The following is a 260,866-nucleotide window of genomic DNA, read 5'->3' as shown; positions in this document are numbered from 1 at the left end:
ATTTGATAGAGGGAGGCGTATTAGAAGCGAACTGTGAGAAGAGCCCCGTAAGGGACGATTTTCTAACAAAATTTTTATTAGTTTTTCCCATGTTTTCATTGCATTTCATTTTTCTAAAATTGGAATATATTGAAGTTATTAAAACTTTTTTCATTAAAGAAAATTAAAAGCACACAACAATCTAAGCAGTTAAAGCACTTATTCGGAGCCTTCTAAAAAATTTAAATTGATTACGTTTTGTAAAAAGTATTTATTTCATAAAATGCTTTTTAAGATTTTGCTTTTTTTAGCAGTTATCAAATTGTTTCCAACATTTCAAAAATATTTTTTTTATCAAATTTGCTACTTTTGCTATTTAATAAATTTTTTTCGGCATTTCAAAAATATTTTTTTTTTATGAAATTCGCTACTTTAACTATTTTTTTCTCCAAAGTTTGGAAACAACTTTTTTTAACCAGTTTGATTTCCACTTTGGTAATGTAACGTTTAATTATAACTTTTGAAAAAAGCCAAAAACTGCGAAAATACTATGAAAAATTTTATACAGGGTGATACTAAAAAAAATATTATTAGAAAAAAAAACACTAAAAAACTAAAATAAAAAGAAATATGTAAATTATTATAATACAAGGTTTTATTAGCTTATAAAAATCAGTTACTTGTAGCTTCTAATAAAATAAGTATAATGGTTATTTAATAGTTTTTGCTTAGTTATGGATAAAGTCAAAACTGAAATTGACTTTGTAAATGTACACGAAAAATCTGTTTAAAAGCTAGATCTTCAGTTTTTAGCTATTTTTGTTATTGTATTTTTATTATTTTTATTAAATATTATTGTTATAATTATTAGTATTATTATTATTATTATTATTATTATTATTATATTTTTTTTTACAATTATTATTATTTTTATTTCATTTTTTTTTTTGAATTTTAATTTTTATTTTGGATGATTATTTCTTGCTTTGAAAAATAATTAGTTTCTAAACTGATTCACGTTTATACGAGTATGTATATTTAAATTGCTTGGTTATGGTTATGCATTTTTGTTGGTTATATTTCATTCATAAACTGAAATTTTTATTTTATTTGTTTGTAAATATTGAATAGAAGCAAGTTTTTGCGTTAAAGTCATTTAAATATTTTGGGAAGAAAAACGAATTTGAGCATTAGTTTCGAAATTTCTCACACTTGTGGAACTACTTACTAACAATTAACTTTTTTCAGTTAAAGAAAATACTTAAAAACATTTTTAAAATTGTTTGAAGTCATTACACTGACTGTTAAATATTTTTGATTCAAAATATTAAAAAAGTTAGTATGAAAAGTTCTTTGGAAATATTAAACAACAAAATTTAAAGGTAAAAGGATTAAAATTATTAAAAATTATTTTAAAAAATTTCAAATATAAAATTTAAGTTTTCAAAAATACTTCCGACTGTTAAAAATTTTTTAGTCATTTAGAATTCATTAAACAAATATTTAAAAAAAATTCTTTAAACAAAGATATTTGAAGATAAAAATTTAAATACATTTTTGAAAATTTCAAAATTTCTGTTTGAAAAATATAATAAATTCTTCCTACTCTTAGATATGTTTTAATTATTTTAAAAACACTAGACAAATATATTTTAAAAATTTGCTTTAAAAAATCTTAAAAAAACTTAAAAAAAAAATTTTAATATAAAAACATTAAAACTATTTAAAAAAATTTTAAAATTTTAAGAGTTTCAAAAATTTATGAGAGTAACTTGAAAGAGCTAAAATGTTTCTGACTGTTAAATATTTTTTAAAGCTTTTCTGAAAATAATATTTGAAAAATATCATTAAAAAAAAAAAAAAAAATATTGCAAAAAAAAATCAAATATTAAATTTGAATACCTTTTTAAAAGTTTTGAAAATTTCTGAAAGTTGTTTTATATTAGTTTTAAAATATTCATGTGAAATAATTTTTTGAGCAACATTTTAAAGAAAATAAACAAAAAATTTTGAATATAAAAAATTAAAATTATTTCACAAAATTTCCAATATAAAACACTTTTTAAAAAATTTCAAAATTTCTTTGAAAAATATACTAAATATCTGCTATGTAAAATTAATAAATATTTTGAAAAAAAAAATTATAAATATGAAACAAACAAAATTGAAAAAAACGCTAAAAAATTTTTCATATATAAAAAATTTTAATTATTAAACATGATTTAAAAAAAAATATATAAAAAATCAAAAATAATTATATTAAAAAAGTTTTAAAAATATTTTGAAGAAAAATTTTAATGCAGTTTATTATTGAAAAATTTAATATTTGGTTTTACCAAACCTTTCTTAAGATTTCCGGTAAAATTGACACTAGTGATCTTTGAGCTAAAGGTATTCAACTATTTTGAAAGAAAAAGCAATTTTGAACATGTTAAAAAATTTCAAAATTTGTGTGAGTAGTTTGAACAAATACTAAATCTTGCTAGTTGTTGAAAAAGTATATTTCTTAAATTATTTTGATAAATGCGTAACAAAATTTGTTTATAAGAAATTACAAATTTTTTCGATTTAAAAAAATATTTTTAAAAATTTAAATTTTTTAATTTTTTAAAAAATAAAAAAAAAGTTAACAGAGAATTGACTAATTTTTTTATTGTTTAAAATGTATTTTAGATTTTATTATTTATTTTTATTTTTTAAATTATTATTTTATTTTGTTTTTTGTTAAATGATTATTAGTTTTGCCTAATTTAAGTTTTCAATTTTTTTAATTAAGTGTGGGATAAAAAACGAGTTTGAGAGAAAATTTTAAAACTTCGAAGAGTAGTTTAAAAAAAATACTAATTCTTAACAAATTTAAAAATATTTTTTTAAAAAATTTCTTAAACATTTATTTTTAAAAATTTTTAAAAGTTTACTTTTTAATACAAAGATTTTAAGATATTATATTATAAAAATTAAAAAAGAAAAGTTTTGAACTTGTTTTATAGTTAAAATTATTTTAGTTTGTTTTATTTTTTGGTTTAAGTCTTGTAGCACACTAAAAATACGTTTTTTCGGAAATTCTGATATACATGTTGGACCATAAAAATAAACCAAAACTAATTATGAATACTTTTTTTGATATTAAAAACTTTAACACCGTATCAATAAAATTATTAAAAAAAATCGTTTTTAAAACTCAAATACTTTTCAAAATTTCAAGAAAAAAATTAAGAAATGAAAAAAAGCTAATTTCGAGATCTGTTTTGTAAATTTAAAACCATTGAAGAAAAAAATGTAAATACGCAAAAATTACTTTATTTATGTTTTATTAATTATTACTTTTTTTAATTTTAAGACTTGTTTATATATTTTGAACTTCAATTCACTCAACTTTTCATTACACTTTACAATAAATATATTTATTTTTATTTATTTGGTATTTTATTTATTTACTTAAGTTATTGTTTTGCTATCCTACAATTGTATAAATATTTTCCATAGCAAATATTTGAAATGTTTTCAATTTTATTGTACAATACTTATAATGTTATGCTGTTAAATTTTTTAAATGCTAATTAAATTGCATTTTGCACTCAAAGCAACAGTGTATTAGATATAGATGAAATGAAAACTGAAAACGAAAAGCGAAAAAAAGTATAAATAAATAAATTTACTATAAATGTGTATTGTAAAAAAACGGATATTAAATAAATAAAAAAGCAAATACTTAACTTTGGTGAAAATACACACACAAAAACGTATAGAATTTATTTAAAGTAACGATTTGAGGATAATTATAGGAATATGTAAGGCAACAGAACAAATTACAAACGAAACAAAAACACATTTAGGAAGCTAAACTAATCAAAACGATATTGAAAATATGACAGACAAACTTAATTTAAACATAAATAAACTAAGAAATTTTAATTAAAAGCAAAAGCAGCGTTTGTGACGCAAGCGAATGGAAGAGCATGAAGTGAGTAAAGTAAACAGCATTTACACGCTAAGAGAATATGGCGAAAAGCGATTATAACCATTGTACTCGCTGTGGCAAGCGGTGGCAATGTAAACGCGCAAATAATATTATAATTATTGAAGTAAATAAATGAGGAAAAAATTATAAATGAAAGCTATGAAAACCCTAAGTAATGTTAAATGAAAAATTTATGACAATTTTAAACGTCGATTTAATAAAGAATTTATGAAAAATTAAATGTAAACTTTTTAAATTGTAGTTTTTATTTGAAAATGCGCAGAATAGATTTTCCGGACATAACGGTAAGTTGTAAGAAAAATTGTTGCTATGTTTAAGGGTTTAGAATGCGGCCAAAAAATAGTAAGACTTTGATAATCTAAACTTCGCACAAAAACCCAATAGAAATATTTTTTTTTTCTAGGTTGCAATAAATGTCAGTGACATCTGTGCCAAATTTCACAACATTAATAATCAAGCTCGTCTTACTGAAGTACATACATAAAGTGCATTCGGCGATTTTTACGATGAGAAAAGATTTTCAACAAAGAAGTGCCACTAAATTTTGAGTGCGGAATAAAATTTCGGGTACCGAAATGTTCAAAATATTAGAAATGGCCTTCGGTGATAATTGGTTGTCGCGAGCAAGTGTTTTCAATTATTCAAAAAAGGTCGAGAAAGCGTTGACGACGAACCATGTTCACACCGGCCGTCAACATGAACTGCTTATCAACACGTCAATAAAATAAAGGAATTAGTGCTTGAGAGTCGATAACTAACAGTCAGAGATCTTACTGGCATCGTTGGAATACGGGAAGGATCAGTGAAAACCATTTTTAAAGATCATTTGGGCCTAAGAAATGTAAAAGCACGATTTGTTCCAAAATCATTTATTGTGAAACAATGCTTTCCGACTACCAGCATGTCATGAACCGTATTATTACTGGCGATGAGTCTTGGATCTATGCTTACGACCCGGAAAAAAACGATCAATCGGATGAATATCGGTTTCAAAAAGATTTGTTGTTTGAAAGTTATATGTCTTAAAATTCAAAAATATTCGTTTCATCCAGAGGACGTATAAAAAGGAATGGATTTTTCAGAGATCGTATATCATATAAGCTTCTCAGCAGAGAACGTAAAAGTTCTCTGCTACAAAGAACGTATATAATTTTTACGTTCTCTGATAAACGTTCTCTGCCTGAAATATACGTTCTCTATACACAGCTTTCCAACTGTTTATAAAGCTTTCTGCACGGTTTATGTCTTTGCTACAGGCAACCGGTGCAAAACTGCACTGCGTTAGCAAAGACACAATTATAATTTCAAAATTTTTTGTTCGTACTTTAGTTGGATAAACACAATGCCTTAATATTCGAAGTTTCGTGCTTAAGTCTTTTGAAAGTCCTTAAGGGGTTACATTGTTTTACTGGTTTCAAAAAACGGTTTCTGCAATACCTCTAGAATATTACCCCACAATTTGCAAGTTAATCCAATTTTTCTTTTCTTTTAAAATTCCTCTGAAATTTTAATTTTTTTTGTTAAAAGGTCTGCTAAAAAACCAATTTTCAGAACTTTTTTCCTTCGTCCAAGTTCTAAGTTAAGATTTTAACTATAACACGTTTTTTTCACTTAAGATCATATAAGTTATCCTGACAACGCGTTTTCACGAGGGGTTATCGGAAATGGCGTCGCAATAGCCGAGTTTAAAATATGTTTCTCCAAAAATTTCAGAACTTTTTTGTTAAAAGTGTATGTTTGTAATAATAAAAAATTCGAATATAATATTTAATTTTTTGCATGAGAAATTTTTTTTAATGCTGTTGTTTACCCGAGAAAACCGATGTTACCTCTTCAATGAATGAAAAAAGATGAAAAAGATATTATTAGCCTAAAAAAGGAATATTGTTTCTTTATACTGCTGGTTAGTTTCATGCTTTATTAAGGGACACATATAGATCGAAATTTAGACAAATATATGTTTTTATTTTCCCTACTTTGATAGTCTAAACTATTAAAATACCATACTAAAATTTTATTATAATTTTTAAAATATATTTTGGGAAGCAGACCTCTAAAGTGCAGTCATTATTGTGCAGTTATTGCTGCCGAATCACAGTCGGAGGTAAATATTCCACTCTGTAGAATATCATTCTGTATATTCTGTATATAGTCCTTAACATCAGCAGTGGAAGATTTTGATTTTAGCGCCGTTGGAGAAGAAAATCGATTTGTTTTAGGCTGTCACACTAGATGTGCCACGGCAGTATACTATTGAAGTTGAATAGCTGTTAAAATTAAATTTCAATTTCATTTCATACACTGTAGAAAAAGGATATAGTATTTTTAATTTCACTTCATTTTGGCTCTGCTGTAAACTTTGCCTCTGAAAACTTTATTAAGTTTCCTTACTTTTGTAAGAAACTTTTTCATAAAGTATTTTACAAGTTTTTTCTGTTTTCTCAACGAAACCCCGATTCGTCTTAGTGGTGATTTCTTCACGCGTAAAGCTAAAATTGTTTCCTCTCAATGGTGATGTCTCCACTAGTAAAGCCAAAACGAAGTCATTTACATTTTTTACTTAATTTTATTGATAAATGAACCTCAGCATAACCGTTTACAGTATTATACTCATTTAAATTTAAATGAATATAAGCAAACGATATTCGATGAATTTGCATTTAAAATGACATAAGTAGATTTTTACATGTTTTCGTATAAAAATTAAAATAATTGCGTTGTATATACATTAAGATACATGGGGTATTATTATTACAAAACAAAATTCGTCTAAATTATATAGACAATTTTTTTTATAATTATCAACTTAATCATATGTTAAGTATAATATTTCCAATAATAAATATTTTTTCAATTTTGTAAAAAAATATTTAATTTTTATTGACACTTAAATGATGATTTGGTGCAAAATATTAAATATGCTTGTGTGTATATGAAAATATATTAATTTGTCTTGAAATGAAAATATGTGCGTGTTAAATATATGGATGAGCATTGGTGCTGTAAGAAGCTTCAATTGATTTACTTAACTGAAAACTTGTATTGAGAAACTGAGTGAGTTCATACTTGGAGTGGAAGATTAAACGAAATACGTGCTTGAACTTTATTGACGAAAAGCTGCCATATTTTGCCAAAAGCTTTCACTTTTTCAATGAAAAGCTGTCATATTTTACCAAAAGCTTTCACTTTTCAAATGAAAAGCTGGCATATTTTTCCAAAAGTTTTCACTTTTTTAATGAAAGGCTGCCATATTTTACAAAAAGCTTACATTTTTTACAAGGCTGAAAACTTTCACTAAGAAAGGAAAGCCGTTTTTGGGAAAAGTTCGAATAAAATACCGATTTCAAGCTTTTAGTGATTGCTTTGAAGGCTTTAAAGCTTAAAATCACTTACTTATTCAGCAAATATAATTGTTTTAGCAATTAGAATGCTTTTAAATCAAAAGTTTTTAGAGGAAAGAGTTTGCATAGAATTCCGATTTAAAGCTTCTTAGTGCTTGCTTCGAAAGCTTAAAATCGCTTATTTATACAGCAAAGATTATTGTTTAATCAAATTTAATGCTTTTACTAAGAAACTAAAGGCTTTTATGAGGAAAAATTTATATAAAGTTCAGCTTTAAAGCTTCTTAGTAAATGCTTTGAAAGCTTTAGAACTTAAAAGCAGTAAATCGTTCAGCAAAAGTATAATTGTAAATAAATAGAATCAAGAAGTAATCAGTTGAGTATTCTACCACTTGGCAGATGTTATGGGTATATGTACGACTGTAGAGTTTTGTGATTTTGTAAGACAGTAAAGTTTTTAGATGAGTAGCATACATACGTAACAGTAAGCGGAAATAACTTGTAATATTGGAAGCACCAGCAGATTTTGTTGTTTTTTCGAAATTACTTACTAACAGAGAAAAGTATAAAACCAATAATTTAAGCATTAAATAACCGAAAGTTACCACTGTAATATTAACTAACTTCAAAGCTTTCGTCGCACAAGCTTTGAAAGCTGTTAAAGCGCACCTGGCAAGATTTACTTCAAAATTTTATTTGTTTGTTGTAAAACAAAAATATTTTCAACAAAATTTTTCAACTTGAAATCTGTTACTTTTGAAAATCGTTTTTAATGTCTTATTTTCTTAAACTAAAGCCTATATATTTGTTTTTGTTTTAATGCTAACTTAATGATGTTGTTTGTGTTTTTGTGCAGCTTTTAAAGCTTTAAGCTCACGCCAGCACACCATCCAACGCGTGTATGACGCCATTTGTTGCCGGTATATTCGAGGTGACCATTTGCGCGTCGTTCACCTTGATTTTACCAGCGGATGTCTTTTGTAGTATAACGGTTTTGCCGGTTTGCAGAGAATCCTTCACTTGATAGAAGCGCATGCCTGCGGAGAAAAGTGAGCCGGGTACAATGTGTTTCATCGCGAACTCTTCAGCAGCATCTTTGTCATTGAAAAGCTTATCCAACGTATCGGATTCCATATCGCGGAAGCTCTTGTCCACTGGCGCGAAGACGGTGTAAGTTTTGATGCCTATCAGGAAAAAACAAGAAAAAGACAGAGAGTGAGTGAGAAACATAGCATGTTTAAATTTGAAAGAGCTTTAGGAGTCAAAACCATTAAACATTTCAAAGCTTGTGAGCTTTCACTTACCTTTACTTTGTAGCTTCTCCGATAAGCCAGAAGTGTAGAGAATCTTCAAGAAGTTGGAGAATCTATTCTCACGGTCTGATTGCAGTGTCTGCAAGAGATCGCCAACTGGCAGCGGGAACATGACACGATCGACTGCGTGTGCGACACCTTGCGGTATCTTTATATCCTTCTTGTTCAGTAAGACCATAGCACCGTTTATTGTTGTGATCTGTAGGAGAGTAAAGTATTTCATTATGCTTCATATCACCTATTTCAGTCTTTTTTATGTAGTAGATATCTGTATTGTTGGTTTTCAATACTCACAGTCACATCGTTCCACTCCTGATCGTGCATGGTGTATTGGTTCACGCGCAATTGTGTGCCCGCCAAAGAAACGCCTGTCATCTCATCCTGCAGCGTTGCAATCTCGAAAGCGCCGGGTATCACGTGATGCAACAACAGCTGTGCCGTAGAGGAACAAAAATTAAAATTATATACAAATAATATCTAACAAGCACTTACGCCGCTCAGCAGTCTGGGGTTAGCCTTAAACTTTTCCTCAGCGCGTTCGGGTCCACCAAGTTGCACCAGCAAGTTCTTGAATGCCTTATCCGTTGGCACGAAGATCGTGTATGGGCCGGTCTCATTCAAAATACTATCCAAACCGGATTGACGTAAATATTTGGCCATGGCGAAGAGTCCGTTCGATTTAAGGATCTGTATGAGATCTTCACTAGGGTTCGTAGACGTCACCTCGGCAGCCTTTTCGTTATTCTCTGTTTCTTGTACCAACGTATCGGTGTAGTGACCTGACTCGGGCACCGTATCCACCAAACGTTCGGTGACGGCAAACGGTGTTGAAGTCTCATAAACAACAGGCGCAGTAGAGGCGGTGTAAATTGGCGCGGGTGTTGTATAGTAGGTGGTGGCTGTAGACTCTGGTGCAGGCGGTGCTAGCGACACTTCAGCGGGGCTTGTGCGATGCACAAGTGGTGCGTAGGTAGTGCTGGGGAAGACATACGGCGATGTTCGTGTGGAATGGTACTGGTGACGTATCGGTGATGTGCGCGCGAATGGGAACTCAGTGGTGGTTGTGGTCGTTGTAGTGGTACTAGTTGTTGTGGTTGTTCTTGGTGTTGTGGTCGGTGTAGCGGTAGTCTTTATAATATTACCACCTTGTATTTCGACCACCTCATCATTGGGTAGTGTTAGACGCGATACTGAAGGTGGCAGCTTAATTTCACCGCTGCGTATGCGCTCCAAAATGCTCTCCACCTCGGCACCGGTTTGCTTTGTTTCCTTCTCACCATTGGCTTTGACACCCTGTATTTTGAAGCTACCATCAGCTTGCTCCTCAAGATAGACATATGTTGCCTTCTTCTTGGGCGGTAAGGTGGGAGCTGGCTGCGGTGCAGTCGCTGGTTTATTCGAACTCAAACCTTCAATTTCATAGCCGTCGGGTATGAGTCCGCGTTTGGCCAGTTCTTCTAGCGTTGGTGGTTCATCGGAGTCAGACTGTATCACAGCCGAGCTGGCGATGCTGTTGGCGCCACTTGAGATACCCTCAATATCTCCACCATAGAGTGAAGCCAAATTGGAAAGATCAACGCCACCGGGCAAAGCTTGTGGATTGATGGCGGCTTCTGGATCAGGTGAACGCGAGATTTGTACTTTAGAGCCATTTGGCAACACAAGATCCTTCGCACTTTCGGGAGCTACATCAGATATACTCAGTTTACCACCAGCTGGCGCGCTCACGGCTTCAGGCGCTGAAATACCTTGTTGGGCCAGCAGGGATTGCAGTTGATCTTGTGAAAGTGCTTGTTGTCCTTTAACCAAATTGGGATCCGTGGTACGTATGACTTGCACACGTTGACCGTTTGGTAATACCAAATCCATCTCGGAGTAAGTTTTGTTATCATCTTCCTTCTGTGGTGCTTCAGCCAGCGCAGCCTTCAATTGCTTCAGCAGCTCATCGCGCCCAATGGTCTTGACTGGCTTCTTGCCTGGTGTGGTTTTCATGCCGTACTTGCCGAGTTCGGCTTTCACTTGCGCATAGACGTTTTTGCTGTTCTGTTTGCTCGGTACTGTGGTTGCCTCAGTGGTGGTGGTAGTTGTGGTGGTTGTTGTTGTCGTTGTGGGATGTTCCTCGTGATACTTCTGCAAAGCAGATGAGAACAGATGCAGTTCGGATGGTGCTAATGGACGACTGCGTGGTGGCTGGTAGTTCTGGTATTGCTGCTGTTGTTGCTGCAACTGCTGCTGCTGTTGTTGTAGTGGTAACTGCAATGTGGGCGCCAATTGTTGCTTGAGTGTCTGCTGTTTGGCGAGGAATTCCTCATGCTGCTGACGCACCTTGTTCTGTGACTTCTCGTATTGCTTCTGCACGAATTGTTCGTGCTTCTGTATGATCTTCTGCTTGTATTCCTGATCGGCCGATTGTGCTTGCGGCGTTGGCAGCGTGGCGAATTGTGGATTGACAAACTGTTGTTGAGGCTGTTGCTGTGGCTGTGGTGCCACTGATGGGAAGGCAGTCGACTGCAGGTTAGGGAAGATCTGCGGCACTGGCAGGCCTAAGTTGGGCGTCAACTGGAAAGCGCCGTTCTGCTGTTGCTGCAATGGCAGTTGTTGGTAGTTCGTGTGTTGCTGCTGTTGCTGTTGTTGTGGCAGTGGCAACAATTGCGGTTGCTGTTGTTGCTGTTGTTGTTGTTGGAAAATCAACTGTGGTGTGGTGGAGAATGCGGCTTTCAGCGGCGCCTGCGCCACGCTCTGCGACTGGAAGGTGGGTATTGGCAGTGAGCTCGGCAGCTTCTGTTGTGTCTGTGGCAGACCAAAGTTTGAGGGTCCAGCTTGCTGCGGCTGCTGCGGTTGTTGCTTATAAACGCTGTTGGGTAGCGTGGAGTAGAGTGGTTGTTGCAGCGTTTGTTGTTGCTGTGTTGCCTGTGACTGGAATGGCTTGTTGTTGTAAGAACGTTGTGGCAAGCTCTGTTGTGGTCCCACCTGTTGATTACCAAAATTACGCAAAGTCAAGAAATTTTGCGTGTGTTGGTCGACATTTTGTTGTTGCTGCAAGGGCTGTTGTTGTTGCTGTGGCTGCTGGAAGCGTATCGGCTGCTGTGGTGTATACAATTGGTTCTGCGTGGAGCGTTGGAAAACTGAGTTCTGTTGGTATTGTTCATTGTTGTTGATGTTGTTGTTAGCATTTTGGCTATTGACGTAATTGCCACGTCCGTTGCCGCTAGGCGGGAAGCGTGTGTTCACAGTAGGTGCCACCTGTCGGTTGCGTTGTTGCTGAGTTTGTATGGGCACTTCCACGCTGGGAGCTTGCTGCAGGAAGTACTGCTGTTGCTGTTGCTGCTGGGCTTGGCGCTGCTGTGTATGGTGTTGCACGTCCGTTAGAATATGCTGTTGGGTAGAGAGCTGCCGGCGGAATTGATTGTGAAAGGGAATCGGCTGCAATTAGAAGAAGAAAAAAGTTGGTGTTGAACAAAAATTTTTTTTCTGAGTAATTTAACTACTTAAAATATTTTCTAAAAACGATTTAAAGTAGGACAATATACTCTCTTCTAAACTAATTTGATTTTGTAACATAAAACATCGAAATATATAGGCTCCACACAACTTTCAAATCTGATCTCCTCTCAATTTTCTTTCTAAATAATTTTTCAATACTTGGTATCTCCCTAATACCCCGAAACATTACGCTAATCCTACTTTTTCCAATGTCAACTACGAAATTTATAGCAAAACAAACTCCTATTATTACATAATTTTCACTTTCAAACGCACAAACTCAACGACCTCTCAATGCCAACGTCACACATTCGATAGCGGTTAGCATTACTCTACTTTCGTGGACTTCGTGGACGGAAAGTGGATCAACGACGCTATTGCAAAATACCTACAGGCTTAAAAAGCAAAAACCTGTAACTGGGTAAAAGGAAAAATTGCGCACGAAATTGGAGCAATGCAAGTTTAACTGGTAAAATTGCCAAGTCAATTGTCGTTTGCTACGAGAGTGTGCGCATGCGCAACACACCAACAGCCTAACGTGCAAAAACACGCATTGTAATTGGTTCAGGCAAAATATACTGACAGCTTTTTAGCAAACCGCTTTTGTTGTCGCCGATGATGTCTTCTGCGGTCACATTGAAAACGTCAACCAGTTTTGTGTGTTCGATGACAAAAGCATCGCTGAGGCTATGTCGAAGTCTAGTGAGATTTACGATGCTGTAAAGTTGTATTACTTATTTTGCAAGTATGTATAAATATCCGTATTTAATTGCATCGACACTTTCATATACAATGTAGCGTTGTTTGACATGAATAATGGCGTAACTCGAAATGATAAAAATTTTAGTTAAATATTTTCATGAGATATTTTGGACAGAAACAGACATCATGGTGGATGTCTTCTTATTGCTAGTCGATTTTTTTGATGATAAGAAAATCCACTTTTGTATTTCTTAATTGTATATTTTCAGTTTCAGATTTCTTAAGAAATAGCTCCTTCAAATGGTAAATAGGTTTTTGAAGGACAAAAGCTTGTCGTTATCGATAATATAATAGTATAAACATATATGTTACAACTGAATTCTTTCTTTATACTATCAGGGGATGAATATCACATTTTTATAAAAATGAGATCCAAATTTTATGAAATAACCTACAACCCAATAATATGTATCTGCACAGTGGATTCTTCAGTCACTCTAAGGCTAAGTCTCATATCTAACGAAGAGGTAAAGCGAAAGGCTGCTTCGAGTTCGTTCTTCTTTTCTTCTTTGGCACTACAACTATGGGTCGGTCAGTGTTGGAAACACAAAATTTCGTCAGTTGCCTCAATCATTTGCGAAGTTACGACACTTGTACATCCCAATTGCAGAGAGGCCCCTATCCACTTGGTTCTTTTATTGAATGACCTCTTACTGTTCGTGGTTCTATCTTCTTCGATACTCATCGCTCACGCGGATGGTTAAATATGTCGGGAATGACAATTTTTTTCGTCGAGAGAGGGATCTGCTTCTCAATTGAACACCGATCCCAAAGTAGCACTATTGGCAGGATTTATTATAAGTTTCATCACAGGATTAGATAAACGAAGTCCCTCAATTTTATATTTACCAACGGTGAAGTAGTTCCCAAGACTAAAAGAATGTGAATGACCGCCAGCTACTTCATCTTGCCCTCGTTCACGACAAGTTTAACCTCTTTCGATTCCTTTTCTAGGCTGGAAAAGGCTGCGCTGACGGCTATGTTGTTAAGGTTTAAGATGTCAATAGCATTTCTATATAAAGTAGCATTGTCTTTTTAGAGAAGATAGTGCCATTCCGGTTAATATTAGCCGTCCCTATCACTCCCTTTAGCATTATGTTATGTTGAAGAAGGTACATGAGAAACAATCTCACTGTTCTGGTATCAAAATGCTCTGAGAAGTCCTTTCTGATTTTGAAGGAGTTGAAGGTTGTGTTCAATATTATTCTAAACAACTGGATTTCGCAGAGATAGTATAAACATGACTTTGAAGAGGCATCTCCTGCCAGTGCAGTCGAAAACAGCTTTAAAATCGATAAAAAACTTATTGATATCAATATATTTGGCGAGGGTCTTCCAAAAGTCTCAACGTACTGTAAAAATCTAGTCAATGCCGGATTTGCTAGGACTGAAGCCACATTGATAAGGTTCATTCCTTTAATTACAATGGGTTTCCTCACAATACACTTGAAAGAATCTTATATACAACGTTGGCTGATCTCCCGAGTAAATCAGCGCATACTGCGGTACTATCCTTCTCATGACTTTATTGCTTTTAAACCATCTTGGAGCTGTGTTCACCTCATTTTGTTTGAGTGACGGAACGTTAATGGCGTCACTAAATATATGTAACCAAAATATAAACATTATAGCGACTATTTTTTGATAAAATATTAGTTCGACTAGTTCTTCTTCATCCGTCGCACCACTTCTTCCGCCATTTAACAGTAACGAGAAGTGTTCCCTTGCATTTTCGAGCATACTGTAGGTGTCTGTTATCAGATTAATTCCTTTATTCTCAGAAGCCAGAGAAAAACTTAAAACCATTCAAATGATTAATCTCGGTATAATATAAAAATATGTAGTCGAACTATTTAGTATTTCTATCAAAAATGTTCGCTATAATGATTATGTCCTAGTTATATATGTATATGCTTTTTATTTCATAAGGCAGTTGAGAATTACAAAAACGTGTAGCATGAGAATGAAATTTGATAATTTATATTAAACGGAACAAAACGGAAGAAGTTATAAAACTACTTATACTAACAAGTAGTGAAACTATAGTAGATATATAGTAAGTAGAATAAGAAATAGAAATTTCAGAAAAAGAAGAAAAAGTCTCAAATAAAATATGTCTACTTTATAAAAGTGCAAGAAGTGCCCTATATATATAGATTTCTGTTTTTTTTTTTTGATGTCTTGAACCGAGCATTTTTAGTTTACCCTGCAGTTTAGGGCACTTAGAAGATAAAGCCGCAGGCTTTATAAAATATAAATTATCATTATGATGAGCTAAACCGATTTCCGATGTCCGTCTCTGTATGTATGCCAACTAGTCGCTCAGTTTTCTGGGCATCGATCTGAAATTTTACACGCGTCCTTTTCTTGCTGCTTATTTGTCACTATAACATATAGCTGCCATACAAACTGAACGATGATCAAGTGCTTGTATGGAAAAACTTTCATTTGAAGAGCTATCTTCACGCTTTTTTCATGAGTTATTTTTTAAGGCACTGGTGAATTTTTCCGAAGAAATTTTTGAGATCAGTTCCCTGTAGCTATTTAAGCATATAAGAGAGCTTTATTTGTAAAAGCGAAATTTTCTTCTTAGGCTCTAAATAATAATTCGGATGAAACAAATATAATTATTTTCAAATCATCTATTTCCTTTCATGCACGAAATTCTTTTGGTGAGAAATTAAATTTCATACGCCCTACAGAAAATATGAATGCGTATTACATAAAAGCCCTTAAATGCAACCGACCGCCTACTACCGGTGTTACTTAATCTAATAACATTACAGAGATCTTTTCGGCCATGTAATTGCTTATTTATGCCGATTAAATGCTGTTTTTTTGACGCATTAGTGCCACTTCTGCTTTCCACACAATTACCTGTTTACTTTTATTAATAATTTTTCAACGTAACCACTCTTTTTTCAGCTTATATGTGAGTACACTTACAAAACAAACGCATTTGTCTGGCGCTGGTAAATACCGAAAACTCTTTTCAAGCCTTTTTTACTTTTGTTTTTGTATTTTTTTCGCTGCATGGCATTTATAATCTCGGCGTGGCCGCATAATGCGCGTTTTGCCGCATCATTTCTTGGTGGCGCTGCCGCGCATGCGCGCCGCCAGCATACTTCAGATTTATTACCTGCACAATTAATGTACAATGTGGCATGTACGCCTGTAGTTGTTTGGCTAAATAAATTGAAAATAACAACAACAATGTTGCATTGCGTACAGGGCAATAGGGAAACAAATAATAATCAGCAAATTGTTGGTGGAAAAAAAACTTGACAAACAACGCACCGACTTGTGGCTGCGGCATTAGCTTAGACGCGCTTATGCTACAGCAGCGGTTTGTTGCTGCTTTTGTTGTATAACGCATCATTTTTGCGGCGTTTCTTTAACGCTCTTTTGTTTCCCTTCAATTATTTCCAGCTTCTTTTTGTGTCGGTGTGTTGTTGCTGTTTTCATGCCCTCCCACTTTAGCCCATTGTTGCGCACAATTGCTTTTGTTTATCACTGCATGCCACAAATTTGAGCGGTATTATGCTACATTTTGTTGTTGTAGTGGCCTGCAAAGCTTTGCTATTAACAACAACCACAACAACGCCATAGACAAGACAACAACCACTGTAATTACGCATACCGTAATGAGGAACGCTCAGCGATTTCAGCTGCGAAGCGAGGAAAAATTTCTGTCTGTCGGCACTTATCAGCCACAGCATCCACACACATACACTAGCGCGCACACACATATTTGTGAGCATATTAAAAATCTATTACATTTTTCGCGGTTTACGCGTACATGAATGCAAATTAATTACGCATCACTCACACCACCTGGCGCACCACCGCCCCACCGCCGCACCTCCCACCGTTCGGTAAGGCATCGGGTTACGTGACGCCTGCTGCGCTTATTGCTGCGGTTTGGTCATTTCTTTCACAGCTCTGGCGACGCGTGCAATTTAGCCCAGTTCATTTAATGTGTTTGTTATTGTTGTTGCTTTGCATGCGGCGCTTTTTGGTATCAGTTGGTTTCAACTTTGCGGTTATCCCATCACTATTAACGGACGTTTTGCAGGTGCGGCCGTCGCTTTAATGGGTTGCATGTAGAAATTTCGCCGCTGCCAAACGGCAGATAAATACATAATTCTCATCGGCTGTCTTCGGCTTGCCGGCTCATTGCAAATGACGGAATTTGAAGTGTTTCGTTGATGCATGTGAGTAATGGCGATTGTGCAACAGCGTTTTGTGAACATGCCTGTGGTTGTGTATGCGACTAATATGGCTTTTTTTCCATAATTTAATGTAAATTTAAAAAAATATGAACAACTTTTTTCCTGTTGCATAAAATTGCATGTAAAGTTGCTAAACTGAAAATTGCCAGTTAATAAATTTAGTAGTAGACTTGTTTTAATTTCGAGCGACATGCAAAAATTGTTAAAAAATTTAATAGAGATGAGAAATTAAATGAAAAGTGGATTTTTATAATAGATTATATTAGCAGTCAAATACTTTCATGTAGTTGAAACATTCCGTTACCCACTTTATGCCACTTAAGAGCTTGCATTATAATATTTTCGTCGAGCATGTAGTAGTTCTACGTCACGGAAATCATATTTTGCCCACTAAGTGGCCCCTAAATTGGTGAAAATATTTGTTTTCACACACCTTGGTGTAGACTGTAATCAGTTTTTCATATGTTTTCACTTCCATCGTTTTATTCAGCTACAATTCTCCTGAGCAGAAAGAGGGCTGAATACCACAAAGTGTGGAAATCTTATAGTAGAATTAAATATCATTAAGTTTTTCATATGTTTTCACTTTCACCGCTTTATTCAGCTACAATTCTCCTGAGCAGAATAACTACTGAATATCTTAAGGGGTAAAAAGCTTGTAGTATATTAACATATCATGCATTTTTTCAGATATTTTCACCTTCACCGCTTTCTTCAGCTACAATTTTCCTGAGCTGAATAAGTGCTGAATACCATAAGGGGTTATAATTTTTTGGTAGATTAACATATCATTAAACTTTTCAGGTGTTTTCACATTCACCGCTTTATTCAGCTGAATAAGTGCTGAATACCATAAGAGGTAAAAAGCTTGTAGTAGATTAACATATCATTTAGTTTTTTCTAATGTTTTCACGTTCAGCGGTATATTCAGCTACACTTCTCTTAAGCTAAGTAAGTGCTGAATACCAAAATTCATGAAAAGCTTATAGTAGATTTACATATCAGTCAAATATGGCTCAGTAGGATTAAAAAAAAATTTGGTTCAAGCTGTCGAACACAAACAATATGAACATATATACATATGTAGTATATTTGAGGCAAACGATATCCTCCGGAGCCTAATACAGTTCTTGACGCTGAATAAATGTTAATTGGGCTTACAAGTATTATTATCAACCTGTTATTATCAACCTACCTCCAAGATTCGCGAGTATCCAAAGAAAAATAAGGAGAACGAATGAACTTCCAATTGAGAGCTTCTTGGCTTTCGTAGTTAAAAGAACAGACATGATGAAAGCATAAAATTACTCCCAGAAGACTTTGTAACGTCAATATTAGCATTGAGCTAGCAACTTTTGGCTCAAAGTTAGTTATGGAGTGTTTATTCTTACTGGGAATACCATCATGCTACTTCATCATCAGATTCGTTAACATCGTAGTGGGAACGAGTCGGATATCACTCTAGCACTGCGACTATGAATCTCGCGTGCGACAAGCCACTGTTTGACTGCGAGGTCTACCTGGCCTAGAGTTGAACGTAAGATATCTACTGCTTGCAAAGTTCATCTTGCAGAAACCGTAAAAGTTCTTACTGAAAATTGTTCAATATACATTCATGTTGTTAAAAATCCAGTCGGACGCAAATTGTCAAAGTTCTATGGAAGAAGGTGTACTGGAAACATCCAAGCCCTATACCCAATGGAGGAGTCCAGCTTTTGAAAGGCTGAAGCTAAAGTATCTCGGCATTCATACCTTCAGCGAACTAGCAGACATAACCGAAACTGACATTATCCGCCTCAACAAATTTGTGATCGGCTAAAAGCGTGTTGTCGATTTGTGAGGTTATTTATGACAAATGTTTCTAGGAGTTCGAGGTACTACAACGAACCGACGTCATAAGCTGCTCAATTGAGATCTCCTTCCTATCATAGAATATTTAACCTCATCTTACCTAATGCAAACACCTCAAAATATTGCCTTCAACTTTCTTTGAACATTATACATCTATTATCTCATGAAAATTCCTTATACAACTTCAAAAATTAAAGCGGAATAATTAAAAAAATACGCAATAAGTTACATAACTACAATTACGCGTAATAATCATCAAAATATTCCACAATTATGAAAACAGTAATAAAAGCAATGTTACCTCAATGCATCAACAACAATAAAACAATTTTTTAATAACATCAAGCGTTGCCTGCAAAGAAAGCCAATTATTAAACATTTTGCAGGGATGATTCTTCTTACTACACCAACAACAAAGTAAAGCCAACTCGTCACTTCTATTTCACCTCATTTTCTGGCACACTTTACTCTGTTTCAACACAAATAAATAACGCTCATAGAGTGAAAACTAATAAATAATAGAGCAATTGCTGAATATGCAATTAAAGTATGGGCAACAAAAAAAGCAAAAACAAGCCATGGCATGCCATAAACTGCCTTCTACTCCATATCTTCTATACTTCTCGGAATTCGCCTTGCAGCATCCGAAATACTTTCTACACTTGCGTTAAGCACACCAAGCAGAGTCGCTGTAAGACTTCACATACATACATACACACCAACAAATGCACTTGCAACAATTGCTGAGTTTTAGCTAGAAATTTGCAACCTCATCTACATATTGGCCAAGTGTGTTGACTTGCATTTTACTCTGCTGGTATTTTTGTGGCACTAATTATGTCACATTGTATTTTTCGTTGCACGTTGCATGTTGCCACTGCTATGTGCTTTTATTGTTATCGTTTTTACTGTGTGATTTATGCAAATGTAGCAAAACCCTAAATTTGTGGCATGACAAATGATGCAGCGAGTGAATGGCAGGCAATTAAAATCATTGTTGATGTGAATTGGTTTTAAATTTTTCAGCGGAGAACTTGTCTTACGGTATGAATTCGAGTGTAATTCGTCAAATCTATGAATTAAATTTCATAAAAAGTATATTGGGAATGATACTCTCTCGTAACCTTCAAAGCTACTTGCGTTAGTAATGGTTTCAGACATGAAAGTTATTTTTGGGACACAAAACAATAGGATTCTGGACTGCAAACCTAGCCTGCTACATTTACATTTTAAGCGGCTTTTGGAAAATGTTCGAGAACTGGGCTCATCTGAAAGTGCATTAAATGGAAGAGAGTTCTATTGTATACGAAAAATATTATCTTTAAGTCATAAGAAAGGTCGATGTGAGTTCATAGAATTACTTTGACCCGGGCCTAGGAACGATTTCTGGCTGAGAATTGGACTAGTTTGTGGCCCAGCATCGATGAAGCAATTGAAAACTGCTGATATTTATCAACACTACAGAAAAAAATGTTGGCATGGGCAATGTACTGGAACTGAGTTGCAAATATCATTTAATGGAGGTCCTATCCACACAAGGGATCATTATTGGGTCTGTAACTATATTCGCGCCAACAAATGGCGCAATTTGATTACAATTATATCGTTCTAATATTCCGAACATACCTATGTTGTAAAACTACTGCTCTTCTGTGTCCTTTTCCGTATACAGGTATGTCAATCTTTTGGAACTTAAAACACCATCACTTTTTTCCTCTAAAAATATCGAACTTTGTACTTGAAAAAGTGTCTTTGCGGTAGCTCTTCTTTATAACTTAAATATGAAGAGAACCTTAGCTAAAATTCATCGCACTTTGGTGGAAGTTTATGGTGAACATGCTTTAGGTGAGCGAACGTGGAAGACTTTTGGAACTAGAGGAGGTGAAGAACACTCTTTGCGGCCATTACTTGATGAACATTGTTGCTAAACACAAAAGGAGTCCACAAAATTTTTGGAAGTCACCTAAGCAGCCATTTCAAAATGTTTAAAAGTAGTCAGATACATTTAAAAGCAAAGATGACAAGAAGCTAAAATACATTGGAAGACGACTTTGCATGTCAGAAATGCTGTTTGAGCGCTACAAAAAGAAGTCGTTTTTACATAGGATTGTGACTGCTGATGAAAGATTGCTTCATTATGACAACCCTCAAAGCAAAAAAATTATATCTGAAACCTGGAAACCAGAGGATTCAACGGCAATGCCGAATATGCATGACGCCAAGATAATGCTTTAGATTTGGTGGGATCAAAAATAATGCTGTACTGTGAGCTATTAAAACTGGCGAAACTATTATTGGAGAAGGCTACCGACAAAAACTCATCCAATTAAAGTGAGAGATGGCAGATAAACGCCCAGAATTAGACTAGAAACGAGGTATTAGTTCTCCAACATGACAAAGCTCGACCTAGTGTTGCAAGAAGGGATAGCAACTATTTGGAAAACAGCGACTGGGAAGTTTGGCTAACCCGTTCTAAAGTCTAGATTTTGTGTCGCTCTGACTACCATTTGTTCCGGTTAATGCAAAATGTTCTTACTGCGATGCTCGTCACATTAGAACAGAGTATTAAGAACTAACTTGATTCATTCTTGGCCGCCAAGCCAGTGCAGATCTTAAGGGAAGGAGTCCAGAAAGATGAGAAAATGTTATAGCTTCGTATGGGTAGTACTTTTATGTACATATGTTTTTCATAAATGAAAGGACAAATTTTGAGAAAACAATAAAAAAGAAACAATTTATGATATAACAGGTCAAAAGTCCACGGCGTGACACATAGATGACGCTACTAGAATTAAACCCATATGAGTTTTAGTTAGCTTTAATCTTTTAAAGACGCGTGTATAAATTTTACAGGTGAGCGATCAGTAGTTTTTGAATTTTAATTATAATATTATTTGGACTATGCACCTGGGAAAACAACCATTGCAAGGTGGTTTGCCAAGTTTGAATTAGACGATTTCAGCACCAAGGACGATGAAAGCCGCCGAAAAACGGTCGCATTTGAAGAAACAGAAAGTGCTGTTTCACCAAGCCAATGAATTGGAATTTAAATTGCTTCCACATTTTCCAGGTCTGACCCCCAGTGACTATTTTCTGTTTCGAGATCTCAAAAGAATGCTCACTAGGAAGAAATTTTCGTCGAACGAAAAGGTTATCGCCAAAACTGAGGCCTATTTTCACGCAAAGGACAAATGGTACTACAAAAGAGATAATGAAAATTTGGAGGGTTACTAAATCTGTGTATCAACTTTGAAGGCAACTTCATTAAATTAAAGAAAAGCATTGTTCCAAAACGACGAAAGGTGGGGATCCAATAATTAAACTTAATTATTTAGATATAGAAACCAACAGTATTAGTACTAAATGTTAAACGCAAACTCTTAACACAATATCTGCAACTAAACGCCATCATATTCTAGCAGTAGTTTCAAAAATCAAAATAGAAAGGATTTTGCAACTGATTGACATGAAAAAGTAATGATAATAAAACTAAAAATTATCGACTAGTCACGCAAGCTAGGCGTATTTGGCTAAGACACGCAACAATAAAAACACTGCATTCGAAAAATCAACATCAAATCACATAATTGAACAGCTGACCAATTCCAAATGATGGCATAAGAAAACCTCTTCACAAAAAATAGGCAAAAAATAAAATAATCTGATAAAGAGCTACGCACACAGCGCAAAGCCCAAGTGGTGAGTGGTTGTAAACCAAAAAAATATCAAATAAAATTAAAATAAAGCAAAAAAGAAATAAATAAATAAACTAGACAAACGAAAATTTGAAGAGCTGTACACAACGGAAAAACAAAAACAATACACAACGCCAAGCAAAGCAGGGAATGCGCTTGCGCAATAATCGCGTCTTGCGACCTCAAAAACAGTTGGCCAAAAATAATGGAAATGGACAGAAACAAGCTTTTTGCCAAGAAGCAGCCAACGCAACACACACTCAGCTACACTTGTGGAAGCTAAACAAGAGTCAAGCTAAGCGATGTCCGCCAATTACGCAACCGCGCAGCCGAAATCGGAAAATTCGATGAGCATACGAAAAAAATATAAACGCGAAAAAAACGCATTTGCAAAAACTTCAGTCAAATAAACATAAATATGCGCTTGAAAAGAGAACGGAAGAATCGAAGAATCGCAAATTGAAGCATTTTCCAAGCAACTGCCGAAATATGGTGAGAATATATCAGCAATCGACAGTTGCTGCTGCGGCTGCGGCACGTACAACCTTGAATTAGTTGCAATCATTGCAAGTAGCGGCAGCAGCAAAAAATGCATGTTGATAGACAAAACACGAACATAAATATTGAAAATAGCAAGAAAACGCACGAATTCCAACCGCCGTCGAACAGATGGGCAACAGCATCAGTGCATTTTGAGGTTATGAGCATTGAATTGCGCAAAAGTCTAACTGTTAAAAGTGAACTGAATAGCGGCTAATGAAGTTAAGCAAAATATGATGGAAGCTGCGGATAGTTGAAGAACGTTTCGCGCTGCGTATTTTGCGCTGGTACGAGTACACTTGGGTTCAAAGCCGGGTTAAATGAACTGTGAAAGAGTTCAGCCGCTAGCAAACAGTAGCTTTGAATATGTAATTAGTTCAGTTTTGCTTTGATTGAGAGTTAAGGGTCAAAACTTACAATTTCATTAGATAGATCAATGAAAATTGAGCTATAGAATTATGAACTTTGTCTAAAATGCTGGAAAACCATCTAAATATGAGTTGAATGGCTCCAGAGTAGAATAAGGCAGCCATGTTTGAGCCATTATTGCATATTGATGCAAAACTTCGGGTTTTAATTTAGTTCGAACGATACGAACTTGGTATAAACCTTCGCATAGCCAAGTATTCATGAATGATTCACTTTACAGTCATCTAAAAATCATTTTGGGAATTATTTTTGATATTTTTATACGTTGAGAATGTCCATTGTTTTCAAAGCACTTCCGAATGGTGGTTTCGTATATCGTAGAGCCTCAATAGTACTCGTCAAGTCGTTTTAAGTCGTTTATAGGTAACAGCTGCATCTTGAGATAAAAAAAACTGTGCATTTAAAACTTTACCAAACACTGGTAAAGGTAAAGTTAGGTTAGGTTAATGTGGTAGACCAATAAGCCACGCATAGACCAGTTTTGTCTTTTGTGATACCAGATAGAGTTTAGCTAAGTCCAATTTATCGTTTATGATGCCTGCGCTTGACGCGAATTTTAACAGATTCTGTGGCCTCACTATCGATACCTCCTCCAGTGTATCATACCATGGGAATCCCAAATGCTTGCAGCATTTCCTGCAGTCTTCTCGATCTGTAAGCTTCATCCTGCGGTGTAAGAAGTGTGGCAATTATTTAAGGATCTCTTTAATATATTTGTGAATGCTAAGACAAAATAAATATATGAGGATTGCACCGCGTCCGTAGGTCTATTGTGCCCTCTTTTAAACCACAAAGACTCACCTAGCCCCAGCATATTGATAAAGTCCAATAAACTGCTAGTTGCTAGTGAGGCGATGTGATCCCTGTTTGGAAACATGGATTCCAGGGTATTTATCCTGCGTCTGCAGACTGCTATGTCAACCAGCAGAACCGACAATTAGCGCATGCTTTGAAGTTGTTGCCAATACCTCTCTCTGCCTACTCGTTTTTCCTTGCGGAACAGCTCCTGTATGGTATGAAGACTAACCGCGATGAAGGGTTCTGGTCCAACTATGTTAGTAAATGCTGCGGAACGGACGAGCTAATCAGCCAGTTCATTCTCCGCTATACCTTTGTGACGAAGCATCCAGCTAAGGTGCCCTTGTTTCCGTTCCACTGGACTATTCAGCCATTCTCTACACTCCTGCACCAGTAGCGATTCGATCTCATAGGCAGATATTGCTTTAAGTTCCGCTTTGAATGTCGCTAAGTGTGGTTGTACATACATTGCGATAATTGAGTTGGAGGTTTATCTCTATCCACCGACTTTTGGCTAAAACTTCTGCTTGAAAAATGCTCGGAAAACTTCCCATTGGTATTGAGAGATTGGTCCTGCGACTCTTGCGCGAATTCCCTCCGACGTTTTCGAGCCGTCGGTGTACCACATGATTGTATTTACTATCCCTGAGCAGTATTTCGAGAATGGAAACATTCCATTTAGCCTTGCTGCTAAGGGTAACCTAAAACTTCTTTGTAAAGTCTACCCTTTTGGTAATGATTTCCCTTGGGACAAGAGCCAATGGTATTATACCACTTAATTATTTCATCCGGTAGGATGCAGAAGTAGTATTAGCATGTAATGCTAAGTTCTTCGATCAGCAATTTGTTACAGATCCATCTTCCCTGCCTCGCTGCCGACGCTACAATATCTGCAGAAACTTTTTAGAGCGGACGGCTATATCATACAGCTGCCTTACAAGTTGCACGATTGAAATCAAGTTCTTCTATGGAAATTTCTATAATCTTGAAGGGCATTCCAGTTCCTGTGTAACCGTTTTTTCTTAGTTTCGTTTGATATACTATCTTTTACCTATCACCAAACTTCCGAGCCCTTTAGACACACTTTGAGGTGGCACCATTATTGTCTACCCAACCTCTGTTAAAAACTATGTCTGACCACGGGCAATATGAACTCATTGAATATACACACAACGGATGACGGATGAGAAGTCACCGAAAAGTAGGTAACTCAATAATAACGTGCGGCCAGTAGCCAATTTAGCGGCAACTAACAGCAGCTGTGCGCCGTCGGCCAGACACGCCACGAGGCACGCGGTGAAGCAGGCATTTAGTTAGCCAGCAGTGTCCAACTACTTAAATACACACTTGACGAAACTACACTACTAACGAAAAGCAACAATAAAGTGGCAATTTAAAAGTATTAAACAACAACAACAAGCCAGAAGATTAAATTATATTGAAGCGAAGCGGCAGCGGCAAAGCATTTGCTGAAGTTGCAATTGTGCAATATTTTTCTCGTGCTTTCCGCTGTTGCAGTTGAAGTGGTTGCTTTCGTGCAACTCTTCTCGTTCGTGCTTGGAGCTTTTGAGCTGAATTTACTTTTTTTTTTTTTGCTAAAGCAAGTTTTGGCTTTGTGTGCAACTTGCAACGCGCATGTGGCATGCACTTGTCCGTGCGCCACAATTGCAATTGCAATTGAAACAACATTGAGTAGCGCTTGGGGAAGCTTCCAATTGCGAGACTCCGCTGGTGTAAGTGTCCAATTTACACAGAGATACCTGCATCAGTGGCGCATAACAGCGGTGACGACGACGACGACTGCCGACTGCCGACTGCTGACTGCTGACGGCTGACGGCTGTCTTAGGCAAATTAGCTTGGAGAGTTTGTGTGACGCCCGGCAACTGCCAAGTGGTGGTTAGTTGGCTGGTTTCGAGGCATATGGACAGCTATAGCGTTAATAATAAAAAATCTCTGTGCAAAAACTTCTGGCGATTCCACTTAAATGTATGTTTGTATTTACTGGGTGAACTGCTGCTGGGGGAGCAGCGTGTACTATAACGCTGCGGATTTGGCTGAAAGCTTCATGTAGAGGAAATACTAACAGTCTGAATGTAAAATTGAGCCAGCAATCGCTTGAATATCGTTTAAGTAGTGGTGTATGTATGTGTTACAGTTGTGGAGTCATAAAATTTTTACGACTCTGGGCGATTGTAGAGCAGCCATAGTTGCCCCAAAACTTTTTATGTCTTACTTAGCGTGTTGTGTGTGAATTTTTTGAGCGTGTTGCCTTAATTACATTTTATTAGCTTGTATGGAATTTAACTGCAGCAAAGTAATGCATACTGTTGCCAGTAATGAAAAAGTAATCTGTTACATTTAATTGAGTAATTATCAATAATGAGCAATGTATCTGTGAGTTGAAGGTCTTCGATTCGTTTACTTATCAAGACAGGTTAGGTTTGGTTGCAGGGCTGGTCTTCGCTACAAAGAGAATGAAGGATCCAACATGGACAGCTGTAAACGCTGCTCCTTTGTGATTCCCAAAACTCCTAGATATGGATTAACATACTCTTATAGGTCAAATAAGCGCTTCAAGCCTACCACAAGTTTTTTTGAGCGGATAATATCAATTCCAGCAACTTCACATAGTTCGACGAAAGTGTGTGTACCGAGATGTCTAATTCTCAGACAGAAAAAAATTGAACAGTTGAACTAAAATGTCTAAATGATTCAACCTCGTCTTCTGCTATACAAATTTGGCAAGTTGTATCCGACATATGAGTCTATTGAACACTGTCAGAAAGTGTCTAAATGATACAGTTTGTATAGTCTCCGACAAAACATATAAACTCCCAAAAAGTAGTCTAATGGTCAGTGTCTAGCTGATTTGCGTCTGACAAGGCATGTAACCACCGCTTGTGAGCTTTTTGTATTGGTCAGTGTCCAGTCAGAATGCTCGCAGCGGCACAAGTTTTGGTTTTTGAGGAAGGTATTTGGACATCCCAGCGCTTGCCGAGCTCATTGGAGGTCCATGAATCCAAAGTTTGAACGCTAGAGAACAGTGGACACAAATACTGATAAAATAGAGTCAAAAAAAGGTGGGAATAGCACTCCAAGAAGTTTGAAGGACAAGCTTGCAAATGCTGGTTAATTCACTAGGAAATTAATCCGTGATTCAATCTTTTCATAATGATTATTAGAAAATCTTCATAGACATTAACTTTAGAATGTATCACCGGCATAAATATCTTTTGGTTAAGCCTAGAAGTCAGGCAGAGCTTTATAGTGCTCACTGCTTGAAGACAGGCCCGTGAGAAGCAAACTAATAAGTTTTCGCCACAACCTGGTACCGCGACTGGGACATCAAACGTTTCCGAAAAGATCTGAAATTGTATTAGGGATCTAAGATTTTTTTTCTAACTCTAACAACGAGAACAACAACCAAAACATAAACCAAAACGTGAATAACCAAAACATTGTCAAAACTCTGTGGTGTCGATTCTAGGGATTGTCAGAACACTATTGTGCACATATTTAGACATGGAGCTCTAGGTTCACTTTCATTTAGGAAATCAGCTCGAGAAATATATGTCCAAAGACTGGAAATTTCAAAAAAGGTGTCTCAAAATGCAATGCTCGCCACCTGAAGGCAATTAGGGACATGAGGAGCACAAAGCTCACCAATCACTGAATAAAACTAAGCTTATCACTATCTAATTCGTCAAGAATTTGCAGCGTTAATACAGTTACCTCCTTGAATTTATGTCAGGAGCCCACAATTTCAACCACTTCCTTTGGGATCCTATCATACTCATCCTTGAAGGCATTGAATAAAGCTGAGCTCATCACTTAATGCCTCCCTGAGTAGCATTAATACAGTTTCCTCTTTGGATCAAGCATTGCTTCACTCGCCCATAATTTTAGTCGCGTCACTTGGAATTTTTTTGTTTACTTCTGCTTCCCCCACAATTCTCAACCACTTACTGAAGTTTAAACTTTAAGTGGAATAATTTTTACTGCCAAAAAGTTGGCTAGAAACAAAAATTTATTGCCAGCGTGACCAGCGTCCTGGTGTCTGCTACAAGAATCGCTGACCCGCTATGCCGCGCAAACAAACTATCCACTGTGGTACATAACGAAACAAGTGTGCCGTTACCACCTTGTTGCATGCAACGTAATTAACATATTTACGGAAGCTTAAACTTCTGCAACATTTTCAGCAACAAGTCACTTAACGCCTTCGAAGTTTGCTGAGCACTCATACAAACATATATATATATGGACATACATACATGTGGTGTGGTGTGCTATACAGGTGAGTATGCTAATAATGTGCGCACATGCGCCGCTCGAGTACACACACCCAGTGTAATTACAAACATTAGTCCATGTTCAAACAAACAAGCAAACACACTTGCAATTATGCACTGGAAGCCAATGTGCGCTTAAAAGCCAAACAATTGTTAAGGTAAACATGCATCTGCACATATGTATGTATGTACGCATGCGAATAACGGCATTAAGCACGTGAAATTGTGTTTAGCTCATTTGTAATTTACATATCCGCACGTTTGCATTGATGAATTACGCATGCGAAATGTTGGGCTCCGCTAACGGTTGAATGTGAAGTGACGGGGGTGGTGAGAAAGCGGAGAGTTCGCTTGCTGGAGTTAACTTGTGTTTATTTTTTGCAAAATTTTCAAATAAACGAGCGCAGAAGCCCAGCGGATTTAAGCAGTGTTTGCTGGTGATGCTCAGATTTTTATTTGTTCATGTAAAAATACTTGCGTCCTTTGTTGCAAGAGGAGGAGGTTAGCTGAGCTAGAACTTTTCTTTCATAAAAGTTTCAGAATAGTGATATAGACAATAAAAGCTGAATAAAAAAAGTAAGAGAAGACTCTTTGGCGAGGTTCAAAATCTATATTATAGACGTACGACTAGATATTTACCATCTGATCAAATTTGACCCGGACTGGTCAATTTAAATAAGTTACACAATGGCGTTGTCCGAAAACTATATACTAGTCAAAAAGAGTAGGTAGGTAGTTAAAAGCCATCTCATCAAATTTGACCCAAAATGATCCATTCAAATAATGGAATAGTCATAATGACCATATATCTGATCAAATTTAACCCGGACCGGTCCATTTAAACTGCGGGCAATACCGAAACATTGAAAATTTTTTCATAGTTTGGTACTATAACTTACAATTTTCAACAAGTGTTTGTTTGGCAGCTGTTTGTTTACCACATGAAAAGTTTCGTGGTGAATTTTATTACGAGTGCAGAATCGACAAAAATACTACAGTAGATGTTTGGGGATCCTGTTTTATCAGGAACACAAATATTTGAGAGGTGCAAGGAGTTCAGTAAAGGTCGTGAAGTCATTGAAAATACCTCATACAAGTCGCCCATTCTCTTCTGTTGACGATAATATCGAAACTGTTATAGAAACTGTGGTTGGAAATGGTAGTATTGATATCAGAGAGTTAGAGGATCTCAACATCCCTTAGGGATCGCTTAACGCATTTTGATTAATACTTTGGTTAATATTTTGGTTAACTTTTGTGTATGAAATGTGTCAATACTAAATTCTTACTTAAAGTCCGGAATTTTTTCCAAAAACGACATCGTTAAAGAGAGACTTGAAAATGCAGCTGAGGACCCTATATTTTTGAAGTGCTTAATTATTGGGAACGAGAAATGGATTTATATGAAATCGAAAGAGTTCAACAATCTAGCAAATGGCGCTCACAAAAAGATTGAAATTATCCGCCAAACAATCGAATGACCACAAACTTAAAACAAAAAATCGCTAAAGACACTGAAAGCCATCCCTGGCGAGGGATATAAAAAGTTTATCGAAAATTGGATTTCCCTTAGACAGCAAATGGAACCATAACAGACCGGCGTTCTAAGCTGTCCGAGTGCGATGCTTCTTAGAATCGACCTTTTAACCTAATCCAAACTAGACAGCTAAGAATACCGGTACTAAGAATTGATCGAAAAGCTTCTCAAAAGTTTTTTTATTCATTGTACCACAAATCAAAGCCCCTGTCTGCACAGAAATCGCGACGAAATTACAATATTTTCAATAAAAATTTGGCACGCCTATAAATTTAGCTCACAAAATATTCACATTTCGTATAATCAATGAAGAAAGTTACACATCTCGTTGCGACTTTTTGATTATGAATGAGGAAATCGCAGATCAGCATTGATACATTTTGGGCAAGATTGCTTGACCACTCCCGTTGCTTTCTATTTTAATTTATTAATTAAACCAACAGAGAGCAGGTGAAGCGGTCAGGCCGTAGAGATAATCTTAAACGCACGAGGAATTTCACTTTTTTCCATAACCGGTATGTGCGTTAGTATATATGTACATATGTAAGAAAAAAGGGAGAAGTAAGAAAAATAAATGAAATTAGCAGATAAAAATCCAACTCAGGCTTCTTTCAGCATCGCAGCCCAGCCCAGCAACTATGCAGACTTTATGCTGCATTCTTCACGAGGTAAACGAGATATCTTCTTCACTTGACACACATAACCACACAAGTGACGCAAGCACTTGAACGTAAGCGCTTATGGGCGGGCATTACCACATGTCTGCCAGTGGGGCCGTAGAGCAGGTTAAAATATTCGTATGCACCGGCTGGGCTGTGTGCTCACTACCTGCCTTGCGGTTCAGTCACATTAGAGCAATAAACAAGCAACAAGTTAATACGTGTTAATTGATTTGTGATGCATGCCGCATGCATGTGCATGTGTGTGTGCATGTTTTCAGCGCTGCTGGCTGGCTTTAATAATATAGATGAGCCACGCATTTGTTGGTATTTATTGGTGCTAACGCACAACCAAGCCCAGTGCGCGCCGTTGTGGTTTCTCCCAACTCATCTTTGCGTAAAGCAAAAAGTTACAGCAAAGCGTAGACGCGCATGCGCATTGTTGTTGGCGCGTTCCACTAATGAAAGCAGCGTCGAGAGTGAAAGTGCCGCTATTTCTACCACATTTTTTCCCCACTTTATTTACTTAGCATGGATTTTTCATTGAGCATTTTTACTGTTGTTTGATTTTTAATTTAATGCTGCTCTTCTTTGCTCAGCGATTCGTGGCCGATGATACTTAAGTGGTTAAATATTTGTATTTGTTCAACAAAGAATTTGACAAATCGTTATCGTGGTATAGAAGAGTGTGTGATTTATTCATTAATTGAACGACTGATTGAAATGATTGAGAAGAAAAGAGGTTGGTTTCAATTAGCACTTCGCTACCGTGTTCTACTTCGTTTCTAATGTGGTTGATAAATAGTTTTCTCGCCGGCTAAACATAAAAGTATAAAGGTTTGTGGAAACCAAAAGTTAATCATTAGAAATTTTTCATAAAGTCATAGATAGTCACTTGACCTTACTTACTGTTGGAACTACTCTTTTTACCAATACCTCCCGAAATGAGCTGTTTCGAGATGAAAACTCTTGTATAAAATGGCGAAAGCTCATAAATAGACATAATTTTTGTAATTTTAATCCGATCGTATAAGCCTAACCCCCCATATTAATGATTATATTTCCATTCCATTTAAAAACGACTCCATCGAAGTGAATAAAATGTTGAACGCTTATAACTAACAGAAACAGAGAAAGCTCATGACTTCACAAAACTTTTCTCGTTTTGAAAAATAATGTAATTCTCGGTTGGCTAACCGCTTTCGAGCTTCATAAGTTGATAGCAAATAAGAAAAAAGACGAAAAAAGCCTTATGAGCATAAGTGAAAAAACGTTTGTGATTTCGAATCAAACCTCATATATTTTTATACTCTTTATAATCGCTTCTTCTTTTTCAAGGTTAATAAAATATTGAAAGGTCATAACTAATAGAAAATGTGAAAGCTCTTGAGTAAACAGTTTTTATAGTTTTGAAAAAATGTATAATCTTATATTGATTAAACTAAAGCCTAACAGAAGAGGCGAAAGCTTATATGTGAACCAAACTTCTGTGATTTTGAACCAATATGATCGTAGATTGAATAAAATCACTTTAAGAGTTATATTTTTATGGTCGTATTAGGCTCTTTCTTTTTCGACGTGAATTAAATATTGAAAGCTCATAACTAATAAAACATGTGAAAGCTCATGAGTGAGCAAAAGCTTTATCCATAATAAGACGTGATGAAATTCCATATTGTATAAACTAAAACTCAGAAGCTTCCTCCTGAATTCAGCTTTTTCGGAGTGAATAAAAAGGTTACAGCCTAAAATATGAAAGGTGAAAGCTCATAAGTGAACAAAACTTTTATGATTTTCTTATGATTTTGATACAACAATGTGTTCTGATACCAATGGTTATATTTATGCTCCCTCTGAAGATTGCTGTTTCGAGGTGATTGTAGAATTGAAAACTCATGAGTGCATAAAACTTTCAATTCGGTTATAGTCGAATTTGCAAAATAGATCAGACAATTTAAAAGAAAAAAGAAAAGTAATATATCCAAAACAAAAATCATAAAAACAGAAAAATATCAAATTTCTGCGCATCACTTGCATATTTTACGCATTTTATAAGCGAAAAAATTAAAAATTACAAAATTATGATATGCAAAAACAACAAATTGGCATTATCAAATTATGAACGATGTTAGCTCGTTAAATGTAAATTTGCACAACGCAATCACCGAGACCGAAACGAATCGTATTGACAAGCAAATTATGCGGAAAGATGATTGCGAAGCTTTCAAAGAGGCGTTATGCAAGAAAGCCGCTGGAGAGGTTCCCAAGCAATATAAGGCGATGCGAATTTGTTATTGCAAACAAATTACGCTGGAAAGTGTTGTGCAAAAACTTAAATGTGGCAAGGCTGAATATTGACTGCAGGGTCAGCAAATTCTAAAGCTCTGGCGAAATGTTTGTAAATATTTGCACATTGTTCAAAATGAATCTCTCATCAAATCGATCGAGTTCGTGGAGCGAACAATAGAGCGAAATACGAGTAACTGTTATATAATAAGAAGCAATAAATAAAAAAAATTTGAAGAAATAAAGTCGTAAAAATCATTAATTAATTCAATTTATTAAGAAAGTTGCGTCAAAGCGGAAAATAGCAAAATATCGAGCAAATCATCTTGCGCGTGCTCTTCAAGCGCCATCAATGATCAGCGAAATGCAAAATCATAACGGTAATGCTGAACAATGAAGCGCGGAATTGGTCAACACCTTCACAGACACCATTGAGATGATTTATTGATGCTTGATGGGCCTTCGCAAAAAAGTATTTGAATAGAAATGTGCCAAAAAAGTATTTGAACGCAAATGTTGAATTAAATACAGTAGTGGTGATCGATTGCGTAACATTTCGGTCTATATTTGTTTATGACTGCCCTAAGAGGCTTATTTTGAAAGAAAGTGTGGCATTGATTTTGAGTTTTCAGTAAATCAAAATTTTAAATAAGTTATAATAAATGAGTCCCGATATGAAAATAACATATTCGGGATCCCGAATTTTTTTTAGAATATTCATACTTCAATAATATGTATACTTATAATAAATATAATGTAATTTTGCTTACCCAGATTTTTTTGGGATCCTGAATTTTTTCGGAATTTTCATATTTTTTTTATATGATTATTTTTATATATGTATGTATATATATTTTGCTGATATATTTATTTTTATTGTGTTCCGAGAGCATTTCAATGAAAATTTTTTAAATATCATTTTATAAAGCCATATTTCTATTTGGATGCCAAAACGGCCAAATTTTAAAAGGTTCGTAATTGATTTTGAGTTTTCAGTAATAAAAAAGTATATAAGCTCAATTTTTTAAATTCCGATTTTTCGTGTTGAAAATAACATTTTGGGGTTCCCGGTTTGGTTTGAGATTTTATATACTTTGGGATCTATATTTATTTATTACGTCCCGAACGACCACAATTTAACAGACAATGCGAAATTGATTTCATATTTTCGGTTATTAAAAATTGTGCTAAATAATTTTATGAATACCGAAATATCGGGATTAAAAAAATATTTTCGGGTACCCGATTTTTTCGTGATGTGACAAATTATTAATAGTAAATAATAATTTTATGAATACCGAAATATCGGGATTACAAAAAAATATTTTCAGTATCCCGATCTTTTTCCAGATTTTCATATTACATTTGTACATATGTAAATATTTATTTTGAGTTGGGTGTTTGCATGACTTTCAACGAAAAATTTTAAATAAGAGCTTGATTACTTATCAGGCCTGTACTTGTCTAAGATTACCCAAATAGATATGTATGTATGTATGTATCTTTGAAAAGAAAGTGTGTAAAAGTGTGAAAGTAATTAAAAATACTATTCAAACAATAACTTTATAAATCTACACTTTTCGAAATTGAAAATAATATTTTCGGGATCCCGATTTTTTTTTTGTTTTTCATACTTTATTAATATACAATTATTCATAAAATAAAATTTAAATTTGTATATCCAGATTTTTCGGGATCATAATTTTTTTCGGGATTTTCATGTTTTTATAAGTTTTTATTGATTACTGTTGTGACATTCCCCCACAATGCCACACCTTTTATTTTTTTCAGGCACCAACTTCTTTCATATAATAAATGTTATACTAGAGAATGGTTGAAATAAACTTGCTAAACCCAGTTAACTGACGTCGGTTTAATAAAAACCAACATATTTAATTGTATCTGATTAACTGTTTTATTTTTTCTTATTCCACTTTAATCCATTTTGCAAGAAAATAAAACAATTTCGGCGCTCAAACCTCTTACTTATTCAAGCACTTAGAGCTACCGATCCCCACCACTTTGAACTCTCCCATATCTCTACGCATGTTGCAACCAGCAACTTAAGACGCAACAACAATAAATATAAATGCTTTGTAATTCCAGTTGCATTATGCGAATGCCAGTTGCAACAGGCGCTATGCGCTTTGATGGCAACATTCAAAAGCGAGTGAACTTGCAATCGCTCATTAGTCACGCAAAAAGCGCAACAGCCGATTTTTATTGCCTTCTTTATTGAGTATTAAAAATATATTTTCTTTGCAATTTCTTATATTAGTAACTATGTAACTTAGAGCAATCAGTTTTCTTTGAGCAACATTACGTGCTTTAAAACGGTTGAAAGAAACTGCAAAAACTTTATTTGAGTGACAAAGAAACGTCAGATAGAAAGAGTGCAAGATTATTCTCATAAATGTCAAATGATGGGGGTTTGGATGAGGAGGGTAACACCTTGACCGCTGTAGAGTTTAGTTGGATATGATTTACCATAAAAGTTAACGGAAACGTGTTTCTAAAAGGGTGCACAGCTTGCCTAGGCGTCAGAAAAAAAGTACTTCAAAGTAACTTATAATGTGGTTACCAGAAAAGTAAAAGGGTATTAGGTATTATTTTTGTATTCTGACTACAAAAATATGTGTTTGTATAATGCGTCTCCATTTTATTAAGTCTAGAAATATAGTAGAGCATAGCCGAAGTAAATTATTTTATGAACTTGTGGAACGCCTTCAGTTTCACTTGAATTTTCTAGATTTCCACATAACTATGAGAAAATAGCAGTTAAAATTTATGCAGCTACTAACCTAAAAATTATTGATTCTGTGTATTTAATTGGCGTGGTATTATCTTACCGTTATTTATAAGATTACAACGTAAGCAATAGCATTTTTTGATTGACAGTGGCTACAGCTGACTTGCCGCGTAAATTGAAAGGCAATGGATTATGTAGGTCTACATAGTATGTAAAAAGTGTGTGTGTGTATTAACTGTCTATATTAACTGTATTATACATATTGAAATGTAGCAACATACACAGTTACATATTCACCTTCTAATGCAGCGACCTAGCAACAAGTTGCAATTTTTTCTTACACTAAAAAAGAGGCTAGTTGACAATAGCGCCATGTGGCAAGTGGCGCAATAAAAACATGTAGCATTTACTGCAATTAAAAAATACTCACGTGGCAAGCTTGCGGCATATGATTGAATATTAAGCGAATTCCACTTGCTTGCAGTTATTTTAAATGGCTGGAGCTTGTTATAAATGTAGTTTTTGAGACAAAATTAGTTTCCAATGGATTTTAAGCCGCTGCAAGAACATTTTTGAGCATTCAAGTTGGTAATACAGCAATTTTTAAGTATTTTCCTAGCATACTAGAATTCGAAAGAATTTATGAAACACCTTAATCTTTCCATAAAATGACAGAATTAAATAATTTTCTTGTGACGGATAGATTTACAGCAAAACATTGTTGCTTCAGGCTACAAAAATTCTCTTACGCTTGTATATCAAGAAAAACCGTTAACTTTGGCTGCACCGAAGTTTTTATACCCTTCACAGGTGCTTTTATTATAGCACAAAAGGGTATAAAAAAATATTTTCTTAATTTTTTTCGGTCAGTTTGTATGGCAGCTATATGCTAGTGTCATCCTATATAAACAATTTCTTGGAAGATTATACCATTACTTTAGATAACAATCCATGCCGAATTTGATGAAGATATCTTTTCAAATGAAAAAGTTTTCTATACAAGACCTTTTGCTGATTGCTCAGTTTGTATTTCAGCTATACGCTATAGTGATCCGATCTCAATAAAATATGCGAAAATTATAGCGCTGGCTTGGATAATAATCCGTGCCAAATTTTGTGAAAATATCTCGTTAAATAAAAAAGTTTTCCAAACAAGGACTCGATTTTGATTGTTCAGTTTGTATGGCAGCTATATGCTATAGTGATCCGATATTGGAAATAAGGTCTCAGACGTTTTCTTACAAATTTTTGTTACAAATATCGTGGAATCCTTTTCAGGGTATAAATACCAAAAAATCATTGACAATATGTGTGTGTATTGAAGCAAGCCTGCTGCAGCCAACTTCACTCACGCCACACTGCTGGCATACATTCCACAAGCGCTGATTGCCGCATGCCACCAACCGCAACAATTAGTATGAGCAGCCGCAAGCGTGAATATATTAATACAGATATCCATACATACATACCATAACACATACATACAATCACACATATCTCCTTAAGAGAGTATATAAAACTTAGCTAAACACATAATTAAAGCAAAATAATTGTGATTAGCGCGGCATATTTCGGGCACGCAAATACATATACACAGCCTACTCGCTGTATAATTCGCAGAAAAACGCCAAAAGACACACATACACACCTGCTACCAAATAAATAGAAGAAATCGGCTTTGTGGCACACCCCCGCCCGCGCCGGTGGATGAGTGTTAACTACTTTTCTTTGCTTCTGCAACTCATTGCTGCGTCAAATGCTTCACAGTAGACTGCATCAGCTGCAACAGTGTGGCAGCTAAAGACTCTTAGAAACTTGCCAGTAAATGCCAGCTTAGTGGCAGCGCCGGCGCGCGAGAGCGTGCCTTTGGAGATTGTGAGCTTGTAGCATTTACAGAAGAATTGGAAATGCAGCCATTTACTTAGCTCGCTTTTTTCTAATTTCAATTTAATTTTTTCTGTCGTTTTTTGCTTTATGTTGCAAGCTTCAGTGATTTCGTGAAAAAAATGCGCACATAAATATTTAAAAGCGCCGCTGCCTCAATTTGACGCGCTGCATTTAATTTCTATTCCTTATAGTTGTGTTTTGGTGTTGTTTTTGTGCATATGACGCGCTTTTGTTGTTGGCGTTGTTTGCCATGTGCAACAATGTGCAACCATTAAGCATGCAACATTTGCGTTAGACGAATAATTTCTTGTTTTGCTGTTGGCATGTTGTTGCTTTTATTGTTGTTGTTTGAGCCTGAACGCTTTGGCGATAGTTTCAGCGCAATTTTGTGAGTTTCTTCAGTCGTTCGAATTTAATGAAAATTGAAAGTACTAAATTAAAATGCACTGCATGCACTTTTATTTACTCCACTGTACATATGTTTTATTATTATTATTGTTGTATAGTATATAATTTTTATTGAAAGCGATAAATACAATGGCAAATGTAATTAGTGAGCGGAGTTATATAAAGTTGTTGGTGTGTTGGGTTCAAAAAAATGTGCGAGCAAGAAAATTTCCAGAAATAACGTTGCTTCTCATATAGAAGTCCGTTCACAAGTTCTTTGATGAACTTTGACATTGCTACAGAGAACTATATTTCAGCCGACTATTAACAGAACAATAATAAAATCGACGATTCTACCGCTATATAGGTACATGTACTTCAAGTGCAGCTTTAATAAATTAAATTAATACTTTTTTAAATATTTCCATGGATCTTTCCATCACGAAAAAGTACGAAGCAGTAGTCGCCAATATTACATCTACTAACACAACGATCGAAACTTAGAGCGAATGAAGGTGGTTCTACAACTATGATCGCAATAATAATGATCCTTATTGTTAGATTAGGTTTGGTTAAGAGATCGATCCAAACAGGGATCTCTTAGAACGCTGAACCGTTATGGTAACTGAATCCACTATATAATAGATCATAAGATCTTTAGAAATCGACAAAGCGCTTTGAGCTGTTTACAAATTTGTTGAGATTGCCAATGTCAGTTTTGGTCATAGCTTTCTGGTTCACCGAAGATAAGATTGACGAGATGTTTCAACCTCAATCTTGCAATGGGTAGACAATGAAGAAGTAAAGACTTGGATGTTTCCACCGCAGCCTCCTCCGTACAACTTTGACAACTTGCGTCCGACAAGATTTTTTGCCCTAAGCGTGAAAACCAATCATTCTTGGGTAAGCGGAAGAGAGGTTCATTGATCCAGTGCTAGAACGCAAGACGCCAGCTCGTTCCCATTCCTATGCGAACAAGGCTAGCTTCGCCACATCACTGGAAAAGCTCACGTCCCCAGGGTCTCCTCACAAAGCACGCATCCCTCTTCGGTATGTGAGTATAGAAAAAGCCCCTCGAGTAGCTTCAGCGACGCAGAGATCCAAGTTTGCTCGAACCCTTCACATACCAATCTTCCTTGAACTGTAGAGCACACTTTGCAACAATACATCTGCCGGTAATGCCTATGGGTACTATGTGCAAAATGGCATTAAGTGCTATTGTTAGTGTAGCCCCAAGTGCTCCGGAGATGCCGATGAGAGCCGCTCTTTGAACAGGTAAAACCCGTTAGTCGTTTAAAACCTTACGTACTCTCTTCTCTGCTGCTAAATAACGAAGAATTTATAAAAACATTATTTTGGAAAACAACATAGTTGCAAATGGCTCAAAGAAACAATTAAACTTATGAAACTGTATCTATATCGTAATTGCCGAGATTAGAGGAACTGCTGAGAGTTTTGCAAGCGGAGACTTTTGTCATGCTTGAGGCACCAAATTGAGCAAAAAAGAGCAAAAAAGTATATTTAGGCAATAAAAATCTTAATTTAAGCTGTCAGGGAGGTCTCTACTGTACTGTCAATCTCACCACTTTCGAAAAGAATCCCTGTTGCAGCTCAATGTGCTCACAGGATACAGTAAGATGCTCCCTGAAAGATCCAAAAAAAATGTAGTCATATATTCCCTCTCAAATTGGTTAGAAGATAGTCACAATCTCTCAAGAAACTCAATAATGTGTAGAATCCAAAAGAGTTTTTATGGTCTTGCTATACGGATTTTTAAACAAACCACCCATAAAGGATCTTTAAGTATCTGTGAGATAGCTTAAAGCTAGTAAGAACATTGTATATATATATTCACTATTTAGTACAAAATCGGAGAAGTTGTAGAATTATGAAGAAGGTATCGATACCTCTCAGCAATGTCTTTGTAGATCTTTACAATGGACCACTTTCCATAAACGTCCAGACTTAGATCCATCTTTAAAGGAGTGTAATCGAAATATGAGAATTCTAAGCTAAGTGAGCGAAATATATACCTACACTAAGGATCAAATTTGACCAGGACAGGGTAGGGACAGGCCCATATAAAAATCGCCAGACAACTCGCATCGTAAACATACAGCTGAATCTAAAAAAGGTTATACCAACCAAGGAAACATTTTGTATCGATACGGCTTGCGCACCTGTCCGGGTCCCATTTGATTTTGAGTTATATCTTAATCGAAGCTAAGTATTATAATTATATTATATTTATTTTTACACTTCTATTACTTTTTAAAACTCACTAAAACCCACTCAAATTAGTTGACCGTAAGGAAAAGGCTAATAAAATTTTTCAACTAACTTGCAACTTCCTACTTTTTCACTTCATGCAATGAATAGCTGAAGTGTCTTCCTTATATGTTATTGATTTTCCTGTAGTTTCTTTCCCTTATTTTACTATTACCGGATATTTATTTTATACTATTCGAGAAATTGCAATTTAACACGCCAAAAAGGTATAAAATAAGTATTTTAATTATATTGTTGTTGTACCGGACAATTTCATGCGCTTACCATCAATTTTGAGCTTAAAGACGTTGTAAATAAAATAAATTTATATTACTTATATTAAAATGAAATTATCATGGATGACCTGTCATGTTTTCCGAAGTTTGGGGAATAAAACTATAAAGTGATTTTTAATACAATATTTTGCAGTAGGGTTACCAAATAGCCTTAATGTAAAATTGTTGTGAAATAATAAATTGAAAATTTTTAAAAATCTTTGGAATTCTTAAAATTATGATGAAATGTCATTGATTTTTTTTCGAATTTAATTTTAAAGTTTTCAGTAACCAGAAATAGATTTCTCTGAAATATATTTTATAATTATTCAGGGTTGCCGCATAATTTTTAAAAATATTTGAAATTCTTTAAAATAAAAAAATTTTGTATGAGTTGAAAATTATAGCAATATCGATTATTTTTTAAAATTTTACTGCCCAAACTTGAGCAGGGTTGCCATTATTTATTCAAAGCAATAGCTGTAATATGCTAAATTATGTTTGAAAAATTCATAAATACTTACAAATATAAATTACATAACCATTACTGCATATACGACTAGTGTTCATTCTTTTAGATAGGTTTGCCATATCGGTATTTAGGAAATAAAATTTTATAAACTGTTAAATGGAATGATATATTTCAACATTTAAGTTTTGAAATATTTGTTACGAAGCCAGAAAAAACATTTTTTCCAAATAGTTTTTTCAAATGTTTATATTAAGAGTTGCCAATTATTATTTATTTTATAAAAAAAAAATAAATACAACTTTGGAATTGTACAGTTTTAAAGTTCTTCACGCCGAGGTAAAACTTTTTTCTCAAGTGAATTACAATTTTTAATAAACAGGGTTGCCACCTGTGGTTTAAAAATACATAAAATTCTTAAAAAAACTGATATCAAACCACAAAAAAGTATTTTTCGATATTTTACTGCACCATTTTGAACAGGGTTGCCACGATTTTTAAAAATTATTTTAAAACATTTAAATTGTATGGTCTTAAAGCTCTACATGGTTAAAACAGGTTTCACTCACATGCTATATTAGAATTCATCGTAGACAGAGTTGCCAACTGCTTTTGAAAAATAAAAAAAATATTTGTAAATAAAACAATATTTTTACATTACCAACCTTTAACATTATTTTTGACTTTATCGCAGTTTTTTCTTAACAAAAGATATTAAACAAAATTATGAAAAATCAATTATCAGGCTCAAATTTTCACACTATAGTAGTTTAGAAAAATTTGCATGCCTAAGCAAGCGCAAACACGACAGTGTGTGAAGACAACTCAAACATGTGAACATGCCACTTACGTAACGGCGCATACCAGTGCCACATGCCACATACCGCAGCATAATCGCCATGCGTGAAATTGCATCGGCTGATAGGCACGCGGCAGGGGCAGCTGCTAATAGTATTAGCAGTAGTCGCTGCAATTATCTTCATAGCAGTCATGCTAATATTTGTGCTTCAATTAGGAACTTGCTATTTTTGGCATTTCATTAGTATTCAACACAGAAGAAGAAGGTGCAATGCATATCGAACGCACACACCCACCCAGATATGATCATGCAAAAAAGGATTATACGATTTGGCACATAAGCTACTCGCTATGAATATGTAATTGTAGTGCTGGTTGTAGTTGTTGTTTTTCTTGTGGAAGGTTTTATTGCTGTGGTAGTTTTTATTGTTGTAGTAGTTTTCATTGTTGTAGTATTAGTTGTAATAGCAGTTGTAGTTGTTGTTGCAGCCATATTTGCATTACAACATCGTCAGTAAAATATTTGCGAAAATAAATTTGTGCAGTAAAAGCAGTAAATAAATGTTTACCACCTCGCCAATTATCTCAAAAATTTACTGTTATGTAAATTTGGGTGCATAGATTCATATGTGTGTATGCATTTGCTTGAAAATAGCAGTGGCATGCCACATGTTGACTGCATTGAAAGAAAACTCTTTGTTTGAGTGGGTGGCACTGAGACGAAAAGAGCTCTCACATAACGGTGGTGTGTGTTGAAAATAACAGGAGTGGATTTGAGTTTAAAACGTGGTAATGAGCGATGGTATGTAGTGTCGGTGAAGTAGAGTGATTTTTTTCAGAAAAATCTTACGGAAATTATTAAAAATTTCAGTTAAAATCATTTAAGAAAAATTTATTTCTTTTAGTTCGAAATTGGGTACCGTGAGACCGTACGTAGGGTACTGAAAGTTGGTACTTAGTGTGAAAAGTGTGTGTTTTTGTTTGCAGAAAATTACTACCGAAAGTATTAATATTTTCAGCTAAACACATTTAAAAAAAAAATTCCAAAAAAATTTAGTTCGAAATTGTGTCCTGGGAGATGGTAGATGGATTTCAGATGATTCATACCGAAAACATTAAAATTTTCAGTAAAAATTTTTTTTTAATTTTGATTTAAAATTTGGTACTAAGGGATAGTGCTAAGTGTTAGTAGAAAAGAGTGATTTTTCTGAACATTTCTACCGAAAGTATTAATATTTTCAGCTAAAAACATTTATGAAGTTTTACATTTTTTTTACTTCGAAATTGGGTACTGTGAGGCGGTACATAGGATACTGATAGATGGTAAATAGGGTTGGTGTAGAAGAGTTTTTCAGAAAATATATATATTTTCCCGTAGTTCCTAGGTGGAACATGGGGCCTCCTTTCAGAAAATAGTACAAAGAAAATTAAAATTTTCATTTCAAGTTTTTTAAATTTTTTTTTCGAAAAATAGTAATTATAATTAAAAAACAAAATCAGAAATTTAAAAAAAAGTGTTTGAAATTCGGAACTGAGAGACGGTACGTAGTTTTGGTGGAGACTAGAGATAATATTTTTTGAAAAATTGGGCATTAGGTACTATTTTAGTACCAATAAATTTTTTTTTGAAAAAGACTACAGAGTAAAAAAAAAATTTTAAATTTTGAAAATTGTATTATGTCGAAATTAAGTACTGTGATGTTCGTAGTAAAGATTATTTTTTCAGAAAGTCAGTACAGTGGGTCTTACAATATTCACTTGAAAAAATTTTAAAATTTTTAAAACTTCAGTCGATGTTATTAAATGAGTTTGAATTCTCAACCAGTTCTTATATAACTAATTATTTCAAAAATGGGTACAGAGATCACAGATTTTGCATGTATGTACATAAGTAACTATAAAATGAGTAATAATGATTTTTTCCTTTCTTAACCTGTAAAAATATTTCTCAAGGAGTTCAAAAAAAATTCTAACCTCTAAAATTTTTAAAATCTCAAAATCAATAATATGCACTCAATCATGAAACAAAAAAAACGTTTTCTTAACATCATCCCTACCTCCAACCTTCCAAATCCGCTATTGTCTCCATTGGCCCCATTCAAAAGCTGTGTGTAAAAGCACAGCTAAATGCATATGTATTGCGAAAAAGTTGCCAAACATGTTGCACCAGCTTCACGCGCTGCTAAAAAATATCGCAACTACTTTTTAGTATGTGTGTGTGTCTGGGCGCATACTTCAAGTTTCAGCAGCAGTAAACGGTCAGTTGCATCTTCAAGATGCGCAAAAGGCACACGGAAGCGCATAAAGGTAGGCGCACATGCACACACACAGAGCCATTGGCATGTGAAGATATGCCGAGGCACACTTCGAAAAGCTTCAAAATTAATAACAAACTTTCGTTGCATGCAACTTTTTCATGCAACCCGCACACATACACATATTAGTGTGTGTAGTGAGCGCACATATGGCTGTGCGAAAACAATTTTCAAGCATTGCAGTCGAAATTGCATGCCTCAAACTTGCATTACAGTCGACAAAAAAGGTGGCGCGCTCCCATAAGCAGGTGAAAGGGCAGTGGCGCCGCGCGCTCGGGCGCTGTATCGGCGCAATAAAGTTGCCATTTTTTATTATTTTTTAAAGCTTTGTGCAACATGCTTTGTTTAATTTCCTTTAATCGCAGTCGGTCAAGAGTGTGCGCCAAATAATTTGCATTATTGATGATCGCGTTGTGAAAGATTGTGAAATTGTGAGATCCCTCGGTCTCATTCACTTTCGCAGTGAAGTGCAATTTTCTCATAAAAATTATAACTTTTATTGCATTGCGCGCCTACAAGTGGCCATATTTGTTTGTTGCTTCGTATAAAATTTTTAGTTTCACAATTTCCGGTATATCATGCAACAGTGGATAGTAGCAGTGTAGGAAATTACACTTATGAATTTACAATATTTGCTTACACAAACCGAAATGGGCAGTCTAAAACGGTGGAAAAAATACTGATAATGCCAACTATTAACTATTGCGCTGTCACAAATCCAAAAATGTACAAACATGCAGCGTCGCAACGGGCCCTTAAATCATTCATCAACTGTCAGTCATTGGAAATTAGCGCGAGTCTTCACTTCCGTTGGTATGTAGTCGGTCAATTAATGCATATTCGCCGACCAATTTGAAATGGCAAAGCAATGTGAGCGTCAATAAACAATTCGATTCCCAGTGTTGATGGAAACCATATGAAATGAAATCGAAAGTGTTGTAATGCCTTGCAAATAGTGTAGGTAAAAATGTGTGTGGGAAGTCACATTGATTTAAGAAATTAAACTGAAATTAATTTTCATTAAGATAATTGAAGTTTTCCTTACGATGAGAGCTCAAGAAATTGGAAATATTGTATGAAAATTTAAGTGACCTGCAGGTAATATGCATTATAAACGGACCATCAAGAAAATATTCGGAATACCTGAAGCCACTTTAACTACACAATGAAGTCGCCTACTCTTGTATTGTAATCCATATTTCTTATGTGACATCCTCTATTGCTCAGATAGACGTCGAAACAGAAAACCCGTTGGAACTTCTCAAAACTATTCAGCATCAGAGACATAGTTAAATTAATGTAGCAAGGCTTCAAAATATTTCAAGATCCAATTACAAGAAATTTCACTTTAATATCTATGATTAGTAATCATTGACTAAACATTTTTTCATTAATTTTAACGTCGGAAGTCTTTGTCTTCCCATATTTAGTGCTACATAATGAATGTTCTTTCCAACAAAGTCGGCATAGTGGGGGTATCACACTTAGACTGTTTATGGAACCGAACGAAAAAACTCTTGTAGTTTGATATTAGCTATCGACAGAGCACCCTGAATCTATTAAAATTCTGCTGAAGTGTTTTATTTCTATTTTAGCTGGCAGCTGGCATGGTAAGCTGTACAATCTTACTCCATGAATCGGGATAGAACATTGAAAGGTGAACTTTGCTGAGAACGAAAAGCTCCCTAGTATCTTCGGATTTACTCCGGACTGCTTGCTGTGCTGGTTTAAGACCCTACGGTTCAAAAGACAAAAGACAAGACGCTAATGGATCTCATACTCATTCCCATTCCGTAGTTATTGAGAATTCAGTACCACTGCACGCGGATCATTTGCATATTTTATTTTCTAGAGTCTCCGACGTTTTTTCTGAATATTACAAACAAACAAGAAGATACGATTTCCTAACATAAGTAGTTATCAGTTGGGAGAACAATACTCTGAAAAACAAAAAATGTCTAAAATAGATCTGTTCCTTATACTAGTTTGTCTCCTGATCTCCGTTTTCTTCTCTCCCTGATCTATGTATATCTAATATAGAAGGTATTAACATATGCCTTAAAGTGTGGCCGTCTCTCTATTCAGCGCTTTCCTTTTCAAACACCCAAACAACCAAAATTTTCTATTCAAGTTTTCGAAGCTTTTTTCGACTGGAATTGAGAATCCAAAAACCTTCTAGTTTCTTGATATTGAACCGGCAGGCGTTGTACAAAGAAAGAGATATTACCAAAAATGAGGAGCCTTCGTTGAAATAAGCTTTTTAAATTAATTAACCAAAAAATATTCTTTATTCCAATATTTAATTGATTTGGAAAATGGTAAGTAATCTAAAATTTAAATGTTTTGGAAAAAGGGAATTTAATAACTTTTCGGACTAGCAATCACTTTCAAAAACTTTTTCAAATAATTAAATTTCAAAAATATTAACATTAGTACATCTCTGAACCGCAGAAATTCATGCGTACATCTTCAAAAGGTAAAAAAACTTAAAGAAAAAGGTTTTGCGGAAGATTTATGGTCCTTTTCGAATTGGCAACGGCGAATGCCGCAGTCGATGGAACGATGAACTGTATGAGATATACTACGACAATGAAATAGTTGAGAGACAGTGGTGGCTACGCTGGCTAGGTCATGTCGTCCGAATATATGAAAACACTCCAGCTCTGATACTATTCGACGCAGTATCTGACGAGCCAGAGGAAGAGGAACACCTCTACTCCGTTGGAAAGACCAGGACAAGGAGGAGAAGAAGAACTATTACCACAAATAAGTAATTGAAATGATTCGTGGAAAATTAGGTAGACATAAATTAGAATTTTTTTTTCGCTTGGTTGATAGCTACCTCTAAGTAGCCACCTCTAAGAAAGGCTTTCCAAGTATGATCTCTCAATTGTAACGGAAAGGTCCTCTGCCTAACGGTTGTCTATTTTTTCTTATTATCAGATAGAAAAATTCATATCTCACTTCCAATCAAAAACTTCGTTTTGTAGATTTTGTAGAACCCACCCTTATGCATATATCACTTAATTTTCTGTGTTCACACGACAAGTAGGTTCTACATAATGAAAGCCATCAAAATTTCAAACATTCACCAGGATATTCATGGAATTTCTTTTTTCATTACAACAACTGCCTAATTCTTTTACAATGAAACTTTTTCGGTGCAATTAATGTTTTTTTTTTCTTTTAAATAAACAAATTATAAAATGAAAACAAACCAAAAATCATCAAAGTCACATGTCGAAAACAAAATTTATGCAAGGCAGTATCTGTGCTGAATTTGGTGGTCATTGCTGAGGGAAACTTAACTCAGTTTCGTGGCAATAAAATCGAGCTGACCAACGAATTACAACAAAAAACTAAGCAGCACCAAAATTAATGCAACAAAAATCAAATTGAATCTCGGCATTGAGATGAATAATTGATTTGATTATGTAGCAACATTTTTTACTTGTATGCATGTGTGAGTACTTATTGGATAAGCAATATGAATGCAAATTCGAACTTAAATTTAACTATCTGATATTTTGACGTAGTTTTAGTGAATTTAAAACGTTGAGCTTGCCAAAAGAGACGATATTATCTAAATATTAATTTTCCTGCAAATTTACTACACATTTTTATACAAATTTATTTTTCTTCAGTTAATAAAAGAATTGCAATTTTCTTTTAAATGTCTTCCCTTTTATTGCACATTTCTTCGCTGTTGCGCTTTTTGCTCTTGTCATTGCAGATGAAAGTTGCATTTTGTTTTTAAGCTAAATTAGTGACGAATGTCGGAACAACAAAGGCATGTTGCAGCTGCCGCACAAGGGCCAGTGACCATAGCAACGGAAAGCAAGCAACAAGAAATGCATAAAATTATATAAAAAATGCCAGCCACTTAATTGTTTTTGCCATGGACAACTTGTTTTTACCAAATTAAGCTGCTAACAGCACCAACAGCGGCCGCTTGTGGCAGAGGGATGACCCTAAAGAGTAAAAAATATGAGTGGCGTTAAATTTAGTAACTCATTGAAATTGATAGCTCATAGAAAACCCTTCATTAATAAAGTAATGCTTGTGTAATAACTGTTGAAGTAATAAATGTAATAATAAAATGTGCGCAGCTGTTACTTGCAACAAATAAAGAAAAATAAATAAAAAAAATTAATTTAACATTTGCCAGCAACAACATTTCCTACTTCTTCACAAGCTTTTACATTTTTTGAAAAATTTCACACACAAATTTCCAATGAACCCACTATAACTCACTGATTATATGCACTTACATTGAAATTACATAAAAAAGTGTTTGTTAAACAATTATTTAATAGAAATAATCGAGAAAAAAAAACTTCATGCAACAGAAAACGAAAACTCGTGCTGCGAACGCTTGACCTTAACCAGCTGCAATTGAATGCGGTGAAATGGCCAAAAACGACTCTGCAGTCATGCACTCACTCATCTTGTTGCATTTTGTTTATTATTCAAAAATCTGGTTGGAAAAACTCGTTCCGGCTGCTGTCGTTGTTGTAGCGTACTTGCATTGTTTGGCACATGCGCAACACTTTAATTTCCGTTAACAAATTTGATGACGCGACAAAGTCAGATTCGCCTTCTGCATACCAAGCGAAAAGCAGCGAAAATAAATTATGGACACATGTTGCAGCAACATTTTTTATGCGAGCTGGGCAAGTTGGTGGTTAAAAAAATGCCTTTCCTAAAATATAGAGAGTGGTAAATTTATAGAAAAGTGGAAAAACAAATGTTTTGTCTTCGAAGATGAAAGGTTTAGAGCTTAAATACCGATGGCTTAGCTCCTCAAGCTCATGAAGACAAATAGCCTTTGTACTCACATGACAAATAGAGGGCTTAGAAGGCAACTCACTGCCCAGAGAAGAAACGTATGCAGATAAACTTATATTCACCCGATCTGGAAGTTTTTCGTTCAAAATTAATTCAATAAGCAAAACTTTGTCGAAGCGACTTTGAATTTTCATGCAGAAAATATAAATATTTGAAAATAAAAGAGATTTATAAATTAGCAAGACTTTTATTATGATTTGGGCGGAGAAAAAATCTAAAACTTCTGAAATTTTAAATTAAAAAAGTTAACGTTAGTATGTCACTGACGCATAGAGAGATCCATGCGGTAGATATTCGAAAAGACACAAAACTTAAGGCACGATACGATTCAGCAGATCAACTTCTATCCATCTATTTCAAAGTTAAGGGTCTTGTATCTGGGAATGTATATTATTTACCAGAAAACTAACTAAGGCTTCAGAAACTCATAAAATTACAAAAGGTTAAAATTAGTAGGTCACAGATCTTCGAAAAGTCACAAAACTTATAAGACAATGTGGTATAATCGACATATCTTCTCGAATTCATCTTTTTTTGAAGTTGAGAGTCAAGTAACTTGACATCCATTGTCTTGTATTAACACTTTAAGTTGAGTAATTACAAACTTATGATGAATAAGTCACTGACACAGAGGGAACCGTACGATTCACACCCATGAAAGTCTATAGGATCGGCATAAAATCTTCGATTCATATTTTCGAGTCCAAAACTCATGTATCTTGGGATCTACTACCTAGCATAAATTGGTTTTTCCAAAGAAACCAGTAAACAAATTTTTGAAAACCTAGGAAGCGAATATCAAATCGCGGGAGATTCTTGGACTTTAGCTTTTTTAAATTGAGACTAATACATCTTGGAATTTACTTCTTTATTATACAGACATAACTGGCTTTTTCGAGAGGATCCACTAAACGAATGTTTGAAAATCTATGTAAAGATTATCGAATACTCTTCAGGCGATCTTTCGACTTCATCTTTTTTGAATTCGGGGGTTGTGGATCTTGAGATATACTACTTTGTTTTCATTGCATAACTGTATATTTTAAGGGAATATACTAAACTCCATCTTTTTTAAGTTTTGTTTGATAACCTAGGCAACGAATTTCCTACAGACTTTGGGAGATTGTCACTCTTCGTTCTATTCGAGTTCAAGGATCATAAATCTTGAGATCTATTATTCTATTAATCGTTATTTCTAGATAATGATTCGAAAACCTAGACGCCGAATACCGGATGCTTCTGTCCGTTCTTCCAAAAATTTCGTTTCCAAAAATTTCATTCTCAGAAATTCTCAATTGGCTTATGACTTAATTTCCATAAAGGAGGTTACTTAAATAAGTGCTGATTTCATCGACTCGATCTACTTTTGTTCAGAAATTCGTCGAAATTCGTAACACCCACGTTGGTGAAGTAATGATTATATAAAAGAAAGCGCCAAAAGTAGAAAACTGACCAAATTGAGTCATACGATTACCAATGAGAATATGAAAAGAAAACAACAAATAAAAGCCAATAACAGTAATGGCAGCGATGAAAGCAATAACACCGCAGCAAACAACGATTAGCAACAAAATTGAAAACTTCAACACCAATAACAACAACAACATCAACAGCAAAACACCAAAAGCAGCTTGGGGCACAATGTCCTCAGCGTTATGAAGATTACAACGGTTGAGCAATAAGAAATAAAGACAACAAAATATGCGCCAAAGGCTGCCACAGCCAGTAATGACAACAAAAACCAATTACAACAACAGCAAGCGTATTAGCAAAAGCAATAAGCAGAGCGCAGCGACATCTGGCAACAATTCGAAACGCCACATTGACGCTGAAGATGATCGTGTCGTGGTTATTATTTTTGTTGTTGTTGCTGTTGTTACTGTTGCATACTTTTCTTACAATGTCGCTGAATGCGCCTGTGTGTGCTCGTTTTCTTGTTTCTTGCGCTCGCTGCTGTTATGGTTGTTATGGTGGCTGCGGCGGCGGCTGTTGCCGCTGCTTATCGCGTCTCACAACTGCTCATTTGGGAATTTCTTCATTTGCTGTTGTTTTATTTAGTTATTTTATTTTATTTTATACCTTTTTTGCTTTTGTTGCGCATTTATCTCAATTTGTTTGTGTACTCTTGCGCTTCATATACATCGGCATTTGGCGATGCTTACTTTCACTTTTGTTGGTAGTGTCTTTAAGAAACCCCAAAATTAAAAATATTTTCGAATTCAACTTATATGCATTGTATGAATTATAATCGGTGTTTAATGTAGAGATCTGTTTAGTTAACTTTTTTCTGTTTGCAATTTTTAGTAGAATTTTTTTTTGGGAAAGTGGGGATCGTTTCTTCGTCACTCTGACTGCATTTTCGTTTATACTAATCTCTCAATTTTCAAGATATCGATCTGAAATTCTGCATACGCACTTTTCTCCCCAAAAAGCTGCTCATTTGTCAGAACCGCTGATACTGGAGCAGTATAGCATATAGCTGTCATAAAAACTGAACGATCCAAATAAAGTTCTTGTATGGACAATTTTTTTATTTGACGAGATACATATATTCACAAAATTTGGCAAGAATTATTATCTAAGATATCAGTGTAATATTCGAAGGAATTGTCCAGATCGCGTCACTATAGCATACAGCTGCCATACAAACTAGTCAATCAAATTGAAGTACTTGTATGGAAAACTTTTTTAGAAATCAAGTTTCTTCACGAAATTTGGTACAGATTATTATCTACGGCAGCTCTATAATGCCCGAGTATGTTATTCAGATCGCATCACTATAACATATAGCTGCAGTACAAACTGATCTACAAAAATTAAGAAAAAGATTTTTTATACCTTTTTTGTTATTATAAATGTACCTGTGAAGGGTACTATAGCTTCGGTGAAGAACTCAACGTTTTTTTTTCTTCTAAATTTTGCAGAATTAAATATAAATTTGCTAAGATCTACTTTCATAGAGGATTACCAAACTAGGTGGAGGAAACCGCAGAACAAGCTAGGAGCAGTCAGTTTTTATATATTTTTAAAAGAAAAATATTTTGTTAAGCAACTTTGTATAATTCTTAGACGAACATCTCACAAAAATTTGAAAAAATTACTATGTGCCTTATATAAATAAATTTTCATTAATTAAAACTTCCCTTTTTGCTCAAACGAGAGTGTATATGTGAACAGCAGAATATTTTTATTTTCTTCTATAAACCCTTATGAAGCTGAGACCCCAAATATACGAATATATGTAAAACCTACGCACTGCGCAGCCGTAAAGTCACCAAGCCAATTTCGTTCATTTGACACACTTTCGGCAAACAAAGAGTTGAATGAGTTAAATGGCAAGCAACAAATAACGGATCAATTCAGCAAAAACAGACAATACACAAAATTACACATACAAATGTACGCATGAAAGTGCGCCGCTTTGAACTGAGTCCATCCGATCAAAGGCAGGGCCAGCTTATATCAAGTGATTTAGTTAGCATTTCTTGATATTTCTTTGCTCTTTCTACTCATATGCTTCACTAAATTGCGCACTTTTCACACATAATGCGATACGATCATTTGAGAAGTGTGAAATCGATTAGAAGCTCTACTGGTATGCTAATGAAAGCGTGTGTGAATACCTAACGTCACTTAAAGAATACAATTTTACAACTTTCTGAAGATTAGCAGGCAATTTACAAGCACGAATAACAAATAGATTTTAACCATTGTCTTAAATAGCATAAATCATTAGTGTTAAGACAATGAAATTCTTCTTTCTACAACGTCATTTATCATTATTTTGTAAAAGCTCTACAAATAAAAGGAAAGGAACTTAGTCTAGGTTAAATTACGGTAAAATTTAGTGTAATCTCTCAAAAAGAAATATCTAAATTCTTTTTCGCTCAAATTTAGTTCCCGAATGATTCGTGAGTCATTTCAGATACTCGCGAGTAATAAACTTGGAGCTAAGAGTTACCTAATCTGGAAATGGATGTTAGAGAAAGATACATATCTACTGTTTCATTCATATTTATTTCATGAATGATTCGTGAGTCTTTTCATTAAATCACGAGTTATAAAGTAGAATTTGTGAGTCATTTTATATACTCGCGCGTAATAAACTAGGAGCTATTAGTTGGCGATCCTAGGAATAAGAGAAAGTAATTAGATACTTAAACGTTTTTTTGTTCAAATTTAGTTCACGAATGATTCGTGAGTCATTTCAGATACTCGTGAGTTATAAAATAGTGGCTATTAGTTGGTTCACCCGTGAATATAGTTACAACGAAATTATATACCCAAATGATTTTTTGTGCAAATTTAGTTTGCGAATGATTCGTGAGTCATTTCAGATACTCGTGAGTTATAAACTAACAGGTATTAGTTGGCTAACCGAGGAATATTGATAAGATATAAGTAGACACCCACATTTGTTTCGTTCAGATTTAATTCGCGAATGATTCGTTAGTCATTTCAGATACCCGCGTATTATAAAGAGTTAGTTGGCTAATCTAAAAACATAATTTTTCGTAAAAATTTATATCGGGAAAGTAAATCTGGAAGCAATGGAAAGTATAGAGAGTAAACACAGACATTTCCTTGTTCACTCGAATTTATGTAGTTTGCGAATGATTCCTGAGTTATTTCAGACACTCGGGAATCTTAAGCTGAGAGCTATTAGTTGCTAAACTGTAAGTCATACATTGAACTAGTAGAGCCTTAGAACTTGCTGTAAAGAATGGAACATTCCAAATATGTACGGAATTCCACTCAAACGATCTTAGTAATTACTAGCAAGAGCAGGTGAAATGTGCGAAACTCCATTCTTTGACCAAAAAAAAAATAAACAAAGAACCAATTTCTTGCAAAAAGCGAAAGAAAACACAAAGCAGTCTACAAAAACAAAATGTATCACATCGCATTGAACTTTCCCTTTTTAAACTAAAGAGGCGATCAATGTGTACATAGCAGCGATCGATACGATAAAGTTGTGTGACAAGTTTGTATGAGAACGACAACAACAAAAGCAAAGAATCATTACGAAGGCAAGAAACATTAGAAGCGAGCGCCAATATCGATGACCTAGTGATTGTACATAGAAAGCAGACGACTACTGAGCAAGTTTCAATGCGCAAGCGCACAGTTGCAAGCCGTTAAAGAAGGTGTTTAAGACGCATGCGCACAGTTCCAACAAAGAAAGGGCACTTTAAGATTTTTTGCAATTTTCCTCAGGCAGCATCGAGCTTAGAAGATTACAAAAGGCAACTACGACCATAAATTACAGTTACCTTACAAATTTATGCTTGAGGCAACCTAAAAAATGCTTCACTAATAAAAAATTTCGTAATTTGACTTCGAAATCAATAACTTTGGCGCAACTTCATATCGCGCTGTGCATCAAATTGCCGGATCTTTTCAATTACTTTACCTTGATTAACATTTAGTGCCGTGAAAAATCAAAAATGCACACAAATTAAAAGCAAAAAACGCTTCAGCTATTTCAACTGCAGCAGCTGCGTTTTGGTGAAGAAACTACGAAAAAATCAACAAGACTACCAAAGTGCACTTTTCTATTAAAAGTTATTATTTTCTTAGCCGCACTTCGCCTCACTACTCTTCATTATAAATTAACTTCGATTACATAACTGACAACCCCCACCACAATTATCGATTTGCGCCGACAGCAGCAAACCAAGTGCAACTCTGGCCCTTTTGATTATGTTTAGCTGCATTTAAGTTGAAATTGTGGTCTGTCAATCAATGTGGAGGCAAACACTTGACACCGTTTGCACTTCCATTGCAGGCGGTTGATTGTTTATAGCTTAATCTGCGGGTGATTAAGTTTTAATGACTGGTTGCTCTGTTGTTTTTGTGGTAATCTATTGACAAGACTAGATTGCTTGATTGATTTACAGCAAATAACTATACAAGGTGAAGGCAACTTCTTAAATTTTACTGATTTACAGGAGCAGATAAGTGAGATTGCTCTAAGGTAACCTTGTGAGTATTTGTGACTTGAATTTTTAAATAATAAAAGTAACTAAATTGCTTGAAATTTCATGTCCAGTCACTATAAATACAACCTTGCCACAAATGCCTTAGATCTTCTCCATTTGTAGGCCAGTTGTGGCCAAAACAATTTATATATGACGGAGTTTTGAAATAAATAATTGACCATCCTTCTCTCTATCGACTTGATAACCGAACACTAGTACCTTTATAAGACTCCGTCTGGCTTCGGGCAGGCGATATAATTCTATAGATGATAATTCTGTAGAGAAATATGAAATTCTTTATTTAACCTGGTTACCATATGTAGAGTTCATATCCAAAAGTCTGCAGTGCTATCTGACCGAAAATATTAATATAAAGTCTCTCTCCGTACCAAAACCTAACTTCTTGTGATACGGATTAGGTTATGTTAGGTTAGATAGCTGATCGAAGATCGCACGTGGACTGGTATATGTAGCCCAGTGTGAGGCCATAGAAAAGAAATAGTCCTGTGTACGGCCTTATAGATTAGCAAATTGCTTATCAGCCAATACAAATTTGAATAGGCGTTTAGTTTCAACTCCCGCCAATTCGGTGGGGTATCTGAAAGTATGCGCTCCCAAGTGTTTAAGTCGTGATCTCCCAAATGCCGGACAGTCAAGAAAGAAGTGTTGAGTTGCTTCCACTTTATCCTCTTATATACAGCTTCTGCAAATGGCGTCTGATAAGAATCTCCTGTTAAAAGTCCCCAACTAGGGAGAGGCTAGCCTTACTGAAGGCAAAGAGGTCACTAGATCTCCTGAGATCAATCTTGAGACAAAACGCTTTTCGACAGTACTGATAGTAACTCAGCGTTGGGCAAGCTTTCGCGAAGCCCAGCTATCTAGTGGTAGAACACAAGAGGATAAGGGAGCATCGACCCCCGGATCGGCACCCATTCCCGTCGTATCACAAAGACGATGCTATTTATAGCGAGGTTAGGTACTCCTCGGCCAACCCTGAACGCATTGTAAATGAGTTCAAGTGTAGTATCGCCGCTCCGCTATCTGAAATGGCCACTTTTCTGAAGTCTGCACTCTGAAGCAACAAATCTACTGATACCTTCATTCTGCAACCTCGGCTTGGAAGACACTGCAATAATCAGGAAGTCTGAAGCTGGAGTTGATAGAGAGCTCCTGACAGTTACCTTTTCTTTTTTGATACAGATTGGTAATTCCAGAATTCAGTAATTCTATATCAGCTGCCCATAGCATTGGAAAGTCACCATAACCGTAAAAAATGGCGTCATCAATAACTTTGGCGCAACTTCAACCAAAGTGCCATCCGCTTGGCTAGCGAATGAGTTCAAACAAAACACAAGTAGCTAAAAACGAAATTTCCTGACAGATGGAATGCCTTAGGAGCATGAGGAATAGCCACAATCATGGCAAAGAAATGGAAAGAAAACATACATGCTTTCTACTCACTCACATACCTGAAAAGACTGCAGGACGGTTGCTGGCATAGTCCCAGGTCCCAACTTAGTAGCATCACATGTGAGCCGTATGGGATCTACTAACAATAACACATGCAGAAAGTGCTTGGAAGTAGACACGATAGAGACGCTGGAATCGGTCTTATTTATAACTCGGATACGATATCTAGGAACTTTTCAGTTGAAGGAACTAGAAGAAGTAAAAAAAAAATTGGATATTAAGTCTCCATTGAACTTCACAAAACTCATTACCGTCCTGCAAGATGTAGAATTCAGTTCGTCTTAAAATGGACCTCCATCTTGCATTACAAGGGACCTGTAGATCTGTGTACGTCGTGATATCCAGCTAATATAACTTCTTCTTTTGGAGGTCCTCCGAAATCGGTTTCGGGTTCCATGTATTTAATATTATTCGAAATAAATTACCGATAATTGATTTACCTACTCGATTCCGAGTGACTGTTTTCATTTATACCGTTATCTCGGAAGTATGATCGGACGATTTTGAAGTGTCTTGTCATCTTTGATAAAATTTTATCTGCTTTTTCTATCAACGGTAACACTATTGTTTATGAGTTTATTGAATAATAAATTTGTGTGATTATTCTTCTATAATACACATAAAGTTTTAAAAATTTTGCTTTCTTTGTGAAACCAAATCCTCTTATAACCAAAACCTTGGGGACTTAAGGGAATAAACCATAAAAATCGTTTCTCTAAACTCCTGAATGCATCACATTATTGCCGCAATAATCATAAGTGTTCACATTTGAAGAGTTCTAAGTAACAGAAAGCTACACATGCTCCTCTTCAGCAGGATATTCTTACATATTTTCATATCTAACAGCACTCCAATTGATTCTGCACCGCACATCACAGGTGTGTGCGTCTGTATAACGGCATTCACTTCGTGCAAAAACGGGGAATTTAAATTTGAATTTGGCGGCGCCGATAACAACTGATGTGCGACGTATCGGTGTGCAGCAGCAATGGCAGCGCAGTCGTGGGGATGCGAGGCAGATTAACGGTTTTTGATGCTGTAATATAAAAAAGTGACGGTGTGGCGTGCGGATTGCGATTTAAAACCGGAAATTGCTAACGCAAATTGAGAGCAAAACCGGAGGAGTGAAACATCAAATATTTGAATACACGTACGATATAGATGTATATATGTATGTATAGTTGTGCATATGTGTGAATAAATTAAGCGCAATGGCAGATGTGTCATGTCATGCTGGATATGCAAACCGATTGGATTTTCTATTCACATATAGTGTCTTTGTAAATTTATTCAGTTATGTATACGTTATATATTTATACCCTGCACAGGGTATGTTAAGTTGGCCACGAAATTTGTAACATCCAGAAGGAAATGTCGGAGACCAAAAAATTTTTCAAATATGGCTCTGGAATTTTGCACGCGTCATTTTCTTCCCAAGAAGCTGCTCATTTGTTGGAATCGTTGGGATCGGACCACTTTTTCATATAGCTGCCGTACAAACTGAACGATTAAAATCACGTCGTTGCATAGAAAACTTTTTTATTTGACGAGATGCCTTCACGAAATTTGGCGCGAATTACTTTTTAAAGAAGAGGTATAATATCTAAAGAGATTGTTCGGATCGGATCACTATAGCATATAGTTGCCATACAAACTGAACGTTCAAAATCATGGCCTTGTATGAAAAACTTTTTTATTTCATGAGATATCTTCACGAAATTTGGCTGAAATTATTATTTGAGGTAATGCTACAATATCTAAAAAAATTATTTAGATCAGACTATTATATCATATAGTTGCCATATAAAAAGTACGATCAAAAGCAAGTACTTATATGGAAAACTTTTTTATTTGACAAAATTTAGAAAACAAATTATCCAAAGCAGCGCCACAATGTCCAAAAAAAAAATTATGGAGATCAGATCACTATATCGTATAGCTGCCATACAAACTAACCGATTACCATATTATCAAATTCTTGTATGGAATCTTTTCTATCTATGAAGGGTATTATAGATTCGTGCAACCGAAGTTTACTTCTTTTCTTGCTTTGTATGTCCAACACTAAATTTGCACCTCAGTCGTTATAATGCGCTTCATCAAATATATATGAATGCGAGTATACGGTATATCGCTCAAGTTTAGCTATCCATATGCTGCATTGATGTAATCGTTACTTTACTATCGCTGGCTTCACTAGTTGCTTCAATACAATTTCATTTCTGTTTTTTAATATTTTTTACGTTTAATTTCCATTTCTATTACTTTACATATGTTTTTTTTTTGCATATACATATATACATAAGTACAATAACACTATGAACTAGCTCTGCTGACAGTGGCCCCCATAACTGCTGCCGCTTTGTGCCGCTATTTGTGGCAATAACCGCTTGCCTATCTTTTTTATCTGGCTTTTATATGGTAGCGTCTTTCATTCATGGCGCGCTTTTGACATTTTCCCGTTTACTATTTTATACTTTTTAAATTGGTTTTTTTATTTTTATATATGTTTTTGTTTGTCATTTGCTGTTTGTTGCTTGCTGCTGTGACACCTTTTAAAGGCGCCATTCAAAGTGCGACTACCTTTTGAATACTTTCAGATAGCGATGAAATAATAATAGTAAAACGTTTATAGCGTGACACATGCGGGACATGACGGGCTTAGGGCCCGGAGTTTGGCGAACTTTTCATATTCATATGAAGTATGTCGTGGTTTGAAGGCTCTGTTAGAGCACTGGCGTTGCTAGTGCTCATCAGCTGTAGTTCGGGCAGAAATCTTCGCTCTAATATTGTGTGAAAAAGCCACTTTTGTTTCTGTGGTGAGCAAAGTTTGGCCTTGACGGGCTTGGGCCCGAAGTGGCATTGTTTGAAGGCTCTGGTTTGATTCTGATGTTGCTAGTAGATCCAGCTCTGGTTCGTGGAGTAGTATTCATTCTTACATTGCCAGTTTTGTCTTTATGTTGAACCTAGTCTTGATAAGTTACTAATTTCAAGTAATAATGTTCAATAAGTAGTGTGTACTATTACGAATAACTTTTGTGACGTTAAATTTTTAGTTCATGAATTTAGATAATATAACTGTTAGATAGGCTATTTTCTAAGCAGAGAATTAATTTTATAGAGAAACTTTCATCAATCAACATGAGATTTATGAACTCATGGAACAGATTGTTTGACTACAAAAACCGTCGATAATTTACTCAAATACCGCAGATGTTTACCTCCTCAAAGCAATGGATGAAATCGAATAAAATTTTAGAATTTAAAAAATAAAAGACAAACCTTTTCAATCCGAACTTGATGTGCTGAACGTTTGTGAGGATTTTATAGAACATTATGCCCTCAATTTAAGACATTTACTCGTTAATAATGAGGCATATTTATTTGTATGAACGAGATTTATGAACTTATGAAACAGATCTTAAGACAGCAATCAACGACGATTATTAACTCTGAGTATTTATTGATATGACGAGTGAAGAGATTTTACCTAATGAAGTATTCGTTCCGATATTAAGAGAAAATGTGAGGCTTTCTAGGGAATTTCAATTAATCAAAACAAGGTTTATGAACTTATAAAACGGAACGGATGACAGCAAATACCGTCGATTATTTATTTATTTACCGCAGAATTCTATTTTTTCCTAGAAAGAGATGATATCAAGTTAAATTTTATAAAACTTTATCACGAAATCGAATGGTTGGACGGTCTTTGAAGTTTTACGGAAAAATTATGCTATCGATTTTAGACTTTTTCAGGTTTTTTCTTCACTGGAAAAGCAAGTTGGAGAGACATGATGTTAGATATTGACTAGAACTCGGCTAACTCGCTTCAAGCGTAAAAATATAACTTAAGAAGAATAAGGAAAGGGTTGCTGTAAACTATATGGAGTATTCCACAGTAAAGATCAAAAGAAAAAAAAATTAAGGGATGCCTGAAATTCTGCAGTAGAGATGAAACGAACACACGACTTTAATCCTCGAGTAATCATACAATACACCAACAACCCAAACTAAAATAATCTGTGATTCTAACACACTGTTGCCACACATTGCTTGTGGCTTTAAACTTTTTGTTAATAATTTCATGAGCAACATTTTCTGGTTCAACTTTCTTCTTTTCTATGATTTGCATATATGTATTTTGGGTGGCTTTGCTGAGCAGAGCTTAATGCAGTATAGCTTAAGTGGCTACGGCGTTCGCGCTTTTATTACTTCATGCAATGTTATGCCTGTAGGGGGATTCTCAAATGGTGTCTGCAGCAATTTCTTGTTGCTCTTTTTGCATAATTTGCATTTTTACATATTATCGTTATTATTTACACTGATTTATAGTAAATAACAACATAATTCATTGGCTCTACGCGCTGCCACTAAGCGCTAAAAAATGCTTTCGCACACAGCCACAAGAAAAATCGTGTGTATGTGAGTGCATGTTAGGGAATTCCGGGCAACTAAAGAGTGCCAACGCATGCATGCTTTGGTCTTTAGAAAATGCCTTTATGGCTGCCAGGTGGCATGTGTGTGTGCCACATTACCGAGAACCTGCCGGTATGCGGTGAATGCTTATGAGGACACACACACACACACACACTTATACACACTCAGGCACATATTGACCCTAAAAAGTGCGAGTCCTCCATCAATAAATACTTGCGCACATACTCGCTTACAAGCGTATACAAGCACTCACCGTTAGATATGCTATTGAAAGTGCAGTAAAAGTGCACACATTCTTGACTCTGCCCAACACACCTCACCGCCACCCAGCAGCCAGTACACACACACATACCGGCGTGTAGTCACCCTCTTTCAGCGCGTACGTGCGCTTGTAAGCTGCAGCAGCTTAACATAAAATTTATATAAAATACCATCAAACGAAAATGAAATGCAAAAAAACAGGCAAAAGCAAAAGAATTGGCAAAAAAAAAAGTGAACGGCAGTAAATGAGGAGCTCCTATTTCGAGTTGAAACAAATGGCTAAATGAATGCAGCCACTACGAGCACTCGTATTTGTAAGGAGGTTGCATTTGACTGCATTTGCTCCATTTATTTATTTTTACGGTTCTTGAAGTGAGCTATATACAGCAAACGGCAAAACTGCTGAAATAAGAAATAAGAAGTGAACGCGTTTGCGTAGAAACTTATAGGTGCTTTAAGTATATATACAACATAAGGTAGAAAGCAAGTCACCCTGCAAGGATGTAGATTGATTAATTCTTTTCGATGTTCGATTCATATTTCATATATTGGAAGAAGTCAATTTCGGCTTTTTTAATTGTCACTCGGGCTAGAGAGCTTCCGCCTAACCTTACAAGAAGAAGGCGATCTTATAAATATTATTTTTTAGATTTTTTTGAGTATGCTAGTAACCTTATAATTAGAAAATTGTTTGATTTCTTATTTAAATTAATTTCTTTAAAGGCTTACTTATCCACATATGAATTCCAAAAAAAATATTCTGTATATCGAAAATCTGAATTTGATCCGGTAAATAGTTTCGAGATATGAGCGTATTTGTCAGAGCTTTTCAGATTAGTCGATTACTCTCACAACTTTAAAAACGTTCTTCTCTGGAAACCAAAATAAGTGAGAAAAGTAGCTTGGAAACGGCTGCACCCAAATTTTTTCACAATTTTCTATAAATTTTTTTGTGGGATAATGAAGGAAGAAGTTGGATTTTAGTAATAGACCCTTTCATTGGCAACAACATTGTTATGTAACTTTTTTCTACAGTTTTGGTAGAAATCGAGATAAACCAAACTCAATCCTTAGAAATCAACCACGCCCCTCTCTTTTTTTCCTGACCTCGATTGCCTGTAAATTATTTTTCTCTAAATGTTTGTTATTTTATCTTTCGTTTCCGGTTGGTTTCTTTTTACTATAATTTTTTTGTCTTCAATTATTGTATACTCTGCTCCAAAACGGATACTCTATATATAAAAATGTTACGTTGTTTGTCCGCGATGGGCTCTTAAACTACTGAAGCGATTTTAGTAAAATTTAGCACACTGTCTCCAGGTCGAACCAACTTACAATATAGGATAGTTAAAACAATTCATAAATAAAAAATACGATGATAGCTCTATTAAATGGACGCTCTATTAAGTGGACATATCCTTTAACTATGCCATTGTTGATGTTTTCTATGTACAAACTATTAAACGGACAACTATATTAACTGGACAAAATGGCTGGCAACCAGACATTGATATAAAGCCTCAAATTCGTTACTTTTCCAATGAGATTTATTTGTATGAACATATTTAAAATTAAACCTCGAGTACAATCCCTTGGATTCTTATACCGATAAAAACGTATTCGCCTTTAATCGTTAATAAAATTTTCACTGTATTGAATAGTTTGTTATATGAATACCACAGCAAAACGTGGACGGATCCACTAGTTATATATGAAATATATTACTTTTCAAAAATTTTCATAAAAAACGATTTTTTCTGACTTGAATGTTTTAATATGAAGAAATATTAGTATTAAGTGCATGGTATATGGAAGGCACTATATACCTAAGGTCGCAGTGCAATCCTCATCTATTTATATTATGGTATATTCCTCATTTCTTATTTTGTTTTGGGGCATAAACTGTGTTACTCATAAAAATCTAACCCATTTGAAGATCAATTATAAGGTAAGTCAGTAGCAGCTTCACAAGTTCATTTTTATCACAGAACGGTATCTCTTGAATACATTTCCAAACCTCTTAAGAAGTTCTCTGTTGAAGGGAACTAAGGTCGGCCTTTGATTGTAGTTAAGAAAATGTTTAAAAGACAAAGAAAACATCATAATAATAAATTTTAATTATTATTTTACTATAACAACCAATTTAAACAAAAAAACTAAAGCGCTGATTTATAGGAGAAAAAGATTTCAATTAAAGTGATTTCAGATGGTGTAATTAAATGCTGTTGGTCTTACTTTTCTAACAGGAACACACAGGAGTAAATAGTTTGACTCTGTAACCAACTTTAAGCAATTAACGCTGATATTTGAAAAATAGAAAGTCTTCATACAGGAAAAGTACCGTCACGTTTAAATAATAACTGATATTTTGGCGTTATTTTTAATATTTGCATAATTTTTTATACCCTGTGTAAAATATGTATATTCAGTTTACCACGCAGCTGTAACACACCAAAAAGAAACATCGAAGATCCTCACTGTGGTTATGTCCGATATTCTGTCCGTTTACCTGTTAATGTTTTGCACATGTTCTTTTATAGCTAAGGAGCTGATCATTTATTGGAACCTTTGCTATCGGACCACTATATCATATAGTTGTCATACAAACTGACCGAACAAAATCGAGTGCTTGTATTGTTTTTCACTTGACGAGATATTCTCGTGAAATTTGGCATAGATTGTGACGCAAAAGAAATCTACAAACTCTGAACAAATCGCTTTAATCGCTCTACTATAGCTGTCATACAAACTCATTGATCAAAATCAAGTCCTTGCATAGAAAACTTTTTTATTTGACACAATATCTTGACAGCATAGACAACGTTGCAATTATCGGAGAAAATTTTCAGATCAAGGCACTATAGCATTGAAAACCGAGTGCTTGTATTAAAAACTTTTTGATTTCACAAAATATCCTCATGAAATTTGGCACATATTAGTATAAAAAATTAGTCTACTATCACCGAATATATATTTTTCAGATCGTACCACTTTAGTTATAGCTGACATAGAAACTAACCGATCAAAATCAGAATCAATATCTTTTTATACCAGATATAGGGATCTTTTTCGTATTTTAAGATTGTATCTCATCAAAACAAAGTAATCGTGTTTGCTTTTAAATTTTGGCTTTATCAATCTTATAATTTCATTTTCATCTGTTTCCGAATCTCTTTACTCTGTATCATTTATTATTATTATTGTTGATCTTTAGCTAAACACTGGGTTGCCTAGGTATAATAAACCTAAGGCAACCATAGGTATTTATTATGGCAAGGATATTTTATTTTATTTTTTCTTTTATCTATTCACTGGAATTAATTTTCTACAAAAAAAATTATCTAATATTGCACCTATTTTTATAAAAATGATCTTTTTGAAAACCAATAAAAAAATTATTAACAATATATGTATGGTAGAAAAAAATATTTTATTTTATTTCTATTACAAAATATGTTAAATTTTTCTAAAATATTCTTTCAATAAGATATATTGATATTTGAGAGTAAGTTTTGATATATTTTAAATAATACTAAAATAAAACTAAATTCATAAAAAAATATTTTGATAGTGTATAAAACTCAAAAGACTGATTAAGATTTTAAAAATATTAGAAAATTTTTCAAATTATCAAAATTTTACAATTTTGCAAAATTTCAAAAATTTTGTATAATTTTAAAAAAATTCTATTTTCGAACAAATTTTTATTTTATTTAAAATTTTCTCCCTTCATTATCTGAACAAATTGTTGACATTTATGTAGTGTATTTCCGTAAAAATTATTATGAACTTTTAAAAAAATTGTTTCAATGAGATTTGTATATTAACATGTCCAATATTTGATATTTATAGGCCATATTTAAGAATATTAAATTCATAAAAAAATAAATAAATAAAATTTTGTTATAGCATTAAACCGAATTTCAAGTCTTTCCAAGGAGTAATTTAGACAAAAAAATTTTCAAAATTTCACAAATTATCAAACTTTTACAAATTTTAAATATTTAACAAAATTTCAAAATATTTTATTTTTGAACTTATTTTGGTTTAATTTTAAATTTTCTCACATCATTATGGATGTATTCTGCACAATTTTAAAAATATTTTCTTTTCTACCTAATTTATATTTATCTTTCAAATTTCTCTCTTTAGCGTTATTGTATTCACAATTTCACCTTTTTAATAAAACAAACATTTTTAGAATATTCCAATTAGAATTTTTACAAAGAAAATGCATTAAAGTGAAAAGCTCCTGGCAATTTGTGTACTTCTAAAAATGAAGCATCTGCTATGCGCTGACAAATATGCGAACATTCTTATATATTTAACACTGAACACTTGCAGGTGTGGGTGTATTTGTGTGTGTGCTGTTATAAAATTTCTATTTTCATTTAAGACGAATTCATTTCGTTTGATTGCATTTCACTTACCACTTCATTTACAGCACGACTGGGATTAAATCCTTGGGCGGCGATTCCTGTGAGCAGCAGGCAGCATGCGCCCAATAGCAAAAACAACAAATTGCACAATAACAATCTCATGTTGCACGAAAGAAGCACATACAAAAACACACAAAACTAGGAGTTGAGGGGGTAATCGGAAGCAGCGGAAGCGGAGCAAATAATGCGCTGAACAATTCCAATTGGAATTTTAGTTTGTTGTTGCAATTAAACGAATGCGTTGTGAGTGACGGCTGGCGATTTATTTTGCTACTATTTTTGTCAAGAATATAATTTATTTGCTTTTGTTTTTGTTTTTTTTGTAAAATTTTCTTACAAACACGCGCACATAAAGCTAACGGTACTTGCTTGCATGCAATTTTCCGTTGCAACGCAAATGTTTTCGGCAATTTATGAAAATTTCTCGTCAAAAATTTTTGTTTATTTTTCAAGAATAAATTTGTAAAATATTTTTTATTGCTTTTTTTGTGGAAAATTTATATTCAGTTTGCGTACGCAGCGAATTTACTGCTTCGAAAATGTCGTTGGCTTGCACAAATCGTAAATTTTTATAGTTGCTGTTGCTGTTATTGTAATAGAGACGTAAATATCACTGCGAAACCGCTTGGTACGCACGCTTACGCTCGACTGTTACGAAGACACTGACTGCCAGCACTGCGCGTACACTCGCTGGTATTTACGGAATATGCACTGCTGCTGCTTGCGACTAACCACTAGCCACCTTAGACACACAGACGCAGACGAAGTAGGCTATAGTCAACTGGACTGGTAAAAGTTCGACGCTCAACTGAAATTCACATTCACAATTGGTAACAATTTTAAGTCAAAGACGCTTGTTGCGCTGCGCTGTCGCTGCTGGTTGCTGGTTGCCACCAGCTGTTGTTGTTGCTGTTGCTAGCGCCGACAATGGGTTCGTTGCTTGTTGGCTGTTGGCTCGCACGTTCGTTCGTTGTTTGCTCCGTGCGGCTGCTGTTGCTCAGACGACGGCTTGTTGGAGTTGTTGGTGCTGCCGAGTGTTTTGTTGCTTGCAAGCAGCAGATATCGGCTTCTTTTGGTTGGTTGTTTAACGTATCGGTATCGGAGGCGTGAGTGATGGAAGCGTGCGCGCACACGTCTGTAGTTTGAAAGCGACTGAAATGCAAGCGTGCGCCCGCTAAGCACACAGGTGTTGGTGGCGCCACTGGTGGCACGGCAAAGGCGCTGCCGCGCGCTGTGTTGATGCGAGTGTTGTTGGTGTTGTTGCTCGCAACAGAGGCTGCTCATCAGTAGCCACGGCAGCCAAAGATACAAGCGCTGTAACAGCTGGATGCAAAAGCGCTGAGCTGCAAGCGTAAACCACAAGCAACGGCCGGGCGCGCGGTCAAGCATGGCTCTTGCGGCTTCAAGCGGCGGCTTGAATGGACGCGACTCAAGCCGCAGCTGCAGCACGCTAATGATGATGATGAGCAGCAAAGCACTTCACTGCAACAGCTTCAAAAACAACTATAAAACAACAACAACTATAAAAACAACAACAAATATAAAATCAACTACAACAACAACTCAACTCACTAGCACTGCCACCACCACCGCCAGCTGTTGCGTTGTTGCTGCATCATCGCTTACCATACGCTTTCTGGTTTCTACTGTTATTGCTGTTGTTTTTGCGACCGCCTGCAGTCAGGCGCCTGTACGGCCAGTGCGCGTGGGAAAAAACCTCAAAAAAGCCTGTAGAATTGCGAATAAGCTGTCGGAAGCGTTATGCGTGCGTATGTGTGTGTGCTTGGCAGAATTTAAAAACGATTTTTGCCATTTCGCTTTTGCTTTTGCCGCCGGCATTGGCCAGAAGAGAGAGAAAGTGGCGTGCGCGCGTGGGCCTTTTTTCGCGTCGTTTCTTTTATTTTCCTCTTTCTACTTTTTGTACTTTCGTTTTTGTTTGCTGCCATTACTTGTTGCTGAGAATGTGCTGTTGCGTGGCGTTGCTTCTGCTTGGAGTTTGCAGGAAATGCATTTCACGCTGAAGTGTTGCTAGCGTTAATGCATGTTGCGGCAACATGTTGCATGGTTTTATAACAACTTTTACTCATAGATGAGAGCCGGATGTAGTTTGAGGTACTACAAGATGATAGATTTGCGACTTAAAAACCATAAATGGTAGACCAAGAGAATCCGATTCTCCCAAATGAGTTATATGAGGTTTAAATATTAGTCTATTATAAGATAATAGCAAGCTTAAAGGGTTTCTAGACAACACTATGACCATGTAAAAATTCTCAATTATAATTTGTACGAAAAGTAGATACATTTTATATATTATTGTTGGCGCGGTATTGCCTTTAAGGAATGGCTAACAAGAGTATATAGTGTTTGACAGGAAACATAATTTACTGGCGATCTGACGTAAGGCGATCAGGAAAACTGTTGAATTTTTAAAAGTTGAAAATGATTTATCTCAGTTTTCAACAGTACTGCGAATCCTATAGAAAGCAGTTTTATATAAAAGTTGTAGGTAATAAAAAGGAGATCAACAACGGTGAAAAAAATCGAAAATTGACAAAAAACTGGCATTCTGAAAAAGTTGAATTTTAAACAATTTTTTTCCAAAATTTGATTTTTGATCATTTCAAGAAACTGATAAGAAGAATTAGTGATCGGATACCTTCGAGTAATCACTGAACAAAATTTGAAAAAAAAAAAATGCATTTCAAGAAAAACAGATGCAGTTGATTGAACTGAAAGACTACAATTTAGAAGTCCGTACCTTTCAAACTATTTCAGATATCGATTAGTATAGTAAGTTGTTTAGTATGTTATTTTTAAATATAAAGCCTATCAAAGTATCTATTATAAAATGTGACATTTTACGAACTTATAAATTGTAGCCTTTCAGGTGTGCTCTTTGACTACGAACATTATTTCGTCAATTTCTTCATCGAAAGAAAGAGAAGTTTTTAACTGTTAAAAATAGGTATATACATATATAACTTTCAGCTCATTAGATATTATTGGTCTGACTGCAATCACAAATACTGTAATAGGCGCAACGTTTGCCTCAGTTATGATTATGTTCTGATTCTATTATATATACTAATAATTAGGGTGTGTCTACACTGAATCTCTGACACCTGATTTTTAAAGCTTCTTAGTTAACGCCTACATATATGTATATATTATCTTCCATAGGTTTGAGGATACAATAATAGCGTAGTTACTGAAAAAGACAAAAAGAAACTTGTCTACTTACTTTTGAGAATACTGGAAAGCATTTAAGAATTTGGGCGAAGCTAAAACTATAAAAAATCGGTGCTAAAATGTATTGTTGAGACTCATAAGACTTGACTGATACTTCTCCGAATATTACCAATGTGTCTTTGTGTATCAATACCCTAATGTTTTTGGATAAATACTTGTTTCCTTGAATTCGATATTAGATAAGATTTATTTCGTAACGTTAGAAAACTGAACCGCAAACTTCATGCAAAAAGGGTAAAAATTATTTTATATTACTAAAAACTGAGGAAATATTTTTAATTCATCTCAACAAAAACCGACAAGCTTTATAGAAGTTTCATCGAAATTTTTAAAATTTTCTCTATTCTCTTTTCAGATAAATCTCAAATAAAAAGAAACCTTGGTATTACTTAACGAAAAGTATGTTTATCGAACAATTACTTAACATTACTCTCCTGTTTTTGTGCCAATACTCTTTGAAGCATGATGAATGAAGACTTCCTCCAGTTAAAGTGAATTGTGAGTGTTAAAGAATCGCTAGTGGAGACTTTGGTGATCAAAAGTCAATGCACTTAATTGAGCTACGTTTGGTATTGATTCAATTTTATACATTTTTGACATCACGACTTACTACATCACACATTAACAGAAAAAGAGGCTACCTCAATAGGATACCTCACACCAAAAAATATGCCTATAAGACAAAAAGGTTCCAGAATCCCTACATTAGGTACATTGGGCCTAGGGGAAGTATTCAACTAATTTTATCAATTTTAAACACAAGGATACACTGTTAATAGATGGATTTACTTTCTTAGTTTCATTAGGATAACCCACACATGAAATTTTAAAATCAAGCTAGAGGAAATTATGACCCGATTATATCCCTTTCTGCCACAAGGGCACTTTACTATCAAGAACAAAATTTCTCTGAATTTCAATAATACTGCGATCAAATTGAAAGGTGAATTTTTAATTTATACTTTGCGTGTTTTTCGAATCAGTAAATGTTTTCTGTAAGTTGGTAGTACTGTTAATGACATCTATGCTAAATTTCACGTTAAAATATTCATTAGTATTTGAGATTTGCGTCGTTTTGTGAGTCTCTAAAAGTGAATGCTCCAAATTTTACATGATCACTTCGAGGACACCGTTTTGACTCAATTTAGGATATAAAAGAAGGCTCGAAGGATATCACGAGGGAGAATTTTTCCAATTGCTATGATGACTGGAAAATTCGTTATCATAAGTGTATTTCAGCTGGAGGGGATTACTTTGAAGGAAATGAAATGGACAAAATTCACTTTTCAATTTAATCACGGTAGTATCAAATATTTACCTTTAATTTAAGTAAAATATCAATTACAGGCACTAAGATCAAAAATTATATTCCGATTTCGAAAATTTATAGATTTAAGATATGATGCGCCAAAGAGAAGATATTTTCATTGGTGCTTATTTGTTTGTTAGCAAGTGAAAGACAGATAGAATCTAAAATTGAAAAGTAAGCGTGGTTGTTGTAATTATTGTCGAACAACACTTCACAATACATCATATCAATGTCAAAATAATCTTGTACACCGAAATTGGTGGAAATTGGTCTATAAGTTCATGATATAGACGTTTTCACCTAAAAGTGGGAGGTGCCACGCCCATTCTCATATTTTATTAAATTGAATGTTTAGTTAGTGAGTCATCACATTTTAAGTACTTTTTGAGAAAATCGTTATATGAGCTTATTATCCGATTGTAACTATTTTAACAATAGCATAGAAGGTGTTGAAATTACTTGTCCTAAAGGAACTTGGTTCATATAGCTCAAGTGATTTGGGAGATATATAAATTACACCTATGAGGGTCGGAACCACGCACAGTTCTTAAAAATTTTCAACCCACATATGCCAATCTATAACACTGACAGCGATAGGTACTCTCAGATGTTGTTAGATTCCGAAGTTAATCCTCGCGACGTAAATCCCAAGGTTTACCTTTCGACAATTGAAACAGCGATCAATGACCGCTACAATCGCATACTAAAATCTCTCCATATGAATCATATTGCGCTAGGTACAATAGGTACAGTAGTGCTTTAGATGGAATTCTGATATAGAAAATTTGCCAATATAAATACATTCGTGTTCGAATGCTACTAGAGAATCCGCTATCAAGGCATAGAACTATTATAAGAAGTGGACATGATACACTTTAATATGATCTTCGGATCTGAATCACTATAGCTCAAGGACTTATGCTTTGAATAAGTTCCGCTTTTGGAAACCGAATATTATGAGCTCTTCAACAACTTAAAAAATTTGCTGTCTCATGTTACTGGAAATTGAGTTCAATGGAAGGAGTGATACCTCAGATCCGAACTAACAGTGGAGGTGCTAAACTCATTACTTTAGATGTCATCAGCAAATAAAAACCACGACGCTTGCAAAAAAAAAAATCCAATAATCATTAAAAATAAATTAAACTGTATTGATTTAGATACTATAAAAGATAACACAACCGGCCGAAATAACAGCACCTCTTAATACTAAAATCATTCGATCTCGATGCACATAATTACACCATTTGAGGAAAATAATTAAATCGACAACATCACATGACCAAAGTGTTTGAAATTTTATTATTTTTTTCCCCTGCAACCGCAGCATGGCATTTTTTCTTTCGCGTCTTATGCGCTGTTAACTGTTTCAAGGTCAAACCAATAGTCATCTGCCGTCAGTTGGACGTAAGCAATTATTCACCCGGCAATTACAACGTTTGCATTTGAACAAACACGCTTAAGGAGGCGTTAAAATATAATAAATTAAATCAAACACACACAAATAAAGACAAAACATTAAAGCAAGGGGGACAAAAAGTGGAGTGCTGTGGAAAATGTGCTAATCTGAGGCAATTAGGTGAGCTCACCTGCCGAGCGCCACAAACATTTTTCACACAAAAAAAAAAAACATTAAAAAAAAAATGAAATTGAAAAACTTAAAAATTTAATTGAAACTCTTTTAACTATTGTCAACGGTGTATTTTGGGAAATTTTTCGGAGCATGCCGTTTTCAATGCCAAGCGTTGGCACGCCGCTGTTTGCGCTTAAACAGCCGGAGGCACGCTCATAAGCGTCTTGCTGCATACAATGTGTCTCAAGTTAACGAGCGTTGCAATAGTTGTTGTTGTTGTTTATGAGAAAATCGCATTTACACACTTGCCGCGTGACCTTTATTACAGCGCGACCGCAAAACGCTGGAAATGCTCGTGCACTTCTCTGTTCCGTTTGGCTTTGGATTTCGACCTCTTGTGTCTTTCCTGCATTTATTTGTATTTAACCAGTATTTATTTTACTATTTCATCACATTGCTTTTCGCAGCTTAAGATTGCTTCATTTTCGCGGCGTTAATCTTGATTTTAATTAATTTCTGGTGTAAACATTACAATGCAACGTGCTGCAATGTGAAAACACTTTGGAGTGGCTTACATTACACACGCTGCATAAACCACGTGTCGGTTGGTGGTGATGATGTTTTTGTCTTTTTTTTTGGGTATTTATTTGTTATTGAAATCTTCATCTTGGTATTTTTGTTTAATTAAAAAAAAAAAAATAATAATTATTGAATTTTTAACAAATTTTTAAGTTTATTTAATTTTTATTAATAAAATTTTTTTTAGAAAGATATTTTTGTAATTAACTTTTCTATTTCATTTTAAATTCTCCTTTAATTATTTTTACTTAATTTTTTTTTTTTAATTTAATTAACTTTAGTATTTATATATTACTTTTTTACATTTTATTTAGTTGTTTACTTTAATTCTTCACTTCAATTATTTTTAATTTCATTTTTTATTTTTAGAAAATTTTATTTATGCTTTTTAATTTCACTGTAATATTTTTATATGTTTTAAATTTATTTTCTTTTAATTAAGATTTTTTATTTTTTTAAATTTATTAACATTTTTTCTTTTAATTTTTTCATTTTAATTTGGTACTCATAATATTACTTCACATTTATAAAAATAAATATTTTTTTAATTTTCGAAATTAATACTTATTTTATTTCTTCTTATTTTACCTTCATTTCACTCTTTATTTATCTTTTTTACCAATTGTGGCATTGTAATAACAAATCTTTTTGTGCCGCACTGTCTCACCAAGGTGTGGTCCGACAGTTGATAAATACCTTGGTATTGTCTAGCTCGCCCATCGGTGCAACATTGCACACTTATAGATTAGTTTTTTGTCTACACTTGCTCTTGACGAATAGTTTTTGTGGCATAAAACTCACAGTTATTAATTGCCGCCCTATAGCCAGCTATTAATCTGGAGTTATTCAGTTAGTGCAGTGATGTAATGAAGCGCCCCAAAAGTCTGCTTACAACACGTGGAAGTGTGTTAAACCTTATATCTGAGCTTAATTTCAGTCGTAATATTGTAGCGGATTTGGTTTTTGTATAACAGTAAACTGAGGCGCATAGTATAAGACAGTTTTCACACCCGCTGGACACTTATATCACGCAGGGAAAATCTTTTTTAAAGCAAATTATCTTTAAGTTACTTGTTCTTTTCAAAAACACGGTTATTTCTGCAATTTTTGAAACCTAAGGTAATGTTATTCCCCACAATTATGAACAATATACTAACGGGGTTTTCAATAAGAGCGCTACAAAAGTTTTTTTTTTTGAAATATAACAAAAACGGTTTAGAATATCAATGAAATTCTTTATTCCTGTGAAAGTACATTCGATGTCATTATGTATGGAACTGGATTTCTTTTGCTTGACCGCAACGGGCACGCTTGCAGAAGTCCAGATGCTGAAAACAATTTTTGGCGGTTTTCAAGCATAAATCGGCCGATACTGCTGAAATTTCACTTTCGATATTCGTACGCGGGATCAAATCCTCCATGACCGAGGCGGCCAATTGACTGAGCCTCTTCGTGAAATAACACTTTCACCAAACTTAGTTTTTAATAAATCGATTGTGACATTCGCTGTATGGCTTGTGGCACCGTCCTTTTGGAACCACATATTGTCCAAGTTCATGTCATCCAATTCGGTTCAAAAATATTCGGTTATCAGTGAGCGGTGGCGATTCCCAAACACAGTAACGTGCCGCCTATAATCCACCCCAACGCGGCTTTAGCTCTGGCGCCAATTTGATCTTGAAAGGATGTAGACCAAGATCTTTACGCAAACGACGTCGCACCGCCCAACCCTTGAGAACGACTTATGAAAGACTGATATTGGTTTTCCTCAATTGGTACCCTAGTAGCAGCAATATTCTCGACACTACGGGCATTTCTTTTTCTCACTGGCGTGGCAACATTTTATACTGTGTCTGTGGATTCAAATTTTTCCACTTTTATGACCACTATGAATCGAACGTAGCGCTCTTAAAGTTAAGGCCACTGACTCCGAATTTAGGTAGTAAATTTTAATAGTTTCGATCCGCTGTTGAATGGTATATCTGGAAATGTCAAAAGAGCGGGAAAAATATGGCGTCTTTTGTTGTTCCTATCGGTCTACTTTTGTAGCGTCCCTACTGAAAACCCCTTTATATGCTTTCTTAACCAGTGTATTGTACAAGGTGCATTCCGAAAACTTCCCGATGTTCCTTTGCAAAAGTGTAATGATTTTGAATCATGAAAAAAAAAACTTAAATAGTCAGTGTTTTTCATAACTAAAGCAATTCTGCGTGGTAAACAACTTGTCATGAAGGATGGACAGAATGTCTTCGATCAAGTTATACTCGTTCGTTGAAAAAGGCTGAAAAACCTGTAGAGGAAGCTTAAGGGGTTACATTAGTTTTTTTCGAAACTGTGTTTTTGAAGTCGGTTGGTAAGATTTCTCGAGAACTAGTCTATCGATCTTCGCGAAATTCATAAACTTCATTAAATTTTACACATGTCTTTGAGATACAATTCTTAAAGACATGGACGAAGAATTTTTTTTTTGCTTACACTTATTTGGAGAAAAAATTTCGCTAAATTTTAATTCTTTTGTTAAAATGTCTTCCAAAAATCTAATTTTCACTGTTTTTTTTCTTCATCCAAGTTCTTATTTATAGTTTAAACCAAAAAACATATTTTTTTACTTTAGATGATCCTGTAAGGAGTTATTCTGCCAATGCGAGCGAATCTTTTTTCCGAGGGGTCACTGGGAATGGCGTCGCAATTGCCGAGTTCAAAATATTTTTTTTCTTAGTTTCAGGATTTCTTTGTTAATAGTGTATTCTAGTAAAATATTTCATTTTTTATATGGGAAAGAAATTGAAAGCTATTTTTTACCAGAGGAAACCCAGTTTAAATAGACTAAAATCAAAATCGGGCCAAATTTTATCTGATAGTATAATTTTGGGATACTCTATTTATTAGTCTGAGGTAACAAATAAATACATATTTTGTAAATATCTCACTATTTTGGAGGTTATATTTCGTCAGAGTAGGCAAATTGTCCACAGTTATTTTCTTTAATATTACAGAAATTCTTATGAAGCGAGCCGAAACCGAAAATAAACTGCTTTAATTATTTTTAGTGAGGTCAAAGTATTTAAGATTTTAGTGTCATACTAAATATAAAATTTGATTACAATCAGCATTCCGTTCACTAACACTTATTTGACATTAATATGGCAAGCTTTAAGAATCGCTAAAAAGAAGGTAAGAGTTCTGCATGAGACAGATGAAAAGATTCCCACGTTTAATGGAATGAAAAAAATGTCCAAATATGCATACGTACTCACATATATATCACTAGGTGTTATTTTAACTACCTGACACAACAAAAACAACAGAAAAAGCACTACAATGCGTTTAATTAAAAATCCTCCCACGAGTGTAAAATTTTATGTAGTAAATATTTAAATAAAGTCCAAAGCAAAAAAATAAAAATAGCGCTGAAGACACTTAGCAATTGAAATTGGGTGTAAAAAGACAATTATGTGTACATACATACGCTCATACAGACTAGTAGTACTTAGCTGAAGAGGCAGTCAATTCAGCGGCCAGCATTATGCGCGAATAGTTTCAAGGTCGTCACAATTTATTTGCGGCTTTCAATGACACAGTGCCACACGGTAAAAGCAGATGAGTTCGAAAAGAAAAGCAGCGCGAAAGAAATGCGAAAAAAAATATTTATTATATTGACTAATGAGCTTATTTAAATTAAAGTGCGATAAAAATACTTTGATTTCATACAAATTTTCAAAAGCGCAGCAAATTGCAACTCATTGCTTTGATTTATTTCAACATGCGCTTGTTATATATAGTACATTCATATATATGTATGTATGTATTTGTGTGTCCGACTGAATTGCAAACTAATTTCTGCAATTTCTTTAACTTTTTGCTGCATCAGCAAATTTTGGCGTCTTTCTTCGACTCCGTTTATGAAGTGTCTATTTCAAAACTTTTAATATCAGCTTTCAATAAGAAATAAGCTTGAAATTACGTGTAGATAACTGTCTGATTAGTTTTCAGGCACAATTTTAATTGGCAGATATATACCGTTAAACTTACATATACTCTATTATAAGTGCATTTCGTGATCACTGCTGACCTCTGCTTAAAACTGCATGTCTTTAGCTACAATATCAAGCATTATTTAAAAAAAAATTCTTTCTTCTATATCTTTTTACTGCATTCATAACTGATCAGTTAAAAATTAAGCATAATTTTATCTTTGTACGTGCCGCTATGCCGAAAACTGCACCTCTGAACACATGTAGACTTTATGACTGTATATATGTATATTATATATATCACTCAAATTCGATATTCATCGTGTTATATTATCTAAGACGTGTGCTTACTGATTAGTCCACTTGGTAAAGCGATTTTTTTTAAATAAAGGGTCACATTATTATCACCCAGAATAGGCTATTTAGAGTTAACCGCGAAGTTTATAACACAAAGGAAACGTCGGAGACTCTTAAATATATATATATGTATATACATATGTATTAGAGTGATTCAAAAAAAAAAATTTTTTTTTCGTTTGGTACTCGGAAAAATAGGTTCCCAGACATTATTATTATTCATAATAATTTTTTTTCATTGAGTTATATAATTCATAAGAAATAAAAAATTTTCCCAAAAATAATCAAACTTTAACTGTTAATATCTTTTAAACGTTTGGGTTTACGAAAAAATCAAAATAGACCTTTTTTGTAGAGCATTCAATTTCCTACAAAAACTAAATAATAAGATATTTTTTCAAGTAGTTGGAAGCAAGATATACATTTTTCTATCTGATAATAAGAAAAAATAGAAAACTGTATGTAGGAGGACCTTCCCGTTACAATTAAAAACTCATGTTTGGAGAGGCTTTCTTAGAGGTGTCTAGGAACCTATTTTTCCGAGTACCAAACGAAAAAAAAAATTTTTTTTTGCATCACTCTATTATACATACACACATACATACATACATATAATTACACTTAATTACGTCAGCAAAAATTGTACGAAAACAGGCAACATACCACAGACCACCAAGAACCACAAAGAAAGCAGCGAAAGGGACCACCAATGGAACGCTGAAATTTATGAAAATAATATAGCATGGAAAGAAGTAAAACACAAAAATGCGCATAAACGATGCTTAAAGGCAGCAGAAATATGGAAGTCAAAATATACATAGGCATCGACACACAAAACAACAATAATAAAAAAAGCAAAAACAACGCGGAGAAAAAAGCAAATTCCGAAGCGTTAAATAGCCACCACGAGTGGCGGGGAAGACTTTCACCTGTCCGACACCAGTCACAACAACAATAACGACAGTGATAATAACAATAATAATAGCAATACCAACAAAAGTAGCCGTTAAAGTCACGGGCAACCGCGAAGTAAACTGTTATGTTGACCGCTTTGACGCGGGCGCTCAACTGCAGATGTCACAGTGTCGCCACACACATACACATGCACCCATATAGTTATATGTATTTGTGTGGCAATATGTGTGAGTTGTGCGAATGAAACCGGAAAACAAAATAACAGATTGACTGACTGAGGTGCACAGCATCTCTGCTTTTGAGCGCTGAAATAACTTGCTTTTGCTGAAATGTTATTGTTGTTGTCGCCTGGACTGCTGATAATAAGCGCTTGATGAGTTTTCAACACTCGATAATTATATAAATTCTTAGAATGCTTCAGGTGCAAGAGATTTAATTGAAAAATTCATGTAAATTCATTTGGATTTCTAAGCAAAAGCTTAGTATCTTTGAAGAAGTACTAGTCTTGCAATGTACTGATAGAAAGAAAGCTAAGTTTTTATTAAAATCCCCGTTTCACATATTAACTTGACTAACGAAGATGGCTGATCCCTCGGCATGGCGAAGGGATCACACTTAAACTGTTTGGTTCAGTCCTTCGTAAAGCCAGACAAAAAACTCTTGCAGTTAGATATTAACTATCGGCAAAGCGCCCTGAACTTATCACAAAGGCCCTGAGATGCATTATTTCTATTTTCGCTATTTCACCTGGATGTCTAAATATATGAGACCCGAGGGGTTTTGCCTTTATTTGGCAAAAGCGGGACATTCAAGGAGGAAGTGTTGAGATGTTTACATCTCATATTCTACCAAACAGCTGATGCATTTGGCATCCAGTGTGATGTTCAATCTTAATACATGAATCCCGTTGGAAAAGTGTCCAATCAGAACTCCTGCAACCATTCAAAGGTAAACCTTGCTAAGAGCGAAGAGGTCCTTAAACTTCTGACCAACGTTTGCTGAGCTGATCTGAGGCCTAAAAGTTCAGTAGTAAATCGTAAGAAGCCAACGGAGCTCCTACGCATTCCCACTTCGCAGTTATCTAAACTAAAAGAGCCAATGTGGCGAAACACCAAAATCTATCAACTCATAAAATAGCTCTATACACGAGATAAAGAGTTTAGACATCTTCCTTCACTAGTCTGAAGCGCACACTCAGCGAACTCAAGGCTAAGAATGCGGTCCCCACCTTTTGCCAATTGCTTCACTACAGACTCCGATGCCTTGCTCGCTCCTTCCTCTATTCTGGATTTTCACAAGAGCTTCATATTTAGAATGAGCCCGGGAATATTAACTCTGTCAACAGACCAAAGTGGCGTTCCCCCATTTAGTGGTAGATGCGCCTCCGGGATTTCATACTTCCTAGTGAAAGAGACCAGTTCGGTCTAGCTAGGATTTATGGAGATTCAATTTAAGCGGTTCAGTTGTTGCCAGTTTAAGCGCCCAGTTGTTGTTGAAAACAAAATTACGGGTGATCCAAGTAAAGGTACTTTTTTTTATATCCTTTCTTTTTAATAGAACCACGCGTGACCCTTGTCAAGCTGTCATGTTATTTCTGTTGAACGCCTGAATAACAGTTACAGATTTATTACGCAAATTATCGTTTTGTAAAGAAGGTGTAATACCTTAAGGACCCCAAATCTTCCAGAATAAGAACACGTACAATATTTACATATACAATTTTCAGTTTATTATTGTAATTTCAAACATTTTTCTTGTTCGCATCTCACTTCAATTACTACATACTGTAATTAATTACTTTACAAATTTGCATTACTAAAATTAGTGGTTTCTTATGTGTATATGGTATAACTACTGGTTGTTGGTTATTAATGACACCTTATTTTACTACTTACAAAACTTTGTCGAATTATTTTTGTGTAATTGCAAAATTTTCTAATAATTACTTAATTGCGTGCCAATTAATTAAACGCTCTATGAGTATTAACTCATTCACGCGTGATTTGTATAAATTGTATTTAATCATAAACTTTAAATGGACATTGGCCTTGCAGTTTGTCGTCTACTAGTTAATAAATTCACAAAAGTTTATGCTAAAAGCAAATAAATCAATAATTTGGGTTGACAATTTGATGGATATGTGTTTGCTGAAGTGTTTTAGTGTGTTTTTCGCTGGAATGAGCTGGTCAGCTAACCTTCGATTACCTCAGCTACACAAAGATTATTTAAATTAGTAAGTTATAAATTATGTTTTACAAAATTTTTTGTGATTTTTATGAACGTTTTGGCACGTGTAATTGGTTGATGTGCTTAATGGAGTCAAAATTAAGCGCTAATTGCAATTCAATTTAATAGATTATTGTTTGGGAAAAGCAAAATATTATATTGATTGGATTATATTGGATTCATAGATCAGCGCTGATGCATACAGAAGACATTGTTGCCTCATTTTGATCATCTGGACTAGCTAATTGCATAATCAGCGCCTTAATTGAGTGCTATTTACTTCATTAAAACCAGTATAAGCCTTTCATAATTTTTGAAATCAATTAGGCAGCACTGACGCTTAAGCAAACTCGCAGCTGTCATTGAGTTTTTAATTGAATAAGCAATCAAATTAGTTTCAAAACTCTTTCACAGCTTCAAAAAAGCATTTTAATCGAGTAAAAGCAATGTTAGGTCCATATGCCATACTCTGAAAGTACACAAGTTATTGCTGTTGTAATTATTTAGCTTTGATTACATTAGTTAATTGAGTACCTGTCGTTATTGTTTCTTATATTTTCAAAACGTTGAAAATCCTTTTTTTTTTTGAGAATTGAAAAACTTGCATTTTGAGTACGGTTTATTAAATATTGAGTATACAGTTTAACTATGAAATTTGAAAAGTTTATTTTAATTAATTATATGTACTTAAATTTTTATTGTATTCATTCCGTATTTTGTAATTACTACTTTATACATTTACATTAGTAGTTCACCTAAATATTTTCATGCCTAGTAAAGTCTACATATGTTTCGCTGATAACGCGGATTCAGCTGTATCACACAGCTACTTACAACTACAAATACATACACATTTATTACATAATAATTACATAAGTACACATTTAAAATAATATTAAAGAAGTTTAGATTATACATTTGCATTGTTAGCTGTCTTTAAGTCCATATATCGATCACATTATTTAGATAGTTTGTAAAAAAGGTGTATATGTATTGCTAAGACTAGTCTACTTACACAAATAAAAGTATATTTACAAAATTTATATTGTTTACAGAGAGAGAATTTTTAATGTTTACAAATGTTTGTAAGAGAGTAAAATATTTCCAACATATATCAAGCTTCGCTACACTTCCGCATTACCTATATACCTAAAAATGTATCTAAAAACTATTAATAATACATACAAATGCTATCGAAATACAAACTCTGGAACTGTTATCTGGAGCGCTTAATTAAACAATAGTTAAGTAATACGGTAATAAATAAGTAAGTAATAAGAACTATCTGCAAATGAAAAAAAAATATATATTTTTATGCAGAAATAGACAAAACTCTATTAAGATTTATTTTTGTTGTGAAAAGCGGAGATATTTCTCGACTGAAAATTGGATGTTAAGGTATGTCGGGAGATCAAAAGCGTTTCGTACAAATAGAATTAAACCTTTCCATTGCAAGAAAGGCGCCCCAAAGTATACTGGAGACTATGCCTTAACTTGGCGTATCACTTTTTACAGATTTCTCTCTCACAGAATCATAATATATAAAAAGATCTTGATTTTGAACGATCGGCTTGTATGACAGCCAAATGCTATAGTGATTGGATAGTAGGATATTGTAACATTCTTCTTCTTCTTTACTGGCGTAGACACCGCTTACGCGATTATTGTCGAGTTAACAACAGCGCGCCATTCGTTTCTTCTTTTCGTAAAGTGGCGCCAATTGGAGTTTCCAAGCGAAGCCAGGTCCTTCTCCACTTGGTCTTTCCAACGGAGTGGAAACATTACCATCAGGAGTAATCTAATGAAAACTTTGTGAAGACATCTTTTCAAATAAAAAAAGTGTTCTATACAAGGGCTACATTTTGTACTGGGTCCATTGGTGTTCAATGAAATTGAAGCTTGAACCCTGGGCAGGATGTAGGACCCCTTTTTCACGTTGTACGCAGAATGCTTCTGATCGTTTTCCTAAGCAAAGCACTGACAACCATTTATGTAAATTGAGTTTAGCCAAATTACTATTTAATATTGGCTAGTAATGCATTCTTTATATAATTTCTTCAATGAAAACAAGGTTGCCGACGCAATTTGCTCCCTCTGCACAGCTTTTGCTTCCATTGCACCGCACATCAGAAAAATCAGCATCCACCATGCTTGTCAATATGATTTGAATTTTTATCTTTTAGCGCTTAGTTCACCTTATGACAAACAGAGCATCGACCATCAGATCCAAATAAATTAAAATTGAAATCATCTCTGAAAATACATAACCCAAAAATTTGAGTTTGGGGAACAACAAAAAATCACACGGAGCCAAATATGGTGAATACGGTGGTTGATCGATGGTATTCATTGCGTTTTTGACCTTAAATTTGGTCAGAAAAGTCACTTCTGTTCCCACGACACTTAGGTCTACGTAATCGGAATGGACCCGGATTTTTTATCCGGTCAAAGGCTGTAAACTCAGCAGAATTCTGTCGATACAACAACAACTGAAAGGTCTCTTCAAAGTCCAATCATCTCTCTTTGCATGCTTTTTTGGGTTATATCATATACATATAGAAATAGGCTTTTATGGTCTCCGACGTTTTCTTCTGGGTATTAAAAATGCGGTTCGAACTTAATATGAGGCTTATAACCGCGTAAGCGGTGTCTACCTTAATAAAGATGATATATGAGGCTTAAAAATTATATGTTGCCTCGAAGAAATTATTTTAAATTTATTTTCATTTTCGATGGAACTCTCGGAGTATTGGAAAGTTAACAGACACGCTTACAAATCTGTTATTGGCCTCTTATAAATAACATTAAATTCAATCTCTCTGTATTTTGTTGTACTAGTTTCTACTATAATAATTACTATTTGTATTTATACATTTTTGTAATACTTTTTAGTTTGTGTTAAAAGTGCTACTTATTGTAATTTGAAATATATATTCAAACAAATTCATATACATATGTGCATAAAATTAAAATTTCTTAATTTTAGTAAATATTTTTTATTATTCTTTAATATTATTTGTATTTTTATATTATATTAAGTATTTTTTATTTAATTATATTATTGTTTGCGTTTCTTGTTATATTCTATTTTATTTTATTTTGTATTTCTTTTTTTTATAAATACAGTGGCCTTGACGCAATATTTTGTTATCATGATATATTTCTTACCTACGTCATCAATATTTTCATATCTTATATCAATTATTTTGCGAGTTTCATGTACTTTTTATTTACTTATACCAATTCTTTCGTTTTTAAGTATGCATTTTTGTAATACTTAGCATAATTTGCTATTTTGATACTATATTTTGTCCTCATATTTCATTCTCTTTCGCATATCTATTAACTATATATCTATCTGGTGGTTATGTTCACATAATTATTATGTCTTCCTAAGTTGTAGTAAGAAACTCTCTGATTGTTTAAAAAAATCTAGACGCCGTACGGTAACTTTATATCTATTAGCTGAGAACGTAGGTCATGGCATACATTCTCTGCTATTACAATCATACTTGCATATACATATATGTATTGAACTTTATTTCATACAAAAGTCAATATATTTGTATGTAATTGTTTATTAAATTACACTTTATACATTTCATAATTTTTTTTCTGCTTCTAAAAAATATTTTATAAGGGTCTAAAATTGTATTTAGACTTTGTAGAGTTGTAGTGTAGAAAAACTAAAACAGTGTACATTAAAAGAAAAATATGTTTAAGCTCCAAACTATTGTAAAAGCTCTGGAAAATACCATAATGGCGCCTCTTAAAGCGTTCGATGCCTAAAAAAACTGTGTTTAAACCAAAAAATCGTTCGCGTTTTCGGGGTCTTGAAAATGATTTTACAATTTTTACCCATATGAAGCAAAAAGACAATATTTTCTAAAGTGCTATTTATATATGTCCCAAAAAATGCCCTTAATTACAGTACATACTGTGAATAATATATGCCTTGAAAAATGCCCGAAAACAGAGTTCCAGTTATTATTAATACTAATAAATTTCTGACTTCCGCGTGCATTTTGAATTATTTTACGCCTAAAGGTAGGCAATAATTTTAAACTCGTTTTGACATTTAATGCCTATTCAAAGAATGGTTATCTTCTGCAGCCTGAAAGTATGCTATATAAATTAAATATCTTTATTAAACCTATAATTGCCAAGTGTTAAAAAAATAACTGAATGAGGCAAGGGAAAGAATTCACTTTTTCAAACAAAAAACAAAAAGAGTTTTTCTAAAAATATATTAATATGATATTTTATTTGCAACAAAAAATTACTTATAAAAAAATTGAAAAAAAAGTCTGAGTAAACAAAAATAAAATTTATTTAAAATAAAATTTTATAATATGTAAAATAAATACTAAAAAAATTATTAATAATAATTAAAAAAATATATAAATTTATATTTATAAATATAAATATTTGTTTACAATAAAAAAATCAATATAAGAAATTTATAAAAAATATTTATTATTTTATTGTAATTATTATAAATAATTTTTAAATATTATTTTTAACAATTTTTTTTCAATTTGTTTTTAAATAATTTTTGCTTTTTGTTAATTTTAATTTTTTTATAATTCGATTTTTTCATAATAAAAAAAAATTATTTTAAAAAATTGTAAAAAATTATTCATAATTTTTTTGCTAATTGAGCCTTTCTGGTTTTAAAATTTGAGAAATTTATGAACAACGCCACATAGCGTCTTCAGCACTCATCATACACATACATATATCACACCTATACTACCTGCCAAAACTATCTGAATCAAGAGCGAAACAATCACTACCATAAAATAATTAAATAATTAACCAAAACCTAACCAAATGAAAACGCAATTGTGTATATTTATTTATTATTATTATTTTTTTAATATTTTAATAAATTCATTCGATAATGTTTATTGTGTAAATTGAATAATTAATTTGTTCGCATACATATTCACACGCACGTATACAATGCACGTGTATGCAGTAGTAGTTATATTCACATGTGCCTATGTATGTGTGTATCTACATACATATATAAGTCATATATATTACATTACACTGACGCAAGTCTGAATATATGCTTAAAACTAATTTACATATTTGCTGTTGTAAACATAATTCACAAAATCATTCTTCATATATGTATGTATGTATATTTGCTTAACACTATTTGATGCAGTTGTATTTATGTTTATTTTCCATTAGCTAAAGTTGATAAATTCGAACACGTCGTGACATATTTAAAATTACATAAATATTGTTGGCGAAAATGCGCTAAATATTTTTTAACTAACGGTATATACTTGTAGAGTGAAAATGAAACAAATGTTTGCAAAATAGAGAGGAAAGCATGTGTTTAATGACGGGACGTCACAGAGGCGTGAAAAATATTGGCATGGTTGAGCAAAATGTGGCGCATTGGAGCAATATACACTGTGGTCATATAAACCTCTCAAAAATAATTTAGAAATATTTATATTCTGTTAAAATATTTATAAAAGAAAAATTTAGGAACAAAAATTTTTAAACATGATTTTACTAAGAACTTAAGTATGAAATATGAAAATTACTAAAAAAAAGTCATTCAAAAAATATTTTCAGTTAGAGCCGCATTAAAAGCTAGAAAGTATCAATTTAAAAAAAATTTTAAGCAGTATGGGAAAAATGTTTAATTCCATAAATGAAAATACAAAATAAAAAAATAATTAATTTAATTAAAACAATTGAATTAAAAAGAAAATTTTTTATTTTAATTAAATTTTAATTTAAAAAGTAATTTAACAAAAATTTTAAAAACTTGTGGTCAAAATATTAAAATTAATTTAAAAAACATCTTTTTTTAATTCAAATTTTTTCTCAACTGAAATTTTATTTTTTAAGCAAGTGTATTATTTTACACTAATATTTACCATTATTTTCTTAACCAAGAAACTTTATTCAGCGAAATGAATGAATTTAATTTTAAAAAAAATTTATATATGCTACAACTGTCCTATAGGAACAAAAAATTTTAAATATTATTTTTTATGAGTGCTAAAACCTCAAAAGAAAATTATTACTATTTAAAAAATTGCTAAAAAAATGATAAATTTAGTTAGAACAAAGCTAAGCGCTAGAAAGTATGAATTAAAAAATTGTTAAATATAATGGCATGGAGAATTAAATTTCAATAATGCAAAAAAAATTTATTTAATTTAAAATTTTTTAGCGAAATTAACTAATTGATAAAATTTAAAAAAATTAGTTAAATAAAGTTATTTAAATTTATAAAAAATTAAACTATTTAATTTGAAAAAAAATTAAAATTTAAAATTAAAAAAAAGTAATTAATTAATTTAAAAAAAAAAAATTATTCAGGGAAAAAAATTATTATTTTTTATTATTTTTTATGAAAAATAAAAAAAACTAATTTATTTAAAAAATTATTTAAAAAAAATGTTTTTAATTAGAGCAGAGCTAAAAGCTAGAAAGTATGAATGAATGAAATTCAATCAATAAAATTAAACAGAATAATTAATATAATTAAAAAAATTAATTAAATGAAATTCAATCAACAAAATTAAACAGAATAATTAATATAATTAAAAAAATTAATTTAATTTAAAAAAATTATTTTAATTAAGTGTTTTTTTGCGAAATCAATTAATTTCATTAAAAAAATTATAATTTTGAGGAAATAAAAAAATTAGCTTTTAAGCGAAAATATTTTTTTTACAACCAAAATTTATTTTTCAAGTAATTAAAATTTTATTACACTGAAATTTAGCATTGTTTTCTAAGCCAAAAAAATTTATTTATGCCTAAAAGTATTTTTATAAACAGGAAATGTATTTTTTCAGCAGTGTTTGTTGTTCTTTCTTACAAAATATGCCAACGCCTTATTGGATATGCTTCTAGAATAGTTTGTGATGCATGCTAAGATATTTATTTAAGTTTATATTTGCTTTATTACTACTTTTATCGTATGCTTGACGCATTTATGTGACAGCATATGTGTATTTAGTGGTATGTCATTGTATTTATTTACATATAATCAAAGGCAGTTTATGTAAAAATTTACTAAAAGCAGTGAAACTAAAAATATGGAAGATTTTAGTTTTATGCCAAGACTTTTATTAATTTTTTTCTATATGATTCTTAATTAAATATTCACCCAAAACACTGCGTTAACATTTGCTTCATGAAGTTGCATTAAAATTATTACTAAAAACCCTTTGACTTATATACAATTACTTTGCGGCAACGCCATGTTGCATGTGGCAAACGCAAATCTCTACTCTCATACAGTTATTTGTTGTTTTTTTTTGTTGTTTTTTAGCATATATTTTTGCTTGAATGCTTCTTTACATATTTTATGTATTTTTAGTAAAATGTTTTTATTTCATTGTTTTTACTAATTCACAAAAACTCTTATATGTTGTTGTAATTTTTTTTGTTAATAATATGTTTACGTACTAAAATTTGTTGTCACATTTTTATAGACTTAAAATTACTGTTTTAATTTTTTTGTTAAAATTTCTTAATTCCACACTTTTTTTAATAATTTTTTTTATTAATAATTAATGTTATATTTTTTTGTTTCTATACTGAGATATTTTTTATTTTGTTTTATTTCATTTTTCGTTTATATTTCATTGTAACTCACTTGCTAACTACTATGGTTTACTATATTCGCAACTTACAACAACTACATACACTAATAATAATTATTATACATACATAGATGTAATTAAGATTCCTTCCAATACACTCATACAAATACAAACATACATAACTTCAAATTATATAGCTAAAGTGTGCACGTACAATTTTTTATTGTAAAAACGTTCGTCAAATAGACGAGAGCAGGGAGCAGGGAAAGTTGTTCGAAAAATTATTTTTTTCGAATTTTAATTTCTTTTTTTAATTTTTTTAATACATAATTTAATTTTGTTCGAATATTAATTTTTTTCGTATATAATTTAATTTTTTCAACATTTTTTTTTAAATTTTTTTCGTAGATAATTTTTTAATTTGAAAAAAGGACACTAATTTTGAATATTTTTTTCAAAATTTTTATTAATCTGAAATAATGTAATTTTTTATAATTTTTGTATATTACAATAAAAAAATTAAACAAAGGAAAGAAATAAAAAAATTTCCATTTAAATTTTAAATCATAACTGTTGAAAACAAATTAATGCTCAGAAATAATTTTTTTTAATTTTTATAAGATCAATTTTCTCAATTTTATTTTTTAATAAATAAAATTCTAATTTACTGAATTTTTTTTTTGCTTCGAACTTCTTTCCTAGCGCCCCGTCACGCCTATCTAATAGTCAACGTATATTTAAGTCTGGCAATATGCACACAAGTCATAATTATTTTACGCAAAATTCAGTTTGGAAATTATATTATATTATATATTTGTGTGTGTTCATAATGAGGCATATGCAGCGCTGAGCCTGACAAAAACCATTTGCCCGGGCGTATGAGCAACCTACAAAGGCATACAAAGTACAGCGCGCACACAAACACTCACACACACACACACACAAAACTACTAGTCATAATTATTGTATTTCTTAACTCCTTTTCGAGCACTGCATGTCCACCGCATACGCGCCCCCCGCCAAGCACTTGCCGCCGATGGCGCCGCTTACTTCCACTTCTAGCTCCAAAAATCCACCATATTGACTAGTTTGCATTTTTTGAGCTCAAGTTTTGTGGGTCGCGCGCGAAGTCAAGCACGTCCGAAGATCGCCGACACGTCGCCCGTCGACTGTGAGTGTGACATGTTGCTGTTGGCGCCACCACCGCTGCCGCCGCCAACGGCGTTGTGAGCGTTACCATGACCGTTGCCATGATGCGACGACACATTGCCCAGCGTTGTGCTCTGATGCATGAGATGGCTATGACTGCCGCCGCCGCCGCCACTGCCACTGCCAGCGCCCAAACCCAAGCCATACTTGCTGGAGCTGGTGGCTATGGTGCCGCTTGTGATGAGATGCTTGCGCGCTGCTGTGCCGCTATGCGTCAGTCCACCGGCGCCGTAGATGCTGCGATGCAAGGCATATTGCGGCACCGAGTCCAAATCGGACACCGACGAGGTGATCTTCGAGCGCACGGCCACCTTTTGCATGTTGCTATACTTGTCGCTGGCGCTGAGCTTGATGTCGGGCAGATGACCAGAGGAGCTAGCGTGGTGCGCATGCTGTGTGAGTGCGCTGCTGCGCGATTGTGTCGTCGTAGTCGCTTTGCTCGTTGTCGTGGTGATGGCCGCATTGCTGACCGCTGTGGTGCTGGTGATGGATGCCACCACGGCGCCGCCGTTGCCACTACCACTGCCGCCGCCACCGCCACCACCACTGTTGGCGGTAGTCGTGTTGCTGGCTGTGGCATTTGAGGGTGGCGAGACTTCGGTGAAACTGTAGCAGGATGATTTTTGTGATGAGCTATTATTGAGACCGCCTGTGGATGAAGAGTTTGTCATGCGACAGCTGCGATGACGACTGGCGGCGGTAGGTTGCAGGAATTCGTGGTGTGCCGCTTCTTCGGGTGTCATGCGCTCCGCGGGATCCCATTCGAGACAACGTTGCAGGAAATTGATGAAATTACGATCTTGGCAGTAGAGCATCTGTGAGATTGACTTGCCGCCGGGCAAACGTTTGCGTCCCTTGGAGTTGGTGGTGCAACGCGGTGCGCCGCGCGAATCGAAGAACAAACGGCGTCGGGTGGCGTTGGCGATGAGTTCTTTCGGCGGCAGACCGAGCACTTCCATGATGCAAGCCAATTGCTCGACTTCATTCTCGCCGGGGAAGAGCGGGAAGCCGGTATAGAGCTCGGCAAGGATGCAGCCTGCAAGGAAATTTGGATAAAGAAAAGTGTTTAGTGACGAATGTATTGAAAATTATATTTTTTTTTTAAACTTGAGCATTTATAGAGGAAAAAATTTGATTTTTTCATAAAATTAAAAAATAGTTAGTATTTTCGAATTAAAAATAATTAAATTTGAATAAATTTGTTATCGAATTTTTTTTAAATTTTAAATATTTCTTAAAGCTAAAAAATCATTATTATTTTCGGATTAAACATTTTTTTTTTAATTTTCAAAAAATTAATTTTTTTTTTTAATTTTCGAAAAATTAAATTTATAAAAAATTTAAAAAAATTTCGTTACAAAAATTTAATTTTATGAAAATTAAAAAAGTTTTTTTTTGGTTTTCTGGATTTTAGAAGCACAAAACTTTTTGAAACGAAAACAAAAAAATTTATAAAAATAACAAAAAATTTTAAATTTAAAAAAGTAACTAAGTTAATATATGTCTTCATTTATGCATACATTTAACAAAAATCCTTTTACTCGAAATTAAAAAAAATTATTTGTTTGTAAAAAATTAATTTTATTGAATTAAAACAAAAAAAAAATAATTCATTTGTGAAAAATATTTTTTTTTTTAATTTTCAACAATTTTTTTTTTTAAATTTTCAACAAATTAAATTTTTTAGTTTTCTGGATTTTAGAAGCACAACATTTTTTGACACTAAAAAAAACATTATAAAAATAAAAAAAAATTAATTATAATAAATAACAAAACTATTTTAAAAAAATTTCTTACACTAAAAATTAAAAAAATTAATTTATTTGTGAAGAATAAATATTTTTGAATTTTTGGATTTTGGGAACTCAAAATTTTTTGAAATTTTAACAAAAACTCAATAAAAGAAAACATTTAATAAAAAAATTAATTTTTATTCCCCAAATTAAGGCAAAAGTCCAAGTTTCAAGTTAAAATAAAATTAATTAATTGATAACAAATGTGAAATTGAGGAAAATAATTAAATTTTATAAAAAAATAATTAAATTATATTTAAAATTTTGAAACATAAATTATTATTTTTAAAATCTTTTTTGAATTTTTTATATATATTTTTTTTTTAATATAATTTTCTTCTGAGTTATTAAGTATAAATAATTTTACTATATTACAAAAAAAACAAATTCAAATAATTTAAAAAAATAAATAAAAAATATCATTATTATCATTTGAAAAGATGTTTTTATGCAAATTTTTTTCAACTTAATTTTTTTTATCTAAATTAAGACAAAAGTCCAAGTTTCAAGTTTTTAAAATTTTTTTACATTTTGCATTTATTCTCAACAAAATGGCTGTGCCACAACTTTTTCTGCATTTAAGTGTTCAATACCTGCACTTGACCAACACACTCTTCCTCTCTTTCCATTCTAAAACCTTTGCAATACCTTCTCTCCCTCTTTTGCTACACCGATGCCATTTGACCTTTTATAATTTGTCTTGTCATACAACGCTACGCTGAATTGGCCTGGTAAATAGCAAGGCAAACTTCTGCAGCTCGGTCTGAGCAGCCAACGAGTGGCCAAAATGCCCCTTACTCACAAATGGACGAGCAATGTAGCTGAATATTGCAGCTGCAATTATGCAAGCATGCCTTCATATATCAATATTTATTAGCTCTTGCTGCTCTAGTTGTATACGAGCCAAAGCAATCAATGCCGTAAAATACCGAAAGTGTGCTTAGCTGACCTTGACTTTGAATGTTTTGTTGATGCCACAAACTGGTCAATGCTGCCACAGCATTTGGTGCATTGTGAGATGTAATCAATCTTTTTGTCGATATGCGGCAGTGGGAAGGTAGTAAACATATATTGCGGTATATGGATAAGATTGTATGGAGGCAAGTTGACGGGGCGTATGAGCAACTTTCGTTTGCAGCTTAGCTACATATGAGGAAATTTTGTAGGCTACTTTGTGAAGGTGAATAGCTTTTTATTTGTATGATTTCGACCAGAAGTAAACTTTTGAATAATTCAATTTAAATTCGAATCTCATTTTTACTTAAAAAAAGTACTTCAACATCACTATCTTCAAATACATATATGTACCTCCTCTCAACCAGACTTATTGAGCCAATTTCGACGCATCTCAAATTCCAAATCCCTGCCAAATTATTGTCAGTTGCACTAACAATAGCAATAATCGGGTTTCACGTAAGTATTTGCGAATTTCATTGCCTGTGTGCGCATCTGAAATGATAACTGCAAGTCACACACACAATACCATATACACAAAATGGCGTCTCAGATGCTTTTGTGTCTGCTTAAGTAAGCGAGATGCCGTTACCGCTTGCTCTCCATCAAAATTTTGGCATGAAAAGTTTCGTATAGATATCCATTTTCGATTTTTTTGCAGAATTTACATTGTGTGCAGCAACAAAAACTTTTTGGCAACACCAACAGTTGTCTGCTGATGATTTCGGTTGGCATTGCCAATACCAAAATTCGTTTTCGTAGATACATACATATGCATATTACATAAGTAGCAATATTTATATCCAGCAGCGCTTAAAAGCTTTTAGTTTCTAATTTCAATTGTTCGTTTCGGGTATGAAAAAAGGTTTGTGCATACTTAAAGCTGGTCGTTGAAAATTCCTTTCAATTTGGCTAATGCAAAATATTTGTACTGAAACTTTGAAGGACATTCGGCAGCTATTTTTAGTAAAATGCGATGGCGACCTTATGATTTGAATTGAGTCATTAACAAATAGGTCGAAAAAATAAAAGCATTATTTAATTTATTGAATTAAAGTCAAGAGTTTGGAGTTGTTAGCGCTTCTTCGTTTAACAAATTTTCACTTCTGAAGAATTACAAAAAAAAAAATAATCGTTGGTAAAGAACTTACATACTTTTTTCCTTATATGACAAGTGGTGCTATTAAAACTAGTTGGTAACTAGATTGTAAATAATTTGTAAAAGGCCTAGAATACTCTATATATTTAAATCATTATATACACACTTTTTTTATAAGTAATCGTCACTTGGTAACTGGTTCCAATATAACCAGTCCAAACTGTTAATAGTATTAATTAACTTTTTGTAAACTTTTGGCCACTTACTGCGCAAAACTCATTGCAGAAATGCTAACTTGCACACAGTGACATCTAGTTGAATTATTCTACGCGCTATATCGTTTTAGTAATGTTTTTTTATTACATTTGAAATAATGTGAAAAGTTTACAATAGTTTGAGTTTTTTCGAAACTCTTTTAACAAGTTTTCAATACCAAAAACAAAAATTTAAATTTTTTTGTCATGGAAACATATTTTTTCTCGTTTTATGACAAGTGGTCCAATTTTAACTAGTTCGTAACTAGTTTGCAAATATTTTTTATATTACCTATATTACTCTAAATATTTGAATTATTGAATATCATAATATACTTTTGGGTTAATTGATAACCCCGAATTATACTAATTGGTTCTAATACAACTTAGTAACTAGTTTGTAAAATTTTTGTAGCATGACTAATTACTCTAAATATTTGAATTCTTGGATTTATAATAATACTTTGAATATCATTCATCAACACTTAATAGCCTGTTGTAATATAACAAGTCCAGGGTGTAAACCACTTTCTGTAATATTCCTTACCTAAAAAACACATCTCAGAGCACACACCTACAACTGATTAAGCTTCTTTTTATGCTACATCCAGTGTTATATCACCCTTATAGAACTTTTCCGAATAAATGAGTGTAAGTAGGGGCTCCTTTGAAATAATTTAACACCAGTAAAAAGAAACTACATAAATTTAATAAGAAATCCTACACATTATACCATTGCAACAAACTCCAAACGGCGAAACTTTCTAAGCAAATATTTTAATCAACGTCACTAACTTGATTTTGCTATTTCCGCTTTGCACCGTTTGCCCTCAAGTTGCGTGAGAAACCATAAAATCAGTGTTTACTTTCATTGATTTCACTTTAAACATAGTTTTCGCTTCCCACAAGCGCTCCCAAGCAACTTTTCATACACATTCAAGAAAGTAAGCATAGAAAAAATTAGCGAGGCACCTTGCGGTACACACACACACACATGCACAGGAGCAATCACTTATCTATAAGACCGCTTGCGAGGTGAGCTTTGCAAGTGCTATATGAAAATTGAACGGATACGCTTTGAAAAACGCCTTCTTTGCGCTTTGAGCGCATTCACGCCGCATTGTTTCACATACAAACACAGACACTCCGATACACACATACATACACACGTCTATGGTCTTTCAACCGAATGGGTATTAATGGCAAACGGAAAGCACGCGGAAGGCATGTGTCTATGGTAGGAAGCCGCGGAAGGAAGTAATGAAGGCTAGCTAGAGGAAGGGTTGCAGGAAATTGTGTTTGCATTACCGTTATAGTAGTTATTTAAACACCTTGACTTTAAAGGCATACCGTAAACGCTTTAAACGCGGCCATAAATGTTTGCTTCGATTATTGAAAGTGTTTGTGCTTAATTTATTTCTGCCACTTGTTGCGTTTGATTTTTATCAGCTCACAAACAACTCCTCCTTATCTTTATACACTATACAATATTCTTGATTTGCAACGTGCTGGCCAGGAATTTCTAATTGTTAAAGTGCGTGTTGGCGTCAATTGAAAGTAAAATAAATTGAAAAGCTATGCCAGGTGGAAATGTAAAGTTGTAAGTGTGTAAGAAAGTGGAAGAGATGACATGCCTGTAGCTTCAAATATATTTTTATATGTATGAAAACTTCATATGTATACCTTAAGACATTAAGTTAAAGGAGTAGGACAGTTTATTTTTTTCTAGAGGAAAGTGATTCAGCGGCTTTTGTCTGATTTTTTGATGTTGAAGTGGCCACAACAGCTACCAAATACTTAACAAATAGACACACAAACTTTTACAAATATATATAAAATTGTCTTAATTGGACCAGAAAAATCTTTAATCAATAGGGAGTTTTGTCAAAAGTCACAAATCATTTATGTATACATAAAATTGTGACTTGATTGATCAATTTAAAAAAGAGGTCGAAACAAGAAGAGTAGACAGACTTGACTTAAATACTTCTTTCGAAATATTTTTAATTAACTTTTTAATTAAAGTCCGCATGAAAAAATAATTATATATCATTTTTTATAAATGACTTTTACATAATTTTATCTCGTTTCAACTCAAGTGGTCCAGTTGTAACTAGTTGGTAACTAGTTTGTAAAATACTGTAGACAAAAAAACTAAAATTAAAAGATTTTTGAGTAGTTTTCCATCCCAGAAATGAACATTAAAAGTGTCTGCTATTACATTTTGAATACATATTTGTCATCAATTTCGCATTTAGCTTAATCATTTTTGCCTTCTCTCACATTCATACATTCATAAAAACGCTCATTTCAACCATCAAATTGATATACTTCCATTATTTATAAGCTAAAACTTTCAATTATCTTTCAATTTACCACCCAAATTCAATAACGCGGAAACTTTCTCCGTATAGTTAAAATTTTAATTAATTTGTCAGCGACGATGTATTGCTTTGCAGTCGCCTGCCAAACCACTGATCACACAAAATTCCAAGTTTCGCAGATTTAACGGTAGTGTTGTTGTATTGAACGTTAGTAGTATAATGCAAACTCTCCTCAAACTGCTTTTCTTTTCTGTTTTGCTACCCGTATTAACTGCTCATATCTTTTCAACTCTCTATTCTAACTACTCTGCTCGGCTCTCTCTACTCCCCCAATAAATATGTTTTAATTTCGGGTGACACCCTCATTATCCTCTACACCTTAATTTACAGCAATTTATCCGGTTTTCTGTTTAGTTGCTGTTGTGTTATAAGCTCGAAGCTTTGCTTGCAGCCTCTATTTTGTTTCATTGCTGTTGCTTTTGTCAATGGCGTCCTTACAAATTGTTTGTCAGCCACTGTAATTTATCACTTTGCGGTCAAAATGAGGTGAAACTCACGTCTTCTAGTTTGAAAGGACATTTTGCGTTCCGCTGTCGAGATTAGCATCAGTTTGTATTATAAATGAAATTATGCCTTTGTCTGTGTATGTATTTTCAATAGTTTATGTGTGTGTTAGATGAATTGAGTTGGCAGATTGACCTCGTCGTGGTTAAAGAGATGATATATTGAACTCAGATAAGCGCAAGGACAAGTGGTGCAGATTGTTTATATATATTTTTGGAGCTTAATTTTTCGAAGTTAAGGGTAATTTAGTCTTTTTTTTTGTAAAAAATTAAAAAAGATGCTTAAAATAGATTTATGTTAGAAAAATATCAAAACATTTTGTTCTAGCTTTTTTCGTAGTATTGAAAAACAATTTTATTTCAGACTAGTTACAAACTAGTTCATGCACAACTAGTTATCTTTAGACGTCGTTAAACTATGTACGCAGAGTGTTACACCAAATCAAAAAGTACTTTCCGTCTACTAGTGGCACACAACTTTTTCTCGTACTAGTTGAAAAATCATTATATCCTGAGTAGTTTCACACTAGTTCTTTCCAAACTATTCAATAACTTTATGCAAACTATAAGTTCCCGAAACTTAACAAATTGTACTATTCATCCACCGCTAAAAAACACACTTTACGTGAAACTACTTCTTTTCGGAGCAGTCGTAAACTAGTTTTTGGGGAACTAGTTTTTTCGGAGTACTTATACACAGATATCGTTAAACTATGTAAGGTTTGGTCAAATAGTGACCACAAATTATTCTAGTATCAAGTGAAAAATCATAATTTTCGGTATAGTTTCAAACTAGCCTATTACAAACTAGTAATAAAAAATATTAACAAAATGTACTCTCGCTCAACTTGTGATGAAATTCTTTAAGAAGTAGTCCCAAACTAGTTTTTTTTTCGATCTAGTTACAAACTAGTCCTTTCACACTAGTTAAAATCGCCTTAAAGTTTTCATTAAAAGTAAACTTTGAAGCGTAAGAAATAATTTATTTTTTCTCATTAGTATGCCGAGGCATCCAGAGGTGTTCAAAGCAATAGTTTTAACCCATTAGCGTTTGTCTATAGCTGCATTTGTATTTTCTCTAAAACAATTTTTCCTTTTACATACATAATTTATTACTGCAATATCAACCATATCAAGGTAAAATATAAATCTTTTCGCGCGCCTGTCAACACCAGTGTGAAAAAATATTTTTTTTTGTCTAAAAATGTACAAAGTGTACGCAGAGCCATGCCAAATGCAAAATTCTCATGCATGAGCACCTTTCGCTGTGCAAGAGTTTGTATTTATTTATTTTTGAGACACACTTGCGCATGTGTGTGTGTCTGTAGTGGGGGATGCACTTATCCTTGCATCCATTGAATGCACTTAGAGGTGTGCGTGCGTGTGAGTACTTTAAGTGCATAATGGCAGCGGTACACAAATATATATATATATATACTATATATATGTATATGTAATAAAAATTGTATACACATATACATATGTATATAGCATATAACCCTCCACTTGCTTCTTGCAACACCTTTGATTTGATATGCATTCAGGTCGGTTTCTCATTTCCCAATATGCAACTGCTCGCTGCAACTGTATTTATGTATATTAAAAACATTTTTTTTTTGCGCTCACCCACATAAATGCCATTAGCGAAAGTGGAAAATGTGCATATGCATATTATTTTAACACGTTTCTGTGTCAACATTTCACTAACAGATTTGAAGGTGGAGAGAAATGAGTTGATGTAGGTTAAAAATTCAAATTCAGAAAAAAATAAATAAATAACCTCACTTTCTGACTGTAAATTCGAGAAAAGCAAATTTTAGCAAGGATATGCTTATTTTATTGAATATCTTAGAATTTTATTAGAATTTTTTTTATAAAATAAATTTCTAAAATTTTCTACTAAATATTATTGCAAAAATGTTTGGTTTCTTATCACTTTTCTTTTTTGAAAATATTCTTCATAAACCACCCAAAAAATTCTAATTTTCGCATTGAAAAAGGCATTTTCTAAACACCATAACTCTCTTAAGTATTACTCACCTAAGCTCCACATATCTATAGCGGTTCCATACTGCAATCCCAGTATCACTTCCGGTGAGCGATAAAATCGTGACTGTATGTATGTGTAAATTTTGCGACTCACATAGCAGGAGCTGCCAAAATCGATGACTTTTATTGAACTACTGCCGCGTTGTTTGAGCAGAATATTCTCCTAAGGGGAACAAATATTTGTAGAGATATGAAATATGTATGTATATATGTATTTAAATCAAAAACATATATAGAGACAAGATAAATGTATAAAATTCAGAAATATATATAGAGTTAAAAAAAATATATATAGAGATGAGAAAAGTATGTGGAGAGAAGAAAACTATATGTGCGCATAAAAGTATGCTTTACTCTTATGAAGTTAAGATCTGGCGGCTGCTAAAATAAGGCTAAGAACAGTGCGGACCAATGAGTCCGTTGCATTTTCTCAGCTCACAAGAATAAAAAATAAATATTTTCGAAAATTTAATTACAAATGCAACTCTGTGTTCTTATTGCCTCGCTGGGCTTATCTCATCACCTCACTATGTTCTTAGCCTAAGTGAACCATGGCTGAATCGCATAAGCTGAAAGTGGTATGAATTGAATCCTTGTGATTGTATAAATGATTTTTTATTATGTAAAGTTTTTTTTAATAATTTATTTTATTATTATACTCTCGCAACAATGTTGCTAACGAGAGTATTATAGTTTTGTTCACATAACGGTTGTTTGTAAGTCCTAAAACTAAAAGAGTCAGATATAGGGTTATATATACCAAAGTGATCAGGGCGACGAGAAGAGTCGAAATCCGGATGTCTGTCTGTCCGTCCGTCCGTCTGTCCGTCCGTCTGTCCGTCCGTGCAAGCTGTAACTTGAGTAAAAATTGAGATATCATGATGAAACTTGGTACACGTATTCCTTGGCTCCATAAGAAGGTTAAGTTCGAAGATGGGCAAAATCGGCCCACTGCCACGCCCACAAAATGGCGGAAACCGAAAACCTATAAAGTGTCATAACTAAGCCATAAATAAAGATATTAAAGTGAAATTTGGCACAAAGGATCGCATTAAGGAGGGACATATTCGGACGTAATTTTTTTGGAAAAGTGGGCGTGGCCCCGCCCCCTACTAAGTTTTTTGTATATATCTCGGAAACTATTATAGCTATGTCAACCAAACTCTACAGAGTCGTTTTCTTCAGGTATTTCCATGTACAGTTCAAAAATGGAAGAAATCGGATAATAACCACGCCCACCTCCCATACAAAGGTTATGTTCAAAATCACTAAAAGTGCGTTAACCGACTAACAAAAAACGTCAGAAACACTAAATTTTACGGAAGAAGTGGCAGAAGGAAGCTGCACCCAGGCTTTTTCTAAAAATTGAAAATGGGCGTGGCCTCGCCCACTTATGGACCAAAAACCATATCTCGGGAACTACTAGACCGATTTCAATGAAATTCGGTATGTGACATTTTCTTAACACCTTGATGACATGTACAAAATATGGGTGAAATCGGTTAAGAATCACGCCTTTTTTCAATATTACGCTATTTTGAATTCCATCTGATGCCTTCTCTGTATAATACGAGTATATACATTAGAAACGAATGATGATAGCGGAATCAAACTTTACACAAATACGGTATTTGAAAAATATGTAAATGACGTATAATGAAATCTCGATTATCACTTTATAAAGAGAGTATAAAATGTTTGACACCCGAACTTAGCCCTTCCTTACTTGTTTTTTTTATGAATTATTCTCTTCTTTAAAAATTATATAAACATTTTATAAAATATACTTATACTCACCGGTTTGAGATCACAGTGTATGATATTCTCTTTGTAGAGCAGACGCAAGCATTTGACAATCGAATTACAGAACCGTCTGATCAAACTCATGCTGAAACCATTGTAGTTATTCTTCTTGATTAATTCATAGAGATTGAGACTGTAACGAGAGCGAGACAGAAAGAGTAAAGAGATTTAATTTATGTGTATAAAATGAATATAAATTTGTATATTTTTTATTGTTTGAAAAAATATTTATAATTATAAAAAAATGCTTATTGATAACAAATAACTGATAGATATATGATTAATTATAAACTTAATTTTTTCTAATATTTTGGTTTTTTATTGATTTTAATTAATTTAATTAAGTTATATTATATATTATAGGGGCGATTGTCATATTACTAGTACAAAGTTCTATTCTTTAAATATTTTAAATTATTTTATATTAATTTTTAATTTCTTAAACTATATTCAATCATTCTTTAAATATTTTTGATTAATTTTTAATTACCTCAACTAAATTTAAGTATATATTTTTAGGGCATTTATAATATTTATAATAAATAATTTTGTTCTTGATATTTTAAATTATTTTTTTAATTTTTTCATTAATTTTTGACTCTATTAATTTAATACTACAAAGTCTGGTCATTGCAATAAGAATCCACTCAACCACATGAAAAACGAAATACATACGCATATATAAAAAAAATCTCAACTACCAAGCTTCACTCTTACTCTTTGCATATAACTCACATATTAACAAGCTTCTACCAACTACTCCCAAGTGCGAATTCCAATTTGCATCAGTACTCAATGCATATGAATCTTTATTGCACGAAAAGCAACCAAACACAAAGAGGAATAAGAAATCAACGATAGACAGCCTTACACTATGCAAATTTTTGTATGTGTGTATGCATGTGTTTGCGCCTATAAATGCAAAAACCACCAAGTATGCGGTGAAAGAGCTGAAATCGCTTCAAAGCACACACATATCAACTGAGAGTTGGATGCCGCGCTGTGGTCTGCATGGCGTATGCGTAACTTTGAGAGGCAGCAAAGGCATCATACTCTTTTTAAAGTAAATATGTACATGTGTGTGCGGTGGCGGAGCAGAGTGGCGGCAAATTGAATTAAAAACTAGTACATACCTACATACTCTGAAACATATCTCTAGTGTCGCACATATGTATATATATACGAGTATATTTGGATATAGAAGATGTATTTTTACTTCAAAGTGCGTAATTCAATGAAAGTCTGTAATACTTTTATAGGCGGAAAATTTAAATTGTAGCACAGCACTTGCATACTAGGGATTATTTTAGCCGCATAAATTTAGAGCTGTTGGGTTGCTGTGAGTATGAGTATTTTTTTATATACTTGAAAAAATGTTAATGCGTTCTTAGTAAAAAAAATGTTTACTGTTTCAAAAGTCCACTTCGATAACAAAAAAATATCGAGTTGACATTCCACCGTAATTATTAAAAGATTCAGCATTAATTCTATTGGAATTTAAAGGAAGAATTGAAAAATTATTTTCGAACTACAACTCGATAATTATGGTAAATTGGTCACACACTGGAATATCAACAAGAAAGTTTTAGAGTTTATTTCACTATCGATATGCTATAAATTTATCGATAAACGATTAATTATCGATGACTGATAAACTCATCGGTAAATGACAAATCATCAAATTTAATATGGAAAATTTTGCTCAAAGCCTGGAAGTTATTAATGAAAAATTATTTTTAAGACTTTCAATTATCGATAAATTTCGTATTAATCGATATTGAATATATAAACTAATTGTGAAACCTTCAATATCTTTCTGGGTTTTTGAGATACATTTGTATTACTTATCGATAAATTTCATATTAATCGATAATAAAATATTTAAGATAAAATCATCGTTTTGTGTTTATATTCATTATTCTTTGAAATTATCTTGGCGACTGGTTTGATAAACTGTTTTTACTTATCAATACTCGATAAATATTGATCAGCAGCTTGCTTTTATTATCGATACACAAAAAAATTATCGATATACTATTAATGATCGATAACTGATAAATGTTTCGATACATGAAAAAAGTCGATTTTTATTTCATAGGTATCTATACGGCATCTATTATCGATAAATTTCATATTAACCGATAATGTAATATGTATATAAATTATTACTGAGTTTATCGATTTTTATATTCACTAATGGCTGTGGCTGATGGAAGCTTAAACAACGTTTTTTTAGGCATGGAATATGTGTAGCTGTTACTACATGTGTATATATGTATGCAATATGTCTGTATGTATGTATTTGTCTGCAGATATTGCCCTGTAACAGTATGTATTCTCTGAAGAGCCCGCTTCCTTTATGTGTTGATTGAGTGCGCGAGACTGTAAAATTCGATAACGGAAACTCAATTTCAATTTTTCAGTGTTGTTGCATGCTAACACGAAGATGGATGATGGAATGAATGGGAAAATAAATTTGAAAAATTTGCAGAAAAAAATTATAAAATGGCAAAGAAATTTAAAGTGACTTTGAAATGACTTATTAAATGTAAAAATGAGCTAATAATAATTGCAAGCTTTTTTATAAACTATTTTAAAACATATTTATTATACTTTTGTTATCTTAAAATTTTTTCATCTCATTTAATATTGAATTCTACTAAATATACGATTTCAGTAAAATAGATTCATCTGCTCTCAACGTTTTGCTAAAAATAGTTCGCTGGTTCATCAAATTCGAGCATGTGCACATATGGAACCACAACTTTGCGGTGGCCATGTAAATAAAGTTGGCATTTCAATGCTTATCCATTGCTTTGGCTTTCGCCTTCAATTCATGCTAAGCCCTTTTTATTACTGTTGACGACTTTTTGTGGCAGCCATCAGCTGTCAACAGTCAGTTTTGCTTTAAGCTCTTTGAATGCTATTTGTTTTGCAGGGCTATTGAAATCTATACAGAGAAAACTTGACTGAATGCATAGAAGATATAAATAGGTGAGCACATGCCTGCACATACATAAATAAATGTATTATAGGTGGGTGCATTTGCAGAAAGTCTTCTAAATATGCGCGAGCTTTCATATTCTACAAAGGAAAGCTGCATTATAGAACTGTTTTTATCTTTCATTTACAGAGGTTTTAAAAGCAGAAGAAGAAGAATTTCTCGAATTCTTTCTTATTAAAAAAGCATGTGTGTAATAAAGATTTTAGTGATTTTTTTTCGATAATTTTTTGGTGAAATTTAGTAATTTTGGTATTAAAAAATAATACCACAAGATTTTGTCGGAGTTTCGAAAAAGATTTATTTTTGAAGTAAAGGAGACTTTAAAATAATGAAGAAATTATTATTGAAAAAAAAAAAAAAAAAAATCATAAAAAATTAATAAAAAAAAATTTTCGAAGTAAAATTCCAAAAATTTGGTTAAAAAAAATTATAAAAAATTTTATAAATTTTGTAATTTTTTTTTTCGAAGTTCTCTTAGTGAAAATTAATAATTTTAGTGTAAAAAATAATATCAAACATTTTTTTCGAATGAGCATTTTCTCCAATTTAATTTTAAATTTTTGTATCAAAAAATAATCAAATATTTCTTCCACATTCTCTCAGTAAAAATAATAAAATTTGGTATAAGAAAATTTCAAAAAAGGGTCCATGAAGTAATAAAAAAAACATAGTTTTTGTAGAAAATATTCGATATAGAAAATATGTTTTGTCAGCAGCAGTTGTTCAGAAATTGATTCCAATTCAGTGTGAGAACGAATGAAAGCAGTTTTTTTTTTGTATCTATATAATAGAATACCGCGTTTTTGTGTGAAGATATCTAAAACAACTAAATATTCTTCCAAGTTTATTATTTGTCTGTTATTTCGGCTTAACTCTTTTAAAATTTTTGTTTGGAAATATTACCAAAAATTAAATATATCTTTATGTTTATTATTATTTTGCCTCTTTAACTCAACTCCTTTGCATTTTCTATTAATTATAATCAGATAAAATTTTATAGCGCAAAAAGTTAATCATTAAACAGCAACCAAAAAGGAAATGCCATCGCCGAATTCAAGGCTAAGCATTCACTTTTCATGATTTCCGGCACTAAAATGTCGCTATTTGTCGGTGATAGGTATTTTTTTCATGCCCAAATTTGCAAGTGGAAAAGTACAAATTGCAAAAACAAGTATTTCGCAAACCTATCTGCAGAGCCATGCCACGATCAGCCCACACACCACCACAGCAGTCATATCAAAGTAACATAAAAGCTTACAACAACAACAGCGTACAATTTGTTGGCAGTCAAAATACAGATAAATTCATAAACACATATTAGTAGCTCGTTACCGATTGCATTGCATGTCAATATGCGATTTGCAGGCAACGACTACACACCTAACCTCACTAACTGGCAGCCGCTCACGCCCACACACATGCTTGTTTAGCGCGCTGTGGGAAAGCAAATATTGTCAATGCCGAGTACAATTGTTGTAGCGCTTTACCGTTTATTAACGTCGTTGTGCATACATATAATTTATTTTATCTGTTTTTATAACAGCAAAAGAAAAAAAACACATACAAAAATACAAAAGGCAAACTGTCAAATCGAATTAAAGCGTCTGCAAACAAATTCGCAAAGGAAAAACAAAATCAAAAAGTGAATAAGACCTTCGCCTTCATACCGCCTAAAAATTTCAAGTTCAGCTCGCTCTTTGGTACATTTTCGCCTACGCTTATGCAACAAATATCGAAATAATGCAGAAATAATTCCCAACGCTAAGCAGTCAATGACACAAAGCGAGTTGTGTGTGAGCAGAGGGGAATAACAAAGCAATGCGGCATAGAACAAAAATGGTTGTGATGAAAAGTAAACCTGACATTCGCATTACTTTGATGGCTTTACTATTGGTGCTATAGTTTTAGGCGCGCAACACTAAACAGCTGTTTGCAGAGCAGTGGCGGCGGTCGAGAGCGAAAGAGTAATGGAGCGCTGTACTAAAACTAAATGAGTTTTTATTTTTAACCTGGAGCGGTGAGATAAGCAAACAAATGCACCTTAAGAGATATGAATAAGTCAGCAAAACGGTAGGCGCTGCGCAGCTTTTATTATGATTGATGATAAGCTCTAATGGTGCACAAAATGGTAAAGAATAATAAAAAATGGAATGAAGTAGTTCAAAATATGAAGTGATAGCCAAAGAGGTTAAGAAATTCTTTGAATGTATTTACGTCAGATTTACTTATTATCGGTAAAATACAGTAAGTTCAAACAATAATTTGCAGTAATAATATGGCATGTGGGTGTTATTACCAATTATTTGTTTATTTTATTAATGTGCTTAAATTTTAGAATTTTTGGTCATGCGAAGTTGTCATTTTTATATTGAACTTGAACTTAAAATGCAAAAGAGAATAAACTTTGAGACAAAATTGTCTAAAATAAAAACGCGCGCATGTATGCTTCACTTTTTCACAAATGTGGCTTACCTTTTGGCGCCTGATTTTTTTCTTTAAAAGTATACTTTTAGGCGATATTTCCGTTTTAAGTGTAATTTCAGGCGAAATTTGTTTAAGCAAAATTATGCATACCTTTTGGCAACAGATTTCTATATTTTAAAATACATATGTGCGAAATTTTTCTACATTTTGGCAACATTTCAATTTTTAAGTATAATTTTAGGCGTTAATTTATAATACAAATAACAAAAAACTTAAGTTTGAATACACCGAAGTACGTGCCTTGACTTTGATCGGTCTGTATGGTAGCTTTATACTGTACTGCCCCAATCTGATTTCGCTCGGAGATTGCATTCCTGCATTAGGCATTTATCCGTGGATTTTGTTAAGATATCGCTTCAAACAAAGAAGATTTCCATACAAGGTTCTGATTTTGTTCGTTTGTATGGAAGCTTTATATCGTTTTTTTTTTATTTCTAAATATTTCCGACCAATTTGAATACAAATAAGAAATATTATAAATAAATATCTCATGCCATTGCCCATAAGAACTCAAATAAATACTTCAAGAAGCTTAAGAACGCCTACCGCTTGATTTTGGTGCTTCATTTTTAATTTCCTTCGTATTATCACTGGCGCGTAAAAAAGTGCCGGCTCTGCGGCGCCAAGCAATATGCCGCTGTCTGAAAGGGCCTATAATGCTTTGCATATTCTTTACCAAGCAACAAAGCTGCCTTCAAGCGGTAAATTATATGAAAATGCGTCAAAAAATTAAAGAAAGGCCGTAACAAATACCCTAGGCCCTACGCCATGCGGCTTTAATGTAATTTATGCATTAACCACGAAAATATTAAATATTAACAAATGGCTTACGTCATAAGCGCCTAAATGTATGCTACCCAAGCATTAAAAAATGCAATAAAAACCAATTAGAATATATGAATATGTACATATATATGCAAATAATATTGTTTTCCACTTTTCGGTGGGGAGATATTGATTTAATTTACCGTAATACAATTAAAGCGCAACACAATTAATGAAATGTAGTGAAATTAAAGGGTGCCTAGTGTAGGCATGCCACAGTAAAACAAGCGCTAGACGGTGGTTGTTAGCATGTAATCAAGTTTATATGCGCTTATGGTGGCTCGAAAGCGACCGCACACACAAACACACTTATGCACATTGTACTTTTTACTAACAATATTAATAGTTGCTGATGACATTAATAACAAGCCATGAAACTCATCACAAATTTCAACAGCGCACATTTCAACAAGTTTCAGCAGCGTATAAATTTAGTTAACAGCCTCAATGCACGCACTTGAAATTTGCATAGAAATGCGGCGATGAGTTTAATATAGTCAATTTCATTATAATTTCATAGCAGCAAACTTTCAGGTTGACTTTGTTTACACGATTTCAACAAGCTTTAGTATTTTTGAAATTTTCTTTTTATTATATACAACTAGTGCTTCTTTAGGTTTATTAAACTCTATTTTTGGTTTTAGGATGATGGGTGAGTTCGTTGTACGCATGAGCTTTAAAGGAAGGAGAAGAGGATTCTGTTATGGTGGATGAGAGTTTCAAATAATTTATGGCCTTGAAGGCTTCAAATTACCCAAACTACACAAAATAATAGCTAGCTATCGCCCCTAATTATGCGAGAGATACATGTTTGCTAATACAAAAGCAGTTAAGGTTGACATGGCGTATACACAACATTAAACAGCTGAGGACCTACATATGTATGTATGTATATAGTGAAAATGATTTGAATAAAGCAATGTAAGGTAAATAAAAAATAATAAATCTAAAATTAGAATTTTTATTTTTTTTGATATTTGTTTTCGCAATTTTTAAATTATTTTTATTTATTTTTTAATTTTTTTTTTTAATTTTGTTTTAATTTTTTTTTTTTTTTTTTTTTTTTTTTTGTTCAAAATTATAATTTTTATTTTTTTTATATCAAAATTATAATTTATATTTTTTTCAGTTTTTTCAGGTTTTTTTTTAATTTTATTAAATTTTTTTTTAATTTTGTTTATGTTTTCACGCTTTAGTTTTTTTAATTTTTCTGACAATTTTAGCAGAATTTTTCATTCTTGATTTTTAATTTTTTTTTAATAAATATTTAAATATTAGTAATTATTTTCTAATTTCAATTTCAAAAGTTTCTATTCAAAACTATTTTTTATTATTTTCAAATTTTAATATCTCTTGCACTTTATTGCTGTCTGTCATCTATTTACGAGGCGCATGTCACAACTAATTACAAGATATTTTGCATCCTTGGAATTTTTCGCACTTCCATTAGCAAAAAATGCAAACAAAAGCCTTTTCCATGAATTGCAATGAGCAATGGCAATGAAATGACAGAGAATTGTGGTTAATTATTTGCCATTTTGCTTGCTTGAAAGGCAGCAAGCCGAAGAATAAAGTTCAAGGTCATGCAGTTATAAGCTGCATACTGCAAATCATTTGATTTCCAACATTTGGCATTCTTACTAAAATAGAAATAGATATAAAGCAAAATAAAATATTTAAAATTCAGTTCCATGATGCAAAATTTCAATGGAATTGCTTAAGAATTCATTTAAAAAAACTATTAATCCGGTGCAAGTTTGGCAAACTCAAAAATAAAAAAATAAAAAATTATAAATAACAATTAAATTAAATTTCATGTTTGACTGATATTGCTTTAAACACGCTTTTAAAGTACGAAAATCTGAAATGACAAGTTTTCTTTACATTGATGAACTACTCTTTCTGTTTATGAGATAGATAGATGCACACGTTCTTTTGTCCCTACAAAAATGATTATTTGCTGAAATCGCCGATATCGGACAACTATAGCATATAGCTGCCACACAAACTGAAGGATCAAAATGAAGTTCTTGTATGAAAGACTTCTTTTTATTGCGGAAATTATCGCGCGAAGCAATGGTACAATTTTCGTAGAAATTGTTCAGATCGAACCACTATAGCGTATAGCTGTCATACAAACTGATTGGTCTAAATCCTGTCCTTGTATGAACATTTTTTTAATTGATGAGATATCTTAACGAAATCTGGTACGTATTATTTTCCAAGACAACGGTATTATATCTGAAGAAATTGTTCTGATCCGACTACTATAGCGCATAGTTGCTATACAAACTGTCAAATCAAAATAAAATTCTTGTATGGAAATTTTTCCATTTGTCAGAGAAATTATATGTAGCTTCAGTGCAACGGAAGTTAACATTTTGTCTCATTTTCGAATAAATTTGCTGCAAAGTGCTTTAAAATCACTAAACTGCAAGGAATCAGGCTTTAAGGCGTCACTCACGTAGCTGCCATATACAAGTATGGAGTGGCAACCTTAATGTCAGGCATAAATCACAGTGTGTCACTGCTACTGCCTGCAAATAAGTGAAATTTCTGACTATATACACATTACAACATGCATATACACACATATGCTGCCATATTACCAAGCTGACAGCACCAGCGTACACACTTAACACTTACCTACACGAAAGAATGTAATGAGCTGGAAACTGTGTGCGCCAAAAAGTATGCAAAACTCAACTTAACTAGAGTAACGGAGTGCATATTTAATATTGATAAGTGAAAATAGCTTAACCTACTCTAGAAAGAAAATCACACAACAAAACAACAACAAAAATGTGCATTCAAGGTGCCTAAGTACAAATTTAGTGCGGAGAACTATTTGAAAAGTTCGCATTTCATGAGAAAATGCTCCAGCAACTACTTGAGAAGTAAACAAACACGACACTCACATCAGTGACAAGCAGCTAACGGCAAAATAAATGTAAAATCCAAAGCTAGGTGGGGGAGGAAAGCAACTTTCGCTGACTAAAAGTTGGAAAATTTTTGAAAAATATTTTGCTTTACAGTTTAACGCACAGCCATGAGTGAGTGGCAAGTGTGCCAGGGACACAAATACAAAGTAACAAACTGCACACAAAATCCCAGTAGTAGCAAAATACACACAACTACATATGTAGCTGGCGCGCACATAGCGGCAAGTGGCATTTTTGCGCAGGAAATTATGGCGAAATGTCGCACTAATTTAGTTACCTTCCGCCAAATAAGCACATTAAATAGCAATTAGTCACAGTAAATGTCGGAAGGTCTCGCAATACAGCAAAGCACATATGCGCATGTGTGCGTGCTTGTGTGTCAATGTAGTCTGCCGGCTGTTTCTGTTGAACTACGTGCGCTTTATAGTGCAAATACAAATGTTACGTATACGCCTACGTGTCTCTTTGGACCGCAGGCTGTTTTGCGTCGCCTTTCATGGCATTGCCAATGTATAAATTACAAAAGTTATGCCAAAGCATGCTCGTAAAGCTATCACCTATACGCTTTGCATATAAAATAGCTAGAAATTAGATTTGTGCAGCAAAGCAAAGCTAACAAACACACCCCATGGCAGTGATAAATTCAATGTTTATGTAGTTGGAACTTCTTATGTTCCTTGACTGGCAGCAGAATTTAATTATATTACTACTAATTGATGGCACAGACACAATCACGAGCATGAAAAGTCTGTAATGTAATTGCGTAGGCAGCGCATATTTACCTGTGAAAGCAGTAAGTGATCGCACTTAGAGGTTGTTAAGGTGCCCTTCATGAAAGTTTAAGTGCGTATACATTGCAGTATGTGATTTTGTAGTTAAGTATATAAGGTACATGCATATGTAATATATTTACATACATACATATATAAAATATATGAGATGTTATAATCAAGACACTTTATATTGGTTTAGCTTAGCAAGGAATAAGTTTTTATATCAACGAGCGCTAAGATCTGGAATATTCCATTCATTTTGTTAATAATATGCTGTTGTATTATTTTTATTCAGGAAGTTAGTAAATTTGATTGTAATTTGGGTCATATAGAGAGCCCTGCAGTGGGGCATTTTGGAAAAAGTTTCACAATTTCATAAAATCGTGATAAATATATTGATTTTTCTGCGAAAGAAAGCAAACACTAAAGCCTCTCGACAAGCTTTGAAGCCGAATTCCAACTATGTACGTGATTTCTTTAGCCCTTGTCATCTGAAAAACTTCATGCAAGTGAATGGATTTGGCAAAAATCTTTATTTAATATAATATATTTTCAATTTTGATAAAAATAAAATTTTGTATATAACCAAATGAAACCCTCACTTAACAACATGAAATTTTGCATCTTCTTTTTTCACTCCGAAAATCTGCTTATTCGTCGGAATCGCGATTCCGGACCACTATAACATATTATATATATAGTTACCATACAAACTGAACGATGAAAATAAAATTCTTGTATTGAAAACTTTTTCATGTTGTGAAATATCTCAGAAAAATTTTGCATTTATTATTGTCTAAAGCAATGCTAAAATCTCCGAAGAAATTGTACAGATCGGAGCACTATAGCATATAGCTGCCATACAAACTGGATAATGAAATTCAAGTCTTTGTACTGAAAACTTGTTTATTTTATAAGATATCTTCACGTAATTTGACATAGGTTATTGCCAAGGACAACGTTTTAACCTCCTAAGATATTGATCAGATCGGATCACTATAGCATATAGCTGCCATACAAACTGATCGGTAAAAATCAAGAAAATGGTCTCTTTATACCCATTATGCCATAAGAAATTCACTTGTGAAGGATATTATAGCTTCATTGCCACCCAGGATTTAATTATAATGAAACTCAAATCTCTTACCTGACCAAAAACGTATTACCCGAAGCTGTGAAGTTATATTTTCTTCCCATATTGCATTTCTACCTCATTTTTAATCAAAATCACTGTAAATCTAAATTATATTATGTCTTTCCATGGTTTTCGTATACAATTTCATTTGACTATGTTTTGCTTTGCCTTCATACCCCCATCTCACCTGTATGCACATACTCCCAGTTCATATATATTATTCATGCAGAGCGCTGTTTGCCAATTTAATTTCTCATACCACAAAATTTGTCGTAGAACAAATATACATACCTCAGCATAAATTTATATTCCACCAGGTGCCTAACCTGTACCTGATTTTCGATTGACGCAGCATACTTTTGGGGGTCAATATTTTGTGCTTTTAGACTTAATAGAGTAGCATGGCAATATATGTAGATACTTGAATACGAACTCATCAACTTAGAATGAGGGTGTAGATATATGTACTATATATGTATATCCACCGCCTCTTAGTCCATAGTAGTCTATAGCCACATTGATAGCTTCAGCAACCTCCAGCAACAATCAAGCGCTGTTAATATAATATATACAGAGTAACACCAATACACAATAGCATAATAGACTAGAACGAGCAGCAAAGGCCGAAAGTGAGACTGCAGGTATATAAATTCAGCGCCACAAAGCGCTTGGTGGCAGGCGGTCATACGAGGGTGGCAGTTCATTATACTCGAACAATGGGTTGGCATATTTTTTTCACTAAAAATTCTGAATTTTTTGTAAACAATTTTGAAAGCACACACACTCTTACAATGAGTATACATATGCATGTATGTGTGTGTGTGATTGTGGCACAACCGACCTACTTAACGTGCAATTTTAAGCGCCACACATTGCCACAGTGACATTTTCTTTGCACAAAAAACCTCAAAATCCAGACATGACCTCACACAACACCAACAACAAAGTCCATGCTCATAAAAATCCACTTATTTGCTTACATATGGAATATGTGTATATGTATATGTGTTTTTAACCTTTTGTTTGCCCGTATATTTATGTACACGAAAATTGCAGTGGTCTCACTGGCCATAAAGTGCTGGTAATGCCACACAAGTGACCACCTTTAAACAAACAGCAACAACAACACTAAACATACATAGCTAAACAGCGATATAGATATGCTTGTTGGGACCAGACTACAAAGTCCCAAACATGACTTGTTGTTAGCGGCGCAGCTTTGGACACCCTTTATTGCCGCTTGCATGAAAATTCAATGGGCGTAAAGCAAAAGTGCTGCCATAAAATGCTAAATTATGGCAACACTTAAAATTGTGGCGATTATGTTCGTGTGTGAGCGTGTGCTTGATAACGTGCACTGGGCGTTTGAATATGGTTATACCTGAGTGTGTGTTTGTGTGTATGTTATTGTGTGCAGGTGTCGAAGCTGAAGCGAGATTTACCCGTGTTTTTTATATTTATTTGCAGCTTGTTGTAAGTTGCTGACATAATTTCAACGTTGTATTGGTGAAGCTGACTCAGTGTTTATGGCTTTTGCGTGATTTATGTGAGAATTTGGGTTCAATTGAGGTGTTTTCTAAATTTTTGGTGTTTTTTACGTTTTTTATGTAGAAATATTGAAGAGTAGTAAAATTTTTGGATTTGAAAAGGTATTTAGTTTTTGTGTTTTGCTATATTTTTTAAGAAAACATGTTGATTCGAAAAAAAACGAAATTTTCCAAAATAAATTTAAAACAAAAAAAATCACAGAAATATATGTTCCAAATTTTGTTTTCTGAAAAAAAGAGTAAAAAATATTTTTTGAAAAAGAAAACAAATAAATATCTTGAAGAAAAAAAATGTTTCAAAGGAATTCAACTGTGTAAGAACTTGACAAATTTCCATGCTTTTTTATTTATTTTTATTATATATTTTTATTTTTAATATTGTGCACAATAACAAAATTTTTTATTATTAAGCAATTTTTATGGGCCACGACATTTGAACTTTTAAAGATTTTAAATATAACGGCTTAAGTTACGAGTATTTCATTATTTTTTTTTTCAACTTTTTTGAAAAAAAAAATTATTTCGAAATTTATATAAAATTTTCCAAAAAAGCAAATTTTTTCGAATCCTTGGGATTTTCTTATTTTATTTATTTTGTATTTTAAATATTTCATTTTATTTTTTCAAAATTTTTAGAACATTTTTTTTCAAAACTTTTTCGGAAGCTATGAAAGTTTTAATTTTTTATGGGACGAGCCACAATATAATTATTGTATATATTATTATATTTTCACTTTTAATACAACATGGCAACATCATGTCAGCAAGTCAGCTGCGCCTGGTTTTTTTACTCTTTTCTCCTATATATGTATGTATGTATTTCGTTACCCTGATACAGACTCGTACATACATATCTCAATTTTAGTTCCAATATTTTTTTACTATATTTTCCGTTGTTTAGGACATTGATTTTCATGTTTTATTTTCTGTTTTCTATTTTATCTTTTTTTCATTTTGCCCACCATAAATCACTTTTTAGTTATTTTCATAGGCGTTGATGTGCAGCATAGTACCTTAAATTTTTCACTTTCCGTGTTTGATACAAACACTACAAATATACAAATGTAAATACATACATATATATGTTAGATACATATACATACATATGTGCAACCATATACATATATGTATGTACATATAAACAAAAAACCTATGGGAAGAAGCACACGTCTTGTCCCATATCCATTTGCTCATGAATCCATTTTGACATGTCGAAAGTCTCGTGGGCAATTAAAATCAGATTTTCCTAAAGATTTATAGTTTTGCGAGCGTTGACAGAAGCAAACAATTTAACTAGTAACGAATTGCACGTTGACTTCAGGGATATTATTGATCTCTTAATTTAACCAAAAAGTGGAGGGGACTTTATTTGGAGACTAATGTGAGAGTTTGATGAAGTGTAAACATGAAAGAAGGAAATGAAAGTTTAAAGCGCTGAAACAGAAGTAAATTGAAAAATTAATAATAAGAAGAGTCACCAAAGGTATACATATATATTCAACGTATGTATCTCAAAGAATTTTCGAAAAAAGGAGAAAAATTGTAATGTTGAAAATTTCGTATAGTTTTCGAAAATGAGAAAATCTTTTCAAAAAAGTTCAAAAAAAAAATAAAAATGTCCCCTTCAAAAAAGGCAATTGAAAAGAAAGAAAATTTCGAAAATTTTATGCGGTCTGCAACACAAAGGAGAAATCGTGTGCAAAAGTTAAAAAGAGTCGCCGAAATTCTATGCATCCAAGAATTTCAAAGAATTTTGAAAAAAGTTGGAAAATTTTGTTTTTGAATATCTTGTATCGCTTCCGAAAACAAAAAAGGCCTTCAAAAAAGTTACAAATTAATAATTAAAAATTTTCCTTCAAAAACGTTTCGAAAAATCATAGTCCAAAATTTTAAATAAAAAGAAAATTGTATTGGTAAAGTTAAAAAAAAAAATATTTAAAAAAATCATTATATTAGACATATTTCGAAAATTTTCGAAATAAGTACAAATATTTTTTTATTTGAAAATGAACAAAAACAAAATTAAATAATAATAGAATAAAATTTTGATAATTTCACATGGTCGTCATAAACTTACTTAATTTATAACTAAATAAAAATAAAAAATTTAATTCTACATAGTTTTCGAAAATTTTAAACTGTTTTGAAAGAAATACTAATTTTAAATGATATTTTAAAAAACAAAATTAAGTTAAAATGTAAAATTTTGAAGATTTCCTATAGTCATCAAAAACGAAATTAATTGAAAACTATATTTATAGTTTTTTTTTTTAATTTCCAAAAATTTTAATAAAAAATTATTTTGAAAATGACATCAGATTTTTGAAAACTTAATAAAATTAAAAATTAATAAGACAATTTCTTGTAGTTTTCGAAAACGAAAAAATCATTCAAAACGGTTTTGAAAAAGAAAAAACATTTTATTTAATCTAAAAAAAACCATAAATTAAAATGAGGTAAAAAAATATGTTTTGAAAATTTCATATGGTTTTCAAAAATTCAATTAAATTGAATTTAAGTGAAAATTAAAAAATTTTAAAATTACATACAGTTTATTCCTTTTTTAAATAAAAAAACAATTCAAAACAGTGTTAAAAAAATTTAATTGCATTTGTTCTTCAAAAATATTACTATCGCTAAAGGAGTTTCGAAGAAGAAATTACAAAAAAAGTTAAATAATGAATCGAATTACAAAATTATAAAAATCTATAAAAGATTATGATAATTATAAAATTTCAAAAATTTATGAAAATTAAAAAAATTTCATGAAACGGTTAAAAATGTAAACTTTGAATTTTTTAAACATGTTCTCCACATATTTTATTACTCAAAGTCATACTCCGGGGCGTCCATGAGTAAAATTCGTTCTTTCTTGCTTAGATTTTCCCACGCGACCGAATAGAATGCTATATTTCCAATTACGCACTAATATATAATACATACTATATATTCAAATACATGGAAATAAAGTGAAGTAAAAAATGTTCCCACGCTGAACCAATTTTCTTGTGTTCAATCACGTATGTATGTGTGCACATATGTTGTTGTACATATGTAGCTGTCCTTGCGCATATGTCGGAATGCAGATACTAAGCAACATTTACATATGTGCCTTGGACTCTAATTTATGCCAATATAGATACTATCGAAAGCATAGCTACATAACTTCCAACATTTTATTGGAGACACGTGCAGGATATTGGTTGCAACATATGGCGCAATTGCTGCCACAAAGCAAGCAGAGCAAAAAATACATGTTATTTGGAGAAGAAGAAGAATTAGAAGTAAAGGTAAGCGCGTCATGTACCATATGTATGTGTAGCTGTAAATATTATTTCTATGCACTTGTGTGAGTATTTAGTATATATGTTTATCAGCCTTTAATATATATGTGTATGTGTCATTGCGCCTCTGGCAGGAGCCTATATGTAAGCTCATGGATATTTACGCTGACAAGCAGCTATAAATCTTCGGTAAGCCGAAAGTAACACACACATGCACTCACCAACGTGCACACTTCTCACATACAAGCACTCACATCTATTCTATAAGCACACACATGCTTACATACATGTCAGTGGGTTAATACAAGCAAAGTTATATGCTGCTTGCATGAAAGTGTCACTTGCTCCGTTTTATTTATTACTAATGATGTTATAAACACACACCCACACATACACACATATAACCAAAAGCGCCGTTAGCCCACCTGTTGCCCACCAGCAACTTTTTCCGTAGCACTGACACGTGCCACATATGCCACATTCACATATAAACAAGAATGTATGTGACATTTAATTGGCTCCGTCATATTTAGGCAACTCAAAGGCACATCAAATACCATTAGAAACTACCTTACAATACAACAACAACAAATGCTGAGCAAAAAAATTCATTGATTCGTTTAGTTTTTGCGTTTTTTTTTGTGTGGCAAATTAAGCAGTTCGCTTGTGGGTTGGAGTGCAGCAACTCAAATTGGCGCATGAATGCAAAATAAGTTCGCGACATAACGGCACTCGGTAGTAGGAAGAGCGGTGTGTGTGCCTAATATGGAATTTTTTTCCGCTTTGCAACAAAAATATTGCGATTTGCACGCGACACAACGTCAGCAAAATGTATACCATTTGTGCAGCCGTGCCTAAAGAGCACGCGCCTGCTTGTATGCTAAAGTCAAATAATGGTATTTTTTGCCTCTTTTTTGTAATTATAAATCATATGACTAAATATTGGCGTCGGCAGTGCAATTTCACGACGAGCAATGAAGGTCAGAGTCGCTTGTTGTAGCTTTTGTGGTTGCTGGAAGTCATTAAAGCGCATTGCCTGCTTTTAGGCGCAAACTTTTTAATGTTTGCTTTCGGTTTGGTTTCGCTTACAGGTTTTTGTGTGTGTACGTTGGTTCGTGGTTAAGTGTAGGCGTAATTTGAAAAATCCACAAATGTTGAAAGTTTCCGTTTCATTTTTAGATTTCTAGTACTTGGAGGACTTCGTTTTTCTGGGGGAAATTTATGAAGCGAATTTTTGGCTGGCGGCTTTCATTTGCAAGTCACAATTTTAATTGCAGTTTCGCATGCACCGACAATACGCCCAGCAATTAAAATTGACATTTTATGTAATAACGGTTTTTACTCACACTCATACATACATACAGACATATACATGAAAAATTTGTGAGAGTATAATTGGTGCTGTGGCTTCTAATGACGAAAGCAAACGGAAGTCATTCGGTGGTCGGTATAAATTACAGTTACAGCATGTATTCGGTAATTCGGGGTAATTGCGATTTAAATTAGACACGCTGCGAAAATGTTCGGTTATGAACTAAAAAGATATTTTATTTTCGAGTAGAAAAAGAATTTGAAATTTGCAGCTAAGGCTTTAAAGGGCGAAATTTGGGCCTTTAGACCACTTAATTATTTTTTAATTATTTGAGACAAAATAAGACTTAATGTTCAGAAATATTATCTTGATATAAATACTGTATCCAAACGGGCCGTCGTTTTGGTTCCAAAACTGTATTTTGAACTATAAGGATATATAGGTACTAAAATTCGTGAAAATATTATTTTTTCCGTCAGTCCCGTTCAAATTTGATCAGATGTTATATATAAAAATTTGTTACCAGCCACATTACAGAAATAGAAGCAGAACGAATGCAATACAACCACTTTTTAGTTAAACTCTCCGAGAAATTCTAAAATTTAAGAGCTCTTTGTATACTTTTCTAAATGCTTTATTGAATCCAACCAGTAAATCCATTATTTTTTTTTAACAATAAACTCACTAATTCCCCAAACAAATACAATAAAAGTAAGAGCCAATTGTTTTCCAACTTTCAACATGCAACATGCACCAATTAAGTGCCTGCGAACTCACAAACGCAGCGGCTGTGAAGCGAGCAGCAACTGCACCACCACGGTCATGGCCAAAACAACCACCACGCGCCCTACACCAGCGCCAACTGCCACCACATCCATCAAGAGCGACGTCATTTTGCTGACTTATTTGCTTGTCGCGATTGAATTGTTGATAAGTGGAAGCCCGCAAAATTGTTGAGTGGCAGTAAATATTGAAAACAAAAACGCCAAGAGTCACTGGCACACAAAACAAAAAAGTCAGTCAGCAAGCCGCTCCAACTATTCGTACTACTTCATGCCGGCTATGCGACTTACTTCCGTACACGCAAAATGCGCGCTTTACATTCTTTCGTGCGATTGCGAGTGACGCTGATTTGGCAGCACAGGCGGCGTTACGGTACAAGGCACAGCGCAACCACCAACCGACAAGTTGCGAACTTTAAAATTTTCATGTAAACACAAAGCCGTTGTAGTGGAAGTAGTGGCTGAAGTGAGTTAATCAACGGGAGCAGGTGGTGAACCGCAAAGTGAGTGTGGCAACAAAACGCAATAAAATTGTAAACATTTAGAAAAAAAGGAGATGAAGGAGAAAGTTTATATTCAACAATATCTGCTTAAAATTGCATGTAAAACTTAAACTAGTCCGTATGTAACTACTTTGGGACTAGTCCAAAACTCAAAATATTTTACTGTTGGATTGTTATCTACACATAAAACTTTCAATTACATCTAAAATTGCTTACAAAATCGGTACTACTCCGTATGTAACTACTTTAGGACCAATATATTTAGCTAATAGTTTTTATTTATACATAAATTTTTAAATTAAAAATTGCCTGCTTAATATTGCTTACAAAACCGCTACTACTCCGTATGTAACTAGTTTCGGCCCAGACCAAAACTTAAATTATTTTGCTGCTGGGTATTTATTGGCATACGCAAGTGAGTGCAACTCGCACGCTATATGCCACATTGTCGTACGTCATTTGTTTACAACAATGCAATTGTGGTAGGAGCGCGCACCAAAAAACCACCAAAATCGGGAAACACAAGGAAGCCAGACAGACAGTTGGCGGTACGATTGAAAGTGAGCAGTAAAAGTTGAAAATTCGCTTTTGACATTTGAATTAGTTCAAGGTAGTTGCGGAAGGTGTGGGCGAAAGGAACGAAAAGTGATGAGAGGAGTCGAAACATCAACTATTAATGCAATTTCTTCGCCCTGGGAGCAAATGCCTGAATTTATATGGTACTACAGGGATATGCGGATTTTGATTGGATTAGGTGTTTATTAAATTTTGGTGTACATATGAGGTAATTGAAGAGCATGACATGAAAGTTATGCGCTTAGAGTAAAAAAAAGAAGGTTTCAAAATTCCTTAGCTGACTCTCAGCAGTTTTCAAGTTGCGAATTCTGTTATCCTAGTGTTACCAAAATGTGATTTGGTTTAAGAAAGCAAATTTTTCATCATTATTCGGCTCTCATTTTCACCCCATAGTCTTAATAGTTGTATTAATAGTACATAAACATTTTTTTGTGTATTTCTCGCATGCAACATTGTCAGGCCATTAAATTAATAGAACACTCAATAGAGTTCGATTAGAAAGGCATTTGCGAACATGAGTATATATAGCTTGTTTCAGCTTAATAAACTAGCAAAAAATAGAAACAAAGATGTAGCATACTAATAGGCGTCTATAGAAGCACACACGTGTTGTATATATACATCAATACGTCATATACATACATATATGTACATGTGTTGTTGTCACGAATAAAATTGTCATGCATTATTAATGTGCGTAACAATTGTCCCAAAGCACGCAATTCACATTCCTAAAATAACACCAAAGCCCGGTATGAGGAAAAGAAAAGAAATGATATCAATAAAAAATTGCATGCAATAAAAAAATTATAAGAGAGAGAGAAATTTATGAAACAGCAATTTCCGCACAGCATGAAGCATTTATTTTCCAAAAATATTGTCGCATATGCATATACAAATATACATATGTAAAAAAAATGTATGTACATATGTATGTATATGTAAGACATAAATGTGTGGACGTAAAGAAAACAAGTGGAGAAAGCAAAGGACTTTGGTGGTTGGCAAGAGATTTCGACAAGTATGTATAAGAGCATATGTAAGTATGTACATATACTTTTGCATAAAAAATATATATAGTATATTGAGACGAATGCATATACATACATATATATACATACATGTATATGTAACACCAAAAAGTTTCCTCAGCCAAAATTACGTCAATGAATGGCCTTCCAAGACATATCGGCTCACACTTGAACTAAACGCTTAACTTCTTGAGAGTAAAATAAATGCCAACGGTTGTGAAAAATCACCGTTATTATAAGTATATAGTTACGTACATTAGTGTGGAGTTTCGGATAGCCTTCGCAGCGGCTACAGACGAAAAAAGTTGGCTTATGAACGAAATTGGAAATTTATTAGCCCTGTTGTGCACTTGACATGTACTTTTTGATGAAGAAATGTTGCCAACGAATTGCGTGAACTACAGTACTTACAAACTTACAAAACAAACAAAAACAATAACGAAACTAATACCACAAATTATAAGAAAATTTGGTTAATTTTTGCTCATTCTTTTCTTTGGCGGCAGGGGTGGCCACACTTTTCACTAATGAAGTAATTTAAATGCATAGACGCATTTACCGTTTTGTAAATGACCCAAGTAAATTATGCACTATTTTCTTCTAGGCGATGAAAATTAGCTGCAAATTTGTTGTGGCTTGAACGGAAATAACACTTTTGCTGCGGTAGCAATTAAATAAGGTAAGTGTGTCACAGTAATGTTAATTAGATGCAAATAATACTAGAATAAAATTGATTAAGCAAAATAAAAATGTAACTTTCATTTCAGAATCCCGAAATTTCGGGATTTAATTTTCGGTTTTGTGGTTGTGAAGAAAAATAAAGCTGTAAAAACTATTTCAGAATATCGAAATTTCGGGATAAAAATTTCGGGCTTGTTAATTTAAGGCTTTATAGATTTTGAAGAACAAATACATTTAGTACATAAGAAGAACACTATGCTTTACGATTGAAAAAAACTGTTTAGAGTAAAAACAGTTTTCACTCAGAAACATTATGATAATAATTAGTCAAATTTATTTATTATTATAAAGCTGATATTGTTTTAAAGTGTACAGACATAAATAAATTATTTTAAAAGAAATCTGTATTTTACAAAAAGTTATTTCTAAAAATATGAAAAACTTTCGGGATCCGAATTATTCACTTGCTAATCCCGAAATTTCCCTTTTATTAAAATTTCATATTTATTTTTTTTTTTTTTGGTAAAATATTTTATACAAATATATTATTAATAATATTAAATATTTGGAGACCCCGAATTATTTTCTAGCTAACCCCGAAATTATTTTTGATTTAAATTTTACTATCCTCGCAATTAAAATATTTTACAAGAAACACAAATAACTTATAATTTTTTTTATTTCCATAAATTAAAATTTTCTGTCTTCGCAAATAAAATATTTTACAAAGAACACAAATATTCTATGAATTTTGTTATTAAAAAGTTGAAAAATTTCTAGTTTCCGAATCTTTCATTTCCGAAATTCTTCAAAATGTTAAACTGTATATTTCAACAAAATAAAATTTCACTCACCTCAACAACTCGAATGTAATGCACAAATGCTTGCGGAAATATGTGTAATCCAACATGTGTATAACATTATGAGATCCATCGGCATCCTTTTCGCGCAATTCATCTAAAATATTCAATTCTACCACAGCCTGATTGAGGAAACGTCTCTTATTGCGTATAATCTTAATGGCCACATATGTATTGGTTTTGTGATCCATGGCGCGTATAACTTGACCAAAACTACCCTTACCGATCACTTCGAGTATTTCATAGCGGAAGGCAATGTGATCGTGTATGATCTTTGTAAATGAGAGAAGCGAATTTTTTAAGAGATACAGATGATTTTGTATTTTTTATACTTACAATTTTATAATTTCCATTGTCATCATCGAAGCCCAAATTGGCTGTACCATTCGTTGTAGATTTATTGTAATTTTTAGTGGCATTATGTCCGAAATACCAAACCTCTTTATACACCTTCAGCTCTTCTTGTTCCACATCAGTCAAATATTTGCGGTAATTCATGAGGAGATCTGGAGGTTCGGAAAAAGTTAAAATTATAGATTATAAGGAATACATTTTTTTAAATTTATTTAGAACTTGTGAGATTAATTAATACTTAATTGAATTAATCTAAAACATATATTTATGTAACTTAAACATCATATTACTATTATATGTAAGTCACAAGATTATTTTGAAATAACGATTGAATACTTTTAAGGACGATTTACAGAGAACTGATTAATTTTTAATTAGATTTTTGAATCTTACTGTAGTTCAAGGTTTTATTAATTAATTATCTAATTAATTATTTCCAATCAGTAAATTAATTATATTTAAAATAAATGATCGGCAAATAATTAATCATAAAAATTGAACTAATTGTGATTACAGATAATTGTTGGTGTATTATAAATATTTTTGCGTCAAGTTATTGATAATTCATAAAAGTCGAGATGATTTAACATTTAATTCTTAATTGATTTATTACAATATTATAAAATTAATCGTGTTCATAGTCATTACATAAAAGTCTTGTCTAAAAATTGATATTTGAAAGTCATTAGTACACAATTATTCTGCGATTGATTAATCATAAAAGTACGAATTATTTGACATCAGTAATTTAGTCATGTCTTAAATCGTAATTTAAAAGTTTTGAAAATTTTTGTATGTTATAAATTGAAATTGATTAATCAAAAATTAACAAAATTAATCGTGACTAAACATTATTATTTAAAAGTTATAAAAAATTTAGCACATAATTAATATGCAAATGATTAATGATAAAATTACGGAATTAATCGTGACTAAAGATTATTTTTAATGGTCGAAAAAATTACATAATTAAAATGATTAATCACAAAATCCCAGACTTAGTAGTGACTAGAGATCATTATTTGAAGTCTTAAAAAAATTTGTACTTAATTAATCTGCAAATGAAATTATTTTCATATTATAGTGAATAAATATTTTTATATGAAAGTAAATAAATATTTTTATATTCTTCAATATTTTTATGCATTACTAAACTGCTAATAATTGATCATAATACTAAAGGATTAATCGTGACTATTAAATATAATTTAATAGTTTAATTAATCTGATTAATCATAAAAAAAATCAGCCACTGATTAATTATAAAATCACCGAACTAATAGTGACTAAAGATCATTCTTTGAAAGTCATAAATATTTTTGTGCATAATTAAACTGCAAATCAATAATAATAACTAAACTTCAATAGTTAATAATTAATCGTAAAATTTCAGAATTATTTTTGACTAAAGATTATTATTTGCAAGTGATACCAAATCTTTTGGACAACTAAATTGCAAATGATTAATCATACTTTAAATTCAGGACTTAATAATTAATCATAAATTCAAGACCTGATCTAATTAGTCAGCACTGAAATCATGCCGTTCTAGGTAAATAATTTTGTTTTCCATTAAACTTGCATTAACGCAAACGACTCATATATGTATGTAGTATTGCAGCAAATGAAATAAAAATTAAAATAAATTTAGCATTAATTAAAAATGCACGTTTTGCAGTTTACACTTTGCACGCACACAAATTAACATATTTGCATATGCATTGCATTGCATTCATTTAAAATATCTGCTCACGCATTCTGTGAATGCTTTCAGCTCAACTTCAATGCGTGTAAGCGCCCTTTGTATTGCATTCCTTCTTCCTCTTTGCTTTGAGTTCTGCTGTCCTTCAAAGTCGCATTCAAACCAATACACCTACACGCACACACACATACAATTTCAATACATCAGTTCACAACATGCCTGCAGGTTAGCACCTCCCCTCCTCCCGCTCTGCGCATTTTTAAATACGGCGAGTAAAAAATAATAAAAACACAAATTTTCAATTTATTTTTACACCGTTAATCCATTTGTAAACGGATGAGTATGAATAAAACAAATCCATGTACAGCCGTGTGCTCTGTGTGTCAATGGGGAATTCACTCACATTATACTATATTCCATATTAGAGAGTAGAAAGTTGAACACTGTGGAGCACTGAGATATAAAAAAAAAACAGTTAAACCATATAACACACACACTCTCCTCGGCTGCCACTCAACGCTCGTGGCTGTGTCGGGCAATCAAAACATTTTGAAAAGTGGTTTAATTAATATTTTATGTTTTATTTATTTTAAGCAACAGCAAAATACCACGTGCCTAATGGCTGACCTTGGGTAAATTTTAATACATATATACAGACACAAGTTTATTGCAGGAAAACGGGTTTTCTATAAGTTTGAAAGTTAGAAAATCTAGTTCAATCCAATTGTTTTTGGATGGGTCTATCGAGATTTTACTATAACCTGATAACCATAATAACCGGGTAAAATATATGCGTTTCACATTATCTGGAAGTGCCGCTAGAAAATAAAATTTGATCGAAAATATTTTCTATAAGTGGTTTTGTGGACTTAGCTGCTTGAAATTCATACTCGAATAAACCATTTTTTCGGATATCGTTAAAAACCTTATAATATGGTTTCAATGCTTTCGGTTCCTATTTGTTACCTACTAAGACATGTTATTTGATTTCAAAAGCTGTTTCAAAAGAGGCTTAATTTCCAGAGTGAAGCTGAATCAAGCTTTAAAGTTTAGTTAAATTTTGCTTTGAGTCATATTTTTCGACCTTTGGGAAAGAGTAAATTGGGCTGAACTTTCGGAAAGCATATTTTTGAATATTAAACTCATAATATTCGAATAAGAAAACAACTATCCACTTTCTCTGTGAGTGCCCAGTCTTACCCCAGATCCGACACAAAACACTTAGAATCCATCAAGCACCAAACCTTGAATGGATGTCTACAAAAAGCATATCGAACATTAGTAGCTTCATCGAGACAACAAAATGGTTTGAACGAGAAGGTGAAACGTGATAGCAATAATAAAAAGGTCTACGGCTAGTGCATAAAAATGGCACAGCCCGAAATATAACAGGGCTGCACTCCTACCTACCTACCAACCTACCATAATATTCAACTCAATTCAATTCGATTCAATGGAGGCCTTCAAACTCACGCAAATGAATTATCTATCTTAGATTAGAAACTAAGTCTCAGCATGAAGTCTTTAGTTCCAGGGGAACTGTTGAGTTAAAATATAAGCAAAAAATGCTCACTTACTTATAGAACTTCTTTTAAAGATAACTTACTTATTCTTGAAAACTCAAACCTTTGGGAAGTCATATATGCGTACTATTGGCTTTAATTGAACTTAAACTCGAGTTTAAGGATTTAAGTTTACAAAACCTAGCTAAAGGTTCTCACTTCAAAATTATAGTACATAAAACCTCACCAAAGGTTCTTATTTGAGTGTTAAAGGAACAATGAGTTTCACATTTTGAATTATAAACCCGAGTTTTAGGATTTACGCTTATAAAACTCGCTAAAGATTTTAATTTGAGTGTTTTAACAGTTCAAATTTGTGAACCATAAACTCGAGTTTATGAATTTACTTTTGTAAAAATTTACCTTTAAGTATTTAAGAAACACTGAGTTTAACATTATTGAATCATAAACTCTGAATTTCATATTTTTTAATCCTAAGTTTGAGTTTAGGGATTTGTATTTATTCCATAAACTATATTTAAGGTTAAGGTTAAGGTTTAAGCAACTCTTAGTTTAAAATATGTGAACCATAACTCGAGTTTATGAATTTACTTTTAAGTATTTAAGAAACACTAAGTTTCACATTTAGATCATATTCATATTATAAACTCTGAATTTCACATTTTTTAACACTAAACTCGAGTTTAAGGCTTTGCCCTTATAAAACTTCACTAAAAGTTCTCACTTGAGTGTTTAAGAAACCTTAGGTTGCACATTTTTGCACCATAGACACGAGTTTAAGGATTTGCGTTTAAAGTTTCAGTGTTTAAGCAACTGTCGGTATAACAATTTTGAAAAAGTCCTTAAGGTTGAAATTTCATCACACTCTTTCTCACAGGGTGGACGTGAAGAGTATATGTATATGGACTCACAACCGAGCTCTGTAGTTATTTAATTTATTTTCACTTGCGCTTTTCACGCTTACATTTGCGCTTCGAAACGCTTTTCTTTATTTCGCAGGCTTTTTGCACTTTGCTTTCAATTTCCATTTCTCTAGCCGCACTTGCATCCTTGACCTTAATATAAATTATTTAAAATTTAATTAGCAACAACGACGTGAAGCAGTCTAAGAGTCAATGCTTATGGTCACCAACACACATACATATATACATAGAGACATATACAAACATATAAAGTGTATAAAGAGCACTTCAAACCGCACTCTCCTGTGGTGAGGGGTCCGAGGCTTTGGCGAATGACAGTGATGCGTAAAATTCAGCAAACTAGCAAAAAATTAAAGCGCTAAAAGGTTTTTACAAACGTACACACACACACAAACAAGGGGTCAGACGCTGTCGTCACTGGCGGCGAGAGCAAACGTTAAGCGCTGTCAACCGAGAGTCCACTGTGTGAGGGTGTAGATATTGAAATTGCGAAGCAAATAAGCGTCAAGCGTATATAGACTCAGTGCCCAGCGCAAATACGGTTAGCTGAACTTGAATAAATACCGTTAATACAAAGCAAATACAACCAACAGGCGCAGTTGAAGGACGCACTGTGGCACAGAAGGCTGACACACATAAACACATACATACATATAATATATACACACATACATTCAAAGACCGCACTGTAAAAACTTAATTTAAGTTTGTTGTTTTTGTTGTTATTTTCTTGTTTTTGCTTTTCACCCACCTGACGGCGACATCGGCGTATTGCATTTGATATTGTCGCTGCTGCCGCTGCCGCTGCTGCTGTTCGACTTGGTCGATGAGCCGCGCTCGCCGCCGCTGGTCGTGCTGTTGCCATGCGAGGAGATCGTTGTCGATGATACTGGCGAGCCAATGTTGTTGTTGTGATTACTTAAATTATTGTGACCGTTACTGTTGTTGTTGTTACCGCTAGTTATGTTATGGCTAGTCGCATCAGTCGTCTGTAGCTGTTGTTGCTTTTGTTGCGCTTTGTTATTGGTATTAGTGCTGCTGTTGTTACTCTTATTGTTGCTGCTGTTATTGTTGTTGTTGTTGCCTGTAGTCGGGCTGCGCTGATGATGTCCATTGTGATGGCTATGGCTGTGACTGTTGTTCACATGATTGTTGTGCACGTCGAGGCAACGGCTGGAGCGCGATGAGCCGCGCGTTGTGCCATTGCCACCAACCGTTATGCCACCAACGCCCCCGTTGCACACATTGGGCAGATCGAGGCGTGAATTCGAGATACGATTGTCGCGATCGACAACAGCGCTGACGCGCCGCAATTTATCGTTGTCTATTTGAATCTGTAAATGCGAAGAGAAGGAGAGAAATATGAAATATGTGAGAAAAATTAATAGTGGCAAACGAAAAATTTTAGCCTACTTTTAGGCGTTAGCTAACTAATTGATTCAAATTTATTGTTTATATAAAGTCGTGTATTAGGTCTCATGTTTCTAAAACAAATTTATTATGATAAATCGTGTTTCGTTTTTGTATGAACAGGGTTGCCACTAATTTTTTTTTATTTCTCGTTCTTATATTAAGGCATATTAGGTGTCATGTGTCACAAATTAATTAATTGGTATGAATGGTGTTTTATTTTTGTATGAGCAGCGTTGCCACTTAGGTTATTTTTTACTGTTTCTTATTCTCATTTATGTTTCTCTTCACTATAAACCAAAACAAATCAATATGATAGAAAAATCGATAGTTTCAGCAAAATTAGGGTTGCCACTATTTTAAAAAATTAATTAAATTTCTTTAATTGTTATTAATTTACTTTCTACTATACATATTAACACTGGTTTGGCAATGTTGCCATATAATTATTAAGTTTCAAAAATAATATACAGCGTTGCCAACTTTCTTATGGGAAAAATAGCGTAGGTTCTCATTATGAAATAAAAGAATTTCTATTATGAAAATTTCCTTAATGTATAATGAAGAAAGCATTTCATTTTTAAGAAATTGTCATTGAGCATCTTAGACTTGCCACTCTTTATGTTTAAAAAAATTATTTGTTTTAAAAAAAGTGAAATATTCTATGCGCGTTGCTGCTACATAAAAGAATTGCAACAAATAATTCGTAGTGTTGCCACCTTTTTCTTGTAAATTATTTCAGAAATTATTATCGTGTATAAAATTTTTTTTCAATTTTGTATTGAAAATATTACACGTCAATTAGTACATTTTATTAAAAAAAATATTTAATTTACTTTAGTATTTAAAAAAGGAATAATTAAAAATTGTTGCCACTTAATTTCATTAAATAATTTGAAGCGTTCCCAACTTTTTGTGGCGAAAAATTCCTTAAACTATTTGAAAATAACATAAAAATTGCTTTTCAAAAACTATTGTTCAGTATTTTAGGGTTGCCACTCTATTATGTTGAAAAAAATTATTTATTTGTAAAATTAGATAAAAATTTATATTGTTGCCAAATTATTTTTTTTTTTTGGAATAAATAATTTGTAGCGTTGCCACCTTTCTATTGTAAAAAATTGCTTAAGTTATTATTATGAAATAAAAAATCGGTTATCAAAATTTGCTTAAGTTATCGCTAATAAAATAAGTCTTGTAAAATTTTTGTGGATTGTTATAGTGTTGCCACATTTTAATTTGAAAAAAAAATTTACTTTTGCATTAAAATAATGATTGAAAAATTGTTTTCGCTTTGTTGTTATAATACATTATTGCAATAAATATTTTTTATAGTTGCCACCTTTTTATTTTAAAAAATCATTAAATTAATATGAAGTAATTAAAAACTGTTAAAAAGTTGGGTATTGTTGCCACAGAAATATGGTGCAAAAAATAATGTGTAGCGTTGCCACCTTTTTGTTGTTATTTTTTTAACGAAATATAATGTTATTAAACGTATTATGTGTTATAAAAATATTTTTGTAATTGTTATTGATTTTTTTACGGCTGCCAACTTTTTATCTTTAAATAAGTTATTTACGTTAAGATTTAGAATAAAAACTAGTTGAAAGAAAAGTATATTATAATATTTTTGAACCACCTCTCTTAAAGTTTTTATCCAAATAATTTAATTTTAATAAATCGAAAAATATCACTTTTCAAAATCTTTTTTCTTTCATTTGAGATTTTGTTTTTCGTTCTAATTTTCTACAAATTTTTTGGGTTTTATTAAATAGGTATTTTTACTCACCGGCATTTCGCAACGATCCAACATTTTCCAATATTCTCGCGTTGAGAATTTATTTAGTATCCTTTACGGATGTTGAGTTTTAAGTTCAGTTCAAGAATGTTCCAATAAATTTACCGGACACGCGTACATTTGCGATTTGTATTAACGGAGAGCTGGAAAAAAAAGAAAAATAAAAATTAATTTAAATGTGAAATTATTAAAGAAATGTGCAAGAAACATTAATAGCTGAAAATAAGAACACATAACCTAACATAAAAATGTTGAGGAGAGTTGAAGAAAAATTGTATGCGATGTTTCAGTAGATATGTTTGGGACTTTCTAAGAGCTTTGAAGGCCTATTAAACTATTGTGGAACAAAAATAATTTATAATGTACAACTAGATATGTTCAGAAGTTTCTTAGAGCTTTGGAAGCTCCAAGAGCTGTAGCATATAATAGAGTTTGAGATTTTCCTAGAGCTTTGGAAGCTCATTAAGCTCTTTGTGATTTTCTTTTTTTCGATTTAAGATAATTTTTTTCACAAAAAGTCAATACTAAATTGGTAAACATCGAAAATGTTTTCCCAAATAGTTTTCTTTTCGTCCTAAGTTCATTAAAAACTGAATTTCTCCGAACAAAATTTTTAAAAATGTTAAACCAAAGCTTGCTAGTCTATCAAATCCTTCATAACTGTAACTTTTACGCGCTAAAAGGATATAAAAAATATTTCCATATACTGAAAAATATATTTAAGTAAATACTATTGACAGCTGATTGTTAAAAACAACAATAAGACAGGCAGAAAACAACAAAAAGTTTAATCAAGCTTGAAAAAGCTTTTGGAATTTTATGATTTTACTCATCCAACTTGGCGTTTTCACTGCAGAAATGTGAAGTTAATAAGAAATTTTTAGTTTATAGCATTCAATTTAAGAAGATAAAAAACGGAAATGTTCACAAATAATACAAACAACAATAAGTGCTGCGCTTTAAATGTCATTTGACGTGGCATGCTAAAAGCTTTGCTGCTTTTGTTGTTATTTTTGTGTGCACACTTTTATTGTAAATACAATTGTGAGCGTCCCTTTCGACTTCCCTCGGCGCATCAGATGCAACAACAACAACTACTGTCAAAGAAGGTGGCGCAGTCTGCCTGCCAGCTTGACTGACTGGCTGTCTGCGCGCTCAAGTCGTGCTGCGCATGCGCATTAGCGCACATAAACCGCAACTCGTTGGCTTTTCATTGCTGTTGCATACAAAAAAACACACAAAACGCCAAAGAGACGCGGTCGTCATTGTCATAATAATGAAATGTTTTGTATTTAAGTCCGCTTTTATGTAAGTGTATGTGTGTGTTTGTGGAAAACGCATTAGATGCAGCGCGCGGTGTGCAATTGCACTGCGCTGAGTGGCACATAAAACATCAGCAGCTCATCGAAGCTGACTGCCACTTCCACTGACTCGCTGACTGGCTGACTAACTCGTTAAGTTTAATGCGCGCGTTCGGTTCGGCGGTAAATGGCTGCAGGTACTCGTGTCGTTAGGCTTTTTGCGGCTGATAGCGCGCTTGAATGGCGGCTTCAATGAGTGATTTCGCGTTAAGCGTCACGTAGTCTGCTATTTACAGCTGACAGCTGTTGTGCGTTTTGTTGTTGCAGCAATTGCTGTTGCATATAACCAGCGATTATTGCATGCTACTTCTTGCGCTTATTATATTTTGTGGTGTTTTTTGTTTTTGTTCTTTCGCATTTTGTTGTGCAATCATTCTTCTTGCCTATATGCTGCACCCTAATTGCCGGTTGTCTTCAGTTTACTACCACTTGTTACTCATGGTTGCACAAATTGGCTTGCATGGAGATGGCAATTTTCTTTATTATTGAAATATGTCAATAAATATGAGAATCTTAAATTTTTAATAAATAAGTGTAGGGTTTCATCGTCGAATAGTCAGCGAGTAATAATCTGGAGCACTTCTACGTTTAAATTGACAGATTTTTTGGTTTGCAGAGACTTTCAACTTTTCCAGCCAGTTTCAATGTGGGGATAATATTTCCAACTGCTTGAAGCGGCTTCAGAGACGCAATTTTGGGTATTTGAATATGCGAACTAGTTCCTTTAATTTTGTCGTGTTTGATTGATATTATGGTTTTTTAATTTTTTTTAATATTTTTTTTTATTTAATTTTTAATATTTTAATTTTGTTTTAAGACTTTTTAAATTTTAAAATTTAGTTTTGTTTTTAATTTAAGGTATTCTACATGTGTTTTTTGATTTTTAATTTGTTTATTCTAACAATATTTCAGAGTACTTGTTTTGCTTTTTACTCCTGAAATAAATCAAAATAAATTTTATGGCTGACTGAATATATTATTTAAAAAAAAATTGAAAAACAAAAACCCATTTTTCTTGACTTTTTTAATGTTTTATATTTTTTTAATTTTTTTATTATTATTTTTTTTTAATTTCTATTAATTTTTTCTTACTTTTGTTTGTTTTTATTTTTTAATTCAAAAACAAAAAAAGCTGTTTTCATTATTTTTTTTAAATATTTTATAAATATTTTTTTACATTTTTTTTAATTTACTATTAAGTTTTTATACATTTTTTAGTTTTATTTTTTTAATTTTTCAATATTTTTAATTTTAATATTTTTTCCTTAATAAATAGTATATTTGTTTGCAGATTGTTATATTTATTTCATTATTTTTGTTTGTTTCTTAAGCACTTAAATTAATCAAAATAAGTTTTAGTTTCCTTCACAACACTATCAAATCTATATAACTAGCGGAATAAACTAAATTGATGTATTAAAAAATCAAAACCAAAAGGGCTTATTTAGTTTTTTTTTTAATTTTTTATTAATTATTTTCTTTAATTTTTAGTTATTTTTATGAATTTTTTCTTTTAAGTTTTACTTTGAAAAATTTTCTAAATTATTCTCTTTAAATTTTATTAATTAAATACTTTTTTTTAATTTTTTTTTAATTTTTTTTTTAATTTTTTATTTTTTAATTTTTATCTTTAAAATTTTCTGTATTATTTCCCTTTAAATTTTTTATTAAATTAATTTTTTTGTATATTTTTTATTAATATATTATAATTTTTTACTAATTATTTTTTAATTTTTTATAATTTTTTTTTAAGTTTTAGCTTTGTAAATTTTTCTATATATTATATTTTACTTTAAATTTTATATTTTTCCTTTTATATTATTTGTTAGTTCTTAATTTATTTCAGTATCCTTTTTTGCTTCCTATTAATTAAATTAATCATGAACAAATTTTGTGACATATTCTTTCATCACGCTGCCAAATTCATACCAATCAATGAATAAACCAAATTGTTGTATTAAACAAAATTCAAAACAAACCGCTTGAAAAATCGTTCGCGCGCGCTCATTAATTATTTCCTCTACCTTTTTGCTGTTTAACAACAACATACATATAAACTAATTTCAAAAACAAAAAAAAAGCATACCGACGACAACGCTGCCGCCAATCAAATCATGCAATGCGCACGCAAGCATTTGTCTTCTGCAGTCGCTTTGCTGCCTCGCCCACCCCCTCTCAACAACCCAAACACGCAGCAATAACTCCCGCATACGAATGCATTGACGCGCGACCGGCTGAAGGGTTAACCTCATCGGCTGCCATTTCATTGCATTAAACATTGCTAGCTGTCATGTACGAGCGCATTAAGCAGCAGTTATTGTTGTTGTCGTTTCATTGTATTACCTGCAATTTGTGACAAGTTGACGTGCAGCCGAGGCAAAAACAACAAAAAACAATAACGGCCTGACTGGCGAAACAGCCAAATATTTTCCGACAAAATATAACTTCATGCGCGCTTTTAAAGCAAAACAACAACATCAATGACAACAAAAAGTGGAAAAACGCAGCCCCCGAAAGTCAGACGAAAAGCTTGAAAAAAAGCCTTAACAATTTTTCCACGCTTGGTTTGGCAGCGGCGCACACTTTTCTATTTAAGATAGTTTTATTGTTGTTGCTGTTGTTGTTTGTCGAGTCGGAAATTGTGGTAAAAACTTTTGACATTTAAGTTTTGTACGGACAGTGCGTGATTTGCATGGGTGCTGTGCGCTTAAGAGGTGGGGGGGGGTCGCTTAAATAAGTAGCTTTATTGGTTGTCTTTTGTATTTGTAATTGTTGTCGTTAGCTGATTTTGTGGTTTGGTAATTGCATTCGAGTTAGTTTGCGGTTATTTAGTTAGACATTTATTACCCCGTTTTGTGAACCAAGCGCTGACATTTGTATCTGTATGTATGTATATACAAATATGTACTTATGTGTATGAGTATTCAATTCAAAAAGTAAAATTTTAACGAATTGAGATAAGGTCCGCGATTGACAGCTGTCTAGGTAGTTGATAAAAAAAAGGTTAATAAATTTTCTTGCCTTTCGAATTTCATACCCTGTTTAATGATGTGACTTTCACAGGTCTTTGAAGGGAGTGACATACTCCTGCGGTAGGGTTCATACGAAAAAAAATTAAAAAAATTGATTGTTTTTTAATCAAAACACTAATTGTCCCACCCAAACATGGGAGCCTAGATAAAAGCAGAATGAAATGATCAACAATAGAAGCTTGTGACTTTCTAACCAAGATTATCCTTAGCAAGCAGCAGTCTACTTAAAAACTGGCGGCCAATAAGAATTTGAAAATCAAATTTGAAAGTTTGTTAAATTTCCCAACTAATATAGATCCCCAAAAGGTGGGTCTCTCATGCGTCATTGGGGCTGTTTTTACGTGGCGGGTCCCAACACACAACCTTGAGGAGAAATGATTCGACTTTTCACTTTAGCTCACCTTCAAACGAATGTTTTTCGGCTACCTAGAGGATAATTGGTCTAGGACCGGTAGTCGTGAGCTGCTTTAGCCATATGAAAAAGAATCGTTTCTGATCACTCCAAAGTGAATAGCGCTGAGAGAACTTTCCTCTCTTGCATGAGCTTCTACACATGGCTCCATCCTTCCTTCCTTTCAGCATTTCTATACAATGTTACACTGGCTTTGAAAATATGATTTAATCTTAAAGTAAGAAAAACTGTGAACCAAGCCAATAACTACTTCTTATACAACCTTTATCGATAAAAATCCAATACCTACATTCTCCGACAGAGTCCACACATCGCTTTACATTTGTGGATATTACAAATTTGTGTAACAATTTTGGGTATTTTTATTAATAAGACACTCTCTGATAGAAGCGAATATCTCAGTCAAGTCTTTGCCATTCATTACTTCAGGCAATGCTAGTGATAGAGATTTAGAGATTCAGAGTAGTCGAACCATCTTTTGGGTATTTTCCCACATAGTTTTTGGTAGAACAAAAACTAAGAGTCAAATCTTTCATGTATTATTTCGGGTAGTATTTGCTATTTGTTAGAAAGACAAACAGAGAACGCTCAAATAGAACCTTTGCTGTATATGAGTTCACATAGTTTTTACTTCAAGTTAGTTTACAAAAATACTTAGCATGAACTTTATGTATGGAAATATGCACAGAAAAGTGCCTTGGAAACTCGAGAACTATAGAGACGTAGTTACAAGGCTGTATTTGCACCTCAAGGAAATATTGACAGTAAGAAGGGGTACATTTGAAGAAAATATTTACAGTGAGGAGGGTTGTGTCTGAACCGTAACAATACAAATTGTTCAATAAAAGTGAGGTAATGTTCTTCTAATGAAAACTAAAGTAAAAATCGCCTCTGACGGGCCCTCTAACGTTGATGGTGGTTGTCTTTAATAAGATATACAAATAATAAGAGTTTTTACAAGTGGAGTATAATGCTAAGGTTGCTTAAGTTTTGAAAGTCATAGAGCTATATGAGGTAAAACTCTAAACTTCGAACTTGCATGGTATCTTTTAGCCAAGACGTAAACCATAAATAGAGCGGGAATTCGAACCAAATAATATGATAAAAGAATACTATAGGTTATTTCCATGGTCACTTACAACGGTGAAGCTAAAATCCGTCATTATACCAAAAAAAAGCATAACTGTGTTCCCATTCAACAAAAAAAATCAACACAAATCCATTAAAAGTAACTACGAAGCACTTAATAGCCGACCGACAAGCAACAGTTTGACACCTGTTTCTTGCACCAACCACGACCACCACCCTCCTTTGTTGCAGCTTACCCCTCAGGTGCAAACAAATCGCTGCAATTGACCAACGACAAGTAGAACAGCCATCTATTGAAGGGCTCCGGCGTTTAGAAAAAGGGCGCACTATAATCGCCAATTGCTCTGTCAATAGTAACAGCAAGAACAACAACAAAAAACCAAATTAAAGCAATCACCTTTGTATGTTTACATACATACACATGTTTAACATGTCTCAAATCGTTCCATTGGCCGCGTTTTACTCGCCGACCATTCACAAAAAAAGCGCCGAAGAACAAAAATAACAACAAGAGAGGAAATGGTATAAATTGAAGCAGGTCAAAAGCACCCTTCGCTGCTGCAAACTGGGACACAGTCGCTGCATATTTTTAGCCCGGCCAGTCGTTTGGTCAACTGGCTGGCTTAAAGGCTAGGCGGCTGGAGTGACAGACGGCTAGTGTTGGTCAATGTACTCATTTTAAATGCTCGCCGCTTGCTGCTGGGCACTTTAGTACATAAATATGCACATATGTATGTATGTGTCTAAGCGCATATAAAAACAATCACACATTTGAATCGCGCAGCCGGTGAAAGACTCTGCTCACCTAATTGCTATGAAAACATTATTCAAATTTGTTATTTTTTTCCCTGTATGCATATATGTATGTGTGTACACATGTCTGCCTGCATAATGCCATGCTTTGCTCGCCATTCTGCCGCGTTTTTTCATTACACCGTATGTGTTTTTCGTTTTTGCTCTTGGTTGTGTGTCGATTTTTGTGTCCAGTGGCCTGTGGTGACACTCGAAATGCTCTGCTGGTGTAGAAAAATACCGGAAAAAACAATGGAAGTGGCACAAGCCAATTGGAGTAACAAAAATCGGCGAAATAGTTAAGCAGCGGCTGCCGGTAGCGCAATTAGATATCGTTGGCGGCAACAACCAATCTTTTTATACCGTTATAACAACGAACTTCCCCCTTCGTTGGTGTTTATTTTTTTAGTGATTTATTCTGTGTTCTAATTTCTAGCGTTATGCCACAGAGAGCGGCAAATAAGCTGGATACTCTGTCACTTTTGTGGATTTGTACGCTTTGGTATGATTTCGAGTATTTTTTGTTGTTAAATGTTGGCATGATATGAGCTTTTGTTATAAATTAAAAGCTTTCATTAAATATAATTTTTATACATGGAAGCTTGTTATTCTTGGGTTCTAATGATATATTTTGGGAGTTTAGTTAAAAATGTACAACGGAAAGGTTTTGAAAACTTTGCCTTAACCTCGACCCTGAGAAGCAACTAATCTCAATTATAATTATTCGAACAAAAATGGAAAAATCTTGCTGGTATTAGAATAAATATCTCATTGGTATGTACAAAAAAAAATTTATCAGTTGATTTTAATGGAAAGTAAGCTTAACAATTTTTTCTCGATGGAAGAATTTTCAACTCTTAAAGGCATTTGAGTTGTTTCTAAAATTCAGAAGTGGTAAACAGCTATCCCGCTTCTGGTTCTTTCCACAGAGACACTCTATACTTTAAAGTTACTTCATTTATCTTTAATAGTTTCGATTTGGAACATTGGCTTAGTATAGAAGCATGAAATATTAAACTCGTGTTTACAGTGAAAGTAGTATTTAATAACTCTTTTCTAAAGTTTTTTGTGTGGATCTTTATGTTTTAAGAAAAACAATGAATACTCCAAATACTAGAAATATTAAATCTTAAACTCGAGTTTATGGTGAAATTTGTGTTTATATACGTTTTTCATTTACTGTCGCTCTGATTCGTCATGTTTTCTGAAAGGCAATCAATATTTCAATAAAAATAGTATGAAACACGAAATCTTAAACTCGAGTTTATGGTAAAATATGTGTTTATAAACTTTTTTCCTTCGCTGTCGCTCTGATTCGACGTACTTTCTGAAAGAAAATCAATATTTCAAACAAAAAAATATAGTATGAAACACGAAATCTTAAACTCGAGTTTATGGTGAAACTTGTGTTTGTAAAATTTTTTCTTTGATTTTTTCTCTGATTCTTTATGTTTTTTGGAATATAATGAATATTCCAAAAAAAAATTATATAGAAACCCGAAACCATAAACTCGAGTTTACGCCGAAACTCCTTTTTCTCGACTTTTTTTTTGTTTTTTTATAGTTCTTTATATTTTCCGAAAGACTATCAAAACTCCAATAAAAAAGTATAGTAACACGACACCTTACACTCGAGTTTACAGTGCAACTTGTGCTTGTAAAGTCTTCACTTTTTTGTTTTCTCTCCAGTTATTTATATTTTTTGAATGACAACAAATAATCCAATAAAACTGGTATACAAAAAAAAACAAAAAAAAAATAAACTCGAGTTAATTTTTATCTTGTTCTTCTGTATTTTTTCAGTATTCGTGAAAGACAATCTACTCCCACTAATTACTTCTAAGCAATTTCTTCACTTCCCTCAATACTATATTCTCTCTCAGTTCATTTAGTATTATGCAATTTCCTTGCAATCTATGTCATTATTGAGTGGCAATAAATTACGCTATTTCCTTTCAAGTTCAAAATTCACCAATCAACACGTTCTTTTTTCAAATGACGCACAACGAAAAATAATAACTTTCCACCCAGCCGCCCGTCACTAATACTTATGTATATATTTATGATACACGCTGATTTCGTCCAAAAAGCACGTTTGCCCGACACATGTTTTCCATTTGGCGAGTTTGCAACGTTTTGCCCCCACGAAAACAAGTGTCTGTGACTTATCAAAGCAGAAGTGGGGCAAAAGCGAAAGTCAAACGAAAGCGAAACGCTGATGGGTGTAATAAACCACAGCGCAAGTTCAAAAAAGCTTACAAAAATAAACCAAAATGTGATGCAAATAAAAGTGTAGTAAAATTAAAAGTAACGCAAAAACAAAAAGTAATTAATTACATTAATTAGCATAGCAACCGGTCGGCTTGAGAACCTTGACGCATTCTTTTTCATTTTTTTTCTGAGTTGCGAGCGAGTCTGAGGCGGCGCCAAGTTTGTCGTATCATTAAACTTAAAGCAGAACTTTTTTCTTTTACTTTTTTGGTACTTTCTGACCTTAAGATTTCGTGTCTTTCTACATATGAAGCAAAAAATTAGTAAAAAGAGTTATTTTACTTTCTACCAAACGGGCTTCACTCACTCTAAATATGTCTGCAAAAAAGTTCGGAGGAACATATGTATGCACATGCGTTGTGAAAAATTTTAGTTCTGATGACTTTATCAAGTTCTATGTCGGATAGTTATTACTATTATTTACTTTCTTTGATGATGCTATAACCTACGAAAATAATAAAATAATAATATATGTATATAATTACCTACAAGTATATGTATCACGCTTTCGCCGGCTAATTGCCTTCGAGTTTCTACAATTCGTCAATGAAACTGGAGAGTTTTCAATACAACCATGTATGTAATGAGGGTTTGGCCTTAAGTGGCCCATTATGACGCGACTAAAATTCCCTCACTCTATTGTTACCTCTTTAAACCACACAGTAGTTCAGATGAAGTTCATTAGTACGAGAATTTAGGTTGGATTTTGTAAAAACTGTATGGCTTGAAATACATATGTAGATCTTTACAATCACTTAAGTTCGATTTGGGCGGCAAAAAATTGTTCTTCAAATAACTTAAACCATCTATTTAGAATGGAAAAAGACTATCAAATCGAGTTTAAGTATTAAAATTTCATATAGATATACTCGAACTCTTTCCCTAGTGTTGCCTTTAATAAGCTTATAGCGTATTCACATTACACCTTAAACTCGAGTTTATGAATTCTTTTGCTGTTTATCATTAAACACTACCCAAAATGTTCACTCATGTTGCCTGTAATAGGTTATGGCGCAATGACATTACACCTTAAACTCGAGTTCATGACTTCTTTAGGAGTTTATCATTAAACAGTACACAAAACATTCTTTCATATTGCCTGTTATCATCTTTCCCATAACCCGTAAACTCGAGTTTATTCTTTTTATTATAATTTAACACTAAACTCCCGCCACTAGTACAGAGGTGACGACAAAACACTTTATTTTTGCGTTAACTCGCATTAATACTGGAAAATATTCTAGGTAATGAAAATTCAATATTATATAAAAATAGAAACTATTATTTCGTTAGAGACTAGACTTCTTCTCAACGAGAACCTGAAGGTCTATTTGTAAATCGAAACTCGAGTTTGTGGCACAAACTAAATCTGCTATTAGGATGTATTTGTACTATTGGCATTTTAGATCTAAGGTCATGCGCATAGTGAACCAATGAACAACTGAAAGGTCAAAATTTTTAACTAATAAAATATGGCATATAAACTGATCTATCAACATTTGGTTCTTGTATGGAAAAGTTTTTTATTTAATGAGATATGTTCAGGAAATTTGGTAAGAATTTTTGTTTCAGTTAACAGAGTAATCTCCAAATAAATTATTCAGATCGGATCACTATAGCATATAGCTGCTATACAAGCTGACCGTACAAAATCAAGACAAAGATCTTTTTATACCTTAGCCTTTTGTGCTGTAAGAAATGCACCATTCTTTTTTGTCTGATTTACAAAATTCTTCGTTTCACTCTGTGTTTAGCCTAAGCATCTTCTTCTTTCACACCAGTTTATATATACATATATATATCTTCATCTAAAAGTTGTCAATGCAATGCGGCAACCTTGGAGCACAGCTATTGGCATTGAGTTGTAAAGCGATAAATTATTAAATAAAATGCTGTCAATTAATAATAGTTACCGTTATACGCGTATAAAATATGTATATATGAATATACATAGTATAATAAATGTGTGTTTCTATAAAAGTGTGTGCGTACAAATATTTATTATGTAATTTTGTGCAATAAAAGGCAGCACTTAATGTTTGAATTATTGATTGAAAAAAAATTGAATATAAAGTGCATTTATCTACATATATGTTTACATATATGTCTGTGAATGTGTAATCAATTATTGATATATGAAGGAATCAATGGCAAGTGCTTGTAAAAAACGACAGCACAAGCGATAAATCTGCAATAACCATTACTGCAATGATGGCAATGAATTGTAGAGATATACTTGTATATACATATATATATGTACACATAGGTATATAATTTTGTGCATATGTGTTTACAATTATATCAAATGTTGTATGCAAGCATACATATTTGGATGAAAATGGCATACAATTCACACCAAGCAATTATTAAATCATATCTACATACACACATACATCATAAATATATATGTACATACTGTACATAAGCATACAACAGACATTATGTATATGCACATTGATTTGTCTAAATATTGTAGGCGTTAAAATAGTTGACTTTTTTTGCCTGTAAACATATCAAATTGAAAGCATATAAGCCTATGATGGCCTAGAAAAGCTTCATTGTTCAACAGAAACGAAAGATTTGTGTTATTAAATAATAACAATTAATAAATGTGCATATGCGAATTATTTTGACAACTTTCTGCGTAATTTTTTTGGTTCACAATTTTTTTCTCACTATTTTATGAAATATATTTTTAAGCTTTACTCATTGTTTTGACACCCACAGCTCGAATTTCAACTCGCTTGCAGATTTTAGTTGGTCTATCGTTTGATGGCCGTTGAAAAAGTTTCTTCTTTTTTTGCTTTTTCGCATTAAACGCAAAGCGTGGTTGCAATTGTGGGCAGCTAAACGCTCTTTGCATACTTAGCGTGTTGCTTGCTTTTCGCTTGGCTTTTGCTGACATTGAAAGAACTTGTGCAATTATTTTGCTATGAGCAATTTGAGTCACAAAGGCACAAAGCCAAGACTTCAATTCAATAACAGCATAAATTTTAATGCCATGATGCTGAATGTGAGATATATTTATTGTGAGGTAGCGCAAAGGTGTGTTTGTTTAAATGAAATGCTTAAACAAGTTAATATGAAAATATATCAAAAATAAGAAAGATGAAAAAAACATAAAATAAAGTAAAATAAATAGAACAAAATAAAAAAAAATTAAATAAATTAAATAAATAAAATAAAAACAAGTAAATAAATTAATTAAATTAATTAAAATGGTAAAGTGATAATAAATTAATAATAAATTTTTCAAATAAAATTTTGTAAAGTTAAATTCCGCGAATCTCATTGGTTCCTAAAAAAAAAGAAGGCATCAGAAATCAAAATAGCTTTATAAATTTAAAATTAATGTGGAATGAAAATATTATATAACAAATTGAAATTAGTTAAAATATTCTAAAATAAAATTAAATTAAAACTAGATTAAAATAAAATAAAAAACTAAATTGGAAATTATAAACAAAACTAAAATTAATATTAAGAAAAAATTAAAATGTTAGGTAAAAATTTATGTTAAAACTAAAATAAAATTTAAATTTAAATTAAAAGAAAAGTGATAATTATAATTGCAATTATTATTAAAATTGAAATGAAATAAATTTAGGCAATCGAAATAACAAAAGAATTAATAAAACTTAAATTTATATTAAAATTAAATAAAAATCACAATTAAAATCTAAATTTAAAATAACATGAAATCAAAGTTAAAATTCAAATTAATAAGGCAACAAAAATTTAAAAGGAAATTAAAATTAAATTCGTAATTAAAATCAAAAAAATAAAAAATCCATAAAAATATTATAATAAAAACAATAATATTAAATAATTAATTAAATAATTAAAATAATATATATATGAAAATGGCAGTGAAGATCAAAATTAACATGAAAATTAATAAAATAAAATGGAACAAAATTTAAATTAAATCGAAATAAAAGTCAAAATTAATATTAAATTAAATTAAATTAAAATTAAATTAGAATTAAAATTAAAATTAAATTAAAATTAAAATTAAAACTCAAATTCATATCAATAATAAAAAAAATTAAAACTAAAATTAAAATTAAAACTATAATTTAAAAAAAAAGCAAAATGGAACTTTTAATTAAATTAAAATAAAATATAAAGCTTAGTTGAATAAATTATACAAAATTTTTAAAAAATCTTTGGAAAAAAATACAAAACAAGTAAAAGCAAAAATAACAAAATCTATTTTTAATTTAATTATTCAACTCAAACGCTGGCGACGATATAAATTTTTCAAAACATTCAACGTTATACTTTGCCCACCAAACCTTAGCTAACTGCACCCTCTAATGCTAATCCCGGCAGCAGACAAAAGATTTTCAAATACGATTTTTGTGCCACTTAAAACAATGCACAACGATTTGACATTTTAACACACAACACGTTTGAATGCCCTTGATAAAGTAGCGCTTAAGTGCATAAATCTCGGCAAAATACCGTTATTGAGTGCTGTAAGGCACAGAGTTTACACTTATCCGTACTTAAACCTGCACCTAAAAAACAAATAAACAAAAACAACACAAGTAGCAAAGTAAAAAATGACAAGAAAAATAAATGAACAACAAAAAGAAAAAAAACAAAAACAACAATAACGAAAAAATCGAAAATTTCGCACAAAAGCGGGTCAATCACAAGTCAAACAATTGGTTCGTATGGATGGCAGCAGAAAATGGCAAAAGACGAAGAAGCAGCAGCAGCAGAGAACATCAAAGGTTCAGCAGTGACACGACACGATGGATAGATGGATGCAACCATGCAGCGGCAGTCAAGTGTGGCAAGTGCATAAGCGGCTAAGACGGCTTGGCTGTTGACACTCCCGCAAGTGTCAGTTGTAAGCGATTCAAAATCAAAAAGCGCAAAATAGCGAAAAATGCAACTAAATGCTGTTGCGGCACCCTTCTTGTCACTTGCTACAAGCAGACGTTGCACTTTTAGTTTTTCTTGATTTTCAGCTTCGAATACCATTTTGGGCTTTGCGTTGCATGAAAAATTTGCTGGCGCGTGATAATTGCCTTAGCTTTTCATTAGCATGCTGGCGCTTTGGCATAAATTACTTGAAGATTAGTTGCCACAGATAAGCTTCATAGTTAAAATTTGACGTTGCAAGCAAATGTCAGCGTGTTAGAGGAGTAATAAATTCTATATTCTAAAAATTTAAAATTAATGTTGCGTGCAATAAAAAAATACCGAAGGAACAAGCCTTTAATTTTTAGTATATCTAAACTAGTGAGGAGGGTGACAGTCATTAAGCTAGCAGTGGATGTATTGCTCCGAAGAGCAGCATCTCTTATTGGAGTAACCTTTAATACGACATCAGAACGGCAAGTTAGGGAGTGTCTGGCCTCATTGTGTATAGGATCAAGCTGCTTTATTATCAGAAGTTCGTCTGGCTGCCTGGTCATAGCGGAATCGCTAGAAACTGCAAAGTCAATGAACTTTTCCGATTATATCGCATTGACAACAAGTTGAATCTCCATTGTCCTTTTATTTTCTAGCTCTGGACTTCTGAACTTCGCGAGATACGATGGAAAACAATTAGCTCCTGTGCGAGTACGAGACCTAGACTAATGCGCAGGAAATTCACCGAAACATTTGCTTTCAATAAGGTTCATTTTGCTGTAATTGTAGGAGTTCTTACACATAATGGTCAGACGCTGTCGTCTGTCAAAGTAGTATAGAGGAAGACGAGGTGGAAACAACCAAGCACTTTCTCCCCCATTGTTCAGCTCTTACAAAACCGATGTTGAACCATCTCCGCAGTCGCATTTTTTTCAAACCTAGCGAGATAGCCGGAACTGATAAAAGCGATCTCAACAAATCTGTGACAGGTTCAAAATGCTTTGTCGATTTTTTGACAGTCTGTTTGATTCAAACAGTGTAATATATGTATATGGTAGGTATTTCAATATACCACCGTTTTCTGCTGTTCAATTGGGATCCGTTTTTATTTATTTTTTACTGATCTTTCAACGTAACCTAATCTAACTGAATATAGTGAGAAAGATCGGACTAGATCTCTGCTCCATTTGTTACGAAACTAAATGAATAGATGATAGACACACTTAGATAGTTACGAAAAGAAATAACAAGCCACACGACTCTAAATTGTAGCTCTACAAACAAATAATAATCTCTAATCTAAAATTTATTCCAAATCGACAGGAATTAGATACGATTTTTATAGTTAGTGGGATTACAGCAACCTATCAGAAAATTCTTACCCTAAACATATCTCTTTTTTGAGAAGAAGCCTATAAAATATGTTTATGATGCACAATTTCTTCTTTTTTCTGGTTCAATGGACCTATTGTATTCGATGATTCCTAACTATTAGTTTCAAATCATGAAAGACACAGATTTCTTTTGGCTTGAGTACAAAATAGTTTTCCATCACGAACACTTACGAAAGTTTTCCTTGATGAAACATAGTTCCTCACACAATAATAGCTCGAAGTCATTTTTAGGACTCCTAGCTAAAATTGTGACTTCTAAAATATCCGTAGAAGTACCTCTTCACAGGTAGATTTATTAAAGCATAAAGGGGTAGAAAAACCCCTTTGTCTTGCTTTTGATTGGCCAACTTGGCAGTTATATGTTATAGTGGTCCGATCAAACCAAAATGTTCTGAGATATAGGCTTGAACAATAATCTAAACCAAATGTCGTGTATAAATATCGTCAACTGAAAAAGTGTTCCATATAAGGCTTGATAATCATAGGTCAGTTTGTATGGCAGTTACAGGCTATAGTAGCCCGGTCTTGTTTTTTATCAATCAATTGGCATGACAGCTATATGTTATAGGGGTCCGATATCAGCGGTCTACAAATGATCAGAGTTTTGGGTAAAAAAGGACATGTCTCATAAACTTAGTTGCTAGATTGCCTATATAAATGGAGCGAGTTCAACTTGAAGTTGGATGCGACAATGTGTCATGTAATCAAAAATTACACGCGCCTTCTATTGAAGACGCCGTAAACTTACTTGCTTACGCTGTATTGTATCTACAAATAGTTCCTTCCATTATTTTAAACAATGTAAGCGTTATGACTGCTTCTTAAGCAACTTTTTCACGAAATTTTTAAACTGTCACTTTGGTGTCATAAACATTTTATGAGCGCAACGTGCCATAATTTGGACAAAAGCACAGTGTTTTATGTATATACTCGTATATATGTATATAAACAAGTGAGCACATGTGCTCTACCAGGACAACAAAAAATCATAATTGTCACAACACTTTGATGCTACCGTACGACGCGCCGCCAAGTAGTACCCTGTAGCCGAAACGACACTTAAGCTCAATTGAATATTTCACACGGCAAATTAACGAATTTTCGGTTCAGTCGCTTTGCGCCCGGTGCTTTATGGCACTTGCCGAATATTTATAGCAAATTTAAGTTATTATTTTTTAATGTCAATTATGCTGGCAGCACTTTTTTTTATATATACTTTTTTTAATTTTTTTTGTGGTACTTTTTTCTGAGTTTCGGTAAAAATTGTTGCTGACTGCAGGCTTTTTTATTCAAATTGCCGGCTACAATTGAAGCTTCCTCAATTATGATTGCAGCTACTTTTTTTGAAGTGCTTTATTATGTACAACAAGCATATGTATGAATATAAGTGGGTATAAATATTGTTTGTGTGTAGCAATTTTTTCCTTGGTGTGCGTTTTTGGGGTGTCTGCTGTGCGCCTGGCCTATGCTAGGTCAAGTTGTGGCCTTGAATTTAGTTATAAATTTTGATTGTTTTGAGGAAAGTCGTACCAAGCAATGTTGTTATTTAAGCAATCATAAACAGAAGTGTGTTTCGGAAGATGTTTGATTTATAGGAAACGTGCGATTTTATGGAGATGTATTTTATGGAAAGAGCCAAGCATTGATGTAGAAATTTGTTTTGGAAATTTTTGACGTTAGAAAATATTTTATGGCTGCTTGCACTTCTGTGGCACATAAAATTGTTTTGCTAAGGCTGAGTTCATTGTGTTCTTACGGAGAATTCAATTACTCAAAACAAATTAACCTTTTCTTTTTCTATTACTAATTTAGTTCATATACAGCTTGTTTGGGCTTTCTGCTACTTTTTTAATTGCTACTACTAGTTGAATTTTTTACTACCTCTTTGCTTTTCTGCGTTCTTCTATTTTTTTTACTATTTTAGTTCACACTCCGCTATTTTGAGGTTTTTACTTCGTTTTTAATTTCTACTACTAATGTAACTTTTCACTACTTTTTTGCTTTCTGCGTTCTTTTAATTTTTTAGTGCCTAATTAGTTCATATACCTCCTTTTTGGGTTTTCTACTACGTTTTTAATTTCTAGTACTATTTTAATTTCTCACTACTATTTTGCGTTCTGTAAATTTTTATAAATAATTTAGTTATTATACCACTTTTTGATGTTTTCTACCACTTTTTTACTTTTTCAGTACTATTTTGCTTTTTTGTATTCTTTTTATATCTTATTACGAATTTATTTAAATATGTAGCTGTTTTGTTGTTTATGCTACTTTTTTTAATTACAATTTTAATTTTTCACTACTATTTTGCTTTTTTCTATTGTCTTTTCTTCGTTTATTACTTATTTACTTTATATACAGCCCTTTTGGTTTTTCTACTACTTTTTTAATTTCTGCTACTATCTTAAATTTCCACTATTATTTTGCTTTTTTTACTATTTTTTAGTTCCTTTGCTGTTTAAATTTTTGCTACTACTACTTTACTTTTGACATTTTTCAATGCGATTTAATAGAGATGGATTATGTGGGGAGAATTAGGCATTAATGTAGAAAATGGATTTTGGAATATCCAAACTTTTAGTTTAAGGGAAAAATTTGAAAATTTTGTACAAAAGTGATTTTTTTCCAAAATGTTCTCGTATTGTTATTCTGTGCTATAATCAGCAGCAATGCTATAAATAGTCAATGCTGATGGCTACTAAATTTTTTCTTTTAGTTTCCATTATCCATCATGCCATCAGCGCTAATTGTATATAATAAAAAAGCTTGACTTGTCAAATTATTTGTTTATAAATATTAATTTCATAATTTTAATGACATATTATATCAAATATGCATATATATTTTTCCAGTTTATTGACACATCTTACATAACTAAAAACTGCTTTATCAACTATTTGCTACCTGTTGAACTTTTCTGCCAGCATTTTCTACCAAATATCTAAATCCCAGTGTTATTTTACATTCAAACACGTGCTGTAAGATTTTTCAAATGTTATTTGGCGCCAAAAATGCGCAACAATTAATTATAGCGCGAAGCTATTTTTGGCTATAAAATTAATAGCCATAAATTAGCAGATAATTGATTTCGCTGGCGGTATGCAGTAGTTGCGGTCAATATGGACTTTTCGATAAACACTGGCGGGCAAACAAAACGAAAAATGTACAGTTAAATAGTAAGAAAATAAAAGTTTATTGCCATATGCAGAGCTCGGCACATATTTGCCTGTGTATTATTGATATTTATACTGCTTGGCAATTTACATAGCGAATAATTACCATACCACATACATACATACATATATGCAAGCACACATGCGAGTGGTAAACAAAATTAATTGTGCGGCAAATATGGCTAGCGGCAAGGAATGAAGAAGATTAGAGTGATATGCGAAAATTCGAATTTTATTGAGCATATGTTTACTTTATATTATGTATAGGTACACATTTTTAATTCAATATGTCGTTCATATTTGCTCATTGAGTCTGAAAGTTAGTGAGCATACTTTTTTCCATTTCTTTATACTCTGACGTTTTATGTTTATTTGAGAATATTTTAACCTCTCAAAACAAACTTTTACAGGCTTGAAGTCCCGGCACATTCCTGAACTTGATAAAATCTGCATCCTTCTTAATTACTGTTTTAGAGAATTTTCCATCTTTCAATATTGCTTTGTAAATTTTCTACAACCGTACATAGCACCTTCGCGTTCAAAGCTTTGACAACTTGCTTGCCTAAATCATATATCATCATATTGATGACGTATAAGCTGAGTTCATACTCTGAATATGACTTTGGTAGATGTTTTACTCTTCCATTCACTTTCTCTTTGGTTGAAAATTTTAAAATTTTCTGCAAAAACCAGACCACCAAACACTGGTACGCCCCTTAAAATTATATGTAAATACTAAGGCATATTTATGTTTTTATCTGCATATACATTGGCACATAGTACTGCCAATATTCTTGAAGCTGAAAGTTGATTGAAATGCCCACTTAAATCAAAAGAAAATATTCTTTCGAAGAAGGCTTACATAAATTTGTGTGTTTCCTCAGGCTATCAATTAATGTTGTGTCGAAACAGTAGTGAATGAATATAATTACTGAAAACACGCAAATGATTATGTATATACATATATATATATGTGTTTGTGTGAGCACAGCTGGAAATGTTTTCAAAAATATTTGTACAACAGAAAAGCACTCATCAGCACTGATGTGTTTCAAAATGAAGAAAAATATCGGTCGGGCCGTACACTGTCTTTATGCCATATCCGAGTCGCCTAGTATGCCAGAAAGCTATATTACATATATCCAACACTTGTTTGAAAATAACAATTTTACTCATCACGTTTTCTTCTCATATGTTAATGCGTAATTTTTTTCCTACTGGGTCTGTTCCCATGAAACCTCAAATCTATTTATACCAGCCAACATCAGCACAAAAGTGTGCGCCAATAGCCTGCGGCTGCCGAAAGACTTTTGCAACTCATTTCAGCACTCAAGTACTCGAGAAAAGTAAATATTAATGAAGAAAATAAATATTAGCAACAAAAGTTTTTTGGAAATGTCAAGTGGTTCTAGGCGGCTGCTGTTGTTGCTGTTCGAGGAGAGCCTGCCAGCAAACCACTACTGACCTACATATTTTTACACAATACCCGAAAGTACAATTCAATTGATCAATTCATGCACAGACATGCATATATATATGTATATACACACATACAAATATATTAAAATGATATTCAAAGTGATACTCTGTCCGCGCAGCACTTTGTTTAATCAGTAAAATCAACAATTAATTAATTTAAATGTCGGTGATAGCGCAATTTGTATACTCATGCCCAATCAAACTAAACCAGCGGCCAGAAAAAAACAACTCTAATTTGAAGCAACAATAATAAAAACATAATTGCATTTAATTTGTAGCGAGTGTTGATGAGCAGCGGCATTATGCTGTCAGCGCTTTTAATAAACACATACACATACAAACACATATACAATACATATGTACGCATATTATGATCAATTTTTGTCAGCTTGCTGCAAGCGCATTAAACATGCCAATCAAGTGTCAATTGCCGCCATTTAAAGTCACACAGTTATTGTGATGATGCGTCTTTGATACCCGTGATAGTGACAGCGTTGATTTTATAAAGATGAAAAGCCTCAAAGCATAAAATATTATATATAAAACCTATATAGACACATTACATATACATACATGTGAACATACATATATGTATAATCATGCATGTGCCTCCTATGTCATGCTCTCATAAGAGTATCACATCTATGAGTTGAATGTCCAGCGTCAACTCGCTGAAATGCAGCTAATTGAATGAAGTGGACAGAACAATGCGGTAGTTGGTTAGAATACTGCTTTTATTAATAAATATATACTAAGTACTGGAGGCACTGACTTGAAAGGTGAAGATCTCATGAAAACATTTTATGACCGCTTGCACTTCTCTGGCACATAAAATTGTGATTGCGTTAAGGCTGAGTACATATTAGTGTTGTTGCGGAAAATTTTATTATTTCTCAAAACAAAAAAACTTTTTAATTTTAGTGATAATTTCATTTTTCTAATACTAATTTAGTTTATTCACAGCTTTTTACATTTTTCTAATACTTTTTTTAATTTCGTCTAATTTTTATTACTAATTTAGTTAATTTAGTTTCTATACAGCTTTTTTGGGTTTTCTACTACTTTTATTAATTTTTTGTAGTATTTTTTTTAATTTTTCACTACTATTTTTTTTCTATTCTTCTAACTTTTATTAATAATTTAGATTTTTTGTTTTTTCTACTACTTTTTTAATTTTTATTACTATTTTAGTTTTTACTACTCTTTGGCATTTTTATGTTCTTTTAATTTTCTATTACTATATTAGAAAAGCTGTTTATAAAAGCTTTTTTCTACTACTTTTTAAATTTCTACTACTATTTAAATTTCCCCTGCTCTTTCATTTCCCTAGTATTACTTTGAATTTTTTAAATTTAAATTTCTATAGATGAATTCGGGTTTTTCGTAGTTGCTATGTATTTTCTTACTTCCATTTCTCAATACCTTGCAATTTTTCTACTCCTTATTTCAGTTTCGCAAAATTTTAAAATTATCACTCTGTAAGTATTTTAAAATGTTATAATAATGCTTTTTTCTACTTCTGCAACTTCCCCACCACTTCCTCGAGCTACTGCACTGTCTACTACAATTTTTAATTTTTTTACATGTTCCTTTTTTTAAAATAATTTTGTAGCAGATACTTCTTTGAATTTTACTCATTTCACTTTACTTTTTTACGACTATTTTTAGTAATCCAACGTTTTAAAAGTAATGCTATTTTACTCAAATTTCTAACACAATCACATTTTTAACTTTTCTAATACTATTTGAACTGCTACTCTTTTTAATACCTTTTAATTTTTTTGGTATCGCAAAAGCTTAAAATTACCACTCTTTAGGTATTTTTAAATTTGCTTCTGGCTGAGTTGCCGAAAACTCTTTCTAACAATTTCACTATCGACAACAATTTTTATTGCATTTACTGCTTTTTAAACATTTAATTATATATTAAATTGTTTACTGATTTTTTTAAATTTCCTAAATAAACTTACAATCCAGTTTTTCTACTACACTTTTAACTTAATTATAATTTCTGCTACGTTTTTGAATTTTTTACTGCTATTAATATATTTTTTTTTAATTTTCACATAAAAATTTCTCATTATAATTTTTAACATTTTTAATACTATTTTTTATTTTTACTGCCTTTTTATTTTTCTACTACTATATACATACATTTCTTTAACATCGTAAATTGCAGAACTATAGCTTTAAATTCAAATTTTTCTACAGCCGTTTAAACTTATCTAATACCTTTTTATATTTCACTCCTTTTTCAGTTATCTACTACTCTTTTTAATATAAATAGCAGTATTCTATTTTTTTAATTTTCACATTTATATTTCTCATTATAACTTTTAACTTTTTCAATACTATCTATTTGTTTTTACTGCTTTTTTATTTTTCTTCTATTGTTTACATTTCTTTACACTTTTATATTGTAGGGCTTCAGCTTTTAATTTCACTTTTTCTACTGCCGTTTAAATTTATTTAATACCTTTTTTAAGTTTCACCTTTTGCAATTTTCTATTATACTACTATTGGCTGACTCTTTAACTTCTCTAGTACTATTTTTTAATTATCTACTACTTGTTTAATTCTTTACTACGCTTTTAAGTATTCTACAAATATTATAATTGATTTTGATTAAATTTTCAAAACATGTAAGTTTTTCTGCTACTATTTTCAGTCATCGAAAAATTAGTCCATTTAGTATTTTCTAGTATTTTGTACAATAATAATTTTCCCAATGATTAATTGATTTATTCTTTGTTTATCAATTTATTTCATTACTCAGTTGAGCAACCCTGCCTTTTTAAGTAAAGTCGCAAAATATTTCCTACAACATTTTACATCAAAACAATAAAAAACTTTGCACTCTGTAGCAGCAGCTTTAATGTAAAATTTTTCATGTTTTCTTGCCACACGAACATTAGCTGCCACATGCCACTTGTTTGTTTTTGCCATTTACAACTGCCACCGTCTGCTGTTCAATCACGCGGTTGTAATTATTTTGCATTTATTGCAACATTTTCCTTTATTTTATTTATTGTTGTTGTTTTTTATGCTGTTTAAGCATAGTTTATAGCTCAAAGCTGCCGCTGGCATGTACAACTTCCACTCGAGTTGATTCGTGTTATGCCAATGTGGCAGCGTGAATTTGTTAACAGTTAAATTTATAGCTTATTTTTATATTCTTTAAAATGTTTGAAAACTATTGGCAGCTTGTTGTTTTAAAATATTATTTATAATGTTGTAGTTGTAAGTAGGTACACATTTTAGATTTCTGCAGATCTGCCTTCAAATGCGTCAATAATGTTTCGAACACAGCAAATGGAAGAAATGAATATGTATTCCACATCTTTCAATTGAAATCGCTACTCATTCCACCGAAATTTGCTTAGCACTCATCTGACAGTTAGCCATACATATACATGTAATTACACACACATACACATATAAAGTGTGTGCGAATTTATTAAAATATAAGACCGAAGCGATCGACTCTGTTGCCACTTAATTAAAACGTTTGGCTGCGGGATATATTCCGTTTAAATGGGTGATGGACAATAGAGAGCGCCGAGCAAAGCCGAAGTAGTGGGGGAAGTACTTAATTTGTTTAGCAGCAGGTTTATACAGCATATAATATACATAGATACACGCATGTCAAAGGTGTGTCCATATGTTTGCACGTGTTGTGCAGAGAGGTCATTGTCGTGGGCAACAAGTTAATTTCGTTAGCAAAAACAGCGTGAACAGTGGGGCGTCTGCAAGTGGAATAGCAAATAATTGAATTTCTGCTGAATTTTTGCTACTCAAAATTAAGGCGGATTGATGTTAATCTAGATTATGTTAAAATTCGATTTGATTGAAAAAAGTGGCATTAATAAAGGGTGTCGAATTACGATGGATGTTAGGGAAAGATAAAAAAGTGAATACAATGACTGATTCAATATGTTAAATACAGAGAATATAAAAAAAATAAACGTAAAACAAGAAATACATATATCTTGCTTCAGTTGGGTTCGGAACTGAACAAACGCCTCTCTGGTAACATAAAAGAGTACAAAAGATATTTAAATTTATTTTTGGCGATCATTTTGTATGGCAGCCACATGATATGGTAGTTCGATCTGAACAATATTTTCGAAAATTGTAGCGCTATCTTAGGCAAGAACCCATTCCGAATTTCGTACAGATATCTTGTGAAACAAAAAAGTTTTTCATAGAAGAAGTTAATTTGGATCGGCGAGTTTGTATGGCAGCTATATGCTATAGTAGTCCGATCTGAACAATTTCTTCGGAGATTGTACCATTGCCTTGCACAATAATTCCTTCCAAATTTAGTGAGGACATTTCTTTAAAAAAAAAAAAATTCCATACTAAGACTTGATTTCGATCGTTCAGTTTGTATGACAGCTATATGCTATAGTGGTCCGATGACGACACTTCCGACAAATAAGCAGCTTCCTAGGCAGAAATGGATGCACAGAAAATGTCAGACCGATATCTCGATCCTGAGGATTAAAAGTACTAAAAAAAACGGAAAATACAGGGTGACACATATTTTGCGAATTGAAATTTTGAGATATTTCTTCAAAATAATTTTATATTAAGTGTTTTCTGAGCACTATTTGATTTTTTGAAAACCTTTAATATTTTTTTACCGTTACTCTAGTTTTCACATTGTTAAACATTTTTTGCTGCAAAAAATACGCATATAATAAAAGAAGTTTATTTTAATTTCATCAATTTTCATTTGAATCGTATTTTCTACCATTTTGAAGTAAATTTCTAAACCCAAATATGCCCTAACTCAAAAAAGTTAAATAAACGAAGCACACCCCTAAACGCTGCAACAAGTTGTTGTGGTTCGAGGCGGCGACCAGTTCGACCAGCTTTTCACCATAAACATTTGTGAGTTTTGTGGTCATAATAACAGCAAATAACATATAGAAAGCAACAACAACAGCAAAAGTCGCAGGCGGTCATCAAGAGCCACAGCGCCAACACTTGTTGCTCGCAAAACGACGCAGCAGCAGCTGCTATCTCAATAATTGCACGCACTAAAGCAACAACAACAGCAGCAACAACAACAATAACAACGGCAAATGTTGATAGAAGGTAAATAAAAACTGGTTTTGCGAGAAAAAATAACAAACATCAAGTAACAAAAACCAGCAACAACGACGCCAGGTCGCTCTTCGTAATTCGCAACGATCGGTTTTGAAGATCATGGTCCAATGCAATTGGCGTGTGCGCGAGCATTCTTCCTGCCGCAGTGAATGCGTGTATTTACCAAAAAACAACAACAACTACAAACACAACAACTTTAGTTTACACGATAACAACAACTTTAGTTTTAACAACAACAAAAATACAATAACTTTAGTTTTAACAACAACAAAAACACAATAACTCTTGTTATAACAACAACAACAACGAATGTCCGAAAAGATAACGCTGACCACAGCACAGCGGCAGTTGGTTGACTGGTTTTGTTGCATCAATGCAGTGGAGCGAGTCGCACCTACATAAATACTTATGAGCATACATACACACATACTATACACATACATACATACATGAGCATGTATGTGCCATAAGACACACATGTGCATCTGCCGCATGTTTGTATGCGCTGCCATGAATTTGTGTTGCTGTTTGGATGTGCAATAGCCGCAGTTGAAAAGTTGTTGTTATTGTAGTTGTTGCAAGTTGCAAGTTGGACAGCTTTTGCGGCCGTATACATAATTTAGTACTTGCTACCATAAATGTTGCAGGTACTGGAATTTCATAGTTCGCTTACTGTTGGCTTGTTTGCGCTTGATGTTGCTGTTGTTGTTGGCTAAAGTAGTATTGCAAGTGCATACATATGTTGTTGTTGCTGTTGTGCACTTGGCTGTTTGTGTTGCTTTGCTTGTCGCGGTAAGCGACGGAAATTTGTGTTTGCTGCCTCGTTGTTTTCGTGTTGTTTTTGTTTTTGGCTTCACTTTATCGCCACTAACTTTAGTAATTTTTCGCGGTCAATGCCCCGCTGCCGCTTGTTCGGTCAATTATGTGCAATATTTATTACAGACACACAAATATGTTTATGCTATTTGATAATACCGTTAAAGTAGTGCACTTTTCGCGTTTTTTGCTCGCACAAATTGTTCAATTACTTATTTGGCCAGCGCCACTTTTCCATTTTCGACAGGTTTTACATGATATCGCTGTCGCTGTCGCGGCGGCATAATTGCTGAAATTGCTATTACGATATTTAATTACCTTATAAACACGCATTCGTGTTGTTGTAATGTCAAGTATTTTATCAGTATTGTTTTTGTAATATGTGGGTATTCACAGTTGCTTACCTGTAAAGAGAGAAAAAAATAAAAATGCTATGAATGCCACTTGATTATTTAATTAAAAGCAAGAAATTGACTGACTGTTTGAGGAGATAATTTCATGAATATACTATAATATAAGAAATAAAAATAGTTAGTTTTTAGGAAATGGTTCCCTGACAACTTTTTTTGATCAGTTATAAATGCTTTCAGTTCAAAAATGTTTAGAGTCATCACCTCTGATGGAAGCATTGAAGCGTTGTCATAACAATTCAATATCAATCCGATCGCAAGAGATCTAGTGATTTCTTTGCGTTCAGTGAGGCTAGCCTCTCCTTGGTTGTGGGGCTTTTAACAAGCCATTGGCGCCTAAGCAAACTGCTAAGTTCGAACACAGGAGTTCTTCTTTTCTATGGCCTTACAAAGGACTACATATACATAGCAGTCCACGTGCGATCTCTCAGAAACAGTCATCAGAAGTCTTCTTATGCTCATACCATTTTACTCGAACTGAGAAAAAACTTAATTTTTTACGTATTCTTCTGAGCCAACACACCACCGTCAAAACTTGATCCAATAGCATGATCCATACACCTGTTAGAAGCTTCGTCTGCAACGACTTATGCACATGACTTGTAATAGCTTCAATGGTCTCAGTACCCCGAAGTGAATTTTTCAGTTTCGAAAACAGAAAAACTGACGGTAGTTTCGCGATTATTTTGTTTCGTGTTTGCCCAAAAAGTCGGTCAACAAATCTGTTCATTTATAACGTATTGCTTTACGTAGACGCCTCAAACGCCAAGTAGTACTTCTTATTAATCTTTTTAGCCTGTGGAAAGAAATTCGTGGTAAATTATTCCACCGTAATCAAAGAAACCGATGAACACCACTTTGTATTTTCATCGACTTCCACGTGGTGTCTTCGATTTCGGATCCTTTTGGAGTCCCATCCGCTACACTCTGAACAGTTTCAACGTGATATTCATTAACTCACGACTCGTCAGCAGTTTATACGTTTCAGGAATGTAGGATCCAACTACTTTCTATGTCAAGCATCACTTTTTTAAAAGGTGATATTTTGGTACCAGTCTAGCATTGATACGCTTCATATTCAAAAAATTAACCAAAATAAGTTGAGTCGATCCATAAGAGGTGTTGAGACTACTATCTCTCGGATGCCAACACAACTGTTGCCTTACTTTTTCGATGTTTTTGTCTTTAATGGAGATGAATTTACGGGTTTCATAAAGCAAGTTTTCGATGACTTCACGATCTTCCGTGAATGTACCTCTCAAATACTAGTGTTCGTGATAAAATAAAGTCCCCAAAACACTTTTGCAACATTTGAAATGCTTCGTAGCCATATTTCTATAGGATTCACTAAATTTCAAGCATAATCGTTTATCAACTAGAACCTAAAAATGTAATAAAACGGATACTGCCGAGCTTAGAGACTTTCTTAAAATTAGTTTGGGTTTGATTTCTTGCTAGTGTGGTAAGTCAAATGATGAGCTGAAAGTATCATACAATTGCTGGGTTGCAATTAAGAAATCAAATACGTAAGTTAGTACAGATAATTCATATCAGGTTTTCAGACTCTTTCAGGACTTATTCAGCTTTGAGAGCTTTGTTAAGCTTATAAAAATTTTAAGACTTTTGAAATGCAGATATAATTTTTAAAATGTCAGACATACTGAGCTTTAGAGAGCTTTTAAAAAAAATAACATTCGGAACTAACCTACATTTCTTTGGAAATTAAATATAATGTGCAACATGTTGAAAAAAATTGTCTTCCTGTAGAGAATTTGTTTGAGCTTTTAAAAAATTAACTGTGAAATCACACTTTTATAAAGTAAGCATATTTGTAAAAATATATACACAAAAATGTATTGAGCCTTAGAGAGCTTTCAAAAATTTTATGACGTATTTATAATATTTTTGGAAGAAAATTGATTTTTTTAAATATTAGAAAAAATATAATGAGCCTTAGAGAGCTTTTTTGACCTTAATAATTTTAGAGAAAATATATTTGTTTCAATATTAGACAAAATATACTGAGCTTTATTTAGCTTTTAAGAAATTAACTCTTGTAGAATTGAATATATAATTAAAGTGAGAATTTAATTCAAATTGAAATTGAAAAGGGGCAACAACTGCAACGAAATATTCACCCCTGATCATAAGTATATCCAGCGGTTATGATTTATATGACCATAAACCTATGGATGACTCCTCTCACACAAACTATGGGAAACTCTCACACTTTTCTTCTCTTCAAAACACGAGTTATTAACTTCCAACTGCAATCATTGATTAATTGGCGCAGAAGCCAGTCAGCCGTGGCCAAGGCGAGCCGAGGTCACTGACTGCAATAACCGAATGCGCCAATTAATTCATAACCAAAGCAGCACAAACACACAATAAAACATATACGGAAAAGTGTGTGTGTAATCAGCGATTTGCAGAAATATTGATATCAATAAAAACAACGAGTGCACGGTGCGAACTAAAATCGAGAGCAAAATGGCAAAAATCAGCGCTAAAGCTGCACTTTGTGTTGGAAAGCTGCTGTTGCTGAGCTAATGGCTATTAATAATTTCAAATTGTTTGTGTTGAAAGTGTTTTTTCCAACATGATTTCTATTAGATTTTATTTGCGCCATGCCGTGGTGGAGCAGCGCTTGATTGCAGTGGGCTGATAGACGATGGGGTTGTGGCAGCTGATGGCGCTGATAAACACATGTCTGTATTTGCATGGATGTACTTGTATGTATGTGTGTGTGTGCAAGTGGTGCGCTGATAGTCAAGTGGTCAATGTTCAACTCGCAAAACAGGCACAAAACGTCGACAGAAAGCAGCAGCAACAGTGCCACCAAGCAGTAGTGGCGGAGTAGCAGCAGTCGCCGAGTATAGTGCAGGCGTTCAGCGAGTTGATTGCACTTTTACAGCAGCAATTGCTTTTTTGCATACACATCACCCTGGTTGTTGTTGTTGTTGCTTGTATCTGCCTGTTTTGCTACTGATTGCCACAGCACGACCACTTGCTGCATGCCTGCCACTTACCAGCGTTGAGTTGCTTATTTACTATTTATATTTTTTCCACGGCTTTACACTTTTCATTAGAGCGTGAGTGAGTTTTGCTTCATTTTCACTTTGTTGTTGTTGCTTTATGAATTAATTTTGCCGGTCAGTCAGGTTTTCCTCTTGGTAATCCTCTTTCACACGCTCTGGTTCAGGAGTACATTGAGGGAATTGACACTAATAACGAAAGTTTGCCTTACATGCTGTTGTTGTTGTTTTGTTTAAGGGGCAAATGCATTGTATTGCAAGCAAATTGGGTGAAATTTAAATGTCGATTGCTGGCGTTGGGCTAGTTGTTTGGCGGTAATTGGTGGAATTGATGCGCTCAAATGTGCTTTGTTGTTGTTCATTTTTTTGAGCAATAATAATAAATATATGATTGATACAAAATTTTATGAAATAAGAAAATCATTATATTAAAAAATTTATGTTACAATTTTAGAGAAAAAAAAAATGTTTTTCTATTTTTTTTTTGGGAAAAAAATATTTTTCTATTTTTTTTTGGATTTTGGGCAATTAAAAAAGTAAGCCATTAAATAATTGAAATTAAAAAAATAATAATAATATTTTTATTTTTAATTTTTTAATAAAAAATAATTTTTTATTTTTAATTTTTTAATAAAAATAATTTTTTATTTTTAATATTTTTCATGGAAATTTTTCTTTTTTACTAAGCGTTATGAAATTTTTATGTTGTGTTTATTTTTTAATTCATTTGATATTGTTTTATAACTATTTTTCTTTATTTTAATTTTTTTGTTTGTTGGTCCTATTCCGATATTTAATAATATTTTATTTTATTTTTTGCCAAAAGAAAATTCGATATAATTTTATTTTCATTAGATGTCACTTATAGTCTATTCACTTTCTCAAATTAAAATTTATGAATGATAAAAGGTTTATTTTATAAATTTTATATTTAAATTTTTGTTTCAAATTTTGATAAAAAAAATTGTATTGCATTTTTTTTCTAATTTAAAAACATTTTATTTTTGAAAATATTTTTAATTTTATAATTTTTGGAAATTTATTCTATAACTAAAATTTTTGTTTAAAATTTTTAATATATTTTATAGTAATTTTTGTTTTTATAAATTTTCTCATTTAGAAACATTTTATTTTGAAGCATATTTCTCATTTTATAGTTTTTTTTTTTTTGAAAATGTAAAAAACACATTTCAATCCCCTGCTGAAAAGCACAACAATAAATCTCTCATAATTCCTATACAAAGCACCACTACTTCTGCGGATTAGCTGCGCGCAACATAAATTTCAGCACCGCGGTGTCATTACCACTACCGACATGCAACCACTGCCATAAAAACAATCCAGCTGATGATGCAACATAATTTTGCGTGCCACAGTATTCGCTCGAACGAATATAATTTATTGATATTTACCATTTCTTATGGATTTCGAGGAGTGCCATCCAACTAATTGGCCGGCCAGCTGTGATTGCCGGCTACGCAACTATCTATTATTGATTGCAAGTGATTGAATGATGGCTATTTTACGTTTTTGCGCAAATCAATTCGCTGTTGTTGTTGTTTAGGCTGTTGCACATGCCGCCCCGACCGGTTGGCTATCTATCCGATTGGATCATTAAGCGCACAGCACACATGCCACAACACACACACACAAACTCGGTTCATTGTTTTGTTGTGCACAAGTGGCAAATTCGTGTGTTGCTGTTGTTGTGCGTGCGCTGACTTTGTTGCACAGCTTTAAATGATGATTACAGTAATTGTTGTTGCGCTGATTTAATGGCGCTTAAATGGGGAGTTGAGTTGCGTCAGGTTGGGTCAATAGTGGTTTCGTGGCACAAAAACTTGCAGTTGCAGTTGCATGGAGGGTCTGTCTTGAGTTAACTGCGCTTTGTTGCGCTCTAATCAATACCCATTTAATTAATGCATCAATAAGTCTATTACTCATTTTTATATTCGCTGCGCTTTTTTCAGCTCATTTTAGTTGCTGAAGCGATTCATTACGTTGACAAAGTAATCATTTTTGTAATCAGCAGGCGCTCACTTGCCATTAACCTTGACTTTTCTTCTCAGAGGTGTACATTAGTTAATTGAAATACGCTGATTACATAGATAATCAGTATATTTGAACGACAAAGAAATTGTTTTAAGTCGAAGTATAGTAGCTGCTTGCTAAGGAGAGTCGGGTCGTAAGGGTAGCCAGGCTGTAGTAGAAGACATTGGAGCCGTGAAGCTGCAATGGTCGTAATCTTATACGGTCCGAGCACATACCAAAGTCGGAGATCATAAAATAGAATGATTTCTTATAGATTTTTAATCCAAGCATATATGGTCCATGGCAGGTATCAGTAAATGGTCCGATTTTATACCACATTTCAATGTCTAAATAATTACGATACATTAAAATTATTGAACCAAAAGGAATGAAAGCTAAGATGTGTTTATCTACGGCCCTCCGCATGTCCGAAATCCGCTGAGGAAAACTGAATCCTGGAACTCTATTACTGGCTTTGAAGTATATCATAACAGAAAAAAGCTTCTCTTAATATGAATCTAGAGCCGAAAGCTCGGTTGATCCCATTTTATCACGAAACACGAAAGGAAAGGCGAATACTAACGGCATACTTTTTGTTAGCTAGAGAGCCGGTAACATAATTTCTGGACTGTTTCACGTCAAAAATAAGACTTAATATGATTTCATGTCAGAAGCTAACAATTCCATGGGAAGGAACTAATTGTAGTGAGAATCAGTGGATGGTCTGACCTTATAACTACAAACCGAGGTATATGTAAAGGCTATAAGAAAGATCCATTAAAATTATTGAACTAAACCTTCCAAAAACTGACATCCGCTGGAGAAGAGCGAATTTCGGAACTCTTTTAAGGATTTTGTCAAAAAGGTTCTGATAATATGAATCAAGAGCCGAAAACCAAAATTCGGAAGGAAAAATAATATAATTATTTATATTAGCTAGAAAGGCAGTAATGCAGCTTCTGAGCTGTTCCAACGCCAAGCTGTAAAGTTTGAGATGACTTCATGTCAGGGCCCACAAATTCATGGAAAGGAATGGCCGCGAACTTATGTCAAGTTGAATATTTTGAGCCTGTGAACTTGTTGGAATTTGCTGGTGATACGCGAAATCATAAACTCTTTCTCAGACCTCTACGGTCGCTCAAAAGTGCAACATTCAACTCTAACCTCAATTTTCTGAGAACTCAAAGATCTCAAGTGATAACTTAATGGTCATAGTAAAAATAAACCTTCAATTAATAACTAAATTTACACATATATAAATATAATTATTTTTAAATTGTCGTAAATTTTTACTTCGGCTACCGACTTGACATTCATAATGATGTTTACGAATGGTACTTTGACATAAAAATAATAATAAAAAATATTTAAGACCATTGGACTTCTGATGAAAAAGTTTTCGCACTTCAAGCGAAAAGCGGCCATAAATGCCGAGAATTCAATAAACAATTTTACAGCCTCGAATGATGACAAGCGCATTACTTGGTACTTGAGAAAATTGAGAAAAACATGCCCCAAACGTCGCTTGGCGTGGCGGCACATCAATTTAACGGCGCATACATATACATATATGTATTTATATATATATATATATAAATGATATGCAAACAGCAGCAACAAAAATGCATCGCACAGATATTAATTAACGTTGGCACTTCAATTGAAATTTCATTACCCAAAAGCGACCTAGAATGTTGACCCAATAATTTGCAACGCGAGTGGCAAGCCTGCTTGGGAAGAAAAAACGAACGAATATGTGATTATTTATGTGTTTAGCTGTAAATTTGCGGCAGTCTGATGAAATGTAACGACTGCGAAACGAGTGCGCGTGCCGCAAGTATGTGTTGCAAGCACGTGGCATGCAACAAACTAGCAAAACTAAATAAATTAGCAAAAGTATAGTTGAAAATGTAACTAAGTATGTAATTATGTGTATTTCTAAATAAGCATGCTTGTGGCATGCAACAAATTTATCTTGTAGTATGCGTTGAGTGGCATTAAAACAAATTTGTCGGCACAACGTGCGAAGAGTGGTAAAAAAAATGCTTGAGCATTAAAAGTCCGTTTTTCAGAGTGATGAAAATGTTGCATAAAAATTGTTGCCAATATTTACCACGCAAAAATTTATATTTTTCGTGGAATAGTAGTTTATATAAAATTTTTTAGGGAAATTGGGTGAAATTATTAAAAACAATATCAGAAAATTGCATTTGCTTTTATAAAACACAGTGAAGCCTCGATAAGAGTACGCCCGTTTTGAGGAAATCGTATCGATAGTGAAGGAAATATGAGAAAATTGTAGTTTATTAATACAGTGGAGAGTGGATAAGTTGCACAACGTTTCTAAAAAAATCAATATTTTTAAGGTGATATAACTTATAATATACGTAAAAAAATCATATAACAGAGAAGGTAGTTTAAAAATATTTTATAGCAAAACCGTTTGCCATATTTTTTTTTATTGTAAGTAAAATTTTCAAAAACTGTAAAGGACTTTTAAATTTCGAAAAAATATATTAAAAAATTGCAATACAAGTATACCTTAATTTAAAAAATTACAGCATAAGTATTTACTATTATATTTTGTTACCGAAATATTTACCATTAGAAAACGCTTTTAAGTGATAAGCTAGAAGATTTTATAGCAAAAATATTTACCATAATTTTACTTTTAAATAGCAAAATATTCAAAAACAACAGACGACTTTTAAATTTCGAAACAACATATAAAAAAATTTCGTTTAATAAACTAAAAAATTATACCTGGGGAAAAATTTTAAACAGAAAAAATTTTAAAAATTATAGCAAAAGTCTGTACTATAAAATTTGTTTACTAGAATATTTAAAATCGCTTTTAAATAATACTTTACGAAAATTTTATAGCAAAAATATTTACCAATATATTTTTTAGTAAATCACCAACCGACTTTTAAAATTCGAAATAATCTATTTAAAAACGTCAATTTACGAAATTTTTATAAAGCAAAAATATTTAAATATTTAAAAATATATATTTATTGAATATTTTACTAACAAAAAGGTGAAAGTATTTTTTTGTTAGTAAAATATTCAAAATCTACAAACCGACTTTTAAATTTCGAGACAATATATTAAATAAAATTCAATAACTTACTAAGAAAGTATGCATGGGGAAATTTTTTTTGCAGTGAGAAGTTATAATGTAATTAAAAAAAATAATAGCAAAAGTGTTTACTATAACATTTTTTTACCAAAATATTTAAAATCGACAAACACTTTCAAATAATAATTTATGAAAATTATTTACCACAATTTTACTTTTTGGTTGGTTAAATATTCCAAATCAGCAACCGAATTATAAATTTCGTAAATTTTAATAAATAAACTAAAAAAATATACAGTTTTTAAAGATAAAAGTTTTAATATTATTTTAAAAATTTATAGCTAAAGTTTTTGCCATAAGTTGTTTACCAAAACATCTAAAATCAGCAAACGCTTTTAAATACATAATTGAAAATTACGAAATTTTATAGCAAAAATATTTACTATAATTTTAGTGTTTTGTTAGTAAACTATTAAAAATTAGCAAGCAGCTTTTAAATTTCGAAATTATATATTTAAATAATTTTTATAAAAACAAGCTCTCGAAAATATGAAAATCTCAGACATAAATTTTCTCTCTCTCTAACTTTTTTAAAAATATATATTTAAACTAATTTCAACATATTTACTATTTAAAATCCGCTTTTTATATCAGCATTATATCGAAGCTCCAGTATATTATTAATAAATCACACGCCTCACCTACATACTTAAGCAAATAAACTGAGGCACCTACTGTGCAAGCAAACAAACAGCAAATCAAAGCAAAACAGAAATATATAAATAACAAATGAGTAGCAAATATCTGCAACCGGCAGCAGCAATATGCAACATTCATCAGCGGCGCAATGCCTGGCCGCAGTGCATGAATTAGCCAACTGACCCACTGACCAAGTTATGGCAGCTGCCAACGAATTCTCGCCGCAGTTGAATAAACGGAAAAAGTTTATAAATTCATTTTGCGCCTGCTGGTTCTTCGTTTGTAGTTAAGTTTATTTTTTTTTCTTTTTCACTTTTTGCACTTCGGTTAGACGGTGTCTGGGATGCTGTGCCATTGGCGCTTGCTAATTGCAAACATACACACGAATTCATGTACGTATTTCTTATGTGTGTGTGCTTGTAATGTTCTCCAATTTGTTTTGTTGTTGTTCGCTTTATTTCTTTGAATATATATGCTTGCTTTATTGTTGTTGTGTTTAACTTTTCTAATACCTATTTGCCGCTATTACGTTTGTGGCACTGTGGCGCGGCAGTGAGTTTAGCATGTGGCAGCAGCGGGATACATTTTGCTTAGCAACAGGAAATTTATGCTCGTTTAAGAGAATTTTTAGGAGCAGCAGCAATTTTAAATGCATATAAATCACGGATTATGCTGTAATACGCAGGAAATGGCAAGTACCGGCCTTGTGATTTTGTATGCTTCCCACGATCCAAATGGGTTTTCAAGCAGATATTTTCAGTATTGCTGATTTTTACTGTAGCTCCTAGCATAGTATAGGTAAAGATGTATTGATATATTTTATTGAGCTAACCTTTAAGCTAAATCGAATCCAAAAATATCGAAAATTTCCTCCAGCCTTATCAGTCAGCATGAATCTTATGGGACCCATATACAATACCTAAAAGCCAATAATATATTATTTTTAGGTGCTTTGTCTTATTTGCTCTTCTTTGAACTAACTGAACTGTTATTTGATTTGGCCTGAAGAGAAGGGGCTCATAGGCTTCATTTAGGTATCTCTTGGAAAATTTTACGAACAAAAAACTCCATTCCAACGACAGTCGGAGCTTCGTAAATAGAATGAACTCGGTTCAGTTCTTCCAAACTATTTCGGGTAACCTTTTCTGATGATACAACAACAACGAAAATAACACTCTTTGTTATCTTAGGATGTTGCATGTTTTTACATAGCCCCAAAAAGTATGCTTCAATCGAGGTTATCTAAAATCAAGGCTGCAGTCACATTTCATTTTGACAGATTGATGTTGAATAAAAAATATGAAAAAATGCACAATCTGCTAATAAACAACAACAATTAAGCCGTCTTGAGCAAAATATTAAGTGAAAAATTAAAAAAAATTATTGCATTCTTATAATTTCTTCTCTTTCTTTTCTGCAACTTTTACATTTTTATAATTTTTTAATTTTTTTTATTGTTTTTTTTTTTTGTTTTAAATTATTTTATATTTAATACTTTCTTCAGCTTTTAATTTCTCTTTGTTTAGTTTCTTCTATTTTTTACTTATTTTATCTTAATCTTCAATATTATAATTATTATTTTGTTTTTGCTGTTTAAAAATCATTACTTTTTAAGTGCAAATTAAGAATGCATGTAATTGCTTAAGTTTATGGCAAATACAGAAAAATATGCAATTTTTTATTATTGTACAATAGAAAGCTAGACATAAAGAGCTAAAATTATGAATGCGTTTATTGCGGCTAAGCGGTAGACAGACAGACAGACAGCAAAGTAAACGAACAGCTGACCGCAAAGGAAAAAAGCGCAGCAGACCGAGGTAAAATTAACAAATGAGCAAAGCGGCACGACGGCACGACGGCGTGTGTGCAAATCGATGGCGGAGAAGAAGGTGAGAAGAGATTGTCAATGTGCGGAAATTTTTTAAAAGAAATGGCTAAGGTTCGGTAGGTGGGTGATAAAACAAAAGTTGGGAAAAAATTAAAAAATATATAAAAAAAATATTTAAAAAGTAGTTAAATAAAACATTAAAGAAAAAATTAAAAAATATATATAAAATTAAATGGTAATACCTTTTTTTAATACTTAAATTATAATAAAAAATAATAATTTTTAAAAAATTTAAAAAAAGTTAAAAAGTAAATATTAAAAAATTAAATACATTTTTTTTGTAGGAATTAATTATAAATTTTTTTTAAAATTTTTTATTGCAAAAAATTTAAAAAAAAATTAAAAAATATATAATAATAAATAAAATAAAATAAAAAAACTAAATTATATTTTCTTTTATTAGATTAAATATTAATTTTGTTTTTAATTTTTATAACGATTTTTTTATTAATATTTTAAGCACACATCTTTTACTGCAATACAAACATATTCATATGTATGTACATATGTTGCAATTAAATATTTTTTACTGTTTTTTACTTTATCTTCTTTATTCGTTTATCTTTTTTATTATATTTTACTGTTGTTGCCACTGCGAGTTAGTTGACAAAAATTAGTTTTGCACGCGTTAACAAGAAGTAGCAAAGGCACAGTAAGTGGCTGATTAAATTAAAATTAACAAAAAAAATGAAATAAAAAGAAATAATTAGAAATTAAAAAAATTAATAAATTAAATAAAAATATGAATTAAAAAAGTAGAAAAAATTAAAAAAAATTAAAAATAATAATAAAAAACTAAAGTATAATTTAAATGAATTCAAAAAGGTTTCAAAATTTAAAAATAAATCTGAATAATTAAAAAAAATTTAAAAATTATAATTGAAAAATTAAAATCTAATTTAAATTAATTAAAACAGTTTTTAAAAATTAAATAAATTTAAATAATTAAAAAATTAATGGTAAAAAATATTAAATAAAAAAATAGTAAATTAAAAATAAAATAAATAAAAGTAATGTAAAAAATTAAAAAAAATATTAAGGTCTAATTTTTTTTGGGAGAATTTAGATTTTTGTAAATTCGTTTAAAATTTTTTAATGTAAAAACAATTTAATCTCAAAATAAGGTAAAGGTGAAATAAATTGCAATTTTTTCATTTTAAGCTTTTTTTATTACTTTTTTAATCACCCATCTTTTTATTTCAATTAAATATTTTTCACTTTTTTCCTTTTTCTACTTTCCATTTTTTTATTATTTTTTATTTTGTAATTTTTTGCTATTTTATGATTTTTCCATTGCTAGTTAATTGAAAAATATGAATTTTCCACGCGTTAACAAGCAGAAAGCGAGCTACTCAGCGTGAAAATATGCGCTTAAATTTTATTTGCAACTTCTTTCCACACACCTTTCTTTGCTATTATGTTTTTTTTTTGCAATGTGACGACTAATTGCGAATTTTCAGTTGCGTGGCAAGGCAAGTAAAGTAAAGGCGCGTGGTATTTCTTGTATTTGTTTTGTGAATGCTTTTTCTGTATCTTTGAAGTTTTTTTTTCATTTCTAAACTTGTGAGTATTCTTCACGCTCTTCTTTTGCTTTGCAATTAATTGCGAAAATAAGTGCAAACAAATGAATGCGTTTTACATTTTCGTGCTCCAATTCCGCAAATATTTGTGCGCTTCACGCAATCAGTCGAACCAAAAGCAAATTAACAAAAAGTAATTAAAAAACTAAAGGAATAAAAAATAAATAATATAAAATTCATAAGAAAAATAAAAAATTATAAGTAAAAACCAAAGCTACTCAAATACACATGCAATGTGTAGACGAATGCATTGTTGTTGTAGTATTGCGCAAAAACTTTTTAATTCAAATAATTTTTTATTTAAGTGTTCTGTTTTTTTTTTCATTGAATTATTGCACATAGACAAGCAAATTAAAGTTAGCAAATCATACCACTAGGCAAGAGTGAAAATCAAACATGCGGGCTAAAGCCAAAAATGAAAAAATAATTTTGAAATCCAATTTTGCATAATTTTTGCAAGAAAGGCAATATTCGGTAAATTTGATTCCAATATGCTTTTATTAATGAAAACCTTATACTTCTCATATTGATGTTTTCTCTTTATAAAGGCGCTATAAAGAGCTTATTCTAATTTACTACTATGTTACAAGTGGAAGACCGTATTGGCTAGTTCTGAGCACAACATTTGCTCTAACCTCAAAGGTCGTTTTGATGACGTCTTCAAGATAGTTTTTTGCTACGATCAAATATATATTTTTTTATAAATGAACTACTTACTAAACTGCTATAGTTGTCTTTGGAATATTTCGGGTCTGATTGCGCTTTCGGGATTAAATTTTTCTCTGCTTCTATAATATTTTCTTAAAAAATATTATTTAAACAATATTTAGGACTATCAGTCATAAGTCAGTTAGGACTGTCAGTCATAAATAAAAATTTTCGCGATCCCGAAATCATACATGCAAATTTCAAATATGCATGGATATTTATCCTTGGTAACTTGACTATTACCCTTCTTTTGTCGAAGCATTGTCTTTACAACTTTCGGGAGTGCATATAATATTAAAATATTTCGGGATCGCGATCGGGATTAAGTCTTTTTACTACTTATATAATGTTTTCTTTTATTAAAATAATTAAGTAAAATTTGGGATTGTCAGTCATAATTAAAAAATTTCGGGATCCCGAAATCATATTTGCAAATTTCAAAATATCGATGGATATTTTACAATTACCTTGCTTTTGTCAAGGTTTGTCTTGAAAACTTTCGGGACTGACTATAATATTACAATATTTCGGGACTCCAAATGAATTTAATTTTTTTTTGAATAATTCTCTTATATTTTCTTGATTAAAAACAATTTTTATGACTGTCGGTGCTAAAAAGACACATTTCGGGATCCCGAAATTATTCGACAAATTCAATTCAAATAAATATCCGTGCATTTTCAAAAATTATGTTTTTTATGTTAAAAAATATGCTTTAATACTCTCCGAACAGTTCGTGGTATTAAAATTTTTCGAGAATTGGTTTGAATTTTCAGAGTAGGAAGAGAGTAGAATTGGTTTGAATTTTCAGAGTAGGTTTGAATTTTTTTTGATTATTCGCTAATATGTTATTAATTAAAAATATTTAACAACATATTTAGCATCTCGACATCATAGAAGCAAGTTTCAAAAAAACCAAGCATTTCCAACTAAGATATTTTCTTTGCTGAAAGCTTGTTTTTAATATCGTCGAGACTAGCAGCAATGTTAAATTTCTTTGGATTACTACTTTGTTTTCAATTTCATTTTACTGATACTCTAATACTTTCTTAATAAAAATTGTTTAAACAATACTTAAGACTGTCGGTGTTAAACAAACATTTCGGGATACCGAAATCGTATGTAAAAATTTTAAAATTTCAATGCATATTCTACGATTTATTCTTTGTTGAAAGTTCGTTTTCAAAATTTCGGGATCGAAGGTAGTATTAAACTATTTCGGGTTCCAGATGTGTTAAATAGAATACATATATAAAAATATATAAATTCTAAAACAAATAATTTTGTACCGAAAGATTATATCCCAAGTCATATCAAAATAACGGGCAAAAGCACTATATATCGGGATCCCGAATAGATTTCAATCTCATTTAAATTATAATATTTTAGATTATCATCTATAATTCGCATTTTAGTAGTAGATCTTCATTGCCCAAACTAATTGAAAATACTTGCCGCTTTACTATTGGGTTATGTGCTTCAAATTTACTGAACGAATAAATACATACACACGTATGTATGTACAAACATATATACATACATAAGTATAAGTGTAAGCATTTTTAACACAATGCAAATCAGTGTGTACTAGGGCAGCTAAGGTCGCATTTATTTTCGTAACAGTATGCAACAGGCATGTTGTTCGTGAAAAGTAGGTTTTCTGGTCAGTTCTGTTGTTGTGTGGCAAGTGGCTGACAATGTGTTGAATGGATATTTATAATTACCAGTAAAATAGAGAAAAAAACTAAAACGTAAGAACTAACAAACAAATGTATAGAACATTTCACTTTCATGAGGCTTTTCGGTATTGAAACAAGTGCGATGGAGAGTGAAAATATCAAAGCAAGGAAAACAACTCTACTGCAGTGCCATAAATTCTCTAAGGATGGCATAAATATGTTTTAGGAATTAGAGAGATTAGAACAAAATAATAATTTTTTATCTAACTTTGCAGCTATAACCGCGTAAAGGGTACCTACGCCAATAAAGAAGACGCCCTACAAAACGTAGTTTAACGGAGTCGCTTCTGTAGTCAGGCACTATTATTTGCAGTGGGAAATTTTTCATTTCATAGACGGCAAGGTTCAATCCTGATGGTCGCGCTTTATGGCTTCTTACTAGGAACACACTAGAAAGCGGTGCGTTTTCTATGCAATGTAACTTGAATAGTCTCGTTGAAATCGTTAGCCCTCTAAACCTGGCAATTTCGCTTATTGAAATACCAGTTAGGCCAGATATCTGCCTAAAAACTGACGATAATTTGACAGTACAATTGTTGCCTAAGAGTTTACCACCCAAAAAGTGAGCTTAAGGCATAAATTTCCACGATTTTTGAACACAATATCGGTGAAAATTTCCTATAAACATTTGTAGTGTTGCCAACCTTTTAAGCCTCAATTAAGGTAATATCAAAATCTAGACTTTTATTGTTTTAAGTTTTTAATTTTTCAACTAGCTTAGCTCGTATTAAAGCGGATTTGATAGTAGAACAGTTCCTTGAAAGCGAGCTTAATGAATAAATTTCCTCTATTATTGAACGTTATTCCAGTGTTCGGTGAAAGTATGTTCTGTTGGCAACCATATAGGCCTAATTTAAGGTAAAGTAAAAAACTATGTTTTTATTGTTTTAAATTTTTAATTTAAATATTAAAAACAATAAGTTAAATGTTCCGTCATACTTCGCTCATCTTATAACATAACATAACGTAGCATAACATAACATAATATAACAAACATTACATAACATGACATAACATAACATAACATAACATAACATAACTTAACGTAATATAACATGACGTAACGTAACATAACATAAAATAACAAAGCATAACTTAACTTGACTTAACGTAATGTAACATGACATAACATAACATAAGAAACGACATGTTCATTCCAAACACTTAACGCAATTGAAAAATTTCCTTCACTATTTTCTTTTTTATGTCAAAATACGCAAGTGCTTTGCATTAATTGCTTACATAACATCTACACTTCATACATATACATACATATGTATGTATGTTGTGTATTTAACAATAAAACTGTATGTATGCATGAGCAATCAATCACACATCAACAATTATCTACTAATTTCGCTAATTCTTCGACATAAAGATACAATTTCCAATTTGAAATGAAATTGAAGCATCTCTGCTTTTGGCATTAAGATGTACACAAATTCGAACACACACGCACACAAGCGCAGAAGCTAACGCGTATAAGCAACAAACAGCATTTTGCAAGACTTAAATGTCAAGATGATTTCACACAGTTAGAAATTGGCAGTTGGCAGCTGCTGCCTCAACAAAGGAGCATAAAAAACGATTCGTTCGATTTTCGCGCGCAACACACACACATACATAGCTACATGTGAGCACGCATAACAAATGAAATGAACTGAACTGTAATGAAGCAGCGCAATGAAATGAAGATAAGCGTTGTGATTTCTGCTTTCTTTTGCAGCCAACAGCTTGTAGCAGCTTCAGCTCTTCTTCTTCACATCTCTTTTGTGTGCGTGAATTGGCGTAATTTACAATTGATTTGCTGCCTTCAATTAAATACGTTTCGCTTCACGCCACAGCGCAGCAATACACAGCGGAGACAACAACAATAATAATAAAAGCAAAAACAACCGTAATAGCAAATAACAACAACAAAATACTAAACAGCAACAACAACAACAGCGCAATTGTATCGCATCTGAAACGCGCCAGCAACACTGATTGATTGACAGTTTGAAAGCCACTTAGATAGCAGACCAAATGCGATTTGTGCATTTTGTGCGATTTCGAAATTGATTTCATCGATTTGTGTTCGGAAAAAGTGAGAAATTGCAATCAATTCTGCTGCAAACGACAACGAGTCAGTGGATATGAATCCGCCGCGTGTATGGGTGTGTGTGTCTTCGGCCGTAAATAGAGCTACAAATCGCTTGTTTCTCCATGAGTTCATGTTGCAGCATTATTGCAATTGATTATGAGCTGTCGTGTGCCTGGGTGTGTGCATTTGGAAAGCACTGGCTGCTTCAAGTGCATAAATTTGACAGCGCATCAGTGAGTTATCGAGTGGATTTTGGTACATGCAACAGAATTGGGTCAAGATGCTCAATGCGCATGTTAATAACTGCAAGTACTTGACAGCGAATTTTTATTAGCGCGAGCGGTATTCGATAATGTGGCAGCATTTATGGCGGCAATTTAGCTAATTCTTAATGTATTTGTTGAGAATGAAAATACCAAAAAAATCGAATTCAAAATTTTCATAAATACCATGTATGTATATCTAAAATATATAATATACCAATAATAATGTTTTTTTTTACCAGTGAAAACCGTTTTTGAAGCAATTGAAGTATTTTTGCTTACCTGAAAAAAAAGAGAAAAGCTTTTATTATCGAATGCCTTTATTTTTTCAAAATTATTATTTAAGTTTTATTAATTTTAAAATATTTTTCATATGTTTAAAATGAATTCCTTAAAATTTTAAAATATTTTGACCGATAAATATATATAAACATTTTAAACGTAATAATAATGTATTATAGAGCAACATTCGACTCTGCAAATGCCCAGGCACTCAAAATAGAATTATTCGTTTCAAAAAAGTATAAAGTGTTTTTATAATCACGAATTACCAATTAGAATTATTTTAAGTCTTTTTTTTTTCAAAGCGATTTGCATTAAGAACTGGCATCAGTTTGATATCACATAATCAATCCATCAATCTAGCAACGCAGGTAGTAAAAAAAGAACATTAAACCTGTTGATACAAATTAAAGAACGGGTTGTTGCCAACACACATACATATATAAACAGTTACATCGCAACTTTTATACCATGAACAGACAATATTAAGATACTATGTTTGCCACGAAGCTTGGAAATGAAAAGTCGGTGACCTGGCGTGACGAACTGAGCTGATTTAGGCATGTGAGTCTGCGTCTCTGTACGTCGTTTATATGCGATTTGTCCCTCAGTTTTTGAGATATCGATTTGAAATTTTGCACACGATTTTTTCTAATCAAGAAGCTGCTCACTTGTTGTAACCGCCGTTATCGGACCACTATAGCGTATAGCTGCCATACAATATGTTTGATTAATATCAAGCCTTTGTATGGAACAACTTTTTATTTGACGCGAAATTTTGACGAAACTTGACAAGTATTATTTTTTAAGACAACGAATTGTAGAGATCGGATCACTTTAGAATATAGCTGCCATACAAACTGATCGATAAGGATCGAGGTCTGTATGAAAAACTTTTTTATTTGGCGAGATATCTACTCAAAATTTGATATCGGTTATTGCCTAAGGTAATGATGTAATCTCCGAAGAAATCGTTCAGATCGGACTACTACAACATGTATTTAGCTGCCATACAAACTGAGCAATAAATTTCAAGCTCTTGTATGGGCAACTTTTTTTATAAAAAGAGATATCTTAATTTAATTAAGTGCATATTATTTTCCAAAGCAGCACTACAATCTGCAAAGAAATTGTTCAGATTGGACTACTATAGCATAGAGTTGTCATACAAACTGAACGATCAATATCAACCCTTGTATGAAAAAAATTTTTACTTGACGAAATATCTTTACAAAATTTGGCACAGGTTATTGCTTAAAGCAACTGCACAATTTCCGAACATATTGTTCAAATCGGAAAAAAATTGCCATACAAACTTCAAATTTGAACAAATATATTTTATACAAATTTAAGGCTATGGAGGGGTTACAACGTCGGTGTATAAAGTTAACGTATTTTCTCATTTTTATAATAAAATTGTGTTGTTAGGGTTGCCATATAAGTTAAAATTAATTTCAAGACACTTTTAAATTTTCAAGGAAATTCAGTTCGAAATTTCCATTCAACATAGACTAATCAAATGAATAAAAATATTGATTGAGTATTGTAGCAATGTTGTCAGCTTGTTTTCACCAAACAGTACAGTTGTAATTTTGTTACTTAATTTTTTTTTGTTTTTGTGGCAGGCTTTGTAAACTAGTCGAATATTTCTTAGATATAAATATTTCTGATATACATATACTATATTTGTAAATATACGTTATAGACATATATATATAATTACTGTCGCAACTCTTTCTCTTTTTTACTCACACTTATGTATTTAAATCCGTCAACCATAGTCATTGCCACACTTTTAGTGGCAATTACATGTTTAAAAAACACATATCTTTATTGCCAATAACAAACACCAAATTCCAATGACACATATGTATGTGCCCACAGCCACTTGTAAATTGACCAAAGTATACAAGAGCAAATTTCTATTGCAATTAACGCGGCCATAAATCGGCTGAGAATTTACACATGCCAGCACCCTCGCGCGTAAAACAAGCAAGTTTAGAAAAAAATCACTAATTTATGTTGAGGGCGCGCATAGAATATGCCAACACAAGTAAAAATGCGAAACCAAACAACAAAACTAACACAAACTTATTTGTATGTGTGAAAAAAATGCCGCTGAAATCGCTGACAAATGAAGAAAGGCCTACGCGAGGCAACCAACCATGTGCAGCATGCCACAAAGCACAAGCCACAAATGAGTGTAGTTGGAAGCAGCACTTCACATCATAGAAATATATATGCAAAAGTTTGTGTGGGACATAGTTATAAGTATACATACGCATATGTGTGGGTGTGTTTGTGTGTGGCTTTGGCATTTGATGCACTGTCGTGTGCGCTAAACTATGTTTATCAGCCGCATATGAGCGGAAAACATAAAAATGCCATAGAAAAAAGTGTGGCGCGCAAAATAATGACGAGCAACAAAACACGAACCGGCTGACAGAGGGTGTTTGGCGCGCGCCTGCGCTTCACTTCTTGGCTTTTGTGCGCTTATGATGCCACTGTGGCAGTGTGCAAGTCAGTGACCAGCAAAAAAGCGGAAAATCATCAAAATCGTGTAAAAGAAAAAGAAAAATAGAGTGTGTTGTTGAAGTTTACGCTTTTATGCAAACGAGGGGCGCAGTTTAAGCACCGCGCAAAGGCGGAAAGCCAGCACTGCACATACCTACGTATATATAAATATATATTTTTCTAATTTTTTCCCACAACTACGTGCTTTTCCTGTCATTTTGCGCTGGCTCCGCGAAATAGCACACAAATTTTATGCTACCAACTTTTTCGCAGCGACAATTTTTACAACACATTTTTTGTATAACTTTTTTCATATTAATTTTTTTTTTTTTTTTTAAATAAACATTTTTTTATTAAATTTTTTGTTCCATTTTTTATTTTACATTTTTGTGCAGTTTAGCATGTCACTGCATCACTTTTACGCGCAACACTGGTTTCCCTTCCGTTTTCTGCTATTTCCCTACATTTTCCTGCACTTTCCGTATTTTGAAGCGGAAACAGGGCGTATGAGTAACATTTTAACAGCTTGACACGCCTCCAACTACTTCGCTTGCGCTTTAAAGCATGTGCCGCAGTAAGTTGCGTAAAAATGTAATAAATTATGAAATTACAAAAACAACAAAAATGCAATAAATTATAAAATTTACAAAAACAACAAAAAATCGCTGGCTGCCACATAATTTTCATGATTGCATTTAATCAACTCGAACCCCCACTTGCCAGAACTTTACGCTGCGGTTCCCCGCTTTTTGCTTCCGCTTATACTTTATTGCTGTAATAGTGCCCCCTTCTCATTATTATTGTTGTGTTTTTTGTATTTTTTTTATTCGCATTTTATCATTGTTTCTCACTCAAGCATAGCTAATTAGTCGATTGTCAATGTTTTGGCGCTGCGAAGCTTGACTGCAGCTGCTGCAACTGCCGCTCCACTGCTGCTTACACAACAAATGCAACGCGGAAGGGACGCGCACGCCAACTTCAGCTTGGCAGCTATCAGAACGAGTCAGTGTGCTTGGGGTCACCACTGCCGCTCTTCTACGACAACGAGTGCTGATAACTCCATGTGCTGTCGCGACGATTTGGCTGGTTGCACAGCGCGCTTTGGAGTGCCTTACGAGGGGTATACTAATATTCATATATTTATATATAAAGTGCAGGATTATGTGTCGAAGTATGCCCGCTGTGTTTCTGAAAGGGCGTTCACACCACTTGCCATCTTAGTGTCAGCAAGCAGATAGCGTTGACATACGCACATACAAATAGAGTCTTTATATTCTCATAAATAGATTAGAGTACATGTAACGTAAACATGAATAATTGTACGAGTTTATTTGGTATTAATGTTGCATAACGCAAGATAATGCTTAGCAAATGAAAATGAAATGAAGCTTGAAGAGAAGGAGGAAGGGCGAAAAACAAGAAAATATTTCAAAACGCATCTGTGATTATATGTATGTATATAGTTATAGTATATGACAGCAAAATTTTCGCAAAAAATTTTATTAAAAACCAAAATCTACATACTCATTTGAGTTCATTTTCAAAGTATTAAATATTTGCTTCTCATTTCTATCAATTTAGACCAGTGCTGAAGCCTTTAAAATTTGTAAAAAGCGACAAAAAATCATATTGGTTGAAACCTATGGGAAAATAAAGATAAAATGGAAAAATTTATGGGTGATCTGTGTTCGGGAAGAGAAAGGGTTAAAAACCATTTTATATCGATTTATGGAAAAACTACTATTCCAATGGGTTTCCCTTTATTATATATATTTTTTTTTGCTTTCAAAAATTATCAACTCTGGTCTAATTTATTCTATTTATTTTACATATGATTTGAGTTCGCTGATAATGAGCTCAAAACTAGTCACGGAGGGCATGATCTCACCAGCAACAAACTACTTCAATATTTAACCTGATTACAGCGTAATCGTCAGAGGTTCTAAAGCCGATGAGCTTGCATATCCATATCCAAATTCCATCAAGTTCTGGAGCACGATCTATGAGCTTTGCACGAGCTCGGCAAGCACGCTTCCTCAAGTTGAGGAAGATGAGGCGGACATATCTAGATAGGATATAAACCTCTTTTAATATGCTATTAAATGACTATGTTCAAGATTAGAAGGAAAGTAATTTTGTTTTCATTGAAATTTTCTGTTTTTTTTTTATTACTTTTGGAAGCTAAAATGCACTGATCAACATTATAAATTAGTGAGTTCAATTGAGGTTAAAGCTTTAACCGCCTACCTTCCTATACATTTTAGCATTTGGCTTGCCTTCAACCCAGTCATTGTTGCCATACTCCAAAAATTAAAAACTCTGAGCCAAAAAATCAATCTTCGCAAGTTGAACTCACATTCGTGTATTGGGCTATTCGAGAATATTATTGAACAATTTTGTTTCCTTATTAATTTAAAATATTTCTTTTAATTTAAAATGCTTGTTATTAAAATTTATGAACTAAACTGGACCAACGCTTAAAATATATATATTTGTTTAAATTTTTTCAACTTCCTCAACAACATCATAAAACTATCAACAAACTTTTCTTCACCTATTTTCACACTTTTCTTACATTTCCGCTTTACTTGTAAGCTCTCGAAAGTAGCTTTAGCACACATCTTTGTTTCAATTACAGGTACTTTTTTAATTAGCAAAGCAATAAGCAAATTAAATAAACTTTACTCAGTAATTCAAGGCAATTGAGAGCAAAAAAAATGGGTGAAAAAGTTGAGAGCGTGAAAACAAATGAGAGAAATTAAAAATTGATTTATTAAGATATAGCAAAAAAGTATAAAATAAAGACCACTAATAAAGTGAGTTAGAATTTATCAAGTTGATTCAAACCCTTGCGAACTTTGTTTACAAAAATTTTATATTAGAGTTAAAAGTTGAGGAAATTTAAATGCCATAGAATTAAAAAAAACGTAAGTAAGAAGTATATATATAATACATGTTTACATTTTTTTTATAATCCAATCATATTTATATATAAATATATTTATGCAAGGCTTGTTAACTTCATAGCTCTCAGAATAATTTGCCCACCAAAATTATTTACGGAACATACTTTATACCTAAGTATATTTATGACTAACTATTTTTATTTACACCATTTACCAGTATATTCTGTGTACTTTGTATTAACACACTGTATTTACCCACCGCAAACCGACAGCCATTGTCATTACACTCACTCAGCTGTTTTCTCTGCATTGCACGGAAATAACCTCCGGCATCACCTTGACAGTAATGTCATTAACCAAGTCAATCATTTAACTGCGCTTGCTCTTGCTATTGTTATTGTTGTCGTAGAACATTTAGTCATACATTCTGGTGACATTGCACCAGTTGCGCATATCACGCTGGCTTCTGCCACGCCATTGTATTGCCGCCAATCAAAATATTTACTTTGGCATTAAAGTGAACTTCCGAGTTTGCAAAAAATCGCAAAGATTCAAAAAAGCAAACAGTGAGGAAAAATTTAAAATGCAAAGTCAAAAAATTAGCCCGCTGATCGCCGCACATCTTTCATTACTCAATGTTAAGTCAATAGTATGCACAAGCGCGCGGTTGAGAAGAAAGGCGGTTGGCACAAAAAAATTAATTTTTTAATGTAAATAGTGTAAAAGACGTTTTGTTGACTTCAATAAATAAGCGCGGGACAGTAATGGCATTTTGGGGTATATTTATTGAACTTAAATTTTTATGAAAGCTTTATTTGCTTTTGAAGTCGCATTTCATTGAGAAACTTAGGTCAAGGGATTGAGGAAGGTTAATGAAATATAAAAAAAAAAAAAAAACAAATTCTATATTAAGTTGGGACTTCGAAAATATAAAGGAAAAGATTTAAAATTTCTGAAGATTTATGAACTCTGTGAGCACATTGCTCCTAAGTTGTTTACACAACCCAGCGCATTCAATATTTCATATTTATTATTATGTTGTGGAATATTTAGCAAGAATTTGCAGAATAAAAAAGTCAATTGACAGGGAGGACAGGGATTTATTGACCTTGAAGACAATATACAGCCCCAGAAAGAGCGAAGTATTCAGCGAAAATGGAAATTAAACTCCATTGATGGAACATGGAAGTAAAAGAGATTTTATTGAGTGACTACCACTATTTACTAGTCTGAAGTTTTAGATATTGCTTTCAAAAAAATCTATAAAAATTGAAAATATAGACAAAAAATAAAATATTTCTAATTTACAAAAAAAATTTAGTAAAAAACTAAAATTTTAATTTTAAAAATATTTTGTTGGCCACTAAAACACCATTTGGCCCAAAAATATTAAATCGCGTTATCATTTGTGTGACAAAAAATTCTTCAATTAATATAATATTTACAAAAATCCATTGTGTCATATTGTATGTGCACTACATTATGTAGTTATTTATTAACACATATTTGTGATTCCACTACAAAAACAATAACAAATAAATATCGGCGGGGAGCGATGGGACACATTACAAATATGTTGCTGGTGGAATTATAGATAAAGTAAGCATTTTGTTTGTCAACAATAAAAGTGAGCGCAGGCATGCAAGCAATCGGCAGTAGGTTAAGCACTGCGCTGCGCACAAACAAACACACACACTTAAACCCACATACCGACATATTTGAACATATGTGAATGCATTTGAGTGCAGTTATATATAGCAACTTATAAATACGAACGCCTGGCGGCCGCATGTGGGTCATTGCTGATAAATGGGTAGTCAAATAAATCTGATAAATTGAATTACGGCGACAAAAAGCAAACAACCACAACAGAAATATTCTTAAACTGCAGCGCTCGGTTGTTTGATCTGCATTTAATTAAGTTATGTGCATTGCGAGATAAATTTTGGTTTAGTTATTTTTTTTTTAATACCCTGAACAGTAGGCCGGGTCGATTTGTAGGGAGGCAAAAAACATCGCCCATTGCTCTATGAAAATCATATTCTAGGGATCAAAATAAGATACTTTGCCGAAGGAACCATACCTCTGAAAGGAATTTTGATGTCCTCCAATTTGGGTCGAACTTTTGGGTAGGGGCAAATTTTGAAAGATCCCACTTTGACCCATTTAGAGTGCTTCAATCTTCAGTGAACAGGGTATATTGTGATTGCCACAAAGTTTATGAGAGGAAACGTCAGAGACCCTTTTAAATCGATTTGAAATCAAACGCACTGGCTTCACTTGCCAAAACTCTTGCTTAATTGTCGGAACCGTTGATACCGGACCACTATAGCATATAGCTGCCATACAGACTGAGCGCTCAAACTCAAGTCCTTGTAGGGAAAACTTTTTTATTTGACAAACTATCTTCAGGAAATTTGGCATGGATTATTAGTCAAAGCCACTCTATGATCTCCGAAAGAATTATTGAGATCGGACTACTATAGCATATAGCTGCCATACAAACTTACCGCTGAAAATGTAGTTCTTGAAGGGTATTATAGCTTCGTCGCAGCCAAAGTTTACGTTTTGTTTTTTGTCACTTCTTTATTTTATCATTTGGCTTTATCAAAGCAATCGTTTGTCGGGTAAAAGCTGTCAGAAGCAGCGCGTTCTGTGTCAACTATGGGCATAAGCTGCCAAAAAGTGGTATTTTCGCTGCCAAATTGCGACACTTAAGGTAGGGTAGGGTAGGTAAGTGCATGCCAGCATACCTAAATGTGCATATACATATGTGTATAGGTGTGTGTGTTTGTGCGCTCACTTTTATCGCCACCGCCGCTTTCATAACAATTACCCCGATTACGAAACGCGGACTTTTGCTTTAATTATCTTGGCGTGATGAGATAATAGGGCAATATGTTACACGATTTTCTTGGCGACGCTCGAGCATTTGAAAGCGCAAACAGACACACACACATGCCTGCATATGTGGTTTTATAAATAGGCGCAACAAAATGCGGTAAAATGCAAAAAAAATTAAATTCTCTTTTGTGTGTCAAACTAAAAATATCAAATGCATTTGGCTTTTGTTTCTAAGACGCGTATAATTTCGCTTTTTATTTTTCCGCTTTGCCGGTTTATTTTATTTCTCTTTATTTTTTTTTTTGCTGTTTTTCCTTTTTTCTTCTACTTTTTTTTCGTTTTGTTGAAATTTTTTTTATTTTATTTTTCCCCTTTTTATTTTCTTTGTTTCGCATACGCAAATGCCTTTAAAAATAAAACAGACTCAAGTTTGCATCCAAACACACACGCACATACATATGTATGTATGCAGCCATTTAGAGGCTGTTTGCCAAATGCTTTTGTAATTTGTGCTGCTTAGACGTCAGTGCGCCAGCAGTCAGTTAGTACACTTGACAATTACTTGAGGTTGAGCGGTGCAATAAATTCTTTTATGTGCGGCACATTTGTAGCTAGTTAAGAGCAAACGACTGTATCATATAACGGTTCATTCAAATAAAGGCACAGACATGCAAGCAAACATACTTGTGTATATAAACATATTTACATACATGGCATATTCGGTAAATATATATACACACTCTTCTACATACAAATATCAGTTTGTGCTTACATCCGCCTTCAACAGCGCTTGTCTCTCATCACCATTTGCGCTTTTTTCAGCACATTCGTATAGAATTGCACTCTCAGCTTATTATGCAAATAAAGTTTCTTACATAATCACTAGCTATGTATGTGTGTTCGCATGAGTTTGCCAGCTGTGAATTGCAACAATTAAACTTTATGCAAAATTGTATCATTTCCAGAGCATTTGCGTACGTACATAAGTACATATACATATTTCTTCATGTGTAGCTATGCATACATACATATGTATGTACATACATGAGTGCAACTGCAGCTGACTTTGATTCCAATTTGATTTCTGGCAGAATATTACAGTCTGGTTTTGCAATTCCGCGTTTGGTTCGTTACCGCAACAGAGATGGGTGCGATAAAATTATATCGATAACAAATATTAGATAATTTTCGATTAATAATAATAATTTATCGATGATTGAATATTGATTAAAATTTTTAATAACGTTTTACAATAAAAAAAATTATCGACAACAAATATACCATAACTCCTCGATAGTAAATAATCGATAATTTATCGATAATCGAATATTGATTAAAATTGTTAACAATGTTTACGATAAGAAATCGTATCACTAATAAAACTCAAGGAAAAACATAAAGTAAAACCACATAAAAAACTATAGTAATCGTGGTGGCAAGCCTTAGCTACCAAAAAAATTATACCACGTTGATCGCGAATATCGTACATCAAAGAGTTGAAAAAAAATTGTTAAAATCAATGTAAAAGGTTTCGAAGAAAATATATATTGTAATAATCGGATATGTAGAGACTTTTTTGTAAAACTTTGCCATTGCAATATTAAATAAATGAAACAGACAACAAAAAATAGTCCATAATGATAATTTCTTGATATGTTTGAAATCTGATGTAAAATGGAGAAAGGAATTAACGATTAATCGATATATTTTGAGAAATCCATAATATGGTGAATAGCAGAAAATGTAGAAAATTGTTTGTTAAAATATTAGCATTTCAATATCCAATGAAAGGATCGAGTAAGGGAAAAATATATGAAACGAATTATTTTTACCTAAGAGTAGATACATTTGACATATGCATTTTTCTATCCAATTATAATAGGAGCATGATGAGCGCAGCACTTTCCTATTACCAAAAAGATGATAATGAGAACAAATAGTCGATTTCTTAACCCATCCGATAACTGATATTTTAAACATTTTTCGTTACTTCTGTGACTCTTCACCAAATTCGGTATATTAGTATTACTCAAAGAAGTTTCTACACTTTATGAATTTGTAGACAATTATTTGGACTTCAATTGATTGGATAAGTTTGGGAACCCTTGAACTTGGTTCATTTGGACTTTAATTAATTTCAAAAAGTTTGGAAACCGCAGAATAAATCAAGATGCCAAATCTTTAAACAGTTATTTGGACTCCAATTGTTTTCAAAAAGTTTGGGAACCACTGGACTAAGCAAAATTTTTGAATCTGCGGACAGTTCTTTGAACTTAATTTTTTTCTGAAAATGTACTAGGGTAGAAAAAGTAACTGTATTAAGTTAAGTGTTATCATAAAATTTATAGTACAAGTATATATCTAGATAAAAAAATCCGTAAGAGCTGATGCAAAATAAAAGTCCACTAATATTTAAAAGAAACATTACTTTTTATGTTGAAGAAATTTTAGAAAACGTGTTTAAAATTTATCGAGTTTATAGCTATCGATATCAGCTAATTTTTTCGATAATTTCTAACTTTCTCCAGTTTTACTTAAAAAGGAAACCACTAAAATAAATCGTGTGGCGCAGAAAGTTTGAGAACCCTTGAACTAGGCAAAATTTTAAATCTGTGGACAGATATTTTTACATCAATTCATTGTAGAAAGTTTGCTAACCCTTGAAGTTTTCAAATGTGTGGACAGTTTTTTAGACTTCACATGTTTTCAGAGAAATGTTGGGAACCTCTGAACGAAGCAATATTTTGCATTTATAGCGCGTTATTTGGATAGCAATAGGTTCCGACAAAACAGTTGTGTAGGAAAAGTAAACAAATTAAGTCAAAAGTTTTTATAATAATTTATACTGTATATCACTATAAGGAAATCTGTTAGAACTGATGCACAGCGAGAGTCTACAAATTGTCACCTAAAATGCAAAACAACGTATCTTGAAAAAAATCGAATTTGAACTTTTTACTGCTTACGATTCACTTCATCATATTAGATATATGTAGCACACAATTTTCGGCTTCTGTTAACAGATATAACCAATATATAACTAATTTATAACCAAAACTCAAATTTTTTTCAATATTAGTGGTTTCTATTATATCGTTTTTCCTTCGTCTGTAAACTTATGAGAAGTATAACGTAACCTCATTTTGCAATTTAGGTGACGAAATATTAAGAAAAATACTAATTATTTTAATTTAAATTTTTAAGAAATTCCTTAAGTCTAAATAATATGAGTCAACAATGTTGCAAATATTAATCTGCGTTGACGGAAATAATACTCAATGCATAAATATGAGTAATTTATGCCACAGCATCAATGACGGAAATATTACTAAATCTTTTATTAAAAATTTTATATCGTACTTAATATAATTTTTATATATTTTTTTAAATTTTTAATTAATATTTTTTGCTTCACCATAAAAGGAGCAGCTCAATTTGTTTATATATTTTTTTATTCTCAATTTTAATTACGCCTCATAATTCAGGCTTAACTCACTTTCGAGAATGTATTATTATTTAACAAAGAGCATAAAAAATTACTATTCCAAAATTAACGGCAAAAATTCATGTGAATTTTGAACTTAACTGCAAACAGCAATTTGTATTTGTCCGAGCGCAAATTAGTTAGAATGCAAAACATGCGCCAAAATAATAATTATCAGCAGTAAAACACACGTAGGAAACAAATTATTTTGCAAAGCAAAATATAATAACAATAAAAACACAAAGCAATAACAAATTTTTTCTATGGCAAAGCTAGAACTATATATGTGTATACATATTCAACTATATGAGTATATGTACATATATGATGGCTGTTTGTTTTGCCCAACACATGCGGCCAAAAGAGATAAGCTGTCAAAATTGGCAAATTTCATGAGCAACGTGCTCCAAACACCGGGCTAAGACCTTGTGTGACTTCTTTGTTTATATGTGCGTTGGTATGAGTGCCTTTTATTTATTTACTTTTTGTTGCTGTTTCGCCTTTTTTATTTTCATTTTCAGTTTATTTTCTATTTTTGCGAACTCATTCCATTTGTTACTCTTTCCTCATTTTTGTTGCCATGCTTAGCTAAATATTTTTTTCTATCGCTATATACTTTTTGCGCTCGCTGTGTACCTATTTCATAGTGATTCCGCACAATTTTTTGTTTATTTCTGAAAATTTCTTGCTCATTTTTTGCAGCGCGCAACGCGAACTAAATTATTCAGCAGCGAAAAAAGCCGGCGGCGCGGCGCGTTTAAGGTTAAACGACCATTTGAGGTAATGGCCGGTTGTTGTCGGCTGTCCGGCGCGCTCGTTGGCGCGGTGGGGTGTGGCGGGCGCGCCGCTTGCTTACTGTTAGCGCACACACACGCACGTTGCGCTTACGTCACAGTGACTGAAACAAGTTGAATGAGCGCTGCCAAAATTAGCGCAAAGCTGAAACGCGTCGGTGTCGCTGTGCTGTGCGCGAGAGCGTGGCGCGTCAAAGCTTAAAGCCACACGCTAGCACGTTGATACACGCTGCTAATCACGCGTTTGATGCTTATTAAATTAGTACCCATTTAGCAGCGACATTTAATCAGCGGTATTTGGATATATTGAACTCTTTGGAAGCCGCACAATGCGCGCATTATCAGTGGCGCTCGCGCCAGGTGCGCGGCCCGTCGCCCAGACGTCGGCGTGCTTGGATTATTTGTGAAATTCCACAATTGGAAAGAATATTCGTGACCATGTGCGGGACGCGTACACGCAATTGCGCGGATTGGGCGAGAGGGTTCGGTCTTTTTCTTTATATAATTTCGTTCTGAGGTATTTTTAACGCGCCTATTTCTGTTTAGCGAAAGTCAAGCATGTGCTTTTTAGTTTTATTTTTGTTTTTGTAATGAGCTTTGTGTATAAATTTATGGAAGAAAACGTTGTGACGACCCAGTAAGCAAAATATTTTTAGCCTCATAAGCATATATTTTATATACAACAAGAAATTTCAGAAAATGTCAAAGCCATTTATAGAACACATATCTTCACTCTTCCTTTGAGAAAGTAGCCAGTTAAATCTTCCATTTTTTCATTTTCATTTCCTCATATTCTGATAGCTTCCCTTTCTTTTTCTATCAAAATTAGCATCTCTCTACTTTCGCAACTATTTTCGACTTCCTCTAAATATTTTTCAAAACTCCTTTCGGAATATGATGTTTATTAATTCCTTTAGCATACTTCATTTAGTTTATTTACATATTCTACCCTTTCATTCTGTGTTAAAACATCTAATTTCCTTATTGGCTCCACTCTTTCTATTCTCTACCAACTCTTTGGCTCACTGGGTTCAAGCCTATCCATTCGCCTATCTCACTTTGTGTGGGTTTCAAAATGTCAATGACTCTTTACTTTCTTTTTGCATACAAAGCCACATAGCTCTAATACCCACAGTCATATTTATAACTGTTTTGTTCTACAAGCCATTGTCTGTCGACTGTGTATTGTTATTATCATTGCGCTGTGCTTTTTTTAACCCTACCATTGTTTATTCTTTCCTTTCTCAATTTGTTTGGATCTAATCAAAATTTGTTTTCCTACTCGCTGGTAGTATTTCCCAGCCTTATTTGTGTTTCTAGAAATGAGTGAATGTGCTTTCATTTAAATTATTTGTTGTCTAGTCAGCTTTACCTACATAATTATTAATATCGGTTTTTTTCTCCATGATTTAAGGTTGTTTTGTAAATTGTGTGCAGGAATTATACTGCTAAAATTTAGCCGGTATTTCAGGGTATATTAAATATAGTATATTAATTTTCTTGCAGTTGCAATTTTCACTTTCACGTCGAAAGCTTTGACATCTCATAAGCTTTGAATATTTTCATTTAAAATGCATGATTCAATTTAATATCTTAACTAAATTATTTATCTAAAAGAGCATAAAACGGTTATTGGGACAATTTCGTATGCCGAATTTCGGCGTCGTATGTTCAGTTGGTTGTTAATATTGATCTAATTTATATCCGATGTGCTTTCGTATTATATTATAGTCGATAACTTCTAATTTAATAATCGATAACTTCTGTTTTAGTAATTGATTATAAAATTTTGGCAAATTTATTGTTGTTAGTTTCTCTGTAGACGTTGTTTCAATAATTTTCTTTTGTTGTTCATATAAGCAAAAGCTTCTGATATATTAATCGATTGTAAAATTTCGATAAGCTTGTTTTTCCTAACGCCTTGGCTCAATAATTTACATTTGTTGATTATTTAGCTTTTACAATCGATTACAAATATTTTATTAGCCGATTTTAGAATATCGATAACCGATATCTAATGAAAATTTTGGATAAAACTTACATTTTCATTCTTATATGATCTGGTAAAAATAAATTTGAGATTTTAGTCAATTTATTGATAACAAAGTTATTTATTTTTTTCCTATTTTTTTTTTAACTATTATCTCACAAATTTTCGATTATTTCAATGGATCAGCTGATAGTCTTAAATATTTATATATACCGGAATGTAGAAAATATATGTACGAGTATAATCGATAACTTTCATTTTATTAAACGATTGTAAAATTTCGATAACCGATAGTTAGTGAAAAGATTTTGATAAACAAATTTAATTTAAATTGATATTTTTATCGATTTCAATAAGCGCATAATTTATTGCATTACAAATAAAATTATTTTTGTTAAACATTCGGTTAGAAAAATATATTTTTTAAATATTTGTGCTTATAATTGCGATTTACAAGTATATTCATAAATTTAACTTCAGATTTTCACTTTAAAGAAGCACCTATTGGCTAAAAAACATTTATGTGAATTTATCGATTTCTACATTTGAAAGTTAATAAATGATAAATTTTGTATTTATCGATTTTTATAAATCTATATTTTTTGTTGAAATATATCGATATTTTCACCTACTTTTCGATTAAAAAATATTATAATTCATACTGATAATGGATTTTAGCTGTGTATCGATTGCTCCCTAACAATTTATATTCATACCTTCAACTTTAAATATTCACTTTAGGTAAACAAGTAACTATTGAAATTAAAAAAATATCTATGTGCATTTATCGATATATGAATAATAATAAATGCGATATATAGATTGTAATAAATCGATAAAATATTGATTTTGAATAAAATATTGATATTTTTATAATAATTATTATTTTTTTTATGATAGGTGCGATATATCGATTATTTTACATCGACAAAATATTGTTTTAGAAATTTATCGATCATTTCGTTGAATTTTCGATTCCCAAAAAATAATTTGTACTTACAATCGATTTTAGCAGTACATCGATTTCGGCTTAACAACTAATATTTATATATACATAGTATATCGCATATGCAACTTTTAGTGCAAAATACTTTGAGCCATTTGTGGCCAAAAATAGGTGTTTATATATATTTATATAATATTTAGATATATTTACATAAAAATAAATTTTTTTGGAACTGCCAAAGATGGAATTACAAAAATTCAATAGTAACCATCTAAAGAGCTTTTCGAAGAGTATGTCCATAATAATAAGGACATTAATGACTCCAAAAAGCTGAGCAATTTAAATTCTTGACCCCAAGAAGATGCCAGTCTAATATTTAGTCACCTGGAAACGGGATCAAATGCAAATTACAAACCACAGGTATGATAACGAGCAAGCAGTTCAATGATAATCTCGAGAGGCTGGTAGAACTCCCACAGCTGACGGTTGAGTCAGCTTGTTAAATGAAATTTTTCTCACCAGATGAAGTGTCTAGCAATTTTAGTACCCCACCCGTAGTAAGATAAAATTATATAGTTCGTCATCATTTGGTCTTACAAACCAAACACACATTTTATATTTTTTTTGTTTTTGAAATTGTCTGTTTAAAATATTATTTAGTCGATTTCAAGTATATTTATTTTTTCGTTTTTTGTTTCTTTTTAAACTGATTACCATTTTTATTTAAATATATTACACATATTAATTTCATCGTTATTTTTTCCGATACTTTACTTGCTCTTACAAGTTTATTGCACAGAACGCCTTTTCTGTTGTTGTTATCCAGCATACCAGCGATTAAGCCGCAATACTTTTAATACGTGACATGTTTTAATTTCGTTACACTCACAATTTTAATTGGGAAATTTTGAAAAACAAAACAGAGAAGTCGTTGGCTCGTTTTCTACTCATCACAGTTCAGTGCCCCGGCATTTAAGTGATACTCGCATAGCGGTGCTTGTTTTGGCTTGAGTAATAATTCAAAATTCATTTAGCACAATTGAAATTACGTCAAATGTGGAAACTGTTTTAGCGTGTGGCAATATGAAATAAATATGAGATGCAAAAACAAAAAGGTCGCAGAAGGTTCAATGAACGCGTCGAGCACAATTAGTAGAAGTGTGACTTGAGTGCGCCGAGAATTTGCGGCTAAATTTAGGTATTTATTTTAAGCCCTAAGTGAATTCTTTCAAAGGAAAATAGTACAAAGCACATTCTTTCGCACCTCGTAGCTTTTCAACTTTTCATAATGAAATTCTTCGCCACAAACGCCACACTTTTTAGACTTTTTGTTTTGTAGTCACTGCTGCCTTTTCCGGCACTTGAAAGCAAAGTTCTAAGTTTCCGCCTTCATCAGAGGCGAGTGTAGTGCTTAATAACTGCGTAGAAAATGCTTAAAGTTTGTAATTAATCCTGTTAAAAATCCATTTCACCTGAGCCACCGCAAATGAACTCGACTCAGGGCTGAAGCCAATAGTTTGCTGCTCTAGCTGCAATTTGCTGGCGTTTGCTTGGTTATTGTTGTTGGTTTGCCCGTAGCCTGTGTTTGCGTTGAAAGTATTGTTTTTGTTGCTTTTGTTGAAAACTGTTGCTTTTGTTTTTATTGTTAGCGTTTTTTGCATTGTTTCTTGTTTGTTGTTGACTTCTTTACTATTTTCCATTTTAGCCAAGCTCTCGTGCGCACAAAAGTATGCTTCTCAAAGCTTTTCCCGTATTAATTTCGCTTGAGTAGTCGCTGAGCCTCGCAAATGTTGAAGAACTCAAGGTTGAAGTGTGTGCACTCAATGGTTTTTCTGTGTGCTTATGTTAATGGAAAACGTGGGAAGCCATACGAAAATCTGCGTGAGACCACGGAGGGGTTCGAAATGAGAAATATGAGCTGAGTAAGTGGACGTTGAGATAAAGAAGTAGACTTAAGGAGCAGATGAAAACAGGTGCGTGTAAGAGTTTTGTAGGCAAAATGTTTCTTTATGAATATATACTTAGTTAACCAGGCGACGAGAAGCCTCAACAGCACGCAGAGCGATCATATAATTGAATTTTTTTCCCGTTTCAGTACTTGAGAGCTTGAATTCTAGTTCAAGCTATTTCAGTGCTTTCGTTTTTTTTTTTAGTTTTTATTGAATATAGTTCAGAAGTAACTTCTGAGTCACCAAAACAAGAAAGTGCGTTCATAATTATATTCTAAGAAGTTTTTTCTCTAGAATTCCTAATAAAAAATTCAAATTTCAGAAATTAGGTACCTGAATCCTAAGCTGACCTAAAACAATATCTTCGAAACAAAAACGTATTTTGAGATCAGAAAGTAGAAAAAACTATGAAGGGTGTTAAATTGAAGTTTAAGTTCCACAACCGTTTTTTTCGAAGAGATAAACTTTTGAGATATTTTAATAAATATCTTTAGGACGTTGCTTCGTCCGAGTAATTCAGCCACTGGAGGGCAATTCTCAAAGAAAGTGAGTAAATTATCGATATTCTCCACAAAATTTATGGTTATTTCAAAATTACTCTTGAATCATTTCCTCAAAAATGGGCTTAGTTTCTTATTTCTGTTGCTTTTTATACATTTTATAGTTTTTTTTTCATTTCTCTTAACTTCCTTCAACGCATTGAAAGGGAAATGAACGCATTGTGATGCGCGGTCCGTAAAAGTCGTAACGAATAAAGACAATGCCAACAACAAAAAAAAACTATTTTTTACGCAAATTTTTCCTTTCTTTTCACTCTCCACCACATAAGCCATCTATCACCTGCCAATTCGGTAGTCCAACAACCACGTGCTACCTGCCAGCCCTCAGCGCCGCGCCACTTACAAATGCGTGTATGTTTGTGTGTATGAGTGTAAATCTATTTAGCTATATTTATGTTTACATACAATATCCACATGTCTGCATATATTAACTTGTCTATTTGTAGCTAATAACGTGCCAAATAATTTTCGCGCCTCGCAGCAACACAACGCCATCATTGTTTGTGGTGGCATCTTAATTTGTGGCAACTCTTCGTTGTAATGGAATTTGTGCCGGGAAGTCAATTTGTTATGGTTTTCGCTTGCGATTCGCGTCGGCAAGTGCGTCTCAACACTTTTTGCCGACACTGTTGATTCGCAGCATACTTGCTTGGATACTTATGAGCTTCCACATTTATCTACGCGCTTCTTTGGCTTTGCCTTTAGTGGGCTCTTGAAGGCGTCAGTGAAGGGATTAGGTGCTATGTTAGTAAAGAGGGTGTGTTGAAGGGGTTTTCGACAGAAATCGTGGTACGTGCCCTTAATGAGTTTCGAATTTAAAGTGAAGCGGTTCCATATATGTTAGAATGTAGGAAACTTGGTATGCAATTTAGGTAGCTTTTTCTATGATTATGTGGTTAATTTGCGTGGAATTTAGAGTGTGAATTCGTGAACATTTCCAGAATGCTAATAAGGTGCTAAGGCTGTGGCGAGTTCTATTTAGCGCACTGAGTAGATGTGTTGAGATGAAATTTTTATGAAGTGCGAACATTTGGAAGCTTAGATGGATCTTCTTATACATATGTTCACTCTAACTATGTACATTTGGAAGCTTATGTAGAAGGATTGTACACAGGAAAACTGAAATGATAGTGACAGTGGTATGTGGAATAAAGCTATTTTATTAAATTTAAATTTTAAGAAATGTTTTCTCATAAATCAGATCTTGCCATACGTTGTGAATCAATAAATTTTTAAATTTAAAACAAAAAATTACATTCCAAAACCTGGCGCTCATATACAATTTTTGGAATTATATAATCGATTTTAAAATAAATAGTTGACTACAAAAATTTATTTAAGAAATAATTATCGCTTTTATCAAATTCACTATATATCAACATCATTTAATAAATTTATGTAACTGATTTTTTATATTATCGATTTTTACCATCGATTATTACTTCTATTATTAATTAATTTCGATAATATAAATTTTTTGTATCGATTACTAAACGTGTAGCAATTTTCACTAGCGATTTTTTTTAAATTCACTAATTGCTTATATTGTTTCATACATATCTGTAGTTGATTTATAATTATTATTTATTATTGTTATAATCGATTATTTTTTTCGGTAATTTTATTTTAGTTTTATATCGATAAATAAACATTTAAAATTGCTGACTATCGATTTTATCAACTTCACTCATTACTGAAATTTTTTGATAATACTCTGTAGATGATTTATCGATTTTTATAATCGATTATTTTTTATTCGATCATTTTATTATTTTTATATCGATTTCTCAACCTTTGGCCGTCCTCGATTTTATAAAATTCACTTATTACTGGTTGTTTAAAAGATTGCTATAGCTGATTTTTCAATTTTTACTACCCACTACTATTTTGTATTTTCGATAATAATATATTTTAGTGTCGATCACTTAACATTCAGCAATACTCACTAGTAGTTTTCCTTTAATAAAATGTACTTTAATGAACTATGTAGATATATTACCAAATTATCAAATTTTTATCATCTAAGGGGTACCAAATTCACCGACGCCGCTTAATTTATACAGACATAAAGCAAACTTGTCGAATTTAAATCGATTAGCTACCAAGTTTTAATCGATTTGTGAAGACTTATCGGTTTTTATATTTGAATTTAAGATTAATCGAAACAATTTCCTTACCCAATTAATTTAATTTAAAAAAAATCGATTATTTTATAAAAGTATCGATTATTTTTGAAAAGTATAACTTAAGTACCAACTTTAGATTTTATATAGCTGACTTATTGAATTTTAAACGATTTATGTAGCTGACTTATTTTCGCAATCGGTTAATCGAATTTTTCTATTATTATAGAATATTTTTAATTAAATAAATTTGTGTAATAAACTATTCGAAGTTAATTTTTAATTACCATTTAATAAAAATTGTTTGTTTTATAAATTTATCGATTATTTTTATTTTATTTTATTAAAAATCTATTACTTTGCAAATGTATCGATTATTTAAAAACACATCGATTATTTTTTAAAGTCGATAACAGCTGGAATGTACTATTTTAAAGCAAAATTATTTACTAACTCTAATTTAACTACTAATTTTAGGCAAAATTATTTATTAACTCACCTTAATACACGACTTTAATTATTGCTTCTTTTTTGTAAATGTTCTGCAGAAATTAGCTGTAAAGATAAGACAAAGAGATATGCATGAAATAAACGTCAAAATTAAGGTTAGAATTTTCAAGCTACTTTATTATAATCATATAAAAGTTTGACATCGTGCATTTAAACCACGAAAGTGCTATTAAAATTTGAAATTTCGCTACCGAATGTCAAGTGCAAAAGTGACTGTTGAAGAAACTGGTTTAACTGTTAATTGCAGCGGAGCAGAATTTTGTTATCCTATATATGTAAAAATGTTTAATTTTTTACTAGTTAGCACTTTTACTCTTTTAGCAATATTGTTATTGTTATCTTTTATTATGTGTATTTTTTTTTAGTTTTTGTAATATTTTATATTTTTAGTTCTAAATATTTTAATTTTTTTTTTTGAAATTTTTTATTATAATTATTTTTTAATTATTTAAATTTTTAGTATTTAATGAATTTTCTTAATTTAATTTATTATTATTTTATTATACTTTTTTAGTTATTATTTTCTCAATTTTTTTTTGCTTCTTCTGTATAAGGTTTTTACTCATAGCAACTGCTGCTGGTTAGTTATTAAAGGTGACTAAGCAGAAAAACTCAGTTAATAAAATAAAATTTTAGCAGAAATTAATTGCTATGTCCAAAAAGCTAAACATAATAGTAAAAAAGTGTCATTAATCAAATGTAGAAAAACAGCCACAGAGTAGCAAAATTTATGTGCAACATTTGTCCAAACATTTCCGAGGCGAATCGGAGTTAATTATAAATTGATAGTTGTTATTTTAAAATTTTTTTAAGTTTTTTTTTATATTCATTTGACGTTCTTTTTAGTGTTTTTCTTTACCTTACTCAACTTAACTTAATAATACGGTAACACTCGTTGTTTACGCTTGTAAATTAATTAGTTGCACTCAGCAATTGGCAAAGCTCCAAAGCAAGTGTTTAGCCAATGCTTCCACTTATTTGCATATGAACATATGTAGCCAAGTTTTGTAACTTCCCACTTGCCTGTGAAAAAATTGAAATTTTTTTCGCGTCACTTAATTCAAATCGAATGCGCAATGTTGCCAATGAGGAAGCACCGCACGCCCATTGTAGCTAGTAGCTGTCATCAGCTCTTTGCCTATTCGCTTACAAACATATTAATTTGTTTCTACGTAAGCTTTGATTTCCACCTACACTCGTGCCAACAGCCTGTCCGCACGCTCCTTCCGCTTGATACGGCACATATGCCTATTTTTTGCTTTAATTGCCGGTGGCTTATTCTAAAAATAGCAATAAACACAGTCCACGTGGTAGTTACAAACAAATTAAATGACATACATATAGTCAATTACTTGTATATATAGCCTGTATATTAAAGCATGCTTCTAGTATCCTTCAGCACTTTGCTGTTGCTATGCGCTGTCAATGACTTTCTTCGTCCCTAGTTGCCTTGTCGCTTCATTTCAGTCAAGAACTTGGTTTTATGTGGACATAATCTTCTCTGTATCAATATATTTATGTGTTTGTCTCACACTTCCTCAATTACTTGAAGGTAGAAAGCTTTTCCTGATCAATTGAGACTACTTGCCCCAAAACCATTAACCCTTAAGTGGTCATGAGTGCTTCAAAGGAACAGGTAATTTCTCATAGAGTTGTAGGAACCAGGAAGATTGCTCGCAGGTGCATTTACAGTTAACAGATGGGAAATACTTAGAAATACAAAATATTAATGGAAATTGGTTAAATACACTCATGTTAGCTCATTTATATGCTCAGGTGGCTAAATGTTATGTCTACGTGCCTCTTTTCTCAGTTTTAAAACTATTCTGCTATGAGATTGTATATTATTTAGTAAATTAAAATTTATTTAATATATTTTATTTTTAATTACTATTTTACTTAGATTTTCCTAATATTTTTTGTTCATTAAATTTTTAACCTTTTTGAGTGCAAAGCTTACTCATATGTTCACAGGTCAAGTACATTGCCACCTTCTAATGCACTCCTTTAGCTATATTAAGCCATACATACATATGTACATATTTAGAATGCAACTAAAACCATTAAAACAACAACAACAACAAAAACGTATAGTCAAACAAAGATAAATGCAATGGTGTCTGCTTACTGAAATCGAACAAATGGCAAACTTGCTGGCAACCACCGTCTGTGAGTGTCACATTCAGCCAGAGGTTTGTTGACCTGCTAGTAGAGAATAGCACAGGAAACCAAAAGCCACAATAAATACCATTTACATACATATGTATGTGGTACTGTGTATTTGTGAATAAGTAAAAATAGTTACATTTAAACTTAAAAAAATACTATTTAAAAGCTAGTAGCTGGAATTGATATTGTTGTATAAAGATGAAATTTAAGAAAAAATAAAAGTTCCTAAAAATATAAGAGATCGTCAAATTCGGCTTGACGCTTACATATTTTGTAGCATAAAGCAGTATAAAAAGATCTTTATCTCGATTTAGATCAATCAGTTTGTATGGCAGCTATGTGCTACAGTAATCCGATCTGATCTATTTCGGATATTGTACTGTTATCTTGTATAATTATTTCATGCCCGATTTTGTGATGATATCTTGTCATATAAAAAGGTTGCCATACAAGAACTTGAGTGTGATCGATAAATTTCTATGGTTTATAATATAATGGTCTGAACTGAACAATTTAATTGGAGAATGTACCGTTACTTTGGACTCCGTGCAAAATTTTGCGAAGATATCTTGTCAAATAAAAAAGTTTTCCATACAAAGACTTCATTTTCAGCGGTCATTTTGTATGGTAGCAATATGCTATAGTGGTCCGATCTGAACAATATCTTCATATATTATACCGTTCAATTTGAGAGTAATCTGTGGTAAATTATGTGAAGATATCTCGAAAAATAAAAAAGGTTGCCATACAAGGACTTATGGGTAATCGATCAATTTGTATGGGAGCTATATCAAATAAAGGTCCGATATCTATGATTCCAATGAATGAACAGCTTCTTGGGGAGAAAAAATCGTGTGCAGAATTTCAGGTCGGTGTCTCAAAATATAAATTGCGCACATACATACTTAATATGCCCTATACAAGTTATAAAAATTCTGTTTTCCTAAAAAAATTATATACATACATATTTATGAGCTCAAATATCACATTTCCATAACACGTGGTGTAAATACCTGCATGTACTTTGCTATATTTACTTATATAATTATATAAGGAATATCAGGCAAATCTGCTCCACAATTAAAGAGTGTAAAGATCGACAGCAAAAAGTGGGCCAATTATGGATGAGGTTCGGCAATATTACAAGCAAATATTTTTCCACTTAACCAGCAATTGCAAATATGGGAATATATGAATAATTTTCCCACTAACCTGTCACATTTTGCATTGAAAAGATAATATCCATATATTAACGTTTTATACTCTAATTTCAGCACTCTGACCTCTATTATACTCTTTTTTACAAACAAATTTACTACTTTCGGACTTTTATTTAAATATTAATTAGTTTAATATTAATTATGTTATTATTAATAGCAATTAATATTTAACTTTTTTCTTTGGCTTTATAATAATTGCACTCATTTCCTATATTCTCATTTATTTTTAGCCACATAGCTTGTCAATTACTAGAACTACTATCCTGAATATAATTTCATAACCAGAAAATGAGCTAAGTGACCGACGTTCTATAAGGCTTTAAGTCTTTTCTTAGCTACCAATATCTAAACTAAGATTTTTCTAAACACAAACAAGCAAATTGTACATATAACTGTTCATAAACAAAAACACAAACATATGTACTAAACATGTAAGAGTTACTTAGACACCCCAGGTATGCATATAATTAATTAAAGATACGCTTATAGACTTAGCTATGTATATATTCTTGAGGTCATATGCTCATACTTATGCACATGCGCAGTTACTTATGCATAACATATGTACTGCAAAGCTAAATAATTACTGTGTCTACTCTAAGTAAACAAGAAATTCAATTAATCACTTCCACGCATATTAGCTGGTGGCTCAGCACTAAATCGCTTATTCAACCATTAGTGCATTAACTACATGTATTTGCTTGCATAAAAAAATTATGCATATAAAGGTTAAAGGTTTCTTAGCAAATATGCTATGCAGGTGCAAGCTAATATCGTTGTATTTATTAAAAATTAGTTCAAGCAAGTTAAGAACTGCGAGCTGGTAGTTGATTTATTGCGAATATTTGTGAATAAACATAAGATTCTGCTAGCAAAGAAAATCGAATTATTTAATATTAATGATGAAAAATAAAAATAACAAATTTAAAATAACTTAATTAATTAATTAAATTAACAACGAAAATTTATTTAATTTTTTTTAATTAATTTTTTTTCTTAAAATTTAATATATTTATTTACTTAAATTTTATTTTTATTAATTATTATTAATATTTTTTAATTCATAATTATTAAAAAATTTTATTTTATTAATTAAAATAATTTAACGAAATTTTTAAAAATTTAGTCATTTTTAAATTGAAATGTACACTCAATTAATACGTTAATTTTTGTTTTTTATGTCACTTTATTTTTTCAACAATTTTATTTACATACTGAATTATTTTTAATATATTTATATATATTAGTTTGTAAATATAATAACATTCTTATGGGGAAAAATAGTTCAAAACTACGTAATTAAAAAATTTAAAATAATAATAGTTTAATACAAATTCTTAAAAAAATATTACTTAATTTTTTTAAGTCATCCAATGCTACGAAAATTAAGCAAATAATAAATGTATTTCTAATAAAAAAATATATAATTAGTTACTTAATTTAAATAATAATTACTTAAAAATAATTAATTAATTAATTAAAATTAAATTACAATTAATTAGTTATTCTTTAAAATAATAATACATTTAATTAAATAATTTAAATTTAATATTAATTATATCATTAAAACAATAGTTAATTAACTTTAATTGATTAATTAATTTATAAAAAATAAATCAGAAATCTTTCTTAATGCATAAATATATATAAATTCTAGTTAATAAAAAATAGTTTATTAAATACTACTTAATTTTCTCTAAGTATTTTGACAATTCTTTAATTTATTCTAAATTTTTGTATTTAATACTATTATTCTTAGTCCTTAATAAAAAAATTAATTTTTCATAAATAAGAAAATTTAACTAATTAATTAATAATTTAATTACTGGCAAAAATTAGTTCTTACTTAATTAATTAAAAAGAAAATGTATGGAAAAAATAAAATGTGGAAAAAATAATAACACAATAAAATACTATTTACTATTTAATTTTCTTGAATTATTTTGTTACTTACTTAAGAATTTTAAGTTTATTTTCATTTATGTTACTCATATTTCTATTTTATTTTAATTAATAAGAAAATATATATTTAAAACATGAATTACGTTACTATTGTTTTTAATTTAAATTTTTCATATATAAGAAAATCGTACTAATTAATTAATAATTTAATTAATTGATTAATTAAAAATTTTAAGTTCTTAATTAATTAATTTGTAAAAAGTTTGAAAAATAAAAATGCAATTAAATACTATTTAATTATTTAATTTTTTTTAAATTACTTTGTTAATTACTTAAATTTTTTCAGGTTTTTGCTTTAAGTAACATGTTTCTATATTAATGACCACTATTATTTATTAATATAATAAAAAATCTAAATAATTAATTAAAAAATAAATATCGCTAAAAGTGAATGTTATTAATTATTTTTGGTCAAGAGTTAAATTTAATAATTTATTTAATTTTATTAATTTTTTTTTAAATAGTACATTTTATTTCAATTAATTTTATTTCCTTTTGTCTTTATTACTAATTAGTTACCAATTATTGTTATTAATTTTTATTACTTATTACAACTTTTTGTAATAATTTCGCATTTCATCAAATGATGCTCACACTCGCATGCATTCTTCTCATTACATCACTCACAACTTATCTTTAACGCATCATTAGCGCGCTATTGTTTGCAGAAAAAACCACTAAAGTGAAAAAATTATGCAATTAAAATTTTTATCGCACAACCAAGGCAAATCAAGTATTTGCACTTGCAATACACACACTGAAGTCATGCTTCTACTGCAAAGCAAATATTTATTTTTTCAATTTCGAAGCAAATTCTAATTTACTTTTCGTTCAGCATAAATTCGTTGATTAAACACGCCATTAGCTGAGTTATTATTTTCCAATTTATTTTTTAATATTTTTATTTCAACTTATTATTATTTTTTTATTGCCGCCACATTAACTGGAAGGCCATCAGCCACCACTGCAATGGCGGAGTGAACGTTGCTTGCCGCAACTCGATGCTTTGTGGCAGCGATTCGATTTCGATTTCTCTTTAGCGCTAAATTGTCGGTGGATTATTGATGTCTTAACAAAATAATCGCAGCAAATGTGCTGGAATCGAGAATGTAATGATATGGGTAATTGGCATTACATATGCGCGTATTATATTCTGAAGCTTCTGTGTATATGAAGCCCCGCGATCGGTTTCCATTGCGGTTGCGATTTTTAATGCGTAATTCTGTATTTATTTAAAACGGCGTTTGTGCAGAACTTCAGCCGATAATTGCACAATTTTCTCGTGGATTCATTATATTGTATTGTATTACATTTTGAGTAATGCCCGTTATCGGCTAACGTGATTTTATTTACTTTTCATTTCCTTAAATATTATATCTGGTTTTGTTTTTGTTGCACGCCATTGGACTGCGAGTATGCGTGAAGGTGGCGTAGGAATTCTTTGGAAACAATGTTGATTGGTGACACTTGCAAATAAAATGCTTTTATAAAACAACTGTGCTTAGAGTTCTATTGAAAATATAAATATCGTGTAATTTTCCCTTTTGTTTAAAAACAACAAATTTATCTTTTTTTTTTTTTTTACTTTGTAATGTTTGATTTAAAAAAAATTGCATTAATCATTTTGTCAAAGAATCCTTAAGGAAGAAACCGTCTTGTATTGCATTGAAGAAAGATTATTTGTGCATACAAGCTCCTATTTCTATTATATTCTTGACTCATTGAGCTTCTAGTCCTGTAGTTTAAACTTTTTAGTGTCTTTCGAAAAGCAGTTATTGTTCTTTTGATGCATTTCTTAAAAAATTGTGATCAGCTACTCCAAAATTTCATAGAGACCTTCGATCTGTAATTTGCGAACATTTTACTCGCATAAAGTTATAAAGTGTTTTTGAAGTCGTTTCTGAAAAGTATGGCCACAATATGGTCAAGTATTTAACGCTTTTTGGTGCCTTTTTTTAAAGAATTTATTATTTTTGAGCAGTGTTGCTGAAAAAAGTGTGATCAATACTACAAAATTTAGTAGAGATCTTGGACCAGTGATTTGGGATCATTTTACCAGCCTAAAGCTATGAAGTTGCTAAAAGCATGGCAATAAGTATATATCATAAATCTTAATATTGACAAATGAAGACTTCAGATCAGACTGTTTAAATAAAGCCGTTCTCACGACGTTCAAGTTTACGTATTCAAAACGAACCTGGATTTTTTAACCGACCAAGAACTGTCCAGATGACAGATTTCTACAAATTACTTCATGAATGGCTTTTGTCACTATAATAACAACAACAATAGTAACACATACTTGCAGAAGTCTAAAAGTGACGTTATATGAGAAAAATATAAAGTTTTCATTAGAGAAAAATTTGAAAATTTAATTGGAATATTATAAAAAAATATTATTAAAGTAGGTCGCAGAGCAAAATGTTATTTAGAGTTCTAGGATTTCAAAGCGCTAGGTAGAGTAGCTGTCTCACAACGCTCCTAGGCCTTTAGGAGGCCCAAAGTCAAAAGTTTCTTCACTCTATTGGCCCGTGCCGTGCTTCTGATAAAGTTTATCAATATGAAAAGTTACAAAAAGGTACTTAAAGTTATTTTAGGGCTGCTCCCATAACAAAGTGGACACGGAAAAATTGCTCTACAAGGTTTTGGGCTTATTAGTGAACTATAGAAAGATTTTTGGAACAACAGAAACAAAAACGACAACACAACAAACTTAATGGTTATATATTTCTACTGAAATCTAACCAAGAGTCACCGAGTTATAGATTAATATAAAGAAATAATTGCACTACAACAAAAACGAAACAATTTTCATAAACTAGCTAGACACACAAAGGTCATCGAAAACTTTAAAAATCATTAGTTTAGCTTAAAGCTAGTTAAAAACTTTTTCACGCATTTTTTTAGATTTTTTTTCGAATTTCCGCAGAGAATAATGGAAACAAATTTTCAGTTATAGCATAGTATAGTTATTTCAACAAGCACATACTTCCACTTCCTGCCTGCATTGTATACTCTGTACACTGAAATTGTCTAATGGAGAAGAAAACGCTTGGAGCAAAGCGCATGCTCAGCGCGGAGTGTCCATTAACCGCCTAGCATTCAATGCGTAATGCTGATTTATCCGCAAATCGCACTCACACACACAAACAAATACAGAATACCGTGCACTTAGCTTTAAGCTGACCAGTTTTGGTACATTAGAACTGTACAAATAGCAACAACAATAACTTGCATAGTTGCTGGCTCCTTAAAAGCAACGCCAAATCATTGCTGGTGCCATTGATTTTGATTAATGATGTGTTGGAATAATGATAGTGGTGGCATGGTGGTTGTTGTGCTGCTTTTGTTGTATTGTTTTTGTTGTATGCTTGATTGGTTAGTTGGGTGGTTAGTTTTTTATTTTTATTATGCCATGCCATGCCATGTATGTGGTTACCACAGAATGGTGCGGTTTTAGCAGCGCTGGTTGTTAGAGGGAAGTAAAATGGTGTTTCAGTTGTAGTTGTTGTTTTCTTCTTTTTAGTTTTGTTATTGTTGTGGGTTTTAAGCTAAGACACATATATAAGTAGGTATTTATATATTCTTGCTTTGACTTTGTTTATTTACTTTTTGCTTTATATCTCCAGTTTCGCAGATGGCAATCGATTCTGTAGTGTTTGGCGATAAATTTGCACATTAATCATTGCTTGGAGGGTCTTGTTTGGAAATCTGTTAACCTGAATTAATTTTTTTATTGATTACAAGCGATCTGATATACATATATTTCAGCTTTATTCACATCGTCCGCGCATGCTCTGCAATCCGCCAAATCCACTCGCTTTCGCCTAACAGTAGAAGATTTTTGTTCTGTTCACCGTTTAGATTACCCCTCACCAACTTTGTTGTATGCTCTGTGTTGCTAGTGTTTCAAGGTGTCTCTCTAGTGTCCAGATTGAAACCACCCTTGAAGGAGCTGAGTGGTCTGGAGCAGCTAGGAAATTGTGTTCACAATTGTCCCCGAGCAGTCCAACTCATCTGCCTTTCTTTTCCTTCTGTTCCTATATAACGGGGTACCCGTTGGTACACGGTTGGTATTAACCCAGTTACCACCTGAGAGTCCAAATATTGCCTGCTTGCATAACCTAACGCAGTGAGTTTTAGTATTGACGCTACGGAATGCCGTAATTGTCACTGAGCTGCTCAATAGCAGGTTTATGGACTTGCTGGTTTGAGCAGAAACTCACTTGCTATCTTCTGTTTGGCAATAATTTCGACCTAAAATACTGAATTGTAGTCATTTAGTTTGAAGCTACCTTCTGTGTATGATCTACAACAAAAGAAGCTCGCTTCTGTTTCTGTTTTTGTTCCTGTTTCACGCTTTATAACCATCTGGGAATATCTAGACATTACTGTTGGAATTGTTAACCAAGCTTATAAGTAAATAATTTCAATTGGAAAACTATATTCAAATGTCTTACCACAGCAGACATATACAAACGGTGATTTCACAAATTCATTAAACACCCTGGACTTTGATGCAAAATCTGCAACATTTCGCTGCTAACCGTTTTTGCACGTCTACTTGATATCAACTTCCCACCGCAGCACAGCAGTCATTTGTGGCCGCCTTTTCGGCACGTCGACCCACACAAGTGTCTGCAGACGCTGCTGCCGCCGCCGCCGACGAGATGGTTAGTCATTGCAGCCACCAGCAGCTGCCTTAAACGCCATACTATAAAGGCAAACTTATACTAATTCTCGCTTGCATAACAGACATTAAGTCACTGCCGTTGCCGGCGGCGTCGCAGCTGTTCAGTAAAGCAGAAAAAATGTGCCAGCGTCGGGCTTAGAAAAAGCGGCAGCAATAAGGCATAATTAAAATCAGATAAAAACTTGATATTTGAAAGCGCTTAAGCCAGTGTTGCTGTGTTGGTGAACGGCGGAGAAATCTAGGTATGCCAGTCGGCGGTCGGTGAGTAGCAGTCATTAAAATTAGCAACAATTGCTTTTTAAACAACTCATTTACGCCGACGAACAGCTGACAGTCAGATGATTAGACTGACAGCAAAAACTAGCAACAACAGCAACCGAGCGCAGGTTGCGAAACGGAAAAAAACGAGCTGCGGACGAAAAAACGCGAGCAAGCGATAGATAACCTGTTTTGCTGTCGATATGTCAATAAGCAACGATTTATTTGCTATATTTTGTTTGCTAGCGTCACAGCTGACTTTTTGCTCAATATTCATATGCAGAACTTATTTTTCACACTTGCTAACTGGCTATGCTAATTAGACTAATCTATGCATATTTATATAAATTTTATTTTATCAACGTGCCCTACTTTGGCAATCTGTATTAGTCACAACATGCTTCCGTTCGCGTAAATAATGGCAGACTGACGGTAAAATTACAATTATTAGGTAACTAGTATGTAACCACTTCCGTAACTAGTTTATGTTTACTATTTTCTACTACACGTATTGTCGATTTTTGAAAATATCACTATTTTATAATAAATTTACAACTAGTTTTCAACCGGTCCATTTGTAACTAGTTAGTAACTAATTAATTTAATTATATCAATTTCGATATTTATATGCTATATACAATATTTATAGATAAAACTAAATTTTATTTGGGCCATTTGTAACTAGTTAGTAACTAGTCCGAAATATTTTAATTATTCCGAATTCTTGCAATTTTTTTTAAATATATTGATATATACCATATTGATAGGTACTACAAATGTATATCTACTTTTTATACAGAAAATTTTTAGGCCGCTCGCAAGCGATTTGAACGAAGCAAAACGAAACGCTCTGACAGCTTTTTGCTTCACTTGCAAGCTTTTCTGTTCAACAGTGGCGCAATTGTTTGAAAACTGCCAATAACTCTTAACAACAATTGTGCTAATTTGCTTGCCACCTTTGCCTTTTGCATTGCACTTTGAGTTGATGCCTTTTTCAACAGCATTTTGTGCCAGTTGAGTCGGCATTTGCATTTGCAGCGCTGCTGCAACCGCCTTGACACTTTGTAATTTATGTAAACATTCGCCATTATCAGTCACATTTAGCTACCCATTGTTGCTGTTGTTAATTTATGGTCTCATATGTGAGAAAATGTTGCTTAAGAATTTAAATTTGCTTGTGACCCTGTAGGAAATAGAGTTCTTAGAGAAATTTTCAACTAAAAATTTCTAAAAATAAGATCAAAAAGATTGTTCGAAAATAATATTATAATAATAAAATAATATTGAACTTCTTGTTTTGGAAAAATTTTGTTCCTCAGGTTCTTTCATTTTAGTGAAAGTAACTTGTTTAGTTTAAGATCTTCCAAACCGGTCCAAAGAGAGGTATTCTTCGGCTCCTAGTTTAGTTTTTGCAATAACAAAGTTCTTCTAAAGAGACATCCATCAAGTCATCCAATTTCCTATTGGGTTGGACACTTAAATGTGCACGTGTGTTATTTTCAAATGATATTTCAAAGCTTTGTAATTTTGTATTTAAATGCTGTAAGAGCCATTGTAATGTATTCTTGTTAATTACATAATTACAAATTGTATCGACTGATTTTGTGGAGGTGTGAGTAAAATATGTTGCTATTGGATGGGAAAAAAGCTCAAGGGTGTGAATAATACTCGGTTTGGATTTTGCGATTGTGCAATTATTCACTAGTAATTATGATATATATTCTTTGAGAAGTTAGGTAACTTATTGTAAAATTATAGAGTCGATTATGGTGAAATCTCTCATAAGCGGACACTGGACCACACTTTCTGTCCTGTTGATAGAGCTGTTCGCATAATAGGTTATCTTTAATAAACATAAAAAAATGTTGAGACCAACCAATGTAAACGGTTATTGGAGATATCTGCTTAATAGAGCGTCCGTTTATTAGGGCTTTCACTGTATTTGCTTATAACATATATATTATTGTGATCCATTATGTTTCCCAAAAACCAGTTTTAATTCACATATGTTCGATCATTTCTGTATCATATGTTATCAATATACAGTTCTTCCCTAACTTGAATCATCAGAACCCCAAAAGAAACGAGAATATAGGTAAATTTGTATGTACTTTTGGCGGCCATTTGCACAAAAACGGGAATCAAATAATAACGGTAACTATGTGATTCATGTAACTGCAGATGTGTGCGTTACATATACATATATAAATCACTGATAAGAATTGCGAGATATAAATATCTGATAATAAGAAAAAATAGAAATTTCCTAGGAACAAAACCTGAAAAAAAAATAAAAAAAATTGAACAGTACATATATTTTTTCAAGGTAGTAGTTATCACAAAAACAGGCGGAGGTTATCACAAAAACAAGGATAAGTACAGTTTTCACCATGTCCCCCCAAGAGTGAGAGACACTCGGGATCGCAGTATGCCTTCGCATGCAAGTCGTGCGCATGTTAATATGTATGTATGTTTCCCAAGTCGTGGGTATGTTTATATGAACGTATATTTTCCCAAAATGTGGGTATGTACATATATATATATTTTGTTACATGAAAAATGTATGAAATTTTATTTCTAATGCCAATTCAAGACTTCGAGATATGGAGAACTTCGAGTTATGGAAATTCAACTGTATATTACATTTTCACACTGTTTCATTTCCCTTATATTGACATTTTATAATGCTTCAGTTTCATTTTATTCACATTCAATATTTTTCTTTTTCCTTTAAAAAACATAACATTTTTTAAATAATTTTTTTTTGTTTCTTTCCCAAGTTGTTCCTGTACATAAATCCAAATAAAATCTCCCCAGTATCATATATTATCAATATGTGTTGTATTTTCACCTTTTTCATTTTCCATTCTGTTTCAATTCCAAAACGATCCATATTTAAATCGCTTTATTTTCCATTTTCATTTGACAAAATAACACATTTTAAGTAAATATATTTTTATGTTTCTTTCTGAAGTCGTTAACCTAGATTATTTCAATTCAAATCTCTCCTGTATCGTATATTATCAATATGTGTTGCATTTTCATATTCTTTTTAATTTTTCCATTCATACATATTCAACAATTCTTTTTCTTTAAAAAAAAAAATATCGCTTTTGTTTACATATTTGTTTTGCTTGTTTTCGTTTTGTTTTTTAATTAAATTTTCTTTGAAATTATCAACTTTCAACATTTTTATTTTGTCGTTTTCTTTTCAATAAAAACATTTTTGAAGTAAATATTTTTTTTGTTTCTTTCCCAAGTTGTTCCTCTACATCATTTCAATTAAAATCTCTCCAATATAATTATTATCAATATATGTTGCATTTTCATATTCTTTAGTTTTCATTTTGTTTCGATTCCAAAACGTTCCACAGTCAAAACGTTTAACTTTTATTATATACACATTCAACATTTTTATTTTCTTTTTTCTGTTTAACAAATAACAATTTTTGAAGTAAATAATTTTTTCCCAATTTGTTCCACCTCACATTTTTAGTTAAATTTTCTTCAATATTATAATTATCAACTTTCAACATTTTCTTTTGCCGTTTTTTTCAATAATAACATTTTTGAAGTAAAATATTTTTTGCTGCTTAAAATCCATTTCCTTTACCCTTACATATTCATCCAGCACGCCTACTTTCTCACGCACGTCTTTGAATAACTGTATAAACGTAACATAAATAAGTTACATGACTACCAACATTTAACTTTACATAAATTAAATTATTTTCGTTTAAACCCTGTCTGCGTCACAGACATGTGATAGACAGCGGACATTGCTGGTGATGAATATAAAGTGGTGCAGCTTTACAGAGGCTCTATGGAGAACCGATTTGAATAGACCGGAGAATTACCAAAAAGAAACTAATTAAGTACAAAAAACAATACATACGTATAAGACTGTGTGTGTATAGCACTATTATTACATATTTGCTTTTGCTTTTAAATTCTCACATTTCGATTTTTCCTTTCCATCTCCATTATCCGCTGATAAGCGTTAGTAGATGATTTAGTCTACATCGAGCAAATCTTGTAAAATTAAGTATATTATGAACTTATGATAACGTGATCCATAAAATATGGGATCAGCTGATTTTTTATGGCCTTCATTCAATAAGAGCATTTCAGACTACCCTACACTTCCCAAATTAAATAGTAGCTAACGCGCTCGGTCTGCATGAAATGTTTTGTTGGTTTTGCAATTTTCGACATTTAAAGATCACCCAAATGAATGCTTTTTTTTTGCCTAGAGCAATCAGCTGACGTTTTGCAGTTTTTTTGAAATTTTTGTATCACTTTTTGCTTTATTTACGCATATTAGACATTTAAAGTCTCAGTGTGGCGTCGCCAAATTTCTATAAACTTTCGGTATGAGCTTGACTGAAAGATTTGATACAACTATGAAAGCATTGAATTTCCGTATAAATAATTTTTTATATTTCTTTTTTTATATATACATGTGTGCATATAGTATATTGTTTTGTTTAATTTTTTCTCTCTCCAGCTAGCTCTTAACGTGTGATTGTATTGTGCGCGCATGTGAAGGAGCTGATAAACAAATTGTATGCTAATATATGGGCAGCATATATTAAAATAATTGCCAACAGCAGTCGCATGCATAAGTAGTGGGACAACATTTAAAGGCAGTAACAACAAACAAAAGCAAACAGTAGTAAGAAATATTGTCAATGCGGCTTTAGGAATAAATACGAAAACGGTCAGAGCGGCTTGCAAAGTCTTTTGTTTTTGTTTCGCTTAGTGCTGGAAATTTATTTTCAAGCCTTGTGATTATATGCAAAGCTTTTCTTTAACAAATATGCCGTTGAAAGTTCATTCACGTGGTTGATATTGTAGGCATTTTACATATGCCTGCTAAGGAACATACAAGCATATGAAAAATTGCGTCTTAAGTTACCGACTGATTTTCTAATACTTTTTTCTATTGCTTAAATGTCTTATACCAAGCAGAGAGCTTCACGTTTCTGTGTAAATTTTCTCTAGTATGTTAAATAAAAGTAATATTTTTTGAAGGATTAAAAAAAATTTTTAATACAATTCGTTTCACTTCCACTTTGTTCCGTTCCATTTTGTTGTCCATTTTTTTATTATGTTAAACAAAAGTAATTAACCATATTCTTTTGGCGGAATTAAAAAAAATTTTAATTCAATTTGTTTCAATCCCACTTCGTTCCGTTCCATTTCCATTTTTTTCATGTCAAAAGTTAATTGGCAATTTTTTTGTAAGAGTTACACAGTTTTTGTAGAAAAAATTATGAATTTTCACTTCGTTCCGTTCCGTTTCATTTTAATTTTGTTTCATTTCAACTTTCACTCAATTTCATAATAGCAGTAATGAATTTTTAGCAACATACAATATGTTGTATGTTCTTATTACAATTATGTTCCATTTACACTTCATTCCGTTCTGTTTCCATTTCGTTATGAATTATTACCAATTTATCTGTTCAGAACAATGAAATGGGGAATTTGTTCCTTGAGTAAAAAATATTGCGTCCAATAATTATATAAAAGCAATATTACTCAATTTTAACATTGGTTTTGTTACCTTAATTTTCTTTACAACTAAAGTTTTTATTGAATATTATTTTTTACATTTATTTCTAATTTGTTCCATTCTTCCTTTATTCCTTTCCATTTTCATTTCGTTCCACATAAAACTACCAAAAACCAAATTTCCCTTGAACATTATTTTCTATATAGTTATTTTAAATTTGTTCCGCTTTTATTTTATTATGTTCCATTTTCGTTTCGATTGCATTCGTTCCGTCTTGAAAACTAGTTAATACAAGTTAATTTATCTTACTTTAATAAAATCAATAATATTCTATCACAAATTCATTGCACTTTGTTTCTGTTTCAAACGTTCCGGTCTTGAAAACTTAGTTTAAGCAATAGATTCGTCTTACTGTAATAAAATAATTTATACATCATTAAAAATTCACTGCACTTTGTTTCGATTCCATTCGTACCGCTTACATTTCATTAAAAATTTAGTACACTTGGTTTCGATTCCATTTGTTCCGCTGGTGAAAACTTTTTTAAACTACTTGATTCATCTTATTTTAATAAAACGGATGATGTTTCATTACAATTTCATTCCACTTTGTTTCGATTCCATATTTTCCGTTTCTGAAAATTGCATTAACCCAATATATTCGCCTTAATAAAAAAAATTAAATAAAATGTGTTCCAATTTGATTTCATTTTGTTCCTATTCCAATCATTCCGCTCCAGCATCCTTTATTAAACCTCAAATTTTGCATTTCATGGTTTTTAACTACCCCTCATTGCCGTCTAGCTAAAAAACAAAAAACAAAATTCAAGTACTAAATTTATGCAGCTGAGAGAAATCTACAAAAATTTCGTTGCAGTGATATTTGTCGCGGAAAAGTCGCGAACAAGCGTGAAAATATGAGCTACTTGACAATAAAACATCTTGGGTGGCCAAACAAAATTCGCAAATGTGTGAATTTATACAGCAACAAAGCAAATATTCGGTCACTGCATTGTTAATAGGCTTCTCTTGTGGTGCAGAGGAACGAAATGGAAATGTGTAGCTATTTTAGTTTTGCCTTTGCCAGTATTAAGTACTTGTGTCTGCTCAGTGCACATTTCTGTCGCTTTATTATTGCCTTCTTGTTACTATTGTTGTTGGCATGTTTCATATTGCAATGCTCAGGTTTACTGTAACTCTTTTTTCACGTTGCATTCGAAACTCAGACATTAGACCAGTCACAGCTGAGAGATTAACACTTTAATTTCGCTGCATAATGTTTTTTGCCGCTTTTTGCATTCTTAATGATGTGTCTCGCCTAGGCTGGTACTTGGCATGCGCGACGGCTATTAAAAGCTGGCAAGTGGACTTTGAAAGGCGTATGGCGTACGCGTGTGGGTATGTTTTAGTTATGACTAACTGGAATTAAACGGTGTTCGTTGCTGAGGTGTTTATTTGTTGTTGTAAATAATGCAGATTTTATACATACTATATATGTATGTGTACATTTTTTTATAATTTTTTAAATATTTTCCATAATTTTTCCCAAAGTCTTATTAACCCATATTTGCAATACGAATATACCACTTGTTTTAATACTTTTAATTCAGTGCACCCAACTTTCCAATTTCAGGTAAATTTCTAACTTTATAACCCCAACACTAAGTACCGTTACATATCAGTGCTTTTTCCATTTTCCATATCACTGGATTTCTCTTTATTTGCAAGCCCACTATGTTATGATACTCTCCAGCTATTTTCAGCTGCCCAACTTTATTGCTTCCTGCATACACACACACACTTCCACATACATACATACATTTAACGCTACTCGCATAATGCCAACTATAAAACACAACGGTCAATTCATTTATGGGCACTTTGAACTCCACTGCGGCAATGATCTAGCTAACTATGCAGCGATCACATCTCGAGCGCTTCTAGCAAAAAATATTAGCAACAACAACTCCACTTGCGTCTGCGCGTCGCGGTGGGTGGTGGTGTGTACTTAACTGTGTGCTAACATTCTAAATATGTGCTTAAGTGTGTATGTGGATGTGTGTGGGTGAAAACCGTTGTGTTCGTCCACTTAAACTTAGCCAGTTTTGCGGTTTTATCTTCTCTACTTCTTACTTATTTCGATTATATTCAGCTGTGCAGCCATAAAACAACATATTAACAAAGAATTACGCTCGAAAGATAAACGGTCAGCGATTAGTAAGCGCTAAGCAATGCGTTTATGGCTTACTCGCTTTGCGGTCGCGTTATTCATTGGGTTTTCGTTTCATATACTATATATAAAAGTTTTATTTGTTTATGGCTTCGTATGTGAAAAATCAAAATAATAAAATTTAAGAATTTTTTCACAATGTTTATTTTCTACAGAAATTTTCAGAGGAAATTTACTAGCGCTCTTTGTTTTGTACATATAAATAAATATATCGATGTATAGAAATGTATAAAGAAAATACTATTTTAAAAGGAAACTGATTCAATCTCATTTTATTCCGTTCCTTTACTATTTCGTTTCTATGAAGTTTATGGCCAGTTTCACTATTTAAAGTAGTGATATAAATTTTTATTTCAAAATTGTTTCATTCTCATTCTCACTTTGTTTGTTTTTATTGAAATATAAATACCGCAAGACTTTTTTGACAACCTATTATTATAATAAATATATAAGTAAATAATATATGTAATTACATATACATTTTCTTAAGAAATTTTTTTAATTTTCATTTTGTTCCGTTCCATTTTCATTTCGTTTCTTTAAAATTGATGGCCAGTTTCACTGTTGAAAGTAGTGAAATTATGTATGCACATATACATATAAGTAAATATGAAATTGCCTATACATTTTCACAAGAAAATTGTTTCATTCTCACTTTGTTCAGTTTCATTTTCATTTCGTTTCTATGAAACTGATAGTCGATTCCAAATAAAATTAATGAAATCAGTTGTATATAGTTACGCTGCATTCTAAATTGCACTCAATTAATTACTATAAAAACCGGTATATTTTAGTCTCGCAATGTGAACACTTCTACATGGTATATAAAAAATTAATTATGATCATGACATTAAGTCATGATTAACCTTGAATTAAATATTTAAAGTGATTCTACACATATTTTTATAAGAACGTTTCAATTCCATTTGGTTCTGTTCCATTTCCATTTCGTTCCATAAAAAGTTTAAGTCTAATTTACCTATTAGGGCAAGGAAATACATAATAATATTATAAAATGGTTTCGTTCCCATTTCATTTCGTTCCGTTTCTATTTCATTTTAAATAAAATATGAAAGTTATTACTCATCTAGTATCTTTTTTAGGAGCTAATTTGAAGCTTTTCTTAATAACTCTATCGGCATTCAGAGACATTAAGTTCATAAGCATTAAAATTTTAAAAGACTAAACAGTAAGTACATGATTCAATCGCGATAACAACACTAAATTCTTTCTAAGCTTTACAGGGTGAGTCATAAAGAAAAACCATAAAAAATTAAAAGCCTGTACATACATTTTTGTAAATTTGGTGAATATATTTATGTATATATCATTCTCATAATATCATTTCAGCCACCTTGCGACACCCTGTAATTGCACTTAGTATTCGGTTTAACCATTCAAGCTGTACACAGACATACTAAAAGGCTTACTCGAGTGTGTAAGCATGCAGATAAGCAATCAATTACGCCTTACAACAAAACCAATAACAATTTAAACAATTTTTTTTTTTGCTTTTACAACAAATGAACTTTGACGTTTGGTTTGATGCCGTTGGCCATGCACTGTGTCGCCCACCAAATTGCAGCTTTCAAGCTTACACATTTCAAATGAAGACAAATTTGGTATTTCGGTATGCAGATGCATTGGAAAAACACAAAAAAGTAAACAAGAGACGTGCATGGAAAATTATAAAATTTGGCTTATTGAATTTTGGTGTATTTCCAATGAGAAAAACAAATGGGAATGTGTAGAGAAATTGAATATTAATTAATTAGTGTGTTGTTGTAAGCATGTTTGGCGTAGAGGAGGCGTAATGGTTCTTCTTGAAATAAAAAATAAAAAAAAAAAACAAATACTTAATAAAGATTTTTCTTTGTGAGCAATATAACATGAATGCAAATGCACACGTGTCAATGTCAGAAGTTTTATGTTTAAATTTTTAAATATCTTATTATCCTTTTATATATTTTTTATGTTTTTTTTTGATTTCTTTTTAATTTATTTTTAAATTTTCTTAATTTTTTTAAATTTTTTTTAATTTTTTTTAATTTTAATTTTTTCACGTTTTTTTTTTAATCTTTTAACAATTATTACTTTTAAAGTTTTACTATTTTTTTAGTTTGTCTTAATTTTTTTAATTGTTATTAATTTTTTAAATTTTTTTTTCAATGTGCACAAGCAAGCAACAAGAACACAATTTCACCACCAATCAAAAGCACTTTCCTTTGTTTCCACATTAAAAAATTGCTCAAAAAGCACCGTTACATGGAAATACCAATATTTACTGACCGCTGTTTTCGGCTGAAGGCTCTGTGAAATGACGAAAGTATGTGAATATATATAACGCTTTATCATATTTCCCAAGAAATGCTTTCTTTTTATATTTTTATTAATTTTTTCTTTCGTAACCTCAGTGAATCATCAAAGCAAAAACGGAGGCGGCATTTTGCTGAAATTTATTGATAAACGCTAATTTTCACTTAAACACTTAAATACGTAATGCTTGTGTTACTTATCAAAATGGCATTACGCTTCGAGTATTGATTAATTTGCAAGTGTTGAAAAGTGTCGCGACAACAGTGCTTTCACTGCGGTATTTACGCAATATAAAATGCGTTCTGTGTGATAATTAACGGTAAATTAGTGTGTGTGTGCTTATTTATATAGAAGAGCGTGATAAATGCGAAAACTTTAGAATGTAAACTTAATATGCTTTTTCTAGGTACAATAACATACCGGTTACATACCAATTCGTTAGTAACTAGTACTACACTAGTTACAAAACGTTTAGAATGCCTCGAAAAATTATATTTTTGCGAACCGCAATATGTAATTTTTTTATAATTAGAATAATATTTATTTTATCAATTAATTTAAATTGTTTTTTTTTTATAAAGCAAATAATAATTTAAAAAAAAATTTCAATTAATTTTTTGCATAAAATAATATTTCATCGTTCATTTTTATAAAATATACTTTTTAACTATAAAAAAACCACTGCCTTTTAACTTTTTTTTATAACTTTTGTTGTGGTTATTTAATTTTTCTTATTTTTTTCATTTTCTTAATAAATTTTTTTTTCTTATAAATAAAATTTTCTATAAATTAACTTAATTTAAATTTTTTTGTAATAAATGCATGTCTATGTCAGACATTTCACTTTTTACTTATTAAATATTTTAATAAAAAAATTTTATTTATAAAGTATTTTTTTAACTCTATGCTTAAAATAGTATATTTCATTTCTTTTTATTTTCTTTTACTGTGGTTCATAATTTTTACTTATTTTTTACAAACTATCTTGTTTTGTTCTAACTTTTTTTTCTTATAAATTAATTTTTTATAAATAAATTTTATTAAACAATGTTTTTTTTTTACTTTTTGCGAAAATACTGTATTTGGACTTATTTTTATATTTTTTTGTTGACATTTAATTGCACTTATTTGTTTTTGCACATTAATGGGTAAATACTGCTAACTAGCTGCGGACTAGTTACTTATCGACCAGTTACTTTGGTATAGGATCTATAAATGCATGTATTTGCGTGCAAAAGTTAAGCAATTATAGGTATGTATTATGAATTTTTGATAAAATCTATTTTTTATAAGAAAAAAGTGCTGACTTTTGGGGGTTACCCTATTGGTATTTGTATATAAATGTACGTAAATATTTTATATAAAATATGTTGTATTGGCGAATGAGTGAAATTGTATACTATTTTTGGGTAACCATAGGTTGTAAAAGTTCATGTTGTTTACATTAGAGTTTACTGTGAGCAATTGTTTTTGAAGTGACAAGGAAAATTTGATGTTTGAGGAAAAAGTAGTAGTAATTTTTTATGATGGCTCGTTGATAGCTCAATGGAGACCCCAAAAACCCAGGATATAAGTAGACAGCTTGTAGGAACTTCGTGGATAGAATAGTCCAATAAGAAGTCTAGAGATCTTTTCTAACACTCTTGCATCTAGAGATTATAATATTTGTCTTAATACTCTTTCGACACAATTAGCCAAAACTAAAGATAAAACTCTAGTCTTCATAAAAGGTTTCATTGTCTTGCCCTTGCAATAATTCTTGTTCAGTTAACTTACTATTTTCATAGAATATTTTTAGCGTTTGACTTAAAAACAGAGGTCAGGAACTTAAAGGCAGGCCGCCAGAATATCTCGCTGTCAGAGACTACTGCTCGCGAATCTGTTGTGAATGAAAAAAGTATGAATACTTAAGTGCCGTTGGGACAGAGAGTATTCAACTCAGTCCGCCCTTAAGTTCTAGCCTTTGTTTTCAATTCGAATATTGCGAATATCGAATATCTGTTCATTCTTGCTTATTTGAACCTTCTAAGGGATGAGCTTGCTAATTAGACGCAACTTTAAATTTATACTAATAATTGTTTGTGCATAGATATATCACATTCAGTAAAGTCGCAGTTGCAACGAAAAGTGAAACTCCGACAGCAACAACAACAACACTCAGAACTGGTTTGTGAGTTAATTCAAACATATGGAGATCTGTGTCTGTATGCATAACTATTAAGTATAAATATGTGTTATAAATGGTGAGCGATCAGTTATAATGCATTTTTATTTACACACTTACTGTTGCTGTTGCTATTGTTGCAACAAGGCGCATGTTAAACAAAAGCGGGCGCACTCCTTAATGCCAAGCAAGCACACAAGCATTTATATACATCTACATATGTGTGTATGTATATAAGTTTTTTTGCCTTATGCACATAACAAATGTAATACAATACAACAATTATGCTTGCTTTTTATAGCAACAATAACAATACAAGCAATGCGGACAATTGACGGTAACAAAAATGTGGCATTTATTTATGTAACTTTTTTAATATATTTTTAAATAAATTTTATATATACATACATGTATGCACAAATGTATATATTATACAGATTTTTTCAAAAGCGCCCAGCTGTTTAGCTACCTTCCGCAGTGTTGTTGTTGTGGTGAACGTATCACCTTCAAAATATTTCATAGAAAAAAGCGTGAACACTCGCCAGAGCGCTGGCTTTTGTCTGTATTGTTGCTTGCTTATGCTCAGGGCTAATGCATAGCCAGCTCGTATATGAAAATGCATTTTAGCGCTGCAATTGTTGTTGTTGCTGTTTCAATTGGCTATTATAAGTTAACAGCTCTGTACAGATGGCAAATTATAAAGTTTTACTTCATGTTGCAACAACAATGTGCCAGCATTAACGCCAACACCCAACGGGCGCGCCCATTTTTCGTCAATTATTTTTAATTTTTTTAACAGTGGCAATTTTTGGCTAGCTGGAAAATTTTAATTTAATTATTAATTTTATAAAAAAAAGTTTTGGTGTTGTAAAAAAATTAAAAAGACATTAAGTAGCATATTTTAGGTAAAATTAATTATAAAATTTGTTTTCCCGAAGACCAGAAGTTTCAACTTAAATACTTTATACAAAAAAATTAATTGTTCCCGAAAACAAATAATTCAAATAAATTATTGTCAAAAAATATATTTCTTAACTATTTAAAAAAAATTAATTATTTTGAAAAAATATTTTAATTACATTTATTAAAAAATTTTTCATTGTTTTCAAAAAAGATTTTATTAAAAATCAATATGTTTAAAAAAATATATATTTTTATTTACTATAATATAATATACATGTGTGTATGTATGTTTTTATAAAACATAATTTATAATATAATTAATTAATAATTTTTATTCAATTACATTCCAATTTATTTTCCACAAAATTTTTTATTATTTTTCGTATATTCGTGTATATAAACAACTCGACCCCGAAAATTAGTTAAATTTTGCTTAAAAGTATTTTATAAATAAATAAATAACAATTTTCAAAAAAAGTAAAAAATAAATTTTTGTTCAAAAAATATTTTTTTATTTATTTAAAATATATGTACACATATGTATGTTTTTATATAACATATTTTTACACTTAATTTAGTTAAAAGATTTTTTTTACTAAAAGTGTGAATATTTTCCATGATTTTTTACTACTTTTCACATATTTCTTAATTTTTTTATTTCTTTCATTTAAAATTTTTTTAAAAACATTCATTTATTTGTATTTTTAAAGGTTTTTCTTACCCGCAACCAGTTACTCCCACACCTGCACTACTGTGCACAGCAGCAGCTTTCGAAAAACTTTTAATTTTTCAATTGTTTTTTTGTTATATCTGTGCATGTGTCCAAACCAGCAATTGTAGGAGTCATTTGTTGTTATATTTGGAGTAACGGTTATGCCAGCTTCGCCTTAATGCTGTCAACCGAAATTTTTTGCTGCAATAAATTTTGTTTTGGTTTTTTTTCGCCTAAAAATGTACAATTACTGCTTAAGTAATTTTAAGCTGAGACACGTGCTCTACAATAACAAACGCTGGCAAAAATAGAGCTGCAACTATGTATAGGTATATGATACGATGTACATATAAACACATACATATGTATATACATATGTATATCGTGAGTTTTTTATTTTAAATATTTTTTTGAGGTTTCAGTATTAGAATGGACAAAAAATTCGATTACTTTATTTGGACTTTGAAAATATTTGGGTTTTGAAAAAAGAAAAAAAAAATTCCCAAAAAATTTTATTTTTATACTATTTTAGAGTTAAAAAAAACATATATATTTCCAAAAAATTTATTAAGAACATTTGAAATTATAAAATCTTCAAATCGCACTTAAAACATTCTCAAAACCAAGGTCGTATTAGAAATAAGCACATTTTAAAATGAGTTTTTAACATTTTGAAATAAAATTAAATAATTATTTTTTTTTCGAGATTATTCATATACATTTTTTCAAATTTTTTGAAAAATACAATTTTTTTAGAAAATCTTCAAATACATTTTTTCGAAAATAATTTTTACATTTTGAAAGTAAAAGATATTTATACCTTTCCAAAAAATTTGTTAAGAAGTTTTGAAATCATAGATTTTTAAGCCGAGTTAGTGAACTGTAAGCAAATTTTGGTTTTCAAAACTAAGTCCTTAAAAAAATATTTAATATTTTAAATTTTGAAATCAAATTTCCGACATTTAAAATTTTTTCGAAATTATTCATAAACATTTTTTGAAAGTGTTTGGCATTCAAAGATTTTTCGAAATTTTTTAAATACATTTTTCAACATTTAAAAATTTTGCGTAATTTTTCAATTCAATTTTTCCAAAATTAAATTTACTTAAATTTTCTATAATACATTTTAGGCATGCAAAATGTTTTCCAAAATTTTCAAATATACATATGTATATTTTGAAATAAATTTTCAACATTTAAAATTTTTTGAAATTATTCAATAAATTTTTTTCAAACTACAATTTAATTAAATCTTCCATAATTTTTTTCCAGTTACAATAAACAAAATATAAAAAAATAGTTTTTTCTTCTTCTTGGTTTCGATTTTCAATCTTACATCACCATTTATAAAATTTCCAAACACTCACTTCTCTCAAAGCAATCATCGCTGATTAGTCACATGTGACCAATTATTGCAGTCACCGCTGGCTTTTATATGTATGAACAAACCATACATATGTGCATAGAAGACAACCTTTGGGCATCAGTGTTTCATTAAATTCATTGATTTTACACCAAACCCACGAAAATGCAAAAGCAAAAGCTATAAACCAATAAAATTCGTGTGTAAATAAAAGCAAAAAATAAAAAATAACAGAAAAATGACGCCAAAAGCCATTCAATAAAGTCATTCGAAGCGATAATAGCCGCGGCCAGAGCAAAAACGTGTGAGTGAAAGCGGGCGGCTTGTTGTTCGAAATTTTGTTTGGCTTTTCTTTAAATATTTATTTGAATGCCATTGATGGCGGCGGCGATTGTCGCAGAGAATGTGAAATTTATGAGAAATGAATTTTTCATATTTCCTTACGTTGCCTTGCCTGCCTTTTGCTACACTTAGCTGGGGAGATGTGGGAAAAAAATTAGAAATTGAAAGCAAAAATATTGAAAATTGCACGAACGAAAGACGAAAGACTTAGGCAGCGAACTTTTGCTTTTAAAATAAAATATTTCTTTTTCAATTTCTTATATTTTACATCATAACTGAAAATTCTTGTCCATCTCAACCATACTCAAACGTTCAACTTTTTTCAATTTTTCCTCCATTATTTCCACTTAAAGCTGCTGCTTGTATCTCATAAATTTTCCTGACATCCATGTCAATCTTTCACCCAGTCAATTAAGTGCGCCCTCTAAGCCAATTTTAATGCTTAATGCCAAGCAAACGAGTTCTAGAGGAAATAGCAAAGGTTCGCTCTTCGGTGCACGCGCACTTAGCAGCCAAGCAGCAAACAGGTATTTACCCAATACAGAATACAGAATGCTCATTCAGACATACCTACACACATCCCGTTGAGTTGCCAAACCAGAACCACGCTAATCAGCTGGGAAGCTGCACAACTCGCTGGCCGGGGGGGTTAAAGTGAAAAATAAACAAACGAAAGCATAAATTGCATTTGGCGACCGGTTTTGAGGACCAACTGCAGCGGTTGCTTGACCAACCAGTTGTACAAATGCACTTACGTATGAATGTATATACTGTTGACACAGCAACGCTGGGCGTCCACGGCAAATTATCTGGACAAAGGCGTGTATATGCAGACACTTGGGGATACACTTTTTGTCTGCTTTTCCTCAAATGTGGAGGAAACTCTTTGAATGTGTATATACTATATGTGTGTGTGTGGTTGGTGTAACTGAAGTTGTTAGACGAGTTTGAAGTAAAACAATTTTTTTTGTGATGAGTGAAGGTGTTAAGTAATAAATATTTCAGATATTATTTTAATATTTTTTATTATGAAAAATAATTATGAAGAATTTATTATATTTTTGATAATTTAATAAATTAAAATTTTTTCCAAAAATTTTTTATAAAGTTAATTTTTCGAAGAAATGTTTGAAAGGAAATTACGACTTAAACTAACTTCTAAAAGTTGAAAAAAAGTTAATTTTTTAATATTTAAAATGTATGGGAACCGAAAAAAAAATAGCGACCCCCTAGATGTATAAGCTATTGAAATTGGCGTTTAGGGAAATCTTTTATTTTGTAAATTTCTAACATTTGAGGGGCTTTAAAGGTTATAAAAAAATGCAAACATTTTTAATTAATTGCAGTTTAATATAGTTATGTATATATATATGTATATTCTTATTAAAATTGTTCTTTAAGGTCTAAAAAATATATTTCTGTAAACTTCTAATATTTAACGTTATTTATTAAATTTATACAAACATATTTTTAAAATTAATATTAACTAATTGTTAGTTTAATTTTTTTAATTTCACTAAAAATTTTAATTAATAGCAAAAATTAAACACTTTTAAATGTAAAACTATTAAGTATGGAAAAAATTACACAAAAAAAAGTTTGTTTAAAAAGTAAAAAAAAAATTTTATTTTAAGTTAAAATTAATTTCCATAATTCACAATTTTCTTTAATGATTTAAAACTATTTTATGATTTTTATTATATCATAATTTTGAATAATTTTATTTTTTAATTTTTAGTTAATTTTTATGATGATTTTTAATAATTTTTTTTAAACTGAATATTATCTGTACTTACATATTTACAGCAAAAATACGTATTTATGGGAGCAATTCATTATGGGCTTACCTGCAAAAGAGAGAAAAAATATTGTTATTAAAAATTAGTTTCCTATTAAAACGTTTTCTTATAAAAAATAAATTTTTATTTAATTAAAAAATTCAAATTTAAAAATTCAAAATTAAAAAAATTAAAATTTTTCAAATAAAACTTTTTAAATATGTTTATTATTAAACACAATGATCATCGAAATAAAAAAAAATCAAAATTCTCACAATATAATGACACATTTTCAAATAACACTTTTAGGGAAAAATGCTTTCGAATGTCATTAATGCCCATAAGCATTATAAACCAAAAAAATTTATGGTTTTACGCATAAAGTCTGACACCGAGGATATAATACCCTCAACATAACCAAAACTCCACGCAAGAACTTAGATCGGTCAGTTCATATGGCAGCTATATGCTATAATGGTCATATCTGAGATTACACGATTTTCTTGGATAATAGCCCAAGTCAAATTTGTTGAAGATATCTCTCTAACTAAAAAAGTTTTCCATTCAAGCACTTGATTTCGATCGTCCAATTTGTATGACAGCTATATGCTCTAGTGGTCCGATAATGACCTTTTCGACAAATGAGTAGCTTCTAGCTAAGGAAACAACGTGCGAGAAGTTCCAAATCGATTGCTCAAAAACTGAGGGACTACTTCGACAGGCAGTCGGATATTGTCTAAACAAAAAAAATTTTCATCATTGCGGATTAAGGCTTCCATCAAGCATGCTGATTTCTTGCATTAGGTCTGACCAATGCAAAAACAATGAATAATAGTTTAAAAAAATAAACTATCAATAAGTAAACTCAGCTCCTAATCACTACTCATAGCCATAACCATCAGTACTGATGATTTCATACAACATATACTAAAGTAACCACAGATAATAACACCCACGTGATTTGCATTATCAAAGAGAAGAGTTACAGTTCGTTTACATAAAAATACTAATTTCTTTAGCAAAAAAAAATTGTTATAAATTTCTTTGTGATGCAAAGAGGAGTCTTCATAACAATAAATTCCACCAACGCACAAAGCGCCTGCAACTCCCTGATTGATTTAGCTCGCAAACGATAGCTGGCTGTCCCTAGCCACAACCTCCTCATTAAAGTCGCCTGCTACACACACAACTGCAAGACGCAGCTGCCGCAAAATTGATGCAATTTTATAAGCTTTTCTGCTGACAGCGCTGTTCTTCAACAAAGAAGCAGCAGAAATTCGTAAAAATCAGCAGAAAGTATCGCTTTTGTGACTCTCCAATGGCAATATGAAGTGGCAAGAACAAAGCCGCAGTAGTCTTCTTTCTTTCTTTACGAGATCCAAATAAACCTGTCGAAGCAGCTGCAGTCTTTTGTGGCGCATGTGGGTAGTCGCCAATGAAGAAGAGGAAGCATAACAAGAAAAAAGGAAGAAAGCAAATACTCGTCTTGTCTGTGAAGATGCGCCAAGAAGATTGGACTTTGTTTAAGTTGCAGATGAAGCTGGAGAGTTAGGCGACTGGGAGTGTGGGTACGTGACTAGTATTAACCTACAAGTTAACCGCTTTCAGCCGACAGCAGCGTCGAGGCGTAGGAGATGTTACACAAAGTGGGTGCAACAAAGTGAAAACAGGAAAGCAGAGGTATGGAGTTAAAGTTGTAACCCTGTTGGGAAAATTTTAGTGATTTTAGCAGTATTCACCTTCAAAGGGTTTTAAGTGAAGTAAAATTCAACTAAAGTACGTTTTTGTAAATATGAGTTTCTTGTTCTCATCTTTTTCCTTCACACCATATGCGTTTGAAATTCTCAAATGGTTTATTAATTTGCAAAACTTGCTCTCTTTATCATGAGCTTATGTCTTAAAACTTGTTACAAATAAAAATTATTATTTCGAAGGTTTGTTGTTGAAATTTCATTCATCAGTAAACTGGTTTACGATTCTCAATATGTTTATCTGCTTTATCTCTCAAATACAAGTATGTAACTACTTTTCAACATCCTATCAATACCCAAATTGTTCACTCATTGCATTCTTTGAGACTAAAGAGTGCTGTTTTATAACCATAGAATTTGCTCTATATCAATCTAATATTTTTCATGGGCTTCCCTGTCAACGTTGGAGCACTAACAAGATATGTCAGAGGCATAAGTTAAGAAGTATACGAGATTTCTTTCTATAAAACTACCAGCAAAATACATAGGAGATTTACCATGTATCTAATTAGTATCCATTTCCTACTGGACTTGTATGAACACTTATATCTATCCCTGTATAGGGATGTCTATACACTTTGTAGGTGTGCCACTTACAAGTTTGAACGCACTGAGTGCACTTAAAGGAGCAGCTGAGCGAAAACCTGTTAACCTAACAAGAGGTAGAGCGTTTGTCTTCCTGTCAGCGTCGCTTTGGTTTCTTTCCTTTCATAATTTGTGGCCTTTTCGTGTCTTTTAATTTGCTTGCGGTATTACTGCGCAGTTTTATGAAATTTGCTGTAATTTGATATAAGTATTTTGTGAGCTTAAATCAAGTTTCAAAAACGCTGATTTTTTCCGTACTTTTTTCATACATTTTTTCATGTCTACCACAATTTAATATTATTTTTTCAAAAATTTTTGTTAATGATATTTTGAAGGAAAATCGATATGTATTCTGATATTTTGCTTCCGATTTCCTTAAATACTTTTTTATCGTTTTTCTTTTGTAAATCTGAAATTTTTGTTTTTATTAATTAACCTTTTTATCATTTCTAGTATTTTTTTTACCGCTGATCATTATTACTTCCACATTTCTTATCCTCTTCCGTTGAATAGCCATACACTTTTTTGTCATACACATTTATCCACTTCAAAAACTTTGAATTGTTTAAAAACATGTTAATACCCTGTCGTTTATACGAAATATGTGCAGAGCAAATGTATAATTTTTCGGTTCATAGTCTCGCTTTGGCTATCTGTCGCCGCTGCCATTGCTTCGAGATTACTTTTCTGTAGAAAAACTGCATTCAAGGTAGCTGATTTAATGGTTTTTGTGGTTTTATGGCTTTTAACCGTAAAGTGAATGCCTTTTTTGGTCGTCGTACACAAGACACACACACACACACAAACGCAGGAAATGGATTTTCGTTAAGCTGAAAAAGGCAAAGAATGCAATAACCAGTTTTTATTTGGCTTTATCAGCCGTTTCTGTTACCAATAATATTTTTCGAGCATATGCACACTTCTTAATTTCTGCGTATTTCTGGCGCAGTTAGTTGACTTTTTACAAAAATAAAATTTCTATTTCGTATTTTTTACAAATTTCTATAATTTCTTCAAAATAACTTTATTTACGCATGCACTCTGGCACCTTTATCTCACATTTTTGTGCATTTCCTCTTGACCATTATACGTCTCTTCGCGCTTTGTTTGCTTTTTGTACCTCTACCAAGATATTTATCTGTTTAAAATTCATTCAGTGCACCAATCGTTGACTCTCCGATTCGATTGCCTTGCATTTGGCTGTGCTGCAGTGGTAAGCATTTCTCCAAAAACTTACAATAAGCTTTTTTATATTCAAAAGCGAACTTTCGCCTACGAACATATGCCTCTTCGGCTTTGCTGCCACTTTATTGCTGTTACGTGACATTTTCTGGTTGCCCTTTATTTAAAATTGAAATTTGAAGAACTGCATGCAGAGTTGAAATCTCTGTTGTATTTCCGTGGGTAATAGTATTCGGAACTGTAATGATTATTGTAGTTATATGTGCAACAAAAATTTATAACATTTTTGAATGTGTAGGAAGAAAAAATTTTTGTAATGCATTAGTAATGGTATTGGTAATTGTAATTGTAATGCTAATAGTAAAGATTTGGTTTGTTTAGAAACAATTTCCACATTGTTTGCTTATTACTTTCAAATTTCAGAATGTAATGGTAAAAGTAATGATAATTGTAATTGTAATTGCAATGATAATTATTATTGGCATGCTTGCAAACAATTTTTTTATACACACGTTTTCTTGCCATTTTTTAATTTCGGAACAGAGTAGTAATAGTAATGACATTTGTATTGGTAATAGTAATTGTATTGGTAATAATAATTGTAATGGTAATATTATGTAATGATTTTTGGTTTATTTACTAACAGTCTCTAACTTGTTTGCTTATTACTTCCAAATTTCAACTTATAATGGTAATAGTAATGCTAATTGTTTGGGTAATTGTAATTATAATGGTAATAGTAATCATTATTGGTTTGTTTACAAAGAATTTCTAACCTGTTTGCTTATTACTTTCAAATTTCAGAATGAAATGGCATTAGTAATTGTAATGGTAATTGTAATTCTATTGGCAATGATAATCATTATTGGTATGTTTATAAACGATTTCTGCGGACATCTTTTCTTGTTATTTTCAAATTTCAGAAAGTAATGGTAAGAGTAGTGGCATATTTAAAAACTATTTATAACTTATCTGCTTGTCATTTTAAAATTCCAAAAGTAATGAAAGGAAATAAGAGATAATTTCATTAGTTTACTGTCGTAAATCTTTACTAACTACCAATAATTAAATTAATAATTGTGTAATTATTGCTTGTAATTATAAGGTAATCATTAATTCATATTAAGTTCCATGAGAATTACTCCGATTTTTCTCTTTTTTTATTTTCATAATTTTTCTCATTTCTATCATGCATTCGCCACCGATTGCATCACCACTGCACCAACCTATTCATAGCAAAGTTCGTGGTGCATAAATCACCTTCATATTAAATGCCATTTCAGTGTCATTCCATTGATTTCCAACCTTAACTAACCGTTTGTGGTCTCTTGACTAGCAATTGGCTGGCTGCTGTTTTGACTCTTTGTCTGGCTTATGGGACGCACCTTGTTTTGCCAGACACCTGCTATACGTGGCAAATACGCCCAAACTGTAGTGACTTGTAATCTAGTTGTGTTACAACTTGTCTACCCTTGTCACCAATGCCTTTTGTTGAGTTAATTATGTAAAGTGCATACTTTGCATACGTAGACCGACGGCGACCCACGCTTCATTAGCAATTGATTGGTTAAATTGTGAGGAGATTTTATTTATTAGATAAATGAAAAGCATGTAACGAAATCGAAAACAAGAAAAAAATCAAGTTTTGTGTTAGGTTTGGTGGAAATCGCGACAAATGCGATAAACAGTACAAGCTATTGGTTACATTGTTGAAGATTTTAAGTGCCTCGCCATTCGGTGGGTTCTAGGGATGAATTTTAGGGTTCAATCCAAATTCTATTTTTACTGATCGGAAATAGCTTATATTTGCCTATTTTCCGTCGCTTGGAAAACTTCGCTAGTGTCTTAGAAGGTTTTATGAGAAGTATGGTTTTTGACTAGATGAGATAGTGGTTTGTGTCTGTGATAATGAAATTTCTTGTATGCATACTAGTATTTTTGTATTTCTATGACCAGACTGGCATTAGAATTCTTATAGAGAGTTCTGTTCATTTTTTGTAGACGATCTGTAGTTAAAAAAACAAGTATTCGCCATATTTTTTTGAGTTATTTTCTTTATTTTCCCGGTATGATTTTAGTTCATAATAATAAGGGTTATAAGTTATCTTGGGCTCTACTCTGTGGCATAAAATTATTTACTTCTAAGTTAAGATTAATTTTTTCAGATATTCGACTACTTTTAGCCTTTCATAGCGAAAGAGAAGCGATACTTTTTCAGCATCTAAAACTATTCTATAAGGTCTTCGTATTATTTTACTGATTTTACGTTTTGTTCTTGCATTAAGTGTTGAGGAACATTTGTTTCCAATAAGCTTTCAAATGGTTGTCCCGAGCCAATTCTTTGAAATGTGAAAAGTTGTTTCCTTAAGGTACAGGAACGTCAAAAACTCCTAAATATATACATATATATACAAAAGTGATCAGTGTGATGAGCTGATTCGATATAGCCCTGCTCGCCTGTCCACCAGTATTTGCGCGAACTACTCACTCACTTTATATGATATTGATCTGAAATTTTGTACATGCTCTTGTCTCCTAGAGAAGTGGCTAATTTGCTGGAATCGTCGATATTGGATCATTATTGTATACGAGTATAGCTGCCATACGAACTGAACGATCAAAAGCAATGTCTTCTATGGAAAACTTTTTTACTTGAAAAGATATTTTCACGAAATTGGACATGGTTTATTACCTGAGACTGCCGGTCAATCTGCGAAGAAATTGTTCTGGTCGGATGACTATAGCATATAGCTGCCATTTAAACCTAACGATTAGAATCAAGTGCTTGTATGAAAAACTTTTTCATTTGAGAAGATATCTTCACGAAACTTACCATAACTTATTTTTTTATCATACACTATAATATCTCAGGAAATTTTTCAGATCGGGATACTATAGCATATAGCTGCCATACAAACTAACCGATGAAACTCAAGTCTTTATAAGGAAAACATTTTTATTTGAGGACATATCTTCACGAAATTTGGTACAGATTATTTTCTAAGACAGCAATACAATCTCTGCAAAAATTCCTTAGATCGAAGCACTATAGCGTATAGCAGCCATTCAACCGATCAACATTAAGTTCTGGTAAGGAAACTTTTTTATTTTTAAGGGGTGGTCTAGGTGCAATTAAAATTAATATTTTGTGGTTTTACGAATATGTATATGTACATACATATTTATAAATATATATATGTATATGTGTCTACTACTTACTATTGTATGCACTCTAACCTCATAACAGCAAACTTTACCACTAAATTAACCCAGCTAGGATTTTGTAATCATAAATGGCTTTTAATTCTGTCACAAAAGATTAATGCTTCATACACACAAACACACATGCTATTACTCATGTGCATACATACATATATGTATAATATGTATAAGCGTATGTAATAAATGCGCTACATCACATACGCATTTAATCAAACAAAATGAAGCAATCAGCTTTTTTAAAAAAAAAACTATTTTCTGTTTAAATTTTCTTATGCACATAAGTATAATGCATTCACATTTGTGTGCGTGTGCGAGATTAATGAGAAACGTCATTTAAGTGAGAAAAAATTAATAACGGCAATCGGTTTGGGCATGGAACGGCATATAGACGCACATAAAGAATATTTAATAAGTAATTTCATGGCTTTAATTGTCTGAAGAGTGAAAAAAGTGAACGCAGAGACATACATACATATACATATGCAAATGTATATCAGTGTGTAGCTGAGCGTATACTATGCAGTTAGAGCAGCTTCAAAGCAAACAGTGTTGCAAGGCTGCAGCTTGCCAGAATTTGTCGCAAAGAAAAATGTGCATTCGTTATTTCATTTTTTTATTTTCAGTTTCAATTTTCATGTAATTTTTAAATGCCTGTATGTTTCTTTGTATTGTGTGTATTTTTTAATAATTTTTTTTTTTCGGAAGCAGCTGTCCCGCGCCTAAAGCAGTACTAGCCTCATAAATTGAATTCAAAGCAGCGATGTTTGGGGTTGTAAATGCATGTCTGTATGTACACAGATATATGTTTGATCATATGTAATATGTTTTAAGTATGTTTGTAATTATATACATGCAATAATAACCAAAAATATGCCATCAAATAAATTATGAAATATTACCACATCTTGCAACTGCTACTTGCACTTCATTAAGCTAATGATTTGATGTGCCTAATAAGAAATTATAATTATATATATGTATGTATGAATGTATGTATGTGCACAGCGCTGAGTGCCGACAACTGCACAACCTTCTATTACGAATCATTTTATGACTGAAATGCTGGCACATAACTACCAAAATTCTATAAGTTGACACACTTACACCAAATCTAATAATTACAAACATATGTGTATGTATGTGTGTATGATAATATATAAATGCATTCATGTATATTTCATATTTGACTTTGCTTGAGCAATGCTGATTTGAATTTATTTATTATCAAGCATTTTCTAGAGCGTCTAATTGCTGGCTTAAGTCACTTTACATGCAAGTCCACTGGCTCCATTCCAGCTGATCAGCATAAAACATAATTACTTAGGCGCATACATATGTATGTATGTAAAAACATATGTTCTACTAAGTTTGTCATGTGTCTTTGCGGTAAAGAAGGAAGCCCATAAGTAGGTATGTATAAATCGTAATTATCAGCAATGGGCTCAGTTTCAATTGGGTCGCAATTATTGAATTGCTCAATTGACCGAGATATAAATACCTTTATGCGCTATATAAATACAAAAGTATAGGAAATACATACATATGTGCCTTAATTTGTCTATACATATGTATGTATGTATATAAGTATATATGTTCATAGATAAAAATATGTAAATATTAGAAATATTTTATCGCATATTGTCGCCAACTTGCTTTTCGAGTTACCCTAATTCGATAAAAAAAGTAGGTGTGTTTGACAATCTCATATATTAAAAGCGCTATTAGGTGCACATAGCTTCCATATAGATTTATAATATCGACACGGAGTAAAGCATTTGAATTTGCATTTTACACCTTTTTATTCGAACGAATTAAGTTAGCATCCGTTTTTCTTTATCAATCATTAAATTTTTTTCACTATCAATTATTAAATGCTTTATTCCACAAATAAAGCTTATTCCAGATAAATTTAAATATCAGTTAAAAATGCGGCACACAACAGGATTTTTTCGAACAATTTATAAGGATAGGCATACATTTAGGTGCAGCGTACTTCTATTTCTGATTTTGTTCAGCAAAAATTAAAATTTGTACTTCTCAAACGGTTCATAAAAAAACTTTGTTCTCAATGGCAACTCACTGCAAATGATGACAACCCACAAACCCTCCGATGGAATCAAAAATCGAAAAGTGAGGTTTGTGACAATCATATGATCAGAATTGGCTCGGACTGTTCCATACAAAAACAGCGCGTGTAAACGGAATAGATAAATATGTCTGATGAAAGTAGGTAGATTGGTAGAAGCTTGTTTTCTGTTCGTTGAAGTATGGTCTATATGAATCAATTAGTGTGTGTTTGAAAATGTTTATCTAGAGACTTTTACCATGGAACAAATTTACCAAAGAGAATCGTTGAAATATTGCAAAAGTGTTTTGAGAAGTCTACTCCAAGCCGAGCACAGGTGTTTGACCGCCACAAAACATTCAGTGAAGATCGTGAAGACATCAAAAACTTGCCACATGCAAGTCGTTCATACACTTCTGTTAACGGTTAATATTTCGGGTATTTTTCTGTACATTAATGGTTAATATTTCGGGTATGCAATTTGTCATTGCTAGACTCGTATCAAGAGAACTGAATTTTTTGCAAAAACGATATCAATTGAACGTCGCAAAAAAGAAGCAGAGCTGAGACCCTTACTTTCATCAAACGTATCCTTACTGGTGACGAGACATGGATTTATGAATATGACGTCAAAACTCTCCAACAATCTATCGAATATCGCTCCGTTTGGAGAGTCAAAACTCCAAAAAACATAATTCTCTGAAGGCAATGAATGCCTACGATTGCGGCAGAATGAAATTTTCTCCAGACAAATAGTTCAGTAGATTTCCTGCGTTCTACTCTAGGTCAAACAGAGCTCGCAGTCGTACTGAAGCGGGTTGTTGTTATTGTAGCGGCAGAATTCTGCTGAGTTCACAGTCCTTGACTGGATAAAAATCCGGGTCCGTTGCGTTAACGTAGACCCAACTGTCGTGCGAACGGTACCGAAGCTGGTCGTCGACCAACACCTGTTAAAAGCACACGAGGCTTATTGGATCATTACCGAAACGTAAGACGGCAAGATTTATGTATATGTACATATATATTTTTTGTCAGTCCGAGTTAGTTGTGATCATTTGTGTAATAATTAGATTTCAGGTACAATACCGATAGACATAGTCAGATTTGGAGAACTTAAGCTTTGTTGAATACAAGCGATATTATTTTAGTCCCTTGCATTGAGTTGCTGTTGTATCACTTTTAAAATGTTGAAATAAGTTCTAGGAGAGAAGTATAGTTCAGGTGTAAAAAGTTTAATAGAGACTAGATTATTTTTTTCTTGAAAACCAAATTTTGTAAATGTGAATATTTCCTACTTTTAAAGAATTTGTATACAAGCCAAATTTTTTTGCAATTGAAAATTGTCTAAAGGTTAATTGCATCGTAATAAACCCACAGAATTGCAATTTTTCGATCGATTGTAGGATTTTGTGCTTTAAATCCAAATATAAAATTTTGACTTAGGCGCTTTTTGAAATGAAAGATTAGTGTGGCTTTAACCAGCAAAAATTTAACAACACAATATTAAATGTCCTCTCTTTTTAGGCTACTAGTTAGCATTGCAGTTCGATTCAGTAGCTACAGCACGGTGTAATTGCTTGATATAGTAAAGAGCATAAGTCAAAATTGTATAATTTTAATTTTGAACTGATTTTTTCAGATTTTGGTGACAATTCCATATAAAATTTGTGAAACAGATTTGAAGCTTTAAAAAAAATTTATGTTTTCTTTGACTACATAAAATGCTAAAAATGCGTCTGTTGGCGTTACATTAATACTTTTTATAAAAGAAATGTTGCCAAATACTTCATTAACCTTACGAACGCAATAAACCTGTACGCTAATTAATAAAAGTAAAATCTCAAGCCACAAAAAACAACACAGGCAACACGAAAATTAATGAAATCAAGTTTTTCACAACCTTCACGCACTGAAACGCCAACAAATGATCGAAAAGCCGCCCACGAATTTCCCTTAAAAACGAGCTTGACATGCGAGTCACAGAAAAACACGCACACAGCGACACAAAGGCAATAAGCTCAGCGTTTAATTAGTAATATTTAAGAAACGAGCAACTCAAGATCAGCTAAATTGCATGTGTGTGTGTGCGTGAGTGAGCGTGTGACTGCCGCAATGACAGTGTGTGTCGAAATTAAATGGTTCCACATGATTAACACAGCAATTGCGTGCAATTAAAGTGGAAAGCGAACGAAAAAGATGCGACTGCGTAAGAAAATCTCAAAAAAGAAACCTCTAGCTCTATGGGCGTGTGTGTGCGTGTATGTGTGGGCAAAAGAGTGAAGTGTTGAGAAAAGTAGAAAATCAAAAATAGTTACGAAATAACACAGTCTAGCGATTTGAGGCCAACGCAAGTCAGCAGCCAGCAGTTAGCGCGCCAGACAGTCAACCCATTAGACAACAACAACAACAACAAAAACAATATGAGTGTTGGCAAAAAAAAAAACGGTCGGTAGCGTGTGACATTTCGTCAAGTGCATGAGAAGTATGCGAGTAGGCTGGCAAATGATAATGAATGCGTTGATGATGACAAACCTGCTGACGCTGCTGTTGTAGGAGATTATGAGAAATTGTTTTTTTTTGTTTGCAATTTCGTTTTTGCGCTCGTGACGTTTTTAGCTACTGTTGCCCAGGCAAGGTGACGCGTGTGGCATTTGGCATGTCTTCGCAGTGTGCGCGCGTGTGTGTGTGTGAGTGTGCGTCTTAACGTCTGCTTATGTCACGCTTGACGTGAAAGAGTGCTCATTGTTCGAGGCAAGTACCAAAAAGCTACAAAGTATCATTTTAACGAGAAATTATTTACTGCAACAAAAACCCAAAAAAAAAACGAGATACATAGGTTTGCTTGGGTTTTTAAGCGATTTTTTTGTTTTTTGTTTTACATTTCGACCGCAAAATTTTTTTTTGTGCGTTGGCGAGAGAGTTAGCCCTGACACTGTTAGCACATTTTTTCTATGTTTCTATTTTCTTGTTTTGTTAGTTTTTTATTTAACTGAACTTTTAATTTTTTTTGTAAAATTATTAGTATAAATAATTTTTCAGAATTTTTTTAAATTTTAATAAATTAATTTTTTTTAATTTATATTTTTTCTTAGTTTTGTAAATTTGTCTTTTTCCTAGCTTATATTACAGTAATTTATTTTGAATTAAATTTTTAATTATTTTTCCATTAATTTATAATTTCTTTTTAAGCTTTTTTGCTTTTTTGTAATTAAAATTAATTAAAATAAATTAATATTAAAAAAAAAATTATTATTAATAAAATTAAGCTAAAAGAGATTTAAAACGTGTTAAATTAATTTAAAAAAGTTTTAAACGTATAAAAAAATTAATAAAAATTATTTAACATTAATTCATTTATCATCGATTAATTAATTAATTACTAAAAAAGATTTATTATTTTTTTTTAATTCTATATTTTTTATACCTTTTTAAGTTTAATTTTTTTAATTATTAATTAATTTTTATGACATTTAATTACAAAAATAAAGCATAAAAGCTTTAAAACGCAATTAGAAACTAATCACTAATTTTTTTATTTAATTTTTTTAATTATTAATTAATTTTTATTACTTTTAATTACAAAAAATGAACCATAAAAGCTTTAAAACGCAATTAAAAACTAATAAACTAATTTTTTAATTATTAATTATTTTTTATTAATTTTTTAATATATTTATAAATATTATATTATTTTTTTACTTTTCATTACATTTTTTAAATATTTTTATTTATAGTATATAATGTATATTTTTTTCTTCTATTGTATTTTGTTTATTATTCATTATTGTTTTGACTGTATCATCATTTTTTCTCTAAAACATTTGCATACGTTTGACGCACGTTTATTACGTTTATTTAATTTAATTTATTGGTGTTCTTCATTGGCGTCAAACTTTTTTATCATGTATCTGGTACTTCCTCAGCAGCGGTGCCCACACCGACGACCAGCTGCCAGCCGCTGTTTAAAGCGGCGCGTAATTTTTAGATGATAGCGAAAATTAATGCCTCTTAAATGATTCGCATTAATTTTCTTGCGATTTTTGCTACGCGTTTGCTTCAAATTAGTTGTGAAAATATTTGGCAATTTGCGAAATTTTAAATGATATCTCTTAATAGACTATGAATGATTTTAAATGCTTGATATTACCAGCTATTTAATTACAGTCGAATTTCGGAAATTTTTTAATATAAATTGTTATGAAATTAATTGTATTAATTAAATTTTTATGTAATACAAATATTAATTTTAATATAATTTTCCACAATTTTCGAGTCAACCAGGGAAGTTTTTAATATATTCAAATGTTAGAAATAAAATAATACAACTTAATATGTATAAAGGTAAAAACAAATGACTATTTTTTTTAAATAGAAAGTTTTGAGTTACAACCGAAAATATTAGCTAAAAGGTATTTGAAGTAATCTAGAAATATTTTTTTAAGTAATATATGACAATGTACTCTAATACAACTCATAAAAAATAAATATAACTTATTATTTTACATAAGAAAGTAAAGAATTTGAAAAAAAAACAATTTTTTGAAATAAGAAAAATGTAAAAAATATTATTATTATCATCATACCATATTGTTTAATATATACATAGGTATACATTTCATCCTTGACGATAATTTTTTGATTGAAAAAATATCATTAAATTTATTTTTATTTAAGACAAAATATTTTGAAAGTTCTTTCAAGTGGAAAGACATATTTAGATTTTCAAACACTATTTTGTAATTTTTAAATCAAAAAATAAGATAAAGTTCATTTTGGAATTTGAAATATTTTAAAACCGAAAAAAAATTTATTTTGAAATTTTTTTAAACAAGAAATTATATTTTATAACTTTTTTTAAATTTGAAGAAAATTTTGAATTTTTTTAATCATCAAACTCCAATTTAGATTTTTCCAAATAAATAAAGGGGGAAAATATTCATATATAGTATGTTTCCAGTAACTTTTTTGCAGAAGAAAATATTATTTTGAATTTTTTTAATTCTTCGAACTCAAATTTTCAATTTAAAAGATTAAAAAAAAAATATATATCTATATTTTGAAATTTTTTAAGTGAAGAAGAATTTTTTTTGAAATTTTTTTAAGTGAAAAAAAGATATTTTTTAATAAGAAAACTTGGAAACATATTAAAGTATAAAAACCAAATATTACTAACAAACTATTTAGAAATTTATACAAAATTATTTTCAATTTTATTTTTCATGTCTTCAAATAAAAATATTTATTAATTGTTTTTCAATAGAACGAAATATTTTTGAATTTCTGTTAAGTGCAATAATATAATTTTGAACATAAAAAAAACTGTTTGGAAATTTTTTAAGTTGGAAAAAAAGTTTGGAAACTTACTTTAAGTGGGAAATTTTTTTAAATTATATTTATTTCCTCAAAATTAAATATTTTGAAATTTTTAAACCTTAAAAAAAGAGTTTTGCATTTTATTTTGAATATTTTTCAAGTAGAATAAAATTATTTACATTTTTTATTTAATTTTTCAAAAACAAATTCACAATTTTAGAAATAAAAAGAATAAAAAAAGTATGTGTAGTTGTTTATGTGAATAAAAACTAAAATCTGTACAAATAATATTACAAAAAAAAATATTTTGAAATTAAAAAAGAAAAAGTATTTTGTTGTTTTTTTTTTTTTGATTTTTTTTTTTAATCTACTCATTTTACAAAAAAATTTACATATATCATTTTTCAAAAAAAAAACGAAAACAAAACATGAAACGTCTAAAATAAAAAAAATTGAAACTCGCTCTAAAATACGGATTATTTAATTTAATATAATTCAACTCATTGTAACTTCATCTAATTTCCGTGCATTTGAATACAATATATAATGTGTACTCCTTGCATACCACACACCACTCACATTCGTCACATACTCGCCTGACCTTTCGTAGAGCACCCATCTACGTGCCTCACTGCCAACTAAGACAGTCTGCGCCAAGTAACTAAGAACTGGCCTTGCCAACTCATGGCGAATATTTGGAAACCTTACTAGTGTGCCACCCATGCATAGGCACACACACACCGGTGCACACGTGGGTGCGTGTGTGTGGGTCAAATGTGTACGTCTCCCCAATTCTTTTCAAAGCGAAAATGTACCGTCAAATTTGGGTCTTGGTCAAATACTCCGCAGCTTTTTGGCTTTTTTCGCAAATACTAAACTTATTTCTGCTGCCAACGCTGTGCAGCCACACGCTTGAGGGCGTTTATGTGCTAATCAGAAAACAGCGCATAGAATACAACAAAACAACAACAATACATGTTGTTGATAATAATATTTATGATATTGCAGCTAAATGTATGTGTGTGCGTGTGTGTGTGAAATGTAAATAAACTCGACAGCATTTAGTGCGCGTTAAACACTTTCAGTTCGTGTCGTCGTGAAAATTTGAAACTCGCCACGCAAAGTTCTGAAACATTTCTGTGTCAAGTGCACGTTCGTCAAGTCGTGTCTTGTGGCACCAACTGTCGATGCGCGCGTATGTGTGTGTGTGCTTAAGTGCGCACAGGTGGAAAATGTAGCGCATAAAGCTCGCAGTTTTTTATATTTTTTCACATGGAAATTTCATATTTTATGTATTTTTAATTTGGTAGCCCTCGCTTGGCACTCTGTGCTCATGTGTAGTGTTTCGTAGTTTCACTCGTTGAACTTTGTACGCGGCGAGTGGTGAAACTTTGTCGATTTTGTGGCGCTAAGTAGCAAGTGCTACGATTTTACTATACTTTTTTTGCAAATTTATTATTTTTATTGTTTGCGAATTATTTTTAGCAAAAATACGCGTGAAAAATCTAGTCCGAATTGTATTTTCAGTGAAAGTTAAGATTTTTTTGGGTTATGTTGGGCAATAAACGTCGTGTTCTTATCGGAAATATTACCTAGATGATACTTTCAAACCAGAAATTCGGTTCAGTTAGTTAAATTTCGTCCACTTACAACGATTTCTAGTACAGTAAGGCTTTGTTGTAAAACCGGTTCACTGCCTTTTCCATAATGAGAGTGAATATATGAGCTCTGAAGTCGAACTTCTTAAGAGTAATCGAACTGAACTCAAATAAATTCAAGCCAAGACGACCAATTTTCAACCACTTTTTGCAATTAATATCTAGGAGCTTCGCAGCTCAAGGGTCTAAATAAAGTATCTAACTTAAATATCCAGTCGCTCTTAAAGTTTGCAAAAACCATTAATGTTCTATATAACGAATAATTCAGCTGAAATTAAACTGAGATGACGAATGTAGGGCATTACTAAGGGAATATAGTTTTGAAAATACGTTGTCAACGGAGCGACAATTCATTTACAAGCGAATCAGCTGTTAAACAGCTGTTATTCTCAAATTTGGTAGCAACTCATGTGCAAAGAGAACAATCTATATTCGCGAGAGCAAAGTAAACCAGGTCTCTAGAGTCAAAAAAAGAAGTTCACTTTCCATTCATCAACCAACGGCTGTTTCAATTGCCAATATAAGTATAATTTCTGATCCATAAAACTCAGAGAATTTTTCATCGTAAAACAGCGTCGTTTACACACAAGCTTTCACAACATTTCTAACGCGCTACGCAACGCTTACGCCGTCAGTCACTCAGCTGCTCACTTTGATAACTTCATACGCATTTTTCAACCTTGAGATAAACAACGGTCTACATAAGATAACACAGAGACACACATTTGCTCACGGCGACGTGCAAAATCTTGCAAAAACAACACTAACATATCATTCACTTTCCATTTTTGCAATTTCTTTTCAATTATGTTTTATGACGTTTGTGCTGTTAACTCAAACGTGCTGAAACGTTTATTAGAAGCGCGTACAGACGTGTGCAGAAATATGTGAACTTTCATTTCAATTTCGCCTTTTGGCCCACACGCACACTTGCACGCGTTCTTTGTTGTATTTTTTATAATTTTTGCTATATTGCTGAGTGTTATTGTGTTGATAAGTCGTTAATGTTTGTTTTTCTATCTGTTACCTGCAGCCATGCGAACTTTCAGTGCGGTTTATTTATGATTTAATATAATTTCTAACAACGCACGATCTTATCTTGACTCGGCTACAACATATAAACATTTTGTTCCTCATACTTAATTTGCTGATAAGTTGATACCGGTCCGATAAGTTTGAACAAGAAATAAGTGCGAAAATTCCATTGATAACTAATGCAGTTATACTCGAAAGTTGTTGGTAGAACTTACTGAAGTGGTGTCTACCTGTGTGAGTAGTACTCAATAGAGTTGTACTCAATAGACTTTGGAATGATAAATAGTACTACTAAGGAAGTGAGTAACTGAAGGAAGGTTTAGTATCTCTGTATACAAGTCAGAAATTCACAAAAATTCAAACAACTCTCTTTGTATCGCACATCGTTGGAGAAAAATCAGTTCAATTAGTCCACCGATTAGAAATAATGAAGAAAAATTAAAAACGCCGTGTCTGCTTTTCCGTCACAACCATCAAGGCATACGGTTCATACTTATTTTGTTATCATCTCTCGAGAAGTATGGATATTTATGTATACATATGGTAGGGAACTTTCTAGATAATTCGCCAATTAACGAGATTCCTTACAGAACTCCCACATATAATAGCCTACTGAACTAAATTGTAATGTTCATTTAAAAAGAAGGCTTTAACTGAATTAATCACCACAGTGGGCATAGTGTTCCACAAGTTCATGTAAACAATATGCGGATGCAATACATCACGCCGAAAACATTTTCTTAAGAAAACACACACTTTAGATGTTTTTGAAATTGCTATTAAAGTTGCAGACTCATAAAATTTTAAGCTCTGCCTTAATATCTCTCCTCTTTGGGATATAGTTCACTATGTCGACTTTCGGTTACTCTCTCGTTTATCCTTTCGGTTATACTTCCGGTTATCCTTCCGGTTATCCTTCCGGTTATCCTTTCCGGTTATCTTTCCGGTTATCCTTCAGGTTAACTAATTATTTACTCACCCTTTGGCAAAAACTTAAAAGAGCAACGCCGCAGAAGCAGAATTTCGCAACAAAATAGCCATTTAACTTAGTTTTTATTTTCATTCAATAATACTGTAATAATCACAACAGCGTGCGAGTGTTCCACAAGTTCATATAAACAAATAGCGGAAGCAATACATCATACCGAAAGTATTTGTTTGAGAAATCACACTGTTTATAGGTCGTTAAACTGCTTAGCAACAGTTTTCTCAACACATCACTTAAGTCACCTTTGATTTCTCGCAAATAATTTCAAAACTCTCACATTTTGCAAACCACATCACACCTTCGTTTAATAACTCAAATATTGACAGACAATTTTGCAAGATTGCGGAACTTTTAATTGCCACAGCCCGACATTAAACAGGGTGCTAACAAATGCCTTTATTGGACCGTTATTTGTCAACAAAGCCGGCGAAACGAAAGGGTGTAGCACAGAAATCACACGCTTTAGTGGGAGAGTGACGACGGCAGTAAAAGTCAGGCGCCGAGAAAAGCAAATAGAGTGCGCTAGAAATGCAAAAGCGTATCGAAAGTAATTTACGAAGCTTACAGGAATATATACAAACAATTATGGAGATAATATGAAATTAGTGTTCTCTAGCCCTCTATTTCATCGCATCTCATGTTGTTTCCATCGAACCTTATTACAAATAACTTCAAAAATAGTTAAGATTCATTTGACGTTTCGCATGAAATACCGATTTGTCATCACACTAAAAAACAACGGTATTTTCAGACAACACGGGGAAACACAACGGCAATGAGTATTGACGTCTAATCAATGACATTGTTTACTTATAAATTCATACAGCCAATAAATGTATGTATGTAAATATTTATGAATAAATACACTCATACAATCGTGTGCAAATAGCGTTAGCTTCCCAAGTTCAGCAGCATCGGCGCATTAATTAGCGATTTTGCGCGTCCAACAGCAGCGACGAGCGACAGGTGTAGAGAGATTTCAATGCCGGAGCAGATGCTACAACTCAGTCAGCGAGAGACAGGTAAGAAGAGAGAGAGGTAGGGGGATAGAAAATATCAGCTATTAACTACTTAATGCTTTATTCTTCGGAAATATTCAGCTCCACTCGTTTATCATGGCGCTTCAAATTTGCATAATATTGATAATAGCTTGTGTTTTTGCAATTGTTTTGTAGTAAATAATAAATTAGCCAGAGTTTTTTCCGACTAAAATTGAATGACGCTTTGAACATTTTTTGCTGTCCTCCTATTACTCTCTTTCACTTATATTTGTTTTTATTTTTATTTCTTGATAAAAACTTTCGCACCATTTCGCATTTCGCTTCGTTTGATGGTTCTTTGATAAGTGATAACCGCGCGGGGCGGCTACCTATCTGTTGTTGCTTGATAAGTGGCGCTAATGACTGCTTCGCAATTTTGCTAAATAAGTACCAAACTGGGTGACACAGGGTGACACCTTTCAGTAACGGTATTGCGTTGCTTTTGTTGACTTGCCGTTGTGTTATCTATCGGTCATTCGAGCTCGTCGGTGAGTGCGCGCACCCCTGACGTATTAAAGCAGCTGAGCGCGTGTAGAAAATGGTATGACAGCTAGCTGAATGGGTTGTGGGAATGCGGAGGGATGACTTTATACGAAGGTATATGAGAATATCGAGCTTCTCAATGGGGTTTTCAAGGGACGAAGTTCAATTATAACTAATTTGAGACAGCAATGTGAGGTGTCTTCTACGAAAATTCAATTTTTTGATATATAGTATTTCATACATTTACGAGGGTTGGTATCGGAATATTTTGCAGTTGAGAGTGCTGTTGTTTTCTTAAGAGAGTATTATGGGTAATTTTCAGGTTATTTTCGCTTGATAAACATCTTCAAGAGATCATTTGAAAATCTCTTATCTACTTTCATCACACAATTTCAAGTTCTCATAGAACTCCGAACCGTCTAAGAGACTCTAGATCTTAATTCGTTAGATTTCTAATCGACTAAGGGACTGTAGATCTAACCAAAAACGGTTAAAAAATATAGTAAACACCATCGAAGTTAATCGATCGCATATATGTACATACATATCTCTTACATATTTGACGAACCTCTTTGGAGAGCATATTTGTTTTTGGATTGCCTGGAGTTTTCAATAAAATAAATAATAATATGTTTTTTAGTTCCTTAGAAGAGTGACACTAACGAAAACTCTCTAATAGGAAGCTGAATGAACATTTAAGCTTCTAAGTTAGTAATGCTCAGCTGGTGACTGGTCTGAGATTGATTGAGCGCAAACTGGATCTCAACGGAGTAATCAGCCTTCTTCCAGTACTATATTGAACGGAGTTAAGCTAATCTGAACTTATATTTGAAATCTTTAGTAAAAGATGTAAAGCAGATAACTCACTATCAAAGTATATCTGACCTATAATTAAGTCACCGAAATATAATTAATATATTCAATAATAGGTCGAAGAATATTTGAGCATACATATAGTATATATGACATACTATATATAAAATCTGGCGTTACAGTTCTAAAGCAAAAAGTCTCGTTTCAAGGAATTTCGGTTCTATAATGGGTCGAAGAATCATTGTATCAACATATGTAATCAAGTAAAAGCTCTTCTGAGCTTATATATGAAAGCTGTGCTTTCAGTTGTAATGCGAAAATCTTTGTGTAAAAGTATTTTGGACCAATAACGGAACGAAGAAGCGTTGAACCAAAGAAACATAGTTATATTTATAGTTATATTGTTATAAAATTTAAGGTTCTTCCAAAAGATTGAACAATTTTCGATTATGATCATGCAGATGAGATACTAATACCTTCTTCTTTAAGTGAATTAATAAATCTTTCTATATTTTCTGCTCTAAGTCGATTAATTATACAACTAAAGGAGGTAAATTAAAATGTCGATCCTAACAGGAATCTCACTACAGCCGCTTAGAACGTCTGTCAGTTGTGGTACCTAAGCAAAAAAGAGTACATCTTCAAAGAAAAAAATCATCATGTAGACTTCTTCTATTTTGTGAGAAAAAATAGATTTTTACTTTTTTGATAATTCTTGGAAAATATTTTAAATATTGCAAAGCTGCAAGAAGTTAAAGGAATTTCAAGAATACCTTATAGCCTAGTGGAAAAAATATTGCCAAGTAAAAGTTTATATTGGAAAAGTATATAGAAATTCTTATATAAGCAAAATTTGTAGAAAGTGTCCTCTAGGAAAATAAGTTAGCGCAGAAATCTGGCATAAAGAACTTATGTCCAATATTTACAAACTATAATTTTTAATACATTATTAGTTAATATTTTATATAAAGATTTTAGTTGCCGTAGACACCCAAACGGAATGGCTTGAGTGGCAATCACGCCATAAAAACAAAGCAAAGCGGCTCAACTTTATAGAAAATTTCAAGCTTTTTAGGGAAAAATCCAAAATAATATAAATAGTGACATCATCAATACATTTTTCCTACAAGGTTCCTATACAAACAAAATAGCCAAGTAAAAGTTAATAAAACTTATAAAAAAACGTATATAAAATTGCAAAAGTCCATAAACAAGAATAGCGAATGGATTTCAATGCCTTTAAAAACTACAAAAAATAATCGAAATGTATTAGAAGTTTTCCGAACTTCGCCAAAGGCAACTAAAGGCATTGAATTGTGCAGTATTTCCAATGGAACTTTGCTCTTGTTGTTGTTGCAAACACAACTATAATATAAACGTTTACGAAAAAATTTGTTTGCCTTTCATATAAAGTTGGCTAAAATCGTGGCCAATTTGCCGCCAATCTTTGGCATAATTTCCAAGCACAATTGTGGGTATTTACTGTATGTGTATATTGTATCTAAGTCCGTATATGTGTATCTGCCTACGTATGAGGTTCTGTTTGTATGCAAGTAAATGTGTGTATGTGTGTCTGTGTTTGCGCTTTAGCATGTGCGGCAAATCGTGTTTTTATGCCACAAACTTTGTTCTTTTTTCCCCCAAACCCACTAATTCGCTATATTTAGCTATATTTGAAGGCAAAACAGGGGGCAAAAATAAAATAAAAATACAGTAAAGATTAAAATCAAATACACATGCACACATACATATAAAAGACACTTACGGCAGGAAATCAGTTCAAAGTCAAAGTATTTAAACGCCAATCAATAGGGCAGCAATGTTGGCAAACAAATCGATGTACTCGCATATATGTATGTACACTTATGTGTATTTATGCATATGTGTGCACATATATTAACATATCCTTGCTTGTGTATGTTTTTGCAGCAGCTGCTTTGTTTAGTACATTATAAGTGAGTAGTAGAAAAAATTGTAAGAATAGAAAAATCTTGAACCTCATTGACAAGTGGACAGGGAGAATACGATAAAATGCTAAAAAAAAATAAAAAGAGAAACAAGAATAAACGTAACTTATCCTGTATTGAAGCCATAATACCCCACACAGCTGCCTTTGTTATACCATAAAAGAGTATAAGAGGATATTTTTCCTGATTTTGAGCTTTCAGTTTATGAGGCAGCTATATGCTATAGTGGTCCGATCTTAACAAAATTTTTGGAGTTAGTAGCAATACCTGAGAGAATGATCAATGTCGAATTTCATGAAGATACCTTCTCAAATAAATAAGTTTTCCATACAAGGAATTGAATTTGACCGATCAATACGTATGATCGCTATACGCTATAGTTGTCCAATCAGGACCGTTTCTTCAAAAATAATAGCAATGTTTTATAATATTATCTGTGTCAAATATCTTGAAGTTACCTTGTCAGATAAAAAACTTTTCCATACAAGTACTTAATTCCGATCGTTCAGTTTGTATGGCAGCTATATGCTATAGTTGTCTGATCAGAACATTTTCTTCGAAGATTATACCAATGACTTTGAATAATATCTGTGCCAAATTTCTTGGAAATACCTTTTCAGATAAAAAAGTTTTCCACACAAGCACTTGATTCCGACCACCCAGTTTGTATGGCAGCTATGTATATGCTATAGTGATCTGACATCAGTGTTTCTGTCAAATAAACAGCATCTTTATGTTAAAAGGACGTGTACAAAAATGCATGTGCGTATCTCAAAAATGAAGGACTAGTTCGTATATTTATAGACAGGCCTACGGACATGGCTAACTGGACACGGCTTGTCTCGGTGATCATTTATGTACATATATACATATGTATATACATATGTGCATACTTTATAGGATCTCCGACGTTTCTTTTGCGTGTTACAAACATCGTGACAAACTTAATATACCCTGTTCAGCGTATGAAAAGGAAAGAATAAAGAGTTGTGAAAATATTGTTTGTTTGAACGAAACCTAGTTGCCTGTTGCTTATTCAAACCAAGCGATAATAATTATATAATTATTAATAACAGTTGATAATAATTTGTTATAAAATTTTATCCGCTAGGCATCAATTATTCCTCACCATTCTAAAAGGAATATATGTAAAAGATTGCCCTCAATTCACTTCTTTGCGACTTTTGCTTCTTTATTTGCGTTTTATCACACCACTAAAATTTTAGTACTGCAAAAATAAAAATAAAAAAAATTTTAAAAAAGTTATGAATATATTTTTGCATTATCTAAGCTTTTTATTGCGCGATAAATTTTAATATTACTAAACCTAATGTTGTTGCTCATTAAGCGCCTGTTGTAAATATGTATGTGCCTCGTGGCTAAGCTTATTGGCACCAACAGAGAAAGACGCCCCTTTTTTCGTCACGATGAGATGATATAATGAAATCATTACTGACACATTAAACTTTGTGACTGTAACGGCAATTAACCTGGGGTTGTAATGCTGCAAGCGTGTTACTCGAAACTTAACTTTAGATGGCACATAAATAATGTGGAGTTGGGATTAAATAAATATATGTATATTTTTCTACAGGTCATAGGAGGAATATAAGCCAAATCTTATATAATATTATATAAAAGATAGTACATAAGTATATTAGATAACCAAATGAAGCTTATGAAGCACATTTCTTTTGATCACAAATATATATATTTTTTTCTACTAAAACTATTTCTATTAAAATTATCATCTTTTTTCCTATTACATCGCGGAACTTTCCTGATATTTTTTAAATAAACTTCTAGTCATTTTTTACATACCGCCGCATCATATACACACTTCTTCTTGTGGTTCAGTTTTTATTGAACTTTATTTCAATCTATTCCCTGTCTTTTGTGGTAAACTTCTCAGAAGCTGCTTCGCACTATCCTTCTCTAGCGATTTGCATACATTAAAAAGGTTGAGTGCATAGTTTCTCTTTCTTTCTTTGCGGCTAATGCAGTTTGTTTCCAATTTTGCCGAACGCATGCAAATTTTATAATGGAAAACTCAACCACGATACCCACTTCAAAGTATTCAGTTACCAAAAGTAACCCCTGCGGCCTAAAAATTCAATTTGTTTCTTTAATACCAAAACAGTTAATGGAAAGGATCGATTGTAAGAGAGGCAAATCAGGTAGGTTGTAAGATGCCAAGTAGAAGGTATTGCAAATTAAGAGTAGGTTGCTAAATAGCCTCGAAAAACCGCACATATTCATGGAAGGAGCACATTGAAGAGAGTTTTATTTCATCATATGTAATTGCAACAATAAAAGGTTTCGTACTCTTTTATATCCACGGATTGTTAGCCTAAAAAACAGCCTAATAGTCAGCAGTTCCGTAGTTTTTGTAATGTTTCTAAAGAAAGGTTAATATTAGGATTAGGAGTTCCGTAGTTGTTGAAGGATGTTTTGGAGAGAGTTTGAATTAATCATTTATGTTGAAAATTATTCTGAAACTCTCTCTTTAGGATTAATATTCCGATTGTTGAAAACATAAATGATTAATCGAAACTCTCTCCAAAAGTCATGTTATTCACCCTTCCTTCGTACTCGTTTATATCAGTGGATTGGTAGACCAATAAACGGTCAGGAGTTGAATAGTTGTTATAATCTTTCAATTTTTTGTTTTTTTTGTATAAAACCACTAACCAAACTATTACGGTTATTTTCAACTCATATTTTGAAGGCACTTTAAAATTTATTTATTTTAATCAACACTTTAACCATCAGTTAAGAATTAACCACCACTGGTATTATGTACAGTGTAACAATTAAAAAACCAAGAAACTACTACATTTTCAACTTTATAAGCCTTTTCGCTAGTGCCGGTTAGCTAATAACCGACACATTAACCATCGGTTATAAAATTTATTATATGAATAAAGAGAATTTGGGTTTATACAACATTTTAAACATTTAGTTCACTTAACCATCAGTTAACAACTAATCAGTGACTAAGTAAATTATATTTTTAAATGAAAAACAATTTACTCACCTATTTCAAATTGGTGTTCGTAGTCTACCTTGTGGCTTTGAGCTGGCGCTTTTATATCCAAATGTTTTAGATTTTTCGGTATTTAATCCTATTTTTGATGATTTGTTTATCTTTTCACTGTGTTTACACGCTAAACACTTGAGCAAAAAATCAACTTTGATTTTATTTATAAACTTTATATTTCAATTATGAACTCTTAATGGCAAAAGAACACACTGCACTCTTTAACAAATATATTTTATATTTTTTATAAAAATGTACGAACGAACTTTTCTTTAACTGCTGCACAGAATACACTTTTGTCGTCGATAGATATGAACTCTTGGGCTGTGGAGGGGATTTAAGATTAGAAGTTGAAATATATAAAAACAAACATAATTTGAGTGATAGAAGAGTCTTCAAAAAGCCGGTTAAAGCAAGTATGCGTTTGACAGCGCTGCTACAACAACGCGAGTTTGGTAGAGAGTGGCGCTATAGGGCTTTTAGGCTGCCAAACTGTAAAGGATGTGCTGCTGAAATTTATTTTAATTACTGAAAATTGTAATTAATATGATTTAGTATATTGTTATGTGCTTTTTTCTAAGCCGTAAGGCCTAGCTACCAAACATTTTTCACAAACTTTGCTTTGCTCTCCGCTCCTTTACACACTTTTAGGGATGCTGTTTGTATTTTATTTTTGTTTGCTTTTGTAATCTGTATATTATTCCTGCACAGAACTCCACTTTGCACACTTCCAACTCCGTTGCACAACTCTGGCAGCCACTAGCTGCGCTCTTCCGGCTACATTTTCCTAACTGTTACGCAGGAAATTCTGTGCGCCTTCTCGCTCGCACCGCACACCACCAAACTCACCAACTACTTCTACGGCTCTCCGTAAAAAGGCTGCTGGATATTATGCTACGGCTGCCAAGCAACACTGTTTTTTGTGCGCTTTATTGCTGTTGTTGGCGCTGAAGTTGCATGGCGAGTTGCAAATTCGGGTTTTCCACAGTCTGTAGGGGAAGCGAGAGGTAGGAGGCGCACCAGTTGAAGTTGGTATACCAAAATATCACTTAGCCGTGTGTATTTGCGTGTGTGGCTTTGTGTTGGCGACACTTTGGCAGATAATTTGGTGAAAATGTTTCAAAAATGCCAAGAAATTAAAATTAAAAATATTTTCTAAAATTGTTGTTGTTAAATTTTATTGTTGCTTGAAAGCTTGAAAGGCCCCTACCAGCGTCCAATATGCTGCAACTTTTGCGTTACTCCAGCGCGTCTGCAATTACAACTCTGTTTGTCGATATTTTGACTTCCTTTAGCAACAACAACAAGCACAACAACACATGTACACACCGTGAAATGTAAAATGTGTATATCTGCATCTTCGGCAGTTACTTAACCAGCGAAGGATGCACAAAAGGGATGCAACAACAATAAGCAATAACAATTCGCAGCGTTTGCCTGCAGCTTGTTGTGTTACCATCCAATTTATGATGTTTTTTTTGCTTGATTTTTGGTTATGTCTGCTTGCCTACCTAAGCGCAGACATATAGGTAGATTTGAGACTGATTGCTTATGCTTAGCTATATTTCTAAGCGTGTTTATTTACAAATCCAAATACATATGAGTGTATGTCTACGTATGCGTCTTCGGAGAATATGTGTGTGTGAACGTTGGACAATCGGATATAGAATTTCATTTATCTCTCTATTTGCTTGTGTACAGCTACAGTTGTGAGCAATTTTGTGCAAGAAACAGATATTTCAACGATTTGTTGTAGCAGACCGTTGTCAAATTTTACTTGTATTATGAATTTCTCAAAAATATGAGATTGCTTAAAGTAATAATCATAGATAGCAAGAATATATCAAAATTTGCTAATAGAACATATGCCAGCTTACAACGAAAAAGGAAGTATTTCATTAAAAAAAATTAAAAATAAAAATATTTTATAAAAAAAAATTATTAATTAAAAAATATTTCATATCAAAGTGTTAAATAAAAATATTTAATACGAGTAAAATAAATATTTCGACAAAAATATTTTATCAAACAAAAAAGTAATTTGACAATTTTAACAAAACAACAATTTTTTTTAAGAAATTTTATCCAAAAATTTTATATATTTTGAGAATTTAATAATATTTTGCCGATTTTATAAAAACAAATATAATTTCAACGAAAATATTTTGTCAATTTTATTAAAATAAAAAAAAAAAAAATTTTCACCAAAAAAAGTTTTTTTAATCACAAAAAACCGTTTCAAATTTTCGCAATAATTTTTTTTTCTTTCGATTTTTCAACAAAAATATTTATTTTTTGTGCGCCTTTCATTTGTTATATTTATTTTTCACATTTATCTCACATAAATGTTGCACTGTTTATAAAATTACAACAACATTCAGTCACTTTTCCAACTAACTTATTTTTCACGTAAATTTCTGATTACTTTTAATGCACACAATTGGTTTTTAATTCTAAAAAAACACGCTTTCAACACTCTTTGTCACTTTTCCCTCAACAATTGGCAATTTCCAGCATTTCTCATGCAAACATATCCAAACATATCGGTACTACGTGTACTCGGCTTAGTTATGCTTTTCATATAAATTTTTATGCTCTAAAAAATCAACGAAAAAAATTGTGAAAAACTCTGTTCTTCAATAATAAACAGTAAAATAGCAGAATTTCATTACTTTTTTTTTACTCTTTTCTTTCTTGACACATTGAAGAAGAAAGAAACAACAAAATGCGAGTATTTTGTATCTCCGCGTACTTAAAATCCCCACAGTCGCGTTTAACGTCCGGAACTGAACTGAATTCAAACAGTGAACACTGTCGTGTCTGCAGTCGTCGACTCTGGCTGTCGCTGTTGGCAAGCGTCTAGCGGTGAGAGCATCCAACAAGCTGAGCGACCCGCAGCCCCAATGTGCTCCCAATACGCAGAAAAAATCAACAAACACAAAATATTGAGTGGCGAGCGCCCAGCTACAGCGCCAAAGCTGGCATTTAGCTGCTACAATAAAAAAAGTCGTTGAGAAAATTTAACGTCTGCATAAAAATAAAAACGTTCAAATTACTTTGCAGCGCGCGTCGCAGTCGGCGCTCTCTGCTAAGGCGCTGCGCGCAACCAAATTCAGCGTACAATAACATGGCGTGCATGAAAAATGCCTGAAAACGTGGCTCCACGCCAGCACTCGGCGCTGTGCAGTCGACGTCAACGCTGACGTCGCAGTGGCAGTGAGAAACACGCCATCACGCCATGGCAGGCAGAAATGGTACCAAGCCATACACCACACATACTAATAGGTACTCCTGTACTGCTTCGGCTGTGGAAGCTTTGTTGTTGTGCTGCACTCGCTGTTGCTGTTATTGTTGTTGCGTTTGTCAGATAAACGCGCCTGTGTGTTTATGTAAATATTTTTGTCGACAAACTGCACGCATTTGCCTGTATCAGCGCCTGCAGGCTGGCAGCGACATATTCAGAGAATTACAAATAGCGCTGGGGCTCTCTGCAAAATATACCCTATTCGTCGCTACACAAACAACATCAAAACGGATTTATTAGTGTGCATTTTGTTGCTTGAACGCAAAACGTGCTGTTTTCTGTGAGGGTAATTTCTCTCAACATAATTATCGCGCTCTCCTGTCTTTAATATGTGAGCGAGAGTTGATTACATAGTGAGCGCCGCCAGATTGCTCTCAAGTCGATATCTCGTGCATAACGAGCCAACGAGCTAAAAAATCAACTTATTGTGGTGTTTAAGACACAGGCGTCGTGGAAGGGTTTTCACAGTGGGTGCCTATGGAAAGCTTGGAACCAACTTTTAGATACATATAATGAAATTTGGAGTTTCCTACTGGTGACAAAATGTTTAATATGTTTTATTGATCAGTATGACTCAATATTCAAAAATTATTTATTCGATGTTTTAATTCTAAATGAGAGGGAGAACACTATGTCATACACATAATTGTTAATTTGGCAAATTTAAAAGTTTGGGACATCATAGTTTGCCATTTAAAATATTATATTTCAGTGGGTGTAACAGACAGTCGAAGATTTTTCCAAGTTAAGGGTTCCACTTGCAAGTCAGGAAAAATGTGTTGTTTTGCCAATTTTATTTAAGAGACATTTTATTTATAAAATAAATTAAAAAATTGTATATTTACGGTATTTAATATAAAACTCTTATATTCGGTGATTAATTCTGAAATATTTTGGATTTCCTTGATACCTTAGACGAGCTCCAGACGGACCTCCTAAAAACTTTTGCTGACAGTGATGAATATTTCTCTGATCAAAATTATCTCAAATCCAAAATCTAAAAATGTATTATTACTGTAGGTGAGTGCAGGTAAATGAGGAAAGGTTAGTCAAAATTGTAATTCAAAAAGAAATAGCGACTCCTCACGGAAAGAGTCGATTTTTATGATAAAATTTCACACTTTAACTAAATCTAAAACTCCACAGTGGCCTAAAAATCGAAACTTTTATCAAAAATCTTATCCCTTCTAGCAATTTTAAGGTAATTCGTCCAGCCGTTTCGAAAAGTGTTCCTCAATGACTCTAAAAACATCATTTTGAGAAAAAAACGTTTAAAGTTTTGGGAGCCGTTTACAGTAAGTTTAAAAATTTTCACAAATACGCTCATGTCTCTAAAACTATTTTCAATAGGAACTTTTCTTGGAATTTTAATTTTCTTTTAATTTTCGGAGAATACATTAAATATATTGTACATTCGATATATATAAATATAAAATAAACAAGCAAAAAATAGATTTTTAGAATTGTACAAGTGGATATAACTCTTTAACTTAAAGCTCTCATCAACTAATCATATCGAACATATGGAAGTTCTATAAATTGCAAATGGCCTTGAAACTAAAATGTTAAGATTCTAAAGGGATTATCGAGATATCGAACGTTTTCAGATGTTAAGTTAAAGGACGAAATATTGCTTCTTTACCACGAAATCGGATTTTATGGAGAGACATTATTTGAAACCAATATTTTACTCACTTTCATGAAATTTTAATTTTCTCTTAACGATAATTCAACCAAAGGGGTCCTCAGCCCTCTACTAGCAAACTTCTATATGTATACACACCACTAAAATTAAGCATACCTCAATAGCTTGTCACAATATTAACGTACAAATCAATCTACCAAGAAGCAGTATGCTGTGAGAGCACATGCAAACCAAATGTCTCAAGTCCAAAGGTGTACAATGTTGTGCCAACCGCTATGCACATAAATAAATATGCATGACAGAAAAAGCAGAATGCACAAATATTCGCTGCATGTGGTAAAAAATTGTCTGCGCTCTGAAAATAACGTGAGTATGCCGATAAATGCATAGCTCTCACGGAACTACAAGCAAATTGGTGATAACATATGGCTGTAAGCAGTTAGCAGACCGCATGCTACCTTAACATTAACATACTTTACCACGCTGTTGACTTAACAGCGTTTACTGTACAGTCGATTAACACCGGCAGACGGGCAGATAGCGATGTACCTGAGTGAATGCTCAATTAGGCGGGGAATAGGCTGTGTAAATAGCGAAGTAACTTCCTGAATGTAGTTGTAGAGGTGCGACGGCTTATTTGTTTGTGTGGTTGGTATTTAAATACTTAAAAATAGGCATGATTTCGTACAAATTAGTTCTCCCGCCAAGTAGTTAATGGTATGAAGGAGTAGTGCAATACTTTTGTTTAGAGGAACTAATGGTTTTGTAACGAACGAAAATGCTATCAAAAATAAGCAAAGCATAAATATAAATATATATACATAAATATGTAAGTATTTAGTAGTTCAAGTGATAACTCATGCCTGCATGCCTCATATAGGCCAAAGAGCCGTCGAATGCGCTGTGTTAGATAAGCTCAGTAGGGGTCTAAGCATGCCTATATATTTCAAAAAGCTCAATTATTTCCACATAGCAATAAAAGAGCACTAATCACACTCCATACATACATACCTACATATGTATGTTGGTCTCGAACAGCCCTCTTAACATTAGTTCTGATTGCAGTCGAGATTCTTTCAATGCATTTCTATACGCAGCCAAGTAGGTTCAGTATTTCTAAGTATATATATATATTGTAAGTATATTTTGTATGTATGTATGTGCATTTGTTTGCTTGCATGTTCATTTGATTGTTTCATCGTACGTCAAATGAATTATCAATGCGGGTCCATGACCTTATCGGCAGTATTGTTTACATTTGCTCACACACCACACACAGTCACAGCTAAGCACTTATTTAAGTATGCTTGTGTACGTGTGTTTGTGCGTATAATTACTAGAACGTACGAAAATATTTGTTCCATAACACCAATTTTAAATTATATTTTTCTACTGCATTTTAATTTGTTGAAGAATCTACTGTCGGTGGCAATATGTGCGCACATGTCTGTCTGTACTTGTATGTTTGTATACGTATGTACTACATATGTATGTATTTTTTGTATAATTGAGTTTTGTTCTGTATTTTGTATGCTGGTGGTGTATACGCTTTAGTTGTAAAAATAATGCTAGTCAAAATATTATCTGAAATTTCTACTGATCTTCGCAAGTAAAGTGGGAACATAAGTATGTTATTCGAAGTTTTTGTTTGGTTTGTTATTATTTTTTTTCAAATTTATCTCAGGAACGATTATTTATACTTTAAAATAACCCCTGAGTGGGAAAGGTGACTTCATTTCACATTATTTTATAGTTTTCTCGTCTCTTGTTATGCCGTTAATATGAATTTGGCTGATGAAATTTTTTTTTCCTAATGCAGATCCCAAAAAATAGTTCTAGAAACTGAGTAATTCATACTTCACCAACAGACCCTATGTTGTGATTAAATGTAATCAAGATCTGTAAAAACTGTTGTAGAGTCTTCAAAATATAATACTTTTTACTGTTTAGCGTTTCGGCCACTCTTCTGTACGAGAGTAATGTTGCTCCAGGATGCTATTCGTAATACATCAAATACAGCTCCCGTTGAAGACAAACATCAAGAAACTAACAAAAATTTCAGTTATAGTTGCAAAGTTGTAGAAAGAGGATTTTTTTGAGGTCATAAGGTGGGTTTAAAATGCTTTCGCACTATATAGAGATCATCATCCTAAGTAAGTGGTGTAAGCCCTCCTCTATCCCTCTTCCTCTTCTATAGTGGATTCATCCCTTGTCGCGAGAACATGTTCGCTTTACTTTCGAGCAAGGTTTCTTAAATGGACCTATTGCAGGTCAGTTTCTACTCTCCTTGTGGCCAGGAATGGCTACGATTCTGATACCAGATGATATTGATATCATCGTCCTCTACACCCGCGCCGTTAGTTCTGCTTTCTCCAGACTGGACAAGGAAACAAAGCAAATGGGTCCGGCAGTGAACGAGGGCAAGACGAAATATCTCCTGTCATCAAACGAACAGTCGTCGAACTCGCGACTTGGCACTCACGTCACTGTTAACAGTCATAACTTTGAAGTTGTAGATAATTTCGCAATTTATGAACCAGTATCAACACCATCAACAACGTCAGCCTCGAAATCCAACGCAGAATATATTTTGCCAACAGGTGCTACTTCTGACTAAGTAGGCAATTGAGAAGTAAAGTCCTCTCTCGACGAACAAAAACAAAACTCAATAAGTCACTCATTATTCCTGTCCTCCTATATGGTGCGGAGGCATGGACGATGACAACAACTGATGAGTCGACGTTGCGAGTTTTCTAGAGAAAGGTTCTGCGAAAGATTTATGGTCTTTTGTGCGTTGGCCACAGCGAATATCGCATTCAATGCTGTACGAGATATACGACGACATTTATGTACATAGTTCAGCGAATTAAAACACAGCGGCTACGCTGGCTAGCTCATGTCGTCCGAATGGAATATAACACTCCAGCTCTGAAAGTATTTGACGCAGTACCCGTCGAGGGAAGCAGAGGAAGAGGAAGACCTCCACTCGGTTGGAAAGACCATATGGAGAAGGACCTGGTTTCGCTTGGTTAACTCGGCTATAACCACTTAAGCGGTTTCTACGCCAGTAAAAAAGAAGAAGAACTATCCAGGCTATTATAAAGACGACAACACCCACAGTTGCCTTTTACTGTTTTTTGGATTTTGGGTTTATAAAAGTACACAAAAGACTTCGAAAACTATTGGTGTATTTTTCAAAATTTTTCAGAATAACCAAAAATGGTATAATTTTGAGTATTTATTCTTTAAGAAGATTAAGCTTACTAATTTTTAGAGTCTTAGAGATTTCAACTCTACTTACCCGCAAAGCTTTGAGTCAAATGTGATATATTGGTAGTCTTTCATTAACGTTGTCTGTGAAGCGCCGAGATGCTTATCGCTGGATTATGAGAATAAAGCTGCTCGGGTTTTGTTTTGTCTGTCAAGTCATGTTTTCCGCTATTTCTTTTATAATTTTTTTTATGTTATTCATCTTCTTGTTTTAATTTCCAACACTTTTGCTGTTGCTAACTCGCATTGTTGTTGTTGTAGTGCTTGTTAACAATGTTTAAGCGCACAGATTAATATTACAACACTTTAGCTAAATCAAAAAGTGGAAGTGAAATACTAACATAAACAACCACATGCATATATATGAGTGTGTATATGTACACTTGCCTGGCTATGCATGTGTGTGATGGGAGACATTCCTGGTTGAAAGTAAATTTTCATGTTTTTCTCAGTGAGAATCTACCGCAAAGTGGAAAAAAGCGCTCCACACAACAAAAACACCAGCACAATAGACACAATACAACAATAATAAAAGCAAAAACATAACAACCATTGTGCAAGAAGCCATAATAAGACGAGAGTTAAGCGAACTAAGACGACAACTTGGAGTAGTGGAAGACAAGCAGCGACTTTGTGTTAGAACAATTTCCAAGAAACTAGACACAAATCAGGCAACAAAAGCGAGCGAAAGCGATGATATGCGTTGAAGGGCATGGGGGAAGAGGCGATAGCTGAGATTAAAGCTATGAGCGGGAAATCAAAACAAAACACAGCATAAATTTGTGTGCGTGTGTGTGGAGGCGTGCGCGGGGTAGGCCCTGCAGTTCGTGGTCTAAGTGGAAAATTGGAGTCCGCTGCCTGCTTTGCGCCTACAGAAATGGTTGAGGTGGAGTTGTTTGATGTGCGCAGCGCCCAAAAGCGGCAAGGGCGCGGCATGGTAGCCAACAGCGGCAAAGCGCACGCAGCGGTGGCGATGGCGGTGGCGACAGGCAACACTTAACGTCATGTTGTGCCCAACGGGCGCACTAAAGATTTTATTTTAACACACACAAGCGTGTCTTTTTTCATTTTATTCCTGGTTATACCCTGAACACGGTATATTAAGTTTGCTACGAACTTACTATGTACTTTTCTGTCGAAGAAGTTGATAATTTGTCGAAACCACCGTTACCGGACCAGTATAGATATTGCTGCCAAGCAAATTGAACGAACGGTGTCAAGTGTTTGTATGGGAAACTTTTATATATGAATAGGTATCTTCACGAAATTTGGTCAGGATTATTTTTCATAGCCGTAGTATAATCCACGAAAATATGGTTCAGATCGGAACACTAAAGAATATAGTTCCCATGCAAACGAACGATCGAAATGAAGTCCTTACATGGGAAACTTTTTTTTATTTGACGAGATATCTTCATGAAATTTGGCATGCATTATTTCCCAAGGCAGTGATGTAATCTACAGAGAAATCGTTTAGATCAGATTCCTATAGCTTATAGCTGTCATACAAACTAGACAATCGGAATGAAGTCTTTATATGGAAAACTATTTTATTTGACGAGACATCTTTCTGAAATTTGGCATGAATTATTTTCGAAGGCAATAGTGTAATATCCAGAGAAATAGTTTAGATCGGTTCAATATAGCATCTAGCTGTCATACAAACTGACCGAAAAAATAAAGTCTTCATAAAGAAACTTTTTAATTTGACGAGCTATATTCATGAAATTGGGCATAAATAACTGTTCAAAGCAACGGTATAATCCGCGAAGAAATTATTCAGATCGGTTCACTATAACATATAGCTGTCATACAAACTGATCGCTCCAAATCAAGATAAAGATCTTTTTATGCACCTGTGAAGGGTATTATAGCTTCGGTGCAGCCGCTGTTAACATTTTTTTCCTGTTTTGCTTTTATTTTTACTTTATTTTTCTATCTTTTGTTTTTCTTCTTCATTGCTTGTCTATTTTGTGCCATGTTTTTGCCTGCTTACACGTTGTTGTTGTGTTTAAGTTTTTACTTTTATGATTATACAACATTTTTACCACAAGTTGCAAGTTGTGAACTTGATGTTCTTGTTGTTGTTGCTATTTTTATGCACAACTATCGCTACGAAGCGCTGTTGAGCTATTTGCTGTCGCTCAACGTTGCGCGCCGACACTTGGGCTTATGTTAAGACAGTATGTATGTACTATACACACATAAGCCATATACGGACAGACATACATATATACAGACAGACAGACATATATATGTCCATATGTTGCACAGTGAATGCGCTCCTCTTGTAACTTTAAACGTTTACGCTTGTCATGCGGCAGCAATAACAACAGCAAAAATTAAAACTTCGCGAATTGCACAACGTCCTGGTGGTGGAGTGGGACCCACGCTGCTAATGTGCTGGAGCTAATAGCGCTGCAGCGTCTGCAGAAAAAAGTGCTAAAAGAAAATAGCTAAACTGTCAGTTAATCAGTCAATTGCACTTTGCTGTCCTGCATGGCGGCCAACTGCATAAACAACTCGGCCCTAAATGCAGTAATGAAGTGGCAAAGTGAATCTTGTAAGATCACATGTAGAGATTCGCACAAACTGCAGGTTTATGCCGAGAAAAACACAGAATTTTTTGACTTGCGAAAATAAATATTAAAATAGACAGTGAGACTTCGGAATTTACCTTCTTCCTGTCTTGAAGATTAGCATTAACACCCTATATGATTTTGGTTAAGTCCATTCACAAGCTGTAAAATTCTTTCAGAGCTGGAAAATCTAGTGGACTAGTGGTAAACTAAGAATTCAGCTAGTTCTGTGTTTGGACGTTCGACAGATTATAGTGTGAATCTGAATCGGCTCATGGCCTTTCATACAAGTATAAGAGTTAATAGGATGGTTTCGCATTCAGAGACTATTCTGCTCAAAAGAAAAATAGGACTGATCAAATAACTCTCTTCCATGAATACTAAGGCTGCTCCTACGTAGGTTTGAGCCTTGTACCGAAATTCAAACTGCTTAAGTCTTTAAATCTATAGGTCCGTCTACACCACAAATAGAATGAAAAGTTTGGCTCACTATCTGATCCTGCTGCGAGCGCTGTTTATAAGCATGAGTGAAACGATAGGGTTTCTAACCCTCCTACTAGTCGAATATTCATCCAAACAAATGATCTCAAAAGAACTTTTGTCGAGATGGGTTGTGTTTACTGGAGACTTTTATAAGTCAGAATATATTAACTTACCGGCAAGCCTCTGAAATTCTTCTTATTTGGCTCTACATCCGAGGGTCGGTCAAAGCTGACAACACAAAATTTCAGCAGTTGTATATATCCTTTGGAGTTGTACATCACAAGTGTGATCACTTGGTCCTTCCATTAGTTGTTTGTGTGCCCTTGCTTCCAATGTCTATCCATGGCTCTCGAATCAAAGGAGCTTTTCGGTGGAACATCAACTTCCATGCCAAGTACATGGCGCATTCGGTGGAATTTTCTGCTTTTAACTATATCCAGGTCGCCGTAAAGCTCATACAGTTCCTGGTTCTATATACTTGAATATTTATCGTTCAAGCTTACGGCTCCAAAGACCTTGCGGATAATAGTTTTCTTGAATGCGATAGTAATACAAGAATGATAAGAGACGAAATTTTAGTTCGTAGAGAGAGGGTCTGCTTCTCAATTGCTAACCGATCCCAAAGTAGCACTTGTTGAAAGGAGTTATTCTGCGTTTGATCTCCAACACTTGATTGTTGGTGATATTTACTTTGGATCCTATAGAGACAAACTGCCTCACTTTTTTCTATTCTACAGTTACCAACAGTTCCGAAGAAGCGAGGAATCTTCGAGTCTGGCCTCTTGCCATTTTTCCAGCCCTCGTTCATCACAAGTTCAACTTTTTTCGCTTGTTCTTCTGGGCTGGAAAAGGGTGCACTGACGGCTTATTTGTACACAGTACACAGTTTATGCAACTCTGATCACTTTGCGCCTTAAATATTCCTTCATTACACTTCTTAGAAAAATAATTTTACTTTATAACTTCGACAATGCTCACGAAATGGGGAGGAGGCCTTGATATTCTGCCAAAAAGTATATTCAATATAAAGACATCTACATATAAAGAGATATGTATTTGTTTTCATTGCCGCCACCGGCGCTTTGATTCACAACAACTCTAGCAAACAACTTCCTGCCGTCGCCCCTATGCTCATGGCTCCTTAGAACATCCCGAACTTTTCAATCCACAGCCTCTGCGCTTCCATGCATTATCGTCGAGGCTTTTATTTTCCGTTGGCCGGATTTTTCTCGTTTCTGTCGCCTGTGAGAACTGCAACTGGCTGGGTGTGTGTGTGCAGCCTGCAGGCCATTTTCGTTATTTTATAAGAAAAGTCGAAAAAATGGCGCTGATGGATTTCTTCCTGTCATTAAGTGTTGTTGTGTTGTTGCGTTCTCTGAGTCGGTTCGTCCATCGCGCGGTCGCCTGCTTGTCTTCTGTTGTAACAGCAAGTTGTGCAAAGTTATCACCGCTGGTTTTTGTTTTTGTTGTTGCTCATTCGCACTGAGGGCGCTGCGTTCCATTGCATCGCCAGCCTGTTTCTTGAGTTTTTCATTTTTCTTTCGTTTTTTTGTTTCAAAGTTTGTATATTTCTTTCCATTATTGCACTTCATACTGTTTGCTGTTGTTGTTGGCATTTTACTTCTGGCTATACATGCATACGTGTTTACTGCTGCTCTGCAGCTTACCATTTGCTGTTTGTTGACAACATCTTCACAGCTGTTTTCCTCCAGCTATTTGCCACAGCCAATAAGTAAATTTCAAATGGTTTAGCGCTTTGCTGCTTGTTAGGAAATTCCCACAAGTGTTCTTCTGTCGAAAGTTGTTGTGCCTGCGTCTTTATGCGGATTTAATGTGTATTTCTATTGCACTTACTTAAGTGACTTTGGAAAGGCATGGATTGGCGTGTGAGTGAAGGAGGATTAAACAACTAATGCCATTGGCTTTACAGACATGTGTGCATGTGTGTGTGTTTGTGTATTCCTCCTGAAATGTAAATTTCCGTTTTATGATTCTTTCACTTAAAGCTTTTTGGGTCAACTTCTAAATAAACTCTTAAGAAATATCCAAAATATTTGAGACATGCAGTCAAACGTACTTGTGTACTCCTACATAGAAGATGCCTATGGGATTTAGAACTCGAGCTGATGTTTATTACCACCTTAGCTTCGGTCGATTATGTCGAAACGAAAAAAAACATTAGGTTTGTTGAGGGTAACCCAGACTTTCAAATTCTGTCTGAGTCTGGGTATTCTGCTTACGGGTCATGAGCCTCTGAATGCATCTTTGCAGCAGAAGCACCTATCTAGGTCGGAGTGTTTTTGTGGGGCGGTAGTATTGATGTGATCCGCTATGCTTTTGAACGCCTTGGGGTAAGACTATTGTCAGCAGGTACCCACGTCTAACTCACCGAATGTTGTCCCTACAATGACCCATGAGTAGGAAAAAAATCGAAAATTACAGAATATGCAAAAATAAATTTGATAAAGATCGGATGGTTTGTCACCGAGTAATCGCTCAAGCAAAGTTGAAAAAAACTGATAGAGCTGAGCAGCTACACTTTAGAAGGCTGTAGTTCAAAAGTTAGTTTAGATATCGATTTATGATTTCAATATTCTATTTTTAAAGATATCACTTAGGAAATACGAAAAAAATACTCTTTTGTTAAAGCAAAATTTTAGTTATCGTTAACGAGCTAACCGAGTGGTACCTCAACGTGGGCGAATAGAAAGGCTTAGCTGTGAACCAAGTAAAAACGAATGGTTTTATTTACCAAGAGGTATAAGACTCAGACGTGCCTCTCTCCTCGTTCGGACGCTCACGTCTTCAAACTTTTAATAGGTTTAAATACCTTGGGCTTATCCATGATAGAAAGTTTTCATGTAGGAAAAATATTGAGGAGAAAGTAAAGACGGTATCGGTTGCCTTATATTGGTATGGATGAGATAAAGTGACTCTCACCAAACGTGAACATTGCTGCGAAGGGCACTATAAGGCTCAAGAAAGCTGGATATATGAAGCGGTCCGAACAAGGACACGTAGAAACTTGTGGCTTATGGCGTCTTTTTCTCTGGTCACATACCGGCGAGAGATATGTGGATGAGAAGGACACTAGTCAAGGAATATCGGTCTTCACTAGAAATAGCCTCAAATTGCTTCAATATTAGACTCTTTTGAGTACTTAGCCACAATGGAATCGCTGGCAACTGCAATGACGACGAGCTAGCTAGAGGAAAAGAATGAAAATGATATGAGTCTCGGTTGGATCTCCATTGTCATCTTGCCATCTAGAACTGGACATATAAACCTTGCATGCTCTTAACCGGCGCTGGTCGACGACTAGCTCTTGTCCGAATGCAAGTTGCTTTTGGTCTTCATTAGAACACAGGAGATCTTTTGAACTACTAGTCCTTAGCAAAATTCGTTTTATCCCAATAGTAGGAGTTCTTACAGAACAGTGTCTAATGGGCGTTTAAGGGGTTAATCAAATAATTTTGACCGACACAATTTATCAAAGTTATATAGAGAAGAGTGAGATTGAAACATCTAGGTACTTTCTTCTCCATTAGTCA

General features: G+C 32.6%; 2 protein-coding genes across 3 annotated transcripts; both read right to left on the bottom strand.

The window, feature by feature from the left end:
* Positions 1-6,664: 6,664 nt before the first annotated feature.
* Positions 6,665-66,900, bottom strand: LOC126752835 (mucin-5AC). Its single transcript, XM_050463829.1, has 5 exons — positions 65,759-66,900; positions 9,108-12,038; positions 8,910-9,047; positions 8,607-8,814; positions 6,665-8,486 (listed from the first exon to the last, which is right to left on the bottom strand). The coding sequence occupies exons 1-5, from the start codon at positions 65,867-65,869 to the stop codon at positions 8,176-8,178; spliced, it is 3,699 nt and encodes a 1,232-aa protein (XP_050319786.1). The 5' UTR covers positions 65,870-66,900; the 3' UTR covers positions 6,665-8,175.
* A 19,752-nt stretch (positions 66,901-86,652) lies between these two features.
* On the bottom strand, positions 86,653-248,812 carry LOC126752164 (dual specificity tyrosine-phosphorylation-regulated kinase 2). 2 transcript variants are annotated; one of them, XM_050462764.1, is made up of 10 exons: positions 248,707-248,812; positions 246,032-246,358; positions 193,254-193,309; positions 129,033-129,184; positions 126,582-127,164; positions 121,665-121,834; positions 121,323-121,600; positions 99,584-99,722; positions 97,778-97,949; positions 86,653-89,786 (listed from the first exon to the last, which is right to left on the bottom strand). In XM_050462764.1, exons 4-10 carry the CDS (start codon positions 129,054-129,056, stop codon positions 88,672-88,674), a joined length of 2,481 nt encoding a protein of 826 aa, XP_050318721.1. In that variant the 5' UTR covers positions 129,057-129,184; positions 193,254-193,309; positions 246,032-246,358; positions 248,707-248,812; the 3' UTR covers positions 86,653-88,671. The 2 variants fall into 2 exon arrangements, with proteins under 2 accessions (XP_050318721.1, XP_050318722.1); XM_050462765.1 differs by lacking the exon at positions 248,707-248,812 and adding an exon at positions 248,240-248,628.
* Between the last annotated feature and the right edge of the window lie 12,054 nt (positions 248,813-260,866).

This window comes from Bactrocera neohumeralis, chromosome 3 (genome assembly GCF_024586455.1).
Source record: "Bactrocera neohumeralis isolate Rockhampton chromosome 3, APGP_CSIRO_Bneo_wtdbg2-racon-allhic-juicebox.fasta_v2, whole genome shotgun sequence".
Classification (NCBI taxonomy): domain Eukaryota; kingdom Metazoa; phylum Arthropoda; class Insecta; order Diptera; family Tephritidae; genus Bactrocera; species Bactrocera neohumeralis.
Note: the sequence above shows the minus strand (reverse complement) of the source record. Positions and strands in the feature narration are given on the sequence as shown.

What these genes read in the sequence shown, in the direction of transcription:
- LOC126752835 (XM_050463829.1), bottom strand. Translation starts at nt 65,869, where the DNA reads ATGAGATTGTTATTGTGCAATTTGTTGTTTTTGCTATTGGGCGCATGC. An exon ending in GTCGTGCTGTAAATGAAGTG is followed by an intron (nt 12,039 to 65,758) that starts GTAAGTGAAATG and finishes TTCTAATTGCAG; the next exon opens with CCGATTCCCTTTCACAATCA. An exon ending in AGGAGTGGAACGATGTGACT is followed by an intron (nt 8,815 to 8,909) that starts GTGAGTATTGAA and finishes ACTCTCCTACAG; the next exon opens with ATCACAACAATAAACGGTGC.
- LOC126752164 (XM_050462764.1), bottom strand. Translation starts at nt 129,056, where the DNA reads ATGTTGGATCGTTGCGAAATGCCG. An exon ending in TACACTGTGATCTCAAACCG is followed by an intron (nt 97,950 to 99,583) that starts GTGAGTATAAGT and finishes TGTTCCCCTTAG; the next exon opens with GAGAATATTCTGCTCAAACA. An exon ending in TATAGATATGTGGAGCTTAG is followed by an intron (nt 89,787 to 97,777) that starts GTGAGTAATACT and finishes ATTTCCTTGCAG; the next exon opens with GCTGCATCCTTGCCGAGCTC.